The sequence below is a fragment of the Aquarana catesbeiana genome, linkage group LG03, assembly GCF_042186555.1.
Source record: "Aquarana catesbeiana isolate 2022-GZ linkage group LG03, ASM4218655v1, whole genome shotgun sequence".
In the NCBI taxonomy this organism is placed as follows: domain Eukaryota; kingdom Metazoa; phylum Chordata; class Amphibia; order Anura; family Ranidae; genus Aquarana; species Aquarana catesbeiana.
This window is the reverse complement of record NC_133326.1, coordinates 446,529,305-446,817,662: the sequence shown is the minus strand read 5'-3', so window position 1 is coordinate 446,817,662 and position 288,358 is coordinate 446,529,305. Positions and strand designations below refer to the sequence as shown.

Here is a 288,358-nt window from a genome sequence, read left to right as displayed (position 1 = left end):
CACAAGAAACCATCTCTTGCGTTCCTTTTTAAAAACTGGCTTGCTGGCATCCCTTCTGGCTCCTTATCCTGCTTGCTGTTCATCTACTTGGATCTCTGACTTCTGGCCTGGCTGATTACCCAATCTGGTTACTGAACTCTGGCTTGGCTGATTACCCGATCTGGTTACTGAACTCTGGCTTGGCTGATTACCCGATCCGGTTACTGAACTCTGGCTATGCTTTGACTACACTTACTCTATTTACCTTTTTATTTTTATTAATAAAAAAGTGTGATTTTACTGTACTTCTGTCTCGGTCTGGTTCATGGTTTCTGACAGTAGGCGAAGGCCATAAATTCAGAAGATAGTCAACCCACTTGTTGGCAATATTTTTTCCAGATTGGATGAGCAAGATCACCGCATGGATCAGTTTGCCTTGGCATTACAAACGCTCCTGAGTCGCACGGCTCACCTGGAATCCCCCACTGTAGCTGCTCCAGGACAACCTGAGTTGCAGGCCGTCCCTGCTGCTGCGCCAGTCTCTGTGCAGGCACCTGCTTATGTCTGGTTCCGCCCAGCTTCCCCAGCAATTTGGGGGTGATCCAGTTCAATGCAGAGGGTTTCTCAACTAAGTTGAGATATACCTTGAGATGCTGCCCAAGGGATTTCCCACAGACAGAAGCAAAGTAGGGTTCGTGATATCTTTGCTTTCTGAGAGAGCCTTGGCCTGGGCTAACCCTCTATGGGAGATGCAAAAACCTGTTGTCTTGAGTTACCCTGAGTTTGTGGCCTCCTTTGAAAGGGTATTTGACATTCCTGCACGCTCCACTTCTACTGCCAAGTGCCTCATGTCCATCAGAGTACAAGAACTGTTGCCGACTACGCCACTGAGTTCCGTACTCTGGCAGCTGATGTTGCTTGGAACAATGAGGCCCTCGTGGCTGATTTTTCTCATGGTCTCTCAAGGATGAGATAGCAGCCCGAGATATACCCACTGAGCTGGAGAGCTTGATCATGTTTGCCATCCTCATTAACTCCAGACTCAGAGAAAGACTTTCTTTTAAGGAGCGCTTGCAGAAGCCTCCTGTACATTTGCCTCCGAGCTTTGCAGTACCACCCATGTCTTCCTCACCTCCCATGCCTCCTGGTACCGAGTCGGTCAGTGAAGATGAACCCATGCACTTGGGCTTCACGCGTCTCTCTGCGGATGAGAGAGCCTTTAGGAAGAGGGAGAGATTGTGCCTTTATTGTGGCCAGGCAGCTCACTTTTTGAAGTCTTGTCCTACCCATCCTGGGAACACCGGAACCTTGAGGTCCTGTAATGGACAGACCTTAGGTGGTGTTGTGTCGTCCCCAGATATCCAGAAGGATAAGCCACTGGTTTTGGTCACCCTTTCTTGGGCTAAGTCGTCTATCGAGATACAGGCTCTAATCGACTCTGGGGCTGCAGGCCTGTTCATTGATGCTGCCTTTGTATCAAAGCACTCAATTCCACTGCAGCTGCGTGACACTCCACTTGCCATTGAGGCTCTTGACAGGAGACCTCTACAGCCTGCCCATGTGACTCATGAGACGGTTCCCTGTTGTCCATGGCTGTAGGGGCTCTTCACCATGAGATAATCCAATTCCAAGTGATTTCCTCTCCTAAGTTTCTGCTGGTTATTATTGATTATCCTTGGTTACAGAGGCACAACCCCTTTTTTGATTGGCTCCGTGTTGAGGTTCTCTCCTGGTCACCACAATGCACTGAGACATGGATCTGGAAGGAAGCCAAGGTCCTGTGTACCTCTTCACTCTCCTGCCTGCCAGAGGAGTACCATGATTTTTGCCTCCAGACCGGCCGTATGATTGCGCAATTGACCTTCAACCTGGTGCCACTCCCCCTCGTGGCCGGGTTTACCCGTTGTCGGTTTTGGAGAATAAAGCCATGGAGGAGTATGTTGCAGATGCACTTTCTTGGGGTTTCATCCGCAAACCCTCGTCTCCTGTTGGTGCTGGTTTCTTCTTTGTGAAGAAGAAGAGCGGTGAACTGAGACCTTATATTGATTATAGGGGTCTCAATCGTTTCACAATTAAGAATGTCTACCCGGTCCCGTTGATTACAGAATTATTTGACCGCCTCAAGGGAGCAACTAAGCTTGATCTGAGAGGGGCTTACAATCTCGTGAGGATTAAGGAGGGCGACGAGTGGAAAACTGCGTTTCATACCAGAACAGGCCATTATGAGTATCTCTTAACGCCTTTTGGCCTTTGTAACGCCCCGGCAGTTTTTCAGGAATTTATTAACAATGTCCTCCGAGATTTGCTGCATTATGTGTGGTGGTTTATCTCGATGATACCCTCATATTTTCCAAGTCTCTGGAGAGCCACCACACAGATGTCTGTCATGTGCTTCAGAAATTAAGAGAGAACAATCTCTATTGTAAACTGGAGAAGTTTGAGTTCCATCGGGAACAGGTTAAATTCCTGGGCTATGTCATTTCCACTGCTGGTTTTTCGATGGACCCAGAGAAACTTTTGGCAGTCCTACAGTGGCCTCGACCCGTGGGGTTACATCCTCTGCAGCATTTCCTGGGTTTTGCCAACTATTATCAGAAGTATGCATCCTTGTGGCTACTTTTCCAAGAAATTGTCACCTGCCGAGTGCAATTACGAGATTGGTGACAGAGAGCTGTTGGCAATCATTTTAGCCCAGAAAGAATGGAGACATCCTCAAAGGTACCACTGTGCCGGTTCTCATTCTTACTGACCATAAGAATCTCACACTCTTGTCTGAGGATAAACGCCTCTCTCCCAGAAGGGAGCGATGGGCTCTTTTCTTGTCAAGTTTCAATTACATTTTCTCATTCTTACCCGGTACTAAGAATGTATGGGCTGACACCTTGTCACGACAATTTTCCTCCACTTCCAAGTTGGAGTCCGTTCAGGTTCCTATGAATCCTCCTGATTGTATTCTGGCTACGGTTTGCACCAGCCTTACTTCTCCTTTGGGTGACAAAATTCTTGCTGCTCAAGTCGATGCTCCTCCTGAGAAACCTTGTGACCGCTGCTTTGTCCCAGAGTGTCTCCATACTGCCGTGCTCCAGACTTACCATTCTCTCAAGGCAGCTGGCCACCCTGGTAAGAATCAATTTGGGCTATTTCCCAACAATTCTGGTGGCCTGGTCTACGTGCTGATGTAACTGCCTTTGTAGCTGCCTGTTCTGTGTGTGCTCAAATTAAGACTCCAGGACACCTTCCAATGGGCCTCCTACAACCCATACCCAATGGAGAGAGGCCCTTGACCCACCTGTCTATGGGTTTCATTGTGGAGTTGCCCAACTCCCAAGGCAACACAGTTATCCTTATGGTGGTTTACCGGTTCTCAAAGATGTGTAATTGTATTCCACTTAAGAAGTTGCCCACTTCTAAGGAACTGGCTTCCATTTTTGCTCGGAAGATCTTTCGCTTACATGGGCTACCCAAGGTGATTGTCTCGGACAAAGGTTAGTCAAAGGTTCTGGCGAGCCTTTTGTGCACAGCTGGGAATTCAGCTTGCTTTCTCCTCTGCGTATCACCTGCAGTCTAATGGGGCCGTAGAACGAGCCAATCAGTTCTTGGAGCAATTCCTACATTGCTATATTTCTGACCATCACAACAACTGGTCAGACCTATTACCATGGGCAGAGTTTGCTCACAACAGTGCCTTGAATTCTGCTTTCCGATTGTCCCTGTTTATGGCGAATTATGGTTTCCAACCTTCCATGTTGCCTGACTCGTTTGTTCCGCAGAGTATTTCTGTGCTAGAGGAGCATCATCCGTGGTCTTTGTTCCACTTGGGCACAAGTCCAGGAGGCTTTGCGTCATGCTAATGATAGGTACAGACCCCATGCTGACCGCAGACACCTGCCTGCGCCTTCCTACCAGGCTGAGGACAGGGTCTGGCTGTCATCTCACAACCTCCGACTTCGAGTTCCCTCACTGAAGTTCACACCTTGGTTTATTGGGCCTTTCCGTATCCTTCGCAGGATTAACCCAGTGGCTTACGCGCTGGATCTTCCTCCAAGTATGCGCATCTCAAATGTTTCATGTCTCCTTATTGAAACCATTGGTCTGCAACCACTTTACCACCTCGGTGCCACGTCCTCACCCTATACAGGTTGAGAACCAAGAGGAGTATGAGGTACAATCCATTGTTGACTCCCGTAGGTTCCGTGGGCGCATACAGTACCTGGTGCATTGGAAGGGGTATGGTCCTGGGTCTCATCCTCGGACGTACATGCTCCTGCCCTCCTCCATGATTTCCATAGACATTTTTCCCTCAAGCCCGGTGGTCCTCTGAGGGGGAGGGGTCATTGAGGAGGGGGGTACTGTCAGGGCTGGCTCAGCCCTTCCTTCTCTGAGTTGGCCGCTCAGCTGTCGGCTAATTGCCAGCTCTCATCTCTCTCCACAGTTAACCAGCTGTTGTGGATCTGCTCATCAGTCCTGCCTACTTAAAGATCTCCAGCTCACTTCATTCCTGCCTTCGCCTTGGTCACATCACAAGAAACCATCTCCTGCGTTTCTGTTTCAAGACTGGCTTGCTGGCATCCCTTCTGGCTCCTTATCCTGCTTGCTGTTCCTCCACTTGGATCCCTGACTTCTGGCCTGGCTAATTACCTGATCTGGTTACTGAACTCTGGCTTGGCTGATTACCTGATCTGGTTACTGAACTCTGGCTTGGCTGACTACCCAATCTGGTTACTGAACTCTGGCTATGCTTTGACTACGCTTACTCTATTTACCTTTTTATTTTTATTAATAAACAAGTGTGATTTTACTGTACTTCTGTCTCGGTCTGGTTCATGGATTCTGACACATCCCTGAGGAAGAAGGTTCTGGAGAAGCCCCAATCCCCTGGTCCATGATGCAGTAGGAGACACTGCCCTCGAGTGCTCAGAAGAACCAGAGCCTGGCAGCAGTACATGGGGAATAATCTGCGATCTCAGATAGAATAAACCAAAGGCTTAGAGGGGATATCTGTCCACCCAAAAGACTGATCTACAACACTCTTGGAGAAAGCTCTGATGAGCTCATACATACTGCTCAATGCACCAGCCAAATGCCAGCTTCTTCTACCTAGCCTTTGGTAGAGGATGACCCTGAACCACCCTCTGACACTATGAAGTGGGCCACTAGCATTTTACTGGTCTATCATCAGAATAATCTAACTTTATCCGATGATTTGTATAGTTTGCTATTAGAGAATCCTTCAGTTAGTTGTTTGCTACTGTAGGTTTTGGTTGAAAAGTTTTATTGTGTGGGGGGGGTTTATTCTGTGTACTAATCAATAGACACTTGCAGGGACTATATTTTACCTTTGGGGACCAAAGACTTTCAGTAGGGGGAGAATGTAGCCGGGGCATGACTACTGTAATATGAAGTAGCAGACTTTATCTCTACCACTGCAGGCTATTCCTGTTTCCCTCTAGTGCTGGGCTCAGATCATCTGCATCACATTCCTGAGCCCTAAAGTAGAGCATTGTGGGATTTGTAGTCACCAGCCCAGCTATTACTGAATTGCTGAATCCTTTGCAAATGACATCTCTCAGCAAGCCACCCTCTCTATGGGTAAGGAGATAAAAGGAGTCTCCCAGCAGGCCCTCACTCTCTTCTTCCTGGGTTCTATTAAGTGAGCACCAGCCTCATCGCTCAGCTGTGGGAGTTGCGACCTACCGCGACGCTAGGAGACACCGATGTTCCTGCCCAAGAGGACCTGCCATGCAGCGATGCGCCGAAGACCCTCTGTGACCCTTGCTGATGAAAGGGATACAGCAAAGCAAGTGACAGTTCAGATTGCTGAATCCACATCTGACCAACCCATCGCACCCAGCTCCCTGCTGTGTGGTGTACAGACTCTGCATTGTTTCCTGTGTAAGTGCCAGCCGACTCCAGGATCTGGTGAGTGGGATTATGCCCAAACACTCCCCTGCCTGTCAGCAACATCCAACATATGAACACTGCATGCAGACAACATAACCTGGTTTGTCACAGGGTCTGCCACTTTGCCATACCTAGCATGCCCTTGGTGATTATTGAACCCTTATGCTATACATTGAGGATTCCCTGTTCACATCTTGAGCTCCAACACTGACGGTGAAGATAACCCTCAGGACTAACATATGCACTACTACTCTTCTTGCAACTATAGGGAAGTGTGACTGGTTCTTTTACAGCTCAATCTCTCATTAGGATTAGAGTCACATTAGGCCGGCCCTTTTCCCTCTTAGTAGTAGCATAATCAGTAAGTCCCTTGGATCGTTCCATTGCTAAGTGTCTGTTATTGCTTTATACATTTAAGTACTGCTATTATTCACTGTTTGATTGCTATTTGTACATACCAGTTTGCCGAGCGTCCATTTCAACCAATTTTGGGGTGTCTTCCCAGGATTGGCTGATTTGGTACCCTTATACACCTGTTTTTGCCCATTTGGTTAATACAAGAGGACTGTTGAACTCAGTTTGCATTGTGTCTGTGTTTCATTTAAAGGTCTCTACATACATTAACATAATTGCCAACTCTGCCAATTTAGCCAGGACAGTCATGGATTTTAATAAATTGTCCAGGCAGGACTTTGTCCTGGGCTGTGTCTCAGAAATCACCGCCATTCACGGACAGCAGCTGGGAGTACTATTCTGTCACAGAGTGGGGGGCCGGCGCTACAACAGTACTCCCGGCTGCTGTCTGTGAACAGCTGTTACTAGATGCATGTCGGAGCTTTGTCAGAGGCACGCATTGCTGTGCTGCCGTGTGGGCACATTGTGATCCTGTGGCTTCCAGCTCACTCAAGAATATCACAACCCCCCTCCTCTGTAGAACTTGATCTGATCCATACCATCCTCCCCCAGTCTTCACACATGGCCATATCATCCCAGCTTTAGGAGGGGGGTTTGTTTGCCAGTGCAGGCTCTGCCCCTTCTGTTTGGGCAGAGTCTTCGTAGGAGTGTACAGTCAGAGGAGGAACACATGACCAGTGCAGGGTGGCTCTCTGCTGAAATCTATGGGGGAGATCACAGCCCTCAGGATATGGGGGGTAAGAAATTGTAACAGCTGGCATGGAGTACTTAACTGGCCAGTGAGGAGTGGGGGGGGGGTGGAGGGGAGTGGGTGCCCTCTCCTTACTTTGTATTATGAGACCCAGAACTTATACCCCACTAATCTACAGTAAATGCTTGTCATAGACACCTGCAACACCCAAAAAGAGGACCAACTTTCCCTAAGGCTCTGTTCACATTTGGCGTTTTGGGATCTCGGGCAGAATTGGGGGAATCTAGGATGGAAAAGGACCTGGGGGTCCTAGTAGATGATAGGCTCAGCAATGGCATGCAATGCCAAGCTGCTGCTAACAAAGCAAACAGAATATTTAAAAAGGGGATCAACTCCAGAGATAAAACGATAATTCTCCCGCTCTACAAGACTCTGGTCCGGCCGCACCTAGAGTATGCTGTCCAGTTCTGAGCACCGGTCCTCAGGAAGGATGTACTGGAAATTGAGCGAGTACAAAGAAGGGCAACAAAGCTAATAAAGGGTCTGGAGGATATAAGTTATGAGGAAAGGTTGCAAGCACTGAACTTAATCTCTCTGGATAAGAGACGCTTGAGAGGGGATATGATTTCAATATACAAATACCATACTGGTGACCCCACAATAGCGATAAAACTTTTTCGCAGAAGGGAGTTTAACAAGACTCGTGGCCACTCATTAAAATTAGAAGAAAAGAGGTCTAACCCTAAACTACGTAGAGGGTTCTTTACTGTAAGAGCGGCAAGGATATGGAATTCCCTTCCACAGGCGGTGGTCTCGGCGGGGAGCATCAATAGTTTCAAGAAACTATTAGCTAAGCACCGAAACGACCACAACATACAGGGTTACACAATGTAATACTGACATATAATCACACACATGGGTTAGACTTGATGGACTTGTGTCTTTTTTCAACCTCACCTACTATGTTACTATGTAACTATGTAAATTGCAGCCTGTCTGTCCGCAATCTCAAATTGCACTGCAATTGCAAAATGCATGTACAAGTGCCAGTCATAAAGCACAGTGCAGTTTTGCCTTGATTATTGCACGGCAATCTGCAACGCGTAAAGGTTGTCACCCAAAAAGGAGCAGGAGCTTCTTCTGGGCAACAGGCTTTACACATTGTGGTTTGCCACGTGATTTCTCCGAGCAAAACTGCACCGTGTTTAGGTGCCATTGAAAAAAATTGGCACCAGTACATGCATTTTTCTATTATCGCAGTGCGATTTGAGATTGTGGGCAGAATCTCAGCGATTCTGCTCAAGATCCCAATTCACCAAATGTGAACGGAGCCTGACAGTGATCACAGGGATCTCTCCCCTTTCTCTTGCCCCCCCCCCCCACTCTCTCCATCCCCCTCTCCCCAGGAAAAGGAAACCACTTCTGTACCATGCCTACCAGACCCCCCTGTACTGTGCCTTGCTGACCCCACTGTACTTTGGCCTCCTGACCCTTGTACTATGCCCTCTGACCCTCATACATCACCCTTCTGACCCCCTGTCCTCTGCCCTGTCTGCTGATGCCTGCATACTACCGCCCTCTGGAAGCTGTCCTACATACTACAGACCTTTGGACACTGCCTTATATAATACAGACCTCTGGACAATACCCTACATACTACCGACCCCATGTACACTGCCCAACATACTACTGACCCCTGTACACTGCCATAGCTACTACTGACCTCTGTACACTGCCCTCTGCCCTATATACTACTAACCTCTGTATGCTGCTCTACATCCTACTGACCTCTGTACACTGCCCTATATACCACTGACCTCTGTACACTGCCCTACTTCCTACTGACCTCTGTACACTGTCCTACATACTACTGACCTGTGTACATTGCCCTACATACTACTGACCTCTGTACACTTTCATAGTTACATACCCTGTATCCCTGAAAATAAGACCTAGCGTGATTGTCAGTGATGGCTGCAATATAAGCCCTGTTCCTTTATCCAAATTGTGATTTCCTATCTATGTGCTATATACTTCATAAAATAAAACATAAAAAATATCAAATTCTATACATAGTGTTGCTGTACATATCATATATTTCAAATGGCACCTTGTGGACGTGCATATCAGTGTGGAAGAGGTGGTCGGAGGTAATTGAAGATAAAAATCATCAGACAACATAGTAGACATCATGACATCAATGCAGACCTGGCAAGGATTAACACGCTTCACGAATTGGAATTCGCTTAGTCATAGATTATGACTAAGATGTCTACTATGTTGTCTGATGATTTTTATCTTCAATAACGTCTTCACTTTTGCTTCAAACCTGTGAGTGTGGTCAAACCTTTTCCTGTTCCAGTGGCTCCTATCCATAGTTACAAAGACACACTGCGATCCTGAGTCTACCAGAGAGTGCCGCACAGTGGCTTAAACTGTAACTGCCTGATACCCCTGCGGGGGTGAAGTGAGCTGGACACACTGCGATCCTGAGTCTGCCAGAGAGTGCCGCACAGTGGCTTAAACTGTAACTGCCTGATACCCCTGCGGGGGTGAAGTGAGCTGGTGAGTGGCTGCACATTTAGAGTACGGATTCTTAACAGCAGAAGGATTACAAACACAAACATCACATGTGCCAAGTTATTGCACGAATAAGGACTTTTATATGAATTTGACAGCACGTTTGCACTTTATTAGATTGTTTTTTGGATACATAGTGGACTTTTCCATCACCTCAATTTGACAGCACGTTTGCACTTTATTAGATTGTGTTTTGGATACTTAGTGGATTTTTCCATTACCTTTTTGACCCCCCCCCTTCCCCCCCCCCCCTCTTTCCCCTTTCCCCACCTCCGACCACCTCTTCCACACTGATATGCACGTCCACAAGGTGCCATTTGAAATATATGATATGTACAGCAACACTATGTATAGAATTTGATATTTTTTATGTTTTATTTTATGAAGTATATAGCACATAGATAGGAAATCACAATTTGGATAAAGGAACAGCGCCATACCCTTCCACTTTACTAATCAATCCAGCTGTCCCCATTTAGGGTGACTGCATGTTGGGTGGCAGCAATTCCATAGTGTTTATAATCATATCTTTACCAACTCCACTGCGCGGGTCCACTATTCTTTGCAATATAAGCCCTACCCTGTTTCCCCGAAAATAAGCCCTACCCTGAAAATAAGACATACAAGGACTTTAACTAGGGCTTATTTGGGGGGTAGGGCTTATATTGCAGCTATCACCGACAATCACGCTAGATCTTATTTTTGGGGAAACAGGGTAGTAGGTGAGGTTGAAAAAAGACACAAGTCCATCAAGTCCAACCTATGTGTGTGTGATTATATGACAGTATTACATTGTATATCCCTGTATGTTGTGATCGTTTAGGTGCTTATTTAATAGTTTTTTGAAACTATTGATGCTCCCCGGTGATACCATCGCCTGTGGAAGGGAATTCCACATCCTTGCCACTCTTACAGTAAAGAACCCTCTACATAGTTTAAGGTTAAATTTCTTTTCTTTCAATTTTAATGAGTGGCCACGTGTCTTGTTAAACTCCCTTCCACAAAAAAGTTTTATTCCTATTGTGGGGTCACAGTACGGTATTTGTAAATTTAAATCATATCCCCTCTCAAGCGTCTCTTCTCCAGAGAGAATAAGTTCAGTGCTTGCAACCTTTCCTCATAACTAACATCCTCCAGACCCTTTATTAGCTTTGTTGCTCTTCTTTGTACTCTCTCCATTTCCAGTAATCCTTCCTGAGGAATGGTGCCCAGAACTGGACAGCATACTCTAGGTGCGGTCGGACCAGAGTCTTGTAGAGCGGGAGAATTATCGTTTTATTTCTGGAGTCGATCCCCTTTTTAATGCATGCCAATATTCTGTTTCCTTTGTTAGCAGCAGCTTGGCATTGCATGCCATTGCTAAGCCTATCATCTACTAGGACTCCCAGGTCCTTTTCCATACTAGATTCCCCCAAAGGTTCTACCCCCAGTTTATAGATTGCATTCATATTTTTGCCACCCAAATGCATTATTTTAGATTTTTCTACATTAAACCTAATTTGCCATGTAGTTGCCCACCCCATTAATTTGTTCAGATCTTTTTGCACGGTTTCCACATTATTGTCCTGCTTAGCTTAGTATTGTCCCCAAATACAGAGATTGAACTGTTTACCCCATCTTTATGAACAAATTAAATAGGATTGGTCCCAGCACAGAACCCTGGGGGATCCCACTACCCACCCCTGACCATTCCGAGCACTCCCCATTTATCACCACCCTTTGAACTCGCCCTTGTAGCCAGTTTTCAATCCATGTACTCATCCTATGGTCCATGCCAACGGACCTTACTTTGTGCAGTAAACGTTTATAAGGAACTGTGCCAAATGCTTTTGCAAAATCCAGATACACCAAGTCTATGGGCCCTCCTTTATCTATATGGCAACTCACCTTCTCATAGAAGGTTAATAGATTGGTTTGGCAAGAACAATTCTTCATGAATCCATGCTGATTACTGATGCTGTTCTCATTACTAAAATCATGTATACAGTCCCTTATCATCCCCTCCAAGAGCTTGCATAATATTGATATTAGGCTAACTGGTCTGTAATTCCCAGGGATGTATTTTGGGCCCTTTTTAAATATCGGTGCTACATTGGCTTTTCTCCAATCAGCTGGTACCATTCCAGTCAGTAAAAATGAGGAACAATGGTCTGGCAATTACTTGATTGAGTTCCCTAAGTACCTTCGGGTGCAAGCCATCTGGTCCCTGTGATTTATTAATGTTAATTTTCCCAAGTCTAATTTTAATTCTGTCCTCTGTTAACCATGGAGGTGTTTCCTGTGATGTGTCATGAGGATAAGCACTGCAGTTTTGGTTATTGAAGCCCCCTGATTCCCGCGTGAAGACTGAGGAGAAGAATGAATTCACTACCTTACATCCTTTGTAACCAGATGACCTTCCTCATTCTTTATGAGGCCAAAATAGTTTGTCCTCCCTTTTTTACTGTTTACATACTTAAAGAATTTCTTGGGAATTTTTTTGCTTTCCTCCGCTATGTGTCATTCCTGTTCTATCTTAGCCGGTCTATCTTAGCAAGTCAGCTTGATTGCGCAAACAGCCATACCCGTATGGCAGTCCTTGCATGTGACACTGTGAGCGCACATGCGGGCCTGCTGCACACCGTGGCCGCGGGTCCCGCAGACTCGATGTCCACCGGCGACCTGCGAACACAGTGAGTAGAGGCAGAATGGGTATCTGCCTATGTAAATAAGGCAGATCCCCGTTCTGACAGGAGACATGGAGATCTGCTGTTCCTAGTGATCGGGAACAGCGATCTCTGTGGTGTTCCAGAGAGCCCAGCTCCCACACAGCTAGAACACACCCAGGGAACACAGTTAACCCCTTGATCGCCCAATGTTAACCCCTTCCCTGCCAGTGTCATTTATACATTGATCAGTGCATTATATTAGCACTGATCAATGTAATATTGTCACTGGTCCCAAAAAAGTGTCGCTTAGGCTCAGATTTGTCCACCGCAAAGTCGCAGTCCCGCTAAAAATCACAGATTGCCGCCATTACCAGTAAAAACATTAAAAAAAAATAAAAGTCCATAAATCTTTCACATAGTTTGTAGACGTGATAACTTTTGCGCAAACCAATCAATATACACGTATTGCGATTTTTTAAAAGCAAAAATATGTAGTAGAATACATATTGGCCTAAACTGATGAATACATTTTTTTTTATATTTTTTTTTGGATAAGTATTAAAGCAGAAAGTAAATAATATATATGGGATAGAAGGCAGCAGGCATTTTACATTGCATATATAATAAATTCAAAACCAGACAAGAAATTCATTTGAAATAAAATATTTTATCGGATAAGGCTGTTTTTATTGATTTAATACATTTTCTAAAACATTTACAAATAATTTTATTATCACATCACTTTAAAGTATAGATAAATAAATAAAGAAACCCAGCCACTATGGCTAAGGCTTAATAATATTCTATCTTCTGAGTAATTAAAACAAACTTACCGCAACCGTCACAAAGTATGATAAGCATACTGCCTGTCACCTAACCCCAGCCCGCGGCTTTTTCTATGCAAGTCTGGAAATCATTGTTTAAAATATCAAGCCCAATATCTGATAAATGAAAACCGTCCTCACGGTATAAACCAGTATGACCACCCTCCAATTCTAAGTGCTGAAAACTAAACCCAAAAGGATGTTTTAATAACTTATTAACAGATCTATTTACCCACTTTTGCATTTTTTTGAAAGGACGTAGAAGTAGAAAGAATCAATTCATCGAGGAATGTGTTAGGAAAAAACAATTCTTAAATGAGGAAAAGCCAAGCTAATGAGATTAATTGTTTGTTGAATTTCAAAAACTAAATCTAAAGTCTTCATCTGACCTATGTCATTACCCTAATGAATAAGTAGAATATCAGGCTGTGGCCAACAGTCAAACAATCTATAAAACTCAGACTGTAAGTCATTCCATCGCATACCTCTCCAGCCACTCCAGTATACTTTAAAAGAAGAATCAAGATTCAAATTAGAAGAATAGGATCTTGCTGACGCTCTCTTCTGAGCTCAATACACAATGGAGTGGCAGAGAATCAAAACAACATTCAAGAGACCTATTAGAAAATTAAACCAAAGAGTTAGGACGGATATACAACTTGTAAGGATCAGATCTCCATCTACCCAATTTCTTAATAAAATTTGCATGAAAACCAAGTTTGGCAGCTTCAGTGGCTGCACCTATTCTAAAAGAATGAGAAGTTAAGCGAATATGATTCAAATGTAGATGATCCAAACAGCTGTGAAAAACACAGTTAACCACTTCAGCCCCGGAAGAATTTACCCCCTTCCTGACCAGAGCACTTTTTGCAATTTGGCACTGTGTCGCTTTAAATGCTAATTGCGCGGTCATGCAATGCTGTACCCAAACAAAATTTGCGTCCTCTTGTTCCCATAATTAGAGCTTTCTTTTGATGGTATTTGATCACCTCTGCAGTTTTTATTTTTTGCGCTATAAACGGAAAAAGACCGAAAATTTTGAAAAAAAATGATATTTTCTACTTTTTGTTATAAAAAAATCCAATAATCTCAATTTTAGTCATACATTTAGGCCAAAATGTATTCGGACACATGTCTTTGGTAAAAAAAATGTCAATAAGCGTATATTTATTGGTTTGTGCAAAAGTTATAGCGTCTACAAATTAGAGTACATTTTCTGGAATTTACACAGCTTTTAGTTTATGACTGCCTATGTCATTTCTTGAGGTGCTAAAATGGCAGGGCAACCCCCCCAAATGACCCCATTTTGGAAAGTAGACACCCCAAGGAAATTGCTGAAAGGCATGTTGAGCGCATTGAATATTCATTTTTTTTTGTCCCAAGTGACTGAATAATGACAAAAAAAAAAAAAACATTTACAAAAAGTTGTCACTAAATGATATATTGCTCACACAGGCCATGGGCATATGTGGAATTGCACCCCAAAATACATTTAGCTGCTTCTCCTGAGTATGGGGATACCACATGTGTGGGACTTTTTGGGAGCCTAGCCGCGTACGGGGCCCCGAAAACCAAGCACCGCCTTCAGGATTCCTAAGGGCATACATTTTCGATTTCACTCCTCACTACCTATCACAGTTTCGAAGGCCATAAAATGCCAAGATGGCACAAAACCCCCCCAAATGACCCCATTTTGGAAAGTAGACACCCCAAGCTATTTGCTGAGAGGCATGTTGAGTCCATGCAATATTTTATATTTTGACACAAGTTGCGGGAAAATTACAAACTTTTTTTCTTTTTTTTGCACAAAGTTGTCACTAAATGATATATTGCTCAAACATGCCATGGGCATATGTGGAATTACACCCCAAAATACATTCTGCTGCTTCTCCTGAGTATGGAGATACCACATGTGTGGGACTTTTTGGGAGCCTAGCCGCGTACGGGGCCCCGAAACCAAGCACCGCCTTCAGGATTTCTAAGGGCGTAAATTTTTGATTTCACTCTTCACTACCTATCACAGTTTTGAAGGCCATAAAATGCCAAGATGGCACAAAACCCCCCCAAATGACCCCATTTTGGAAAATATACGCCCCAAGCTATTTGCTGAGAGGCATGTTGAGTCCATGGAATATTTTATATTTTGCCACAAGTTGCAGGAAAATTACAAACTTTTTTTTTTTGCACAAAGTTGTCACTAAATGATATATTGCTCACACAGGCCATGGGCATATGTGGAATTGCACCCCAAAATACATTCTGCTGATTCGCCTGAGTACAGGGATACCACATGTGTGGGACTTTTTGGGAGCCTAGCCGCGTACGGGGCCCCGAAAACCAAGCACCACCTTCAGGATTTCTAAGGGCGTAAAGTTTTGATTTCACTCCTCAATACCTATCACAGTTTTGAAGGCCATAAAATGCCCAGATGGCACAAACCCCCCACAAATTACCCCATTTTGGAAAGTAGACACCCCAAGCTATTTGCTGAAAGGCATGTTGAGTCCATGGAATATTTTATATTTTGACACAAGTTGCGGGAAAGTGACCAATTTTTTTTTTGCACAAAGTTGTCACTAAAGGATATATTGCTCAAACATGCCATGGGCATATGTGGAATTAGACCCAAAATACATTCTGCTGCTTCTCCTGAGTACGGGGATACCACATGTGTGGGACTTTTTGGAGCCTAGCTTCATACAGGGCCCCGAAAACCAATCACCGCCAAAACCAATCAGGATTTCTAAGGGTATAAATTTTAGATTCACTCTTCACTACCTATCACAGTTTCGAAGGCCATAAAATGCCAAGATAGCACAAACCCCCCCAAATGACCCCATTTTGGAAAGTGGACACCCCAAGCTATTTGCTGAGAGGCATGGTGAGTATTATGCAGCTCTCATTTGTTTTTGAAAATGAAGAAAGACAAGAAAAACTTTTTTTTTTCTTTTTTCAATTTTCAAAACTTTGTGACAAAAAGTGAGGTCTGCAAAATACTCACTATACCTCTCAGCAAATAGCTTGGGGTGTCTACTTTCCAAAATAGGGTCATTTGGGGGGGGGGGGGTTGTGCCACCTAGGCATTCCATGGCCTCCGAAACTGTGATAGGCAGTGAAGAGTGAAATCAAAAATTTACGCCCTTAGAAAGCCTGAAGGCGGTGCTTGGTTTTCGGGGTCCCGTACGCGGCTAAGCTCCCAAAAAGTCTCACACATGTGGTATCCCCGTACTCAGGAGACGCAACAGAATGTATTTTGGGATGTCATTTTGCATATTCCCATGGCATGTTTGAGCAATATATCATTTAGTGACAACTTTGTGCAAAAAAAAAAATGTTTCTTTTTCTCGCAACTTGTGTCACAATATAAAATATTACATGGACTCGACATGCCTCTCAGAAAATAGCTTGGGGTGTCTACTTTCCAAAATGGGGTCATTTGGGGGGGCTTGAACTGTCCTGGCATTTTATGCACAACATTTAGAAGCTTATGTCACACATCACCCACTCTTCTAACCACTTGAAGACAAAGCCCTTTCTGACACTTTTTGTTTACATGAAAAAATTTTTTTTTTTTGCAAGAAAATCACTTTGAACTCCCAAACATTATATATTTTTTTAAAGCAAATGCCCTACAGATTAAAATGGTGGGTGTTTAATTTTTTTTTTTCACACAGTATTTGCGCAGCGATTTTTCAAACGCATTTTTTTGGGAAAAAACACACTTTTTTAAATTTGAATGCACTAAAACACACTATATTGCCCAACTGTTTGATGTAATAAAAAAGATGATCTTAGGCCGAGTACATGGATACCAAACATGACATGCTTTAAAATTGCGCACAAACGTGCAGTGGCGACAAACTAAATACATTTTTAAAAGCCTTTAAAAGCCTTTACAGGTTACCACTTTAGATTTACAGAGGAAGTCTACTGCTAAAATTACTGCCCTCGATCTGACCTTCGCGGTGATAGCTCACATGCATGGTGCAATTGCTGTTTACATTTGACGCCAGACCGACGCTTGCGTTCGCCTTTGCGTGAGAGCAGGGGGGGACAGGGGTGCTTTTTTTTTTTTTTTAATTATTTTTTTGCTTTTTTATCTTATTTTTAAACTGTTCCTTTCATTTTTTTAATCATTTTTATTGTTATCTCAGGGAATGTAAATATCCACTATGATAGCAATAGGTAGTGACAGGTACTCTTTTTTGAAAAAATTGGGGTCTATTAGAACCTAGATCTCTCCTCTGCCCTCAAAGCATATGACCACACCAAGATCGGTGTGATAAAATGCTTTCCCAATTTCCCAATGGCGCTGTTTACATCCGGCGAAATCTAAGTAATGAAATGCTCGAAGCTTCCGGTTTCTTAGGCCATAGAGATGATTGGAGCCATTCTGGTCTCTGATCAGCTGGCTGAATCACCGGCTGCATTCTCGGGTTCCCTGTTGGGACAGGACAGCCAGAGAAAACGGTGGGGGGGGGGGGCATTCCCTCCCACTGCTTGTAGAAGCAGTCTAGAGGCTAATTAGCCACTAGGATTGCTTTTACATGAAAGCCGACCACCGGCTGAAAAGAATGATACCAAGATGATACCTAAACCTGCAGGCATCATTCTGGTATAACCACTCAAAGTCCAGCAACATACCAGTACGTTGCTGGTCCTTGTTGGGCATATATTGTAAACTTTTTTTTTCATGCAGCCTGTGGGCTGAACGAAAAAAAGATATTGATCGGTGGGTATGCCCACCATTAGAATACCTCCCTTCATCCACCCACTTCTAATGATGGGCATACATGCACCGTTTATATATGCCGAAGCATGGGGGCATCCTCCCGCAAAAGTTAGGAGCAAATCGCTCCTCCGCCCACTGCTGCCCCCACGCTTCGGCATATATGCTGAAGTATGTAACTGTGGTGGTGAAATCACCTCCTACATCGCTGGAGTCACGGCTTTATGTATCGTGGGAGCAAACGCTGTTGCTGTCAAGATAAATAAATCCGCGCTGCAACTGAATGGCGTACCTGCTAAGCAAATGATGGGTAACAATAAAACAAAGTAACATTACAGTATAACAGTAATGCCCTGTACACACGGTCGGACTTTGTTCGGACATTCCAACAACAAAATCCTAGGATTTTTTCTGACGGATGTTGGCTCAAACTTGTTTTGCGTACACACGGTCGCACAAAGTTGTCGGAATTTCTGATTGCCAACAACGCGGTGACGTCAACCACTTACGACGAGACTAGAAAAGGCCAGTTCAGAACCAAGCGCGGCACCCTTTGGGCTCCTTTTGCTAATATCGTGTTAGTAAAAGTTTGGTGAGAGACGATTCACGCTTTTTCAGACTCGTGGCTTTCAGAACGTTTTCTGTGGTTCAGTTTGTGCTTGTGGGTTTGTATCCACTTTTCAGTGCGTGCAAACAAGTTCCGCGTGATATATAGTCATTGTGTTCTTGTTCATTCGTTACTGTTTTTCAGGTCGCTCTTCACAGGCCTTGCTGTTCTTGAGTGCGTTCTGTTACTTCGTTCTGAGCAGCCGACCGTTTTCTAGCCATGTTGCGTATACGTACTCCTCGTAGAGTTCGTGCTGTGCGGGGGCTTGGTGTTGGGGTCCTGACCTTGACACAAGTCCAGTCCATGAACAGGGTGGGGAGGAGTTCATGGACCAAAAATTGGTTGCTTCAGCGTGACCAGTTCTCTCATATGCCTTTGCTCCGTGAGATCCGTGAGAATAATCCTGATGATTTCAGGAACTTTCTCAGGATGACGGACCCTGTATTTCACCGTCTGCTGGCTTTGCTGACCCCCTATATCAGCAGGCAGGATACCTGCATGAGGCAAGCCATCACTCCGGAGCAGAGGCTCGTCACTACCCTGCGGTACTTGGCGACAGGGAGAAGCCTGCAGGACCTCAAGTTCTCAACAGGGATCTCCCCCCAGGCTCTGGGTATCATTATCCCAGAGACCTGTTCTGCCATCATCCAGGTCCTGCAGAAGGAGTATATTAAGGTAAGATTTTTATCCTTTAATATCACATTTTATTGTATTGAATGTTTGATAATGTATTGTATTTCTTTCCTCATTCTCTAATTACCATGATTGGAATATGCTGTGAATGTCCCCTTTGTCCTCATGCATGCTGGATTTGTCTGTAATTATTTTTTTTGACCTTCATACATATTTGCCTTCAATAACCTCCCCAGCATGCTCTCCTGCCCTATATTCACCTCATGTAGTCACTTAACAATGTATTTGATCAGCTCCATAGTAGTGCTTTACCCCAAACACCCCCTAAAATGTTTTTAAATGTGATTTGTGCTTTAAATTCAGGCAGAGTGCCAGAGGCATTTTTTTTGTGGTGTCCCCAAATCATTTTTAGTAACCCTCCCTCCCCCCAACTGCTAAGTCAGCTGATCCCAATTCTCTATCTATCCTCAATCATCTATCTGCTGACTTTGCCAAACCCATACACACTATACCCATCTCTTTAGTGGTCAGATTTATGGATGAATTCCCCAAAGCATGTAGTGCAAGGGCCTGCCTGTATACTTTTAAATGGTACTGTTTCAAGTTTTTGTATCCTATTATTATCTTGACAGGTAATAGCAGAATGTCCAAATGTCCTCAAATGTGTACAGTGTGTATTTATATCTTTGTATTATGATACTTCTTACCTGTCCAGTGGGCTGCCAATAGTGTAACTAAGGAGGGGCTGTTCCAAGTAATACCCTGTATTTAGGCATTCATCTCTCAATGAAGTGGAGAGGGTTACCTGTCCAAGATTCCCCCCCCCCCTATAATGTTAGAAATGGCCCATGAGGGGGGGGGGGGGATATGATAGGTGTACCTTATACTTTGGTGTTGTTAAATTCCCCTTAATAAATTCTATCTGGAGGTTGGCCAAGAATGTTTGTGTCCAATCTGCTTGCCATGTTTATGTGCAAAAATACTAATTTTTTTTGTTTTCCTCAACAGTTTCCTTCCACGCCACAGGAATGGCAGACTGTGGCCTCCCACTTTGCCCAGCGGTGGGACTTTCCTAACTGCCGAGGGGCAATTGATGGGAAACATGTCCACATCGTCCCACCACCCAACTGGGGGCCGTACTATTTCAACTATAAGGGGTTCAATAGTATTGTGATGTTGGCGGTGGTGTCGGCTAATTATGACTTCTTGTATGTGGACGTGGGGAAGAATGGCCGGATGTCCGATGGTGGAGTCATTGCCCAGACGGAGTTCTACAGGCGTCTCCAGAATGGCAGCTTGGACTTGCCACCTCCAGAGGACAATGTGGAAGGACTCCCATTCGTCTTCGTTGCGGATGAAGCATTTGCGCTGGGGGACCATCTTATGCGGCCATTCCCGATGAGGACCCTCACCCCAGAACAGAGGGTTTTTATTTACCGGCTGGCCAGAGCCAGAAGAGTGGTGGAGAACACATTTGGAATCATGGCCAGCCGGTTCCGCCTATTTCTGACAACCATCCATATGGCGGAGTATAAACGTAATCATCTAATCCTGGCGTGCTGTGTTCTCCATAACTTTTTACGCAAACATTCTGCCAACTATGCTGGCTCAGTTGGACCTGAGGCCGGAATGATCAATGAACCAACCCTGACGGCGCTTGAAAGTGGCCGTCCTGGCTTGCCCTCCCTGAGTGCCCTTGATGTCCGGTTAAGATACCTTGAGTTCTTTGCGGGTAGGGGGGCCATCAATATGCCAGACAATTTGTGAAGCCTTTATCAAATAAAAAAACAAAAAACAAATCTTTGGTGACATTTCCTGCTTGTGTTTGTTTTACCTGACCCTGACAGAAATGTGGGGAGTCCTGAAAATGGCGTTATTGTGTAACCTTATTAGACAAAGCACTGTTGGGTGTTATTTACTAAAGGCAAAGACACTTTGCACTACAAGTGCACTTGCAACTGCACTGAAACTGCACTTGTAGTGCAAAGAGGATTTTCCCTTAGGAAATAACCCCCATTTTCACAGAAAACACCAATTACATCACCACCAAAGTGTTGTAGCGTTGACACAATAATCCACACATTCTTCATTAACAATCATTTTAATACCTGCACAATCACAGGTGCATTTAGAAAAGGTTTTTAAAACAAACCAACCTGTTTGTTGTTTAACAATTTTTGGGGTGGCATTATCACAAATAGAAATGTCCATTTAAGATAAAACTGGCATGTGTAAAACCAACAAGAAAGACACAAATCTTTGAACTTACAAAGTTCACATTTGGTAGAACTTGAAGGCAATATCAGACATGAGTATTTAGGAACTGTGTTTGATATTGCGTTCAGATGGGGTGAAGTCACCCCAGGAAAAGCCACATTTGGAAGATGCACACAATTTTGCCAATGTCAACATGTTTTGGGGGAGAAACCCCTTCCTCTCAGCTACTTTATTATTGAGGAAGGGGTTGCACCCCCAAAACGCCTACATTGATCTCCTGTGATGGCAGATAGCACATGTTGGCACACTGTGTGCATCCTCCAAATTTAGCTTTTAGAAAAATCGCTCAAACATTGTAAAATTTGTCGAACACAAAAGAAGAAAGTGATTTTGAGGGGTTTTAAACTCGCCCCAAAACATCAATGATGTTCTTATTTTTTTGGATAACATCATTGATGTTTTTCTTGAGGTTTTCCAATTCTAAATTACACCCCATGATCTCCCCGATCAGGATCTGTGCACTTTCTGATGTGAAAAGATCAGGATCCACAACATCACGATCACCTAAAAAGAGAGCAAAACAAAACAGGTATGAAAAATATGCCGGCATCCATCTCTTACCTGAGCCTGTGGTTGCAGACACTCACCTGTTGTGGTGACAATTTCCACCACGTCTTCCTCCTCCTGCACTTCTTGGGTTGGGGGTATTTCCCCTTCTTCCAGAGGTGGGGGGTGTGTGGTCTCCTCGGATGAAGGGTTGTGCTACGAGTCTTTTCTCCCCTATGTAAAACAAAAATGGTATACAGATATTTGATGGCAGAACTATAAAGATGAAACATTGCTTGGAAGTGGGGTACAATTGTCAATTTTAGCAGAGTTCCAAGATGTAGCATTTTCAGTGTCCTTTGTCAAGCTGCAATACTTTACCTGTTTTGTACAAGATTCACAGATGGAGGCCCCCTATAGTATACACTGGAGCACCTGTGTGGGTCCCCTAAGAAAAATGGGGTTCTTGTGTCCCAGTCCTGCTGAGTGTCCTCTCCTTACACAGAATCTAGTTTGCATTTCATTCTAGTAACAAAGCCATCTACACCACCAAATTAGTTTCATACTACAAGTAGGGCGTAAAAAATGTGGCCAAATACATATGGTCCAAACAATGGTGTTTTATAGTCCGAAAGAAAAATGTTTGATACGAACGAATAATGTGCCCATGAACATGAAAGTTGCCATTTTAAAATGTACACTTTTAAGAAAAGCACATGGAGCAGCACGAACGTAATAAACATAAAGAATAGGAACACAGGACAACTACTTAATTTTTTGCAGCACTCTCCGGATCTTTCTGTAGTGCTTGTGTTCTAGTAATTTGAGGTCCGACCACCGCTTCCTGAGCTGAACTTTCGATCGTCGTACCCCGAAATTCCGGTGCAGACTCTTGACCACTTTCGCCATGATCTTGGCCTTTCTGACATTGGGGTTGGGGTAAGGTCCATACTTCCCATCATAGTCGGCCTTCTTCAGGATGTCGACCATCTCCAACATCTCCCCAAAGGACATATTTGAGGCCTTAAATCGTCTCCTTCTGGATCCAGACATTTCAGGCTCCGGCATTTTCTCCCCCTCCTCCTCATTGCTATAATTAGCAAGCACCTGCTGTGTATCCGCCATGTGCTCTCCCCCACAGCGCCAAACGAAAAGGGGCGGGGAATAGACTAGAAAGAACGTCAGGGGCGGGCGGAGTTAGACGCATGCGCAGTGTGTATAAAGCGTAACACGCGTGCGTATTACGTACGATCTGTGAGCGGAGGAAGGAGCATCGGAGGCGCCGATCGTGATAACGAAGGTAAGATCTAAACTTGGGCCTATACTGCTTCGAAATTGAAGCCTATATTGTAACAAGATTAGGAGAGTTTGCCCTGACCTTAGGGTTTGTCTCGTGTTGTGTCTTGCAGAGAAAATGGACGGCTTCAATGACCACAACTTCCTCCCCCTGTTCATAAACAAGTACAGGGAGCTGCCCTGTCTGTGGCAGGTAAGACATCCCCATTATAACAATAAACAAAAGAGGCAGGCAGCGCTGGAGAAACTGCTGGAGTTGGTGAAGCCGGTGGTCCCCACAGCAACCATCCCCTATTTAAAAACCAAAATTGGTGGCCTGAGGAGCACTTATCTTAGGGAGCGCAAGAAGGTCACGGATTCCCAGAGATCCGGAGCTGCAGCAGATGACATTTATGTCCCCAGGCTGTGGTACTATGAGAGACTGTGATTTCTGTCAGACCACACTGAAGTCAGGGAATCCCTCTCCACTCTTCCTTCCACTCTTCCTTCCACCCCAGCTGAGGCTTCCGATGTCCAACCTGGGCCTTCCAGCCAGGAAGAAATGGAGAAGCCCAGCTTGAGTCAGGTATAGCATTGTTCTAAAGATTTCTGGTCAATAAATGAATGTTTACTAGATGTTATTATTGATCACTAATTGATGATTGAAAAAAGTGTTTTACATATCAATAGACAGTAGCGGGCACCCAAAATTGGGACAAGAATGAAAAATGCTGGGCTCAGAAGGATAGTCTGTTATATTTGTTAACATTCAATTTGCAACAGTCAGTAGGTGAAAATTGTGTGTGATTGATGAAAAAAATACTAATACTATGTCCCTTTTTCATGCACAGGAAGACCTCAGCCAGGAGGAGGTTGTGGAATGTGGCAGCCAGGAGGAGGCGGGGATTAGTGGCAGCCAGGAGGAGGCGGGGCTAAGTGTCAGCCAAGAGAAGCCTGGGACAAGTCGCAGCCTGACTGAATCGCAGGTTCCTCCCCTCCGCCTTCCATACAAAAGGGCAAGGAAGGCGACTCACATGCAGGATTCTGCGCTCAGGCTAATTCAGGAGGCTTCTGCGTCCCTCCAAGCCTTACCCACTCCTGAAGGGGCCTTTGCCTGCATGGCTGCCACAAAACTGCAGGGCATGCAGGAGGGTCAACGCAAGCTATGTGAGGACCTGCTTTATAAAGTCCTAAGTAAGGGGGTGAGTGGGGAACTAACACCCAAGACCGACGTGATTGAGTTGGACCAGCCTCCTCCTCCTCCTGCTGTCACAACTCCACCACCAGAGCCACAGCGTGGAAGGAGGCGTGGAAAGAAAACCAGAGAGTGATGGCCCTGGGTTCAGTCTGGTCTGACAAAAGATGCAGTCTCTCGTATGACCACAGCTCGGGGACACAGATGTCATCTGCTGCTTTCCGGATCTCTGGGACTTCTGGACCAGACTGCACTCCCTTAGATAAGGACTCCTCAGGCCACCAATTTTGCTTGAAAATAGTTGATGTCTGCCCTGGGGGTCCAAGGCTTCACCCATTTCTGCTGTTTCTCCAGCATTGCCTCCCTCTTTGTTTAGTTGTGAGCCCTTAATAAATGATTTTTTAAGGAAAATTATACTCTCCTATGTGTGTTTTCATTCAAAAAGTACAGTTTGTTGGTGAGGATTCAGGTACATTTCTAAAGGACAATGTGAAATTAACAAGAGACGACAACACCAAACAATCTCCGACAGATTAAATAATATAAGATATCAATGGTGTTGTGGTAACTTGACACACAAAACACACACAAAAATATTCTGGAGTCAAAATAAAAATCCAATAAAACAAAGATCAGCCTTGAAAAAAATACAAACCAAAAATAACTAATCTGCCTTAAAACCAAAAAAACAAAAAAAAAACAAAACCAAAATAATGTTGTCAGATGTGACAAATCAAAATATATTAAGGGAATCCCGCTAAATAATAAAGAAATAAGTTTGTGAGAAGTGTGTGTGAATATGAGCAGCAAAACTACTTCATTCTTCTCACATTATAAAGAAGAAGAGAGTGCGCTGTATTAAACCATTTTTAACATTGCAACGTGACGAAAGTGCTGTATCCATTGCGAACGCTAAGTTTACCAGACCGAGCTGTTCCGCGTCGGAATTTCTTCTGAGCATGCGTGGCACTTTGTGCGTCGGAACAGGCCACACACGGTCGGAATTGACGCGATCGGATTTTGTTGTCGGAAAATTTTATAGCCTGCTCTCAAACTTTGTTTGTCGGAAAATCCGATGGAAAATGTCCGATGGAGCCCACACACGGTCGGAATTTCCGACAACACGCTCCGATCGGACATTTTCCATCAGAAAATCCGACCGTGTGTACGGGGCAGTAGACTTACCATACCTGCAAAGCAAATACAAAAAAACATAGTAAAAAATAAAACGTTTAAACGCAACCTGTGCCTAAAATATATATATGCCGAAGCATGGGGGCATCCTCCCGCAAAAGGCAGGAGCAAATCGCTCCTACACCCACTGCAGCCCCCACGCTTCGGCATATATGCTGAAGTATGTAACTGTGGTGGTGAAATCACCTCCAACAGCGCTGGAGTCACGGCTTTATGTATCGTGGGAGCAAACGTTGTTGCTGTCAAGATAAATAAATCCGCTCTGCAGCTGAATGGCGTACTTGAAAACAAAAAAATGGTTACCAAACATGATAAAAACATAACAACAATAAAACATTGCAGAATAGAATACAGTAAAAAAGAGCAGAACAATAGAGAGAGAATAGAGAGAGAGAACAATAAAACGACAACTATTTTTGTTTTTTTTTTATTTTATTTGTGTTTTTTTTTTTTACTTTTTTGTAACTTTAACTTTTGTAACTGGTACCAGGTTTGGGTCTCTCAAAATGCGATGGCATCTTGGGAGACACTGTGAAAGTGTGTCCTAGTCTGTGCAGTGCTGTACCCTACGCTAATACTCAACTAGTGTATGGTAGCGTTCAAAACATTCACCAATGCAAAGACCAGGATTGTCAGGACAGGAGGGACAATAATACCGGGTGTCACGCCTAAATCCGCGCTTGCTTCAGACACGACATCTTTTTTGGGGGGCTCGTTGGGTAGGGGTACTCAGCAGGACATAAAGAAAATGCCTCTCATGCAGCCGGCTTACTGCATTTGGTTGGGAAAGGTGAGGTGGAGCACCGCCTGGAAACAGAAGGGCTCTGACGATCTCTTCCTGGAATTTAAGGAAGGATCCAGTCCGTCCTGAAGCTCTGTATAGCACATAAGCGTTCAGCAAAGCCAATTGAAATAAACAGACACTTTTTTGTACCAGCGTCTGGCCTTATGGGCAACTAGGTACGGCGCCAACAACTGGTCGTTGAGGTCCACCCCTCCCATATTTTGGTTATATTCGTGGACACAGAGGGGTTTCTCCACAACACCAGTCACCGTAGTAATTTGGACCGTCGTGTCTGCATGAAGGGAGGTGACACCACTACACTGCCATATTTTACCTATTCTCAGCGCTGTATTTTATTTTCACAAATGTGAGTGTTTTATCTTTAATAAATACGCTTCATATCCTTTTTATACAGTATCACGCTATGTGCTCTCATATTTTCTCCTTATATGCTGTGGATACTTGATTGGATTTGTCCTCATCATACATACCCTCTACAAGTACCTTGGCTATCCTTATTACATCTCCAGAGATCTACAGCTATACAAGCTTAATTGGAACAGTGGGTGTACACCCATCTGTGTCCAATCGTTCTGGTAAGCCCCCCACTTTTATTTACAGTGGTGGATCTGCTATCAACACTTGACTATCATGTTGTCTACACTTCTGGGTGTTTAACACATATACTTTTCACCGGACAATTCATGGACTCACTTGTGTATAATTATTTGTGTTAAATGGTATTTTTTATATCCTTGGGTAATTAACATATATACACCTTTTTGGATATTGTATGGATTCACCTGTGTATATCAGTTTGTGCTAAAGGTATGCACATCCTAATGGAGGTTTTTGAGATTTAACTCTCAACTTTTATGTCACCTTTTTCAGATAATTATGTTTTTTACATATACCCATTTATCCAACCTATATACACTTTGAGATATATTTACATTGTATATCACATATCAATGTTTGTCATCATTTTTTTGCGCTGCACTTTCCTTTTTATAAAGAACAAAAACATTCTTATTATCCCTCCATTTCATAGCGAGCAAATTATTACACTGCAAGCAGGCTCTCTCCCCCAGCCTAAGACGGGAATCTACAAGCCACTGGGGAAAGCCCCGGCGATTAGGTCGCACGGTGCCACATGTTCCAACCTGATGATCAAAAAGGTGACTAAAAAGTGTCACGCTCGTGTAATAATTGTCCACGTACAAGTGGTACCCCTTTCCGAATAAGGGTGACACCAAGTCCCACACAATCTTGCCAGCGCTTCCTATGTAGTCAGGGCAGTTTGTCGGCTCTACTTGACTACCTTTGCCCTTGTAAACCATAAAACTACATGTATAGCCTGTGGCCCTGTCACAGAGCTTATACATCTTGACCCCGTATCTGGCACGCTTGCTGGGAAGGTACTGTTTGAATGACAAGCGGCCAGAAAACTTAATCAGGAACTCATCACCGCAGACAACTTGATGGGGAGAAAACAAGTCTGCAAAACATTGGTTGAAGTGGTTTACGACTGGCCGAATTTTGTAGAGCCGATCGTATTCAGGGTCTCCACGAGGACGACAGAGTTCATTGTTGTTGAAGTGCATGAACCGCAAAATCTGCTCGTATCGTGCACTGGCCATGGAGGCAAAGACCACGGGCATATGGTAAATTGGGTCAGTGGAGCAATATGACCGCAACTCACTCTTTTTATTTATGCCCATGTTGAGGGAAAGGCCCAGAAAGATCTTAAATTCAGAAACCGTAATTGGTTTCCAATCTCTGGCAAGGGAGGACTGGGGAATAGTGGCGATGTGGTAAATATTAGATTCCGCGCTTAGGATCGAAGGTGGCAGCCTCCCCTGTTAGGTTCCCATGGAAACTTACATGTATAGATAAGAAAAAAATGGGGTGATGGCGCTACCATACAAGCACTAAGTGGTTGTAGGGAAATAGTGTGTGATAAACCAAATTCTTTCACCATACCATAAAATTTATAAAGGTACTAATCGTGTTTCACAAATGTGTAATGAGAAAGTGGACGTGTAAAAGATTCCGAAACAAACGGAAAAAAATATTAAATTACCTATATCCCTAATTACTTGAAAAAAAGTGTATTAGATGTGTCTAAATAAGAGTGATAAGCAACCTAAATACGAGGTTAATGGGATGCATGTCCACCCTCATCCAACCTAAAAACCGTTGCAAACATAATCATTAAAATAAGAGTGATTGAATATACAAATATCCCCACATCTAATATATGCAGAAGCTGAATTATATAAGCGCACCCTAAAAAATGTGCAAAAGCAATCCCCAGTAAATACTTAGTATTAGTGAGTGTTCAGTAAATAGCCCAAAAAACTGACCATTAATGACCATAAAAATGTGCAAAAATGTCACTCAATCAGAAAATTAAAAATTAAAAAAGGGAAAAATATATATATATATGATCCCAGATGTCCAAAACCAGGTGACTTCGATGCAAGACAGATAAGGTGACTGTAGTGCTTCTCCTCCAGGAGAAAATCATCAGTATGCGAGGGAAGAAAGATTCCCGACCGAACATCAGGCTTATGGAGACAACATACACCCTGGAATCAGGAGAGATCATTACCAGGGAGGAAACATGGGACCCATACAGAGGAACCTAGAAAGAGAAAGCAGACAAGAGGAAGAAGAGGAGGCAAGAAGAAGAAAAAGGAGGCGGGAATATTAGGCCAAGGAATTTTTAATCTAAGTAATGTACAGTTTTCTAAAGAGGAGTTGAAAGTGCTTGAATTAGGGCTTAAGTATGCCCCTGACAAGCCCATGGATAAATTTGAGGTCTATATTGACCTCCAAAAGTTTTTGAGGAAACTCAATATAAGGAAACATTTTGCCATAAATACAGTGAACGGGAGAAGGGAAGACTCAGAGTATATACAGACAAACCTGAGAATCTTCAATCCAAAAACGCCTGGTAACCAATGCATAAATGCATTCAAGAAGATGGTAGAGGATGATATCAAAGCAATGGGGAAAGGCAATAAGAAAGCACATAATATTTGGAGAACTATCAAAGAAATAGGAAGCAAGCATGAGGTGATAATATGGCCTGCAGATAAAGGGGAGGATTAAACAAAAAAGACTACCAAGAAGCAGTGGCGTCTCCAGCTTTCAAATTTAGGGGGGGCACATGGGTGGACAGGGACAAAAGTAGGGGGGCAACTATAAAATGCATATATATATATATATATATATATATAATATATATATCCTGGGGCCCTTTACTACGACCCCACAACGGGCCCTTTCACATGTTCTGCAGTGAGCTCCCTTCCTACTGTATTGGGGTCCCCCAGGGTGACAGAAAACAAGAGATATATGTCACCAGCATATCAAGAAAATATAAGGATCCAAAGCAGTGGGAGAACTATCAGGGTTGCAAAGGTTGTCTTGCCTCCGGGCCCTGGTGTTCTGCCACTGTGGGGTTCCCCACCCTCCTCTTGCTGTCCTGCCCCTGCTATTGATAGCTCTGGTCTGGCATCTCTTGGAATTTACAGGCTGGTCCTCCTGTCCTAAAATCTGTTTTTTCAGTAACTGAAAGTCCTGGTGGAGTCCTTCCTGCAACTCGCTCTTCTCCCTGCCAATGAGGATGCAGGTGAAGGAGCAGATCAGGCGGCCGTGGTTGTGTGAACGCTCGCATTATGCAGTGTCAGCGAGCAGGGGAGGGGGGAGGAATCACCCGCAGGAGCTGACTGGGGACTCTCTCCCTCTTAGACATTGATTTTTTGTAAAAAAATGGGGGGCACATGGTGGGGCACAGCATAATGTTGGGGGGGTCAGGGCCCCCTCTGGCCCCCCCCTAGGGTCGCCATTGCCAAGAAGAGATGGACAACTTATTAAACACAGAATATACCTACATGAAACTGAAAGGAAATCCCAAGAAAAGATGTGAGAAGAAACTGAAGAGTTTTGTGGAAAAAGGGAAAAGTAAGGGTATCCTTAACCCCAAAGAAGCGGAATATCTGGTCTCAAATTCCACAAAAACACCAGTGATATATTATACACCTAAGATCCACAAAAGACTGGACAAACCCCCGGGGAGACCCATTATTAGTGGAATCAATTCGGTCTTCTCTAGACTTGGGGAGTACCTGGACAAATATCTTAAACCTTTGGTACAAGAAAGCAAATCTTATCTATGGGACAGCATGCAACTCATCCAAGAGCTCCAGAGTATACAAGGTGTGGAACACTGGTTGCTTGCTACAATAGATGTCAACTCATTATATACAAGTATCGAACAAAAAGATGGCCTCTTAGGAGTGGAGAAAGCATTACATGCCCACACAGGGATGAAGCAACAACAAATTAATTACATTCTAGAGGGCCTAAAAATCGCCATGGAGTGTAACTACTTTTGGTACAACAAGGAGTACTATGTACAAACAAAAGGTGTTGCAATGGGAGCTCGCTACGCTCCAAGCGTAGCGAACCTATTTATGAATATGTGGGAGGACAAGTATATTTACAGTAAGAATATCCCGCAAATCAAGATGTACAGAAGATACATTGATGATACATTTGATAATACTCTGGGATGGAACACCAGATAGCTTTAGCAAATTCCTTGAAGATCTGAACACAAACAGCTACGGAATTACGTTCACAGGAAAGTGGAGTGATCAGAAGATAGACTACTTGGATTTGGAGATTTTCAAAGTAGGGGACACTTTATCCACTCGTACATTTTTTAAGGCGACCGACCGGAACGGCAACGGGGGGTGATCAAGGGGTTCAAACTTTATTAGGGGGGGTTAGGGGAGTACCCTTGACCTAAAGGGGGGTACCCTAGACCTAAAGGGGGCTAACCCTAACTGCCCTACCACTTATAACTGTCACAAACTGACACCAATGCAAAAAAAAAACTGCTATTGGTGTCACTGTGACATGGGGTACATGGGGGTGATCGGGGGGTGATGGGGGTGAAAAGTGTGCCTAGTGTGTTGTACTGAAAGTGTAGTGTTGGTGCAACTCACATTGATGTCTTCTCTCCTCGGCGCTGGAACGAAAAGACCGGCTCGAGGAGAGATGACATCACTTCCTCTGCCGCTGTTTACATTACAGCAGCAGAGGAAGATTTTCATTCGTGGGGATCGATCGCAAGGGGGTGGCCACGAATGAGTGGCCTCCCCCTCAGCCTGTATTGCTTCCCCAACGAAGCCGACCGCCTCGGGTACCGGGGGGGGCACGATGCGCCCCCAGCCCGCGGGAGGCGGATCACGTACCAGGTACATGATTTTGCCTGCCTGTGCCATTCTGCCACAGTATATCTGTGTTAGGAGGTTGGCAACTGGTTAAACTGGTATCTAGTTAATGGGGAACCATCAACATGAACAAATTATCATTAAAATCAGGTCTTACTAGCAAATATTGTTTTAAAAGCCATATAGGACAAATGTCATGGAAAGGACATCAATTTAAATAAATCCAATGTCCCTTGCCATACCCATCAGTCTTATGCCGCGTACACACAGTTGGAATTTACGACAGCAAATGTTTGATGGGAGCTTGTTGTCTGAAATTCCGACCGTGTGTAGGCTTCATCAGACATTTTCCATCGGAATTTCTGACAAACGAAATTTGAGATCTGGATCTCAAATTTTAAGACAACAAAATCCGTTCTTGTAAATTCCGATCATGTGTACACAATTCTGACGCAAAAAGTTCCACGCATGCTCTGAATCAGTTACGACACGGAAGCGCTTGGTCTGGTAAAACTAGCGTTCGTAATGGAGATAGCACATTCATCATGCTGCAAATTTTGAAATCTTTTAATGCAGCGCATTCTCTTCTTCTTTATAATGCTAGAATAATGAAGTTGTTTTGCTGCTCATATTCACACATAGTTCTGAAAAAATGATTTCTTTGTTATTTCTTTTGATCTCCTGAATATATATATATTTTTTTTTCATTGGATCTCCATAATAATGTTTTTCATTTTTGTTTATGTTTTTTTTATCAAGAACTCTTGCTTTTTTTTCTAGTGCTCTCCATAATATTGTTTTTCATTTTGTGTGTCAAGTTACGACAACACCATTATTATCTTGTATTTTTTTAACCTCAAAGAGATTGGTTTGTGTTGGTGTCCCTTGTTAATTTGACATTGTATTTAGAAAATGTATCTGCCTCATCACAAACAAACTGTCCCATTTTTAAGTAAAACACATAGGCAAGTATTTGTGAATACAAAATAGCCATTTATTATGGTTCATAATAAAATAAAGAGGACGGCAACACTGGAGAAACTGCCCCCAGGGCACACATCAACTATTTTACAGCCAAAATTGGTAGCATGAGCAGGAACAGCAGCAGATGACATATATGTCCCCAGGCTGTGGTCATACAACAGCCTGCATCTTTTGTCAGACCAGACTGAAACCAGGACATCACACTCTTGTCTTCCTTCCACTCTTCCTTCCAGGTTTGCTTCCAGGCTGTGTTTTTGGAGTTGGGGCAGGAGGTTACATATAGTTACATAGTTACATAGTTACATAGTAGGTGAGGTTGAAAAAAGACACAAGCCCAACCTATGTGTGTGATTATGTGTCAGTATTACATTATATATCCCTGTATGTTGCGGTCATTCAGGTGCTTATCTAATAGTTTCTTGAAGCTATCATTGCTCCCCGCTGAGACCACCGCTTGTGGAAGGGAATTCCACATCCTTGACGCTCTTACAGTAAAGAACCCTCTACGTAGTTTAAGGTTAAACCTCTTTTCTTCTAATTTTAATGAGCGGCCATGAGTCTTGTTAAACTCTCTTCTGCGAAAAAGTTTTATCCCTATTGTGGGGTCACCAGTACGGTCTTTGTAAATTGAAATCATATCCCCTCTCAAGCGTCTCTTCTCCAGAGATAATAAGTTCAGTGCTCGCAACCTTTCCTCATAAATAAGATCCTCCAGACGCTTTATTAGCTTTGTTGCCCTTCTTTGTACTCGCTCCATTTCCAGTACATCCTTCCTGAGGACTGGTGCCCAGAACTGGACAGCATACTCCAGGTGCAGCCGGACCAGAGCCTTGTAGAGTTGATCCCCCTTTTAATGCATGCCAATATTCTGTTTGCTTTGTTAGCAGCAGCTTGGCATTGTATGCCATTGCTGAGCCTATCATCTACTAGGACCCCCAGGTCCTTTTCCATCCTAGATTCCCCCAGAGGTTCTCCCCCCAGTGTATAGATTCATATTTTTGCCACCCAAATGCATTATTTTACATTTTTCTACATTGAACCTCATTTGCCATGTAGTCGCCCACCCCATTAATTTGGTCAGGTCTTTTTGCAAGGTTTCCACATCCTGCGGAGAAGTTATTGCCCTGCTTAGCTTAGTATTGTCTGCAAATACAGAGATTGAACTATTTATCCCATCCTCCAGATTGTTTATGAACAAATTAAATAGGATTGGTCCCAGCACAGAACCCTGGGGAACCCCACTACCCACCCCTGACCATTCTGAGTACTCCCCATTTATCACCACCCTCTGAACTCGCCCTTGTAGCCAGTTTTCAATCCATGTACTCACCCTATGGTCCATGCCAACGGACCTTATTTTGTACAGTAAACGTTTATGGGGAACTGTGTCAAATGCTTTTGCAAAATCCAGATACATCACATCTATGGGCCTTTCTTTATCTAGATGGCAACTCACCTCCTCATAGAAGGTTAATAGATTGGTTTGGCAAGAACGATTCTTCATGGGCAAGAACGATTCTTCATGGGCAAGAACGATTCTTCATGGTGGTGGAGGAGGAGGATGGTCGAACTCACACGGGTGGGTTTTGGTTATGAGTTGGCCCCTCAACCCCTTATTTAGGGACAGATACATAATTTCCTCACAGATGAGGCGTTGGCCCTCCTCCATTTCCTGCATTTTGCATGCAGCTATGGAGGCAAAGGCCTCTTGAAGAGTGGGGGTGCTTCTGAGGGCAGCATTAGCCTCCCGAATCAGCCCAAGTGCTGCCTACTCCATGTTACTCCCCTTCCTGGGCCTTTTGGTTGGAAGACAGATGGGAGGGACCTGGGATTCGGTCAGGCTACTGGGCCGGACCACCTCCTGGCTGCCACATTCCACAGCCTCCTCCTGGCAGCCACATTCCAGGCCCTCCTCCTGGCTGAGGCTTTCCTGTGTATGAAAAAGGGACATAGTTTTAGTTTTTTATTCATCAATCACACACAGTTTTCAGCTCATGACTGTTGCAAATTGAATGTTAACAAATAGAAAAGACTAGCATTCTGACCCCAGCATTTTTCATTCTTGTCCCAAACATTTTTGGCTACTACTGTCTATTGATATGTAAAACACTTTATTAAATCAGCAATTAGTGATCAATAATAACATCTAGTTAACATCATTAATTTTACAACAAGAAATATGTAGAACATTGATAAACCTGGCTCAAGCTGGGCTCCTCCACTTCTTCCTGGCTCGAAGGCCCAGGTTGGATGTCAGAAGCCTCAGCTGGGGTGGAAGGAAGCGTGGAAGGAAGAGTGGAAGGAAGGGTTGAGAGTGATTGCCTGACTTCAGTCTGGTCTGACAGAAAATGCAGTCTGTCATAGTACCACAGCCTGGGGACATAAATGGCATCTGCTGCAGCTCCTGATCTCATGGAATCCTGGACCTTATTGCGCTCCCATTTATAAGTGCTCCTCAGCCCACCAATTTTGCTTTCAAATAGGGGATGTTTGCCGTGGGGATCTGCGGCTTCACCAACTCCAGCAGTTTCTCCAGCGCTGCCTGCCACTTTTGTTTATGATTATAATGCAGATGTTTGCAGCTGCCACAGACAGGGCAGCTCCCTGTACTTGTCTATGAATAGGGGGAGGAAGTTGTGATCATTGAAGCCATCCATTTTTTCTGCAAGACACAACACAAGACAAACCCTGATATCAGGCTAAACTCTCCTAATCTTGTCCAAATATAGGCCTCAATCTAGAAGCAGTATAGGCCACTGATGCACCAAGTTAAACTTGTACCTTTGTTAGAACAATCGGCGCTTCCACTACTCCTTCCTCCACTCACAGATCATACATATGACGCATGCGTGTTACGCTTTATATACACTGCGCATGCGTGAAACTCCGCCCACCCCTCACGTTCTTCCTAGTCTATTCCCTGCTCCTTTTCTTTCGGCGCAGTGGGAGAGCACATGGAGGAGAAAGAGCAAGTGCATGCAGACAGCAGCAGCAACGACGAAAGGCCGGAGCCACGAACATCCTGAACCCAGAGGAGATTTAAGGCCTCAAATATGTCCTTTATAGAGATGGTGGAGATAGTGGACATCTTGAAGAGGTCCGACTATGATGGGAAGCATGGACCTTACTCAAACCCAAATGTGAGAAAGGCCAAGATCATGACTAAAGTTGTGAAAAGTCTGCACAGGAATTTTGGGGTACGGCGATCCAAGGATCAATTGAGGAAACGCTGGTCAGACCTGAAATTGAGGGAGCACGATCAGTACAGAAAGATCAAGAGAGTTCTTCAAAAAAGGAAGTAGTTGTTGTGCGTTCCTATTATTATTGTTACTTTCATACTGCTCCATGTGCTTTTCTTTACTGTTGTATAGTTTAAAATGGCAAGTTTCAGGTTCGTGGGCACAGTAATCGTTCATAGTAAACATCGTTCGTTCACCCACTAATTTGTTCATGCCTATTTGTATTAAAAGAAGTTTGTTGTCTAGATCAGTGTTTCTCAACTCCAGTCCTCAAGGCGCACCAACAGGTCATGTTTTCAGGATTTCCACTATTTTGCACAGGTGATTTGATCAGTTTCATTGCCTTAGTAATTACCACAGCCGTTTCATCTGAGGGAAATCCTGAAAACATGACCTGTTGGTGCGCCTCGAGGACTGGAGTTGAGAAACACTGGTCTAGATGGACTTGTAACTATAATGAAATGCAAACTTGATTCAGTGTAAGGAGAGGACACTCAGCAGCTGTTTACACATCTGGATGCAGGAGCACTAGTGTGGGACACCAGAACACCCTTTTTAGGGTGTCCCACACAGGTGCTCCCGTGGATACTAGGGGTGTCTCCATGTGTGAAAATTGTACAAGAAAGGTAAGTATTCCAGCTTTATAAAGGGAAAAAAATAATGTCTTCAGCTTGTAACTCTGCCAAAAAAGACAATTGTACGACACTTCCAAGCAATGTTTCATATTACTATTTCTCGCATAAAATATCTGTGTGCTAAGTATACCTTTTTTTGATTCACAGAGAGGAGAAAAGACTTGGGACATCTGAGGACACCAGGGACCCCCCACCTCCTAAAGAAAAGGAAATGCCCACACCACAACCAGAAGATGTGGAGGAAGGAGAGGTTTATGAAGTGGGCAAAATAGTGACCACAACAGGTGAGTGTCTGAGACCACAGCTTCAGGTAATAGATGACTGACTGCATATTTATAATACATGGTGTTTTTTTATTTTAGGTGATGTGGATGTTGTGGAAGAAGAATCTAATTTCACAAGTGCAAGTGCACACGTCCTCATCGCGGGTGCAATCGTGATTTACAGAAGATCAAGGAAGACATCAATGATGTGGAAAAAAGACTCAAAAACATAATTGATGTTTTAGGCAGAATATACAACACCCCAAAATTCTTTTTCTATTTTCACACATTTTATATATTTTTTAGAAAGCCAAATTTTGAAGATGCACACAGTGTGTCAACATGTGCTATCTGCCATCATGGGATATTATCAAGGTACGCGTTTTGTGGGTGCAACCCCTTCCTCGCTACTAAAGTAGATGAAACACGTCCGTTGATCACCCATGATGGGAGCTAGCACATGTTGACATTAGGCATGGGATCAGGAGGGAAATCCCCATTTTGACTCTCAATTGGTGTGCATCTTCAAAATTTGGCTTTCACAGGGCTGACATCACCTCATCTGATGAAGGCAATATCAACACAGTTTTGACATACTAATGTCTGATATTGCCTTCACTTTGTCAAAGCTGAACTTTGTAAGTTCTTGAGTTGTGTATTGTTTTATGGTTTGAAACATGTCTGTTTTAACACAAAAAAGGCTATTTGTACTGTCAAAAACAAAAATGTTATTACTAAAATATGATGGTTTGTTCAAAAACCCTTTTCTAACACACATGTGAATGTGCACAGTTTTCTACACAACAATGTGTGGCTTCTACTTTCAATGCTCAAAATAATTTTTTGGACTAAGTTGGTGTTTACACTGAAATGGGGGTTATTTACTAAAGGCAAATCCACTGGACAAGAAGTGTCATAATACAAAAATATAAATACACATTGTAAAAATTGAAGCACTTTTTTACATTCTGCAATTACTTTACAAAGGGGACATTCACAGCATATTACAATCATGGTAATTAGGGAATGATGAAATAAATACAATACATTAGCAAACATTAAATACATAGAATGTGATGTTAAAGGAGAAAAATTACCCTAATATAGTTCTTCTGCAGGACCTGAATGATGACAGAACAGGTTTCTGGAATAATGATCTCCAGAGCCTGGGGGAGATGCCTGTTGAGAACTTGATGTCCTGCAGACTTCTCCCTGTCGCCAAGTACCACAACATGGCGACTAGCCTCTGCTCGGGAGTGATGGCTTGCCGCATGCAGGTGTCCTGCATAGTAATATAAGGGGACGGTCGGCTGGTCAGAATGAACTAACAGAACGCACTGATAATCAAAAAGGCCTGAGAAGAGCGAGCTGAAAATCAGAAACGAGCGAACAAGAATGCACTGAAAATCAAATACGTACTATAATAATACGCACTGGAAAACAAATGTGAACTGACTACACGCACTGAAAACAAGATATGATCCCACAAGCACAAAATGAAGAGCAGTAACGATCTGAAAAGCATGAGGCTGAAAAGTGCGAATCGTCTCTCACCAAACTTCTACTAACACAAGATTAGCAGAAGGAGCCCAAAGGGTGGCGCACTGGCTATTGAACTTCCCTTTTTGAGTGCCGTTGTACGTGTTGTACGTCACCGCGTTCTTGACTGATTTTCCGACAAGATTTGTGTGACTACAAGACAAGTTTGAGCCAACATCCGTCCGAAATAAAACATGGATTTTGCTGGCGGAATGTGCGATAGTGTGTACGCGGCATTACTGTAAGGAAGAAAAATCCTCAATTGGTTATCCTCAATAATTCTCAACATTCTCAATTTTCATCGGAGAGGGCTTACTTTTTGCAGCAGAGACAACCTCCGATATGCGAAAAGGTGCAAAGAAAAGGAAAAAAAAAATGATTTAAAAAGAAGATCTTCATAAACAGAAAAACAAACCTTTGCAGAAACAGAACACAAATCGCTCAATAGATCAATATCAATAGGAGAGCGTTCATCTCTGCAAAGCGTAGATTTCTTATACCCTTTTAATGCTTTCTTGACAGAAAAGAAACTCAAACAATGTGGCAATGAATTTAGCTTTAGATAAAATAAAACACCAGCTAACGTTTTATTCAGATGAGACCATGAATATTGTTTATCCATTAAAGAACTAAGAATTAATAGTATAACTTCTTCAAAAGAAAAATACAAAATTATTAGTTTGTAAAAAGGACATCCATAACTTTCAAGAAGAAAAATAACTCAACCAAGTAGATTTAGCCACCTAGTGTTGAATATGGTCGAAAATTATACCAGACGCCATAAATGACAGGGACATGGAACACCTTGAAGATCGCCTTCCGGCATCAGATGATAAAAACGATCCATTTGGAATCGAGTCTGCCAAACTGTTTTCTCTACCAGGAATAAATTTAGCTTCAATCCAAACATTTAATGACAGACATTTAAAAACCAAATACCTTATCAATTTATTAACCTGTGGCAATTTGGATGATGAATTAATAACATAAACCACACCTTTATTGTCAGTACTGACAAGTAATCTCCTGTTCTGAAAAGAATGTGCCCATAATTCTATCGCCACAATGATTGGGAATAATTCTAGCAATACTATGTTCTTGCAGTCCATTTTAAAGGCCAACGGGAAGCACACCAGTGCTTCATCCAAATAGCGGAAAAAAACACAGATCCTGCAGCATGAGTGAAAAGAGAAAAAGCCTCACTGGAAATAAAGTCAAATTGACAAATGGCTTTATCATTAAAATGTTGTAAAAATTGCAACCAGGTCAACAGATCAGCTTTAATTTCTCCAGACAAGAGCAGATGAAGGATTTTTTTAACCCCGAAATAACAGAATAAAGACGTCTAGAAAAAATTCTACCAATCGGAAGAATTCTAGTCGCAAAGGCTAACATCCCAAGCAGAGACTGCATTTCTTTTAAAGTCATTTTTGTACGTCTAATAAATGTAATCAATAACTGAGAAATGTTATCAAATTTATCGAAAGGAAGTCCAAATTCCATATTTAAAGAATCTATAGTCACACCTGTGACAGACCTAGCCGGGAAAGAGACTTTTGGAGGGGACTATATGCTAGCCTCTTGCCGATCGGTCAGGGGCCCTTGCATTTGGGGGAACGGTGCTCTTTGTGAGCTGTATGTCTGGGGACCCTGGATTTGCCGTATTGGAATAGTGGCTGATTCATAATGCTGGGACAGATACTGTTAGGAGATGCTGATGTAAATTCCAACACCTGTCTGTCTATTGTCTGCTAAAATGTGTATTGTAAATAAGTCTACTATGGGATCTAAGAGTCATTAGATCCCCATTGTTATTTGTGTTAATTAACTCTGCTATTGTGTGAAGAAGAGTCTATGTTGATTGTGATAATGTTGAGTGGATTTTCTGAACTACAAGACAGCCAGTCTGGCCCAACGGTCATGTCTGAGTCATCTAGGCTGTCTAAAGGGATTAGTTAATTAGCTCATGTTAATTAGGTTAATTAGGTTACAGCTGTATTGTTAGAGTAATATGAGCAGGAGGTCTGCACCTCCACTTTGAGTGTATAAAAGCCTGTATTTTGCAATAAAGTATATTCCTGTTTGAACTTACATACAGCCTGCCTGGTGTTTGTTCTGAGCTATCACAACTGGGTTAGAACGGCACATAGCTGTAGTTCTAATCCCGGAACATTGGATGACCGGACAATCAGATGTTGCAATCTGCAATCTGATTCTATAGCTGCAGAGGAGTGTCGGGAGAGTGGAACCGAGCGAGCAAGGGGCTCGTTACAACACCCAACAGGGCCAACAGTCTTTTCTTCAGCTAAAGGAATATTAAAATACCCACAAATACTAAAAAAGGAATCCAATAAATAATTGCATTCTTCCGAAACGTGTTTACCCAAATATAAAAAATCATCCAAATAATGCATTATTAAATACGAACCACATACAGTTTTAACTACCCATTCCAAAAAGGTTGAAAATTCCTCAAAATAATAACAAGCCAAAGAGCACCCCATGGGTAGGCATTTATCAACATAATATTCCCCTTGGAAATAAATACCCAATGAGCAAAAGGAATCAGGGTGTATCGGAAGAAGTATAAAAGCAGATTTAACATCCGCTTTAGCCAATAAAGCACTCTCACCTAACAAAGATGTGAAATTGCAGATTCAAAAGATACATAAGTAACGGAAGACAAAGACGGATCAATTTGATCATTTAAAGAATCACCGTATGGATATGACAAATGATGGATTAGCCGAAATGAATGGAGTTCTTTTTTAGGCCTAATCCCCAAAGGAGAAATTCTCAAATTAGCAAAATGAGGCTGCGAAAAAAGGGCCCGCAATTCTCCCCTCATTAACTTCTTTAAACAATTAATCTGTAACAACAGAAGTTAATGCGGAAACAGAAGGTAAATTACGCACCAACTCCATTAAATTTAAGCTGAAAACCATGCTAAAAACGCTCAATCAATAGCAATGCTTGCTGCCGATCAGGAGAAACTAGTAGCCAAGGCAACATGTTTTTCATGTTCACCAGCGATCTGGCTTTTACCCGTAAAGTCTCTCGGTAGTTGTTGAGAATGTGATAATAATTTATGAAAACATTTTGATACAGGGTGAGCACCAGAGCAAAATGCACATTTGTGCTTGTACCTACAGGAATGAAGCCATTTACAGTGGCTATCATTATACGTGAAACAAATCCCCTTTTTATAAGGCGGAGTAGAGTAAACACTAGAAGAAACATTGGTTGGACAAGGCGGAACAGGTCGAGGAGGGAGGAAAAAATTCAACCAAAGTCCCACATCCTTTACACCCCATTGTAAAGTAGGACGAATACTCAATTTATGTCCGAATGCTTCATCATACAAAAACCAGAAATATCCCCTGAAGTTACAATAAGCTTCCAGAACAATGTCCATATGTTGGAAAAGTCCTGGACTCTTATTTGGTAACTACTCGCATATAACGCTAGAAAAAATAGAAAAATCCTGAAGTCAATTAAAAATTGACTTGGCAATAGGCTTTTTACGATCATCCTCAAGCCTATTGTCCTTCCTATCCAGTTTAGGCAGGTAGTCTTTTGAAGACAGTAATAAATTTAACAATTCAATGTATTCACCACTCCAAATCTTTTCTTTGACACCCTTGGGCAAATGAAAACCCAACAGTGAAAGTATACAAGGCATCACTTCTTTACCATATAATTCAGACCCGTTGGAAGAAGCATTTGTAAATGAAACTAGAATTAGAACAATTAAGTAAACTGTGATCCACACCCTTATCAACAACCACATTAGCAGCATTGATTCGATGCAAAGGTTGTTGAGGATTATCAATAGCAAGCCATACAGATGCTGCAGGATCAGAAATATCATTACTATGAGAAGCAGTTGAATTGGTGGGCACAGTAATGCTAGCAATAATATTAGTTAAAGAAGAAGACAAATCATTCAATAAATGCAAAGTATGAGACCTACCTCTGTCAGAGGACTGGTAGGAACTTGACCTGTCAGCATCGGTGCCTTCCTGTGCGCCTGCGCAGAGGGGTTGCATTACAACACGCACGGGTGCGCGATCCGACGGGTTAGTACGTGACGGTGATGAGTGGAAGACAGCTTTTAGGTCTAGATTTGGGCATTTCGAGTATTTAGTGATGCTGTTCGGGCTTTGTAGTGCCCCAGCGACCTTTCAACATCTGGTCAATGACATTTTTCGTGAGTATCTAGATAATTTTGTGATCGTGTATCTTGATGACATCTTGATTTTTTCCACTACAGCAGAGCTACATCAAACTCATGTGAAGAAGGTGCTGTCGATCCTCAGAAAGCATGGTCTATATCTAAAAGGAGAAAAATGCGAATTTGAGAAGGATACTATCCAGTTCCTTGGGTTCATCACTTCGCAATGGACCCACAAAAAGTTAAAGCCATCCAAGAGTGGCCAGCCCCTTCTGACAAAAAGGGGGTTCAGCGATTCGTTGGCTTTGCCAATTTTTATCGCAGATTCATTAAAGGTTTCTCTTTGATCGTTTCTCCTATCACACAGCTTACCCGCCAGCAAGTAAAATTCCAATGGTCACCAGAAGGGTCACCAGAAGCCCAGAAGGCTTTTGATGAATTAAAGAGACTTTTTATATCAGCTCCTGTCCTCCAACATCCTAATCCAGTGTTACCCTATGTATTAGAAGTGGACGCCTCAGAGTCTGCGTTAGGAGCTATCCTCTCCAAGAGAAGTGGCCAAAAAGCACTGCTTCACCCAGTGGCTTTTTCCTTGTGTAAACTCAGCCCCCCGGAGAAGAATTACAACGTTGGGGACCGAGAACTACTAGCTATAAAATTTGCCCTAGAGGAATGGTGATACTTGCTGGAGGGGGCTTCCCAACCCATCATGATTTTCACGGATCATCGTAATTTGGAGTACCTCCGCACTGCCAAGCGACTTAGACCTCGACAAGCCCGTTGGGCCTTATTTTTCTCAAGGTTCAACTTTCATATTTCTTATCGGTCAGGCACCAAGAACGGAAAGGCGGATGCACTTTCCCGTATGTTCCCTGAAGCATGTGAACCAGCAGAACCTGGGACCATCCTGTCCCCGCACAACTTCCTCTGCCTCATTCAGCCCAATCTCAAGTCAACCATCAGAGAGGCTACCAGTCAATGCACCAGATCCGAAATATCCTCTTTAGAAAGGAGGGATGGATTGTTATGGGCCCAGGACAAGGTATTCGTTCCTCCCTCAGTGAGACTCCAAATTATGCAGACTTTTTATGATCACAAACTAGCAGAGCACTTTGGAATACAAAAGACCTCTGAACTCATTAATTGTTCCTTCTGGTGGCCGAATTGGAGGCAAGACCATAAGAGCTATGTACAATCATGTATCACTTGCCAGCGCAGTAAAGGATCAAACACCAAAGCCTGGGGACTTTTTAGATCTTTACCTGTCCCTGAACGCCCCTGGAAAGAAGTCTCCATGGACTTCATCGTGGACCTACCCCCCTCTGAGAAATTTAACACCATTCTAGTAGTGGTTGACCGCCTCTCAAAGATGGTTCACTTCTTGCCCATGATGGGCACCCCCTCAGCTTCAGCTACCGCAGATATCTTCACAAAAGAAATTGTGAGACTTCATGGTGTTCCTTTCAACATCGTTTCTGACAGGGGAGTCCAGTTCACGTCGAAGTTTTGGAGGGATCTGTGCAAGTCCCTGGAAATCAAGATCTCCCTCTCATCCGCATACCATCCACAGAGTAATGGTCAGACGGAAAGGACCAACCAATCTTTAGAACAATATCTTCTGTGTTTCTGTTCCTACTCCCAAGATGACTGGTCTACCCTTCTGCCCTATGCAGAATTTGCCTATAACAATTCCATACACTCTGCCATCAACCAAACACCGTTCTGGGCAAATTATGGATTCCACCCTTCTTTCCTACCAGATGCCATCCCTGAAGTCTAAACCCCTGCAGTACAGGATCGGATAGGCTCTATTCAAACAAACTTTTTACAGATTCAAGAAGCCATGAAAAGAGCTCAAGATAACTATGAGAAATGCTACAACAAGGGGAGAAGGAGTAACCCGAATTTCAAGGTCGGAGATAAAGTGTGGTTATCTGCTATTAATCTCAAAATTCCCTATTCTTCACGTAAACTAAGCCCAAAATGTATTGGCCCCTTTGAGATTAAGAGAGCAGTAAACCCCGTGGCTTTCGAACTAGCGCTACCCAGTTCTTATAGAATACATCCAGTGTTCCATGCCTCTTTGCTAAAACCAGTAACTCCTAATCCTTTTTCAGGAAGAGAAGAACTACCTCCTCCTCCAATTGAGATCAAAGGGGAAGAGGAATTTGAGGTAGAAACTATAGTAGACTGCAGAAAGGGGGGGGGCAGGTCCAATACCTAGTTAAGTGGAAGGGGTATCCTCCAGAAGACAATTACTGGGAACGTTCAAGAAACATTCATGCCCCTCGCTTAGTGCAAGACTTCCACAGAAGATACCTGGAAAGGCGAGTCCAGTTGGGCATCCAGAGGCTGCCCCTTGGGGGGGGGCACTGTCAGAGGACTGGTAGGATCTTGACCTGTCAGCATTGGCGCCTTCCTGTGCGCCTGCGCAGGGGGGTTGCGCTATGGCACGCACGTGTGCGTGATCCGACGGGTTCGCGCTTCCAAATACACAGCTCTGCGGGTCGGTGCATGCGGGTGCGAGATGTACCATAGTGCACGGGCATGCGCACATCGCCATGCGCACAGCGGAAGTCCCTTGGGCAGGCCTATAAAAGTCAGCCTTGTGCATGGTATCATTGCTGGTTTGTCTTTTCAGCTCCTGTAACCTGTTCCTGAACCTGTGTACCTGTGCCTGCCTGTTTGACCCGGATCGACCCTGACCTCGCTTGAACCTCTCCTGTGTGTGACCCATGGCTAATCCTCTGGACTTCTCTACCTGCTTGATTACCCGTGTTTGACCCCCGGCCTGCTCTTGGACTTGCCTCTGCCTTCTCCCAGTGTTTGATCTTCAGCCTGCTTGATTACCCGTGTTTGACCCCTGGCCTGCTCTTGGACTTTGCCTCTGCCTTATCCCAGTGTTTGATCTGCAGCCTGCTTGACTACCCGTGTTTGATCCCCGGCCTTGTCTTGGACTTTGCCTTGGTGTTTGACCCTCTGCATCCTCTAACCGGCTCCAGTCTTCATCTCCAGACTCCTGCCTAGCCAGTTCCAGTGAGGTGTCAGCCACTCAGCAGGGATCACTTCTCTACTTGAAGACCCTCCCAGCTGCTCTGCTACCTGCTGGTGACCCGTGCTTCTTTGTGCCCAATACCCGCTGTGCCACTTCCAGAGGGTATCGTGCGCCCAGCTGCAAGGGCAGCCTCTCTTAGCAACTCGGCCTTGGTGAGTACCTGACAACCTCGCAGAGGAGACTGAGGAGTCTCAGCCAGTGTAAACTGTTGTTGTGTTAGAACAGGAATACTCTGAAAAGACAATCCAGGTGCTGCATTTGATAGAACAGAGCCTTCAGGAACACTGCCGGCTGAAGCTGTATGTGAAAATCCGCAGTCAATATCCTTTCGAGGAGGCCAGCCCAGCTGATCGGTGTGACGTAGCTCTGTTAGGGGACGGACTGTAGTAGTCTCTGAAGGCGCCTCCTCTTACCGAGACTTCCGTTGTTAGCCCCGCCCTTAGAGACTGACGGCTCTTCATTCACAAATACAGGGTCAGCTGGTACGATGCTTTCGGCTGTCTCTGGTTTGTTCACTGACAGGATGAAGCTGCACAGGACTAGGAATTGAAGAGATGCCAGTCACGGAGCCGAAAACTTCCTGCACCATGATAGCAGAAGGTAAAGAAAGGCAATTCTTTAACCAATCCACATCTTTAGTACCAGACTTTTCAAGAAGTTGTAACATCAGAGAACATACAGAGCCAGATGAGCAATCAGAAGCCATGGGAACAGCAGGAGAGCTGTCCTCTTCACTTTCTTCTGGCAACTGTCAACATTCCATAACCAGTAGCCCCTATCTATAGGTGTATTTTGCAGTATACATGCATTCATTGGTGGGTTAACTGATTTTTATTTGACCTATCCTATATTAAATTTAAAATGTATATAATTTTATTGAATAACTCATGCTAGCCTATGAATTTAATCAATTTTCAAAACTATTGGGATATATTTAAGACAATTAACGCTGCCTCAGATCCCATGAGGAAAAGGGGGGGCCATAAATAGCCCCCCCCCCTTTTTCCTTTATATTTTTTTGAAAATTGTCGGTCTTTTTTTGTTTATAGCACAAAAAAAATAAAATAATGCAGAGGTGTTCAAATACCACCAAAAGAAAGCTCTATTTGTGGGGAAAAAAGTCATCAATTTTGTTTGGGTACAGCACCGCATGACCGTGCAATTGTCAGTTAGGCTCCATTCACACTAGCGCGTTTTTTGATGCATTTTGCATTTTGCAGAAATGCATGGGAATTTTCTAACATGGGTTCCTATGGAACATGTTCACATCAATGCCTTTTTGTTTCTCTGCATTTTTGGAAAGGGTCGGGGACTTTTTTTCATGCAAAAAGCAGCGTTTTGCATGTAATGGATTTCAATGGACAAGCATCAAAAACGCAAGTGCACCGTTTTTGCAGCGTTTTTGCAGCGTTTTTGATGCGTTTTTGCCGTTTTTTTTTTTTTTTTTTAATTTTTTTAAAATTTTTTTTTTAGACTGTAAAAAAAAACTGTAAAAAAAAAAAAAAAACGCAAAATGCAAATCGCGGCAAAAACGCCGCAAAAACGCCGCAAAAACGCTGCTCAAAAACGTGGCAAGCATGAAAAAAAAACCTCCAAAAAACGCCCAAAAGCAACATGCATAGGTGTGAATCGAGCCTTAAAGTGACGCAGTGCCATATTGCAAAAAATGGTCTGGTCTTTAAGGGGGTAAACCCTTCTGGCCCTTAGGTGGTTAAAATCACTGTTCCTGAAATAACGATTGTTTTTATTTTATTGATACATGTCCCCCAGGGCAGTACCAAGACCCCCATTGCCCCTTTAATGGCCAATTACATGCAAATAATGCCGTTTTTGTCTTTATTTTTTTTTTACAGCGGGAAAACCCATTGACAGCTGATGACTCACTGATTGTTAAGGACGCGGCGGCTGGCTTCCCGACCCCGTTCCTTAACAACCAGCTTACACTGTGCCCTGATTGGGCAAAACTTTGCCCAATCATGGCACACAATGCACTGTGTGGTGCTCAGTGCATTGCAGGGTGTTCGTTGGGGTGAACAACCGGTGAACACCCAACAAATTCGGGTGTTCGGCGATGGCCGAACAGGCAAATGTTCGGCCTAAACTCATGCTCAGGCCGAACCGTTCGCCGTCCCTAGCCAAGCGCACAGAAGAGGCACCTGAGAAGAGGAGGATTCAGGCTGCCCTGTGCAAAACCACTGCAATAGAGCAGGTAAGTATAACATGGTTATTATTTATATATTTTTAAACTAGACTTTACAATCACTTTAATATAAGAGGACAGTTGAACTTAGTTTGCATTGTATCTGTTTCATTTAAAGGGGTATACATTATATCTGAACCTAGAGTGCAGGGGCAGCCCTTTCATTAAGGCGCACCCCCCTGTCCATCGCCTCCTCCCCTATCCATGCGTCTGGCCCCTTTCAGGACACCAGCTCATTTATACCAATGCGGAGGGGCTGTTTTTTTGAAGCACTGATTAGAGCCAGAGGCTCTAATAGGCTTCAATATAGGGTGGGCTCGGGTCACAGAGAGTGCGCTCTGATCCCACCCAGGTGTGTTACAACAGCGAATCAATATTCACTGTTGTAACACTGATCCTCCTCCTGGCCAATCAGGAAGCGGGTTTTGATACCAGTCACCCGATTGGCTGAAAGGACAGGCAATCCTATTGGACGCCTAGGAGGAGCCACACGGGGGAAGCAGAGAGGACACAGGAGCCACTGCCTGCCTCGCCCATAGGAGCCTGCTGCCTGTAGGAGCCCACCCGCAACCGGTGGGTTAAGTGCCGGGGTAGAAGGGGGACCAACCGGGGAGTGGTTGTTTGCCCCCCCCCAAAAAAAGCCAGTCGCCACTGCTAGAGTGTAATATGTGCTGGGAAGTTCCCAGGGTCAGGACAGCGCAAGCAATACCTAGTGAACCCCATGGGGTGGCACTATATGGGTAAAGGTCCACTTTAAGAAAAAAAGTGTCTTTTCAGTCAGCACTTTGCTGGCACACATGTCCCTCCTGTCAGGCTCTGTTCCCAGCAGTCAGTGTACATTTCTCCATTTGCAGCTGTTTGATCCAAGCGATGTGCAAATAGGAGCAGTAGACAAGGTAAAGCCATATTGCTGACCAATGAGAGTCCGCTTTGTATTTTACCAATGAGGAAGACTATAGCCCGACCAATAGAGGAGTGCGTTACACCACCGGAGCACAGTTGTAGGGGAGAGCCGAATCCCCGCCTGGAAGGAGACATTTCTATTGCTCTGTCTTCTCTGACAGACCGTGTACAGTAGAAGATGGGGTGTGACGTTCCAGGCCGCGGTGGATTGTGGGATGTCACAGACACAGCCTAGTCTTGTCAGCTCATACAGGAATTGAGAACACACACAGTAGACATATTGCTGGGAGCTGGACTGTAAGTACATGACATGCACTGGAGGGGGCATTGCTAGAGCTGGGAGACCGCCTGTCACAAGTGTGCTGTGTAATGTGGGCTAAAGACGATGACATGACACGAGTGCAATGACACCTGCTTAGGGGAATCCAGGGGAAGCTTCCCGCACCTGTTTCCCTCCTCACTATGGCGCTGTCATAGGCGGATCGCACCCGGCACGACTTCTACTCACATCTCTATGTAGAGATGTCAGAGGACTTCCTCCTCTGGAACAAAAATCCATAGAAATACAAAATAAACACAACAAACAGCTGGGTGCTAATGTAATAATATTATAGAATGTAACACGACAGACAGCCTGGGAGTTTAATGTTTATGGAAGACTGTTTATGACAACTGGCAAGTTTCTAAAATCATGTCTTATTTATCCGTCTTATTCATAATATATATATATGTGTGTGTGTGTGTGTGTGTGTGTGTATATATATATATATATATATATATATATATATATATATATATATATATATATATATATATATAGATATACATAGCTCCCAACTGTCCCTGATTTGGAGCAATGTCCCTCTTTCCTCCTCATGTGTCCCTCATTTTGGTCTGATCTATATAGATGTATATAAAATGTACTTTTTATCTATCAAAAAGGGCTTTCCAGCGCTAAACCTTTCATCTGATTTCTAAATTGCTGCATCTGTAAATTCCAAAAGCCAATATAAAGGAATAGTAGTGGTAAAAAAAGAAAAAAGAAAAAAAAAGCACTTGAGTTTAACCAATCTTGTTTTTTTTTTTGTACAATTCCCCTTTAAGGGGGTGTGGCAAGGGGTGTGTCATATGTCTGCATACTTTTGCTGATAGGTGTCCCTCAAAAAGTTGGTGTGTGTGTGTAAATTATAATTTTGCCGACAAGTAGCTATATCACATTCCAAACATAATCAAGGGCAACATGGTTAGAAAGGTATGGGGGAAAAAAATACATTTAGCCCTCGTTTACCACTAGTCATGCGATTCGACAGTCACGATATGACAAGTCACCCCCCCCTCCCCCCCCCATTGCCGGCAATGGAACCGTTTAGTCTCAGTGACTTGAAAAAGGTTCCTACACAACTTTTTTTCTGATTAAGTTGCAACTTGCATAGACTTCTGTTAAACAAAGTCGCAAGCCACAATGAAATCTGGAGGTGCAAGTTACACTGATCTTTGGCTTTGATATCGCACTGAAGTAGCACGATTTTAGAGCCTTACTGGTGTGAACCAGATCTTAGACCCCTTTCACACTGGGGCGGTTTGCAGGCTTTATTGCGCTAAAAATACCGCCTGCAAACCGCCCCAAAACAGCCTCCGCTGCTTGTTCAGTGTGAAAGCCCGAGGGCTTTCACACTGAAGCGGTGCGCTGGCAGGAGAAGAAAAAATCTCCTGCAAGCCGCATCTTTGGAGCGGTGAAGGAGCGGTGTATTCACCGCTCCTGCCCATTGAAATCAATGGGACAGCGCGGCTATACCGTGGCAATAGCCGCGCTATACGAGTGGTTTTAACCCTTTTTCGGTCTCCATTAAAACCGCACCGCTAGCGGCCGAATACCGCGGTAAAACAGCGCTAAAAATAGCGCTGTTTTACCGCCGAAGCCCCCTACCGCCCCAGTGTGAAAGCAGCCTTAGGCTTTGTTCACACAACTGTAAAAATGTTACTGATTTTATTACATGTGTTTTCTAAGAAAAAAGTTCTTGCATAATGATCAGTAAAATACTTGTCCATAGATGTGTTTAAATTCGTAAAGACGTGTATGCGTACTTGATTTTATTTTTTCTTTGTTTCGACCTAATTTACACACATACAAATGTTTATACATGCATCTAGATGTGTAAAACGAATGTTCTAAGATAGATTTTTAGATTCTGTGTCGCGGATCTGAATGCAGTGCATGTTTACGCACCTGTGTGAATGGCTGCATTCAGATCCGTAAGGCTTCATTCACACGGGCATAAAAGTTCTACTGATGTTATGACACGTGTTTTCTAGGAGAAAAGTTCCTGCATAATAATCAGTAAAATACTTGCGTATGAATGTATAAAGATACGTATGCGTGCATAACTTGTTTTATGATAATGTATTTTTCCCCTTTATTTAGACTTACTTTACACACGTACACACACATGCGTTTGTATGCATAAACCACATGCTCTTAGATGCAGATTTTTGGATTCTGTGTTCTGAATAAGGATGAGCTCCGGCGTGTTCGCACAGCCCATGTGCAGAGCCCCCCAGGAAGTAGGCACTGCGGAGTGCTAATCACAGGCAGTGAGACATTGTCCCCTGGCGGGCTCTGCACGTGGGCTGTGCAAACACGCCGGAGCTCATCCTTAGTGCTGAAAGCAGCTAATGATTACGCACCTGTGTAAATGGCTCCATTGAAATCAATGCAGCTGTGTTCAGATCCGTAATTAAAAAACACTAAAGTCCCATACACACTAAGGCCTCTTTCACACGGATGATCCGTTCAGGTCCACCTGTCAGTTTTTTAGGCGGACCTGAACGGACGCTCCATAGACCTCTATGGAGCGTCGGATGTCAGCGGTGACATGTCCGCTGAAATCCGACCCGCTACGATTACGAAAAAGTGTGACGGAGGAAAAACCTACTTTTCCATCCATCTGCGGATCAGATCAGGTGACGACGGACTCTACGGTCCGTCATCGTCCGATCCCCCATAGGGGAGAGCCGCGCTCTGACAGGTCTGTCGCTGCACACTGTCATCTGCCTGCTCAGCGGGGATCGACAGAGCGATCCCCCGCTGAGCAGTGCAGGCTCCGTACACGGACACGTCCGTATGAAGGAGCCCTATTAGATTTTCTGGAGATTTTTGTCTTCAGATTTACCAAAACCATATAATTTGAGGTCAAACCTTTAAGCCTTGTACACACAGTCAGATTATTGGACAAATTTTCATCAGTTTTTTGTTTGATGCTAGTCTCAAATCGAAAGTGAAGAGGATACTCGCCATCAAAAAATTTTCTGACGACAGAATTCAACGTCATAAGTGTGTTGAATTGTTTTGTAAGTGTTCTTTCATTTCTGAGCATGTCTAGTCTTGCTCTTCAGGTATTTTTTTTTTTTTTTTGTCAGAAAACCTTGCTAATGAAAAGAAAATCAGACATGTATGCTCATCAGACAAAAATTTTCAAACCTGCACATCCAGTTTTTGTCTGCCGAAAATTCGTAATTGGCTGTTACAAGCAGCATACTAACAATCAGAAAATCTGCAGATTGTCCATCGGACGGAATTTATCTTCAGTTTTCCTGACTGTGTGTACGGGGCCTTAAGAGTTTCAATTTGTATGCAATCAGGCAGGCCCTTGTACTAAATGGTTTTGGTAAATCTGCAGAAAATCTAATAGTGTGTATGGGGCTTTAGGGTCCTTTCACACGGGCTTGTCCGCTCGGCGAACTCCGCTTGCTCAGTGGGGGATCAATCTGCTGATCCACGCTGAGCAGGTGGATGACAGGTCCATCTCCACTCACTGTGCAGAGACGGACCTGTCAGAGCCCCGCTCTACTTTATGGGCAAATCGGATGAAAATCGACCGCCTGTCCATTTTCATCCAAACCCATCCAATCCGCCAGACGGATGGAAAGTAGAGTCACCATTTGTCTGGATTTCATGGACGGAATTGGATCAGATAGCAGCAGAGGTCAGCGGACATGTCACCGCTGACATCTGCCGCTCCATAGGAGTGATTGGAGACTCGGATCAGGTCCACCTGAAAAACTGACAGGCGGACCTGATCATAAAGCCCGTGTGAAAGGGACCTTATATGCATTTTTTTTACAGTTGTGTGAATGAAGCCCAAGGCTTTATGTACACATGGCCTACTTTGACCGCTGGTCGTGGGAAAATGCAAAAAGCGTTTTACCACGGTCTGCATTTGCCAGCAGTCAAAACATTCCTATGCTGAATGCCATTCTTCTATATTCAGGAGAAGGAGGTTGAAGCTCCCCTAACTGCAGAAGCTCCTAAACTCTGGTAAAAGCCTATGTGTACATGGACACATAGAGGTTTATTTACTAAAGCTGGAGAGTGCAAAATCAGGCTCACTTCTGCATAGAAACCAATCAGCTTCTAACTTCAGCTTGTTCAATTAAGTTTTGCCAATGAAACCTGGAAGCTGATTGGTTTCTATGCATAAGTGAGTCTGATTTTGCACTTTCCAGCTTTAGTAAATTAACCCCATAGGCTTATATGAAGTTGAGTTTAGGAGCTTTGGCAAAAAATTCCACGGTGTGAACTGCCTGTGAGTCAGATGCGATGTGGGAACCTGCACAGGAATCGTGGTGGTTCCTGCATTGCACCAGTGTGACCAGTGTCCCATTGGAGAGATTTTTCTTCACTTCTTGTCCTGGAGACACACCAGGAAGGGAGAGGAAATGTCTACAATGTGAGAGGAGTTCCCCTTTAGGCAGTTGTCGCTACAATACCAGAAGATTACCCCTCAGCTCTTGTCACAACTGAAAACTTTTGATTTTTCACATCACTTTCTTTCTAACAATAGCCACCAGAATAAGTAGAAGAGTAAATCTATCTGTCAGGGCATAGCAATAAAACCCTAACAGAGGCGCTAAATGTTCTCTATACCAAAACTAAAGAAAATAAGTTTGGATATACATACATCCATTTACACTGTTGCATTTCAACACACAAATTGCAACACAGTAGGACACGTGTCTAACTTTTCAAAAATAAGAGGTCTTTTTTTTTTGGCATGCTGGTAGAACCATAGTAATCAAACACAACACAACAAAATACATGGTCTTTGCGTTTTAATGTGTTGGTAACAGGTAATTAACCAGTGGTTCTAAAGTCTAATCTTTTTTTTTTTACCTTAATTAATTCCCTGCGTTAAGATAAAAAGGTATCAAGTTAAATACACCACTCTGACAATTACCTGATTCCTGTCTGCAGCACCACTCTTCTCTCTTCCTGATCCCACAAGAGACACTGAGAGCAGTGGAAGCCATTGGCTCCTGCTGCTGTCAGTCAAACACTTTGAGGAGGAAGCAGGTGGCGTGGCCAAGCTGCACTGTATGTGTCTGTGAATGCACACAACCCAGCTCGAGAGCGAGCCTGCACAGGTGCCCTCTCAGAACACAGCTGGCTGAGGGGACACTCTGAGGAGAGGAGGAGTGGACAGTGCTGGTGAAGGACCACTAAAAGAATAGGTAAGTGGCCACTGTGTGCAATACAATCGTGTAGAGCAGGTACATATAACATCTTTTTTTATTTTTATGAAAAAAAAATTGCCTTAGAATTACGTTAAGAAACATTGCTCTATGGAGATCAACCCTATCCACTCCAATTTCTATAGCACATTAAAAAATGCATGTCAACACAAAACAATGTGGATGCATTAAAAAGCACTTGCCTAACACTACAAAAATGCACCTCTCTGCACATAGATCTAAATAGGCCCTAACAAAAATATATGTGTTTGTACATTCTTTATTTATTAAGGTAAGAATTAAAAAAAACTGCTTTTAAATATTCTTTCGTTATTGGGTAAATATGAAATATTGCATATGAATATTGTGCAGTTTTTATCCTTTACACCAGGTGAAGTGTTAAGGTCCTTTTCACTTGTTTATCCGCTTGTGTTATGAGTGTTGTTGTCCAGCATTGCCTTTTGTGTTTAAACGCAGCCCAGGTTAAACACATAAAAGCAAAAGGCTGCATTTGACCTGCTTCACCTTCATTGCAAAGACATCTTCATGGGAACTGCTGTGTCCAGAGAAGCATATTACAAAGCAGGTCTAGCTCAGTCTTAGAATTTTCATCCAAACTAAACTAAAAGTACATGGGACTCTGCTAATGTTATAAAAATGCATTTCAAACTATGTTAACTGCGGGAAAACAGAGCCTGTTTACATAAGCCCTATTATAGGTTGGACTTGATGGACTTGTGTCTTTTTTCAACCTCACCTACTATGTAACCGTGTAACTATCTCTATTAGCAGCCAGCTGAAAACAGGCTTTTGTTTACAGGCTCTGTAGCTCAAGCTGTAATTTACACACATAAGTGGATGACTCAGTTTCAGTCAAAGCACAAGGTAGGCTAGGCTTCTTTATTAGCCAAACCTTATCATTCTGGATACATTCTGCCCATGGGTGGCCAAGATTTCTCTTCTGAGAGCGTTCTCACTGTGTGCTCTCAGCACAGTGACAAAGCTGTCATGGACAGCTCCCTGGCTCTAGTAATGATCGGCAGCTGATTGCGACTCCTGACAGTGGTCATGCGATTGGGCAGTCTTTTTGACCCCCCCAAGCATAAAGACCCTGTTAAAAGGATGCCGGGGTTGGATAAAAAGGGGTTAAAAGAGATGTTTAGGAACATTTTTTTTAAGAACTATACTTACCTAGGTGGATGCAGCAAGTCTGAGAACCAAGCGATCAGTTCTCAGAACTGTCACTGGCTTTCTGCTCTAAGCCTCCCCCAACACCCCAACACATCTCCCCCCATACGCTCGCTGGAGCACTGGGCTGTGGAGCGTCTGGCTCAGGCTCTCAGCAGCTTGCTGAGAGGCTGAGCTGGATGTCGGTCCAGGCACCTGTGTGAATCTCAACCATATGGTTGCTATCTTTCTTGTGCCTGGACCGGCTCTGTGACTTCAGCCGGCAGCAGGCTTCTGCCTTTACAACCACTTTAACTTATGCAGTCGAGGAGGGGGGGGGGTCTCCACTACAAGGGTTTTTTTTTTAATCCCTCTACAGAGCTGCACTAAACTTATTTGTATACAGAACCATCAATCAAGAACAATACATCTCCTACAAGGGTATTTTGTACTTCTGCCCGCAGTTGGACTATAAATATTTATTAGTAATACAAAGATTGTACACATATAGTAAAAGCTAAGAAGCAACCATTTAAACACTTAATAAACATGAATGTTAGCACTCAAAACATCCATGTGGACAGTAGCAGAGTTGTGAATGATGGCAGGGAGATCTTGGTGTTCAGTGTAATTTGCTGTGCCTCATGTTTGCCACTCTGAACTGCATATCATTGTTTCTAAATGGAATGCATGAACTGTACACTCATTCAGTCTCAAGTAGTAATTGAGCAATGGACACGTCCAGACTTGTTTAATTGTGTTTGCAATTTAAGATCGCATGAGTGTGTACAGCTGTTTCAGGTTTACCTAGCATTTCCAAATGGCTTAAAGTATATACTGTATGAACTCTAACAATACAAATCTCTAAGACCCCTTTCACGTGGGGCGGATCTGCTCAGCGGACTCTGCCAGCTCAGCAGGAGATTGCTCCGTTGATCCCCCGCTGAGCTGGCAGATGACGGGTCTGTCTCTGCTCACTGTGCAGGGACGGACCTGTCTGAGCCCCGCTGTCCTCTATGGGAGTTCAGACGAAAACAAATCCATCTGTCTGTTTTCATCTGATCCTATCCGCTGGACGGATGGCGAACGTTTCGCCATATATCGGTTTTGAGCAGATCTTATTGGACACATCTCCGCTGACATCCGCTTGCCCATAGAAGTCAATGGGTGGCCCGCTCGGATCCACCTGAAAAAAGTACAGGTGGATCCGAGCAGGCCTATCGTCATTAAGGGGCATTATTTGCTCCCTTTTGGTCTGATATATATATATATATATATCTCACAAAAGTGAGTACACCCCTCACATTTTTGTAAATATTTTATTATATCTTTTCATGTGACAACACTGAAGAAATGATACTTTGCTACAATATAAAGTAATGAGTGTACAGCTAGTATAACAGTGGAAATTTGCTGTCCCATCAAAATAACTCAATACACAGCGATTAATGTCTAAACCGCTGGCAACAAAAGTGAGTACACCCCTAAGTGAAATTGTCCAAATTAGCCATTTCCTTCCCCGGTGTCATGTAACTCATTAGTGTTACAAGGTCTTAGGTAGAGGTCGACCGATATGGGTTTTTCTCTGGCCGATGCCGATGCCGATATTTATAAATCGCGGTGGCCGATGGCGGATATATGATGCCGATTTTTTTGGGCCGATATATTAGGCCGATTTTTTTTTTTTTTTTCCCTTCATCTCATAAAATCTAACAGTTAGACCCCTTTCACACTGGGGCGTTTTTCAGGCGCTTTTGGGCTAAAAATAGCGCCTGTAAAGTGCCTGTAAAACGGCTCCCCTGCAGTCTCAGTGTGAAAGCCCGAGTGCTTTCACACTGAGGCGATGCGCTGGCAGGATGTTAAAAAAAAGTCCTGCAAGCAGCATCTTTGGAGCGGTGTATACCGCTCCTCCACCACTCCTGCCCATTGAAATGAATGCGCACCGCTGCCGAAGCGCCTGCAAAGCGTTTCGACAGCAGCGCTTCATGGGCGCATTTAACCCCTTCCTCGGCCGCTAGCTGGGTTATAAGCGCCCCGCTAGCAGCCGAATAGCGCCGCTAAAATGACGGTAAAGCGCCGTTAAAACTAACAGCGTTTTACCGTCAACGCATGCCCGCTCCAGTGTGAAGCAACCTTAAGTAATAAGTGATACAGAAAATTTTTTACATTTAAACATTTATTAAACAAAACAAACCTCCAATCAGTTCACTTCTATGTATAATTTAGATTTAAAAAAAATAACTATCTTAAATATTAAATACACAAAAACAGGTAATCAAAACTTTTGGACGAAAAAAAATGGGCTAACTTTACTGCTTAGTTTTCTTTTTTTATTTCATAAATTTTTTTAAAAAAAATTGCGTTTGAAAGACCGCTGCGCAAATACCGTGTGACATAAAATATTGCAACAACCGCTTTTTTATTCCCTAGGGTCTCTGCTAAAAAAAATATATATAATGTTTGGGGGTTCTAAGTGAATTTCTAGCAGAAAATACAGTATTTTTACTTGTAAGCAACAAGTGTCAGAAAAGATTTAGTCTTTAAATGGTTAAACTGAGAGCTTCTACACACGGAGCTCAGTTCATTGATAAAAAGAACTTGAAAAGATACAATGTTTCTTCTTATCAGACTTGGCATGCTGCCCAGGGGGGAGAGAGAATCCTCTCCACAGATAACCTCGGGAAACTTGCATTGACTTCTATTACAGAAGTCATTTGCAAGTCCTGATGAAGTTATAATTGGCTTTTTTTATCAGCACAATCAGCCGATGCCGATTAAGTAAAAAAAGCCAAATATCGGCCGATATATCGGTCGACCTCTAGTCTTAGGTGTGAATGGGGAGCAGGTGTGTTAAATTTGGTGTTATTGTTCTCACTCTCCCATACTGGTGACTGGAAGTTCAACTTGGTACCTCATGGCAAAGAACTCTTTGAGGATCTGAAAAAAATAATTGTTGCTCTACATAAAGATGGCCTAGGCAATAAAAAGATTGTCAAGACCCTGAAACTGAGCTGCATCACAGTGGCCAAGACCATGCAGCGGTTTAACAGGACAGGTTCCACTCAGAGCAGGCCTTGCCATGGTCGACCAAAGAAGTTGATTGCACGTGCTCAGCGTCATATCCAGAACATATGTCAGAACTCAGACCATACGCCTCACACTACACACAATGTGTGCAGTGTCTGCATGGCTGTTGGCCCAGAAGGAGGCCTCTTCTAAAGATGATGCACAAGAAAGCCTTACACAGTTACATAGTAGGTGTGGTTGAAAAAAGACACAAGTCTATCAAGTCAGACCTATGTTGACCAAGGCGAAGGCAAAGATCATCTGGGCTGGACGGCTTAAGTAGGCAGGACTGACGAGCAGGATATCATCAACAGGTGAGTCACTGTGGAGAGATAGAAGCTGGCAATTAGCCAACAGCTGAGCGCCCAACTCAGAGGAAGAAAGGGCTGAGCCCAGCCCTGACAGGGGCATCCTCAAACGGCAGGTAGAGGAGATTTTCAAAACTATCTTATTATTTTTCTTAAAATTGTACATTTTTTAAACTGAGGAAATATTATCTTTTTTCTATTGTGAAAAAAAAATGGGTTCATGAGATTTGCAAGTCATTGCATTCTGTTTTTTGTAGATTGTATTACTGACAAGGAATAGGCTTTTTTTTTTTTAATACCAAAAGGATGTACAGTAACATACTTTTTAGGTACCCTAATGGTACATCTAATTATATATATATATATATATATATATATATATATATATATATATATACCGATCAGCCATAATGACCACTGACAGGTAAAGGGAATATCTTGTTACAATGGCATCTGAAAATTGGTGGGATATATTAGGCAGCAAGTGAACATGTTGTCCATGAAGTTGATGTGGTGAAAGCAGAAAAAAATGGGCATTGCAGTTTTTGTGTATGGAGCTGTGAAGCCCATGATGCCCCATGTCCACAGCCAAAAGCTTCCACAACGGTCACATGGACATCAGAACTGGGTTATGGAACAATGGAAGAAGGAGGTCTGGTCTGATGAATCACGTTTTCTTTTACATGATGTGAATGGCCAGGTGGGTGTGCGTCACTTACCTGGGGAAGAGATGGCACCAGGATGCAGTATAAGAAGGCAAGTTGGCAGAGGTAGTGTGATGCTTCGGGCAATGTTCTGGTGGGAAACTTTGGGTCTTGCCATTCATATGGATGTTACTTAGGTGTCCAGGGTGTTCAGTGGGTCAGGGGCTGTTTTAGAAAAAGGGGGCCATACTCAATATTAGGTGGGTGGTCATAATGTTATGGCTGATCAGTGTATATATTACAATCACATCAGCCCCTGCCCTCAAGGAGCTTACAATCGTCCCTAAGATCCCATGCACACTATACAACTTTGTTTGTCTGATTTCCCATAGATTTACCAAAACTATGTAGTGCAAGGGCCTGCCTGATTGCATACAAATTGAAACTCTTAAGGTTTGACCTGATATTATATGGTTTTGGTAAATCTGAAGGAAAAATATCTCCAGAAAATTGTATAGCGTGTATCCAGCTTAACTCACATTCATACACACACATACTAAGGCCAGAAATCTTGTGAGCTGATAACTTCCCATATTCTCGGGTTCTGGATTTTTATTAGCTACCATTGCTCCCTACTACCTCTCCCTGTTAGACCCCTTTCACACTGGGGCGGTTTGCAGGCGGTATTGCGCTAAAAATACCGCCTGCAAACCGTCCCTAAACAGCCTCCGCTGTTTGTTCAGTGTGAAAGCCCGAGGGCTTTCACACTGAAGCGGTGCGCAGGCAGGACGGTGAAAAAAGTCCTGCAAACCGCTTTTTTGGAGCGGTGAAGGAGCGGTGTATTCACCGCTCCTTCACCGCTCCTGCCCAATGAAATCAATGGGACAGCGCGGCTATACCGCGGCAATACTGCGGCTATAGCCGTGCTGTACGAGGGATTTTAACCCTTTTTCGGCCGCCAGCGGGGGTTAAAACCGCCCCGCTAGCGGCCGAATAACGCTGCAAGAACGACGGTACAGCAGCGCTAAAAATAGCGCTGTTGTACCGCAGACGCCCCCACCGCCCCAGTGTGAAAGGGGCCTTATGGAGGAAAGAGGAAGGTATTATGTACATAGTTACATAGTTAGTCTTGTTGAAAAAAAATACACAAGTCTATCTAGTTCAACCAATAAAAGGTAAACATTTTTTTTTACAATCATATATACACAATACCTACAGTTGATCCAGAGGAAGGCAAAAAAACCCCAGCAAAGCATGATCCAGTTTGCTCCAATGTAGCCCCAATACACTCCTTGTCCTAGGGTAACAATGCCGCTCATTACAGCTGTCATCCTTGGAGAGAAAATATGTTATTGCTAGGTTTACCAGGTTAAAATAAAGTGAAAAGAGTGTGAAAAAAGAAAACTAATGCAACCACTACATCTAAGACAATATTAGTATTTTTTTGTTGTTCTTGGGTACACTTTAATTTGTCATCAAAATGCATATGTTGCTCTATGATGGAATGGGAGATCTGGTTAATGGACTAGTTTACTTTCTTAAAGCTGTAGTATAATGAGAAAATGTGTGGGGGCATACAACACCAGTCACATAACTTATCAATAATGAAAAGCATCCTACTTCCTTCTGGTTACTGTATAAAAAAACAAAAAAAAACAAAAAAACAAATTTCAGTGAAACCGGATCTGCTCACAGGGGTGATCCATTGGCGCTGCAGGGGTTAAACAGCTGTGACAGTGAAGGGATTGTGCCATTCACCCTCCCTTTCCTTTCATCCATTCATAAAACTCCTTGTATTATTTGAACTGCATGTTGGATGTTCTGGGAATGGATAAGGGGAGAGGATGGATGAATGGATGAATGACAGTATCTATCCATCTTCTATCCTTTCACAGAACACCTTGCATTCTGTGAAAATAATAATATGGACTTTAGTGAACGGACAAAGGGGGAAGAAGGGGAGAGCGAACTGCGTTATTCTTTCACTGTTACAGCTGCTGCTTCTTACCCCCTCAGCTCAGGAAGATCACATCTATGAGCAGACCTGACTTCACTGAAAGAAGGTTTTTTTAGAATAACCAGCAGCAAGCAGAATGTAGGATATTCTTTATAAGGCGGCTTGCACACTGCAGCTTGAAAAAGCTCAGTACAGCGTTTTTTCACTAATCTAAAATGCAGCCCATATGTTTACAATGTGCTAGTACACATAGGTGCGTAAAAGATGCTGCGTATTCTTGAGTAAAGAAAAAAAGATAGAAAAATCTGTGTTCCCAGTCAGTATTTTGCACTGTTATGCCCCGTACACACGGTCGGATTTTCCGATGGAAAATGTCCGATCGGAGCGTGTTGTCGGAAATTCCGACCGTGTGTGGGCTCCATCGGACATTTTCCATCGGGTTTTCCGACACACAAAGTTGGGGAGCAGGAGATAAAATTTTCCGACAACAAAATCCGTTGTCGGAAATTCCGATTGTGTGTACACAAATCCGACGGACAAAGTGCCACGCATGCTCAGAATAAATAAAGAGATGAAAGCTATTGGCCACTGCCCCGTTTAAAGTCCCGACATACGTGTTTTACGTCACCGCGTTTAGAACGATCGGATTTTCCGACAACTTTGTGCGACCGCGTGTAGACAAAACAAGTTTGAGCCAACATCCGTCGGAAAAAATCCTAGGATTTTGCTGTCGGAATGTCCGAACAAAGTCCGACCGTGTGTACGCCCTAGTACATGCAAATGTGCACAAATACACGCATATGAGCATTTACAGAGCATTAATGAATCTTCCCTAGGAATTTTTGTAATACACACAAAACAAACGCCTGAAATCATGTCCAAAAAAGCAGATGCTCAAACATCAGTACCGTGTACAAGAGGCCTTTGGCAGGCCATACACCACGTGTTGTAGGAAAGAAATTCCCCCATCAACACAAACCGTGCTGACAGAGGAATCAGCAATTGTCTTCTCCGGTGGGAAAACGGTGATTATCACTAGTGCCTATAGTAACCCCTTGCAATAATCGCAGGCTAATCCGGCAGGCTCGTTGTACCCAAGTTGATCGATTTGTTCAATTTGGTACATTCAGCCTGCCCATTAACGGTTCGAATCTTGGCCAGTTCAGCAGAAGATTGGAACCCTGTATGGCCAGCCTTAGGCCCCTTTCACACTAGGGCGGTTTTCAGGCGTTTTAGCTCTAGTAATAGCCTCTGCACAGCGCCTAAAAACCGCCTACCAATCATTGCAATGTGTCTTTTCACGCTCGGGCGGTGCGCTTGTGGGACGTTACGAAAAGTCTTGTAAGCAGCATCTTTGGGGTGGTTTGGGAGCGCTGTATTTAGCGCTCCCAAAACACCCTGCCCATTGCAATGAATGGGCAGCGCTTCCAAAGTGCCTGAAAATCGCTTTGAAAGTGCTTTGAAATGGGAGTTTTTACTGGCGCTGCCGGTGTGAAAGTAGCCTTATGCCGCGTACACACGAGCGGACTTTCTATCCTACTTGGTCCGGCACACTTTCCGACGGACTTTGTCCGCCAGGTGCGCCGGACTTTAAAACGGACGGACTTGCCCACACACGCCGGGACTTTCCGGCGGGCTAAGTCCGCCCGTCTTTCCGACGGACTTTCGCCGGAGTTCCGGCGGACTTTCAGAATGAACGGACTTGCCCACACACGGACAAGTCCGTTCATTTTGAACGTGACTCAGGTGCGACGGGACTAGAAAAGGATGTCAATCTTGCCGCTTTTATTGGCGAGATTGACACCTTACTAGCCCCGTCGCGGGGCATACCAGGCCCTTAGGTCTGGTATGGATTATAAAGGGGAACCCCGCTACGCCGAAAAAACGGCGTGGGGTCCCCCTAAAATCCATACCAGACCCCGATCCGAGCACGCAGCCTGGCCGGTCAGGAAAGGGGGTGGGGACGAGCGAGCGCCCCCCCCCCCCTCCTGAACCGTACCAGGCCGCATGCCCTCAACATGGGGGTGGGTGCTTTGGGGGAGGGGGGCGCCCTGCGCCCCCCCCCCCAAAGCACCTTGTCCCCATGTTGATGAGGACAAGGGCCTCTTCCCGACAACCCTGGCCGTTGGTTGTCGGGGTCTGCGGGCGGGGGCTTATCGGAATCTGGGAGCCCCCTTTAATAAGGGGGCCCCCAGATCCCGGCCCCCCACCCTATGTAAATGAGTATGGGGTACATGGTACCCCTACCCATTTACCTAGGAAAAAAGTGTAAGTAATAAAACACACTACACAGGTTTTTAAAATATTTTATTAAACAGCTCCGGGGGGGGGGATCTTCCTCCGGCTTCGGGGGTCTTCTTCCGGCTTCGGGGGTCCCTCCGCTTCATCTTCTCCCGGCGTCCGGTTGGTTCTTCTCCCGGTGTTCCAGTTCTTCGGCCGGCTCCTCTGCTGTCTTCAGGTAGCTCTCTTGCCAGCAGAGGTCCGGACTTCTGGGCTTCTGGGCTTCTTCTCTTCTCTTCTCCAGATGTTGACACGACGCTCTCTCCTGCTGGACTGCTCACCGAGGGCTGCGTTGTGACTTATATAGGTGGAGACCCCGCCCCCTTTTGATGTCACAGTCCCTGGGCATGCTGGGACTGTGACGTTTTAGGGGGCGTGGTCACTGGGTGATGTTGACCACGCCCCCTAAAACGTCACAGTCCCAGCATGCCCAGGGACTGTGACATCAAAAGGGGGCGGGGTCTCCGCCTATATAAGTCACAACGCAGCCCTCGGAGAGCAGTCCAACCGGAGAGAGCGTCGTGTCAACATCTGGAGAAGAGAAGAGAAGAAGCCCAGAAGCCCAGAAGTCCGGACCTCTGCTGGCAAGAGAGCTACCTGAAGACAGCAGAGGAGCCGGCCGAAGAACTGGAACACCGGGAGAAGAACCAACCGGACGCCGGGAGAAGATGAAGCGGAGGGACCCCCGAAGCCGGAAGAAGACCCCCGAAGCCGGAGGAAGATCCCCCCCCCCCCGGAGCTGTTTAATAAAATATTTTAAAAACCTGTGTAGTGTGTTTTATTACTTACACTTTTTTCCTAGGTAAATGGGTAGGGGTACCATGTACCCCATACTCATTTACATAGGGTGGGGGGCCGGGATCTGGGGGCCCCCTTATTAAAGGGGGCTCCCAGATTCCGATAAGCCCCCGCCCGCAGACCCCGACAACCAACGGCCAGGGTTGTCGGGAAGAGGCCCTTGTCCTCATCAACATGGGGACAAGGTGCTTTGGGGGGGGGGGCGCAGGGCGCCCCCCTCCCCCAAAGCACCCACCCCCATGTTGAGGGCATGCGGCCTGGTACGGTTCAGGAGGGGGGGGGCGCTCGCTCGTCCCCACCCCCTTTCCTGACCGGCCAGGCTGCGTGCTCGGATCGGGGTCTGGTATGGATTTTAGGGGGGACCCCACGCCGTTTTTTTCGGCGTAGGGGCTTCCCTTTATAATCCATACCAGACCTAAGGGCCTGGTATGCCCCGCGCTCGCCGCAATAGGAAAATGTGTTTTTCCTATTGCAGCGAGCGTGAGATGCAATACCCTGCCCTCGTGTTGTATCTGGTCCGTCGGACCAGCCTACACACGAGCGGGCTTTCCGTCGGACCAGCACACACACGAGCGGACTTTCCGCCCGAAACTGAGTCCGGCGGAAAGATTTAGAACTTTCTTCAAATCTAGGTCCGGCGGGCTTTTGGGAAAAAGTCCGCCGGAAAAGTCCGCCGGTGCCTACACACGGGCGGATTGTCCGGCACACTCTGGTCCGCCGGACCAAGTATGCCGGAAAGTCCGACCGTGTGTACGCGGCATTAGTAGACTTCAGCTTTAGAGCACACTTGTCACATGTTACCAAGTAAGCAAGGTGGTGCAGAGGCTACCTGTAACTGGGGGAGTTACTTTGGTTCAGGTTACCATGTGGAATGTTTGAAACAGACACTCTACCTGTACATGCATTGTTTGCATCAAAATGCAAAGGTTTTTCAACACAGTTGAGAGTTCATTTAAGCCGGTTAGACAGTCTTGTTGGTGAGGTATACAACTGGTCAAATCCAGCAATGAATACTGGTGGGACAATATATTTCAATTTGAACACAACTGCCAAAACGTGTGCATTTTCCAATACTGGTATGCTTTTGACCAGACAACGCAAGGCATATGAACCCTCGTGCTAAACACGCACACATTCATTTTATGGACATGACAACCAACATCAACCATTTTTTACCCAGAGATGGAACTTCTTAGTGAAACCCACCACCATGAAACAAATGAGATAGGTCGCCTTCATCCATTTGATCATTCAATGAAAGACCGATTGAAAATGGTTGACATTTTCTGAGAATTGTTGTGTGAGGTTAAAACGAGTAAATTCCTGTGTGTGTGTGTGTGTGTGTGTGTGTGTGTAAACACTTGTAGTCAAATCTGTCACAGAATTGCAATGTTGTGACAAGGAAAATATTCATGTATATGTTTAAGGCTGTATCCTAGCAACAGGTATTCAAGGATTGGGATTTGTGTGCACATTCCCTCCCTCGTTATTACTGCTAAAGGAGAGACCAAGTAAACCATTCGTTATGCAGACTAGAATCTAGTGAATGCTAAGTACAACAGTAAGATGTAAAACCACATCCTTTTATTATTGGTAAGAACTTATTATAAACGCCTTATTAGTTAACTCAGTCAGAAGTCACCGATGAAGTAAGAAAAACTCTGCCTTCTGTCATAGAGTTCAGGTACCTAGAAACCTATTTATGAGTAACGAAAAGAAAGATTATGAGGATGAGACATGCGTTGAATCAGCAGCTGAAGTTCTGGTGGAGAAGCTATAGCAAGAGCTTTAAACAAGACTTGCTGCTCAATATACTTCCCAGTCCTTGTCTATGGTCTTAAGTTCCCAGGTAGTTGAGGTTTCTCTGCAGGCTTGCAGGGGTAACTATGGAAAAAAACGGAGAAGAGTTCTGTAGACCTTATTAATATTGGGGCTCCTTTGTTCAGGTTTCCCATCAGGAGGATAGAGGCCCTGGTATAGCGACTCTGTCACTTTCTAACAATTTTGGAGCAGGATAACCCTGAAAAACAAGAAGAGAAATGCTCATCTTTCCAGTGGGTGATGAGCGAAATCCTCAATCTCTTCACTGCTGAGATTTTTTATTAAAGTGGATGTAAAGCCGGTTCATGAAATTTTGACTTGGGCACATATATCTGTAGTGATTTTTTAATCTCTCTCCAGAGCCCTAAGTCCCGTGTCTTTATGCTGCTCCGTTCTTCTGTTATCAGCATGATAACTCCTGACAATTTCTCTTAGGAGATAAAAAGCAGCTGAAAATTTGTGTTGAGGGGAGTTGCTATAAATAGAATAGCAGAGAGCTTGTCTTGTCACAGCACAGCTCTGAAAGTATCTTTGTTCTACTGCCAATGTGGATGGGGGTGTGTGCCTTTCCTCCAATCAGCTGTCTCCCAGTGTAAGCCAAGACTACACTGCTATTGCTGAAAGAGGAAGTAAAAATTCCAACCCGATGTAAGAATTCTAAAGAATATAGCAAGCTGAAGACAGCTGATATACATGTAAAATTTATGTAGGGAGATTTGTTTCATCCCTGTGTATCATCTGAGGCTGTTTACATCCACGTTAAGCATGTCTCACACTGTGTATTGAAGTACTTCCAGCCAACCCCTACATAACTATTGTGCCCCATAGTGACATAGCAGCTGGTGGGAGGAACCACAGCATTGTAGCAGAGACATGCTATCCAACGCACCTAGAAGTGTCATATAGCAATAGCAGCAGTTTGCAGAGAAGGGCAACCAAACTGGAGGCATGGAGGAGCTCAGCTTTGAAGAAAGATTAGTTGAACTGAATTCAACCTCGCTTGAGAAGAGGCATTTAGGGGGGATATGATCACATATAGGTGGTCTATATTGTGATCTTGGCGTTGAGTTATTCACTTTCAGGTCAAGGGGACACTCTTTCCACATACGGAAAAGCTTCTTCACAGTAAGAGCTGTGAAAATGAAGAATCTAGTTCTGGCCTGGCCAGCTCAGTAGATTGTTTCAAAAAAGAGCTGGGTGCATTCCTAAATTCACAAAATATAACTGGAAACTAACATTGAGGCTGGCTTCACACTGTTGCAAATTGGATGTGAGTTTCCCCGCATCCATGTCGCATAGCAGGTGATTGTGACCAGCTCTCTATTGAGCCGGTTCACACATCTCCTCCGCAACGGCTCCGGTGCGAATTGCACAGGAGCCCTGTGGGTCTTTTGGTCCATTTCAGGTGCGAATTCAGCCAAAAATTCTGTCAGAAATTGGACCTGAAATGGTGAATAGGGACACACCCGACCCCTGCTGTGAGCCGCTGTGCGCTGTAGTTTGAACCCAGTCTTATGCCTCGTACACACGGTCGGATTTTCCGACGGAAAATGTGTGATAGGACCTTGTTGTCGGAAATTCCGACCGTGTGTGGGCTCCATCACACGTTTTCCATCGGATTTTCCGACACACAAAGTTTGAGAGCATGATATAAAATTTTCCGACAACAAAATCCGTTGTCGGAAATTCCGATCGTGTGTACACAAATCCGACGCACAAAGTGCCACGCATGCTCAGAATAAATAAAGAGATGAAAACTATTGGCCACTGCCCCGTTTATAGTCCCGACGTACGTGTTTTACGTCACCGCGTTCGGAACGATCGGATTTTCCGACAACTTTGTGTGACCGTGGGTATGCAAGACAAGTTTGAGCCAACATCCGTCGGAAAAAATCCTAGGATTTTGTTGTCGGAATGTCCAAACAAAGTCCGACCGTGTGTACGGGGCATTATAGTTAATAACACTAAGGGTAGTTAACCAGAGGAACATCCCATTGCCTCTTGGGGGATCGGGAAGGATTTTTTTGCTTTCCTTTGGATTAACTGTGCGTATAGAAATGTGTATATGGAGATTTTTTAATTTGTTAGTTTTTTTTCTATTGGTTGAACTAGATGGACTTGTCTTTTTGCAACCTGAATAAATATGTAACTACCTATTGAAGAAACCAAATATTTGACATAATACCTGCCGGAAAGGTATGTATTGATCTGCTTTTTTTACAGGTTGTTCAAATTTTGCTTTTATTTTTATTTTTTTTTACCAAGGCAACAGGGTCACTTTCAAATTCATCAAATTTTATATATAAAGATGGCATATAAAAATTTTTAAGAAATATATAGCTCAGTGGGGGAGATTTATTAATGCCGGCCATACACATGTCGAATTCTGAACGATTTTTCAGTTGAAAATCACCACAAATTTCCTTTTCCATAACATAAGGTGAAATTTAAGGCTAGGTTGGTCGAATTTAGATCTCATTGGTGGCACCATCAGATTACAAAATGCATGAATTTTCGATCAACAAATCGTTTGGATTTCGACTCTTGTATGGCCTGCATAAAACTGGTGCACACAGAATCTGGTGCAGCTGTGCATGATAACCAATCAGCTTCTAACTTCAGCTTGTTTAGTTAGGGTCGGTTCACACTGAGGCAGCACGACTTACAGCGCGACTGCCTCAGGCGACCCAGGACATGACTCATAGACGACTTGCAAGACGACTTCTGTATAGAAGTCAATGCAAGTCGCCCCGAAAGTCGTACAGGAACCTTTTTCTAAGTCGGAGCGACTTGCGTCGCTCCGATTAGAACGGTTCCATTGCACAGAACGGGACGCTACTTGTCAGGCGACTAGGTCGCCTGACAAGTCGTCCCAGTGTGAACCCGGGCTCAAGCTTTAATAAAACCTGGAAGATGATTGGTTTCTATGCACAGCTGCACCAGATTCTGTGTGAACCAGTTTTAGTAAATCTTCCCCTTTGTGTCAGGGCTTGTTCATTTGTTTGTACTGATTCAATTTCTGCAAACATGTTTCTGGTTGTGTCTGTTCAGTACTGAGTGTGCTAAGGTCTGTGAGTGTGAGATCCTCTGGTAGGTCCCAGTCTGCTGCGTCACTGAAAAAGCCAGGGTACTACTACTACTTTTTGTGACTGAAATTACTCCATAGGTGGATTGATCTGCACCTGACAGATCTGAAATAGTTATGGTGTTGCTACACCTGCTTACAGAGAGACATCATTGGGAAAGGCATTGGCAGGCAGCATGTGTGATCAACAGTTTTCATCTATAGGCGGCGCTGGCTCCTGTCCCAAAGTAAGTACCATCATTTACACAAATTGTTTGGAGGTCAATCTCTTCGGGGACCCACCCTTTTATGGACATCAGTGATTTAAGGGGTTATTCTTCCCTGGGGTCCACTATTCTTATGATACCAATGATTTGAAGTGTTATTATTTTTTTTTTTTTTACCTGGGGTTCACTACCCCACTGACACCAATAATTGGGTGGCTATTCTCTACCAAGGGCCACTTTCCCACTGACACCAATGAATTGTGAGTCTATTCTTTCCTGGGGTCGCAATCCCACTCATACCAATGAATAGAGACTCTGTTCTCCACCGAAGCCACGAATTTCAGTGACACTATTCTAACACTAGTGGCTACAGACCCACTGACATTAATAATTTGTAAGCTATTCTGCTACTGGTGGAGTAATTTGCTGGCTATTCTCCCACAGAGTCCCACTGACATCAATGATTTAGTAGGCTATTCTTCCACTGGGGACAACTATCCCACTGACACCAATGATTTGCAGGCTATTTTCCCACTACTAACAATGATTTAGAAGGCTATTCTTCCACAGGGGGCAACTAACTTACTGACACCAATGATTTAGGGGCTATTCTCCTATCAGATAGGGGCAGCTATCCGATTTTTATTTATTATTTTTTATTGTGTTCTCTTTTGTTTTTAAGGTGGTTGTAAGCGTAATTTTTTTTTTTTTTACCTTCGTGCATTAAGATAAAAAAAAAATTTCCATGTCAGCTCCCCCCAGCCCCCTAATTTCTTACCAGAGCCAGATCTTGATCCAGCTTTGTGCCCATCTGCAGCAGCGCTGCTCTTCTCTCTTCTCTTCTCACAGGAGGCTCGGCAGCAGCGGAAGCCATTGCCTTTTGCTGCTGTCAATCCAATCCTGTGAGCAGAGAGTGGGGGGCAGGGTTGAACTGCACTGTGTCAAGAGGCATCCTATGGGGGCACTCAGAGGAGCCAAGCATGCCAGCAGGAAACCCTAAAAGATGAGGATAAGGGCTGCTTTCTACAAAACTATTGCACAGAGCAGGTAAGTATGACATGTTTATTAAATATATGTATGACCCCTGCGCTACTCCAAAAAATACAGATTGCTCAAAAACACATTGATTGAGTGATTAATTTGAAGAAAAGAGTTGCTAAACACCACTATGTGTAATCACTTCACATAAAACTCTTTACCTATGGAATGGCCTGCTTTGGAGTCTTGTATAGAGAGAAGTGGGAGCCATTATAAACTCTTGTTTGATGGATCGCTGAAGAATCTGCAGACTCTCCAAAGGGTGAATCACCTACCGTATATCTAAATGTGTTGTTTGACCTCCTATTTATATGAGCAAAATGCCAGAGTACATCTGATGATGCAGGGTGGTGGTGTTTCACCAGCTTATAAAGAATATAGAAGGCACGGTGGATAACTCTTAGTCCTCATGCACACGGACGTTTTTACAGCTGCTTTTTTGAGCTTTTTTTGCAGCTTAAAAAGGCCTGTCTATGTTATTCTATGGCTTCATGCCCACCTAGGCGTTTTTGAGCTGCAAGTGGCATAGGCGTTTTTAAGCTGTAAAAAAAACCCAGGACCAGTGGGTTCTGAGAGACGTTTTTCAGCTGTAAAAACGCTCTAACGCTGAAAAACGCTCAAAAACGTCATTCACCAACGTTTTTTAGCGTTTTTGATCCATTAAAAAAAAAAAAAAAAAATTTGAAAAAGAAAAAACGCTCAAAAACGCTAACGTGGAAAAACGCTCAAAAATGCTCAAAAACGCTATTGCAAAAACGCTGAAAAAAGTGAAAAAAAATCACTGCAAAGATACTGGCGTTTTCATAATGTTATTTTAACAGCCTGTGTGCATGAGGGCTTAAAGACACAGTCACAGTGTTTTCATCGTTTACATAAAGAAAATAATAATTTGTGCCTCCTTTTTTGCTTTTAAGGACTGTTTTCTAGTGAATGGGACTTGCTTTGTTTACATATTGAAGGATTATACTGATTCACTTATAACATGCTCTATATAGTTTCAAATCGCATGACACAGTATTAGGGCTGCAACTAATGATTATTTTCATAATCGATTAGTTGGCCGATTTATTGTTTTGATTAATTGGATAATAACCTTAAAAGAAAGTGCGGTGTATAATTTAGTTAATATGTAAAGTTTTAAAAAAGGCAATTTATTCTTAAATATCTATATGCAGTGAGTGGTAAATATAAATAACCAACTATATGGTTAGGGAACAAAAACTCTAATCCACTCTGAGAATAACAGACAGAAGAGATATTCTGTATAAACTATTTAAGGTTGAATCTGGTAAATATCAGCAGACTCAGATCAAATTTTTTATTTAAAGGAAAAAAAATAATGACTGTTTTGCCGATTTTTCAGACTGAACTGTAATATATTATATGCTGGCCATACAAAAACAATGTCTTCCTTCAAAAAAATTTAATTTTAAGAGCGTTCATTCGATTTTCTAATTGTTAGTGGGGTCAAATCGACGTTCTTTTCGACAACAGTGATGGGAAAATTCGAAGGGGCAGAATAGAAAACTTCTTGGTCAGAGGAATTCTCAGACAGTGTAGTGGTTTTCCTTCAGAAATTACAATCATTTTAAAACTGAATGTTAAAAGCAAGTGAAATTTTCAAACGGCATTCTTTCATTCAGCAAATGTACGAAGATTTTTCTTATATATTCTCATCTGCAAATCGATACATGTATGGCCAGCATAAGGCTTGGTTCACGCCTATTTGTTGCAGTTTGCTTTTGATCCGTTTCTGTAGTGCTTTTTTGCTGTTCGTTTTGCATTTTTTGCACGTGATTTTGCTGCGATTTGCGTTTTGCATTTTTTTATGCTTTTTTTTGGCCAATTTGTTGGGCAGATTAAAAAACGCAAATCGCTGCAAAAACGCACTACAGGCTTTTCTACAGCTTCTCTATTGAAGTCTATTGAACCAAAAAATGTAATTGACCCTTTCCAAATACGCAGCGGCTGAAAAAAGCATAGATGTGAACGTGTCCCATAGGAAACCATGTTATATGAACTGTAGTACGTTTCTGCAAAAAAGCACCAAAAAACGCATAGGTGTGAACCAGGCCTAATGCCGCGTTCACACCGCGTACACATGACCGGACTTTCCGGCAGAAAAGGTCAGATGGAATCATTTTATCGGATATTCCGATCATGTGTGGGCTACATCAGACTTTTTCTTTCGAAAATTCTGACGGACCTAGAAATAGAACATGTTTTAAATCTTTCCGACGGAATCAATTCTTATCGGGAAAACTGTTAGTCTGTATGCTATTCTGACGAACCAAAACCGACGCAAGGGCAGCTATTGGCTGCTGGCTATTTACCTTCCTTTTTCTAGTCCCGTCGTATGTGTTGTATGTCACGAGTTCTAAACGATCGGACTTAGGTGTGATCGTGTGTACGCAAGTCCGTTTCAGCTGAACTCCGTTAGAAAAAACGTTTATTCTGACGGAAAAACCGGTTGTGTGTATGCGGCATAAGACATTTAGTAGCATCAGCATGCTTTTATTTGTATCACCTGTCATAATGGGGTTAAAAAACTAAAATTAGCCCCTTTATAGTACAAAAAGAGTAGATAATCGCTACTATAAGGGGTTCATTTATACTATATAAAATATTATTATATATATATTAATAATAATGAATACACCCAGAAGTAGGATATATGGGCATTCTAACTAGGAGTCAGACATGAAGCTATATGAAAGGTGGAAGGGAGATAGAAATCTTATTTCTATTAAAGTACCGTATATACTCGAGTATAAGCCGAGTTTTTCAGCACATTTTTTTGTGCTGAAAGTGCCCACCTCAGCTTATACTCGAGTCAAGCACTTTTCTGCAGCAAAAAAATGTCATTTTCCGAACCGACTTTGGGCCCCCGTATCTCAGGGCCACTTGGTGCTAGGAACCCCAAATAGGTGTGCACACCCATATCCAAAGCTGGGGTTCTTAGCACTAAGTGGCCCCGAGATACGGGGCCCCAAAGTCTGTTTTCTGCTGCAGAAAAGTGCTTGACATTTTCTGAACCGAATTTGGGGCCCTATATCTCGGGGCCACTTGGTGCTAGGAACCCCAGCTTTATATATTGTAATGCTAGTTCCACTGGCTTTGTACACCAAATTTGGGGTTCCTAGCACTAAGTGGCCCCAAGATACGGGGCCCCAAAGTCAGTCAACTGTGTCCATCTGCAGCAATGTCATTTCGGGACCCTTTGGCTCCAGAGACCCCAAATTTTGTCTGCAGCTAGGGGGCATCTAGGAACCCTTTAACTACCGAGTTTGAAGTTGGGGGACCTATGGCTGCAAATGGGCACAGTGAGGCTGCAAATGGGCATTGTTGACCCTCTTTTCCACTTACAGTAGCTGCACATTTCTCACTCTAGGCTTATACTCGAGTCAATATGTTTTCCCAGTTTTTTGTGGTAAAATTAGGTGCCTCGGCTTATATTCGGGTCGACTTATACTCAAGTATATACGGTAGTACTAAAAGCTGAGACTTTTTTTTTCATGGATATGATCATTTTATATATAATACACAATACTTGTAAAAGTTTACTTTAAATGTCATTGTAATGCCTCCAGTCTATCATCCTCCACCTTCTCTGGGTTCAGATGCTGATCTTCTCTGCACAGAGTCTTTAAAGTGATTTTTTTTTTTAAACAACAAACATGTTATACTTACCTGCTCCGTGTAATGGTTTTGCATAGAGCAGCCCTGATTCTCCTCTTCTGGGGTCCCCCACTGATGCTTTTGGCTCCTCCTGCCCTCAGAGTGCCCCAGTAGCAAGCTGCAAAGTATAGTATAGAGCGCCCCCGTACCAAGGTAAAAAAAAACTTCTGCCTTTAGAACCACTTACTTACTGCCAGGACTATATGTCCCATGAGGTACTGCTCCTCACACAATCACAAGTTCTCAGGCACTTACTGACATGTATGGATGATGTACTGAGCTGTATGCGTGCTGCACTGTATTTCCTGATATGTAAAACAAATAATGCATTCTGTATGCAGGCCAACTAATCGGTTGGCCGATTAATCCATTATGAAAATAGTTGACAACTTTTTTCATAATCGATTAGTTGTTTTGGCTCTACACAGTATTATTTATATAATGTTTTGCTTAGTCATAAGCTTGTCATATTGCTTAAGGCTGGGTTCACACATGTGCGGTGCGAATTCCAGCTCCATTTTCTCTGCAAAGAGAGAAAACAGCTGTTCAGCGGTTCCTCTCCATTTGTAGCTGCGGATCAGTGAGCGGGGAGAGGGGGGAGATGAAGTGAGGAGAAGGAGAGAATTTGTGTTCAGAACGGAATGCATCTGCGAATCAGATGCGTTCCCATAGAAGATAATGTGCTTGTAATTCGCACCGCAATGCCCATAAAACGCACGCATATATTGCATTCAGAAAGTATTCACAGCGCTTCACTTTTTCCACATTTTGTTATGTTACAGCCTTATTTCAAAATAGTTTAAATCCATTATTTTCCTAAATTGTACAAACAATACCCCATAATGACAATGTGAAAGAGGTTTGTTTGAAATCTTTTCAAATTTATTAAAAACAAAAAACATAAAAAATCACATGTACATAAGTATTCACAGCCTTTGCTCAATACTTTGTTGAAGCACCTTTGGCACTAATTACAGCCTCAAGTCTTCTTGATTATGATGCTACAAGCTTGGCACACCTATTTTTGGGCAGTTTCTCCCATTCTTTTTTGCAGGACCTCTCAAACTCCATCAGGTTGGAGGGGGGCTCTGGCTGGGCCACTCAAGGACATTTACAGAGTTGTCTCATAGCCACTCCTTTGTTATCTTGCCTCTGTGCTTAGGGTCGTTGTCCCTTTGGAAGATGAAACTTCACCCCAGTCTGAGGTCAAGAGCGCTCTAAAACCGGTTTTCATCAATGATGTTTCTGTTCATTGCTGCATTCATCTTTCCCTTGACCCTGACTAGTCTCCCAGTTCCTGCTGCTAAAAAACATCCTTACAGCATGATGCTGCCACCGCCATGGGTGGTATTGGCCAGGTGATGAGTGGTGCCTGGTTTTCTCCAGACATGATGCTTGGCATTCAGGCCAAATAGTTCAATCTTTGTTTCATCAGATCAGAGAATTCTGTTTCTTATGGTCCGAGAGTCCTTCAAATGCCTTTTGGCAAACTCCAGGCGGGCTGTCATGGGCCTTTTAATGAGGAGTCGCTTTGGCCTGGCCACTCTACCATACAGGCCTGATTAGTAGAGTGCTGCAGAGATGGTTGTTTTTTTGGAAGGTTTTTCTGTCACCACAGAGAAATGCTGGAGCTTTGTTAGAGTGACCATCAGGTTCTTGGTCACCTCCCTGACTAAGGCCCTTCTCCCCCCGATCGCTCAGTTTGGCCAAGCTGCCCACTCTAGGAAGAGTCCTGGTGGTTCCAAACTTCCTCCATTTACGGATGATGGAGGCCACTGTGCTCACTGGGACCTTCAATGCTGCAGAAAGTTTTCTGTACCCTTTCCCAGGTCTGTGCCTCAATACAATCCTGTCTCGGAGGTCTACAGACAATTCCTTGGTCTTCATGGCTTAGTTTGTGCTCTGACATGCACTGATAACTGTGCCCATCTAAAGCATGTCCTATTAAGTTGTAGAAACATCTAAAGGATTATCAGTAGAAACAGGATTCACCTGAGCTCAATTTTGAGTGTCGTAGCAAAGGCTGTGAATACTTATATACATGTGATTTTTTTGTTTTTTTAATACATTTGCAGAGATTTCAAACAAACTTCTTTCACGTTGTCATTATGGGGCATTGTTTGTATACTTTTGAGTGAAAAAATGATTTGATCCATCTTGGAATAAGGCTGTAACATAACAAAATGTGTAAAGTGAAGTGCTGTGAATGCTTTCTGGATGGTGTGTGTGTGTGTGTGTGTGTGTGTGTGTGTGTGTGTGTGTGTGTTTATATGTATAAATTATATACTTTTTTTTTTTTTTTTTCTTAGCAATTTTTACTGTTGGGATAGGGAAGGTTTTAAAATAATTTATGGGGCCCTGGTCTCATTAAGGTTGAGAACCACTGTTGTAGAGGACCTCGGAGTTGACCTGTGTCTTGCTGGGTCCAGTTACTGGTAGACAAATGCCCTTGTTGCATAAAAGTTTGCATACCCCCCGGCAGAAATTGTGAACATTTGTGCATTGATATGGAAAATATGACTGATCATGGCAAAAAACTGTGTTTTATTTAAGGATAGTGATCATAGGAAGACATTTATTACATAGTTGTTTAGCTTTTAAATCATAATGATAACAGAAATCACCCAAATGGCCCTGATCAAAAGTTTACATAACCTGGAAAGTTTGGCACTGCGTTACTTTAACTGACAATTGCGTGGTCATACAATGCTGTACCCAAACGAAATTTGCGTCCTTTTCCCCACAAATAGAGCCTTCTTTTGGTGGTATTTGATCACTTCTGCGGTTTTTATTTTTTGCGCTATAAACAAAAAAGAACGACAATTTTGTAAAAAAAACAATATTTTTAACTTTTTACTATAATATATATCCCCAAAAATGTTTTAAAAACAAATTTCTTCATCGGTTTGGGTAAAAAAAAAAGTTGCAATAAGCGTATATTGATTGGTTTGCGCAAAAGTCATAGCGTCTACAAACTTTTTACTAGTATTGGCGGTGATCTGCATTTTTTAGCGATACTGCGACATTGTGACAGACAGATCAGACCCTTTTGACACAATTTTGGGACCATTGACATTTTGAAAGCGATCAGTGCTATAAATATGCATTGATTACTTTGTAAATGTCACTGGTAGGGAAGGGGTTAACACTAGGGGGCAATCAAGGGGTTAAATGTGCGTTCCCTAGATGTGTTCTAACTGTATGGTGATAGGACTGCCTGGGGGAGGAGACATATCGTTTGTTCCTACTTAGGAACAAACAATATGTCTCCTCTCCCATTACAGAACAGGGATTTGTGTGTTTACACACACAAATCACTGTGCTGGTGCTCGTGCACGCGATCGCACTCCGGCAGCGTGCGCCCTCTGGTGGCTCTTAAAGGTGAAGCCGTATCTGTATGGGGTTTTGCCCCACCGTGGCATTCTGCCACAGTATATCTGCGTGAGCAGGTTGGCAAGCGGTTAAAATGGCAATTAAAGGTTAATTTCTCATTGTGGCTTTTTAAATTGCAATTAGCGTTTATGCATAAATAGTCAATTAAATTTGTTAGCTCTGACATGGATGCACTGAGCAGGCTTGATACTGAGCCATGGGGAGCAGAAAAGAACTGTCAAAAAACCTGCATAACAAGGTAATAACATTTTATAAAGATAGAAAAGGATATAAAAAAATCCAAAGCCTTGAATATGCCAGTCAGTTCTGTTCAATCACAAATTAAGTGGAAAATTCTGGGATCTCTTGATGCAAGCCAAGGTCAGGTGGACCAAGAAAGATTGCAGCCACAGCTGCCAGAAGAAGTGTTCAGGATACAAAGAAAAACCGACGGGTAACCTCGGGAAAAATACAGGCTGCTCTGGAAAAAAAAAGGCATAGTTATTTTTAAGGAGCACAGTACGACGATACTTAAACACCTTCCCCCTTGACCTATAGCAGAACATATGACGTCCCCTCTGAAGGCGGCGCAATCACTGGTTGTGTCCGGACACAGTTGAGGACTGATCAGTGTACCGGCTTGCTGCTGGTACCATGAGACCGCTGTGACCAATCACAGCAGGTCACATGACAGTTGTAAGCAATGGATGCTTCCTTTCATACCAAACGTACAAAAGCAGCCACAACTGAAAGCGCTGATCGAAACCACCTCATATGGAAAAATTCTTAGATGAAGTCCAGTATAATAAAATCATAAGTCAGTTTATATTGTTACCATGTTGTGAAGTTAAAATGAAATATGGGTTTGGTGTTTTTTTTTTTTTTTCCCCACTATACCTACCTAGGTGGATGAAGCATCGGTCTGATGCTGCATCTGTCCCCCAGTGTCTCTACACTGAGAACCAAGCCATCGAACACCCCCGATGGCTCTGTTCTCTCAGCCCCCTGAGCAGAGAGTTGCTGACTGTCAATCAGCAGCTCTCCTGCTCTGCTCCTCCATACTTACTGGAGCGCTGAGCTGTGGAGGGGCAGGAAACGGCCGTTTCAGTGGTTCGCTGAGTGGCTGAGACAGGCATCAGTCCAGGTACCTGGTAGATGCAGACTTCCAGAGTTGGGATAACGCAGTGCCTGGACTGATCTGTGTGACATTAAATGTATTTTCTTGGGATTTTATGTGATAGACCAACACAAAGTGGCACATAATTTTGAAGTGGAAGTAAAATGATAAATGGTTTTCAAATTTTTTTACAAATAAATACAGTATCTGAAAAGTTTAGCGTGCATTTGTATTCGGCCCCCTTTACACTGATACCTCTAGCTAAAATCTAGTGGAACCAATTGCCTTCAGAAGTCACCTAATTATTAAATGGAGTCCACCTGTGTGTAATGTAATCTCAGTACAAATACAGTTGTTCTGTGAAGCCCTTTGTTAGAGAACATTGGTGAACAAACCGCATCATGAAGGCCAAGGAACACACCAAACAGGTCAGGGATAAAGTTATGGAGAATTTTTAAAGCAGGGTTAGGTTATAAAAAAATATCCCAAGCTTTGAACATGTCACGAGCACTGTTCAATCCATAAGTAACAGAAAAAACAGATTACCGCGCTTCACAAAGAAGAAACACCAAAAAAGCTGCAGTTCCAATTTGTGAGGCATGCACAAATAAGCAAATAGTAAATAGGTAAACATGAACTGCGCTACTAGACAAGTGAAAATATTGTAAAAATATGAAAATAATACAAAAAATATCCCTGAGGGACAAACATTTAACAATACAGTAATCAAAAAAATAAAATCAAAAATAGAAATTAATCCCAGCTGTGAAATAAAAGTCCAAAGGAACCCAAATAATATCCAATAGTAGGTGCATTGGAGCTTAACAACTCATCAGATAACACCATGTGGTGAATCCACCACCAGAAGGATTGCACGCTTACCAGAGGCAACCTGTAAATCAGCTTGTAATGGAATCAGATGTCCGTTCGATAGAGGCGTCCTAATCCGACCTCACCGTGGGGGGGAGACAGGCAGGATGGCTCCATCCAGTGGGTAAATGGACAATATCATTTCGTTGTGAATTAATAAAAGGATTTGGAGCTGGTGGTCTGGTGTTGCCTTCAGGAGGTGGCTTGTAGGCTTTGTTTTCAGTCCAAACAAACAGGGCTCCTCTCTCTGATTCCCTTCTGAGTCTCAGGCCAGAGCCTCTGTGGCCTGAGACTCTGTGAGGAAGGGATATCGCTAACCCTATCCTGAGGAGTTAGAACCCTAGGGATAGACATGGGAGTATGGTCCGGCCTAGTCAGATATGCACGTAGGCGACCCGCCTTATTGCCACGTTCGAACGACTTCTGAGAGACTTGGAGCATACGTTTTTTAGTAAGGTCCAAGAGGCGGAGCTCATATTCTCTGCGACTATGTAGCCATGAGGTTTGGGTAGCCGGATCAGGATTCGCAGTATATGCTGCTTTTGCAGCTACCATTTTATTTTCTAGATCTGCAGTACACTGCTGGGGGTTCTTGCGCAGAATGCCAGTAATGGACATAAAGGTGCCTCTTAGCGTGGCCTTAGAAGCCTCCCAGGCAGTGGAGGATAATCCGCAGTGTTCTGCCTGCAGTCATTCTGTACTATCTCATCATCCAACCAATTGGAGTTCAGCCGCCAGACAAAAGTGCTCGAGTTTGGCAGGAGGAGGAGATCCACAGAAAGGGGGGCATGATCAGACACCCCTCGGGGAAGGTAGGAAGCTGCCTGCACAATTGGGAGTACTTCAACAGTAGAGAATGCCATATCTATACGTGACATAGTGTGGAAGGAGTCAAAGTGGCAAGAAAATGTCGTTCCTGTGGGTGCTTCCACCGCCACAGCTCAGTAAGACTATACACATTGGGTCCAGTCAATAAATGAGGTGTAGGGTCTACCCCTACCTCCCAAGCGGTCTATAGTAGGATCAAGAACAACAGTAAAGTCCCCTACATAGAGCAGGGGGGCAGGGATTCTAGACAGCAGGATCAGGGATAAATTGGAAAGTAGGTCTGAGGAAAATGGGGGAGGAACATATATGTTCAGTAATGTAAATACTACGGAGATAATTCGGATAGTAAGTAAAATTAATCTCCCCTCTGGATCTATCTTAATCCACAAGATTTCAGTCGGGAGGGATTTTGCTAGTAGGATAGAAACCCCACGGGAGTAGTTGGTACGTGTAGCGTGGTACTGTGTAGCCAGCCAAGGGCGTTTAAAGGACCGCAGTTTAGCACTGGTGAGGTGAGTCTCTTGAAGGGAGAAAATATGTGGCTTATATTTTTTTAAGGAAGGAGCATACCAAGCACCGCTTAACAGGTGAGTTCAAACCCCTGACATTTCAAGAGATTAGTTTTAGCACATTAGCCATATTCAGTCATATGCAGCATAACAACATAAAAAGGATCATGGAGAGATGCAATACAACATATAAAACATTGCACAAGGGAGACACCAGAATAAATCCACTGTAGCAACAGAAATGAATCTGCAATAGGAGCATAAAAACCAGCAGCAGAAAAAAAACCTAGAAGTCCAGCCAGTTTCAACAACTAAAATGCGAGAGGAGCCAAAAAAGAAAAAGGAAAAAAGCCAAAGTCCCTTTCCCCCCTACCCGTTCCAAAGGAACGCAATACAGATGGAGTCAATGCTTTTAATAATGGATTTGGAAATTTTGCAACCATCCCAAACATAGTGAACTTTGGTTCCCTAAACAAGAAAACAAAAACCTGTGGCCTCACCACCTACTGGAGTGGGGGAGGTAATGGGTCCAGAAAGGCTCTCTGTAAGGGTGAAGCTTCCATCCAGCAGGATATAACAGCAACCTGTAAAAGAAGGCACAAACAGTGGTAGTCATATAAGGCAAAACAGGTGTTATAGCCTACGATGGCATCTGACAGTTCCGTCGCACGGGTAACATATAGCAGCAAAAAATGAAAGAAGGGGTGGGCACATTCCTTAAGTCATCTGTAGCAATGGAATGTAGGAGGTAAAAAGGATAGGGTGATCCACAGATGTTCAAGCTTGCTTCAGGAGAGGAAGAAAATCTACTAAATACAGCATTAGTTGCGGCGTTGTCTAGGTTGTTTCCCAAAACAAGCATTTATCCAGGCCATAGCATCCTTTGGACAAGTGCAGAAGTGAGCTTTACCCTCATGGATGATCCACAGCTTAGCAGGGAAGAGCATCGCATATGACAGGCCCTCAGCCCGGAGGCGGTCTTTCACTGCAGCAAAGGATATGCGCTGGCGTTAAACTTCAGCCGAGAAATCCAGATATATGGAGATATTGTTACCATTAAACTTGAGTGGGCCCTTACCTCCAGCTAGTCGCAGGGTAGTGACTTTATCTTGAAAATTGAGGATTTTTGCAATCAGGGATCTTGGGGGGGCCGCCGAGGGAGGAGGATGTGGGGGGGTGCGATGTGCACGCTCAGTCACAAAGGCATGGGACAACACCTCCATCCCAAAAACATCTCGCAGACAGGAGTAGAAGTGAAGGAACCTTTCAGGACGTGCCCCCTCTGAAAGCTCAGGGAACCCCACAAAGTGGAGATTATTCCTGCGAGAACGGTTCTCTAAGTCCTCCATTTTGGCTCTGAGGGACACCAGCTCACCAGCAGCCGTGCGTACAGTGGCAGCTAAGGGATGTACTGTGTCCTCCCGGGAGCTGATACCTTGTTCCGCCGCCCCCCGCCCCCCCCCCCCGTTTGCTCCCTCAAGTTTTGCACATATTGCTTCAATAGGGAAAAATCAATATGGATGCTTTCCATCTGAACTGTAAGGGAGGCCTTGCAGTCTTTTATAGCTAGCATGATTTCAGCCAGAGAAGGCTCCCCTGAGGAGGGCCTGGAGAATTCATCTTCAGAGCATGCAGGGGAGGCTAATGAAGTTAGGAGGTCAGCCTGAGTGTGGAACACAGCAGGCAGAGAGTCACTCACCCCTGACGAGTAGAGCTGTGCTGAGATGGGAGAGGGCTGCAGCGTGGCTTCAGGCTTGGCTGAGGGATCCGCGCCATCTTGCCTGCGGTACTTTGCCAGTTGTTCCGGCGCTGACTGGGGCACGGGTGGCCCATATTTATTCACCAGCATGCCTGCCTTGGGATCCTGTCATCTTTAGGAAGGATTTGGTGCCTTTTGGGATTGGACACGGGATGCCTGCAGGATGTCTGTGTAGAGCGGAGCTACTGATCTAAGCAGACACACTCATGGACTCCAAGCCACGCCCCCATAGTTTGTGGACTTTATAACTTTACTATAGACTAAAAAAAATAAACTGATTTCACATAAGTATTGGCCTAAATTTATGAAGAACAATTCATTATTTGTAAGCATTTTATAACTGAAACAAAAAAAAAAATGTTTTTTCCAAAATGTTCAGTCTTTTTTTGTTTATTTAGCAAAAAAACCCAGTGGTGATTAAATACCACCAAAAGAAAGCTCTAGTTGTGTTAACAAAATGATAAAAATGTAGTTTGGGTACATTGTTGCATCGCTGTGCAATTGTCATCCAAAGTGCGACAGCGCCAAAAGCTGAGAATTGGCCTGGGCAGGAAGTGCCCGGTATTGAAGTGGTTAACCTCCCTAGCGGTAATCCCGAGTGTGGCCCGGGGTTAACTTTCAGTACCAAAAGTGGTAACCCCAAACCACACTCGGGATTACATTGCAGTATCCAGGTACAGATACTTATCTTGTCCCTAGCATCCTGCAATGTCCTCCCGCTGTATCCTCCTCCTGATGTATCACTGTTCCGGGCTCTGTTCCCTGCGAGCGTTGCGACGCATGGGGGCGGAGCCCGGCGGCAAATTAAAACACAGACACACACAATACATTGTAATCTGTAGATTACATTACTGTATCAAATCATTTCACCTCAGTTTTGTCCCTAGTGCTTTGTCTAGTGCCTTGCTTGTACTTTTACCATTCTTTCTGCCATGTTTTCTGCCTGCAAACTTGAGAATGTCCATGGATTCCAAAAAGTGTCCCTCTACATCAAAAGCGGTTTTAGACCAGCTAGAAAACATTTTAGCGATAGTGATTCGTGTGGAAACTCATCATCAGACACTGAAAGTGACGACAGCGATGATTCTGCGACTGAACTCAGTGATGTGCGAACTTTGTGCTCTCTTGATTATGGTACGGATCATGCAGCACTGAGCTCAGTCGTAGAATCGTCGATTACGTCAATTTCAGTGTCTGATGACGAATTTCCCCACGAATCACTATCGCTCAATTCTGCATGTGATTCTAATTCACTATCGCTGTTTTCTAGCTGGTCTAAAACTGCTTTTGACACAGAGGGATGCTTTCCATTGTCCTGATTGTGACGTCAGACTTTGTGCAGTCCTATGTTTAAAAAATGTTCATACCCGGGATGTTTACTAAACCAATATGTAGTGTCTAGAATTACAGTGACTAGTATTATTGCACCCTTGTTTGGACAAATTGCAGTGTTTTTGTTTTGATTACATTATTGAGTAAAAGTAATTGTTATTATTTTTATATTATTATTTTTTATAATTATTTATAGTTACTTATTATATTTTATGATTTTGTGTTTCAAACTCCACTTCATACCCAGGATGCCTACTAGACTCTTGGACAGATTTAAGTGAGTTGTTCCTAGGAATTCCGGACCTACAATATAAAACAACAAATTTCCATTCAAAAATGTGACATTCAAAAATTGGAGATAATCGTATCACCAGGGAGGTTAAACAAAAATGAGCTGCATGGTCGAGTTGCCATAAAGAAGCCTTTACTGTGCCAATGCCACAAAAAAGCATGGTTACAATATGCCTGACAATACCTTGACACGCCTCACCGGGACTTTTTGTAGCATTGGTGCAGGAAAGACTTCTTTCTGGCAACTCACCCATGCAGCTCATTTTTGTTCAAGTATCGTCGTATTGTGCTCCTTAAAAACGACCACACCATATTTTTCCAGAGCAGCCTGTATTTCTCTTGAGGTTACCTGTGGGTTTTTCTTTGTATCCTGAACAATTCTTCTGGCAGTTGTGGCGTCAATCTTTCTTGGTCTACCTGACCTTGGCTTGGTATGAAGAGATCCCCGAATTTTTCACTTTTTAATTTGTGATTTGAACATACTTCCATTTAGGAATGCACTAATTTTTTTTTGTCTTTGAAACAACTATAGTGTGATAACACCAGGATGTCGAGCAGAGGTGGGAAAAAGAAGACCACAAAGACCACAAGGTCTGCAAAGGCTGGGGTTATATTCCCTGTGGGAAGAATGCTGCGGTATATAAAGAAAGGTCATCCAAAATACAGGATTGGAGTTGGGGCTCCTGTGTATATGGCTGCTGTGTTGGAGTATTTGACCGGTAAGTTTTTGTAGGCAGTATCTTTAGGACAATATTTACTGTGGTCATATGTATTTGCCTTTATTAATTGTAAGGATTTAAAGACAAATTGACACTAAACGATATCCTTACTCTCTAAAAATAATCCACGCACACCCATTACTTAATGGCACTGTAATCTATTTCTTTATTTCTTTTTCTTTTTTTTTTTAATTGAAATAAACTTTTGACAGGCGCTTTATGTGCTTTTCCATATGCTTTTTCCACATTTTGATTATTATTTTGTACGTATAGGTTTTTAAATGCTACATGGAGTGTTCACCTGTGTGATAAATGTGAGTAGCGTATAAATCCCATCTACAGGGAAAGTAAAAATCCTTCTTTTGCAGTAGGACTGCCCCTGAACTGCTAGGATTAATTGTTTGTCTAGGAGGTCTGGGGGACTTGGAAAAGCAGTTTTACTACCAAATCCTCTGCATTTCTAGCAGCCAGCGCTATCCTCTACTCCCCTATGCTTTGGCTTGTGTGTCCTCATATCCAATACAGGGCAATGGGTCATGTAATGTACTCTGTGATGTCAGAGGGCATGCAACTGCTGGAGCGCAGGGGAGAAGAGGCTGCAGAAACTGTTGTAGCAGCACAGGGGGAGCCTGGGGGAGCAGAGGATTTAGTAAGTCAAATTGCTTTTTCTTAAACCCTAGACCTAAATGAGCATTTAACGTTTCAGCTTTAAAATATATCTAAAGACAAAACTTTCTTTCCTCATTTCATATAATGTAAGGAAAGTTTTTTTTTTTAAATGGCTGTCAGTTTAAAAAAAAAAAAAAAAAAAGTATGTTTTTTTTTTTTTTTTTTTCTGTGTCTGTCTCATTAAGGAAATTTCACTTTGTGTCCTGTAAAATTAGCAGGAAGTGAAAAGCTTTCTTTCCAGCACTAGGGAGGTCCAGTTTTAGGGCTCCTTCACATGAGGTTCTGGGGGCAGTAAAATCAGGAAATTGAACTGCAGTTTTATTGCCCCCCCAACTGCCCGTCTCAACTGTGACAAAATGAAATGGCATGTTGCTTTCGACCAGTGGTATCACTGCTGCACACAACCTTTTCAAGCAAATGGGGCTGCATCTTAACCACATGGCCGCTCACACCACCACTCTGCAACCACATGGAATGCACACCCTGGGGTAATACCTGCCAGTAACACTGCATCCATTTTAACTAAGGCATGCTGAGTCAGAGACTGCTATGGGACTAGACTGAATCAACCGCATCTGCCGCTGACACAGAGCTTGAACGGCAATACGATCTTATTCCTGATCTACTCCTTGCATAACTTTCGGATGAGCAAGTGGGGAAACTCCAGCCATCATGGACGCAAGTTCATACTGTCTAAAGTAGCCTTTCTCAACCCTTTCAACACAGAGGAACCCTTGAAATAGTTCTGTGGTCTCAGGGAACCCTTCTAAAAATTAGAAATCTACAACTCATAATACAATAGTGTGATGGTCAGTGGGAAGAATGGTCCTTACACTTGTCATTGGGAAGAATTACCTCCTTACAGATAGTAAAAAAGATCAATGGTGTCAGTGGGAACTTATCTGAGAGTCCGAAATTGCCCAATGCTGAAGGAACCCCTAGCAACCTCTGGAGGAACCCTGGTTGAGAATCACTGGTCTAAAGGCTGGGTGAGTAGACCTGCCGGTCCATGCATTACACATTAATGTTGTGTCTCCTTACATTCCAGTGAACACTGGTTACACTCAGCATGATATCCCATGGTATACGCTGGGCCAATATCTGTTATCGTTACTGTGTTAATTACACCTAATCACAGTGTACCTTAACTTTCCAGCTTCACCTCACAGTGGGAAACCCCGGACTGGACACTAACAACTATTTCACATGGCATGAAATCTTCATCTACGGTGACCATAGGATCTCCTTTTTTTGCTGTAACCGCAGAGCACCATTTTTAACTAACTGTCCCTATATTTGTGGGCAATATTTTCTATCTATGGTGTCTATTTAGTGACTTAATTTTGCCATAGTGTCAGTCTTTATATTACCACAGGGGTGTTCTGTAGATATGTGCATGTGTGTGGATATGAATAAGGCAGCTGCATCTTAAACCAGACAACGTTGTCTCTTTTTAATCTTGACTGAGGTGTTAGTGATGGGAATTTTTATCCAGTGATTTTTATATTACTATTTGGTATATTGTGTAATTAAAGCTCCCTTTTCTATAAACCGCATGGTCCTTAAGTAATTACTTTAGGTGAGCTCTCTTTTTTTCACTTTCTCTCTTCATATGCTTTATTTTTGATCACTCAGATCACACCTCACCGGTGAGTCAGCGGTCTAAGGGATGCTGTGTTTGCTCTTGCAGAGAGCTTTCCCAGCTTTTATATCCCAGTGAGCTTCTGGCTATCCTTCGGTTTTTTCACATGGAATGCACACAGTTGTGATGCAGTATTTTGAGGGTCAAAACAGATGGTGAAGAGGCAACATATTGCCTCCTTAACATATGTCAAATGCCCTCTGAAAAGGGATCAATTGAAATTGCTTTTCAGAGGACTGGCTACGCAAGCAGCACGTGTGATGGAGCGTTTAGACAGTAGTCACCTGAAAAAGTGTCCCCATTGTAAGATTTCCTCTCTGTTTCTGTTCGGGTGGCAACACAAAATTTTGCCTTTATCCTCACTTCTATTCTCAGTGACATTGGTGATCAGGACACTTAGAGAGTGAATCTCCCTAATGGGAGTGGTTCCAACCCCCCACCTCCTCTATTCAAATCTATCCACCACACCTCTCTATAATAATTTATTAATCAAAGTTAATATTTTCAATAAGGAGATATTGAAATTGCAGCCATTGTTACTCAGCATAGGTTTCTTTAGTATCTCAAAGACACTGTATAATGCAAGTTCACTAACCTTTTTTCTAAAACTTCATTCTCATGTTACTGTTACTTTACCTTTTGCTGGTTTTATATTTCTGTTAAAGAATTGGCTGCTGTGAAGCTGTCTGGGTAAAAAATGGTAATGCAGGTACCAGTCTGGAGATGGGTTTCAGGGAAACATACTCTTTCCGCTGTGTAACACCTATTGAATATTCTGCAATGGTAATGTTACTGTGAATGAGAGAGGAGGTGTGTCAGTGACCTTACTGTTCTAACTCGGGCTTCTGTGTACATAGTGGTCACGGACATTCATCTGCTTCCCTGCATGGATGTCAGTATGGGAAACTGCAAGTGATTTCCAAATAAATGCTGTGAAATTCAAAAGGTATTTAATACATTTTACAATATAGTTAGGCCTCAGAAATACAAAGTACAACTTTACTGGGGTAGTTACAGGTGAGCTTTTAGGTGTGTAGAGGTCAGGTATTGAGCTTCAGGTTCACTGCTGCTACCATGGATTCACTGTGAATTCTGCAAGTTCAAAATTTGTGGGACTGGGAAATGTTTGTTTTAAACATAATGCACTGCATGGCCTTTAAAAGAGAAGTAAAGGGTTTTTTTTTTTTTTTTTTTTTTTTTCTTTTCACTTTTTTTTTTTTTTTTTACTTTTCCCTCGGATGCAGCATCGTCCCCCGGTGCCTCTGCACTGAGAACTGAGTGAACGAACACCACCGATCTCTTGGTTTTCAGAGCTCCGTGAGCAGAGAGCTGGTGACTGTCAGTCACAGTTCTCTGCTCCCTCCTTGCTCATTGGAACGCTGGGCTGTGGAGGGGGCGATCAGGCCGGCTCAGCCTCTCAGCGGTTCGCTGAGAGGCTGAGCTGGGTGTCAGTCCAGGCACCAGGTGGATCTAGACTTTATTGTCGCAATAACGTGGTGCCTGGACTGACTTCTGTGACATCAGCAGAGAGCAGACTTCAGCCCGAACTGCACTCCTGTGATCCATTGGAGAAGTGGACTTCTCCTTTAAGTCATAGCCAATACGGTTAAAAAGGGACAAAAAGAGGACTTTTGGATAAGCCAGATCCTAAAAGAGGGTTTTCAGAGCAGCCATAGTATTGGAAGCTGCTGTAGGGAGAGGATAAGTTGGAAAGACAAACTGCATACGATGATATTAGGATCAGTTAGGAAACTGTACTTTCTTTGTAGAGCATTGAGGGACTAAGGATGTCATATATACTGTTGGGTTATACTGCTAGCTACAGGAGGATTGGACACTGGCAAACAGAAAATCTTTAGGCCAGCCCAGGATAACCCCTCCTCTTACCAGGGAGCCTCAGTTTTTTTTTTTATTAGTGTTCTACAAGGATTGACCTTTTCCTCTTACCTCTCTTCTAAAAAGACCAACATAAGTTTTTGCTACCATTAGTTTCTTAATTTTTTTTTCTTCAATCAAAATTATTCTATAACTGCTTGAGATGGTCCCTACATGGCAGTAGGGACCACACCCAGACCGCACTGGATTGGATGTTGTAACAGTAGCCTTAAAGCGACATTTTGGCACTGGGTTCTGCGAAAGGCAATTTCCAGACTTCGATGACAAGTTAGCCTCTGAGTGTCTTCCAGGTCGAAAGCTGCTGCCATTGCCACATTGCTTACCCTGTCTCCGAAGACTCTGTAATAGGCTGATTGGGCTGAGCATTGGGAAATACCTCATTGTTGGGACCACTCAGCACCTCCAAAATCCCTGCTTATCAATGTTTTACCATGGAATGGGGTATCACTGACAGATTGAGCACTGGCTTCATTTGCTGGGCAGATTGTCCCGTGCACTCCACCCAGTGTTGAGGAAACATATTTCCACTGCTGCTTCTGCATTTGAAGAGCCATAATGAACTCCAATCTCCACTCCATGCTTTCTGTCAAGTCTACAGGAACTTGGTCACCTCGGCCATCCGACCTTCACCAGTTATCCGCTGTCTGGGTTTTTATTATTACCTAAGGCCTTGTCCCATGCCCTGAGCTTAGTTGCAACATTTCTGTATCTAAACACAGAAAGAACAGTCCCACTGCAACTGGTGATCCCAGTTCACCCCCCCCTAATAATCCCAGGGACATTTGCCATCCAAATTCACTAAAATCTGCAATCTGAAATCCTATGACCATTTAGTTTTGGGGTTTACCTTGTCATTGAGTTCTTTTTAATTCCACTGGGTGAGGCCTGCCTTATTGACCTGGATCTCTATTGCAGTCGCTTACGACTTTGTGGCCAAATTAACTAAGTTCCTCTCTGGTGATGACTTGCAGAGGCTCCAGGTGCACTCTTGCACCTTCCACTGCAGAGTATATTGCTAATCTACCCTCAGCCTTAGAGGCAACTAGACCATTGGTTATACTGACCATTTCTGACAGAGTGTCTCTTTAGTCTCTCCCTGATCAAATTGTTTATGAGGGATTACAGTCTTCTGCCATTACATCAAATTTCCAACAGAATGTTATGGCTCTGATTAATGTGGTACCTGTATCTGGAAGATAAGCTCCTGTCTCGAGTCCTTCACAGTTCCTAGGTGGTTTATCAGGACTTGTTACAGACAGACAAGCTTTCACATGGTTGTGCTCCTGTGATCCATATGTAACAACTATGTACGCCTCTCCAATATATATTGGAGTCATTGGCTTCCTATGGGACTGAGCACTTGGAAGATGAAAAGATTTGTTTTTTTTTTTTTCTGCCTACGTACCACCGTGTGCCCTTTGGGGTCTATTGGTCTGGGGGGGGGGGGGGGCTCTCATCCCCATATGGGCTGCTCAGGGCCATTTAGGAGTAATTCTCCTTTTGGGTGGACTTATATGGATTAGCTGGCCATCTTCAAGAGTGAATCCCGGAGAAGCAAATGTTGTGAATTGCATTGATTTCAAACACCACCAATGCCTATTGAACCTGTTTTCAATCTGTTTGGGAAGGATTTAGTTAAACGATGGTCTATACCCCTGTGGTTCAAACAATGACCCCCCTTAACATGGAAAGCCCTAGACTAGTAGAGGGCATTCTCATAATTAAGGATTCTACTGCACAACAGCTAGAACACCTTTTTAATCCCAGTTCTCACTGGTAGGCCTTGCCCTTTGCCATATTCTGTCTAATCTGGCACACAATTGTCTAAATCCCTTAATAGATCCCTCTCCACTGCTGCTGTGGATCCTTTCCTGATAGTGTGTTGAACCTTATGCTTCAGCTGTGATGGTTGCCTGAAAACATTTCGACTTGTCTGTTGCATGAGTCTGTAGTCTGTAGAGTATAAGTATGTAGATGCGTAGAAACTAGGTTTAACAAAGAGACTACCTGCCTTCCTGTGGGCACCTCACTGGCCCTTTAGCTACACATCCTTCTTCCAGTCTCCCCTTCTAAATTGGTCTCTGACTTTGCTCTTGCAGCTGAAATGCTGCCTGGGGAAGGAGGAAGACGAAGAATATCCTCCCTCTTTTTCTGAGGAAATGAATCAGGAGGAGGTGCCTTTGGTGCAGATTTCATCCAAGTTTAAGGATACTATTTCTGCCTTTATTGAAATGGTGTGCTTATGTTTAACGTTGGCCTGAATCTGTGCACCCTAAGGTCTTCAGCATGGGTTTCCTAAAATTGCTCTAAGACTTTCCACTTCCACTCCCTCCTAGACCCTCTCTGGTACAGTGACTGGCTTCACACTGAAAAGCTCTGCGCTCCTTTAAATGTTTTTCTCAACAATAATTTATAAAGGAGGGTTTCCTTTAAAAATGGACAGTGCCTGTGGTGGACACAGCCATTTCTTGCTGTAACAAGACTTTATTGGTGATTATTGATTATCCTGTGTTCAAGGACAGTGTGGACAGAGTCTTGACTGGCCCCACCATGCAACCTGAGTTTTGCTTTCATGGCTGTCTGCCAGACCATGCTGCCTGGACTAAATGCATGGCCCGAGTCCATAGCTCCAACTTAATGGATCCCTCTATTCACATCCACCTGGAGATTTTACCTGTGTTCATACACTACTATGTGAACAGCTAGGCGGACACTCCTCGCTAGATTTACAGGATAAGCCTTCTCGATCCATTCAGTATGCAGAGGATCCTATTAATGAAATGCTAGTCAACGGAACTCCTCATGCAAGAAAAACCTCTAGCAGCTGCCCTCTGAGAGAGAACGCTTGTTTTGATCCCTCCTTGAACAAGTACATCAAGGAGATCTATATGGAGAGTGATGGATGAAGGGTGCGTGATCAGTTGCTCACATCAAAAAGTATAAAATTTATTCATATGAAAATAAAAGCCAATAAAGGCAAATAAAAGCAATTAAATAATGCCAATACTACATATCAATACAAACAGGTAACAAAATATAAAAAACATTGAAATTTAAAGATAAAAATGGGTTAAAAGTATCATGAGCCCATATTGAGGCGGGTGTTTAGAGTTGGCTGACGCATTTCGAGGGTAACCTCTTCATCAGAGCCTTTGAGAACCAGGGCGCAGTCTCTATGGGCCAGTAGGCCAAAATCTGTACATCAACATAATGGCTAGTTGGAAAAGATGGCCTGAAATGGGGAATATGGTTTTCTGTGTTCCATACCAGTCCACGTATAAGCGTTCTATGTGGTAGTAGATGGTGTGTGTGTTCTCCTTTAAATTTGTAGAGAAGGGATTGTAGGATGGTGTGGACCTGTCACGGGCTGGATGAAAGGGAGATTATTCAGCCTGTCTGCGTCCTCCTGGGAAAGTGCTGTCCTGTATTAGAGAGGGTGGAGGGGGGTGAAGATCTCTTGAGAGGTTACTGCAGCCAAGTGTGTCTGCAGTTGTCTCTCTGCCTCAGATAAAAGAGATAAAAGAGGCTATCACTCTTTTATCTGAGGCAGACATAGAACGCTTATACGTGGACTGGTATGGAACACAGAAAACCATATTCCCCATTTCAGGCCATCTTTTCCAACTAGCCATTATGTTGATGTACAGATTTTGGCCTACTGGCCCATAGAGACTGCACCCTGGTTCTCAAAGGCTCTGATGAAGAGGTTATCCTCGAAACGCGTCAGCCAACTCTAAACACCCACCTCAATATGGGCTCATGATACTTTTAACCCATTTTTATCTTTAAATTTCCATGTTTTTTATATTTTGTTACCTGTTTGTATTGATACGTAGTATTGGCATTATTTAATTGCTTTTATTTGCCTTTATTGGCTTTTATTTTCATATGAATAAATGTTATACTTTTTGATGTGAGCAACTGATCACGCACCCTTCATCCATCACTCTCCATATAGCCTTACCTGACCACCTCGGGGTCATTTTCTGGGCAGCGGGACATGCAACACCATCTCTTTCAGCTTTGCTATAATTTCACAATACTACTTTTCTCAAACCCAAACAGACCCTCACAAGCGCAGGAGTAATCTTTCCTTGTCCACAATTTACATCAAGGAGATCACAGGAGGAAGAATATTCTCCTCCCCCAGAAAAATAAGGCTCATGCTCTTGCAGGTAGACCTACTCCTGAGACTAGAAAAAGTTCCTTTCATCCCTCTCAGGCCTCCAGCTTCAAGTCTAAGTCTAGAACACGGTCTCTTTAGAAGACGTAAATCTCCAAGCTAGCCAAGACTGGCTCCATGCCCTCTTCTCAATGATGTGGCATCCCACTTGTTAGAGTGGAGGACTTCTGTCTGCCTTTTCAGCCGCCTGGTCCCAAGAACTCTCTGATGTTTAAGTCCAGAGTGACATTTTCAGGGGCTACAAACTAGAGTTTTGGATCTCCCCCCTTATTTATGTTTTCAAATTGCCTCCTTCCTTGCAAAGACCGCTATCCAATAGCTATGTATATAAATGGGGTGGTGGCGCTCCCTAAAAATTGGTTGAGCAGGTGAGTGATAGAGAATGACAGTAGAAATAGGGACCAATATACTGGCTCCACGGCGGGTGACCCCACTGGAGTAAGTTGTATAAATAGATACCGGACAACAGGGAGGTAACAACACTCCCTATAAGGGATATACAGCTAGCGTGAATGTGCAAAATAAATAAAGATATAGAATAATGAGAAATAATGAAAATTATTACAGCCTCCTCACCATAAGTGATAGTGTGATAGGGTAGGTACACCTACCAACACTATCACTTATGGTGAGGAGGCTGTGATAATTTTCATTATTATATTATTTCTCATTATTCTATATCTTTATTTATTTTGCACATTCACGCTAGCTGTATATCCCTTATAGGGAGTGTTGTTACCTTACTGTTGTCCGGTATCTATTTATACAACTTACTCCGGTGGGGTCATCCGCCGTGGAGCCAGTATATTGGTCCCTATTACTACTGTCATTCTCTATCACTCACCTGCCCAACCAAGTTTTAGGGAGCGCCACCACCCCATTTATATACATATTCATTTCTGAAGCACCTCTGGGGAGCTTCCTTAGGGGGGCTGCACACCTATACATTGTCCTAAGCGCAGTCATCTTACTTTATTCGCTGTCCAATAGCGCCTCACTCATGATGCCAGTCCCAAACGAGGAAAGCTTTCAAGGATTTTAGATTTTACTAGGATATATTCAGTTTCCAGGGCCAACTCCAACTCAAAATAGAGTTTCTGCTCATTCTAGATCTGACGGCTCTTAACTTGTTCCTGTGGGTTCAAAAGCTTCACATGAAATCAGTCAGGTTAGTCATTGCCTCCCTGCTTCTTGGGAATTTTCTAGTCTCAATAGACATGGGATGTCCTATCTGCACATTACATATTGCATATTTGCATATTTAACCATTGCAATTTAGCATTCTGGCAGCATGGGACAGACAAACTTTGTCTCTGGACCACCTCATGCACATGACCTACAAGGCCAGACTCTCTCTGGCACGGTGGATTTCAAACCAGAGTCAGGAAAACCCTTTCTGCCAAAGATTGGGAAGCTTCTTTACAATGGATGCCATTCTGTTGGGCTGGGGTGGAGTCTTGGAGGCCTTCACAGTGCAAAGGACAATGTCCTGGAACTCAGGGCAATTTTGGCAATTGAATACATATTTACATTGGTCCAACTCCAACTTTGACTAATGTAACTATGTACTGTATATACCATACCTGGCCGATGCCCCTGGAAGCAGGAAATCACTGAAGAAGCCACTGCTACTCCAGTGATCTCTACTTGCTTTTGGGCCCTGCTTTCTGAACACAGGAGGTCTGCTGCTTGGCATGGCCCAAAAAAAAGGGGAAAAAAAACATGCAAATAAAATGAAAACAGCCCCCCCCTGTGCTGATGCGCAAATACAAACGTGTATGTAGGTACCACATGCATATGTAAATGGCAATTGCACCACATGTGAAGAATCATCTTAAACGTCAGAGTGACAGCAGTTAGTCTAGCACCAGAGCTCGCATTTAATTCTATACTGGTAACGTAAAGGCTTTGAAAACTTCTCCTATGTAGATTTTTAGGTACCGTAGTTGTCTCCATTTCACGGGAGTGGAAATTATATAGCTTGATATGTTTGGTATCTATTTACTTGGCATGACATCATCTTTTATATTTAATATCTATTATTTTAATATTTTATGTTATAATAATAAACATGTTCAATTCACTTGCTGTATGCAGGGGTTTTGCACAGAGTGGCCCTAAACCTCCTCTTCTCAGGTCCCCCACAGGCGCTCTAGGCTCCTCCTCTTCTCGGTACGCCTTCATTGGAAGCCGCTTTCTGTGGGTGTGCACCTGCCTGCTCGCTCCCAATCTGGGCTGCCTGTGTCTATTAACATAGTGTTGCTTGACCAGACACCCTCCTCACTGAATTTTATTGACAGCAGAAGTAGCCAAAGGCTCACTGCAATAAGGTAAAACATGTCCTGCCTTTAGAACCATGTCGAGCCATTCTGCCTGTTTAGAAAAGTAGTCAGTGGAATTTCCTATTATGTGAATGGAATGTGTCACTGACAACCACATGAAATGAGCTCTCATAAGAGTAATATTGCCTTTTTACCCAATTTCTTCTTACCTATTGGCAACCTTAAAGCGATTTTATATTTAGTCACTACTTAGGAAACAAATGGCGTGATTTGGTAGAAACCACAATGAGTTGGCTTCAAATACCTTTCCAGCACTTCTCCACTAGTGGTCTGATCTGCTACTGTGGAAACATAAAATGTCTGTGCTAGCTTCAGCTTTCTGATAGTTGAAATGTTCTCAGGATAAGAAATCTCTGTGGCACACCTCAGGTTTGGTGATTGGTTACTAAGGCACTGAGTTGTGAATGTCATGTGCACCCCCATACTCAGGGGTTCCTTTTTTTTCTACCAGACTTCCATCAGGGGGTTCAAGTGGTGAGGAAATGCTGGAAAGGGAAGAGCAGGCAAATAGTGCCTGCTATTAATCTGTGAGATGTCACACTGTACAGATATCATTTTAAGACCACAAATGTGTATTAGTTTAGTGTTTGATCCTTTCTAGCTAGATATTTTTCGTTAAACTAATAAATACATAATTTTTACATTACAGCTGAGATTCTTGAGCTGGCTGGAAATGCAGCTAGAGATAACAAAAAAGGCAGAGTCACACCTAGACACATTCTGCTTGCCATAGCCAATGATGAAGAACTAAATCAGGTAAGTAAGCTTGTATGTTGACTCAACAGTTTGATTTGCAAGATGATATATACTGTATATCAGGGATCTCCAAACTATGGCCCTCCAGCTGTTGCAGAACTACACATCCCATGAGGCATTGTAAAACTGACATTCACAGACATGACTATGATGGGAATTGTAGTTCCTGAACAACTGAATAATCATAGTTTGAAGACCCCTGCTGTATATGCTCAATGTTTTATACCATACAAAGTATAAATAATTATGCTATGCAAATTTATGTAGCTGTTGGCATCATGTAAATAAAGCAGATTGTATGCAGAATGGGTAAAATAAAACAAAAATGATACATGCTGAAAATATACTAAACTAATTCAAAGCATAGGCGAACTTCACTGCCTACACCCTCCTTTCACCTGTACTTTTTTCAGTCCTTTACCTTACCTTTTAAGCTAGGTTTCCTTAAAAAAATTATACTCCAGACTGCCCAGAATATTGATTTGTTGGGTTGTGCTACTTACCAGGTCCAGCTCCATCATCTTTGCTTCTGACGTTATCAGGATCCGGCTGTCTCATCCTGGTTCAGGCAGTTGGCCCCCTGATGACACGACACAAGGTCCACCCTTCTTCAGCCTCTGTATTGAAGCTGATGGCTCCTGGTATTTGGTATGTGCATATTCCAGGAGGAAGTAGCAGAGGAGATGTCATTCTCTCCTAGCCAGGAGTAGAGGCTTGTTGGAGTTGAAAAAAAAAAGTAAATAAACAAAAACGAAAAAGAAAGTTACCATTCTAGATTTTGGTGGTGGTGGTGGTGGTGGGGGGGGATTGTAATAAATTACAACATATTTGCATGTTGTACACTTTATTGAGTCCATGCATTTTTTATGCAGATTAAAAACGCACTGGACAGCATCTGGTGTGAACCAGTCCTTACTGCATATTCACCAGTTTAACCAGTTGCCACCCGGCTACAGTTCTGGGAGGATGTCCATAGACATTGTCCCATGTGCGTACATCAGGCATGCCTTATGATAGCTGTGTCCTTTTGACACAGCTGATCACAGTTCGGGATAAAGGCCCTTTAATGGGATAAAGGACCAATAACTGTCAAGTTATTGTTACTGTTATCAGTGCAGCCCTGTCCATGCCAATCAGTGCCCATTAGTGCAGCCTAGTCAGTGCCTCCTCATCAGTGCAGCCTCATCAGCGCACATCAGTGAAGGAGAAAAATTACTTATTTGAACATTTTTATAACAAACTAGGAAATTTTTTTTTTCGTTTATTTAGCAAAGAATAAAAAAAAAAAAAACAAACAGCGGTGATTAAATACGACCAAAGAAAGCTTCATCTGTCTCAAAAAAAAAAAAAAAGTCATATGGATACAGTGTTGCATGACTGTGCAATTGTCATTCAAAGTGTGACTGCCCTGAAGGCTGAAAATTGGCCTAGGCATGAAAGGGATGAAAGTGCCCTGTGTTAAAGTGGTTAAACTTATGAAAAAGGTTGCCAATAAATGTGCAATGAATCCATGGCGATTGTCGGTTAGGCCAGGGAAATGTTTTACCAGGGGTTTTTTTTTTTATATATATTTCCACATGTTCCATTTGGTATGTATATAACCATGCATCATAGATCTTTGGTAATATTGAATTAGATTAACATTGCCACTCTTTATTGTAATTATACTTTGGATCTGTTATCCAGTGTTTGATTTCCAGTTGAACACTAGAGTGCGCTGTGGTAACACTTTTAACCTCACCCTTTGCCTTTTTGTTATTTAGCTAGCTGCTGTAGTTATTTATTTCTCCGTACATTGAAGTTTTCGATTAATGAAGTTGTAATGTTACTATATAGACTTTGGCCCCCATTGTAAAGAAACCATTGCTGACAGTCTTGATGCAGATTTTCTGCTGAGCAAATTACATTATGCTTATATATGTCCTTTCATACAATAAAGGTAACGCTGTCTTTTTTCTGTGCTGATGTCATGGCACTAAAGACATGTTAACAGTACAGTTATTTCTGTAAGCATTTCTGCTGACTAGCTTTTAAGTGGGTTGGCAAAATACATTTACACCAGAGACATAACGTAGATCTATCTGGTGAACATGGGTAAAATGTTTTCACAGGACACCGTGCAGGCAGGATAGGTTAAGAAATACTTTTGGATTATGAATCCTTTGAGAAAAATGGGTGTAAAAATAGAGACCCCCCCCAATTAGTGTACTGACCACAGAAGCAGTCAACTGAGATATTTTTCCAGAAAAATAAATATGGCAATAAATACAGAGGAAGAACTTGAGAATACAAAGCATAAAGAAGTAGTAAGATGATCCTAATTTTATAATTACCATTACAAATAACCATATGAAATGGCCTATATAGAGAAGTCATAGGTAAGCCCTTCATTTTAGGGGAACCACAGAAGAAACGGGGGATCTCTTGGATTAAGAGAGTTTTATTCTGTAGCTACAGAATAGGTTCTTTCCTTATGCCCTGTACACATTAAATGTGTGATAGGACCTTGTTGTCGGAAATTCCGACCGTGTGTAGGCTCCATCACACATTTTCCATCGGAATTTCCGACACACACAGTTTGAGAGCTTGCTATAAAATTTTCCGACGACAAAATCCGTTGTCGGAAATTCCGATCGTGTGTACACAAATCCGATGCACAAAGTGCCAGGCATGCTCAGAATAAATTAAGAGACGAAAGCTATTGGCAACTGCCCCGTTTATAGTCCCAATGTACGTGTTTTACGTCACCGCGTTTAGAATGATCGGATTTTCCAACAACTTTGTGTGACCGTGTCTATGCAAGACAAGTTTGAGCCAACATCTGTCGTAAAAAATCCATGGATTTTGTTGTCGGAATGTCCGATCAATGTCCGACCGTGTGTACGGAGCATAAAAGTATTACTTTTCTCAAAAGCATATTCCTGTTTTGATCCAGGAGGGACTTACCCCTGATAACAGAAAACTGAATTCAAAATGTATTATACTTGAGGTTATTGAAGCCGTATTGTGACAGAGAAAATTGAGTACTGTCCGTGATACTTTTCATTTTTAAGATTTATTATGTAATATTTAGAATGCATTCCATGTTTTTAGCACCCATAACCCTTTCCCTGCCAAAGAAGTTTTTGCGTTTTTTTGCACACATGTTTAAAAAATCATTTTTGGTCTGAAGAATACACTATACAAAACCCCCAAACATTATATATTTTCTGAAAGCAGACACCCTAGAGCATAAAATAGTGATAGTTCAATCTTTAATGTCACAGATTATTATAGCAAAGGTCTAGGGAATGCAAAATTTCAGTTAAAAACACAGCAAACAAACACAATAAACTACCCACATTTTTGGTAAAATATAAAAAAATGAGGTTGCACCGAGTAAATAGATACCCAACATGTCCAACTCTAAATTTGTGTGCGCTCATGAAATGGCGACACATTTCAGTACCCTATATTTTCTATAGGGAACGATTCAAAATTCCCCTTTATCAGTTTAGTTTTACAGAAGAGGTCTTGTGTTAGACTTATTGCTCTCCCTCTGGCGTGCACGACAATATGTACCATGTGTATTACAATCAACGTTTTTATTTGTAGGCACCCTCCACGCATGCGCTTACGTTCGTATGTGCATATATGTGTGGGTGTTTTTGGGGTAGGGGGGTTTACATGCTTGGGTATAACTTTATATTTTTACAATATTTTGCAACAAATGTTTTTTTACTTAACCTTTTTTTTATTACATAGGGGACAAAAAGTCCCCTATGTGATGTGTTTTTTTTAGGTGACAGGTTCTCTTTAATGAGACATGCAGGCTCTAAAAGACCCTGCATGTCTTCCCTATACTTCACTGAATGTTTTGCAATGCAGATCCCATTGCAAAACATCTTTTCCTGGCTAAGCTAGCCGGGGATACAGAAAGCTCGACCCGGAAGTGATGTCAGAGACGTTATTTTCCGGGTCACAACAAGAAGGGGAGGAGAGCGGACATGTGTCCGCTCTTCTCCTTCCACTCAAGCCGCCGGCAACCTGCAGATGGTCAAGCGGAGCCTCGATAGCATGGTAGGGGGGCGCCGGTACCAGGGGTGTGTGTGAGCAATCTGGCGTCACGCATGCTTTTACCTGACAGGCAGATTCTGCCTGTCAGTTTTTTCACACACAATCCTGGTGGCTGCAGCCACAGGATTGTGTGTGAAAAACCCCGCTGTCAGGTCCGTACGACGTACGGACCTGGTAGCGAAAGGGTTAAAACTCATTTGTCACATATTTGGGCAACTATGTAACAAATGAGGTTTAGGCTTCATTCACACCTCAGCGTTATATAGCTGGAAGCTCGAAGCTCCAAAACGCTGGAGGAGAAAAAAAAAACAATATATATATATATATATATATATATATATATATATATATATATATATATATATATATATATATATATTAATAACACCCAAACCAGAAATAGATACATTACTATTTTATTAATATTCATTTATTTTGTGTTAGGGTTAGCCTGTTTAGTTTTTTATTATTATTTTATTAAATTTTTTAAGGGTTAGGCATTAAGGTTAGAGGCTAATTATTTATGTATTATTACTTGGTATTCATTTATTAAATTTTTTAGTAGTAGTAGTAGTAGTCTAACAAAAATAAATAACTCTAACCCCCTAATCCTAACAGTGTTACTAAAATCTGTCTGTATATGCAGCATGGCATGCTTATTATACTCACTGTGGAACTTAAGGGGTTAATCCTCTGCATTGTGTAAAAAGTCTGTTTTATCCTGTATGCACAGATCCTTCCCTCCTGTACTGTCTATCTGGGGAAGGCCAGCTAACACAGGCGGACCTGCACATGCTTAGTTGTGTTTTTTTTTATGCTGGAGAGAACAGTTACTTGTTTTCAGAGATAGCCAGCTCACATGATATTGACATCACACATGTGGGCGGGTATGTAGGCGGGTATACAGGCTGCAATGGAAATCTCCTCCTTCCTGAACTCTCAGCACTGGAGAAACTGTGCAGTTTATCATGTAACGTGGTATACAGATCATCCAAAAAGGTATTTAGTGACAATATTTTAATGTAAAAAGATTTATAAGCTGTGGGCACTGTGGGGGAGCTGAACTATTTTCATATTACTGGGTTGAGTAACACTTTAACTCTAACCCATTAACCTAATGAAAAAAAAAAAAAACAAGATAAATGAATAATAAAAAAAAAGAAATAGAAGCTAATGGAAAAGCTAAAAAAAAGCTGAAACACTTAGCAACAAATGATGCAACAGATGATCTTTTTTCTCTATTGGCTATTAATATTAATATTAGATATTAATATTTACAAGTAATAACACCAGGTGTAGTTTATCCAGGGAATAGTCAGGGCTGGCTTCTTAACAACCAGCTATTAATTGGTTGTTAAGGACGCTGGCGGGTGGTTGTTAAGGAGCTAGAACCCGACGGTGTCCTTAACAACCAGTGATAATGCCTTTATGGTCAGCATGTTCCAGCTCAAGAGCGATGCTACCACCAGAGGGGGGAGGAGGCAGAGTAACAACGAGCGGAACAGCAGGGAGCATTGGGTCCCGGAATCTGAGAGGAGGAGGTGGAGGAAGGCCGGAATTGAGGGGAGGAAGGCCAGATCGAGCTGCTGAGCACCAAGGGAACAGGAGGCTGTTCGTGCGGGGGTGGGCACTATTTACATCCCCGCTGATTGTTAAGGAAGCCAGCATGTTATGAGGAAAGGTTGCAAGCACTGAACTTATTCTCTCTGGAGAAGAGACGCTTTGAGAGGGGATATGATTTCAATATACAAATACCATACTGCTGACCCTACAATAGGGATAAAACTTTTTTGCAGAAGGGAGTTTAACAACTTGTGCCACTCATTAAAATTAGAAGGAAAAGAGGTTTAACCTTAAACTACGTAGAGGGTTCTTTTCTGTAAGAGCGGCAAGGATGTGGAATTCCCTTCCACAGGCGATGGTCTCAGCATTTCAAGAAACGATTAGATAAGCACCTGAATGACTGCAACATACAGGGATATACAATGTAATACTGACATATAATCACACACATAGGTTGGACTTGATGGACTTGTGTCTCTTTTCAACCTCACCTACTATGTATCTATACGCCGGCTCCTTAACAATCAGCTATTCACTGGTTGTTAAGGATGCCACTCCTTAACCAGCAAAAACGCACCCAGCATTTTTGTTGCTGTTTTCAATGGAAGGTGCATCTTTGGTGCACTTTTTAAAATCGCACCAAAGATGTTGCATGCAGGAATTTTCAAGCTGCAGTACAGACGTAGTACAATGATGTGAAAAGTCTCATAAGCTTTAAAGGAAAATAATTTTTGATGCGTTTTTGTCCTGCTAGCTGGATTTGTGCGTTGCAGTGCGGCAAAAGCGGATCAGTGGGAAAGGGCCCTTTTTGTTTTTTTTTTTCCCTTCCTTTGGATCAACTGTGTGTATAGAATTGTGTATATGGAGGTTTTCTATTTGTGTGCGTTTGTTTTTGTTTTGTTTTTGTTTTTTTGTTTTTTTTTTAATGGGTTGAACTAGATTTGTATCTTGTATCTTCTCTCAACCTAACTAGCTTTATAACTATGATACATCTGTTGTGTTTTTTACATTTGTAAATAATAATATTAAATAGTAAAAAAAAGTTATTTTAAACCTTGAACTTGGTGGATGTGTTCTCTTTGTAATCTGTATCACAGTTTGCCTAATTTAGTAATGGAATAGATACTGTTCACCGTGCAAAGTGAATGTTCAATGTGGTAATGTGAAACTGCATTTACTTCAATCAGCCGGTCATGTGCTGGTAAAAATCAATTTTTAAATAATCAATTATGTGTGACAGATATGAAAAAAAAAAAGAACACAAGCTCACATTACTCATTCCCTTTGCAAAGTAAATATGCATTTTTTAAAATGACACTTGTTTTTTAAAGAAAACATACACTTTGTGAACAGTCTCCTTTATTAAATAAATCTACCCATACATATTTATAATAATCTTTGATCGCATCTTACCTAAATCTGAAAATTATAAATTATTATTTTTTTTATTATGCTGTGTTGTTAGCTATTAAAAGGTGTCACCATTGCCAGTGGTGGTGTGTTACCAAATATTCATCCTGAGCTGTTGGCAAAGAAGCGTGGAACCAAAGGAAAGTTGGAGGCTATTATTACACCCCCACCTGCAAAGAAAGCCAAAACTACATCACCAAAAAAATCAACTTCGAAAAAGCCAGGTGCCAAAAAAGGAGTCCGAAAATCCAAGGTATGCCCACCTACAACTGGTTCAACATAATATATTATGATAAATTATTGCCAAAATTAGTGCTAATCCTATATAAGTTGACACATGAATTCTGACTAGTGCCTCAACTGAGACTGTAGCAGTTCTGTTCTGCATAGCACACTGAACTTTATGAAAATGAATTTTTTACAAGTCCCTGAGTATTTGATCCATCTTTTTAAGTAAAAACTGACACAAATAGAATTGCATTGGAAATGATAGCCCTGAATATAATAGGGAAGGTTTTATGTAAAATAACTTTAAAGCGGAGTTCCACCCAAAAGTGGAAGTTAATTGTCTCCTCTCCCCCTCCGGTGCCACAATTTCGACAGGTATCCTGTTCCCACTTCCGGGAGTTTGTGCTGCGGCCCATGATGTCACAGCGCAGTGCTCCCTCCTTCTCCCCCTGTCGCCGAGGCAGTAGGAGAGAGGAGCGGGGCCTCGTGCATGCGCAGTAGGGTTCTCGGCATGAAGCCACAAGGCTACACTGCCGGGTTCACTTACCCGCAATGGCGGCAGCAGCACCCGACAGCTGATGGAAACATCAGCTGCGGTGCCGACATCGCTGGACTCCAGGACAGGTAAGTGTCCTATTATTAAAAGCCAGCAGCTGCAATATGTGTAGCTGCTGGCTTTTAATTTTTTTTTTTTTTTGGGCGGACCTCCACTTTAAGTGATAAGATATGTGTCTGTATGGTAATTTCATAATATTGTGTTTGTACTATGTAAATTGTATGTAAACCCAAATTAGTTTTTTTATGTGTTTGGTATTATGCTCCAGTGCACAACTGTTTTCCTAAACAAATCATTTTATTTAACTCTGTTGTAAACTTTCTAGTCTGGAGAGCCTACCAATAACAAGACTTCCTGTTGTAAAAAGTAAGGACTAAGGCGCTGCCTTGAAATTAGCTGCATTTGTTAGCCTGCCTTGTGTGCTTCTTTAGTTGAACATTGGACTGCCTATCAGGTCTACCCATTTCTCCTGCACATACCATCCATACAGAAAATTAGAGTTTGCGTTAAACCTCAACTCAAAGTGTATATATCAGAGACCTTTTTTATTTGCACAATATTGTGCCTACTTGAAAATGGTTGGAATAGATCAGCATAAATGTGATTTGTTATTCGGGGGTATTTATCATTGTGAAGTACAGTGGGGACGGAAAGTATTCAGACCCCCTTAAATTTTTCACTTTTTGTTATATTGCAGCCATTTGCTAAAATGAATTAAGTTCATTTTTTTTCCTCATTAATGTACACAGCACCCCATATTGACAGAAAAACACAGAATTGTTGACATTTTTGCAGATTTATTAAAAAAGAAAAACTGAAATATCACATGGTGAAATATCACATGGTCCTAAGTATTCAGACCCTTTGCTCAGTATTTAGTAGAAGCACCCTTTTGATCTAATATAGCCATGAGTCTTTTTGGGAAAGATGCAACAAGTTTTTCACACCTGGATTTGGGGATCCTCTGCCATTCCTTGCAGATCCTCTCCAGTTCTGTCAGGTTGGATGGTAAACGTTGGTGGACAGCCATTTTTAGGTCTCTCCAGAGATGCTCATTTGGGTTTAAGTCAGGGCTCTGGCTGGGCCATTCAAGAACAGTCACGGAGTTGTTGTGAAGCCACTCCTTAGTTATTTTAGCTGTATGCTTAGGGTCATTGTCTTGTTGGAAGGTAAACCTTCAGCCCAGTCTGAGGTCCTGAGCATTCTGGAGAAGGTTTTAGGCCAGGATATCCCTGGAGTTGGCCACATTCATCTTTTCCTCGATTGCAACCAGTCATCCTGTCCCTGCAGCTGAAAAACACCCCCACAGCATGATGCTGCCACCACCATGCTTCACTGTTGGGACTGTATTGGACAGGTGATGAGCAGTGCCTGGTTTTCTACACACATACTGCTTAAAATTAAGGCCAAAAAGTTCTATCTTGGTCTCATCAGACCAGAGAATCTTATTTCTCACCATCTTGGAGTCTTTCAGGTGTTAGCAAACGCCATGCGGGCTTTCATGTGTCTTGCACTGAGGGGAGGCTTCCGTTGGGCCACTCTGCCATAAAACTCCGACTGGTGAAGGGCTGCAGTGATGGTTGACTTTCTACAACTTTCTCCCATCTCCTGACTGCATCTCTGGAGCTCAGCCACAGTGATCTTTGGGTTCTTCTTTATCTCTCTCACCAAGGCTCTTCTCCCCTGATAGCTCAGTTTGGCCGGACGGCCAGCTCTAGGAAGGGTTCTGGTTGTCCCAAATGTCTTACATTTAAGGATTGTGGAGGCCACTGTGCTCTTAGGAACCTTAAGTGCAGCAGAAATTTTTTTGTAACCTTGGCCAGATCTGTGCCTTGCCACAATTCTGTCTCTGAGCTCTTCAGGCAGTTCCTTTGACCTCATGATTCTGATTTGCTCTGACATGCACTGTGAGCTGTAAGGTCTTATATAGACAGGTGTGTGGCTTTCCTAATCAAGTCCAATCCGTATAATCAAACACAGCTGGACTCAAATGAAGGTGTAGAACCATCTCAAGGGTGATCATAAGAAATGGACAGCACCTGAGTTAAATATATGAGTGTCACAGCAAAGGGTCTGAATACTTAGGACTATGTGATATTTCAGTTTTTCTTTTTTAATAAATCTGCAAAAATATCAACAATTCTGTGTTTTTCTGTCAATATGGGGTGCTGTGTGTACATTAATGAACTTAAATGATTTTAGCAAATGGCTGCAATATAGCAAAGAGTGAAAAATTTAAGGGGGTCTGAATACTTTCCATCCCCACTGTACATTTTTGAGTAAAGAATGTTGTTGAAATCTATTGAAGTCTGCATGACTCTATATTGTATTTCCCCCCTTAAAAAAAATCTGTGTGCAAAAATGACCACGCTATTTAAAATCATGCCCCATGCAAAATTTCCCCTCCAGTTAATTAAAATTAATTGGGAATAATATTATGCATGGTCATAATACTAAAGTTATATTAGGAGAAGAATACAGCATGTAAAATGGTGTTTTTTTCACTCTTAGTTTCAATTTAAAAATCATAATGCATGTTCACAATTAGCATATAGGATTATCCTTAGGTTAGATGGTAATAGATGTAAACTGTTTGTTTAGTTCAAATTAAAATTTGTACTTACAAAGGGCAATCCTAAAAGAGTAGGTTTCCCCCATGAACTTCAAGAAGATGCCACACTTGTTGTGCCTGTCAACATGGCAGCTTTGTCATATAAAATGTTTCCATTCCCAGTACACTTTGTCTGATGCATATGTGATGTCACCTATATGTGTCACATTTATAGCTCTTCTGCATTCTCATGCTTGCACAGGAGAATTCTGTATCTGACCACGCATGCACATTGAAAATTGGGAGTGCAAGATGAAGGACTCCCGTGCTCCCAGAAAACCACCAGCAATATGGTGATATCCCACATGTGCACACGTGCAGTAGAGGCCAGTCTGTACAGCCACACCATGCATGCACGAGGTCTCTCTGCCATAATGTGCTAGAAAAAGACATGGCAATAATATCTCACACATGCGTGGTAGTGGCTGGTCTCTGCTGCCATTACCCTACACAAGTAGGATATCCCCACCAATTTTTTTTTTTCAATCACAATACGGTGAGAAAGAGATCTCGCGCATGTGTGGTTGTGGCAGTTCAGACCAGCCACTACCATGTGTTCCCGATTTTTTTAATGTAAAAGCATGGGGATCTTTTCAGGGGAGTGGGGTTTAATACTCACTCCTGTGTGCTAAACAAATTATTGCGCACACCACTCTGCCCCCTCCCCCCTCCTCCCCAACACCACACTGCCAAATCACTCTGTTTCAAATCTCCACCATGCCCGCTTACCTACCCCTGATGTCACTATTCTTTCTGACACCCTCACTAATCTGTAGGCCCGCCTTACCCCACCCTTAACACACTGCCCCACTCTATCCACCACACCCATGCTGGGTTTCTTCCCTTACAACTCTGCCAGAAGCCCACTACTGCTTGCAGCAATTGACCCTGCACTCCTTGGTCACCACTCTGCTGCACATTTTCTCTGCTTTATACACCCCCCACTTCCTCACCACTCTGACAACACCCCCCCACCCAAACTCACCAAACTTCTGCTGCCCCCACCACTTTTCCTCTTACCCACCCCTGCGCTCACCAGTCTTCCCCCTGCCCACTCACATATCCCTGTCCCTAACACTCTTCCACTGCCCTCACCATTTCTTTCTTCTCCCCACCTACACACCCCTGCCCTCACCAATTTTTTCCTCCACCCCGTTTTCACCACTCTGCCCACCCAACACCGTCCTCACCACATTTTGCCCCTCCACACTATTTCAACACCCCAAAACACAACTCTAGACCACTTCCCCCTCAGACCTATTGTCACCACTGCACCATTGCTGTGTGTGGCTCCACCCACACAGCCGTGTCTTTAAGGTCTGTAATTTCTCATTGCTAATTAGTACACGTTTCATCAAGGGGGACTGTACAGAAGGCGATTGGGATCCATCCTTTCTCTACATGCTGTATTTCAGCCGCAGTCTCTATAGCACCATAACCGCAATCGGTACCTCATTAAGGACATGAGGGTGGGAGAATTCATTGCAAGAGACTGTGCATTATACCTGTGATGCACTGATCATGGTTGCAATGCTCTGCAGGCTTCATTGCAAAAAAATAATAAAATGCACATTGATCATGAGATCAATGTTGCTTCATTTACAATTTTCTTTTGCCAATGGTGACTGACTCTTTTTACATACATTTATTTATATATATATATATATATATATATATATATATATATATATATATATATATATATATACAGTATATATATATATATAATATATGGTACACACGTTTCCTCTTTCACAGAGAGAGGAGCTTCACTAAGGTACATAACTTGTTTTGAAAAAAGGAGGCTAGTAGCTGTTATTAAAAAGAAAAAAAAACTGCGCTAGAAGTCTAAAACGTGAAGCTGCAGCTAGCTATAAGTGAACTACACAAATAAAGCAAATATACAAAAAAAGCCGCACTTGAAAATTGATCAATCAAATAATTTGTGAAAATAGTCCTTGTGATAAAATGTCCGACACCAATACATTAATAAATTGAATGATGAAAAATTGTTGTTTTCAATAATCCATAGCTGATGTTAAAAGTTCAGGTATCACACTTTCTGTAAGATGAAATGCTTACCAGATAGCAAGCCAAATAAGACAGGTGGCTATAAACCCAGCCTGGGCCTTTGGGGAACCTTTCCGGATACGTCCTGGACAGAATTCACTCACAGATTGGATCAGATCCACGAAGGTTGTACCCAAAAAAATGTTTTAAATAACATAGCGTAATACTGACATGGATAGGTTTTAAAAAAAAAAAATAAAAATAAAAATGACACTCCACCAGTGATAAATCATAGAATTCATACAATATCTAGTGCCGTAGGCCCAAAAGGAACAATGAGGTGAGTGACATCAACCATACAAAATAGTGAAAAAATCTCGTGTATGAAGAGCTAGTGCAAAAACCATCCAAAAAAGCCGCTTACCAGAAATGAAACCAAAGAGGCATGTGATAAACCACCAGATGATAGATGGAAAAAAGGAAGGGATCTGAGGCCGCTTACCAGATTTAATTAAGATTGGAGCATACAACTAGTTAGCAGAAAAGGTGAAGGAATATCCAGGTGCAGATCTGAGGCCACTTACCAGATACAATATAAATTAGAGCATATGACTATTCAGCAAAAAAAGGATGAAAGGAATACCAAGGTGCTGCAAACCGCATAAAAAACCTGCTTACCAGACAGCAGGTTCTTTAGTGGCAGATTAATTTATTCACAGAACCGGCTTCCTGGCATGGGGCTACGAGGGTCCATTCAGCCATCCATAATTCGGGCTCCGCAATGCATATATATAAAAATGATGGCAATAGTGTAATATGTACAAACTATTTATTAAAATGAAGAAATGACACTTACAGTGTAGCAAGATAAAAAGATAAAAAATCACAACGCCGGCCAGCATACGAACAAACTGATGCCTTGTTGTTTCCATGGCGGGACTCTGAGTGGCGTTCCCCTATGGGAACATACATGAGTTATGCCCATATCCAAGATGGCGCTCTGTGTTTCCCGCAGCGGCACTCAGAGCGAGGCTTGGAGTTAGTATATTTAGTGGTGGTTTAGCACGCTGCCCGTTCCCCATTGAGAACGTCAGCCTATGACGAAACGCGTTTGGGAGGGACGTGCTGACGTCACCACGCTGCATCACAGAGGACGGGAGTTTGTTCGTATGCCGGCCGGCGTTGTGATTTTTTATCTTTTTATCTTGCTACACAGTAAGTGTCATTTCTTCATTTTAATAAATAGTTTGTACATATTACACTATTGCCATCATTTTTTATATATATGCATTGCGGAGCCCGAATTATGGATGGCTGAATGGATCCTCGTAGCCCCATGCCAGGAAGCCGGTTCTGTGAATAAATTAATCTGCCACTAAAGAGCCTGCTGTCTGGTAAGCAGGTTTTTTATGTGGTTTGCAGCACCTTGGTATTCCTTTAATCCTTTTTTTGGTGAATAGTCATATGCTCCAATTTATATTGTATCTGGTAAGCGGCCTCAGATCTGCACCTGGGTATTCCTTCACCTTTTCTGCTAACTAGTTGTATGCTCCAATCTTAATTAAATCTGGTAAGCGGCCTCAGATCCCTTCCTTTTTTCCATCTATCATCTGGTGGTTTATCACATGCCTCTTTGGTTTCATTTCTGGTAAGCGGCTTTTTTGGATGGTTTTTGCACTAGCTCTTCATACACAAGATTTTTTCACTATTTTGTATGGTTGATGTCACTCACCTCACTGTTCCTTTTGGGCCTACGGCACTAGATATTGTATGAATTCTATGATTTATCACTGGTGGAGTGTCATTTTTATTTTAATTTTTTTTAAAAAAACCTATCCATGTCAGTATTACATTATGTTATTTAAAACGTTTTTTTGGGTACAACCTTCGTGGGTCTGATCCAATCTGTGAGTGAATTCTGTCCAGGACGTATCCGGAAAGGTTCCCCAAAGGCCCGGGCTGGGTTTATAGCCACCTGTCTTATTTGGCTTGCTATCTGGTAAGCATTTCATCTTACAGGAAGTGTGATACCTGAACTTTTAACATCAGCTATGGTTTATTGAAAACAACAATTTTTCATCATTCAATTTATTAATGTATTGGTGTCGGACATTTTGTCACAAGGACTATTTTCACAAATTATTTGATCAATTTTCAAGCGCGGCTTTTTTGTATATTAACTAGTAGCTGTTATGCTCATTTTTCTTTTAAATACAGTACATAGTAGCCACTGACCTGATGGCATAGGTGTACCAGATGTCCAAAGACCCAATACACACATGCTTATTCTAAGTTTATAATAAGTCATCTAAATTACAAGTATGAGAATGGCAGCCCTGGAACTTGCTCATTTAAATCTAATTCAGCATCATCGTCTCCCATATTTTCATAACATGTTGTTTTTATGATGGGCCAGCAAATTGTATGATTTTAGCACCCTGATGTGGGCTAAATCTTAGTTTGCATGGATCATTTTATTCATCTCTAATTTTAATATATTACAACCAAACTTTAACTTCATAGACCTTATGGGCTACTGTACAGAAATATATTTATAAAGATGTCACAAATAACTGTTTTTACATACACGACACTAGTTAGCAATACGTTTCAAACTTTGATTCAAACTGTCATTTTTCTTTGTAAGTTGAGTATAAATGGTTACTGTAAGGCAACACATACAGTTCTTATTTTACGCACATTGATAGATGTGGACCTGTGTTATTTTATAAACCTATTTCTGTTAATGTGGAAATGTTCAAAGTTATTTAACTGCTAATAATCTGAAGGTAAGCATTTTACTTCCTTGCACTTATTTTAGGTATAATATCTCTTGTATTAAAAAATGTCTCATAAAGACAAAGCTTTCTGTGTCTAAGCTACCCCAACTGAGGTCACATTAAATAGCCACTTCCTGCATCCCGGACTTGGCTTATTATAAATGTCAGAAGGTTGCATGTCTCTCCATTAAAATAAATAGTGACATTGAAATGATACACTATTTAAAGGCAATTTAGCTAATATGTGTTTTGAGTATATGCGTGTAATAGGAAATACAATATTGCACAAGAACCTGGTGGGAAGATTATGTAAAAGGTCAAATCAAAAGAGCGAACTGTGACGAAACCAAGTGCTTAGTCAGGAGGAGGTTATATTTACTGACATTATTAGCTGTGAACATACAAGTAAAAAGAGGAAGCAAATCTAAAATCATAAGATCTTTGCATGGAGCTTTACTACTCAAACTGACCATTCAATGACAACACAAATGAACTGCACAATGAGACACAGGGGTTGATTTATTAAAGTCAAATAGGCTGTTCATTTCACTTTAGAAAGAATATCCAGTTACATGCAAAGAAAATAAAAAAGTTGCATTTTTACTTGTACATGATTGGATGGTGGAATTTAGCAGAGCTTAACCTCATTCACTAAACTCTGGGGAAAATTTCCTTGCAAAGTACAACCTCCCTTGCAAAGTGAACCCTCTATTTGCCTTTAGTAAATCAGCCCCACTGAGAACTGAACAGGGAATAAAGGATAATTTTGTTAGAGCTTATTATTTAAGGAGCTTTAAGGCTGGCCATACATTATACATTTTTATTGTACAATTTCCCATTATATTTACCAAAACCATATACAATGGGATCATACCTAAACACTTTCAAATTGTATGCAATCAGGCAGGCCCTTGCACTACATAGTTGAAGGTAAATCTAAAGGAAATTGAACAAGAAAATTGTATAATGTATGGCCAGCTTAAGACTGGCCATTGATGGATGTATACAGTATCTCTTCAATCAAGATGGGCAAGGATATATAGTATCTGCCAATACTTGATTTTATCACCTGAATGTCAGGATCTGCTATGATCTGATTGTGGTAGCAGTCCACTTTGATCCTTTATATAAAACGTGACAGTGCAGCACTTATAGCACAGTATATGTATAATAAGTGCATTAATAAAAGTAGTGCCAAAAAATATATAGAAGCAATTTAATAAAAATGATTCATATACAGTATTAACCGGTTCAATACCGGGCATTTTCACCCCCTTCCTTCCCAGACCAATTTTTAGTTTTCAGCACTGTCGCACTTTAAACGACAATTGCGCAGTCGTGCGACGTTGTACCCAAACAAAATTGACGTCCTTTTTTCTCCCACCAATAGAGCTTTCTTTTGGTGGTATTTGATCACCTCTGCTGTTTTTATTTTTTGCGCTATAAACAAAAGAAGAGCGACAATTTTGAAAAAAAGACAATATTTTTTACTTTTTGCTATAATAAATATCCCAATTTTTAAAAAAAAAAAAAAAATTTTTTCCTCAGTTTCGGCCGATACATATTCTTCTACATATTTTTGGTAAAAAAAATCGCAATAAGCGTATATTGATTGGTTTGCGCAAAAGTTATAGCGTCTATAAAATACGGGATAGATTTATGGCATTTTTTAAAAAAAATTTTTTTTTTTTTTTTTTACTAGTAATAGCGGCGATCGCAATTTTTTTTCCTGACTGCGACATTATGGCGGACACATCGGACACTTTTGACACATTTTTGGGACCATTTACATTTATACAGCGATCAATGCTATAAAATTGCATTGATTACTGTGTAAATGTGACAGGCAGTGAAGGGGTTAACCACTAGGGGGCGGGGAGGATTAAATGTGTTTCCTAGGGAATGCTTCTAACTGTAGGGGGAGGGGACGCACAAGGGGAGGAGACCAATCAGTGTCCCTCCGTTCTGGCAACACAGATCGCTCTCCTCTGAGCTGACAGGACGTGGATCTCTGTGTTTACACACAGAGATCCACGGTCCGGCCCGGTTAACGGGCAATCGCGGGTGCCCGGCGGACATCGCAGGGGCCGGGCACACGCACCGGGTCCCGAGCAACGCGGCGGGCGCCCCCTAGGTGGCCGGGAACCCGAGGCCGTCATATGACGTCCACCCAGGATGGGAGATCCCATCTGTGGACGTCATTTGACTATAGGCGGGTAGGGAATGGTTAAAGTGGATGTAAACCCCAATTTTTTTTTTTTTTTATATCATACTGTAGAGTATAAGATTTGCTATCATTTGAGCCCAGTCTTGCCACACAGAGTTAATCCATCTCTGAGCAATCCCCTTTTATTGTTCAGTGAGACAATTCTTGACAAACTGAGAAAAACTTTGTCAAATACTCCCCCTTGCTGTGAGTGACAGGTGATTTACATCTCGTGCACTAGCCTAAGAGACATGCAGTATTTTTTAATTCCATCCCACTCCTTTCTTCAGCAGCTCTGCAAGGATTGGCTGTAACACACCTTAGCATGATTTGGCATGCTGAAGTCATGTGGTTACTTTCCTGTGTTTTCACTGGATGTTAGAGATGATAGCAGAAGTTCAGCAGAAGTTCAGTGTTAGAAATACACAGAGAAAATGAATATTGACAAGGGGAGTGTAGAGGTGGGCGGGGAGTCTACTGACATCACAAATCCACCCACCGAGCTCCAGACAACAGACCCACCCACAGAATATGCAGTTTTGCGGGTCTAATAACATAGGGGAGACATTTGACAGGTAAAGATACATGCAGGAGGCATGTATATCCTTGTAGATAACCCCTATGGCAGTAGTTTAGAAAGGATGACATTGGGTTTACATCCACTTTAAGGGGCTTCCCCCAACAGAATATATGTAAACCTAAGTAGTCCTTATAAAAATTACTTTTAGGTCAAAATAAATAGTCCCAAAGTCAACATATATGAACTTCAGTCTTCTTCATCATATAGTGCATGCAAAGATTCCCATAGTGCAAAGGTACTCCACTCTGTCACCAGCAGTGTGCCCAGTCTACACCTCTTATATATCCTGGTGACACAGGATTAACCTGAGGGAGGAAGAATGGGGAGATGGACCTCCTATCACAATTTGGATTAGCAGCAAGGATGGGAAGTGTTATCATAATAGGGGATTTTATTTATCCAGACATAGACTGGGCGGAAGGAACCACACATGCGTCTAAGACTTTACAAAGAATGCAGCAGGATATGGAAGGGTGCAATTGGGGCATCTAAGATAGAACACGAAAGACACATAGCGGAGGAGAGCAAAAAAATAATTTGGGTATATAAACAGTAAAAAAGGGAGGACAGACCATATTGGCCCCATAAAGAATTAGGAAGGACATCTGGTTACAAAGGATGGGGAGATGGTGAAGGTATTGAATTTATTCTTCTCCTCAGTCTTCACGAGGGAATCGGGGGGCTTCAGTAACCAACACTGCAGTGTTTGTCCTCATGACACATCAAAGGAAGCACCATCATGGCTAATGCCCTGTACACACGATAGGATTTTCCGATGGAAAATGTGTGATAGGACCTTGTTGTCGGAAATTTCGACCGTGTGTAGGCTCCATCACACATTTTCCATAGGAATTTCAGACACACAAAGTTTGAGAGCTTGCTATAAAATTTTCCGACAACAAAATCCGCTGTCGGAAATTCCGATCGTGTGTACACAAATGCGACGCACAAAGTGCCACGCATGCTCAGAATAAATTAAGAGACGAAAGCTATTGGCTACTGCCCCATTTATAGTCCCGATGTACGTGTTTTACGTCACCGCATTCAGAACGATCGGATTTTCCGACAACTTTGTGTGACTGTGTGTATGCAAGACAAGTTTGAGCCAACATCCGTCGGAAAAAAATCCATGGATTTTGTTGTCGGAATATCCGATCAATGTCTGACCGTGTGTACAGGGCATAACAGAGGACAGAATTAGAAATAGACTTGGGAAACTTAAACATTAATAAATCATGGGGACCAGATGGCTTGCACCAGAGGGTATTTAGGGAACTCAGTCAAGTAATTGCCAGACCATTGTTCCTAATTTTTACTGACAGTCTACTGACTGGAATGGTACCAGCTGATTGTAGAAAAGCCAATATAGCACCAATATTTAAAAAAGGGCCAAAATACATCCCTGGGAATTACAGACCAGTTAGCCTAACATCAATAGTATGCAAGCTCTTGGAGGGGAAGATAAGGGACTATATACAAGATTTTAGTAATGAAAACGGTATCATTAGCAATAATCAGCATGGATTCATGAAGAATCGTTCTTGCCAAACCAATATATTAACCTTCTATGAGGAGGTGAGCTGCCATCTAGAGAAAGGAGGGGCCGGTGATGTGGTGTATCTGGATTTTGCAAAAGTATTTGACACAGTTCCGCATAAAAGTTCACTGCACAAAGTAAGTTCCGTTGGCATGGTCCATAGGGTGAGTACATGGATTGAAATCTGGCTACAAGGGCGAGTTCAGAGGGTGGTGATGAATGACCAAATACTCAGAATGGTCAGGGTTGGAAAGTGGGGTCCCCCAGGGTTCTGTGCTGGGACCAATCCTGTTTAATTTGTTAATAAATGACCTGGAGGATGGGGTAAACAGCTCATTCTCTGTATTTACAGACAACACTAAGCTAAGCAGGGCAATAACTTGTCCGCAGGATGTGGAAACCTTGCAAGAAGATCTGAACAAATTAATGGGGTGGGCAACTACATGACAAATGAGGTTTAATGTAGAAAATGTAAAATAATGCATTTGAGTGGCAAAAATATGAATGCAATCTATACACTAGGGGGTGAAACTCTGGGGGAATCTAGGATGGAAAAGGACCTGGGGGTCCTAGTAGATGATAGACTCAGCAATGGCATGCAAGGCCAAGCTGCTGCTAACAAGGCAAACAGAATATTGGCATGCATTAAAAAGGTGATTAACTCCAGGGATAAAGCGATAATTCTCCCACTCTACAAGACGTTGGTCCGGCCTCACCTGGAGTATGCTGTCCAGTTCTGAGCACCAGTCCTCAGGAAGGATGTACTGGAAATGGAGCGAGTACAAAGAAGGGCAACAAAGCTTATAAAGGGTCTGGAGGATTTTAGTTATGAAGAAAGGTTGCGAGCACTGAGCTTATTCTCTCTGGAGAAGAGACGCTTGAGAGGGGATATGATTTCAATTTACAAATGCCATACTGGTGACCCCACAATAGGGATAAAACTTTTTCGTGGAAGGGAGTTTAATAAGACATGTGGCCACTCACTAAAATTAAAAGAAAAGAGGTTTAACCTTAAACTGCGCAGATGGTTCTTTACTGTTATGCCGCGTACACATGATCGGACATTCTGACAAAATCCATGGATTTTTTCCGATGGATATTGGCTCAAACTTGTCTTGCATACACATGATCACACAAATCTTGTTGAAAATTCCTTTCACCAAGAACGCAGTGGTGTACAACACGTACGACGAGCCGAGAAAAATGACGTTCAATAGCTAGTGCGGCTCTTCTGCTTGATTCCGAGCATGCGTGGAACTTTGTGCATCGGACACGATCAGAATTTACGAGAACTGATTTTGTTGTCGGAAAATTTGAGATCCAGATCTTGTGTGTCGGAAATTCCGATGGAAAATGTCCGATGGAGCCTACACATGGTCGGAATTTCCGACAGCAAGCTCCCATCGAGCATTTTGCGTCGGAAAATCTGACTGTATGTACGGGGCATAAGAGTGGCAAGGATGTGGAATTCCCTTCCACAGGCGGTGGTTTCAGCAGGGGGGCATTGATAACTTCAAAAAACTATTAGATAATCACCTGAATGACCTCAACATACAGGGATATACAATGTAATACTGACATATAATCACACACATAGGTTGGACTTGATGGACGTGTGTCTTTTTTTCAACCTCACCTACTATGTAACTATGTACCATACATGCCTTAATATTTGATCTGTCTGATGAGTGCATATAGTTGGTGTAGGTTGGGCACACTGCTGGTGACAGAGTGGCGTACCTTTGCGCTTTAGGAATCTTTGCATGCACTATTTGATGAAGAAGACTGAAGTTCATATATGTTGACTTTGGGACTGATTATTTTGCACTAAAAGCACTTTTTATAAGGACTAACTTTGTTTACATATATTCTGTTGGACAAAGCCCCTTAGTACAGTAGTACCTTGGATTACAAGCGTAATACCTTCCAGAAGCATGCGTGTAATCCAAAGTACTCGTATATCAAAGCGAGTTTCCCCATAGGAATCAATGGAAACTCAGATAATTTGTTCCACGGTGACTGCTGGTCTATGCAGTACTGCATGTGGCCAGAGGTGCGGACTGCTGATGATGCCAAAAAATGCTTGTTAATGTGGAACTAAACCCTCCTATCGTGTTCAGCCAAGGAAGCTGCCCTCTTTGCCTCTGTTTGAACTTCAACTGCCATGATGCTGCACATGTGATCAGTTATAACACCAACCATTTGATGCTTTCACAGTTTGGTTTACAGCAAAAGCAAATGGGACAGTTACATTCCTTGCACGTGTCGGAATGTAACTGTTTTTTGAAACCTAAATTGATTGGTTTAGTTCCACTTCAAGGCTTTAGGAGTATAGTTTACAGAAAAATACCTGTTGAATGGTTGAACAGGATGGACTTGTGTCTCTTTTTAATCTGACTAACTATGCAACTACGATCTGCTAAACATACTTTACACTCAGCTCCTAATTTCCTCTTGCAAATTTATACAAAAATGCCTTTTAGTGGACTGAAATTGACTTGGTATCAGCCCAGTCTAGTTTTCTGTTGTTAAACTATTGAATCCCATCCAATAACTTAATTGCCACAATATAGGAACTAATGGTTCTGTAATTCAAGATAATAACTAAGTGTTAGGAATCCTTGAGATAACAGAAGAACTGTGGACAGAACAAAGAATGGCTCTGATTTCCTGACATGATCAATAACCGATATAATAAATGGTTTAAATGTTATATTAAGCAGGCCAAAAGGGAGCAAATATGATGTTTATTATTAGGGTTTACATACACTTTAAAAGTAGGTATCTTTTGGTTCCTGCTTTGTTGGGTTGTTCATTTAGTGGATTTAGAGATACTACAGGTTTGGTTTAATTCCTTTGACAAGTTCATACATCTGGTATGCTATAATATACTGTACATGTGATATTATATTATATAAATGCCTGTTCTGTATAACAAAATCTTATGTGTTTATTCAATTTATGCACTCAGAAGAAGCAAGGCGAAGTTAGCAAAGCTGCAAGTGCAGACAGTACAACAGAAGGGGCACCGGCCAATGGATTCACAATCCTTTCTACCAAAAGTCTTTTTCTGGGACAGAAGGTATTTCTCACTTTATTAAATGGTTACAGTAATGCAGTCTAGAAAATATACAGAAGCAGACAGAGTGTATTTAAACAGGTTACAAATACATCCCAGTTTTACTTTATACATAGTTACCAATTAATCATATTATGGTAACGAAGGTGCAGAAAATCAAAACTATATGTTCATGGTTTATGTACTTAATGTGGCCTGTTTTAAGGCACATGGCCACTTTCTACCTATAACATATTTGCTATGCATTTTAGATTTGTTTTAGTTATGTGAAATCGCTTTTAGTTCCCTCTTTAGAATTCTGTACTTTGTCCTTTTGATCCCACTTGATTTTTTTTAGATTTTTTTTTTGATTGCCATGTGTAATTTGTAAGCACGTGTAGGCCCTATGTGTATAGAACATATGGCTGTCTTAATCACTATAACTTCATTGTAGCTGCCACTCATACACAGTTAAACTTACAACATCCTCAGGAGAGGAGCAGTAAATGCAGGGAAGTTTCAGATAACCTAATTAAAAAACAGTTGTAAGCAAGCATGAAGGTAATTTGAAAACATAAAAAGAAACCATATATTTCTCTCTTTTATTTGAGGTAAAAAAGGTAACATAATTGGCAAGTTGCTTGCAAAAGATGGTTGATCATATTCGTGAACAAATATGTAAAAGTTTCAAGAGCCCATCAGAAAATAATTATTTTTTAAATTAAAGTTGATATTGTTAGGAAGATAATGTTTAAACACAGCTGACTTTCTTTCTAGTAATCTAGTATTAAGGCTACCAACTCATCATTTCAAATGGCAATTTAACTTTTATTTAAAAAGAATAAATGCTGCATAAGCCTTTTTTGTTATTTAGCCTTAAAAAATAACTTTATTTAATCTGCAGCCAGCACAGATTATCTAAATATTTATTGTATGGAAGAGTTCTGTACACTCTCTATAGGATTGGCTCACTGCTTTGCCCAATATTCCATCATGTCATACGGCATCATCATGTATAAGCTTATATACAAATACTGACAGGTAGGATCAAAAGAAAAAACAACTCTACAATTTTTTTTTCTACTAATTTTAGATGCAGATTTTAGAGCAGCAAAGGGTTAGAGTCTTTGTCAGGTTTACATTGTCATATCTTTGCTAGATATATATACATTGTCCTGGTGGCTATTGTCACGGAAACAGAAAGTGATGAAATTCAAAATGATACAGTTATGAGCAAAACAAGAGATGAGGGGGTCACCTTCAAATGGGAACACTTTTTCTGGTGACAACAGAGAGAAACTCCTCTCATGTTGTAAACATTTCCTCTCACTTGTTGCATCTACAGGACAAGAAGTGAAGGGAAATATCTCAAATGGGAGATCTGTGTTCCTCTTTGGGAGATTTCCTGTCACTTACTGTGAAGACAGGAAGTGATGGGATATCTCTCCAACTGCAAAACAGACACATACAGCTTTTTTGTTAAAGTGGGGAAGGCTTAGAACTTGGAATGTTTTCATTGCTGCCTGATTCTTCCTGCTCTGGCAATGGTTTGCATATCTCATAAACCCCTATTTTTTCACAATAGAATATAGGAAATGTATCAAATGTTGAACTGAGAAAATGTACCATTTAAGAAGAAAATAAGGTAATTTTAAAATTGATGGCAGTAATACGTCTCAGAAGAGTTGAGACAGGGAAACAAAAAGCTGGCAAAGTAAGTGGTACTTACAAGGAAGCAATGGAAGAACATTTTTCAACTAATTAGGTTAATTGGCAACAGGTCAGTAGTATGACTGGGTATAAAAACCATCTTAGAGATTCACAGTGTCTCAGAGGTAACGATGGGCAGAGGTTTACCAATCTGTGAAAAACTGCATCTAAAAACTGTCAAACAATTTCAGAATAATCTTTCTTAATGCAAAGTTGCGAAGACTTTAAATATATCATCCTCTTGGTCTTAGTGGGCACTCTGACACACCACACAGCAACCAAAACCCTTATAGGTTTGCTGCTACTTTATGCCTGGAAGGCAATATTAATAAAATAGAAGCAACTGGAGGTGCCCTCTTTTAACTTTTGGAAGGCCTTGGTTAACTCTGCAATTCCCCTTTATAAAGCCACATGCCACTCTTGTGGATGCCCAGTAAGTTCAACAGTATAGAAAATTTGGCTGGAGTCCCTTGTCACTAATCCCACTCAACCAATACATATACCCTTCTTAAGGGTATTTCATCATGTATAGATTATGTGTTGCTTATGAAGTTTCTTATGAATGTATTATTCTTCCTAAATGAATGAGCAGCCCATGTTTTGGGTTGGCACGTGATCTTGTTTTAGTTGCTAGCCCATATTTAAAAAAAAAAAAAACCTTAAGTTTTGTAAGCTTTGTACTTTTCTGAGCCGGGGAATGCCTAGAGGATCTGTATTGTAAACTGTTTTCTACTTTTGTTAAAACCAATAAACAGAATTTAAAAAAAAAGTTATATATCATCGTCTACAGTACATTATATCATCAAAAGATTCATAGAATTCAGAGAAATCTCTTTGCACAAGGGACAAGGTCGAACACAATATTAGATGCCCGTGTTATTTGGGCCTTTAGACAGCACTGTATTAAAAACAGGCATGATTCTGTGATGCTGCATGGGCTCAGGAATACTTCCATAAATCACTCTCTGTGAATACACTTTTCTGGGCCAATCAAAAATGTAAGGTAAAGCTCTAATTTAAAGAAGAAGCCATATATGAACATGATCCAGAAACTTCGCTTTCTTCTCTGGGCCAACGCTTAATTAAAATGGTCTGTTGGAAAGTTGAAAACTGTTCTGTGGTCAGATGAATCTAAATTTTGACATTTGTCCTTTTTGGCAACTATGGTTGCCGTTTCCTCTGGACTAAAGAGGAAAGAGACCTTCTGGCCTGTTATCAGCTCTCAGTTCAAAAGCCTGCATCTCTGATGGTGTGCAGTGCTTTAGTGCGTATGAAATGGGCAGCTTGCACCATCAATGCTGAAAAATATGTCCAGGCTTTAGGGAAGGCCTTGCATACTTCAGCGGGACAATGTTAAACTACATACTGCATCTATGACAACAGCATGGCTTTGTAATAGAAGAATCTAGGTGCTTGACTGGCCTGCCTGCAGTCTGGACCTTTAACCAATTAAAAATATTTGAAACAAAAAAATACAACAAAGATGACCCAGGACCATTGAGGAGTTAAAATCCTATATCAGGGAAGAAGAATCCTATATCAAGGAAGAACGGGACAACATTCCTCTCCCAAACCTCCAGCAAGTGGTCTCCTTAGTTCCAAAACATTTACAGAGTGTTAGAAGAGGGGATGCTACACTGTGGTAAACATGGCACTGTTGCAACTTTTTTGAGAGGAGTTGATGCTATGAATTTCAAAACTATCTTATTATTTTTCTTAAAATAGTACATTTTTTAAACTGTGGAAATATTATCTTTTTTCTGTTGTGAAAAAAAATGGGTTCATGAGATTTGCAAGTCATTGCGTTCTGTTTTTTTGTAGATTGTATTACTGACAAGGAATAGGCTTCTTTTTTTAATACCAAAAGGATGTACAGTAACATACTTTTTAGGTACCCTAATGGTACATCTATATATATATATATATATATATATATAATGTATGTATATACAGTATCTCCTAAAAGTGAGTACATCCCTCACATTTTTGTAAATATTTTATTCTATCTTTTCATGTGACAACACTGAAGAAATGACATTTTGCTACGATGTAAAGTAGTGAGTCAACAGATTGTATAACAGTATAAGTTTGCTGTCCCCTCAAAATAACTCAACACACAGCCATCAATGTCTAAACCGCTGGCAACAAAAGTGAGTACACCCCTAAGTGAACATGTCCAAATCGGGCCCAAAGTTTCAATATTTTGTGTGGCCACCATTATTTTCCAGCACTGCCTTAACCCTCTTGGACATGGAGTTCACCAGAGCTTCACAGGTTGCCACTGGAGTCCTTGTCCACTCCTCCATGACAACATCATTGATCTGGTGGATGTTAGAGATCTTGCGCTCCTCCACCTTGCATTTGAGGATGCCCCACAGATGCTCAATAGGGTTTAGGTCTGGAGACATGCTTGGCCAGTTCATCACCTTTACCCACAGCTTCTTTAGCAAGGCAGTGGTCATCTTGGAGGTGTGTTTGGGGTCCTTATCATGTTGGAATACTGCCCTGCGGCCCAGTCTCCGAAGGAAGGGGATCATGCTCTGCTTCAGTATGTCACAGTACATGTTGGCATTCATGGGTCCCTCAATGAACTGTAGCTCCCCAGTGCCGGCAGCACTCATGCAGCCCCAGACCATGACACTCCCACCACCAAGCTTGACAGTAGGCAAGACACACTTGTCTGTGTACTCCTCACCTGGTTTCCACCACAAACGCTTGACACCATCTGCACCAAATAAGTTTATCTTGGTCTCATCAGACCACAGGACATGGTTCCAGTAATCCATGTCCTTAGTCTGCTTGTCTTCAGCAAACTGTTTGCGGGCTTTCTTATGGATCATCTTTAGAAGACTTTTCCTTCTGGGACGAAATCCATGCAGACCAATTTGATGCAGCATGCGGCGTATGGTCTGAGCACTGACAGGCTGACCCCCCACCCCTTCAACCTCTGCAGCAATGCTGGTAGCACTCATACATCTATTTCCCAAGGACACCCTCTGGATATGAGGCTGAGCACGTGCACTCAACTTCTTTAGTTGACCATGGCGAGGCCTGTTCTGAGTTTCTGTTAAACCACTGTATGGTCTTGGCTGCCATGCTGCAGTTCAGTTTCAGGGTCTTGGCAATTTTCTTATAGCCTAGGCCATCTTTATGTAGAGCAACAATTCTTTTTTCAGATCCTCAGAGAGTTCTTTGCCATTAGGTGCCATGTTGAACTTCCAGTGACCAGTGTGAGAGCGATAACACCAAATTTACAACACCTGCTCCCCATTCACACCTGAGACCTTGTAACACTAACAAGTCACATGACACCCGGGAGGGAAAATGGCTAATTGGGCCCAATTTGGACATTTTCACTTAGGGGTGTACTCACTTTTGTTGCCAGCGGTTTAGACATTAATGGCTGTGTGTTGAGTTATTTTGAGGGGACAGCAAATTGACACTGTTATACAAGCTGTACACTCACTACTTTACATTGTAGCAAAGTGTCATTTCTGCAGTGTTGTCACATGAAAAGATTAAATTAAAAACTTTACAAAAATGTGAGGGGTGTACTCACTTTTGTGAGATACTATATATATATATATATATATATATATATATATATATATATATATATATATATATATATATATATATATATATATATATATATATATATATATATATATATATACACACAGTGGGGACGGAAAGTACGGAAAGTATTCAGACCCCCTTACATTTTTCACTCTTTGTTATATTGCAGCCATTTGCTAAAATCATTTAAGTTCATTTTTTTCCTCATTAATGTTCACACAGCACCCCATATTGACAGAAAAACATAGAATTGTTGACATTTTTGCAGATTTATTAACCTCCCTGGCGGTATGATTATTTCGGATTTTAGGTGCTGAAAGCAGTACAATTATTTTGCATGGAAATTTGGCGCTTTATATTGTAGGCCTGTAATTCTTAGCAATAACACACTTAGATCTGTCCACCAAGAGTCTAGTAGATATCCCAGGTATGATGAAGTTTGAAACACAAAATCATAAATTATAATATAATAAATATAAATAATTAAAAAAAATAATAATATAATAATAATAAAATTTCCCCATGATTTTTTCTAGCTGGTCTAAAGCCACTTTTGATGTAAAGGGACACTTTTTGGTTGCTATGGACAATCTCAAGTTTCCAGGCAGAAAGAACAGTATATATAATATAAAACTGCATGCAGGACTTTGGACAAAGCACTGGGGACAAAAGGGAAGTGAAATGATTTCATAAAGTACTGTAATCTGTAAGATTACAGTACTGTATGTGTTATGATTTTTACATCTTTTAAAATTTGCCGCCAGGCTTCACCCCTGTGCGTCGCGACGCTCGCAGGGAACGGAGCCTGGCACAGAGAGGCTTCGGAGGAGGACAGAGCCCGCAGACACCGCGGGGGGACATCGCAGGATCCTGGGGACAAGGTAAGTATACCGAACCAGGATCCTGCAATGCAATCCCGAGTGTGGTTCGGGGTTACTGCTAATGGTGCTGAAATTTAACCCCAAGCCACACTCGGGAATACCGCCAGGGAGGTTAAAAAAGAAAAACTGAAATATTGCATGGTCCTAAGTATTCAGACCCTTTGCTCAGTATTTAGTAGATGCACCCTTTTGATCTAATACAGCCATGAGTCTTTTTGGGAAAGATGCAAGTTTTTCACACCTGGATTTGGGGATCCTCTGCCATTCCTCCTTGCAGATCCTCTCCAGTTCTGTCAGGTTGGATGGTAAACGTTGGTGGACAGCCATTTTTGGGCCAAGAACAGTCACGGAGTTGTTGTGAAGCCACTCCTTTGTTATTTTAGCTGTGTGCTTAGGGTCATTGTCTTGTTGGAAGGTAAACCTTCGCCCCAGTCTGAGGTCCTGAGCACTCTGGAGAAGGTTTTCGTCCAGGATATCCCTGTACTTGGCCGCATTCATCTTTCCCTCGATTGCAACCAGTCGTCCTGTCCCTGTAGCTAAAAAACACCCCCACAGCATGATGCTGCCACCACCGTGCTTCACTGTTGGGACTGTATTGGACAGGTGATGATCAGTGCCTGGTTTTCTCCACACATACTGCTTAGAATTAAGGGCTGCAGTGATGGTTGACTTTCTTCAACTTTCTCCCATCTCCCGACTGCATCTCTGGAGCTCAGCCACAGTGATCTTTAGGTTCTTGTTTACCTCTCTCACCAAGGCTCTTCTCCCTCCATAGTTCAGTTTGGCCGGACGGCCAGCTCTAGGAAGGGTTCTGGCCATCCCAAACATCTTCCATTTAAGGATTATGGAGGCCACTGTGCTCTTAGGAACCTTAAGTGCAGCAGAAATTTTTTTGTAACCTTGGCCAGATCTGTGCCTTGCCACAATTCTGTCTCTGAGCTCTTCAGGCAGTTCCTTTGACCTCATGATTCTGATTTGCTCTGACATGCACTGTGAGCTGTAAGGTCTTATTTAGACAGGTGTGTGGCTTTCCTAATCAAGTCCAATCAGTATAATCAAACACAGCTGGACTCAAATGAAGGTGTAGAACCATCTCAAGGATGATCAGAAGAAATGGACAGCACCTGAGTTAAATATATGAGTGTCACAGCAAAGGGTCTGAATACTTAGGACCGTGTGATATTTCAGTTTTTCTCTTTTAACCACTTGCTTACTGGGCACTTAAACCCCCCTCCTAGCCAGACCAATTTTCAGCTTTCAGCGCTGACGCACTTTGAATGACAATTGCGCGGTCATACAACACTGTACCCAAATGAAATTTTTATCATTTTTTTCCCACAAATAGAGCTTTCTTTTAGTGGTATTTGATTACCTTTGCGGTTTTTATTTTTTGTTAAAAAAATGTAAAAAGACCGAATTAAAAAAAAAAAAAAAAAAAATATTTTTTTAATATTTTGTTATAAAATTTTAAAAAAGGTAATTTTTCGCCTTCATTGATGTACGCTGATAAGGCGGCAGTGATGGGCACTGATGGGTGGCGGTGATGGGCACTGATGGGTGGCAATAATGGGCACTGTTCGGTTACACTGATAGGCAGCACTGCTAGGTGGCACTGATTGCCACCACTGGTGGGCATTGATAGGTGGCACTTGTGGGCATTGATAGGTGGTACTCATGGGCATTGATAGGTGGCACTGTGGGCACTGTCAGGTGGCACTGGCAGGGGGTACTGGTAGCACAATTGAGGCAGAATTGCCTCTTCCTCTTCGGGACAGATGTCCCTTGCTGATAAGCCGTGATCAGCTTTTTTTTATCCTCGCGCTGTCAGCGTGAGGAGAACATAAAACCCGATCACAGAGCTTTTGTTTTGATCATGTGATCAGCTGTCATTGGCTGACAGCTGATCACATGGTAAGGGGCCAGGACCGGCCCCTTACTCGGATCGGTGATCACCCACATCTCAGTGACTCGATGATCACAGTGCGCTCCACGCGCGCCCTGTAGGGCGCGTGCAGGGCACGTGCACAGGGGAGGCAATCATATGAGGGCCTCCCGGGAATTCAGGTCCGCGCTGTAGCCGTCATTCGGCTATGACGCAGATGTCAAGTGGTTAATAAATGTGCAAAAATGTCAACAATTCTGTGTTTTTCTGTCAATATGGGGTGCTGTGTGTACATTTAATGAGGAAAAAAATGAACTTAAATGATTTTAGCAAATGACTGCAATATAACAAAGAGTGAAAAATTTAAAGGGGTCTGAATACTTTCCGTCCCCACTGTATATACACATACATACACACACATGCATCTCATAAAATTAGAATATCATCAAAAAGTTGATTTATTTCAGTAATTCAATTCAAAAAGTGAAACTCATATATTTTATATAGATGCGTTACACACAGAGTGATATATTTCAAGCATTTCTTTCTTTTAATTTTGATGATTATGGCTTACAGCTAGTGAAAACCCAAAATTCAGTATCTCAGAAAATTAGATTACATATGACCAATAAAAAAAATGTATCGCAATAAAGAAATGTTAGCTTACTGAAAAGTATCTCCATGTACAGTATTGGTGCTGATTTCATTTTCCAGTAGGACTTGGCACCTGCCCACACTGCCAAAAGTACCAATACCTGGTTTAATGATCATGGTATCACTGTGCTTGATTGGCCAGCAAACTCACCTGACCTACACCCCATAGGATATCAAAGCAGCCTGGGCTTCCATAACACCTCTGCAGTTCCACAGGCTGATTGCCTCCATGCATTGATTGAGTAATTCATGCAAAAGTTGCCCCGACCAAGTATTGAGTGCATACTATACTGTACATGGGCATACTTTTCAGTAAGCCAACATTTCTGTATTAAACATTTTTTTTTTTTTTTTAATTGATCTTATTTAATATTCTAATTTTCTGAGATACTGAATTTTGGGTTATCTAGCTCTTCCACTTCTCTCCCAATAGGACAGGAAAGTACTTACTCATTTTGGTACTGCAATGAACATAGAAAAGTTATCCATTTTGCTTCACTTCTCCACCATAACATGCGCATCAGGGCTTAGCGATTTGTATGTTTGGTTACTACCCTTTCTCAGCCTCAACAATGGCATGAAAGTTATCCCGCTGTCATCATATCTTATGCATAAAGACATTGAGATTGATTTACTAAAGGCAAATATATTGTGCACTTTAAGTGCATTTACTCTAGGTCTGAGGGGAAGCTCTGCTGGTTTCTATTATCCAATCATGTACAAGCAAAAATGCTGTTTTTTATTTTCCTTGCTTGTGATTGAGTATTCTTTGCAAAGTGAAGCTTTACCTCATTTGCTAAGCTCTGAAGCAAGGGCACTTGGAGTGCACAGTATATTTTCCTTTAGTAAATCAACCCCATTATCTGTAGCCAGGATGTCTTTTATCTATGCATGAAGAGTAGCTCTTTGCATGTGGTGCAGTGCTTTTTTTAGTCTCTTCTCTTGGGAATTAAGTACAATTTTATTTTTATTTTAAACTTTTCCCCCTATAGAGTAAGAGTGGCCATATTTTATATGCAGGAGAAACGTGTAGAAGTATTCTTTACCTCTTTACCTACCTCTATACAGTTTGTATATACTGTATGATGCTGTTACATCAACTATTCACTGCTCCCAGATGTATGGTACAATTTGTCGCTAACTTAATTTATACTACCCCCTTTTATAATGATATAGTCTGACATATTTAGGAAACCAAAATAGAGCACTTACTGTAGAAATATACAGTATTAGTATTAGGTACTGTATTAGTATTTAGGGTGAGGCCAGACAAGACATACTGAAAAGCGCTCAGGTATTTGTAAATCTTCAGAAATATCATCCAGTGATTTGCTGTTTAAAAGACTCATCTGACACAGGATACCTATAATTGTGTTGCTAGGGTATAGATGGGATTTGTGTACCATCCCACACACTCTTCATATACACAGAGGTTAATGATATGATCAACATAGCCCTGAACTTCATACCTTGTGATGTGAAAATTGACACTGAGATAAGGTACTTATTTTGCACTGTAAATTGTTCTAATGTGTGCTGGCAATGATATTTATTCCTCCTCCTTTCACTAGTGAGGTACTGCGTGCACTACTGCTTTACCTTCTGGGTCAGTCTGACTTGCCTCTACTTATCATTGGAGACTTCAGTCAATAACCAGCTAAATTTTGCCCTTTGTAATAAGTCAGATTCCTCTGCAAAGCCAAGTGAATACCCCTTTGAGTAGACTTCTCTTATGCCGTGTAAACACAACCTGACTTTCCAGAAGAAAAGGTCTGACGGAATAATTCCGTCGGAAATTCTGATCGTGTGTGGGCTTCATCAGACTTTTTCTTTCTAAAATTCTGATGGACCTAGAAATAGAACATGTTTCAAATCTTCCCGACGGACTCAATTCCTATCTGGAAAACCGTTCGTCTGTATGCTAGTCTGACGGACCAAAAACGACGCAAGGGCAGCTATTGGCTACTGGCTATTGAACTTCCTTTTTCTAGTCCCATCGTACGTCATCGCGTTCTAAACTAACGGACTTTGGTGTGATCGTGTGTAGGAAAGACTGTCAGAGTCTACTCTGAGTTAAAGTCCGGTTGTGTGTACGCAGCATTAGTATTTCCATCAAATCCTGGCTATCCCAAACCTGCCTGCTGCCATCTATGTAACAAATAGTTCATCAATGTTATGCATTTATTAAGTGTACAAAATAAGTTCATCTGCTCACCTACAAGTCCCAGCATCCCATCAAACGATATTAAAATAAGATGATTGAGAAGAGAGCGAGAGAGTAATCACATCCTTCTTTACAGTATATCCACAGTCTCGATTGAGTCCCTGGTTCCCCTCCCTAAATATCCCATCATGGCCTTATTTACGCCATGTGACATCTCAATGGCATGGACTCATGTGTCAATCATGCTCAGAATCCCCGAAGAGACAGCGCATGTCCCTCAAACCCAGAAGCACAGGGTGATGTACCATGACCCTCTTTCTCCCAGGAAACACCCACCACCACCACCTTCATTGGCTCACAACAGACATTGACCCATGTGAAGGAGGGAGAGCAAAAATCCAGAACCCCATGGGTGGGGGAGGCTGACATGAAAGGAGCTGCAGCTAAATAGTTACAGCCTTATATGCAGATGATGTAAACCCCTTTTGACATCCAGTATTCACTTTCGTAGGCAATTCCCCAGCAAGCATTCCCAAATCTGCTACCTGTATTTATACATTTTAAACATAAGATCAAATAGCGACATTAGAAAACAGTAAAGCAAGACAACTATAGCACCATGCAGTTATTGTATAAGCAACATATTGTTACAAATTACCACATAGGCTCCCTCAATAACAATAATTTAATGCAGTTCATTCTCTTTTTATTGTACATCTAAAGCCATGTACACATGTACCAAAAGTCGGCTGGTTGAGCAGGAACTGTCTGACTTTCAGTATGTGTGTACTCCTCTCTTACGACCAGCTTTCATGCACGAAAACTAGCATTTAATCGTTGCATGCAGCTAATGGCTGCAATGCTGATCGGTTTATTTTGACAGGTGGGGGAGTTCCCGCCGTCAGAATGCAATATACAATAGCGTGGCAGGGAATATCCCTGCATCCACGTCAATTATGTGGGTGCGGGGATCTGTAGTTTTTTTGATTTTTTTTTTTTTTTTCAATCCACTGGTCAAACGGAAAAAAAAAAAAACTTCATGTATACCCTGCTTAAGTGGACAAATTTATTTCAGAAATCCATCTACATGTATATTAACCGCTTGCCGACCAGCCGTTGCAGTTATACTGCGGCAGGTTGGCTCGGCTGCGCGAATCGCCGTAGCTTTATGTCCCTTTTATGTCCCTTGTAGCAGGTGCGTTGCCGGCGACCACGATGGCCACTTGCTCCACAGAGAGCCAGAACGGGGATCTGTCAATATAAACAAACAGATCCCAGTTCTGACAGGGGAGTAGAAAGAGATCGTCTGTTCCTAGTGATCAGGAACAGCAATCTCTCTGTACTCCCGGTCAGTACACTCCCCCCCACAGTTGTAAACACCTACCTAGTGAACACTTAACACCTTGATCGCCCCCTAGTGTTAACCCCTTCCCTGCCAGTGCCATTTATACGGCGATCAGTAGCTCTGATCACTAATAATGTCACTGGTCCCAAAAAAATGTCAAAAGGGTCCGATCTGTCCGCCGCACTATCGCAGTCCAGCTAAAAATAGCTGATCACCGCCATTACTAATAATAAAAAATAAAAATGCCATAAATATATCCCCTAGTTTGTAGACGCTAACATTTTTGCACAAACCAATCAATATACACTTATTGCGTTTTTTTTTTTTTTTGCTTTCTTTACCAAAAATATGTAGAATACATTTTGGCCTAAACTGTTGAAGAAATTAGTTTTTTTTTTAACTTTTTTTGGAGGGGGATATTTATTATAGCAAAAAGTCAAAAATATAGTGGGGTTTTTTTTCAAAATTGTCGGTCTTTTTTTGTTTATAGCGCAAAAAATTTAAACCGCAGAGGTGATCAAATACCACTAAAAGAAAGCTCTATTAGTGGGGAAAAAAAGGACATAAAATTTTGTTTGTTTACAGTGTCGCATGACCGCGCAATTGTCAGTCAAATCGACGTACTGCTCTATCGCAAAAAAATGCCCTGGTCGTTAACCACTTGCCGCCCGCCATATAGGAAAATGACGACGGCAAAGTGGTTTCGATATCCTGACCGGATGTCATATTATGTCGCACGGATGTCAAGACGCTGCATGCCCCCGAGGGCACGCATCGTGGCGATCGTTGTTGTGGTGTGTCAGTCTGACACACCGCAACATCGATCTAGGTAAAGAGTCTCTGTCCAATCACGGCTGATCACAGTGTAAACAGGAAGGGCCGTTGATCGGCTTTTCCTCACTCGCGTCTGTCAGACATGAGTAGAGGAGAGCCGATCGGCTGCTCCTCTGACAGGGGGGGGGGTCTGTGCTGATTGATTATCAGCGCAGCCCCCCCCACGGAAGCCCACACTGGACCACCAGGGACACCACAAGGACCACCAGGGATGCCGATTGATGCCCACAATGGATGTCAATCAGTGCCCACAATGGGCATCACTGATTGGCAGGCATTATTGTTTGGCACTGATTGGCATCCATCAGTACCATCTATTAGTTTACATCAGTGCCCATCCGTGCCACCTATTGGTGCCCATCCGTGCCACCCATCAGTGCCCATCCATGCCACCCATCAGTGCCCATCCGTGCCGCCTATCAGTGCCCATCCGTGCCGCCTATGTGTACCCATCAGTGCTGCATATCAGTGCCGCCTTATCAGTGTCCATCAGTGCAGCCCCATCAGTGCCCATCAGTGAAGGAGAAAACTTACTTATTTACAAAGTTTTGTAACAGAAACAAAAAAAAACATTTTTTTTTAAATTTTTCGGACTTTTTTTTATTTGTTTAGCAGAAAATAAAAATCACAGAGGTGATTAAATACCACCAAAAGAAAGCTCTATTTGTGGGAACAAAATTCTAAAAATTTAATTTAGGTACAGTGTAGCATGACCGCGCAATTGTTATTCAAAGTGCGACAGCGCTGAAAGCTGAAAATTGGGTAGGAAGGTGTATAAGTGCCCTGTATTGAAGTGGTTAAGGGGGTAAATCCTCCTGGGGCTGAAGTGTTTTAACTGGTACATACAATCATTTCACGCCAAACCAACAACCCTCACTGTGTCACAGTCCATATAATATTGAGGTCAAAATGTTACACTGTTAGGTAGCATTTATATACAATTTTCCTGTTAATAGTAGTCTCACTTTTCAGTAGATACTTATGTCTTTGGATCACACTAAGTTTCTGTGATGTTATATAAAAATATCGATATCTACTGAGCAGTTCGTGTCAGCCTCCCCTGTCCATCCCCCTGGATGTAAGTATTTGGCCTCTCTCCAGCATCAGCCATGATCTGGACCAGCTGTGCATGGCAACCATTCAGCGCCTGTCTATATTTTTCAATGCTCATATTAAGCTCACATCAATCATCTGTCATTAAGGGTATTGAATGTGTATTCTCTCTCTCTCTCTCTCTCTCTCTCTCTCTCTCTCTCTATTTACAAGTGCTCAGTGTAAATGAGTACACCCCTTTTGAAAAGTACCATTTTAATCAATATCTCAATGAACACCAGAACAATTTCCAATATTTTGACAAAACTGAGTTTTATAGGATATGTGTTTAGCTCATTACATGAAAGTAAGGTTAATAATATAACTTAGATTACAAAATCTTCAGTTTTACTTAAGTTAGTTGATGCAAAAATGAATACACCCCACAACAAAACTACTACATCTAGTATTTTGTATGACCTCCATGATTTTAAAAGGACAGCACTAAGTCTTCTAGGCATGGAATGAACAAGTTGGTGACATACAGTATCTCACAAAAGTGAGTACACCCCTCACATTTTTGTAAATATTTTATTCTATCTTTTCATGTGACAACACTGAAGAAATGATACTTTGCTACAATGTAAAGTAGTGAGTGTACAGCTTGTATAACAATGTAAATTTGCTGCCCCCTCAAAATAACTCAATACACAGCCATTAATGTCTAAACCGTTGGCAACAAAAGTGAGTACACCCTTAATTGGACCCAATTAGCTATTTTCCCTCCCCGGTGTCATGTGACTCATTAATGTAACAAGGTCTCCAAACAATGGTCGCAGCTCCCCAACTCAGACCAGATGAGGGGGAACATATAAAAACAATGGGTAAGCGCTGATCCAAAGGGTCAAAAATATGTATGTAGTCCCAAATTAATTGAAATTCTTTATTGGCAAGGTAACAAAAGATGATGAACTGCCAAAAAAAGGTACTAAATCCAGAGCAGTAATAAATATAGAGTTAAAAAAAAAATAAGTGTTGAAGAAAAGGGAACTTGCTGTGACATACACAACACTTAACTGTGCAGGTGTTTAGGGTCCAGGAGAGATGGAAGATGACTGTCCTGCCTCCAAGGATGAGAAGACACCGGAGGTGTAGTGGAGCCTGGGGATGCTTAGTGGAAAGACTGGAAAGGAGTGTCAGGGGCGAGGGGCTATCCACTAGCCTCAAGCCACACAGTGCAGAACCACCAAAGATGGGACGGGGGGCCAGCCAGCAGGACTCAGTGTCCACTGGGGGAGGGAGCTGCAGCACAGGCACAGCTATGGTGAGCCGTGGTCGGCGGGGATGCCCTCCGCGGCTCGACTTCCAGACGCTGTAGTCACCTGACCGGTCGCATCACACGCTGGCTAGTGTCGAGCTTCGGCAGATTCCAGCAGCGATCCCACGTTTAGAAGCCATTGTACGGAGGCTGAGATCATATGGTCTCAGCGTCATTACTGGACAGTGATAGGCTCCAGCGGACTCCAACAACGGACAGCACAGTCAGGAAGCCAGGGGGGAGGGAAATATCAAAGAAGAGATGCCAGGGTCTTGAACAGTGTAGAGACAACATTTCAGCAATTAACCCCTTCCGCAGGTCACGTGTCAATATTATAAAAGGTCTCAGGTGTGAATGGGCAGCAGGTGTGTTAAATTTGGTGTTATCGCTTTCACTCTCTCATACTGGTCACTGGAAGTTCAACATGGCACCTCATGGCAAAGAACTCTGAGGATCTAAAAAAAAAGGAATTATTGCTCTACATAAAGATGGCCTAGGCTATAAGAAGATTGCCAAGACCCTGAAACTGAGCTGCAGCATGGTGGCCAAGACCATACAGCGGTTTAACAGGAGAGGGTCCACTCAGAACAGTCCTCTCCATGGTCGACCAAAGAAGTTGGGTGCACGTGCTCAGCGTCATATCCAGAGGTTGTCTTTGGGAAATAGACGTATGAGTGCTGCCAGCATTGCTGCAGAGGTTGAAGGGGTGGGGGGTCAGCCTGTCAGTGCTCAGACCATACATCACACACTGCATCAAATTGCTCTGCATGACTGTCATCCCAGAAGGAAGCCTCTTCTAAAGATGATGTACAAGAAAGCCCCCAAACAGTTTGCTGAAGACAAGCAGACTTAGGACATGAATAACTGGAAACATGTCCTGTAGTCTGATGAGACCAAGATAAACTTTTTTTGGTTCAGATGGTGTCAAGCGTGTGTGTGGCGGCAACCAGGTGAGGAGTACAAAGACAAGTGTGTCTTGCCTACATCAAACATGGTGGTGGGAGTGTCATGGCCTGGGGCTGCATGAGTGCTGCCGGCACTGGGGACAGTTCATTGAGGGAACCATGAATGCCAACATGTGATGTGACATACGGAAGCAGAGCATGATCCCCCTCCCTTCGGAGACTGGTCTGCAGGATTGTAATCCAACATAACGACCCCAAACACACCTCTTAGACAACCACTGCCTTGCTAAAGAAGCTGAGGGTAAAGGTGATGGACTGGCTAAGCATGTCTCCAGACCTAAACCCTATTGAGCGTCTGTGGGGCATTCCCAAGCAGAAGGTGGAGGAGCGCAAGGTTTCTAACATCCACCAGCTCCATGATGTTGTCATGGAGGAGTGGAAGAGGACTCCATTGGCAACCTGTGAAGCTGTGGTGAACTCCATGCCCAAGAGGATTAAGGCAGTGCTGGAAAATAATGGTGGTCACACAAAATATTGAAACTTTGGGCCCAATTTGAACATTTTCACTTAGGGGTATACTCACTTTTGTTGCCAGCGGTTTAGACATTAATGGCTGTGTGTAGAGTTATTGAGGGGATGGCAAATTTACACTGTAATACAAGCTGTACACTCACTACTTTACATTGTAGAAAAGTGTCATTTCTTCAGTGTTGTCACTTGAAAAAATATAATAAAATATTTACACAGATGTGAGGAGTGTACTCACTTTTGTGAGACACTGTATTGCAACATCTATCTTTTTCCATTTTCAAGAATGACCTTTTTTAGAGTCTGGATACTGGATGGAGAGTGATGCTCAACTTGTCTCTTCAGAATTCCCCATAGGTGTTCGATTGAGTTCAGATCAGGAGACATACAGTACTTGGCAACTGAATCACTGTCACTCTGTTCTTCAGAAATGCAAGCGTGGCCTTAGATGTGTGTTTTAGATCATTGTCATGTTGGAAAAGTGCATGACGATCCAGGGCATGGAGTGATGGTAGCATCTTCTCTTTCAATATAGAGCAGTTACATCTGTGAATTCATGATACCATCAATGAAATGCAGCTCCCGGACACCAGCAGCACTCATGCAGTCCCACAGGACACTGCCACCACCATGTTTCACTGTAGGCACCATGCATTTTTCTTTGTACTCCTCACCTTTACAACGCCATATAGTTTTGAAGCCTTTAGTGTCAAAAACATTTATTTTGGTCTCTTCACTCTAGATTGCAAAGTCCCAGTAGTCTTTTTGTTCAGCATGGGCCCTGGCAAATTCTAGGTGGGTTTTTTTGTGCATGGGCTTTAGGAGAAGCTTCCTTTGTGAACAACACCCATGCAAGCCATTCCTTTGCTGTGTACGCCATGTTGTGTCACAGGAAGCTATCACCCTAGCTTGGCTTTCTGCTTTAGCTAACTGCAGTGAACTTGCATGGTGATTTTCTTTAACCCTTCTCATCAGAAGACTCTCCTGTCAAGGTGTTAACTTTCATGGATGACCTGGACATCTCTCTGAGAAGGTTAAAGTTCCATCTTTGTTTAATTCATCTTATGCTACAGTATTCTGACTGATAAGTAAAGCTTTTCTGATCTTCTTGTAGCCTTCACCTTAGTTGTGTAAAGAAATTATTTTCTTTCTCAGGCCTTGTGACGTTTCTCTACAATGTGGTGCCATTGCTGACAGCATGAAATGGGAAGGGGTTTTCTTTAACCATTTGCCGACCAGCCACTGCCATTATAGTGCGACAGGTTGGCACGATTCCGCAAACCGCCATAGCTGTACGTCGGCTCCATTAAGTGGGATAGCAGGCGAGCGCACGCCCGCTGCATTGCGAGGTTGCCGATGCTCGTGGCTGGCGGGCAGGCGTGGCAGAACAGGGACGTGTGTGTGTAAACACACAAATCCCTGTTCTGTGAGAAGAGAGGCAGATCGTGAGTTCCTAATAGCTAGGAACCACGATCTGTCATTCCCTATATTCAGTCCCCACTCCCCACAGTTAGAACACTTAGTCAACCCCTTGATCGCCCTCTAGTGTTAACCCTTTCCCTGCCAGTGACATTTACAAAGTAATCAGTGGATTTTTATAGCACTTATCGCTGTATAATTATCAGTGGTTTCAAAAATGTGTCAAAAGTGTCTGTGTCCGCCATAATGTTGCAGTCCCGATTAAAATTCGCAGATCGCCGCCATTACTAGTAAAAAAAATAATAATAATAAAAATGCCATAAATTCCCTATTTTGTAGACGCTATAACTTTTGCGCAAACCAATCAATATACAGTATCTCACAAAAGTGAGTATACCCCTTACATATTTGTAAATATTTTATTAAATCTTTTAATGTGACAACACTGAAGAAATGACACTTTGCTACAATGTAAAGTAGTGAGTGTACAGCTTGTATAAGAGTGTAAATTTGCTGTCCCCTCAAAATAACTCAACACACAGCCATTACCGTCTAAACCGCTGGCAACAAAAGTTAGTACGCCCCTAAGTGAAAATGTCCAAATTGGGCCCAATCAGCCATTTTCCCTCCCCGGTGTCATGTGACTCGTTAGTGTTACAAGGTCTCAGGTGTGAATGGGGAGCAGGTGTGTTAAATGTGGTGTTATTGCTCTCACTCTCTCATACTGGTCACTTGAAGTTCAACATGGCACCTCATGGCAAAGAACTCTCTGAGGATCTGAAAAAAGGAATTGTTGCTCTACATAAAGATGGCCTAGACTATAAGAAGATTGCCAAGACCCTGAAACTGAGCTGCAGCATGGCAGCCAAGACCATACAGCAGTTCAACAGGACAGGTTCCACTCAGAACAGGCCTTGCCATGGTCGACCAATGAAGTTGAGGGCAGGTGCTCAGCGTCATATCCAGAGGTTGTCTTTCGGAAATAGATGTATGAGTGCTACCAGCATTGCTGCAGAGGTTGAAGGGGTGTGGGGGGTCAACCTGTCAGTGCTCAGACCATATGCCACACACACTGCATCAAATTGATTTGCATGGATTTCATCCCAGAAGGAAGCCTTTTCTAAAGATGATGCACAAGAAAGCCCACAAACAGTTTGCTGAAGGCAAGCAGACTAATGGCATGGATTACTGGATTCATGTTCTGTGGTCTGATGAGACCAAGATAAACTTATTTGGTTCAGATGGTGTCAAGTGGAGTGTGGCAGCAACCAGGTGAGGAGTACAAAGACAAGTGTGTCTTGCATACAGTGAAGCATGGTGGTGGGAGTGTCATAGTCTGGGGCTGCATGAGTGCTGCCGGCACTGGGAAGCTACAGTCTATTGAGGGAACCATGAATGCCAACATGCAGTGACATACTGAAGAAGAGCATGATCCCCTCCCTTCGGAGACTGGGCCGCAGGGCAGTATTCCAACATAATGACCCCAAACACACCTCTAAGACGACCACTGCCTTGCTAAAGAAGCCGAGGGTAAAGGCGATTGCATGGCCAAGCATGTCTCCAGACCTAAACCTTATTGAGCATTTGTGGGGGATCCTCAAATGGAATGTGGAGGAGCGCAAGGTCCCTAACATCCACCAGCTCTGTGATGTCATCATGAACTTGTGAAACAGGACTCCAGTGGCAACCTGTGAAGCTCTGGTGAACTCCATGCCCAAGCGAGTTAAGGCAGTAATGAAAAATAATGGTGACCATGCCATAATATTGACACTTTGGGCCCAATTTGGACATTTTCACTTAGGGGTGTACTCACTTTTTTTTCCCAGCGGTTTAGACAATAATGGCTGTGTGTTGAGTTATTTTGAGGGGACAGCAAATTTACACTGTCATACAAGCTGTACACTCACTACTTTATATTGTAGCAAAGTGTCATTTCTTCCGTGTTGTCACATGAAAAGATAGAATAAAATATTTACAAAAATGCGAGGGGTGTACTCACTTTTGTGAGCTACTGTACACTTATTGCGATTTTTATTACCAAAAATCTGAAGAAGAATACATATCGACCCAAACTGAGGGAAAAAATTGATTTTTTTTTTTTTTTAAATTGGGGATATTATAGCAAAATGTACAAATTATTGTGTTTTTTTTTTTTTTTTTTCAAAATTGTTGCTCTTTGTTTATAGTGCAAAAAATCAAAAAATTAAAACTGCAGAGATGACCAAATACCACCAAAAGAAAGCTCTATTTGTGGGAAAAAAAAGGACGTCAATTTTGTTTGGGTACAGCATCGCACGACTGCGCAATTGTCAGTTAAAGTGACGCAGTGCCTAATCGCAAAAAATGGTCTTGTCATTGAGCAGCCAAATCTTCCGGGGCTGAAGTGGTTAAGTAACGCCCTTTTATAATCAACTGTCTGCTGGACACCTGTTTAATGAATAATTAGACTCACCTGTAGTTGAATTCTTGTTAAAGTGGAGGTCTGCCGAAAAAAAACATTAAAAGCCAGCAGCTACAAATATTGCAGCTGCCGACTTTTACTATATGGTCACTTACCTATCCAGGGAGCCCGCGATGTCGGCAGCCGAAGCCGATCTGTCATTCGGCTCTCGGCAGCTGCCACCGCCATCCTCGGTATGGGGATCAGGAAGTGAAGCCGTGCGGCTTCACTTCCTGGTTCCCTACTGCGCATGCGCGAGTCGCGCTGCACGTCCTCACTGGTCCCTGCTGTCTTCTGGGACCTGTGTGTCTCCCAGAAGACAGCAGGGGAGGACAGAGTAGGTGCTGGAAGTGGCGTAGGTCACCGCGGTGATCTATGCTAGGAAATGGGAGCAAATACCTGTATTAGACAGGTATCTGCTCCCTCCTCCCCCCTGAAAGGTATAACAAAAAGCACAGCGCTGGATATAAATGCAAAAATACAACAAAAATTGATATTACTATTAAAGCACCAACAACTTTCATATGTGATAAAAGAAAAAAATAGAAATGAACAATAACATGAATGCTTCACTATAGTGATATATATGCGTGAACAATAACATGAATGCTTCACTATAGTGATATATATGCGTGACTATTCCCAGTTTTTTATCCACACATTTAGAAAAAAGTCCAAAGATACAAAAATTATGTCAAAACAAATGTCCAAAAAAGCAATTAAATGTGACTTTGAATAATAAATCCGTGACTGTTACCGTGTTGAAATCCCGTCACCTGGTATAGATTGAAGGCTTACCAGATAGCCTCTGATCAGAGGCATAGAGCTAACAGCTTGGGGTTTGCCCTCCACAGCGGCTGGAACTTTAGCTGGGATGATGGATGTAGATCCACAAACGATCGCCACAGGCTTCCAGACAGCGGTACAATCAGGGAAGAGAGCTCTCACCGATATGGAAGTGTTTAAAAGAAAAGAGAAAACTCCAATGGTGTAGAACGTTTTATCTCTTGTTTATTAAAAGTCGCCTCACTGGCATCCATAAAAACACTTTTCCTTGCAAGGAACCAATACAGCTTTAAAACGAAACTCCGCGCATGCGCCGTCGGTACGAGCGTGTCTATCCTACGGCCGTTTAGTCAGAAATGACATCATCAGGGGCACGCCCGCACGTCTGCGCATGCGCCTTATATATCCGAGCGGCAAAACGAAAAAGTTCAGCCATTGGTAACACTAGGTAGGTGTTAAAGCTGCAAACAATTACCATTCCAGGGGGATGGCAATTACACACACACCTGCTTTTTAACCTTTACAATTAAAACTCCATAGAGTCATCATGGTGCCATCTTGTGGACAAACTTGATATTACTTCAGAGCAATGGATCCTGACCCTGAAAGGTGCCAAATGTGACACGAGCAATGGATCCTGACCCTGAAAGGTGCCAAATGTGACACTAGGGGGGGGGGGATTCCAAAAAGTGGAAGTTCCATTTTTGGGTGGAACTCCACTTTAATTAGGATTTTTTGACTAAAATGTATTTTTCATTGGGGTGTATTCATTTTTTGCATCGTGGTCTTGAATGAATTTGTTAGGAAAAATACTTGTGTGTGTGTGTGTGTGTGCAAATCTTGGTTGCAATCAATGGCCCATAGAAAATGTTGATTCCGAAAGGAAAGGAAAGTTTTTCTGATCTGTTGGGGGTGTACTCATTTATGCTGAGCTGTGTGTGTGTGTGTGTGTATATATATACAGTGGGGACGGAAAGTATTCAGACCCCCTTAAATATTTCACTCTTTGTTATATTGCAGCCATTTGCTAAAATCATTTAAGTTAATTTTTTTCCTCATTAATGTACACACAGCACCCCGTATTGACAGAAAAACACAGAATTGTTGACATTTTTGCAGATTTATTAAAAAAGAAAAACTGAAATATCACATGGTCCTAAGTATTCATACCCTTTGCTCAGTATTTAGTAGAAGCACCCTTTAGATCTAATACAGCCATGAGTCTTTTTATGAAAGATACAACAAGTTTTTCACACCTGGATTTGGGGATCCTCTGCCATTCTTCCTTGCAGATCCTCTCCAGTTCTGTCAGGTTGGATGGTAAATGTTGGTGGACAGCCATTTTTAGGTCTCTCCAGAGATGCTCAATTGGGTTTAAGTCAGGGCTCTGGCTGGGCCATTCAAGAACAGTCACAGAGTTGTGAAGCCACTCCTTCGTTATTTTAGCTGTGTGCTTAGGGTCATTGTCTTGTTGGAAGGTAAACCTTCGGCCCAGTCTGAGGTCCTGAGCACTCTGGAGAAGGTTTTCGTCCAGGAGATCCCTGTACTTGGCCGCATTCATATTTCCCTCGATTGCAACCAGTTGTCCTGTCCCTGCAGCTGAAAAACACCCCCACAGCATGATGCTGCCACCACCATGCTTCACTGTTGGGACTGTATTGGCCGGTTGATGAGCAGTGCCTGGTTTTCTCCACACATACCGCTTAGAATTAAGGCCAAAAAAGTTCTATCTTGGTCTCATCAGACCAGAGAATCTTATTTATCACCATCTTGGAATCCTTCAGATGTTTTTTTAACAAACTCCATGCGGGCCTTCATGTGTCTTGCACTGAGGAGAGGCTTCCGTCGGGCCACTCTGTCATAAAGCCCCGATCGGTGGAGGGCTGCAGTGATGGTTGACTTTCTACAACTTTCTCCCATCTCCCGACTGCATCTCTGGAGCTCAGCCACAGTGATCTTTGGGTTCTTCTTTACCTCTCTCACCAAGGCTCTTCTCCCCCGATAGCTCAGTTTGGCCTGACAGCCAGCTCTAGGAAGGGTTCTGGTCGTCCCAAACGTCTTCCATTTAAGGATTATGGAGGCCACTGTGCTCTTAGGAACCTTAAGTGCAGCAGAAATTTTTTTGTAACCTTGGCCAGATCTGTGCCTTGCCACAATTCTGTCTCTGGGCTCTTCAGGCAGTTCCTTTGTTCTCATGATTCTCATTTGCTCTGACATGCACTGTGAGCTGTAAGGTCTTATATAGACAGGTGTGTGGCTTTCCTAATCAAGTCCAATCAGTATAATCAAACACAGCTGGACTCAAATGAAGGTGTAGAACCATCTCAAGGATGATTAGAAGAAATGGACATCACCTGAGTTAAATATATGAGTGTCACAGCAAAGGGTCTGAATACTTAGGGCCATGTGATATTTCAGCTTTTCTTTTTTAATGAATCTGCAAAAATGTCAACAATTCTGTGTTTTTCTGTCAATATGGGGTGCTGTGTGTACATTAATGAGGAAAAAAAATGAACTTAAATGATTTTAGCAAATGGCTGCAATATAACAAAGAGTGAAATATATATAATAATCTATCTATATCTATATATTATGCTATGCATGTCGCAGGGGTGCGCAAAGACATGCAGTCTTAGCCTTTCTGAAGGGAAGAGTTTGGGGCATGTAATATAATTATTTGCATTTATAATAGAAGCAGTATACAGAGGAGAACTGCATGGTGAGTTCTAAAGCAGAGCTGAAGTTGCTGAGTGGCTGCACTAGGCTGGCTGGCCAATGGTTGCTGAGCAGAGCTGAAGGTGCTGAGTGTATGCACTGTTTGACAAATTACAGACACAGGACGGTCCTCTACTTTAACCGCTTCATATCCGCGCTATTGCCAAATGACGGCAACAGCGCGGATCTACAGTGCACGAGCGGCCTGCGCGCCCCCTGCATCAGCGCATATCAATGAAGGAGAAAAATTACCTGTTTGCAAAATTTTATAACAAACTATGAAACATGATTTTTTTTTTTTTTCAAAATTTTCCATCTTTTTTCATTTGTTTAGCAAAAAATAAAAATCCCAGCTGTGATCAAATACCACCAAAAGAAAGCTCTATTTGTGGGGAAAAAATGATAAAAATGTCATTTGGGTACAGTGTTGTATGACCGCGCAATTGTCATTCAAAGTGCGACATCGATGAAAGCTGAAAATTGGTCTGGCCAGGAGGGGGGTTTAAGTGCCCAGTAAGCAAGTGGTTAATTACTTTACTCCCTACAGCTGTTGAGCCAAGTGTGGGGCAAGATATATAGTGCTCTGAGTGGCTGTACTAGGCTGGCTGGCCTTGATTGCTGTCACAGGAGATGGAAAACAATAGTGCCGAGCTGTCATACTGGACTGTAATAGCTGACAAGCTGCTGAGTGCTGAACAAAGCAGGAGCAGCTGAGAAAGTGGAGCATGATATGAGTTGCAGGTCTAGCTGTTTTGCAACCGTAGTTCCTCCAGCCTGTGTATATTATGTGGGGGGATTGGCAGGGCGATGACTCCTCCATCGATCATCCCTGTTACATCCACCCCACTAGTAGCATAATGATTTTGCCATAGCGGAGGAGAAATGTTTTTCATTCATCGATCTGTGTCTGCCCAGAAAGAGGATTCATTAGTCAAATGGGGTGCTTAGACTTGGGCAAGGGAGGATGTATACAGCTTGCCCAGGCATGCCTAGTACTGGTAGCAATGGGCAATCCATAGGATCTGATGCTGCAACAGGGACTCAGACAGCAGGAAAGTGCAAGTGAGTGGCAGGAGCCTGTATGATGATATATATAGATATATATATATATCTATATATATCTATATATAGCATCAGAGGGGTGAACAGCCAGCTGGAAGACAGTTTAGTCAACTTAAATGGCCTTATTCTGCAAAAAAGCAGCAGAAAATTGACAGGCTTTGTCTTCATAGGCAGTTCAAACACAAAAACTCTTGTTAGCAGTATAAGACAGTCCTTTTAAAATATGCTCAGTGTCCCAGCCACAGCATATAACACAGTAAAGTCCCAATTCAGGCAAGCTCACCCAGCAGGATCAACTCAACTGATTGGTTGTCATGCACAGCTGCTCCAGATTCTGGTTGCTCTTGTTTTGGGAAATCCCCTTCAATGATTGTTGTGAGCCAAGGGAGGTGGTGCTGGGTGTGTCCTGGGAGAAATGGAGATGTGGTCTATCACTATGAAAATATTTCTAGGTTTGCGGGGGTTTCTCCTGTGTGGGCTCTTCAGGGATTTTGCACATGCTTGCCTCCACATTGCATAGTTGCCAACATTGTAAAAAAAATTTTAGGGACACTTTTTTTTGGCTGTAGGCGGAGTCTTGTTATGGGGGTGGGGCATGCATTTGTGGGCGTGGCACAGGGGAAAAGTAAAAATGTGGGGCGCTGCGGCAGATCCTACACAACAATGGAAATATGTGTATTCTAGAAAGTTTAACAATCAGCAGATAAAGATACTCCAAACACCTGGTGTTAGCACTTCAATCACCCCGGCACCATGGTTGTTTTGGTGTCAGGATGATTGAAGTGCATTATTTCTATTATTACATTGTAATATAAAATGAAATCATTCAACTCACCATAATGCTGAATCAGTGGGATCCCTGAGCGTGTCGCCTGCCACCAGCCGTCCGTCCTTGCATCAGGTGTCCCAGCAGAGTCCGTCCTTGCATCAGGTGCCCCCAGCGGAGCCCCCCTTACGTCAGATGTCCCCAGCGGAGCCCCCCCTTACTTCAGGTGTCCCCAGTGGAGCCCCTTCTTCAGGTGTCCCCAGCGTGGAGCCCCCCCTTACATCAGGTGTCCCCAGCGGAGCCTCCCTCACATCAAATATCCCCAGCGGAGCTCCTCCTCAGATCAGGAGTCCCCAGCGGAGCCCCCCTTTACATCAGGTGTCCCCAGCAGTGCCCCCCTTACATCAGATGTCCCCAGCGGAGCCCCCCCTTACATCAGATGTCCCCAGCGGAGCCTCCCTCACATCAGGAGTCCCCAACGGAGCCCCCTCACATCAGGAGTCCCCAGCAGAGCCCCCCTCACATCAGAAGTCCTCAGCGGAGCCCCCTCACATCAGAAGTCCCCAGCGGAGCCCCCCCTCACATCAGGAGTCCCCAGCGGAGCCCCCCCTCACATCAGGAGTCCCCAGCGGAGCCCCCCCTCACATCAGGAGTCCCCAGCGGAGCCCCCCCTCACATCAGGAGTCCCCAGCAGAGCCCCCCTCACATCAGGAGTCCCCAGCAGAGCCCCCCCTCACATCAGGAGTCCCCAGCGGAGCCCCCCCTCACATCAGGAGTCCCCAGCGGAGCCCCCCTTACATCAGGTTTCCGAGCGGAGCCCCCCTTACATCAGGTGTTCCCAACGGAGCCCCCCTTACATCAGATGTTCCCAACGGAGCCCCCCTTACATCAGATGTCCCCAGCGGAGCCCCCCCTAACATCAGGTGTCCCCAGCAGTGCCCCCCCTCACATCAGGTGTCCCGAGCGGAGCCCCCCTTACATCAGGTGTTCCGAGTGGAGCCCCCCTACATCAGGTGTCCCGAGCGGAGCCCCCCTTACATCAGGTGTTCCCAATGGAGCCCCCCTTACATCAGATGTCCCCAGCGGAGCCCCCCCTAACATCAGGTGTCCCCAGCAGTGCCCCCCCTAACAGGTGTCCACAGCAGAGCCCCCCCAACATCAGATGTCCCCAGCGGAGCCCCCCCAACATCAGATGTCCCCAGTGGTGCCCCCCCAACATCAGGTGTCCCCAGCGGTGCCCCCCCTAACATTAGGTGTCACCAGCGGTGCCCCCCTTACCTTTCCATAGCACACCGGCAGCGGGGCGGGTAGGCGAGGCGGTGCGGGGCGCAGGGTGGGCGGCGACGCAGGAGCTTCATCTACCCGCCCAGCCATTCCTGGTCTCCTTAAAAATGGCGGCCGGCGGAGACAATGTCTTCACCGGCCGCGGACCTCTAGCGGCGGCGGCGAAAATTCGTAAAAAACGGATTTCTCGGGACATTTCCCGGGAAACAATAAACTCGGGAAAAGAGTCCAAATCCCAGGAATGTCCCGGGAAATCCGGGACAGTTGGTAAGTATGACATTGTGGTAACATCACATACCAGAATTAAGGCATAAGGCTCACTTTTGGAGGTATATAGTAAGGGGAACTAGGAACTTGGCTCAGACTGTGGGCATATAGAAGAAGAATGTGATTACCCTCTCTCCTTCTTTCTCTCCCCAATCATCTTATTTTAATGCCTTTTGATGCAATGGTGGGACTTGTTAATAAGCAGATGAATTTTATATTTTGTACATCTAATGCATGACTAGCATTGATGATCTGGTAGCCAGGATGCCATGCAAATACCAATATAAATGCTCTCGTTTTGCTTGCAGTGAATAGTAGTTGTAATAGCACCATATGCATACAAGCAGTGTAGGTATAAAGATATAGAATACTAACACAAGTTTCTCCTGCATATTAAATATTCAAAATTTATATATATATATATATATATATATATATATATATATATATATATATATATATATATATATATATATAATATAATATAATATATATTTTTTTTTTATTCTATACTACTGTTGTAGAGAAGTATTAAAGCCTCCATGGGACTTCTCTTTTTCTTTATGCCCCTGCTTCCGTCCCTGAATATATATTTCAGTTCATCCATGAAATTCATTGAGAGTCAAATACCTCTGATCCACCACGTAATTATTAAATGCAATTGGCATTATAACCAAAATAAAATAGTTTTACGCAGCGCTTTACAATATAAAAGGGAGACAATACAGTTATAATACAATAAAATACAAGAGGATTAAGAGGGCCCTGCTCAGAATAGCTTACAATCTAATAGGGTGGGGCAGGTGGTACAAAAGGTTGTAACTGTGGGGAATGAGCTGGGGGAAGTGGTAGGAGATTAGTTGGAGACATGATAGGCTTTCCTGAAAAGATGAGTTTTCAGGGATCGCCTGAAGGTAGCAAGAGTAGGGGATAGCCGGATAGATGGAGGTAGCGAGTTCCAGAGGATGGGACAGGCTCTGGAGAAATCCTGGAGACGAGCATGGGAGGAGGAGATGAGAGAGCTTGAAAACAGGAGGTCTTGAGAAGAGCGGAGAGGACGATTTGGGTGATATTTAGAGACAAGATTGGTGATGTAGCTCGGGGCAGAGTTGTGAATGGCTTTGTATGTTGTGGTTAGTATTTTGAATTTAATTCGCTGGGTGATTGGGAGCCAGTGTAGGGATTGGAGTAGAGGGTTGGCAGACACTGAGCGGTTGGTAAGGTGGATAAGTCTGACAGCAGCATTCATGATAGACTGAAGAGGGGATAGCCTATGGAGAGGTAAACCAATGAGAAGGGAGTTGCAATAGTCAAGGCGAGAGATAGTGAGAGTGAATGAGGAGCTTGGTGGTTTCATTTGTTAAAAAGGGGCGAATTTTAGAGATGTTATGGAGGCGAATTCTACAAACTTTTGACAACGATTGGATTTGAGACTGAAATGACAAGTCAGAATCTAGGATTACACCTAGTACCCTGGCGTGAGGGGAGGGACTGATGGTTGCATTGTTGATTTTGATGGAAAAGTCATGGAGGGGGGCACAGGCAGGGGGGAATATTAATAGCTCAGTTTTAGAGAGATTTCGTTTAAGGAAGTGGTGCGACATCCATGCTGATATGTCAGTTAGTAAGTTAGTAATGCGAGAGGAGACTAAAGGAGTGAGGTGAGGAGTAGACAGATAGATTTGGGTGTCATCAGCGTATAAGTGGTATTGGAAGCCGTGGGCAGTTATTAAGTGACCAAGGGGCGAGCTGTAGATAGAGAAGAGAAGGGGTCCAAGAACCGAGCCTTGGGGGACCCCCACAGAAAGGGGCAATGGAGAGGAGGAGACAGAGTTGTAGGTGACACTGAAGGAGCGCTGTGATAAATAGGCAGAGAACCAGGATAGAGCGTAATCTCGGAGGCCAAGGGAATTTAGTTTATTGAGAAGGAGCGGGTGGTCAACAGTATCAAATGCTGCAGAGAGGTCAAGTAGTAGGAGTATGGAGTACAGGCTGTTGGCTGCTGGCATTAAGTGCTGGAGGGAGGGCTTTTCTGTGATTAAAGGTTTATAACAAGTGTGTATTGGAAGGTTTGTGTTTATATATTTTAAATGGCATTAGAAAAAAATGTATTGCTCTTCAATCTAAGCTCTATCTCTGAGGTCCATCAAAAGTTTGTTTTATCATTTGTGTATTACTTGGCAGTCTTTTTTTTTTTTTTTTTTTTGTAAAAGCAGAGTATTGCTTAGTCTAAAATTACTGCCGATGTAGAGTAATTAGACACACAGCAAGATTATATGAATATCAAATGTGTCCCTTTCTGTACAGATTGAGCTATTTTTCTTTGAATTAAAAGAAGTTGAAGTTATAAACCAGCTTATTCACATCCTGAACATTTTGTGTTAAAACTTTCTTCCTATCCCTAGTACATAAAGAAAAAACATTTTGCCGAACTCAGTATCTTTATAGATGGTGGGTTTGGTATAAAACAAACCCATCCAGGGTGTTATGATAATTGAATATTTACTTTAATAACGACACTGTTTCAAAACTAACTTATGTCACTTGTCTCAGTAATCTGCTGATATGCATTTTGTGTGTATCATTAGTGCAAATTAGTAATTTTTTTTCCTGACCATACTGTAATTTTATGTCCACTGACATAATGCACCTTAAGTTAGTTTAGCAGTAGAAATAATTTTGTAAGATCTCAAATGATTAGGATATGTCCGCCTTTGGTGGTAAAATTCGAACTCGAACTAAAAAACACACTTGATGTATTATACCAATAAATTAACTTTTACATATTTTTTGGTGAATTATATTAATAGATATTTTCCAAATAGGTCAATTGTATTATTGAATAAAATAAAAATAAAATAATATACAGTATATATATCTATACAACAGCCAACAGCCTCCCAAACCTTTATCTCTTGCTGAAAGCAAGGTCTGTGTAGCAGATAAAGATCTAACATATCCTGGTTCCAAAACGTTTCCTGTTAGAATGGGCCAGTCTTCAGTTATAGCTGGGAGGTTTGGGAGTCTGCTGGAGGTACAGAATGTACTCTAGAGGCCTACACATTATACCTGCAGCAGTTTGTCTCCTTTGAGCCCAATGGCAAGAACACTTAAAGCATAACTAAGGGGTTTGGAGTTAGTGAGCAGTTAGAACCTTTGTCAATTTTTTATTGCTGTGGTAAAAGCCACTCTCTCTAGCTATGCTTATCATCAATGTCATAGGGAATGAAAAAGAGGGTGTGATAGCCTCACCTGGGACAGAGGCTTTTGGAGGGGACTGAATGCTAGCCTCTTGCCTACTAATTGAGGGACCTGGCATTTGAGGGAGCTACAAGCATTTAGGAAGATATTCTGTTATGTAATGCAAAAGGACATTATTAAGGAGGCCATGATGGTCTCTGCTAGCTTGGGACTCAGTGGACAGATGTATGTGAAAGCAATGCTGATTAATGAGATCTGGAAAGCCTGGGTCTTTCTCCCAATAGTTTATTTAGTTTATTGTCTCATTTTGTTGTGTACTCTTTGCTGGGTCGTTTGGGGTGTTGCTGTATTCCAATGTTCTATTGTGTCTGTCTGCCTTGGATGTTATGGGATGTGTATGTAGATTAGCTGTGAGATTGGTGGGGGACGAATTCCTCCAACAACTCTCACTGCTGATTGGACAGTCTGCCCCGCCCAGAATGCAAAGGGGGAGATTGTCCAGAGTATTACCTGTGTACCTGTGATCTCAAATAAAACAGTCCATGTTCAGCAACCAAACGAGTGTTGTCCTGTTTTCTGGTTGTTGTAGTTGGAATATCTGATATCTATATTCAGACTGGGAGGAAGCGGTATTGTGACGAAAGCACTCAAGCGGAGTGTGTGACGTTTCATAACATTTTTGGCAAGTAGTGGGATGCTTCCTGCAGTTTGAGACATCCAAACCTCCACCTGGATCCAAGGTCCAGATAGCAGAAGAGGAGAGGTACAGATACCAGCCATCATGGAAGAGAAATTTGGAAGGAGGTTGCGAGATGCAATGCGATGCAGATACAGCACAGAGGACCAGTATCAGAGCAGGACCTGTTGGGATGGTATGATTCTATCCGCTGGGAACTCTGGAAGGAAGCGCTAGCCCATGAGCAATGACACCAGGGAACAGTTCTCTCCTCCTTCCAGGAAAAGTAGAAGAGAACAAGGAATGGATAAATCCGTCTTTTTATTCAAAATACAGGATCATGGGGTACACAAAACATGACTGTGGGGTGGTACAAGAATATCTGACACGTTTCGCACTTACATCAAGTGTTTACTCATAGCACTCATGTTTTGTGTACCCCATGATCCTGTATTTTGAATAAAAAGACGGATTTATCCATTCTGGTGTACGGCTGTCCAGGTCTTCTTGTTCTCTTCTACTTGCATCAGCATTTAGCCAGCACCTGGGACTCTTCTCTTCCTGGAGGTAATGAGACACAAGCACTCTGGTTTAAGCCCCTCTTTGAGCGGAGGATCCCACATCTTCCAGGAAAAGTACTGGTCGCAGTAAGAAGTGCGAATGGTGTTTTTGGGGGAACAACCGCATAAGGAATGGAAAGCTGAGTTAACCAGGCTGGTCCAGGTGGAGATGCGGTTGGATGAGAGCTACAGAGCCCTCCGCTGGTATGTTGCCCAAGTGTGCCCGTGGACAGTGGACGACACCCCAACAGAAGCCTTTGGATACGGCGGCAGCCTGGGACTGTTATTAGAGCGGCTGTCACAGGACCCTGACTTTGGGAGCGATTTTGAGTGGCATTTGGAAGAAATCTCGGAATGCAGAGAATAGATGCTGAATGTCTCTGAAGTTCCCAGGGCACTGGAAGATTTGGAGTTTCTAGCCAATCAGGAATGGGAGCTGGAGATTGCCTACAGACAGCTGCTAGATTCTGCTCAGCAACAAGTCTGGGCTCCCTTTGCCTGGGACTATCAGGAAATACCAGCTGACAACTCTGAAATCCTTGCTGAAGAGTCGGCAATGCGGCAGAGTAACAGTGTGCTTTGCCAACCTGCCCCCCCGCAGCTATGGACTCGGAGGTCTTATGGCGGATGCAGCAAATGCTGACTGACCTTGATGATCCTGTTTCTGCATGGGATGATCTTGGATGGAGGAATGCGTCTGTTCAGCAGCTGGATGAGGGTATGGGAGATGGAGCAGTCGGTTCATCTCTCCAGGCACAGACCACAGAATGTAGTGATTTGATTGACTTTTCTGCTGAGGAAGAACAACCAAGTGAGCCTCCAACAAAAGAGCTAGCATCAGGGCAGAACATCATGGAGCTCTGCCCAGCACCAACAGCAGCATCTGTGTAGTTGCAAGGAACTTCCACAGCTGAAGCACTGGCCACCAGACAGAGGGTCCAAGACCTCTGCCCCACATCTGTGGCAGTTCCGGAAGCTCAGGGTGAGAAGGTGATGGTCACTTCCCAGCAGCAGATCAGGATGCAGGGGGAGGAGGTAGAGGAGGTGTTCGTCGTCCCTCCCCAAAAGTTGGGCAGTTTGGAGAAAACAGTCTTTCCACCCCAGCAAAGATCCGTGCACCTGGGAGACAGTACCAGAGACGTGTCGTCCCAGCAGCCAGATGAGGGGATGGAAGAGGAAGCAGCCGGCTCACCTCCCCAATGGCAGCTACACAGTTTGGGAGTGCAGGAATCCAGCCTCCTGCCCCAACGGTTAACCAAAGCGGATGATGTGGAGTCCCCAGCAGAAGTACTGGCAACAGGGCAGAGTGCTACCAACCTCTGCCCAACACCGGCAACAACTAGGGAGTTCCAGGGAGCTGGGGCAGTCAGCCCCTCTCTTCAGCGACCAAGCTAATGTAGTAAAGCTTCTACTCCCAGCTGAATCACTGGCAACAGGGCAGAGCGTCGCTGACCTCTGCCTAGCACCTACAGTGTCTCTACAGCTTCAGGAAGCTGGGGTGATCGGCCCGTCTGCTCAGCAGCAGACCAAGCCCCAGAATGTTAAAAACCACCCAGCTGAAGATCTGGCAGCCAGACAGAGAGTCAGTGACCTCTGCCCCACACCAAATGATGACAATTATTCCTTGCAGCCAAGAATGGAGATCATGCAGACTGACTATGTGAGTTCACTCTGCCCGACTAACACATGTCCAGACCAGGTGGAGGTCGAATTTTGATGGGGGAGAAATGTGATAGACTCACCTGGGACAGAGGCTTTTGGAGGGGACTGAATGCTAATCTCTTGCCTACAGGCTATGGGCCCTGGCATTTGAGGGAGTTACAAGCATTTAGGAAGATATTCTGTTATGTAATGCAAAAGGACATTATTAAGGAGGCCATGATGGTCTCTGCCAGCTTGGGACTCAGTGGACAGATGTATGTGAAAGCAATGTTGATTAATGAGATCTGGAAAGCCTGGGTCTTTCTCCCAATAGTTTATTTAGTTTATTGTCTCATTTTGTTGTGTACTCTTTGCTGGGTCGTTTGGGGTGTTGCTGTATTCCAATGTTCTATTGTGTCTGTCTGCCTTGGATGTTCTGGGATGTGTATGTAGATTAGCTGTGAGATTGGTGGGGGCGAATTCCTCCAACAACTCTCACTGCTGATTGGACAGTCTACCCCGCCCCGAATGTAAAGAGGGGGGAATTGTCCAGAGTATTACCTGTGTACATGTGATCTCAAATAAAACAGTCCATGTTCAGCAACCAAATGAGTGTTGTCTTGTTTTCTGGTTGTTAGCAGTTGGAATATCTGATATCTATATTCAGACTGGGAGAAAACGGTATATGACGAAAGCACTCAAGCGGTGTGTGGGACGTTTTTTTACAGAGGGTAAATGTAAGGGGATTTCCCTCGTTTTCGAAATATATGCTCTAATTTCCTGTTGCGTTTACAGAACAGGAAGTGAATGGAAATATCCCAAATCAGACACAGATGGCAAAAAGGCATTGGTTTTAGCCTTCACCTACATTATTATTATTTTTTTTAATTATCTTTAGATATATTTTCGGGAAAATTGTTTCAGTTTAAAAGGTGTTATATATTATGTACAATATTGTGCAAAGATAAACCTTCAGTGATACAGAAAACCTCTTTAAGGTATGGCTTTCTGAAAATCGTATAAAAAGGGTACAATTTTGCCCCCTCATGTGACAACGCTCAGTCTTTGCTGTATAGATCACTAAGGCCCCAAGGATAATGAGGTGTGCGTACTTTACCCAGTCTCTGGAAGGTGTTTACAGGTGAGAGGGTGACAACTGTTCTTACAAAACCTTGAAGCAACTGACGGTATTCTCTTGCACCTTATGGTACATACTATACAGAATCGCTTTGTTTTCTCAAGTACAGTGGTGTAGCTTTCAGGAAGGTCACAAACTTGGATGTGCTGTTTAAAAGGGTGCATGGATCACAACATTGTGAGCAGAAGTATAAATCTATTGACAGGTAATATAATTTACATTCATTTGTTCAAACTTTAAGCAAAGATTAGCTTTAATCAAAATTTGGAAAGGAGGAAATGGAGATTTCATTTAGTTTCGTACAAATGTTATGTGGCCCTATCATAATTCATTTTAAAAAAGTGAAATTTTAGTATCGGGCAACAATTACTTGCTTCATATTTTATTAGCCATATGAATAATAGGGTGTTATGCATTTTTAGAAGTACAGGATTGTTGTGGGATACTGAAGGTGAAAGATGTGTGTTGCATTACTGGAAAATGTTACTGGTTAGCCATAGACATTACTCAGACTACTTACTAACTGCTACTGCTTTTATACTCCTTTGACATTTTATTTTTGACGATCCCGCATACAGCTCTATCGCTTATTCCTCTTTTGCTTCCTGACCTTTTCACACTGCACTACTATCTTCCCGCTCGTGCTTTTCTTTGCAGCTGAACCTCATTCACAGTGAGATCAGTAATTTAGCCGGATTTGAGGTGGAGGCTGTTATCAACCCTACCAATGCTGACATTGACCTTAAAGATGATATAGGTAAATGGGATGTGGTTTATATATCAGCCGACTGTTGAGTGATAATTATAAATTTTAAAAATGCAGAACAATAAATGCCTCAAATAAAAAAAAAAATTAAATAAAATAAGCAACTACATCCCCAGACTTTTGATGCCATTCGTTTATAATTATCTCTCACTGTTGGCTGCTTTTTACTTAGATTTTATTTTTACTTTTTCAGTATCTCTCAGAGGATAATCTCTCACTTTTGCACTTTTTGCATTGTTTAGATGCATGATCAAAAAAAAAAATGAGATTTCTAAATAATTCACACAACTAGTTGACTAATGTGATATCTGAAAAATAAAGATATTTAATAATAACCCTATTAGGGTTTTTAAAGCAAGCATTTACTAGCATTATCAAGGAAAGCAGATCATTTTAATTTAGTTTAATAGTGTATATTAAAATCATGTTTCGCACAGTACTTTTTACAGTTGAATTCTATATTACTTGGCTTGCATTCACATAAAATACTTTTGTTTTATTTACCTGTTTAATATTTTTTTTATACTGTTAATAGGTTTCCCACAGAATGTCAATCACTTTTGTTGATGTTTTGGAAGCTGTGGAAATGTTAGATCCCATTGGTCTCACTATTATCATTATGTTTGTTGCATGCCATGTAAATTTATATAAAGTACTCGTATAAACACCTAGAAATGTATTTTTTGTATAAGATCTATTTATTTCACACACAAACAGTTTTTACATGTAGCAAGCAAATTTAAGAAATTATCTTCTGATGAAACTGATAAATCATGTCTTAATATTTTCCTTTCCATTTCATTTGGCAAAGTTGGTTGTAGTTTGGAGAAAGTTTGACGGTCAGCGTCAACTTAAAGTTACGTAAACTCACACAACTGTCTTTACAAGGATATTATTAAAGAAACTAAAACTATCTTAATCAATAGTATGTAAAAACTATTGCTACTTTTTCCAGAAATGTATTTTTTAAGTCTTTCCTTGGCCTAGCAAGGTAAGGTGAGAGAATAATTTAAATTCAAAATTATTATTTTTTTTTTTTTTTTTTTTTTATAGTTAAAGTGGTTGTAAACCCTGACATATACCTAATGAAGTGATTGGCCTCAGGTGATACACAGAGATTAAACAAATCCTCCTACATAAGTTGTACCTTTCTATCTGCAGTCTTCTCTTCTTTACATCTGTTCAAAGTGCAGAATTTATCTGAGCTTTCATAAAGCAGGGGCTGGGAAGTTGAAATTACAATCTGCAAAGCTCAGTGAGGAGAACTCTGAGAGCTGATTGGAGGGAAGGGACACACCCCCTTCATGCAGGAACAGAGTTGAGGCTGTCAATCGCAGGCTGTGTGCTGGATATCCCTCCCCGTCACCTTTTTTCTCTTTTTGTCCGGAAAACTTGTCAGAAGTGACTCGTGCAGATAGCAGAGGAACGAGACAGCAGACAGAATTTACAATTTGTGCCCTGGATTGAGACAAGTACACATTATAGAGAGATATGCTTTGTACATATTTAATGTCTGAGGTGTACAACCATTTTAATGCATGAATTCAATTTTTCTAAAAAGTTTCTGCTTGTATAAAAAAGAAGATTATAAAAGTTACAACAATATGTATAAATTGTCAGGCTGGGTTATGTACAGTCCATCCTTAGGTTGAGATACTGGTGGGTACTGGTCCAACATCATGATCATGAATTTTATTTACCAAAAATTATACTTTTTATTTGTAAGTACTAAGGATTGTGTCTATCAGCGTTTCATCCAAGATTCATACAACTCTTACACAAGATTCACACATTTTCGCAAATGATTCCATGTAAAAGTGGATGACTCATGGTTGAAAGTTCTGTGAATCTTGGGTGAAATCCTTGATTAATTGATCCTTAAGTTATTCTACGTTATGAATCAGTCTCGGTATTTTAAAATATCAGAAGATGGCAAACTGAAATGATCTATTTTGTAAATATTTAAAATTTTTATGTAAAGAGTCCACATGAGGCCAGGGACCCTCCAGAGGGTTGTCTAGTCAGTTAACCTACCATCCTTGTCTCATGATCTCATTGAAGAAAACTGGAGACTGTAGTAGACCTCTTTTAGTATATAATGGCTGATAAATGTAAGCCAGAGATAGCTGCACATAAAAAGTGAATTAAAGACTCCGTATGCTAAAGTAAACCTGGTCTTTGCTCACTTAAGACAATGCAACAGGTTTGATTTAATGCCCTTCTCCCTATTAACAAATACTTACCTTTCCTTCTTTCCCCTGCAACTAGATTCAGCTCTTGGAGCTGAAAGAAATAACTGATAAAAAAGAGGTGCAAGTGACCGTTCTTCTTGTGATCACCAATCAATGCTGTTATATCAGAAGACCATAGCTAAGACTGTAAGCTAAAGTTGTTCATACACTGTTAGAATTTAAAAAAAAAAAGTTTTCAGAGCATTTGTTCAATTTACCCATAGTTAATAGGGTCAAATTAACATTCATTTTACACTGTAACGACTAGGAAAATCATAGGAGAAGGAAGATTTTTTCTTGAACTAAATTCAAAATGTGAATGTGGGTTTAGTTTTTCCTATTTATTTAAATTATTTGCATTGCAATGTACATGTACATACCAAAATTTAACATAGAATTCCATCCATTGGCATAGCAATCAAATTAAAATTGTGTTACGGAATTTGTTGATTCGATAACCGTATATAGCAGGGTTATGCAATTAGCGGACCTCCAGCTGTTGCAGAACTACAAGTCCCATGAGGCAAAGCACGACTCTGACAGCCACAAGCATGACATCAAGAGGCAGAGCATGGTGGGACTTGTAGTGTTGCAACAGCTGGAGGTCCGCTAATTGCATATCCCTGGTATATAGAATGCTCTAGCAAACAATTTTTCTAAATTTCCGTGAGAGCGTTCAAATGAAATTCTACCAGTGTATTGGTAGCTTTAGGATTCTAGCAATTTGTAGCTTACACAGGGTTTTCATTTCACCCCAGGCAGCTAAATGGAGCAGCAAGGGAGCAGAAGGAAGGTTAAGTATATGCGACTGCGGAAGTTTGCCCTAAAGTAAAGCTGTTGAACAGCTTTCTAGCACATATTTTCTTTGTTTTTAATAAGTACCCTGAAGAATGCATATTTGTGAAATGTTAGTTGTATTTTAAGTGTTCTACCCCTGTACAGCTATATACTGATTTACTAAAGTAGTAGACTGATCTTTTAGTATGAATGTGAATGTTCATTGAGCTTGGTTAATAAGGTAAAGCTGTGTTCATTTCAATAATTCAATGATATGCTTACAAATTCTTTTTATTTACTTCACACGATTTGGTATTCAAAGTGAACACTGGTTTACCTTATTTACTGTCAATCACTTTGAGGGAACAACTAGTCTTTTAGTAAATTTACCCCACTATGTAATGTTTTCTCACTTAGGGCTGCATGAGCACACCTCTGTATGCACAGTGGGAAAGGGGATGACAATTCATTTCTGTAGAAAGTAGCATTTTTTGAGCTGGATTTGGCATTTGAATGTGTATAGAATTTGTGACATACTATAAGGTAGGAAAAGATTTGTACCCCAAGACAGTGATTGTGCTTGAAGCTTTAAAGTTGGTTCACACCACAGCGTGCGTTTTTTTGCACATTACTGCTGCCAAATTCCCAGGACTAAGCAAAATGTTTTGGTGGCCGCAACACGTGTGCATTTCCTTAGTGTGTTTGGGGTGCCATTAACAATTAATAGCTCCCAAGCGCATCTGAGGGCAGCACGTTCCTGTGCGGTGCAGGAAACGCATTTTCCACACTGCAACTGGTGTGAATGGGCCCTTAAGGTTCCAGTACAATTGATATTGTGTGAGAGATGAAGAATAAGAAACTACAACCGACTTATTGTCCTGCAGGACCACTATGCAGTTAAATTCTTTATTTAATCATTTGTATGAACCGTGTTATCCACATTTTAAAATATTATTTAGTAAATATAATGTTGCCTTCATGAACACCTCCACTTCTGCTCCTTTCAGTATTTCATAATTCAGGTGGATTTCAGTATATACATGAGCTTTGAAGGTAGGAATACAAGGATCAAGGTAAACTAATGAATGCACCATATGTCCCTTATCCAACCTGGTTGACGTACATGTGTTTGCCTATTATAGTTGCAAGTTGTAAAGGCTGACATTGCCAACCTCGAAAGCGATGCTGTCGTTCATCCGACAGGCTCTGACCTCTACACCGGTGGTGAAGTAGGTAATGAAAAATTTAGTGATGCAGCATTTCATACCTGTATATGCATGGTTATTTAGGAGAATAATTTGCTGTATTCATGATTGAGTTAAGATGACCTAAGGGTAAGCATACTATACAAAACACTTGTTGCCTACAGGCAGAAGTAGCATGCAAAAATGTTAAACAAATAAACTGTTTCTGCTGGATGTTTCATATGTATAGTATACAGGTGCATCTCATAAAATTGGAATATCATCAAAAAGTTAATTTATTTCAGTAATTTAATTCAAAAAGTGAAACTCATAGTGCCACAGGCGATTAGCCTGTGGCACTGCTGAGGTGTTATGGAAGCCCAGGTTGCTTTGAAAGTGGCTTTCAGCTCATCTGCATTGTTGGGTCTGGTGTCTCTCATCTTCCTCTTGACAATACCCCACAGATTCTCTAAGGGGTTTAGGTCAGGTGAGTTTGCTGGCCAATCAAGCAGTGATACCATGATCATTAAACCAGGTATTGGTACTTTTGACAGTATGGGCAGGTGCCAAGTCTTGATGGAATATGAAATCAGCTTCTCCATTAAGGTGGTCAGCAGAGGAAAGCATGGAGTGCTCTAGAATTTAGAGCTCTAGAGGGCTGTGCTGACTGAACTTGATAAAACACAGTGGACCAACACCAGCAGATGACATGTCTCCCTAAATCATCACAGACTGTGTAAAATTTTGCATTTCATTTGGAAATCAAGGTCCCAGTATCTGGAGAAAGAGTAGGGAGGCACTGAATCCAAGTTGCATGAGGTCCAGTGTGAAGTTTCCACAGTCAGTGATGATTTGGGGAGCCATGTCATCTTCTGGTGTTGGTCCACTGTGTTTTATTAAGTCCAAAGTCAAAGCAGCCCTCTACCAGAAAATTCTAGAGCACTTCATGCTTCCCTCTGCTGACCAGCTTTATGGAGATGCTGAGTTTATATTCCAGCAGGACTTGGCACCTGCCCACACTGCCAAAAGTACCAATACCTGGTTTATTGATCATGGTATCACTGTGCTTGATTGGCCAGCTAACTCGCCTGACCTAAACCCCATAGAGAATCTGTGGGGTGTTGTCAAGAGGAAGATGAGAGACTCCAGACCCAACAATGAAGATGAGCTGAAGGCTGCTATCAAAGCAACCTGGACTTTCATAACACCTCAGCAATGCCCCTGGCTGCTCACAATCCATACCACACCACATTGATGCAGTAATTCATGCAAAAGAAGCTCCAACCAAATATTGAGTGCATACTACACTGTACCTGGGCATACTTTTCAGTAAGTAGACATTTATGTATTAAAAATCCTTTTTTTTAATGGTCTTATGTAATATTCTAATTTTCCGAGATACTGAATTTTGGGTTTTCACTAGCTGTAAGTCCATAATCATCAAAATTAAAAGAAAGAAATGCTTTAAATATGTCACTGTGTGTGTATCGCTTCTATATAAAATATATGAGTTTAACATTTTGTATTGAATTACTAAAATAAATTAACTTTATGATGATATTCTAATTTTGTGAGATGCTCCTGTATATAGGAAACACCCAGCATAAGTTCTTTTAAACATCTAATTCAGTCAGGAGATACAGGTGTTATAGGGGTTACTGACCCCTATAGTATCTGCCTCTGACTGCCCTGATACATACAGTATATTGAGTGACTTAGTGATAGCTGACAAATCAATCAATGTACCTAGAGGCAGTTAGATTTTTCTGGTGACTCAAAAGCTCCTGGCATTTTAAAAAGGAAAAAAAGGGGGGAAGAAACTGCGCTCTGGTGAAACAAACAACAAAATAACAAAACTAAATAGTTGTGCAAGCTGAAAAGCAGCAATTCCTCTGTGCAACACAAACACAGTAGATCAGGGATATGCAATTAGCGGACCTCCAGCTGTTGCAGAACTACAAGTCCCATGAGGCATAGCAAGACTCTGACAGCCATAAGCATGACACCCAGAGGCAGAGGCATGATGGGAGTTGTAGTTTTGCAACAGCTGGAGGTCCGCTAATTGCATATCCCTGCAGTAGATGATAAATTGGAAAAAATTGGAATCGCGCTGAAAACTGACATGCATGTAAATGATCACCAAACAGCAATAAATCCCTGAATGTATATCATGTGTCTAAAACGTGCCAGTTTGAGTATCTATGCCACGGTAGCTACGCCCTGGTTGTGCCATTATCCCAAGGCTTTTGGCTCATCGGTTGTGATCCGGAGGAATTATCCCTTTCAAGCTTTCTCTGATCCTCTGTAGTGGGGGATCATGAGTCTCTGGTAAGCAGCCATTGTTTACTTGTGGTGGTGGATCAAGCACTATCTCTACATACAGCAGAGATCATACAGCCCTTTATGGACTCTCTACTTACTTATCACATTGATGATTTAGTCATATATGTGTATGGACTCATGTGCCTTTACTTATTTATAATCTTTATTAATTCATTTTTGTATTCCCTTTGTACATTTTGTATGATATGCATTCAGGGATTTATTGCTGTTTGGTGATCATTTACATGCATGTCAGTTTTCAGCGCGATTCCAATTTTTTCCAATTTTCCATTTTAAAAATGAGTTACAAATTTACAGCTTACATACAGCCATTATAAACCTGTACTCCAGGAAAATAGTAAAAGATCACCATTTACCCAGTTTTGTACTTACTAGACATTAGTATACATATATTTTCAAAAGCTAGCATAAGTACCTGAATGTCTTTATAATAAGTTCTCATAGTTCCTTGAGGACTGGGACTAGGAAAGAGAGAAAGAGCTATTTCAGTCAGTCATGCTCTTCTGCATTACACAGTACTGTCAATCTAACACTGACGGTTTGCTGACAGAAGAAGAGATAGTCAGAAAAGAAGGGTCAGTGACCAAGCTGTAATGCTTAACTCCAGGGGAGAAAAGTAAGCTCAGTGACTTGGTTGTGCAATCAGGCAGGTGTGCCTGGATCACAATGCTGGATGAACAGTAAGTATATGTATTTCAACTATATATTAAACTGTTTTAAAATTTAAGGTTGTCTTTTTTTTTTTCTGACGGAATCAGTGTTTTCTAATTAATGTAGTGTAATCTCTAGCAATCAGTCCTTAGGTACTTCTAATAAAAATACACGTATACATAACAAATCATGTTGAGTAGGTACATAGCAGAAGTATTGCAGCTATCAATTTGTACATAACAGGTAGCTATAGCACAACAAGTGCTACAGCTACTACAGAAAGTCCAGGTTGCCCCAACAATTTTAGAAAGACAAGACATTTGTACCTATGTAGAACTGACAGTTCATTCACACCACAATGCCGTGCAGAAAACCCATGTTCCTTTGATGTTTCCTGCACCACATTCAAAACGTACTGGATGTGCGATCTGCTTCGGGTGTCCATGTATTCCTAATGATACCCCAAACGCAGATCACAAACACAGTGCATTTGCATGCACCGGATCGCATGGTAGTGCAGTACCATGCGATCCAGTTGCAATGCATTTTTAATAGTGCATGGACTACTTTTATTGCATTCTAATGTGATTTCAGTCCATTTACGTAAATGGGCTGAAAATCGCACCACCATGAATCGCCCAGGAACACAGAGCATGTTCCAGTGCAATTCACATGTGAACTCTGGCCCTTAAAAGAGAAGAATAAGTAAGAATGATAGGAGTAATAGCAGACAAGAGGGCAAAGCAGAAAGTGTAGGTGATAAGGGAAGGAAAATGTGGTGCCTGAGGTTACTCTTAACCACTTCAATACTGGGCACTTTTATCCTTTTCCTGCCCAGGCCAATTTTCAGCTTTCAGCGCTGTCACACTTTAAATGACACAAATAGAGCTTAATTTTGGTGGGATTTAATCACCACTGGGTTTTTTACTTAATTTTTGCTAAATAAACAAAAATAGGCTGAAGATTTTGGAAAAAAAAAACATGTTTTTCTTTGTTTCTGTTATAAAATTTCGCAAATAAATAATTGTTTTCCATAAATTTAGCCCAAAACGTATTCTGCTACATTTCCTTGGTGGAAATAACCCAAATCGGTGTATATTATTTAGTCTGTAGGAAAGTTATAGAGTCCACAAACTATGGCATATATCTGAAAATTGATTAATCCTGATGTACTGATGGCCTCATTTCAAATCCCATTTCTTGAGGCCCTAAAATGCCAGGACAGTAGATATACACCCCAAAAGACCCCTTTTTGGAAAGTAGATAGTCCAATGTATGTAGTAAGAGGCATGGCGGGTTTTTTGAAGTTATAATTTTTTTTACATAATATTTTGGAAAAATAAATTAAAAAAAAAAAAAAAAGTATTTTTTTTTTTACATACTGTCACCAGTGCAGTACAGGGTCATCATATAACTGGTGTAGCAGTGACCGGTGACAGTACAGTATGGACATTTTTTTTCTTTTATAATTCATAATTTTTTTATTTTTTTTTTACACACATTAGGATTGCTTATAGCAGTATATTACATTGCTATAAGCAAGCATTTTACTGAATTAAACTAAATCATTCAGTCTGTTTTGTTGTGATTGACTGTGATTGATCAAAGCTAATCACATGGTCGTTTGGCCTTGTCTGTACCATGTGATCAAATTGACCAATCACCGCTAGCAACACAATTGTACACAATGGATGGCATGAAAGGAAGCCATCAATTGTGCACAACTGTCATGTGACCTACTGTGATTCCTCACGGTGGTCACATGGTACTGGCAGCGAGCCAGTACTCTGATCAGTCATCGGCTGTGTTCTGTGGACACGGGCATTAAAAGATTACCGCCCCACGCCTGCGTGATCTCTGCTTTTTGAAAGGACGTCATATAACGTCCAGTCAGGGTAGGAAAGCCACGGCCCAGCCGTCATTTGTCTATAGGCTGAACAGAAAGTGTTTAAAAGAAGCATGCTATAAATAAATTGTAAGAAGTGTGTAATCAAAATCTACAGGCATATAATGTATTATCTAGGGCTTCCAAATGTTTGTGGAATGTATGGTTATAGTCATGTAACAATGTGAACTTTTCAGATACTGAGAAATGTTATACTTTACATGTGTCACAGAGGATATGGCAGATTTCCAGGCCTTTGGTAAGGTTTGTTTAGCAGCTGTTAGAATGAAGGTTATTAGTTTGAATTGAAAGCTATTACGGCCTTTCAGGTTCAGCTTCCCAAGGATTTTTCCGCATGCTTTTGCCCAGGACTGTAAATATAAATTGATAGACATTAGTCCAATTAGTGTTAAGGATTTTAAGTTTTAGTAAATAAGGAGTTGTCGTTCAGTGTACATTTTGTTAAATAGACCAGACTCTGTTGTGCTATAATAGGCAATTTAATTTTTTTCACAGCTTATACATGTATATTACTAAAGAGGTTGTGGTGAGAAAATTGATCCATGTCAAGCCTTAAAGTATAAGTCCAAACTAACTAACTCTAAACCTGCAACATGCTAAACCTAATCTAACCCTGTAAAGCAAAAATCACTGTACTTGCCTATTCTGCAGCCGATCCAGTCCGGTCTCCAGCAGTGGAAGCTGTGTGCAAGAGAGGACTGACAACAGCTGTGAAATGGCTAGGAAGTGATTTCACCCATTGACTTACTATGGGGCTTCCGTTGTCGTCTGCCTCTCCTGCACCAGATCGGCTGCAGAATCGTAAGTATAGCGATTTTTGCTTTACAGGGTTAGATAGATTAGGTTTAGAATGTGGCAGAGAGCAGGTTTAGCATTAGTTAGGTTTTGCCTGAACTTCCACTCTAAAGCCAGACCTAAAGGGATCAATACTCACTTTTCCCATCTGTCCCTCGTTGGCACCAGCATCTTCTCCTGTGTGCTGGTTTTCGGCCAGCTTCATTGCACATGCGCATAAGCTAGTCATTCCGACACACAGGGGTCAGGTAAGCTGAGCTGTGCATGCCCAAGCTTTGGCCATATCTCTGTTAATTTCACCTTCCCCAGTGACTCCAATATATTTCACCAATATTTTCGGGAAACTAAAATTCTCAATTTCCCTCATACCCCCTTCTTAGTCCATCTTTTTATAAGTTACTAGGTTGCACCTTATGGCAATCACTGTAAAGCCATTCAGACTTAGCCCTTTTCACCTTGCACATACTGGTGTGGCCTTGATAGTTTTGCAGTTGCACTAAATATTGCAAGTTGCACTAAGATGCATTCATTCTCTGCTGCATTCATTCTGCAACCCAGCACAGGGTATGCAATAAACATGGGATAAGCTGCCATCTATAGAAGTATTTGAGCAGTGTGAACACCTACATGTCGGCTTATAGCAATCCCCAGAATATAAACTGAGCTATGCATGTGTGCAGCTCAGCTTACAGCAGCTAGCCCGATTTCTGTGTGTTTTGAAATGACTGGTTCCTGCGCATGACATCATCCCATGCCAGCTAAAATAATAAATATAAAAGGCCCTAGCTAACTCTAATTCTTTTAGCATTCTAAGAAAGTTGGACATCTATTTGCAGCTTAGCTAGATCAAAAATTCTCAGGAGGATTTTTTAAATTCAGCATCCAAATTCCTGAAATCTCAGAGAACATTCAGCGCAGTTACATCACAAGTACACACCATCACCACAGTGAAACATGGTGGTGACAGCATCATGTTGTGGGGATGCTTTTCTTCAGCAGGGATAGGGAAGCTGGTCAGAGTTAATGGGAAGATGGATGGAGCAAAATACAGGGCAATCTTAGAAGAAAGCCTGTTAGATTTTGCAAAAGACTTGAGACTGGGGCGGAGGTTCACCTTCCAGCAGGACAATGACCCTATACATACAGCCAGAGCTACAATGGAATGATTTAGTTTAAAGCATAATCAAGTGTTAGAATGGCCCAGTCAAAGTCCAGACCTAAATCCAATTAAAAATCTGTGGCAAGACTTGAATATTGCTGTTCACAGACACTCTCCATCCAATCTGACAGAGCTTCATTTATTTTGCAAAGAAGGATGGGAAACATATCACTCTCTAGATGTGCAAAGCTGGTAGAGACATCCCCAAAACGACTTGCAGCTGTAATTGCAGCGAAAGGTGGTTCTACAAAGTATTGACTCAGGGGCTGAATACAAATGCATGCCACACTTTTCAGATATTTATTTGTAAAACATTTTGAAAACCATTTATCATTTTCCTTCCACTTCACAATTATGTGCCACTTTGTGTTGGTCTATCACATAAAATCCCAATAAAATACATTTACGGTTTTGGTTGTAACATGGCAAAATGTGGAAAATTTCAAGGAGTAGGTGCACTGTAGGGGCACTGTAGGTCCTAACTTCTTGGACGGACACAACAGTTTTAGATTAGCAGTTGACAGACAAACTTTGTCACCTAGTTTGAGATCCAAGTCTCCTCTCCTCTTTCTATCAAAGAATGTTTTATTTTCCTGCTGGGCCTTGGTAATGACTTCTTGCAACACCTTGTTATTTGTCTGCAAGAATTTCAGCTTTTCCTGGACTGCGGTAACAAAAGAATCAGGCGTGGTACCAGGTAACTATGGAAAACATCCATAGTTTGTAGAGAATGGGGCCTGCCCTGTCTCCGAGTGAACTGCATTATTGTAAGCAAATTCTGCCAGGGGAAGGAGTGATGCCTAATCATCTTGCGCAAAGGACAAAAAGCTCCAAAGGTACTGCTCCAATGTTTGATTTGTATGTTCAGTCTGGCCATTCATCTGCGGATGGTAAGCTGAAGAAAAACAAGTTTCAATCTTCAGTGTCCTGCAAAGATCCCTCAAAAACCTAGATGTAAATTGTACTCCTCGATCTGAAGTTATACTGCCAGGCACCCCATGAAGTCTGATCACTTCTTTGACAAAGATACGTGCAGTCTCTGTTGCTGAAGGAGTACCCAACATAGGTATGAAATTAGCCATCTTCGTTAATCTGTCAACTACCACGAAGATGGTAGTAAGTCTTTTGGATGGAGAGAGCTCAACAATAAAGTCCATACTGATCATTTTTCCCAAGGCCTTCTGGGAATAGGTAAAGACCTTAGCAAACCCCAGGATTTAGTTTTGTCATTCTTGCTTCGAATGCAAACTCCACAGGTCCTGACATAATTTTGGCAGTCTGACCTTAAACTAGGCCACCAAAGGAGCATTGTACATGTTTTGTTGTTTTAGATACCCAAATATGTCCCGCCAAAGGATGGTCATAACATAGACTTAGGATTCTAGAACGTAAATTTGGAGATACAAACCCCTTCTGGTTTATGCAGGAATAGTCCTCCTTGTTCCTGAAGACAGACATCTCATGGTAGGGCATTCTTTACAGATGCCTGCTTGAGCTGAGTAATCCGATATGATTGTAACAGCAAAATGCTTTAGGCTGGCAGAATTGTGCCCGATTAACAAAGATCTTGCTCTTCTGGATGCATGCGTGACAACGCATCTGGCTTGCCATTCTTGGAACCTGGCCTGTAAGTAATGTGGAACGTGAAGCGAGAGAAAAATAATGCCCACCTGGCTTGACGAGGTCTTAATCGCTTGGCCGTTCTGAGGTGCTCTAAATTTTTATGATCCCTGAAGATTAAAATAGGATGCGCTACCCATTCTAGCAAGTAGCGCCATTCTTCCAGGGCTGACTTAATTGCCAGAAGCTCACGATCCCCCCACATCATAATTCTTTTCCCCAGGGCTGAGTTTTCTAGAAAAGAAAGTGATGGGATGTAAGAGGGACTTCACACTCTGGCGCTGTGACTGGATGGCACCTACTGCATTTTCTAAGGCATATACCTTGAGGATGTAAAGTGATGCAGGGTCTGGATGTTGCAGAATTGGTGCTGTGGTGAATAAGGTCTTTAGCTGGTAAAATGCGGACTGTGCAGAGGATGTCTATTGAAAGCGAATATTTTGCTTTGTCAGCTGGGTAATGGGAGAAATGATGGCAGGGAAATTTGTAATAAACTTGCGATAGAAATTGGCCAATCCCACAAATCTCTGTGTCCTAATTCTGTCTGTTGGTACAGGCCATTCAAGGATAGAATTGGCTTTCTGGGGGTCTGTGGAACTGCCTTAGATAAAAACAATAAGTCCCAGAAAGTGGATTGTTACTTTTTCAAATTCCTTTTTTTCAGCTTTTGCATATAGTCCATGCTCCTATAGACGGTCAAGTACCTTTTTAACGTGCTCATGGTGTACCTCTATGGATATTGAGACGATGAGGATGTCATTGAGATATACAATCATGAAAAGATCAAGAAAGTCTCTGAAAATATTGTTTACGAAATGCTAAAAGGTTGCTGGTGCATTACACAACCCAAAAGGCATGACTAGGTACTCAAAGTGGCCGAATCTAGTGCGGAAGGTCTTCCATTCGTCTCCTTAATGAACCCCTACTAGATTGTATGCTGCTCGTAAGTCAAGTTTTTTGTGAATACTTTTGACCTAAAGCACTGAAAAAGTTCCAGAATTGGAGGCAATGGATATCTGTTTTTGACAGTTTATTTAACTCCCTGCAATCAACACAGGGATGAAGGGAATGATCCTTTTTTTTCTAAGAAAGAATATACCACCTCGTGCAGGGGATGTTAAAGGCTGAATGAAGCCTGTTTCCCAGCTCTTTTTAATGTATTGACGCTGAGTTTCAAGTTTTAGTTCAGAGAGGGGAAAGATGCGCCCAAAAGGTATTTCAGCCCCTGGCAGACGTTCAATTGGACAATCATATGGCTTATGGGGTGGCAAGATGTCAGTGTCCTTTTTATCAAAGACATCCAGAAAGTTGTGATATGCTGGAGGAACAAGCTGTGATACAGAAGGATCAGAGTGCAGGCCAAAAACAGGCAAAGGTTTAATCAGCATTGACTGGAAGCAATGCTGTTGACAGTAAGTAGAAGGAAATGTCACTTCCCCTGATCCCCAGTTTATCTGAGGGTTGTGTGCTTGTAACCACGGAATGCCCAGATTGACAGGGAACAGGGGGGATGGGATAATGTCCAAGTACAAATATTCTCGGTGACCAGTATCAGATGAAGTCATTAGCGGGCAAGTCTCTTGAGTTATCCAGTTATCCAGACTTAAGATGAGATCCGTCAGCCAGGTGGATGGACAATTGATGGATCTTAGGCTGCAGGGGAATCTGGTGCTGCTGAGCAAAGTTGGTATTCATAAAGCAGCTGCAGGCTCCGGAGTCAATAATAGCTGGAACCTGGAAGTTCTTTCTGGAAGTCTGTAGTGAAAGAGATAAGGTAATATAAGCAGACTTCTATCCCACAGAGCAGTTGGCAAAACAAGTAGGGGAAGCAAATTTATACTTACTAGGCCTCACAGGACTGTTTTGGAGGTAGTGGCCGGCTTCCCCACAGTAAAGGCACAGGTTATTCCGGCGTCTATGCAGTTTCTCCTCGCTAGTGAGTGGTGAACGTATGAGTCCCAGTTGCATTGGGTCTGCATCAGAAGGCCACTCCATCAGAGTACATTGGCAGGTGGAGGAGGTACAGGAGATGACAACACCCGTGGCAATGTCCAGGTAGGTTTGGTGTGGTACTGGATCTCTCTGCTCACCGTTCCCTGCGAGTCTGCGATAAAGCTGGATAGCGAGTCTAATGAGGTCATTGAGAGAACTGGGAACCCCCACTCTAGCAACTTTATCTTTAAGGCCTTCAGATAGACCCAAACGGGATTGATGCCATAGGGCTGCATCATTACTGTCAGTGTCGGAGCCCCACTTGCGGAATTCTGCGAAGGCGACTTTGCTGGGGAGCATGTAGGGTGGATTCAGCAGTAAAAGATCACTGAGGATCATCATACAGCTGAGCCATAGGAGGTTATTTACGAAAGTCAAATCCACTTTGCACTGCAAGTGCACTTGAAAGTGCAGTCGCTCTAAATCTAAGGGGTAGATCTGAAATGAGTGGAAGCTCTGCTGATTTTATCATCCAATTATGTGCAAGCTAAAATGCTGTTTTTTATTTTCCTTGCATGCCCCCCTCGGATCTACAGCGACTTTACTTCCAAGTGCACTTTCAATGCACTTGCAGTGCAGAGTGTATTTGCCTTTAGTAAATAACCCCTATAGCTTCAAAAAATGACTTGGTAGTGTTCAAGAGTGGACTGTTCTTTTCCAGAAGACGATTGGCCCAGGAATGTGGCTCTCTGAGAAGCAGTGAAATGACAAACCCCACTTTAGTGTAGTCAAGTGAGAAAGTCAGTGGTTGCAGGTCAAAGTATAACTTCCAAGCGTTCTTGAATGCCCGGAACTTGTGCCGCTCACCTGAGAACCGTTCTGAAGTTGGTACTCAGGATTCTGGTGGTGATACAATCACAGTAGGTGCAGATGTAGTTTGTTCAGATGTGGAGGGTGCAGGAGCTGCAGCAGGTGCAGAGGAGTTAGCCATGGACTGGATGCGGCCTTCCAGCTGAAAATAACCCTCCTGCAGGTTGTGGACTGCTTAAGGGAGGTAGGCAAGTTGCTGGCATAGTGCCTCCAGAGGCAAAACCCCCCTCTCGGTCTTCAACATTTGGCTGAGTGGTACTGTCACGTACCTGGTGGAGATCGAGCTGGAGAGGGGGCTTCTCTTCCACCTCTTGTCCAACACCCCTGGTAGTGATGACAGGAAGTTTGAGGGCACAGAGTGGCACGAGGGCCTGTGTAATAGGTAGCGCCAACTGGGGTTAGCAGGTAGCAGATGACCGTAGATCACCAGGCAGGAACCAGGAACTGGAACACGGTGACACTTGATTGGCAGAAAGGAGTGTAGCCAGAACACAAGCCAAGTGGTCATCAACAGCTGGGCAGCGAGGTACAGGAACATCAGGCAGAGACCAAATTGGGACACAAGCCTGGATCGGTTCACAGCCGGGTAGTGAGGTACAGGAACACAAGATAGAAGCACAGTCAGAATACAAGCCAAGGTCACAGCAGGCAGACAGAAATCCAAGGACAGGTCAGGGGCAAGCCAAGTCATACACAGGTAATCAGGTCAAGGCTCAGGTAAAGCAGGAACAAGCTGAAGACCACTCAGCAATCCATTCATGTCAGAGTCTAGCTTAAATGGGCCACTTGGCGCCAGTGCCCGAACATGTGCATCCACGCATATGTTTTCTCCGCACGCTAATACGTTTGCGCGAGTGTGACAATGCCTGTTTTGCATTGAGCTTTTGCTCAAACTTATGAGCATGCACTTGAGTATGAGCATGAGCCAGCCTTCTCATTCCAACATGTACTGAGCTTCTCTTGCATAAACATCAAAAGTGCTTTCACCTCACTCCACATCATAAATATAAACATATAAATGCAGCGCAAATGATATAATAAACAATCGGGAAAATAAAGTGTTGATGTAATTCCGTGAGGAAGCAGTCCACCACCAAAGTGTAATAAACACATTGTGCTTCCAGTATTGTCCCTGTTTTACATTCAGCCACCCAGTGCAGTTTAAAAATGCTCACCTCGTGGTGTTGACCCTAATATAATATCAAAGTTACAACAAGCATTTGCTATCCTTTCCCGGGCAGTATCTCCTCCGCTCCACCAAAGCACTCTCCTCTGGCAGCACTTCACTCTCAGGCAAAAGTTACATGTAAAACGGAATGGGACTAATAGTGTTCTCTGTATAAAACCTTCTTTATTAAAAACACCCAAATAAAACACTCACTTATTAAAAGCACTCTCTGTGATATGGTACTGTATACACATGTTGAGGTACATAGGAACATCAAACAGCGGTGTACATCATACCACAACGACCATCGCATTCTCCGTAGCGTGGCTCCAACCCTACAGTACTACTGGAAGCACAAAGTAGAAAGTGTTTATAACACGTTGGTGGTGGACTGTTTCCTCACGGAATTATATGAACTTTTTTTTTTTTCAATTGTATGATTTGCGTTATAGCTATATGGTGTGATCTTATGAAAGACGAGGTGATTGATGGCGTTATGTTTCACCTCGCATGCATTAATTTGCAGAAAACTAAGGTGGAATCTGGTCTGAGTTTTACCAGCCACCTTGGCAGGGTTGGTTCCGGACCAGATTTAGCGTTCCACTTGTGTCCACCAACAGGTGGTATAAATTAAGCAGGACAAAGGATTGCTCTTGGCCTGGGACTCAGAAAGCCAAAACCTTAGAGAGCTGCTTATGTGAAGTTTGCTTTGTAAGAGAAAAGGTTTGCATTATCTTTGTTTTGTCGGTGACTGAGAAGCCCTTCACCCATGAGTTAGGAACCTGCAATGTTCAGTTAGTGCCTGGATGGCAAGGATTTATTTTCAGTTTTTTTTTTTTTTTTTGTGTGTTATTTTAATGCAACTTTTTAAAATAAAACTGGCTACCAGTCAGACATTTAAGAAACCTGCCGTATGGACTACCTTTTTCCCAGGGAAGGTGATCCACTTTGAGCTAACACCTGACATATGGTGGAGGATGTGGGCAGACTGTTCCAGGGCTCGGGTGAAAAATTACAAGACCGTGGCTACAGATAATGAGACTATGGGCTCAGGACCTGGAGACTGGCCAAATAAGTCAGGAAGGTCTCTGAGGCCATTTAAAGGACTGGGTACAGAACACATAAAATGTTATCGCTGCCATGGTTTGGGTCATATTGCTGCTAACTGTTCCCTAAATGATGAACCAATGCAATGTGATAATGCTTATTTGAAAAAAATGCATATCTCTTTGCACAGGTGGCGAGTACTGCATCATGTCAGGGATGCATGGAAAAACAAATGTGTGTGATTTCAGTTGATGGAAAGCCAGTCACTGCTCTGCTAAATTCTGGTAGTTTTGTGACATTAGTTAAAGGTGATTGTGTAAATCCTGCAAAGTTACACCCTAGCACTGTTGGGGTTATTTGCATACATGGTGACACACGTGACTACCAGACTGCTGTCGTTGTGGTTGACAGCCTTTGGGGCACGGTGACACATTCAGTGGATGTGGTACCCTCACTGCTCATGAAGCCCTCACTGCTTCATGCAGCCCTAGAGGGGAAAGATTTTCCACACTTTTGGAGTTTGTGGGAAAACAAAAAGAGTCAGGAGAACAGAGCTCCCCCTGCTGAGGAAACGCCAGAACTTTTGATTGCAAAATGGAAACTGTTGGTGTGTCCAAGAAAGGAGTAGATCCTTTTTCTGGCTGGAATCCCGCTCCCAGCTTGAGGATAATGAACAAGAAATTATCTCTGACTCTAATTGTGAGAATGGTCAGAATGTGGTACCTGACTTAGAAGTTAGAAAAGATGATTTTTTTACGGAACAACTAAGAGACACCACACTCAATAGAGCCAGAGAAAACATTAAATGATGGATGGGGGGACCTGTTGAACCTAATGTAGGGGTGTCTTTTCCTTACATGGCTCGTAAAAATAACTTGCTGTATCAGGTGGTAAAGCAAAGGGATGACGAGGTAGAGCATCTAGTGGTTCCCAAACCCTATCGCCGGATGGTATTAGATTTAGCCCATGGTCATGAAATGGGTGGACATCTGGTTATAGAGAAAACCAAGGAGAGAATAACTCAGAGATTCTTTTGGCCTGGATTACATGCAGATGTCAAAAAATATTGAGTCATGGCCAGAGTGTCAGTATTCTGCGCCATCGCCCCATTTTTGCAGTCCGCTGGTAACGTTCCCAATAATTGAAGTGCCTTTTGAAAGAATTGGCATGGATCTGGTGGGACCAGTAGCAAAGTCTGCCTGGGGCCATCAGCACATACTGGTAATACTGGACTATGCCACACGGTATACTGAAGCCATTCCCTTGCGCAATACCTCAGCTAAGACTATTGCCAAAGAGCTTGTCCAGGTATTTAGTCATGTGGGTATTCCAAAAGATTTATTAACGGATCAAGACTCACCATTTATGTTAAGAGTTACTAAAGAATTGTGTAAGTTGTTCAAAATCTCCCATCTCCGTACCTCTGTCTACCACCCCCAAACTGATGGTCTTGTGGAGAGATTTAACAAAACGCTCAAAAACAAAAGAGGTGGTGGACAAAGATGGGAGAAATTGGGATTTTTTTCTGCGTATGTTTACTATACAAGAGCATCTCAGGCATCTACAGGGTATTCCACTTTTGAACTACTGTATGGTGGACATCCCAGGGGATTGCTAGATGTTGCAAAAGAAACATGGGAGGGAGAGACTACGCCTTATAGAAGCGGCATCGAGCATATCTCATACCATTTCTACGGGAACATATGGCGCAAGCCCAGGAGGCCCAGAGAAGGGTTTATAATCAGGGTGCCAAGACCGAACCTTCAACCCTGGTGATAGAGTGCTGGTACTAGTCCCCACAGTTGATAGTAGGTTCCTAGCAAAGTGGCAAGGTCCCTTTGAAATTATGGAAAGATTAGGGGAAGTAAACTACAAAGTTTACCAGCCAGGAAAAAGGAAACTAGAGAAAAAATATCACTTTAATCTCTTAAAACCTTGGAAGGACAGAGAGACTTTAGTGGTAGTCCCAACACCCCAAAAGGACATGTCCCCTGGGACACCTGAGGTACCCATAACTGAAACCTTGTCAGTGGCCAAAAGGAAGGTCGTTAAAGAGTTTGTGTGTAAAAATAGAGACTTTTTCCCTCGCCTGCCTGGACTGACCACAGTTATACAGCATGACATAACTACGGAACCAGGTGTCCGCAGAAATGTAAAGCCCTATAGAATACCCAAAGCTAGGCAAGAAGCAGTTGCAAATGAAGTAAAGAACATGTTAGTGTTGGACGTGATAGAGAAGTCCCACAGTGACTGGTCACGTCCCATAGTGTTGGTCCCAGAACCATATGGAACTATAAGGTTTTGTAATGATTTCAGGAAGTTGAACAGCGTTGGGAAATGCTTGTTGACAGATTGGGAAATGCCCGGTACATAACTACTTTAGATCTGACTAAAGGCTATTGGCAGATACCCATAACAGAATCTGCAAAAGAGAAAACAGCGTTTCCTACCCTTGATGGGTCTTTCCAGTATAAGCGGATGCCTTTTGGTTTGCATGGTGCTCCTACCTAATTTCAGAGAATGATAAGAATAAGATGTTAAGACCACATGGCCAATACGCAGCCGCCTATTTGGATGATGTAGTCATCCACAGCCCAGATTTGGAATCTCATTTGCCCCGGGTGCAAGCAGTAGTAGATTCCCTTAGGAAAGCAGGACTCAACTGCCAACCCCAGAAAGTGTGCCATTGGCTTGGAGGCCAAATACCTTGGCTACATTATTGGTCAAGGGCTGATCAAGCATCAGATCAATAAAATGAAGACTGTTCAAAGGTGGCCCCAACCTATAAATAAAAAGCAAGTTTGTGCATTTCTTGGGATCACAGTATACTACATGTGTTTTATACCCAATTTTGCCACCATTGCAGCCCCACTGACAGATCTGATGAAGGGTAATGGGTTGGTCATGAGTAAGTGTAATCCTGAGGCAGAGAAGGCATTTCATATGTTGAAGCAAGCTCTATGTGTACAGCCTGTGCTCGTGACCCCAGAGCTCACAAAGGAGTTTGTGGTACAGAAGCCTTTGATGTGGGACTGGGTGCGGTACTGTCCTAAATCAGAGACAGTGAGGAGCTTCCAGTGGTCTCCTGAGCAGAAGGAATGTTTAGCTATCAAATGGGCCTTAGATGCCCTGAAGTATTATTTGTTGGAGAGACCATTCAAACTAGTTACTGATCATGCCCCTCTCAAATGGATGTGTGATAACTACGAAGAAAACAGTCATGTGACAAGGTGGTTCCTTGCTCTTTAAGTATTTAAGTTTACAGTGGAACATAGAACTGGGAAACTTCAGAATAATGCAGATGCCCTTTCCTGTGTTCATTGTCTGGTTGGGACAGTTGCTCAGCCACAGGGGCTTGGGGGGGAATATGTGAAATTATGAAAGGCGAGTCGATTGATGGACGTTATGTTTCACCTCGCACCTCATTTGCAGAAAACTAAGGTGGAATCCGGTCCGGGATTTACCAGCCACCATGGCTGCTTATGTGAAGTTTGCTTTGTAAGAGAAAAGGTTTGCATTATCTTTGTTTTGTGGGTGACTGGGAGAAGCCCTTCACCCGTGAGTTAGGAACCTGCAATGTTAAGTTACTGCCTGGATGGCAAGGATTTTTTTCTGTTTTTGTTTTGTGTTATTTTCATGCAACCTTTTAAAATAAAACTGGCTACAAGTCAGATTTTAAGAAACCTGCAGTTTGGACTACCTTTTTCCCAGGGAAGGTGATCCCCTTTGAGCTAACCCCTGACAATGGTTATCTTTCTCTCAGAGCACAAGCTTGATATTTGAGATCAAGGAGACATCTCACAACGAGATTCTCCATGAGAGTTCATGGCCTCATAATAGTCTCCTTCTAGGCTGTAACATTCACCCAATTTCATTCAAGAACTCTCCCACACAACATCCTGTCAACTTGGAACAAACATTCTCCTTCTCTCGACCTACCCATGCTCCCATCCAGCTAAACATAGAATTCCCTAACTGGGTGAATCTTCAGCCCAGCCTTAAAGTGATTGTAAAGCTTTCATTTTTTATTAATAAAATAATAAACATGTTATAAGTGGCCCGGATCATCCTTTTCTCGGGTCCCACGCCAGTGCTCCTGGCTCCTCCCTCCTGTCGGGTGCCCCCACAGCAAGCAGCTTGCTATGGCAGCATCCAAGCCAAGCCGCTGCTCTGTGTGTCCATTCACACATGGAGCTGTGACTTGGTCCTGCCCCCTCCGTTTCCTGATTGGCTCACTGACAGTGGCTCCCACTGCTGCCAATAGCCAGTCGGGAGTGTGAGTCCCCGGAGAGGCACAGCTCTAGTGTACATCACTGGATCGAGATGGGGCTCAAATATTAGGGAGACGGGGGGGGTGCTGCTTCACACTGAAGGTTTATTACATAAATGAAGGTAAAAACCTTGTGCCTTTATAACCACTTTGATTGTAGGGAAGTCTTTCCATCCTTATCACTTGAAAGTGATAGACACAGATGCCAGTCTCTCAGGCTAAGGAGGAGTATTCCAGCCCCTCTCAAGACAGGGAACATGGTCCCTGTCAACATCCTGGAGCTCAGAGCCAATGGCTATGCAGTATTGGACTGCCCTTCTGTGAGGATACCTAATCAGAGTGAAGTCAGACAAGGACATGGCTGTAGCCTACATCAACCATCAAAGAGGAGGCTCCAGGAGTCATGCAGCCTTGAAGGAAGCCATCCAGATAATCTCCTGGATATAAACTCATTGTCCAGAACTCTCTACGGTCCACATCCCAGGAGTGAACAACTGGAAAGCGGACTACCTCAGATATACTCAGACTTTTAACAGACAACCCCTGGCCTCTCCCCAACAGGCCAGATTTACTGTCTCAAGGACCTCTTTTCAATTCTTCTTCTCAGTCTCTGGCTTTAATTACATGACTGCTGAAGCCAAGGTCTTAAGAGATAAAGGGGTCTCTGAGTATGTTTCCACCTTGCTGAAAGCAAGAAAAGCCACTTCCGCAAAGATCTACTACCATACCTGGAAATCTTTTTTTCTTGCTTGGCATGCACACAGGCAATTCAGTCCCAGAGATTACTTGGTGCCTCACATCCTAGCAATTGGGTTTTCATCAGAAATTGATCTTAAAGTAATTGTAAAGTTTTGTTTAAAAAAATAAACATGCTATACTTGCCTCCTCTGTGCAGTTGGTTTTGCACAGAGCAGCCCGGATCCCCCTCTTCTCGGGTCCCTCTTTGCTGCTCCTGGCCCCTCCCTCCTATCGAATGCCCCCACAGTCAGCAGCTTCCTATGGGGCACCCGAGCCAAGTCTCAGCTCCGTGTGTCTATTCAGACACAGCCCCGGCCCCGCCCCCTCTCTCCACTGACTGGTTGACTGACTTTGACAGCCACGGGAGCCAATGGCGCTGCTGCTGTGTCTCAGCCAATTGGGAGGAGTGTCCCGCACGGCTTAGACATTCGTGGACATCGCTGGACAGAGATGGGCCTCAGGTAAGTAATTAGGGGGTGCTGGGGAGGCTGCTACACACAAAAGGTTTTTTATCTCAATGCATAGAATGCATTAAGATAAAAAATTATGCCTTTACAACTCCTTTAAGCACTCTGAAGGGTCAGGTTTTGTCTTTGTTCACTTTTTTTTAAAGGTCTCTGGCTTCACACTCCCTTGTAAAAACATTTATTCAAGACATACCTTGCATCAACCCCCATACCAACCCCCACCCCTGAGACCTGTAACCTGTTCCAAAAGGTTGCAAGCAGGAAGGGGGGAGAACTTCCACTCTGTTCACCTAGCAGTTGGAGCAAAAATGGCGAGAAGATACCTGCTAAAGCGACATACTAGGTACCCACTCACCAAAAAAAAAAAAATCTCCAAAAGTGGGAGACGAGGGAGGGAGGTGTTAAAGCGGAACTTCCCTTTTAGGGTAATGTTCCACTTTAACTTGGCTCTCTCTGCACTGCAGAATCCATTCTTTGAACCAGTCAGGGATACTTCTTTAGATGATTTCTCCTGCAAAGGGCCCTTTATGGTTGCTATCACATCTGTCAGATGTGTCTCTGAGCTCTCTCTTGTAAGTCCACCTTTTGCTCTATGGATAAGAAATCTGATTGCTATAGCTTACACTCTCAAGGACAAATCTCCTCCTGAGCTTTTACTTGCCAATTCCACCAGATCAGCGGGAGGTTCCTGGGTTTTCCAGCACCGAACCTCTGTAGCCCAGCTTTGTAAGGTCTCCACCTCTGTTCATACAAGTTCTACCAGGCGGATGTGCAATTTTCTGTGGGTGCAACTTTAAGCTGCATTGTTATTGCAGCAGCACGCTGATGTTTGGTTTTTGACCCTTGTGGTTGTTGGGCCTGTTGGCATGGTTCTGTTTTCCTTGTTGTTGCCCACCCTTTTTATTCACTGCTTGTGGTCCCATAAATACTTTGCCTGTGTTCTTTACTGTGCAATTAACCAAATCAAGTCTGGACACTTTCACCCCTTCCAGTATAGGCCAATTTTCAAATTTCAGCACTGTCAAAATTTTAATGACAATGAAAAAGAAATTTAATGCAGCATTTTACCCAAAATAAATTTGTCTTATTTTTTGTGCAGATAAAGCTTTCCTTTGGTGGTATTTAATCTCCAGTTTTTTTTTATTATTTTTGTTTTTCTTAGATTTTTTTATTTGCAAAATTTTAAAACAGAAACTTTCATCATAAAGTTAGGCCTGTGTGTATTCTGCTACATTTCTTTGATTAAAAAAAAAAAAAACTAGATGTAAATGATTTAGTCTGAGTGACAGTTATAGTGTCTACAAACCATGGTATCTATATTTGAAAATTGATCAATCCTTATGTTCTGACTGCCTATCTCATTTCTTGAGGCCCTGAAATGTAAGGTCAGTACTAATACCCCCAAAATAACCCCTTTTTTAGAAAGTAGACCGGCTGAGGTATTTAGTAAGAGTCGTGGTGAGTTTTATGAAGCTGTAATTTTTTGGCAAAATTATTATTTGTTTTTTTTTTTCACAAAATTGTCATTTTAACCAGTTAAATCTGACACACAGCATAGTCACAATTATAATTATACCCCAAAACGCATTCTGCTACTCCTTCTGAGTATGTGGATACCACATGTGCGAGAGCCACAGCCACATAGGGAGGCCAAAATCCAAAGAGTAACTTAAAGCGGAGGTCCGCCCACCGCTGCAAAAATTAAAAGCCAAAATTAAAAGCCAGCAGCTGCACATACTGCAGCTGCTGACTTTTAATAATCGGACACTTGCCTGTCCTGGAGTCCAACGATGTCGGCACTGCAGCTGATGTTTCCATCAGCTGTCAGGTGACGTCAATACCCACGGCTGGGGCTGCCGAAAGTGGGAACAGGATATCTGTATTAGACAGGTATCCTGTCCCAACCCCCCCCCCCCCCCCCGAAAGTGCCAAATGTGGCACTGGAGGGGGAGTACAATGAGCGGAAGTTCCACTTTTGGATAGAACTCCGCTTTAAGGCTTTCTAGGGGCTTAAATTACACATCTAATTTTCTGACTACATATCACGATTTTTGAGGTCCTGGAGCACCAGGATAGAGGAAACACCCACAAAATGATCACATTTCAGAAAGCAAACACCCCAAGGTATTTTCTAGTCTTTGAGTCTTTTGGAAATGCAATTTTTTGCCATATGTTTATGGAAGTGTGAAAAGAAAATAAAGTTGAATTTGTTTCACCCAAACATGTCAATTCAAGCGGTAATAAACCGCTGGGTGACTTTTTTTTTTTGACCTGCAAGGTAAAGCCATAATGTGCTAGTATGCATCACATTATGTGAGACTTCCCTGAAAACAAAGCATTCCAAGGAGGTCGCTTCCATCTTCACCGGTCTTCCTTCCGGGTTCACAGACTCTGGCTGTGTGACTGGCCGGAGCCGCAATGACATCACGCCTGTGCATGCGTGGGGGAGCCGCCGTTTACGGCACAGGATTCTGAAGGAACGGCCCGAAGGAGACCAACAGGATCTGACAATACTATGTCTTCTTACATGTACTGTATACGCTATATGGGTCCTGCCCTCCTCTTGTTTCTCTAATTGAGTGCTGTAGATTTGCAGGAATTTTATGGGAATGAAACTTGTCATAAGCAGATAAGCTGTCGAGAAGGCAGACTTAAAGAGACACATTCATGAGAGGATTGGATTGCTGAATTTCCTTTTGGAAATGCTAACCTCATAGCTGTCATGTTGATGCTTTAGCTTCAGTGCTGTCTTGGTCACTGACTATGAACAAGTATAGAAATTAGGTCTGACACTTATTTTAACCATTTTTTTACTAATCTTTGATTTAAAAGTACCTAAATCAGACACAGCCAGGTAAAACACCATCAATGGCAATTAACTGAGAAGGGATAAATGCTTGGGGGAAAAAAAAAAAAAAAAAATATATATATATATATATATATATATATATATATATATATATATATATATATATATATATATATATATATATATATATATATATATATATATAGTGCCTTGAAAAAGTATTCATACCCTTTGAAATTTTCCACATTTTGTCACATTACAACCAAAAATGTAAATGTACTTTATTGGGATTTTATGTGATAGACCAACACAAAGCGGCACATGATTGTGAAGTAGAAGGAAAATGATAAATGGCTTTCAATTTTTTTTTATAAATAAGTATGTGAAAAGTGTGGCGTGCATTTGTATTTAGCCCCCTTTACTCTGATACCCCTAACTAAAATCTAGCGGAACCAATTGCCTTTAAATGTCACTGAATTAGTAAATAGAGTCCATCTGTGTGTGTAATTTAATCTCAGTATAAATACAGCTGTTCTGTGAAGCCCTCAGAGGTTTGTTAGAGAACATTAGTGAACACACAGCATCATGAAGGCCATGGAACACACCAGACATGTCATGGATAAAGTTGTGGAGAAGTTTGCAGGGTTAGACTATACAAAAAATATCCCTCATCTGAAAATGGAAAGAGTATGGCACAACTGCAAACCTACCAAGACATGGCCATCCACCTAAAATGACAGGACGGGCAAGGAGAGCATTAATCGGAGAAACAGCCTAGAGGCCCATGGTAACTCTGGAGCAGCTGCAGAGATCCACAGCTCAGGTGGGAGAATCTGTCCACAGGACAACTATTAGTTGTACATTCGCCAATCCTGGCCTTTATGGAAGAGTGCCAAGAAGAAAGCCATTGTTAAACAAGCCATAAGAAGTCCCATTTGCAGTTTGCGAAAACCCATCTGGGGGACACAGCAAACGTGGAAGAAAGTGCTCTGGTCAGATGAGACCAAAATTGAACTTTTTTGGCCTAAAAGCAAAACGCCATGTGTAGCAGAAAACTAACACTGCACATCACCCTGAACACACCATGATGGTGGCAGCATCATGTTGTGGGGATGCTTTTCTTCAGCAGGGACAGGGAAACTGGTCAGAGTTGGTGGGAAGATGGATGGAGCCAAATACAGGGCAATCTTAGAAGAAAACTGCGTACACACGAGCGGAATGTACGACAGAAAAAGTCAGACGGAAGCTTTTCATTCTCTATTCCAATCGTGTGTAGGCCTCATCTGATTTTTTTTTTTTTTGAAAATTCTGATGGACCTAGAAATGGAACATGTTCTAAATATTTCCGACGGAACCAATCCCTATCGGGAAAACCGATCGTCTGTATGCAGACCAAAAACGACGCATGCTCTGAAGCAAGTACGAGACGGAAGCTATTGGCTACTGGCTATTGAACTTCCTTTTTCTAGTCCCGTCGTAAGTGTTGTACGTCACCGCGTTCTTGACGGTCGGATTTTGGGTTGACCGTGTGTAGGCAAGACCGCTTGAATGGAATTCCGTCGGAGAAACCTTATGTACGCGGCATTAGAGTCTTCAAAAGACTTGAGACTGGGGCGGCGTTTCACCTTCCAACAGGACAACGGCCCTAAACATACAGCCAGAGCTACAGTAGAATAGTTTAGATCAATGGTCACCAAATTTCGACCCGGGGGCACATTTCCTCCTATGGATACAAAACACTATTCTTCCCACTGACACCAACAATAGGGCATAATTCCTGCTACTAACATCAGCAAAGGGGCACTATTTCTCCCACTGACACCAACAATGGGGCACTTTTCCTCCCCCTTGAATCAAACATGCGTTGTTTACTTCCACTAATGCCAGGACAACTCAGGGGGGCTGAATACAAATGCACACCACACTTTTCAGATATTTATTTGTAAAACATTTTGAAAACCATTTATAATTTTCCTTCCACTTCACAATTATGTGCCACTTTGTGTTGGTCTATCACATAAAGTCCAAATAAAATACATTTACTTTTTTGGTTGTACCATGACAAAATGTGGAAAATTTCAAGGGGTATGAATACTTTTTCAAGGCACTGTGTATATGCACACACACACACACTCCTCTCTTCTCCCTTCTATCCCACTAAAACCTGATACCCCGTAAGCCTATAAAATGTATGTTTTAGGGCTGTTTCACACTGCTACGGTTTGGCCACATCGCGGGTGTACCCATAGTTTTCGTGTGGGTTACTCGTGGTTTCCCATAGATTTTCTATTATATCACCCGTTTTGGCGCATTTGTTGAAAGTGCACCAAAAGTCCCACATGCTGCATCTTTGGTGCACTATTAGAAAATGCCCAAAAAATGCAAGACGTAAAAGAACGTCTACAGGAAACATACAGGTATACCAGCGCTGTGGCCAGGCCACAGCACAGAAGTGTGAAAGCAACCACAATAAATGATATTGAATATTTACCTGATTATTTATTTTGATTGGTTATTTGGTGTTGGTCTAGCTGATACAGTTTATATATATTTTGAATAATCAGTTACTTGGCAGCCTTTTTACTGGAGGTTTGGATTCAACTAAAAAAGTTAGAAAAATATATCACAAAGCTTTATTTAAATGTATTTTGAAGTTTCAAGTATGAATAAAGAAAGTTGACCAGAAGTGGATGTATAAATAAATTAATTAAATAACTGAAATAATAAATGGGACCTATCTGTTGTTTCTATATAGGTAGTGCCTTAGAGAAGAAAGGAGGCAAAGAGTTTTTGGAAGCAGTAATTGAACTGAAAAAAAAAAATGGACCCTTAGATGTTGCTGGTGGTAAGTATATATGTGTAAGTGTGTGTGTCTGTGTGTAAAGTGAGTCTACATTTGGGGAGTTGAGAATCATTAAAAATGAAATATTACTGTATAAAACCATGGGAAAAAGAAATGGGAAGGCTGCCATTGCTGACCACCGGAAAATAATAATTATCTGGTTGTTATGGTGACTGTGGTTGTGGTAGTTAAAACTTTGTGTCACTAGTCCAGAACAAATATGCGCATTAAAAAAAATTAAGTAAGGTTCTGATCCTTCCTCAAAAGGTTTTTTTTTTTTTTTTTAAATAGAGAGTAATTCTTTGGGGTGCATGTGAACTTTGTGGGTATAGGGATCCTGGACTAAATTGTATCAAAGGCCTGACCTTTTTTTTCTTTTTTTTTTGTGCCCCGTGGAGAAGATTTACGTCTACTTTCTGTCTTATAGGCACAACAGGAATTAAGAGGAGATCTCTCTAAAGTGGGGGAAATCCTTGTGACTAATGTCAATGAGACACTGCAAAATGTTGCATTTGTCACCAAAACAGGTTACCCTTTGAAAGATTTCCACTTTATTCCAGTTCTGGTGACAGCTGCACAATTTTGCAGCGTCTCATTGAGATTAGTCACAAGGACCAAAAAAAAAAGAGAATCTCTTCCACAAGGACACATATGTCAGCAGAGGCCTGTTGTCTGTTCTGATACTTCAAAACTTTAGTTTTGTTTTTAGATATACTTTAAATCTTTCATCTGAGCCTTGTAGGGGAAGGTGTAGAGTTAGAGCAGTTAAAATGCTCTGGGAATGCCAAATTTGAAAAGTACCTGTATTCAAAATATGTCTGGCTTTTTTGATAGAGTTGGACAGTGTTCAGTTTCCCCCAGCTGGTGTGTGGGACCCTGGTAGCAATATTTACCCACCTCATGGCTGTGACAGGAAATGTATGACATGAAAACTTTAACAAAGGTATCTTGTAATGGATTGTATAAATGAACAGGGGATAGCCTACCTAAAAGTAGATCGTAATGATTTAACTGAAAAGCCAGGATTTCCAGAGCCGTTGTAGGGTGGAGGAAGATTAATAAAATGCAATAAAGCCCCACCACCAGATCAAACCCTGTTCTACCCCATCCAAAATACATATTTTTGGGTGGAGTTTATCATTGGTTCTTTAGGACCAATTACTTTAATTGTATTAACTGCTTGCATTTTTGCACTTTATGTTTTATATAATTACAGTGAAATGCTTTCTCCAAGTACTAGTCATCAAAATATTTTCATGCTTCTACTGTATCATCTGTCAGGTGTTTCATAACATCAGCATTAAGCTGTGAACTGCTGTGCACTTTGAACTAGAATTCCTTTACCAACTGTGGTACTGGCTTATTTGTAAAATGCAGGACTCTTACCATTAACCTGAAAAGTTCACTAAACGTACACAGTTTCTAATTTTAAGAACGACAAAACTTAACAGACTCACATCATGGTTCGATTCTAAATCAAGAATAAAAGTCGTTGTGTGAAGGTGAAACATTTAAGCTGCCATATTGGCCACATTTTGCATATAATTCCCCATCTGATTACAGGAATGTCAGGTTGTTTTATTAGATTTCTCCTGAATTTATGATGCATTCTCCATATGCCAAATGAAACAGTGGAACATAAATTAGAACAAATTGGAAATGTCCAGAGCTCAACTTCTTCAATATGTTAGGGAACAACGCCCAACTGCACAATTGTTCTTGGTACTCCCCGTACTCCATGAAATTTATAGGTGACCCTAGTTTCTCCTGCAAACACTTCAGTTTTTGGTCCTTAATGATAGCTCTTTTATGTCTGTGCAAAAAAAGAAAAGCAATAACGGGCCAAGAAGGAGTGTGTTCATACCAAATAAAAGCAGGTTTTCGGTCACCTCTTGAAAAATGTTGATTTGAAGAACACTGGCTTTCAATTACTTGCACATATTGCGATATTAATGCACAGCAGTGTCTTGGACTGTTTAACTTTAAACTTGCAGATGAATCATGACACCAAACAGCAAACTTTGAATGTCAACACTTAGGTTACCTTTTATTGTCATGTTTTCTAAGAAATGTTAAACATTTAAATCTCAGCAAGCAACGTACTATTTAGGAGCTTTGAATGCAGAATAGATGTGTTATTTAAATAGAAATGTTGTAAAATATCATTAGGTCCCCATCCAGACCTGCGTGCTAAAAACCGTGATTCAGAAAGACCCAGAGTTTGTAAGAATGCAGATTTTGTGCAATAAGGGGTCTTTGGAGAATATCTATTGCTCCTTTCTATTGAATGCACTAAACTACTGTGTACAGGAGTTTGGAAGTTCACTTCTGAACACATATCAGATCCAGAGCCCAGTAAAAAAAAGAAAAAAAAAAACAGTTTTTTTCACAAATAGGCAACAATTGTAATACACTATTAAGCTACCAATTGTTACTGTATGGGGCAGCAAATGGGCAATCATTACACTACACAAGTTATGACAATAACAGAGAAAGTATGTTGTGCTCGGTCAGTAAAAACAAAGCCATTTTGGTTGGCATGTACTGTATAATGTTTCTTACATTAGGGGTCACTGGAAAAAAGAATCTCCCTTATAATACATTGGGGTCAATGAGAAGTTTCTTCCCACTGACCACCAACTTAAGGAGATTCTTCCTCAAATGGACCACCAATGTAAAGGGTATTATTTGCATTGATGGCAGTGGGAAAATTCAAAAGCACATAAAAATCATTGGTGTCATTTTCACTACTAATACATATACATACTTCTTTTTACCATGTTGCTTACAGATCTCTCCCATCCAGACTGGACCTGTAGATATCAGAGCAGCCTACACATTCATCATGTCCCTCACTCATTAGCATAAAGCTGGCAAAGAAATTCTCGCAACTCACTTTTTTACAGCTCTGACAGATCACATGATCCAATGCAGAGCACTTCAAAGGATGCCATTTGTGAAAGATTCCCTCTGCCAGTTCTCTGATAACACTGTCACCAGTGACTTGGAGAACAGGTGAGCTGTTCCTAGATCTGTGGGTCTGGTCTGAGAGAGGTCTGGAGAATACTTCCCAGGTGGTTGTTCCCACCCTAGGTAGGCCACTATTTCAAGCACTTAAAATACAGTGCCTACCTATATAATATTTTCTTTTTTTTCAGTAAAGCAGTCCTTATCTATATAACTGATTACATTTAATAATTTCATCCAACAGTTATATGTTTTTGAGTTTCAACTTGGGGGTGTCTAGTATGTCACAGACAAAATCACTACATGTATTATGATATTGTCAGATCTGCAGATAGGTTAGACTGCAAATTTCATGAGTCAATGTAAGCACTTTCTCTTATGATTTAAGTTGGTTTCCTGAGAATGATGATGATTTAATCTACTGAAGGATTTAAGCTAATAGCTTTCTAAAACAATTACATTTTTTTTTGTTTAAAAAGCTTCAGTAATGACATGCAAGTTGATGCATGAATCATTAATAAAAACAAGTGTTTTACATACCCAATTCTCCTATACATAGATCAGTACTTACTAGTGATATAAAGGATCAATGGTACTTAATAGGACTGTGCAGCACTTGGGAAAGTCTCTGTCTTATAGATAGGCTGTGGGGTAACATCTGCAGATCTGCAATTTTTTTTTTTTTTTAACTTTTACCACATTAGCCTGCCAACCAAATTAGGGAAAAAAGTCATAGGGGGTCCAAGTGATACAGTTGAAATGACAGGTCCTTCATTTTTTATGTGAGACTTGCCTGTGTATGGCAGCTTTTAGAATGATGTGGAACATACTCTTCATCTGTCTAAACAACTGTCTGAGATGAAATACTGTTGAACATTAAACAGATTTTATAAGGATGAAAAACTTATATGTGTGTGTTCTGTTTGTGATTAGCTGCTGTGAGTTCAGGCCATGGGCTGCCTGCAAAGTTTGTAATCCACTGCAACAGCCCAAGCTGGGGCTCTGACAAGTGTGAAGAACTGCTGGAAAAGACGGTGAAGAACTGCCTGGCTTTAGCAGATGAGAAGAAAATTAAGTCAATTGCTTTTCCCTCAATTGGCAGTGGAAGGTAAGTGATATTTCACTGCAACAGCCATTGCCATTGACTTTAAACAGAAACCTAACACTGATTATAAGTAGCATTGCTGTTTGATATACAATTGTATAAAATGTAGATCTGTATGCTATGCAGTTATAAAAGGTATAGGAAAAATCTGGCAATTTATTACTGTGTAAAGGCTAAAGCTGGCCATACACTAGTAGATTTTTGAAGGGGCGTATAATACGAGCGTTCACACAAAAGTTATCAGTACATTCAATGACATGACAAATGTGAATAGACTTTCCCGAACAAAAATCACATTCATTGTTAAAAATTTGTTTGAGAAAATTTTCCATCCTGCTCCTTTGATATTTCTCATCATTAAAAATGGGGACAATTGGCCAGTTTGGTCCCAATGATTAAAAAAATTAATTTTGAGAAATTCTACTAAATCTTGCCAGAACAGATTTTTGCTGTATTAGGCTAAATATTACACTAGCAGTGCCTACCTTATTTTTGTATCTTTATGAATCTACCTGCTAGAGTCCTCTGCATCTCTGCTCTATGCCTACTTTATGTCTCTATTGGCTTTAAAGGGAGCCTGTCATGACTGAAATATGGGAACTTCCTGACTTGTGTTTCGAGGGTGCAAGCTTTCAAACTAACATCCTTTTTTTGCTTTAATATTATGTCACTGACTCACACCGCACATGAAGCCGTTAAAGTAATTGCTTCTGATGTTAATGCTTGTAGTGCGTCAGTGATTTATTTAATATTAAAGCACTGATATATAGCTTAAGACATTTTTATTTTTTTCTAATTGTACACTAATTATACACCCCCACTGACCATTTAAAAAAATGTGATCATCCTCACTACTTACCTTCAGCGCTGTCCCCTGTTGACTACTTCATCTTGTACCATCTGTCCTTTCTGGGTTTAGTAAAGACCAGAATCGTTCAACCCACTTCCTGTGAGCCTGGACTGTCATGGATGCACTTCCTCAGGGTGTATGGTCTAACAGCCTGGGCTAACAGGACTAACAGTGCTCCTGGCCTTAATGGTACTTACACATCAGAGGAGGGGCCCTAGAAACCACTGGACCTGCCAGGTGACTACAAAAAAAATATATAATTTTAGGCGGTTTGAAGATGGACAAGCAAGCCAGAAGTTATGCTTTTTATAAATGATGCTTTGTTGTGTGGGACAAGAGAATCTACACCAACAACAATGCAGCATGTGTGAAAGTGTTTCCCACTGTTTTTCAGTCTGAGATAATGTGTCAGTCATCAACTCAATGATATGGATATGTACAAAGAGGGTGCTTCTTAATGTACATGTTTGCATAAATTTCACTGGGAATGCTTTTAAGCATGCTCACCTTGTGCTGAAAAATAACACTGTATAGTGCAATAACCTAAAACACACATGATCCCATGTAATGCGGGTGGTAAGGTAAGTAATCCTCCAATAAACACATTGCTCTGGATGACAGCTGAAATAGATGCTGGTGTGGGTGCAAGCTTTTCAAAATCCCTTCATCGAGTCTCTCTAGTAGCCACATAAGAGCACTATTGAAATGTATTTTTTATTGCATTAAACAAGCTGCAGTGCATTTCAAAGTGGTTTTGCTACTTTTTCATTAAGCCTATCACAATACAAAGGTCAGAGCCACTTAAAACCTGTTGAGGAAGTATTGCACTGCCAACAACAAGAAAAAGCAGTGGGCCTAATTTAAAATGGTATCCATTACATCCACTCAAAACATTGGATTGCAATTATTATATATTTTGGCAGTTTCTGTTATATAATCTTCAAAAATAGACACATAAACCTTAATTGTATACAAAATGATGTACAGTATATGAAATATATCTTATTCCTTACTACTTTTCATGGAATCAATCAGTGTCTTGGTTAATGGTCATCTGTGATAAAATATATCCTGTGATACTAGATATGTGGTCTATTTTCTAGAATGCCACAAACAATACGTAGGGAGGACAACTAGGAGACTTAGGGATCATCTTAGAGAACACGTTTATAACCTCAAAACAGGATTTAGGAAACGGCACACTTTTGTGAGTGTCACAATAGGGATCCCAGTGGCTAAACATTTGTAGCCATTGTAATTGTAACCACATTGGAGGGCATGTAACTATATGAGAGATATAAAAAATGGAGATGAGATGGCTGTACGAACTATGTACATATTTTTCTCAGGGTTTGAATGTTGACTATCAATTGTTTTATTGATACCAGTTAACATTTTAATTATCAACTATCAGGTATTTTTTCTTCTACTATATATTGAAGCAATATTTTTTAAACATTATTTATATATATATATATATGGCCCCAATCCCGGAAGTGATATAATCGTAAGTTCCAGTTTGTGGGCTGCATTAAAATGGCCGCAAAACACGGACGCTAGAGGCCCCTGAGGATGGGCATATCCTGAGGACTTATGCATTATATAAATTTATCAATGATATTTGGATATGTTAACACATATAAAGTCGTATGCAAAAGTTTAGGTACCCCTGACAATTTCCATGATTGTCATTTATAAATATTTGGGTGTTTAGATCAGCAATTTCATTTTGATCTATCAAATAACTGAAGGACACAGTAATATTTCAGTAGTGAAATGAGGTTTATTGGATTAACAAAAATGTGCAATATGCATCAAAGCGAAATTAGACAGGTGCATAAATTTGGGCACCCCAACAGAAAAATCACATCAGTATTTAGTAGAGCCTCCTTTAGCAGAAATAACAGCCTCTAGATGCTTCCTATAGCCTGTAATGAGTGTCTGGATTCTGGATGAATGAATTTTGGACCATTCCTCCTTACAAAACATCTCCAGTTCAGTTAGGTTTGATGGTTGCCAAGCATGGACAGCCCGCTTCAAATCACCCCGCAGATGTTCAGTGATATTCAGGTCTGGGGACTGGGATGGCCATTCCAGAACATTGTACTTGTTCCTCTGCATAAATACCCAAGTAGATTTTGAGCAGTGTTTTGGGTCGTTGTCTTGTTGAAATATCCAGCCCCGGCGTAACTTCAACTTTGTGACTGATTCCTCATCATTATTCTCAAGACTCTGCTGATATTGAGTGGAATCCATGCGACCCTCAACTTTAACCAGATTCCCAGTACCGGCACTGGCCACACAGCCCCACAGCATGATGGAACCTCCACCAAATTTTACTGTGGGTAGCAAGTGTTTTTCTTGGAACGCTGTGTTCTTTTGCCACCATGCATAACGCCCATTGTTATGACTAAATAACTCAATCTTTGTTTCATCAGTCCACAGCACTTTATTCCAAAACTAAGCTGGCTTGTTCAAATGTGCGTTTGCATACCTCAAGCAACTTAGTTTGTGGCGTGTGTGCAGAAAAGGCTTCTTTCGCATCACTCTCCCATACAGCTTCTCCCTGTGCAAAGTGCGCTGAATTGTTGAAGGATGCACAGTGACACCATCTGCAGCAAGTTGATGTTGTAGGTATTTGGAGGTGGTCCGTGGGCTGTTTTTGACCGTTCTCACCATCCTTCGCCTTTGCCTCCCCCATATTTTATGTGGCCTGCCACTTCTGGCCTTAACAAGAACTGTGCCTGTGGTCTTCCATTTCCTCAATATGTTCCTCACAGTGGCCACTGACAGCTTATATCTCTGCGATAACTTTTTGTAGCCTTCCCCTAAACCATACTGTAGAACAATCTTTGTTTTCAGGTCATTTGAGAATTGTTTTGAGGTCCCCATGTTGCCACTCTTCAGAGGAGAGTCAAAGAGAACAACAACTTGCAATTGGCCACCGTGAAAACCTTTTCTCATGATTGGATGCACCCGTCTATGAAGTTCAAGGGTTAATGAGCTCACCAAACCAATTGTGTGTTCCAATTAAACAGTGCTAAGTAGTTACACGTATTCAAATCAACAAAATGACAAGGGTGCCCAAATTTATGCACCTGTCTAATTTTGTTTTGATGCATATTGCGCATTTTCTGTTAATCCAATAAACCTAATTTCACTACTGAAATATTACTATGTCCTTCAGTTATTTGATAGATCAAAATGAAATTGCTGATCCAAACACCCAAATATTTATAAATGACAATCATGGAAATTGTCAGGGGTTCCTAAACTTTTGCATACGACTGTATTTTAAATACTGGATTATTTATTATAGTATATCACTATTGTTAGTCTTTATTCATATTCATATTGGTAGAGGTATTTTTGGTGTATCAACCTTTTATCGAACACAGCTTTTTAAGATCTTAAGCGCTGACTATATTTTTTATTCTTTATAGTGGAATTTTGTCCTTACAGGATGTCTCCACCCTACAAGCTGACCTCAATGCACTATTTAATTGGGCAATTATTTGGCAAATGAGGTTTAATGTTGATAAATGTAGTTATGCACTTCAGGGAAATGCATGCTTCATACACACTAGGAGAACAGCTGGGGAGAGTCAGTGGTGAAAAGGTGGTGTGGGTGTTCTGGTAGATTATAGCATGCAATGCCAAGCTGCAGTTTTGCAGGGTTGCAGAAATAGAATGCACAATATCTCCCAAATAGCTTTCAACATTGATGCCCATTAGTATGTATTTGGCTGTAATAATTTCTGCAGAAATATGCATACATAGGCCCTTTAACCACTTGATCTCCAGAAGGTTTTACCTCCTTCATGACCAGTGCATTTTTTGTTATTCAGCACTGCGCTCGCTACTTTAACTTGAAATGCATGGTCATGCAGCATTGTGCGCAAATGAAATTTTAGATAATTTTTATTTTCTTTTGGTGGTATTTGACCAGCACTGTTTTTAGTTTTTGCGATCTAAATGAAAAAATACCAAAAGTTTGGAAAAAAAAAACACGTTTTTCTTTTAGTTTCTGTTTGCAAACATTTTGCAAACAAATAAACTTTCTTCATAATTTTAGGTCAAAATGTAGTCTGCTACATTTCTTTGGTAAGAATAACCCACATCAGTGTATACAGTGCCTTGTATAAATGTATTCATACCCCTTGAAATTTTCCACATTTTGTCACATTACAACCAAAAACGTAAATGTATTTTATTGGGATTTTATGTGATAGACCAACACAAAGTGGCACATATTGTAATTGTGAAGTGGAAGGAAAATGATAAATGGTTTTCAAATTTTTTACAAATAAATATCTGAAAAGTGTGCATTTGTATTCAGCCCCCTTGAGTCAATACCTTTCACTGCAATTACAGCTGTAAGTCTTTTTGGGTATGTCTCCACCAGCTTTGCACATCTAGAGTGAATTTTTTGCCCATTCTTCTTTGCAAAATAGCTCAAGTTCTGTCAGATTGGATGGAGAGCGTCTGTGAACAGCAATTGTCAAGTCTTGCCACAGATTCTCAATTGTATTTAGGTCTGGACTTTGGGCCATTCTAACACATGAATATGCTTTGATCTAAACCATTCCGTTGTGATCTTGGATGTACTTTTAGTGTCATCGTCCTGCTGAAAGGTAAACTTCCCCCTCAGTCTCAAGTCTTTTGCAGACTCTAACAGGTTTTCTTCTAACATTGCCCTGTATTTGGCTCCATCCATCTTCCCGTCAACATGACAAAAATGTGGAAAATTTCAATGTGTATGAATACTTTTTCAAGGAAATGTATTATCTCGTCTGTGTGAAAGTCATAGCGTCGACTAACTATGATATATATATATATATTTGAAAATATAGGGCCTCATTTCTTGAGGCCCTAAAATGCCAAGGCAGTACAAATACCCACCAAATGACCCCTTTTTGGAAAGTAGACACTCTAAGGTATTTAGTGAGAGGTATGGTGAGTTTTTTGAAGTTGTCATTTTTTGTCACAATTTTTTGGGAAAATGAAGAAAGTAAATACATTTATTTCACATTTGTTTTTACATACTGTTACCAGTGCAGTACAGTGTCATCATATGACTGGTATGGCGGTGATCAGGGATACTGACTGGTGACAGAATAAAAAAAAAAAATAATAGTGACACTTTACTACTCTGAGGGGGTGATCAGGGATTTATTTTACCCTGTTATTGCTAATAACAGTGATTATATCTGTTATAAGCAATAGTTAAAGTGATTGTGAACAATCAGCTTGTAAAACAACCCATTCAGTTTAAAATAGAAGTGAAAGGCAAACATTTGTGTATGGATACAGTATAAAAAAAAAAAAATATATATATATATATATATATATATATATATATACATATATATATATATATATATATATATATATATATATATATATTATTACACACAGTGGGGCAAAAAACTATTTAGTCAGCCACCAATTGTGGAAGTTCTCCCACTTAAAAAGATGAGAGAGGCCTGTAATTGTAATCATAGGTATACCTCAACTATGAGAGACAAAATGTGGAAACAAATCCAGACAATCACATTGTCTGATTTTTGAAAGCGTTTGTTTGCAAATTATGGTGGAAAATAAGTATTTGGTCAATATCAAAAGTTCATCTCAATACTTTGTTATATATCCTTTGTTGGCAGTGACAGAGGTTAAACGTTTTCTGTAAGTCTTCACAAGGTTGTCACACACTGTTGCTGGTATGTTGGCCCATTCCTCCATGCAGATCTCAGTGATGTTTTGGGGCTGTCGCTGGGCAACACGGACTTTCAACTCCTTCCAAGGTTTTCTATGGGGTTCAGATCTGGAGACTGGCTAGGCCACTCCAGGACCTTGAAATGCTTCTTACGAAGCCACTCCTTCGTTGCCCGGGCGGTGTGTTTGGGATCATTGTCATGCTGAAAGACCCAGCCATGTTTCATCTTCAATGCCCTTGCTGATGGGAGGAGGTTTGCACTCAAAATCTCACGATACATGGCCCCATTCATTCTTTCATGTACATGGATCAGTCGTCCTGTTCCCTTTGCAGAGAAACAGCCCAAAGCATGATGTTGCCACCCCCATGCTTCACAGTAGGTATGGTGTTCTTTGATTGCAACTCAGCATTCTCTCTCCTCCAAACACAACGAGTTGTGTTTCTAACAAACAGTTCTACTTTGGTTTCATCTGACCATATGACATTCTCCCAATCCTCTTCTGGATCATCCAAATGCTCTCTAGCAAAGCTCAGACGGGCCTAGACATGTACTGGCTTAAGCAGGGGGACACGTCTGGCACTGCAGGATCTGAGTCCCTGGCGGCGTAGTGTGTTACTGATGGTAGCCTTTGTTACGTTGGTCCCAGCTCTCTGCAGGTCATTCACTAGGTCCCCCCATGTGGTTCTGGGATTTGTACTCACCGTTCTTGTGATCATTTTGACCCCACTGGGTGAGATCTTGTGTGGAGCCCCAGATCGAGGGAGATTATCAGTGGTCTTGTATGTCTTCCATTTGCTAATTATTGCTCCCACAGTTGATTTCTTCACACCAAGCTGCTTGCCTATTGCAGATTCATTCTTCCCAGCCTGGTGCAGGTCTACAATTTTGTTTCTGGTGTCCTTTGACAGCTCTTTGGTCTTCACCATAGTGGAGTTTGGAGTGTGACTGTTTGAGGTTGTGGACAGGTGTCTTTTATACTGATAACAAGTTCAAACAGGTGCCATTAATACAGGTAATGAGTGGAGGACAGAGGAGCCTCTTAACCACTTCAATACCGGGCCAATTCTGACACTTTGCTCCTACATGTAAAAATCATCATTTTTTTGCTAGAAAATTACATAGAACCCCCAAACATTATATATGTTTTTTTAGCAAAGACCCTAGAGAATACAATGGCGGTTGTTGCAACTTTTTATCTCACACAGTATTTGCGCAGGAATTTTTCGAACGCGTTTTTTTTGGGAAAAAAACTGTTTTGTGTTTAAAAAAAAAAACAAAACAGTAAAGTTAGCCCAATGTTTTTGCATGTCACGCTTCAAAATTGCACACGCTCGTGGAATGGCGCCAATGTTCGGTACTTAAAAATCCCCATAGGCAACGCTTGAAATTTTTTTACTGGTTACATGTTTTGAGTTACAGAGGAGGTCTAGGGCCAAAATTATTGCTCTCGCTCCAACGTTCGCGGCGATACCTCACATGTATGGTTTAAACACCGTTTTCATATGTGGGCGGGACTTACGTATGCGTTCGCTTCTGCGTGCGAGCACACGGGGACAGCGGAGCTTTAACATTTTTTTTTTTTTATTGTTAATTATATTTTATTTTTTTTATTTTGACACTTTTATGAAAAAAAAAAAATGATCACTTTTATTCCTATTACAAGGAATGTAAACATCCCTTGTAATAGCAATATGACATGTCAGGTGCTCTTAATAGTGAGATATGGGGTCAATAAGACCCCATATCTCACCACTAGGCTGGGAAGCCTGAAATAAAAAAAAAATAAAACGATCGCCGCTTCCCAGCCGAAGCGGCGCCGTTTTTTTGAATGGAGAGGCCGGGCGTGACGTCATAACATCGCGCCCGGCCTCTGACGATCATAGAGACTCCGAGGACCATCTGGTCTGCCGGAAATCTCTATGATCTACATCCGGCGCCGGCGGATCCACTCTCTGCCTCACCGATCGTAACGGTGAGTCGGAGCAAGCACCGGAGGGCGGCGGGAGGGGGGGACGTCCCCTCTCGCCTCCCATAGGAACGATCAAGCGGCGGAACGGCCGCTATGATCATTCCTATGGTGTAGAGATTCGCCGGCTGAAACCGGCAATATCTGAATGATGTCTGTAACTACAGGCATCATTCAGATATACCTGCTCAAAGCCCAGGACGTCATATGACGTCCGTGGGCTTGAAGTGGTTAAAGAAGAAGATACAGGTCTGTGAGAGCCAGAAATCTTGCTTGTAGGAGATCAAATACTTATTTTCCACCATAATTTGCAAATAAATTATTTAAAAAATCAGACAATGTGATTGGATTTGTTTCCACATCTTGTCTCTCATAGTTGAGGTATACCTATGATGACAATTACAGGCCTCTCATCTTTTTAAGTGGGAGAACTTGCACAATTGGTGGCTGACTAAATACTTTTTTGCCCCACTGTATGTGCGTGTGTATATATATACTTTTCCCTTTTCTATAAGTGATCACATGCCCTCTGTTCTCTCTTTTCTCAGCTGCATAAGAGCTGATGGGAGGACAATCAGCAGCACACTGAGCTTCCCTGGGAAAGGCTATGCAGGGAGGGTGTGTCAAGACAAGTCTGATCATTGGAGAAGAGCAGGCTGAGTCCCAGCACAGCTAGAGAACTGACCACGATGTGTTCTCCTGCTTAGTGTGGTCAGTTTTTCATAGGAAATCAGAGGGACTGGCAGGAACTTCAGGTATTTCACACGAAGGAAGCAATACAAAGAGAACAGGATACTTTTTCACAAAAGTACATGGTACAGCAGGCACATATCGGGAATAGGAAATGTTGGGCTAACAAACACTTTAACTGTCATGAATGGCTTTCCATTCATGACATGCTGCTTACAGTTGACATGCTTTGATTGACTACAGCTAATCACATGGTACAGGGTGCTGTGATTGGCCCAGGTACCATGTGGTAGCTGTGGGCCAATCACAGCATCACAATACAGTCATGAATGGAAGCCATTCATGACTGTTTTGTTGACATTTTAATCATGTGATAGCTATGACCAATCATAGCGATCACAATTCCCCAGCCACTCATAATGGCTGGGTACTGAGCCCCGTGATCTGCGTCCGCAGGACACAGCCATCGTGGCATCGTGCCACTGCACATCCCAGGGGGTGTGCTAGTGTGCATGTGTTAGGAGATGTACCAGTACGTTGCCTAGCCTGGCTGTTCTGCCCGTCCACAGTAAATGTACTGTGGTCGCGCTACAAGCAGTTAATTATGGGAGTTGCGGAGTTCTCACGCACAATGTTTACCTTGTACTTCCATGTAACTTTTGGCAACATTGCACATACTGTATATTTGGCTGTAAATATTCTCTGCCGGCAAATACATCAACAAACAAAAACACTTTTATTGTGAAAGCTGCAGAATTCCCATGCACATTATTTGCTTTTCAACAATACTGCACACCCTAGATTCTCAAAGTTTACAGGTAAAATGGCACAGATTGTATCTCAAGTGTGGTATTATCAGACAGAATACAAGTTGGGAAGAAAGAAAATACCCGGTGCTGCATATCACTTACAAAGGTAGATTTGACTTTATTGTTGAGCAGATACTCAAACACTCCCATGTAAAAAACATGTTGGTTTTTACCACTTGACCTCCGAAAGATTTACCCCCCTTCCATGACCAGGCAATTTTTTGCAATACGGCACTGCATTACTGTAACTGACAATTGCGCAGTCATGCGACGCTGTACCCAAGTAAAATTTATGTCTTTTTTTTCCCCCACAAATAGAGCTTTCTTTTGGTGGTAGTTGATCACTTCTGCGTTTTAGTATTTTTTGCACTATAAACAAAAAAAGGCTGACAATTTTGAAAAAAAAAAAAAAAAACAACATATTTTACTTTCTGGGACTGGGACTGCGATATTGCGGCAGACATTCGGGCATTAACTAACACTTTTGACACATTTTGGGGACAAGTGACACTAATAAAGTGATCAGTGCTAAAAAATGTTACTGTAATAATGACAATGGTTGGGAAGGGTTTAACATCAGGGGCGATCAAAGGGTTAACTGCCTAGCCTGTGTTTTTATACAGTGTTGGGAGGTGCTTTTACTAGGGGAAGAAATGGATCCTTGTCCCTGCTTTGCAGGAACACAGGATCCATGCCTTCCCTACTGACAGAACGGTGATCTGCCTTGTTTACATAGGCAGACCGCCGTTCTGCCTCTCTGCTAGATCATCGGCGGGTGCCGGCAGACATTGAGTCCGCCGTACCCGCTGATCGGCTCATGTTGTGTGTGATCAACTTGAGAAAGTCGCCTCCAGCGTGCATGCGAGCTCTCTACCCGAAAGAGCCAGATCACATGTATATATACGTGACCGCCGCAAAGGTGCCACCCTGTACCAATATCACTACTATAGGGCGGTCCTTAAGTGGTTTATGAGGGGGTAGGGGTTGGATGGGCATAATAAAATGTTTGGTAATGAGAAAGAATTTATTATACCTTTTAAAGGGTAACTCCACTTTCGTGATGGGAAAAAAATAGCAAATAAAGAAAAAATAATATAGCGTGTACAATTGCGATACATATCAAATTGTAATTGAATGTCATTAAAAATTACCTTTCCTTTTCAATCTGCAGCTGCTGTAATTTTCTATAAATGTAACGCAATATGGCCACGTGGAGTTGTTCTGTACACAGGATGTGTACTGACCACTCCCCAGAAACCTCTTTTTCTGCTTGTGTTTTCATTTTTGGCGAGATATATCTTGCATACACAGGGTCACACAAATGTTGGCCAACAATTACAAACGTGGGAACGTAGTGACGTACAAGACGTACGGCATGATATCTTCAGTACAAACGCTAGTTTTACAAGACTGAGCGCTTCCGGCTCCTACTTGATTCTGAGCATGCATGAACTTTTGTGCGATGGACTTGTGTACACACGATCGAAAAGTCCAACAACAAAGTATTGTTGGCGGAAAATTTGAGAACCTGCTAGCCAACATTTGTTGGCAGAAAGTCCGACAACAAATGTTCGATGGAGCATACACACGGTCGGACTTTCAGCCAAGCTCACATCCAACATTTCCCATTGGAAAGTCGGATCGTGTGTACGACGCATTAGTCTCAACTGCTTGAACTCCGTTTTTGTGCCAGTCCAAGTCAAAATCTGGAACCCAGTGCAATCATAAATTCTGGGCTCCCAAATCCTCTAAAACAACAGAGAAACCCTCCTGACAATGAGGATATGCCCCTACATTCCAAAATGAGGGGGGACATCTAATACCGTGTGGACACCTGGACCAATGGTCTCTCCAATGCAGGGGTAAAAGACGTGGTGACCAGAACTACAAGTTTGAGTTTCAGTCTCTGCCTCTGCCCTGCTTCATATTATGAAATCTTCCAACCTGTTTGCAAATGCTAACAGAGAGAAGTCATACATGAAGGAGGTATTATCGTTGCTCCTCAAGCAGGGATTCTACTCAAACCTATTCACTGTTTCCAAACCAAAAGAGGTATCTGACCCATACTGCATCCCAGGGCACTCAATATCTTCATTCGAATTTAAAAACTTTGCATGGAATCAAATAGGTCGGTCATAGCTTTCCATCAGGGAGAAAGACTTTTAAGCCTCTGGACACCATGTCTTACCAGTGCATCAGCACTACCTCCAATATCAAATGAGTTTGTCTCCTAGCTTTTTAAAGCTAGGTACTCCATGTGACTGCAAATGTTCAGTTGATCTTGAAACTTTAAAAATCTTAGCTGGAACCAGCTCATTGCTTGGAATGCCTAGGTCTGATCCTAACTACGGTGTCTTGCAAAAGTATTCACCCCCTTGGCATTTTTTGTGTTTTGTTGCCTCACAACCTGGAATTACTATGGATTGTTTGAGGATTTGTATCATTTAATTTACAGAATATGCCCACAACTTTGAAGATTTTTTTTTATTGTGAAGCAAACAACAAATAGGACAAAATAACAGAAAAAGCCAATGTGCATAACTATTCACCCCCCCTAAAGTCAATACTTTGTAGAGCCACCTTTTGCAGCCATCACAGCTCCATGTCGCTTTGGATAAGTCTCTATTAGCTTGCTACATCTTTCCACTGGGATCTTTGCCTATTCTTCCTTGCAAAACTGCTCCAGCTCCTTCAAGTTGGATGGTTTGTGCTTGTGAACAGCAATCTTTAAGTCTGACCACAGATTTTCTATTGGGTTTAGGTCTGGGCTTTGACTAGGCCATTCCAACACATTTACATGTTTCCCCTTAAACCACTCAAGTGTTGCTTTAGCAGTGTGTTTGGGGTCATTGTCCTGCTGGAAGGTGAACCTCCGTCCTAGCCTCAAATCACACACAGAGTGGTACAGGTTTTGCTCAAGAATATCCCTGTATTTAGCACCATCCATCTTTCCTTCAACTCTGTCCAGTTTCCCAGTCCCGACTGCGGAAAAACATCCCCACAGCATGATGTTGCCACCACCTTGTTTCACTGTGGGGATGGTGTTCTTTGGGTGATGTGGGGTTTGCGCCAGACATAGCGTTGTCTTTCATGGCCAAAAAGTTCAATTTTAGTCTCATCAGACCAGAGCACCTTCCTCCATACATTTTGGGAGTCTCCCACATGCCTTTTTGCAAACTCAAAACGTGCCATTTTGTTTTTTGTTGAAAGTAATGGCTTTCATCTGGCCACTCTGCCATAACGCCCAACTCTATGAAGCATACGGCTTATTGTCGTCCTATGTACAAATACTCCAGTCTCTGCTGTGGAACTCTGCAGCTCCTCCAGGGTTACCTTAGGTCTCTGTGCTGCCTCTCTGATTAATGCCCTCCTTGCCCGGTCCGTGAGTTTTGGTGTGCGGCCGTCTCTTGGCAGGTTTACTGTTGTGGCATTTGTAAGGTACCTGTGATATGTAGTGTCCGAAGTGGAACTTGTGTGCTGAGGATTCAGGTGAAAACTTAGGCAGATCAGGACGGCAACAGATCAGGCAAAGCGAGCTGGTGGTGAAGTACAAAATCAGCAGGCTAGAGAGTAGTCAGGAATTCAGGCAGAAGTTCAAATACGGTATTCAGAGTCACAAAGCGGTCAAAACACCCAGGAAGTTAGTCCAAACAAACGGGCACTGAGAGATAGGAAGTGCTGCTATTTTTGGACTGCTTTGATTGTAGATTGTCCACAGCTGGCAGCAGATGGGGCTAGTGAGTCCAAGGTAATGCATCAAACTAAGAGAACATAGCTATAATTCCAGAACTCCTCTGTGGCACAATAAGTAAGACTGCAGCTGTGGGACCAGGAACATCCCGGTTCAAATACACCCAGGTACATGACAATGCCCCCTCCCCAGTGGACCCCTCTGGGGGCCTAGCAGGGTTTAGTGGGAAAGGAGGCATGGAAGTCTTGAATAAGAGCAGGAGCATGCAAATCTTTGGCTGGGACCCAGGAAAGCTCTGTGACAGGATATCCCTTCCAATAAACCAGATACCGTAGGCCACGACCCTGTCTTCTAGAATCAAGAATCTTAGAGACTTCAAATTCATTTTGTCCATCAACAAGAACAGGAGGAGGTAGCTGTTGTGTTCTGGAGTAGCGATTAATAAATTGCCTTTTTGAGGAGGGAAACGTGGAATATGGGGTGAATCCGGAGAGAGGAAGGCAATTTCAACGGATAGGAGCCTGGCCCGACTCGAGCAATAATTCTGTAAGGACCGATGAATCGAGGGCCCAATTTGGTAGAAGGTTGATTCAGTCTCACATATTTGGTTGATAGCCAAACTCTGTCCCCTACCACATATGGAGATATATGGTGTCTTCCTTTGTTGGAGAAAAGCGCATACTTGCCTGCTGACTTCCGTAGTAATAAGCGAATCTTTTTCCAATGTAGCAGAATGTTTTTCAACCGCAGATCTGCTGGTACACCAGAAGAAGGCTGAAGTAGGGGAAAAGTCTGAGGGTGATAGCCTAGGGCTGCGTAGAGTGGTGTGGTATGAAGAGCACTGTGCCAATGGGAATTAATGGCGAACTCAGCCAAAGGCAAATACTCAGACCAGTTGGAGTGTAAGGCATTGACATAATGTCGAAGATAGGTTTCTAGGGTCTGGTTCATGCGTTCGGTTTGACCATCTGTTTGAGGGTGATGTGAGGTAGAGAGTGAGAGCGTTACTCCCAGTTTCTTGCAGAATGCTCTCCAGAGTCGGGAAACAAACTGGGATCCGCGGTCTGAGACGACATTGGTAGGTATGCCATGATATCTCACAATATGGGAAAGGAAGAGGGTAGACAGTGCTTCCGCTGTAGGTAATCCCGGGAGCGGCACAAAATGAGACATTTTGGAAAAGCGATCCACTATGATCCATATAGCAGTCATGCCCTCTGACTTGGGTAAGTCTGTAATGAAGTCCATAGTCAAATGGGTCCAAGGCTAGCGAGGTGCCGGAAGTGGTTGTAACAGTCCAGTAGGCAATGTGCGAGGTACTTTATTAGCAGCACAAGTTGGACAGACAGCCACATAGTAACATCCCTTTTCATATGAAGCCACCAGACATGACGTTGCAAGGTCTTAAGAGTGATTATGACACCAGGTTGACCGTATAACACACCATCATGAGCCAGAGGAGTACAGGTTTTCTGAGGCTAGGGGCTACGAACAGGCGACCTGGTGTTATCTTCAAGCCTTGGGGAACATGATTCTGGGTTTTTTGTAACTGTTGGGAAAGAGCTATAGAGATCTGTGCGAAAATTTTGTGAGGTGGGCTTATATACTGCTCAGTAGGTTGATCTTTTTCAGAGGTAGCAAACTGTCTGGAAAGAGCATCGGCTTTCTTGTTTTTATGCCCAGGAACATAAGAAAGAACAAAATTAAAACAGGAGAAAAACAGAGCCCATCGGGCCTGATGTGAGTTCAAACGTCTTGCAGTCTGAAGATACAGCAGGTTTTTATGGTCAGTGAGGATAGAAAAAGGCTTGGGAGCCCCTTCCAGAAGATGTCGCCATTCAGACAATGCCAATTTAATGGCCAGTAGTTCTCGATTCCCAATGTCGTAATTCATCTCCGCTGGAGAAAACTTTCTAGAAAAAAAATGCTACTGGATGGATTCTACCGGACTTAGGCTGTCTCTGGGACAGCATGTCACCAGCTCCTACTTCGGAGGCATCAACCTCAACTATGTACTGGAGATCGGGATGTTGAAGAATTGGAGCCTTGCTGAACTTGTCTTTTAATTGCTGGAAAGCCAATTCTGCTTCTGAGGACCACACCTTGCAATTTGTACCTTTCTTAGTCATAGCAGTAAGGGGAGCCATAATGGAGGCAAAACCTTTTATGAAGCGTCTGTAGTAATTTGCAAACCCTAGAAAGCTTTGGAGCCCTCTTAAAGTGAATGGTTGGGGCCATTGCAAGACAGCGGAAAGTTTTTGAGGGTCCATTTGGAAACCGACAGCACTTATAATGTATCCAAGGAAAGGAATACGGCTTTGATGATAACTGCATTTCATAATCTTCGCATAAAGATGGTTTTCTCTCAGTCGTTGTAATACCTGCTTTACATGTGAGATGTGCTCTAGATGAGTCTTGGAAAAGATTAAAATGTCGTCCAAGTATATGATCACAAAACTGTTGCTGAAATCGTGAAAAATGTCATTCATGAAACGTTGGAAGACAGCAGGGGCATTACACAACCCAAATGGCATAACCAGATATTCAAAATGTCCATTACGAGTGTTGAATGCTGTCTTCCACTCGTCCTCGTCTTTAATTCGAATCAGATTATAAGCCCCCCGTAGGTCCAGCTTAGAGAAGATAATGGCTCCCTTAAGAACATCAAACAGTTCAAGAATGAGAGGCAAAGGGTAGGAGTCTTTTACAGTGATTTGATTAAAGCCTCGATAATCTATGCATGGTCGAAGACCCCCATTTTTTTTTCAACAAACAAAAAAACCTGCCCCTACTGGAACAGAAGAGGGTGGGAGAAAACCTCTTTCCAAGTTGTCTTACACGTATTCCTCCATGGATTTTGGTTCAGGCAAAGACAGGGGATAGGTCCTTCCTTTGGGAAGAGGTGCTCCAGGAATCAAATTAATTGCGCAATCAAAAGAACGATGTAGAGGTAAAACCTCTGCCTTTTGCTTGCAAAATACATCTGCAAACTCATGGTATTCATGAGGCAAGGTAGGTGGGATGGCCACAGAAGCCAACATACAACCAGAAAGTCTTTTGGGTTGAGACAAACAGTTTAGATGACATAATGACCCCCAAGAGGTTAGTTCTCCATTTTCCTAATCAAAAGAAGGGTTATGTTGTTGTAACCATGGGCAACCAAGGATAACGGGCAGAAGTGGGGAATCAATAAGAGACAAGATAACTTCCTCTTTGTGGAGTACGCCTACCTGAAGGGTGATAGTCATAGTCTCAAATTTTACAATGCCATCACCCAAGGGTTGTCCATTCAGGGTGGTGATGTTCAGGGGTCTAGACTTTGGAACAAATGGGATTTTATTTTTTTTAGCAAAAGTGTAGTTCAAGAATATGCCAGCGGCTCCAGAATCCACAAAAGCCTTACAGGAGACAAGTTTAGAGGGTAAATGGATAATTGCGGGAACGGTAATCTTAGTCTTGGAGGATATACCTGTAAGGTATAACCCAGCTCCTCCAACACTGGTTAGACCCTTCCTTTTACTGGACGGGAAGGGCAGACAGATAACAAATGTCTTAAGTCCACAGTACAGGCATAAGCCCAATGCACGCCTTCTTTGTTTCTCCTACTCAGTTAGGTGGAGACGGCTTACTTCCATGGGTTCCACAGGTGCCTGGGGTTCAACTGAGATTTCAGGTTCTGGCTGAGGTGGTGCTTGGAAGTTAGGGGCCAATCGGTAAACTGGCCTAGGAAACTTGCGAGTTCTAAGTCTCTCTTGACACCTTTCATGATACCGGACATCCAGACGAACACACAGATCTATGAATTTCTCAGTCTTCTGGGGAATCCTTATAGACTAATTCTTCCTTGATGCGATCTGTAAGACCTTTTTGGAAGGCTGCACATAATGCCCTAGAGTCCCAATTAGTCTCAGCAGCCAGGGTACAGAACTCAATAGAATATTGTGCCACAGACCTGGTTCCTTGTTGTATGTCCAAAAGTGAGTACTCAGCTGCAGAAGCTCTATCTGGCTTGCCAAATACAGTCTGGAGAGAAGCCAGAAATCTGTCAGCGTCTAGCAGCACAGGATCATTGCGTTCCAGGTAAGGAGAGATCCAGGCCAGGGCTTTCCCCTTTAACAAGGAAATTACAAAAGTCACTTTGGCAGCCAAAGTGTTTAAAAGTCCCAGGGTTGTTGCGGAAATGCAAACGGCAAACATTTAAAAAGTCTCTGCAGTCCTCAGTATCACCACCAATTTTTTCAGGCAGGGGACGTTTGGGTGGTACAGAAGAGGTGGGTTGGAATTGGAGCAGGAGTCTAGACCGTTGCAGAAGGACCAGGCAAGCAAGATTAAAGCATAGTACAAAGTTCATCTAACTTGGCGTCCAGGGAAGAAAGATGCTGTTCATGAGCTCCAATCAGTTGTCCCTGACGTGAAATCACCTTAACAATCTCAGCAGGGTCCACTGCCATTGTGGCCCTTTTGTAATGTAAGGTACCTGTTATAGGTAGTGTCCGAAGTGGAGCTTGTGTACTGAGGATTCAGGCGAAAACTTAGGCAGATCAGGACAGACCAGGCAAAGTGGTACACGATCGAAATCCAGAGATTGGTCAGGCAGGCAAAGGTCATACATGAGCTGGCGGTGAAGTAGAAAATCAGCAGGCTAGAGAGAGTAGTCAGGAATTCAGGTAGAAGTTCAAATATGGTATTTACAAAGTCACAAAGCAGTCAAAACACCCAGGAAGCTAGTCCAAACAAACGGGTAATGAGAGATAAGAAGTACTGCTATTTATGGGCTGCTTTGATTGTAGATTGTCCACAGCTGGCAGCAGGTGGGGCTAGTGAGTCCAAGGTAATGCATCAAACTAAGAGAACATAGCTATAACTCCAGAGCTCCTCTGTGGCACAACAAGTAAGACTGCAGCTGTGGGACCAGTAACATCCCGGTTCAAATACACCCAGGTACATGAAACCATGTTCTTTCCATTTGGTTATGATAGATTTGTTGATGCTCCTAGGGATCATCAAAGATTTGGATTTTTTTTATAACCTAACCCTGACTTGTACTTCGCAACAACATTGTCCCTTACTTGTTTGGAGAATTCCTTGGTCTTCATGGCAGTGTTTGGTTAGTGGTGCCTGTTGCTTAGGTGTTGCAGCCTCTGGGGCTTTTCAAAAAGGTGTGTATGTGTAATGGTAGATCATGTGACACTTAGATTGTACACAGGTGGACATAATTTCACTAATTATGTGACTTCTGAAGGTAATTGGTTGCACCAGAGCTTTTTATGGGCTTCATAACAAAGGGGGTGAATACATACGCACATGCAAATTATCAGTTTTTTATTTCTGAAAAATAGTTTTATGTATATATTTTTCTAATTTTACTATACCAACTTAGACATATGTGATGGATCAAAACACAATAAATTCAGATTAAAAAACATTGAACTAAACTTTAGCTGTAATGTAACAAAATAGGTAAAAAGCCAAGGTGGGGGGACTACTTTTGCAAGGCACTGTATGTCTCAGTCCGAGGTTTTGCATCTGCAAGAGACAATTTTCACTCTTATGGGTCTAATGGTTACATCAATTGAGGCAGCCTATTTTCTAATTTCCACTCCAGACTGCTGCAACTCAGAATGCTGTCTGTGTGGGACAAGACATTACATTAAATGGACCTGCCTATATATTTGATACTGAAGACAAGGTTCTATCGGGCCTGGTGGCTCACCAGTTTGGCCATAGAGTTGGAAAGAAATGTTTCCTTCCACTATCCTGGAAGATTCTCATAATGATTGCCAGGTTTACGGTACTTTGTGGGTGGCATCCTGGACACCCTCAAATGGAACTTGATCATAAGTAAAAACTTATATACATGAGCAAAAAGGTGTAAAACAATGGTGCCAAATCTCTGATTCCTTATTTGCAGCAGCGCTGTGTGCCCGATGTCAAGACACATATGAATAAGACAAAAAATGATAAAGAAGATGTGTAGGACAGTTCAAAAGAATTCCAGTCTGTGCATATGAAGAGTTTTTTGTCACCAGGAAAACAACACCGCGTGAGGGGGTGTCCCCCAGTGAGATTGCACTCACCACAATTCCAGAAAAAACAGGCCTTTGTACTGTTGTTTTCTAGTAACCTTCCACCTTCATATTTTGCATAAGTAAAAACTTGTCTCCCTAACATAATGGATAATGTCTGGCCCTCCAACATTGAACTTTTTTGCTGCAGCTTATCTAAAACAGGATCCAGTCAGACAGCACCATGCAGTACCACCAGGGAAGAACTAAAAGTTGTGTTGAGGCAAGAGAGGGTAGAAAGTATCCTACCTTGGGTGAACTTCATGTTCCAGCCTTGTCCACTGTCCACATTCCACTCACAAGCAGATTACCAGATTATCACGATGTCTGGACTCGGGAGAAAGGTCTCTTCACCCAGAGGTGTTTAGGAACCTGTGTCTCAGGTGGGGGGTACCAGATGTGGACCTCCTAGCCTCCAGGTTCAACAACACATTGAACAGTATTATCTCTAAATGCAGGTATTCATGAGCGGAAGCAGTGGATGCCCTGGTGGCTCCTTCAGATCAGTACAACTTGATCTAAGTCCTTCCTCCTGCTCTGCAGAATCAAAATGGAAATCATTATGATTCCTATTGCAGTTTCCCAGGAGGTTATGGTACTTAGACCTCATCAGGCTACTGGAAGTTACCACATTCCCTCTTCAAGATCTGTGTGCAAGGATCACATAGTAGCACATGGTTATATAGGTACAGTGCATATAAAAAGTCTACACACCCCTGTTAAAATGTCAGGTTTCTGTGATGTAAAAAAAATGAGACAAAGATAAATCATTTGAGAACTTTTTCCACCTTTTAATGTGACCTAAACTGTAAAACTCAGTTGAACAACAAACTGAAATCTTTAAGGTAGAGGGAAGTAAAAATAAAATGGTTGCATAAGTGTGCACACCCTTAAACTAATACTTTGTGGAAGCACCTTTTGATTTTAGTACAGCACTCAGTCTTTTTGGGTATGAGCCTATCAGCACGGCACATCTTGACTTTGCAATATTTGCCCACTCTTCTTTGCAAAAACACTCACTTTAAGAATAAGTTTCCACCCTTCCCAGTCAAAGTGCACACTCTACAAGATCAGAGCGTGCTTCCTGGTTTTATAGACCTCAAAAATCTGTTTCCCAGATTTGCAAGGCCACCACCTGGTCTCCTGTTTACATGTTCTCTATATTTTACCAGGTGGTTATTCAAGCATCTTCAGGTGCAAGCTCCCAAGTGTGTTTTTGTTTCACTGTTTTATTTTCTTGGGTGGTGTGTTGATGTGTTCCCCTCTCCACAGCAGCACTGCTTTGGGACATCCCAGTGGTTATTGAATTATACTGACCCTATGTCCATTAACAGGCGTTTTTTTAAAAAAATTGATTTTTGTACTCACAAAAAGTATTTTCCTGGCGTTCATCAAGTGAATCCGGTCCCACCCCTTTTTGTTTATGATGTACCCCTAATAGTAAGAAAATATACATCATGGGAGTGTACTTGGCTGGCCAACAGCTTTTTTTGTTTGCCAGTGTCCCATTCCTCCTAAAGGCAGCAGTATAACCCAGTGTTCCTGAATTCTACTGATCATGTGTTCCTTAATAAACTCCCAAGAATTTTATGGTGAGAACAAAAAAAATCTGTTTTAATTTTTAGCCTAAAATATACCTCCTACTTTTGCTAAGAAAGAAAAAATCTTTTTATCATTTACATGCATTACAAAAATTGTATCACACTTCATTGCACTGTCCTTCCTGCTGCTGTTTTTAAGACCCCTTTCACAGTGAGGCACTCAAAAACTGGCTATAAAATGTTGGGAGTCTTTGCGGTGCTTTTGCAGCACTTTAGCGCCGTCTTTGCAGCACTTTTGCAGCATCAGCGGTGAGCTTTTTTTAAGGTCACGTAACAACCTGACAAAAAAGAAGAAAAGAGAGCAATTTTGCAGCGCTTTTGAAGCGCTTCCCATTTATTTCAATGGACAGGCATTTTAGAGGCACTTTTTTTATCTTTAAAATATTTTTATTTATTCAGAAATTTGAATACACAATTATGTATACAGAACAATAAACACTGGACTAATGTACTACCATTTGTTCTAAGTAATATATGGGTAAAATAGATAAGAGTGAAATAATAATGAACAAACAAAAATGGGAAAAGAAGAAATATAGTATACTTCCATCTATATAAACATGTCTAAAATATACAGGTAACAATTCAACTCCATAATATCATTCTCAAAATATAAATCTTTGTTTACCCCAAATGGGTTCAAGCTGTAAACGAAGGTTATTTATTAAGCTCTTGTAATGTATATGATAGAGGGTAAGTTATTTTTGATTTCCAAAAATTAAACAATTAAAGGTTACAGGTCTTTGAAATAATTGGAGGCTCTAGGGTGATCCATCCAAGCCTGACATTTTTTTTATAACTAGTCATATGAAAGTTTTTATAAGCTAATATTGTGCTTGTATATTCAGTCTGATAAATACATTAGATATGTTCGGAACATTAGGATATTTCCATAAATTAGATAAATACATCAGATATGTTCGGAACATTAGGAGATTTCCATAAATTAGATATTGATAGTCTAGCTGCTATAAGTATGTGGTCTACTATTGTTCTAAACATTTGTGGGTAACAATCTAAATTTAATCCTAGGAGGGCCATATCTGGAGAGAGATCAATTAATATTCCAGTGAAATTCACTAAGAATTTAGAAATAGTGTTCCAAAAACTTTGTTCATTTTACAGCTCCACAGGGTGTGGAGTAGATTCCCTATATGTTCATTACATCTCCAGCATAAAAGTGAAGAAGAGGAGTACATTTTTGATAATCTATACGGAGTCAAATACCATCTATTTAGTATTTTTTGGGAATTATCCCAATGTTCAATACAGGATGAAGCTTTTCTAGATGTTAGTTATGCCTTCTGCCATTGTTCTCCTGTAAAAACCTGTGATAAGTCATTTTCCCATTTAATCATATGAGGATTTTTGTACCCCGTAGGATAATCGGAGAGGATTTCATAAAATAGCGAAATTCCTCTTCTCTTCTGATCCTTATAGTTAGTTAAAAATTCCCATATAATTGTAGAAATCGCTATTTTATGATTTGGGTTGAAGTTATTTAATTGGGAACATCTCTCTATTTTACCTAGTGCCATTGCCAATAACCTTGAATATTCCATTCATGTGCGTACAATATTCCAATATTTTCACCGGTAAATGTAATGACGCTTGTTTTTCCTCACTTTTAGTTTTGGACAGGATATGTTTCCATGCCATCAAGGTGGCTTTAAAGGGGAGTAGGTTGGGAATAGTAATTTTCTTACATAAATGAAAAGCCATAGATAACGCGTACATATAGTGTCCTAAAGTAAATTCTTTTTCAACGTTTACACATAATTTATCCTCCAAAGAGGTTAACCAATATTTCATTTGGTCCATTAAGGCTGCATAGTTATAATTTCTTATATCTGATAGGCCCATTCCACCTACTACCTTGGTGGATGTTAGTATAGAAAAAGCCACTCTAGGTTTTTTCCCATTCCATATATATTTTTTTACTTTTGTGTTAATTTGCGTAAAAAATTAGGTAGGGATTAAAATAGGGATGTACGGAAATAATACAGAATTTTGGGTAGTGTTACCATTTTAAACGCTGGTATTTTTCCTACCCACGAGAGTTGTGTTTTTTGAAATTTTTGTAGATCTTTGTGTATTATATCCACTAGTGTGGGAAAATTGGCACCATAAATTTTGGAGGAGGGGTAGGCAAGTTTAATTCCTAAATAGGATAAAGAATTTTCCTCCCAATTAAAACTGTATTTCCTACGCAAATTATCGGTAATATCAGTATTAAGGTTCATTGGCAGTACATGACATTTGTTTCAGTTGATCTTGTAGTAGGACACATTTCCATACAATTCCAATACCTTCTGAACAGCGGGTAACAAAGCCTCAGGATTAGTTATTGATATTATAACATCATCCACAAATAATCCTATTTTGTGCTCGTATTTACCTATTTTGATTCCTGTTATGTTCGGGTTCGTTCGTATGGATTCTGCAAGAGGTTCAATGGCCAATGAAAAAATAAAGGGAGATAAGGAGCACCCTTGCCTAGTTCCGTTAGTCAAATTAAATCTTTTTGACATTATACTCAAGGTATAAACTGTTGCTGAGGGTTGTATATAGAAAGCCATTATGGCTGAATGTATAAATCCTTTAAATCCGAATTTCGTTAGTGATTTGGAGATAAAATCCCAATGCATCCTGTCGAATGCCTTTTGAGCATCAATAGTTAGAAAGAGAGAAGGTATTCGACTATTTTCTATTTGATTTATCAAGTTTAACATTCTTCTTGTACCATCTGGTGCCTGTCTTCCTTTTACAAAACCTATTTGGTCAGGGTTTATGAGATATGGAGTTATTTTTAATAATCTGTTGGCCAAAATTTTTGCATATATTTTTAGGTCTGTGTTTAATAGAGATATGGGTCTGTAATTTTGGGGATATGTGGGGTCTTTCTCCAGTTTTGGAGAAATAGTAATAATTACTGCTTCTAGCATTTCCTTGGGGAATTGTCTGGTGTTTGCAAGTTGATAAAACATTGTACTTAGATGTGGAACTAGGATATCTGCACAAGCGTTATAGTATTCTGCAGATAGACCATCATTTCTTGGAGCTTTGTTTTTGGGTAGGGATTTAATTACTGTAAGAATTTCATCTGGTGATATAGGTATATTGACTTGTTCAAGAGTAATGTTATCAATTTTAGGTAGATTTACTGACTTTAAAAAATCATTTATACTATCAGTTGTAGGTTGTAAGGTGTTTTTATCATCCTTAAGATTGTATAACGATTCATAATAATCAGAGAACGAGTCTGCGATTTCTTGGGGATTATAGTGAGTTTTGAGTTGCATGGTGAATTATTTTTTCGTTATTTTATTCTTGTTTTGTCGTTGGCGTAATTGATTTGCTAAAAATTTACTGGCCTTATTATTCTCAGAATAATAATGTAATTTCATTCTTTTAAGATATTTGTAGTGTTCTGTTATTAAAGCGCATCTTAGCTTCATTCTAAGGTTGATTAGTTATTGAGATAATTTGAAATCTTTGGGATTTTTTTGTGTACTTCTAGGTTAGAAATGTCCTGCAGTAGTTTATTTACCGTTATTTGAATCTACTTGAATCATTATTCCACTTATAAACGCTTTATGGCTACACCATACATTTGTATTGTTCAAGGAATCATCAGTATTAAATGCAAAAAATTCTGATAGATTTCTTTTTATCACAGATAGATTTTCTCTTTGAGATAGAATGTAGGTATTATTTCTCCAAAGAGTATTGGTGGTACAATTGGGTCCTGTTTGTATTTCTATCGTGATAGGAGCATGATCGGACCATGTTATATTATGTATTTTAGCATTCATTATCTTCTGTAGCAAGTATCTATCTGTGATAAAATAGTCTATTCTTGAATAGGATTTATGTATATTTGAGAAAAAAGTGTAATCTCGTCTGTGGAATGAAGACATCTCCATGGATCATATAAATCTTCATCATGGAACAATTTATTTAGTCCAGGTCTAGTAGATTTTTCCTTTTTAGAGGTGTCCATGAATGGGTCCATAGGAGCGTTGAAATCCCCACACAGAATAAATTGGCCTTTTTGTATTGATCTTGTTAATTAAATAGTCTTCTGTATAAACCTTTGTGGATGCTTATTAGGCGCATAGAGATTTATGATTGTATAGGTTGTATTATCAATATTCGCCACTACGATAATATATCTTCCCTGAGTATCTGTTTTAAGATCTAGTAGTTGAAAAGCGACAGTATCTTTTATTGCTATGACCAACTCCCTTTTTCTTTTTTTTTATTGTTAGAAAAAAAAATATGTGGAAATTTATGATGTGAAAAATTAGGTGCATTGTCCACTGAAAAATGTGATTCTTGTATGCACAATACATCACTTTTGTATTTTATTGCATCTTTCCATAGAGCTCTCCTTTTGTATGGGCTATTAAAGCCCTTGGTATTAAGTAACATAAGTTTAATACCCATAATGGAGGTGGCAATTGATGCTAGTTAAGGATAACTTATCATTATTTTTACAAAACATTACCTCATCAATGTTGTTGTTGTTATTACCATCTGTAAACAGTAGAATTTGATATTGAATAGGGGAGAAACAAAACTATCCTGACTTAGGCCTCCCTGTAATTAGAGTTCCTGGATTATAAGTGAGGATTCACTCTGATCCTTATCATAGTCCTTTCGGCTAAATAGTATTATAAGTCAGTTAAAGGGATCCTTGGAAATGGAGGATGATGGTCTTCCTTGTTTAGTTTGCCAATGTTAAGGTATTTTACCAGTTAGGGGTTTTTCTGACATATTATCTTCCCCATTTGGAAGCAGTCCCCATAGGCGTAGGGTCTTCAGACCTTCTTCCATAGTATGGATAGAGTGTGAGGTGCCATCGCATTCGATTAATATTTTTGTGGGGAATCCCACAAAAATATCTATACTGTATTTTGTGGTTCCGTACTTTAGTTTTTGAATTCAGATTCTTACGAGCTAAAATTGTTGCTTGGGACAGATCAGCGTATAAAACTATTCCTGCATAGGGATCGGGGAGAGGTGAGTTTTGCCGTGCATATCGCATTAACAGATCTTTCACTTGAAAGAAGTGTATTTTGGCAATTACATCTCTGGGTAATCTTTCTGGTAGAATTGAGGGTTAAGGCACTCTGTGTGCACGATTGATTGCTAGTTCCTGTTGTGGGACATCAGGTAAAAGCGCGGTTATCATTTCTTTAAAGAATTTCTTCAGATCTGGATTTTTCACATTTTCTGGAATGCCCCGGAATTTAATGTTGTTCCTTCTAGCCCGATCTTCCAGGTCTGTGACTTTCAATTTGAGATTTTTTTAATTCCTCTTCTACATCAAATTGAGCCTCAACCAGATCATTGTATGCGTCAGTGAATTCACACAATTTATTCTCCACATACGCCACTCTGTCACCAATTTCCACTATGTCTTTTTTAGACTGCTGCAGGAAGTTAAAGCAGGGTTCCGGCCGGGAAAAAACAATTAAAAGTCAGCAGCTACAAACACTGTAGCTGCTGACTTTAAATAAGCACACTTACCTGTCCTGGGTGCCCGCGATCTCGGCTGCCCGAGGCCGACCCGTCCCTCAGCTCTCGGGTCCTGGCACCACCATCCTAAGTAAGGGAAACAGGCAGTGGAACCTTACGGCTTCACTGCTCGTTTCCTACTGCGCATGCGCAAGTCGCGCAGCGCTTTGTGAATGAGACGCAATGTGTTGTGGGACACACACAGTTCCCATAACACACCGTGCCCCATTCCCCAGAAGACAACGCTGGGAGGCGAAGACTGAAGATCACCGCAGCGTAGGAAGAGGCAGATTAGGAAGACTGCCTAGCAACAGCCATTTCAGGTGAGTCAAAAAAAAAATTTTTTTTTTCCTCCATTTTTTTAGGAATTTTATTATGCAATTTTTTTTTTTAGGGTGGACCTCCACTTTAATCATGTCTTGCTGCTGAGCTCCCCTTAAAGACATTACAATTTCTTTAATGGTGGAGTCTGAAACAGGTTGCCCTGTGGTGGTGATAGCATTCAATTTTGCATCATAAGGATTTTCACATTGGGTAATGCCATAATCATGGGAAGTTTCACTCACATTTCCTTCAGAAGTATCAATTTTTCTTTTCTGTTTAGGAGGGCAGATAATATCGATGTGGGAATCTTCATTGTCACTGGGATGCAGCTCTGTTTGTTCAATCTCACTCTCCTCAGCTTGAACATCTGCCCTGTTAGCGCCGTGCTGTGAGGAGAATCCAGCACCATTCTTTTTCTCCTTATTCCCAGCCGAGTGCCTGTATGTTCAGTTTGCGGGGCGAATCCCTCTTTTTTTTTTTTCCCCCCCCATGTCGCCTGACGGGTCACCTCGGCTTCCAGGACTATCTTGTGTGTCCAGGGCTGCTTTAAATGGCTTCTAGCCGCTCAAGGGAGTACTGAAGTCACAGAGCTGGTTTACAATGCAGCCATCTTCCCTCAGAGCCAGGCCATACCCTCTTTTGAGGCGCTTTTTAAAGCTCTTCAAACATGCCCCAAAGATGCTGCTTGCAGGACTTTTTGCACCTACCCGCCAGCACATTGCCCCAGTGTGTCCATTGAAATAAATAGAAAGCAGTTTTCAGGCGCTTTTCAGGCACTATTTTTAGCGCAAAAGCGTCTGAAAAGCGCTTCAGTGTGAAGGGGGTCTAATGGAACTTCCACATGGGTTCTACTTGCTTTCTACTTCCTGCAGGCAGTTCTTGAATGCTTAGTCTATGGATGCAGCTGGTGTAGTCAAATGATTCCACCAGCCATGATGTCACTACTGTGTCTTGTAGTGATGCAGTTGCGGGGGCCCCAGTCTCCAATGGTGGACAAATAAACAACACACCTGGAAGTCTGGGTTAGCAGTGGTGCTCAAGTGTTTGCAAAACAATGAAGACTGGAATAACTGTCACTCGTTAAACTAAGTATATAACTTGTTTTTTTTTGCAGGGGGCTGTTGGCTGCATATTGTAATACTAGCAACAGGGTCACTTTAAAACCTCCTATAGATACTGGAAAATTAGTTAAAATTATTGTTGAGTTGATATTATTGTTGGCTGCTGGAGGGGGTATGTGATCCACTATATTATATAAAATCATAGTAAATTTGACTATACTGTACTACTGTGCAACACTGTACAGAATTAGGATAAGGCACATGAAAAGGTTGTTGTTGTAAATAGTGTATGCATTGCCATAAGTTTTCTGAAGATTTAAACAGTTTATAGTGAAAGCAAGGAAGTTTTAGGTTGTGTGTTAAGTTCACTGGAGTTATATTTATTACAAAGCTGTAGACAATATTGACAAACTTTTTATGTGTCAAGCAAGCACGGCCAACATTTTGTGTTTTTTCACTGAATTTATATAACTGTAAATGTGTTTAAAATATTGACAAAAAAATCATTGTAGAAATTAATTTTATATAAAGAAAAGCCTCTAAGTTAAATACATTGTGAAAACATCATACAGCCCTCTAGTTGGTCAGCAGTGGAACACGAAACATCTGGCAGACATGACTTCTGAAAGCAACAGAAACAGCTCAATTCCTCTTTATAAATGGAGAATAGGCTTATGCCTTGAGCATGAGGATAAAATAAATCACATTGTACTTCAAGGAGAGGAATAAGAATTATGTCCATACAGCTAAAATAAAACACAATTTTTACACAATATTTCTATCTGTATAGTAATGGTACAAATCCCACATTTGTAGGCTAAGAACTTTCTTTTTACATTTCATAAATAGTCCCGCTGCCACTATTCATTATTTCATTCACAGGAAGTTAAATGAAGTCAACTATTTCTATTCCAGAATGTAAAAAAAAATCTAATTTATTTTGTAGATGATAAAAAGCATATACTAAGTCAAAACCCATAATGACCATGATGTACAATAAGACAGGCCTGGATCTGTTTATAGGACACACATTTGGAAATTTTTGGAGACCAGCACACTTCTTTAATCTTCACATTTCTTTGGTCTTTTTTATGGTGTTTATACATAATGTACACCAATCGGCAGGCGCTTAATGACCCACTCCATAGAGTTGAAAATACTCAGCTTTGAATTTCTACCTTTCTGAAAAGATAACCTGACTTCACGGAAGCTTATTGACTAAATTTAGGTAATTTTTTATTTTATTTTTATCAAACAGGTAGTAGAGAGGTACAAGAACAAAGTATTTTGTTTATTATGAATTGGTTGAAAGATGTACAGTACAGTATATGTGGAGTTTTGGTATGGGTGTTGAAGGATCATTTTTATTATACAATTTCCTTCCAGGTCTTTAGATTAGTAGAATGTGTTAATGGCCAGCAAAGGTATATGTAAAGGGCTGGTAGAAAAAAAAAAAAAATACAATTAAATGTTAATGTTTCAAAGCCAGTACAGTGCATAACAAAATTTCCACAAATATCCCACTAAATAATTGGAGAAAACATTGTATTTTGGCGCAAGTGTTAATAAAGTGTGTATGTGTGTTAAATACTCCATCATTCACTTCTTATCGTAGAGATACAACAGGAAGTGAGTGGACATCTCTTCAGCATTACGGAGGAAATCTCACCTTTGACAGTTGTCACTGAAACAGGTCTCTACACTGGGAGAAATACCCTTCTCTCCTATTCCGATTACAAATGTAAAATTTCGCACTTTCATTTTTTACCACAGTTACCATTCCTAATGGACACAGAGACAGCAATAAAAAAAAACTGACATGTTCTAAACCTTCCTTGCTCTGTACAAGCTTAGAAAAAATATTTTGGCTGGTTGTAACTTATTGCCCCTGTGTGTATTGTTTGTTTGTTTGCACTACTGTTTTTGCTTAGAAACTCTGGCCATTCTTGGCAAAGTTGCCCACCTAGAGCATGGCTGGATTACTATGCTGCTCTTATTGTTAGGCCCCTTTCAGATGACTGGACTGATCTGGTCTGTCTGTCAATTTTTTAGATGGACCCAATTGGACACTCCATTGCCCTCTATGGAGTGGCGTTTGTAAACAGACGTGTGCATTTACACGCGCCGATATCCAATCCGATCCCCAAAAAACAGACAGATGGGGTATGCTCCCCATCCATCTAGCGAGTGGGATCGGATGGCAGTCGGGTGTAAACAGATAGGCAATTTGTTTACATCTGACTGCCCATAGAGGAGAGCAAGCTGCATCTGTTTCCGCTCTGCATCTGCCTGCTCAGCTGGGATTAGCGAACAAATTCCCTGCTGAGTGGGCGGACTCTCGGCAGTGTCCACCCCATATTGAGGGGGCTTTGTTGATGCAATGTTAGAAGCTATGATTCTTGTGCCTTATTTTTTTGTATCTTTTATAATAATATTTTTTCAAAATAAAAGATTTATGGTAAAAAATAAATAATAAAAATATACTGTGTGTGTATGTATGTGTGTATAATATATATATATATATATATATATATATATATATATATATATATATATACACACACACACACACACACGTGCATCTCATAAAATTAGAATATCATCAAAAAGTTCATTTATTTCAGTAATTCAATTCAAAAAGTGAAACTCATATTTTATATAGATGCATTACACACAGAGTGATACATTTCAAGCATTTCTTTCTTTTAATTTTGATGATTATGGCTAACAAAGCTAGTGAAAACTCAGAATTTAGTATTTCCGAAAACTAGAATATTACATAAGACCAATAGAAAAAAGAATTTTTAATACAGAAATATTGGCTTACTGACCACGTACAGTATAGTATGCACTAAATACTTGGTCGGGGATCCTTTTGCATGAGTTACTGCATCAATGCAGCGTGGCATGGATGCGATCAACCTTTGGCACTACTGAGGTGTTATGGAAGCCCACTTTGCTTTGATAGCAGCCTTCAGCTTGTCTGCATTGTTGGGTCTGGTGTCTCCCATCTTCCTCTTGACAATACCCCATAGATTCTCTATGGTGTTTAGGTCAGGCGAGTATACTGGCCAATCTAGCACAGTGATAACATGGTCAATAAATAAGTCCTGCTAGAAAATGAAAACAGCATCTCCATAAAGCTGGTCAGCAGAGGGAAGCGTGAAGTTTCCACAGTCAGTGATGATTTGGGGAGCCATGTCATCTGCTGGTGTTGGTCCACTGTGTTTTATCAAGTGCAAAGTCAGCACAGCTCTCTAACAGGAAATTCTGGAGCACTTCATGCTTCCCTTTGCTAACCAGCTTTATGGACACTTCTGCATTACATTCTTGACAGGGGGAACCAGAAGTGATATTTTACATGTCACTTCTAGGTCAACTCTACATGGGGACACCTGCTATGCCCGTCTGTAGCTGGGCAAGCAGAGTCTGGAATACATGACGGGGGGGGCATGGCCTTACCGGGGGGGTTCAAGTAATCTGGAGCCTGAAGATTTATGATGGTCTATCCATGGGATCAAAACGAGTGAAAAATAATATCTTAGTCATACAGTACAGGGTGCAGGCAAAGTATTAATAGACCGTGGGTTATAGGCTTGTACCTTCAGGTTGACTAAACACTGACAAAGCTATCGAGGACACACCCCTCGGCACCTCCACTTTAGGAGTCATCAGTTTTTTGGTTTTTTATGCTAGTGTCCTAACTTGATGGACCTCTTCTCCTTCATGCAGACATTACTCTTTACTTAACCGTATTTTTAAAAATGTTTCTTTATTTTATCTTTGAATACTTTAATCAACTCTATTGATACAAAAAGAAGCAGTGCATCTGGAACCTTGGAAGCCAGACCCCATGTAATGGTGACAGCCTGTAATGTTGCTTCAGGCACTGGATCCTGCATAGGCGCTTACCTTGGGACTTGCATTGCGTGTACACGTAGTCAGCAAGGGTGCTATACAGGTCCAGGGTTGTGGTCCATCCTTGTGGAACCCAGTTCTTGAAGATCTGCCACTACTGTGTAGAGCCCTTATATGTCACTTAGGAGTGGTCCAATGACAGTCCAGGTTCAGGGCAAGCAACGTTCAGAGCGTGGCCAGGATCAAATCCATGGTCAAAAGGCTGACTAAGTTCATAAAGTAGTCCAAAATCCAATCCGGTGGAATCCAAACTAGCTGGCAGGACAGGTATCAGGTGAAGGTAAAAGTCAAGGCACCGGAACAAAGCAGGCAAACAGGGAGCTTGAAGCACGTGTTACAAACACTATCACAAGCATGACAATAAGGGTTTTGTAGGTTTAAAACTGGTTTGGTTCCCACCCAAAGGCTGTGTCTACATTAATCACCCTGCAGGTGGACAGTCAGGCAGGGAGAGTGCAGCTCACCCCATGTGACACCGATTCCCCCTGCTGCCCGGGCTCTCTCCCATGTTGCGTCCCTCTCCTCCTCCCACACAGCACAGCAGGCCTCCCACCTTTCCTATCCCACTGCTGCAGGGGATATTTCAGGTTGGAGATTGGGGTAAGAGGCTGGTAAATAATTCATTTACTGGCCCTTTCCTTTTCTTAATGAACACAGTGAGTGATCAGTACCATCCAATGAGAAAAATTGTTTCACACTATGGTCAAATTAACTACTTCAGCCCTGGAAGATTTCACTCCCTTCCTGACCAGAGCACTTTTTACAATTTTGCGCTTTAACTGACAATTGCGCAGTCGTTAGACGCTATACCCAAGCAAAATTTGCGTCCTTTTTTTTTCCCCACAAATAGAGCTTTCTTTCTCCTTTCCTCCTGCAGTTTTTATTTTTTGCGCTGTTAACAAAAAAAGAGCGACAATTTAAAAAAAAAAAAAAACAGTACTTTTTACTTTTTGCTATAATAAATATCCCCCAAATTAAAAAAAAAAAATACATTTCTTCATCAGTTTAGGCCAATATATATTCTTCTACATGTTTTTGGTAAAAAAAAATCACAATAAACGTATATTGATTGGTTTATGCGAAAGTTATAACGTCTGCAAACTATGGGAAAGATTTATGGCATTTTTATTTATCTTTATTTTTTTACTAGTAATGGTGGTGATCTGCGATTTTTTTTTTCTTTTTTGCGGTACTGCGACGTTGTGACGGACAGATCGGAGACTTTTGACACTTTATTGGGACTATTGGCATTTATATAGCGATCAGTGCTATAAAAATGCACTGATTACTGTGTAAATGTCACTGACAGGGAAGGGGTTAACACTAGGGGGCGATCAAGGGGTTAATTGTGTGTTTCCTCACTGTGTTCTAATTGTATGGGGATAGTATTGACTAGGAGAGGAGGCATATCATTTTTCCTACTTAGGAACAAATGATATGGCTCCTCTCTTCTGACAGCACAGGGACAAATCCTTGTGCTGGCGCTCGTGCACATGGCCGATGGCGATTGTGCCTGCCGGTCACGTGCATTGGGCCCCCCACCGTGCAGCGGGCGCTCGCCCTCTGGTGGCAGATAAAGGGTAGGACATATCCATACGGGATTTCGCACAGGAGAGCCATTGTGCCACAGTATATCTGCGTGACATTGTCGGCAAGTGGTTAAGGAGTAAAATAGATACAAAATATATACAGTATGTACAGAAAGCTGCTGCCTCCACTTAACCAATTGCCGTAGTAGAGTCACAATTGTAGGGGAACACTACAATAAATGTACTAAAACATGGATAATGTCAGTAGGGCAGAGGTTGTTGTCAGTAGGACAGTAGAGCGTGTCTGTATTGCAGAGACTGATGTCAGTAGTTTTTTATTTTTATTTTTTTTATATTTTACTATATTTTTTTTAAATGATGTTTTATAATATTTCTTTACTATCTTTTCACAATATATAGGGCAGAGGACAGTGTCAGTAGAGCAGTGGCCGTGTCGGTAGAGTAAAGATTTTATTTTTATTAGTAGCATTAGAAGCAGTTTACTATGCTTCAGTTACCAATTACTACAGTGAGTGCTTAGTACTGATCGTATGGAAAATAGGAAGTGGATGTGGTGCTGCTTTAATAAAATACTATAGTACAAAGCAAGCTTCTCTTTACTGGTGTCAGGGTGGACCCAGTTAGCCCCCTCTTATATTTATCCATCAGGTAATATAGTACTGTGCGTGCGAATGTAAAGGTACTCCCTGGGTGTTTAGGTATAACATCATAAACACAATTTCACCCCTGTATTAAAGTTTTTAGAAAACAAGAAAGTGACGAGTGCTATATCTTTCACTTGATAACAGCAATGAATAAAATCCAATTCTATAATTCATATATATATTGTATGTGTGTGTATATGTATATGTTTATACAGTATCTTACAAAAGTGAGTACATTTCCCCTGGTGAAGCAAATCATGCTTTATTGTTTTTGTTTTTTCTTTTGCCTTCCTCTAGATCAACCAGGGTAAAGAATTGTGTACATGGAGGTTTTCTATGTGTTTTTGTTTTTTTTTTTAATTGGTTGAACTAGATGGATTTGTGTATTTTTTCAACATTACCAACTATAACTATGGGGGAGATTTACTAAAACTGGTGCACACAGAATCTGGTGCAGCCATGCATAGTAACCAATCTTGTAAGTTCAGCTTGTTTAATTAGGCTTTTTCAATAAAACCTGGAAGCTGATTGGTTACTATGCAAAGCTGCACAATTTTCTGTGTGCACCAGTTTTAGTAAATCTCCCTCTATGTGTTCGATTAGGGAGATTTCCCTTTACTACCTGCCCCATAGCCAAAACAGGAAGTGAGAGAAAATACATCCAAAGTGAAGAAATCCCTGGTTGTCACCAGGGTCACCAGAACTAATGTCCCCTTTAGGCCACTTGCAGCACTCTGTGCTTCCTACAGGCCTCAACGTGGTTCTCCCTGTCCTCCAAAAACCACTGTTTGAGCCCATCAGAGATATTGCCTTAGAAGATCTCTCCTGTCTTATGACCAGTTCTTTCTATGGCGGTTAGAGTCTTCAACTCCAATGTGGACATAGTCCTACCATCCTTATGCCTTACTTCAAAGCATCCTAAGGAAATCTCTCCTCATTGCCTAAACATAGTCAGAGCTAGTAGAGTCTACCTCAAAGTTAGAACTTTGATTCCTTATTTGTCATGTTCTCTGCACCTCGCAAGGGACACCTTGCTTCCAAGTCCACCATCATGAAATAGATTCGAAATCTGATCGCTGGAGCTTACACTTTTCAGGCAAATCTTCTGTGCTTTTATGCACTCATTACACCATATTGGTGGGAGTTTCCTGAGCATATTGGTGGGAGTTTCCTGAGCATTTCAGCACCAGGCCTCAATAGCCCAGCTATGTAAGATTGGCCACTTAGTCCTCTGTTCATACTTTGCCAAAGCTCTACCAGTTGGATGTCCAATCTTTTGCGGGTGCAATTTTCAGCCACAAGGTTCTTGTAGTGGAACTCTGACGTTAGGTCCTTTCTGATCCTTCTTGTTGGGCATTTTGCCTAGTTGTTGCCCACCCTCCTCATTCATTGCCTGGGGACATCCTAGGGTCTATGAATACTTTGCCTGTGTGTTGTGTTCTGAAAGATTAAGATGAGAGGAATTTCGACTTTCCTGTAAATCTTTTATCTTGGAGTTCAGGACACAGGCCACCCTCCCTTCCATTCCTTAGTTACTGGGGAAGCATCAATGTCTTTGGCAGTGTCCAATCACCTAAAAGTACAAGCCTATAACCCCAGGATCCATGAATAATTTGCCTATGTCCTGTACTGTACTCCTATGGAATTTGGAGGTATATCAAAGTTCCGTTTTTGTGCACATCACTATGCATTATTGCATGTTTTTTAGACATTAGACGATAACATGTAAATGTTCAATCACCCAAGTAAAAAGAAATCATCACTGTGAAAACCTTCTGCCACCAAATATATAGTGTTTACCGGAACAATGGGACCCTATTTAGCATATACCAAATGGGTCAAACGGGCTTTGGTGTCTCAACACCTGAATAGGGAATCTTCACTGGAATCATCGCCAAATGCCGACAACCACCGTAGCCAATGGAATAGTATATAAACTTATAGAACCTTTCAGAGTGTGGAATCCTCTCATCGATTCTTGAAGCAGCCCTTTAAATGTCTAAACCTTTTCTTTAGACCCCTTTCACACTGGGGCCGCCCGTGCGTTCACGGTAAAGCACCGTTTGTTCTACCGCATTTCGGCCGCTAGCAGGGCACCTTTAACCCCAAAAAAGGGGTTAAAAACTCCTGTGTTTCAGCGCTTCCGAAGCGATTTTCAGGTGCTTCTGAAGCACTGCCCATTTATTGCAATGGGCAGGGGCATTTTCGGAGCAAAGTATACAGCGCTTCTAAACCGCCCCAAAGATGCTGCTTGCAGAACTTTTTCGAACATCCCGCAAGCGCCCCACCCAGATGTGAAGGCATCCATTGCAATCAATGGGAGGTAGTTTTCAGGTGCTTTACAGCCGCTCTTTCTAGCACTAAAACACCTGAAAACTGCCTCAGTGTGAAAGGGGGTCTTGTATGTACTACTACATACAATTGGTAATAAGATACAGAAGGTTCATAAATACTCTTCTCATGGAATCATTTCAGTTCTTCTGAGGTTGCTCACCTAGCCTTTGCTGAATGGTCGCTAGAGAGTAACCAGCATAGGCACATTAAACTTTTCTAAAGGAAAAGATCAAGCATAGCTGAAAAGTCTCATAACGTACATGAACCGTCTAAGCTCTCTATATTTTACATTACTGTTACCAGGTCTAATCAAGATGTATATAAAGTTAGGAGCAGGTCCACCAAAAGATTCTCTGCTAGGGTCAAGAACAAGACCAATATAGATAAAAGCGACCCTGTCACTATGCAAAACATACCCATTAAAGCTTTCTCTGTAAAAGAAGAAAAACAATGACTTTCCTTTCCCACTGCCTGGGCCACGGACTCTGTTTCACTGATCTACTGTGTCCCTTGAAGCACTCACTGGTACCTTCTGCTAACCTTCACATCAATTCTGTATCGTATGCAGTGTGGAGGTCTCAGAGAGGAACCACTGATTGTTGAGGGAAACCCTGGGGATTAACACTTTCATAATGCCTGTTTCCTGTGGACTTCAGGGTAGCAATTCACAGCATCTGAGCAGAGTTTGGATGCAAGGACAGTGGAAAGGGTAGGTGTGTACTATCTTCATTTTTAGAAATAGCAGTTTTGTTTAGGGACAGGGATACTTTAAGGTGTCACAATAACATAGTGGGGGTCATTTACTATAGCGCCAAAAAATTCTCCTGTAGTACCAAAAAATAACTCTCAAAAAAGGCCAGAAAGACTTCAACTCTCAGAAAGTCAGCTCTAATGCAAATGGAAAGCAGCGCTATTGCGGCAATAATGCCTGTCAGATCACATATGCTGGAATAGTGGAAGTCAATGGGGCTCGAACCTTCAAAATCCAAAGTTCTCACTGAAGGCTTATATGCAAGTTCTTTGCCATAAAAAGTGTTTGGAGACCTGGGTCCTGCCCCAGGGGACAAGGATCAATGCAAATTTTTTTTTTTTAAACTGCTGTTTTTTCGGGAGCAGTGATTTTAATAATGCTTTGAGTGAAACAATAAAAGTGTAATATTCCTTTAAATTTAGTACCTGGGGGTGTCTATAGTATGCCTGTAAAGGGGCGCATGTTTCCCGTGTTTAGAACAGTCTGACAGCAAAATGACATTTCAAAGGAAAAAAAGTCATTTGAAACTACTCGCGGCTATTAATGAATTGCCGGTCCGACAATACACATAAAAGTTCATTGATAAAAACGGCATGGGAATTCCCCACAGGGGAACCCCGAACCAAAATTTTTTAAAAAGTGACGCGGGGGTCCCCCTAAATTCCATACCAGGCCCTTCAGGTCTGGTATGGATATTAAGGGGAACCCCGGCCAAGATTAAAAAAAAAAAAAATGGCGTGGGGTCACCCCAAAAATCCATACCAGACCCTTATCCGAGCACGCAACCTGGCAGGCCACAGGCAAAGAGGGGGGGACGAGAGAGCGCCAAGGGCCTCATCCCCACAACCCTTGCCCAGTGGTTGTGGGGGTCTGCGGGTGGGGGTTTATCGGAATCTGGAAGCCCCCTTTATTAAGCATTATTAAAATCACTGCTCCCGAAAAAACAGCCATTTTTAAAACTTTTTTCCATTGATACATGTCCCCTGGGGCAGGACCCAGGTCCCCAAACACTTTTTATGACAAAAACTTGCATATTAACCTTTTAAAATGAGCACTTTTGATTATTCATGTTCGTGTCCCATAGACTTTAACCACTTGCCTACCAGGCCAATTCTGACGTTTCTCTCCTACATGTAAAAATTACATAGAACCTCCAAACATTATATATGTTTTTTTTAGCAGAGACCCTAGAGAATACAATGGCGATCATTGCAAGTTTTTATCTAGCACGGTATTTGCGCAGCAATTTTTCGAATTTTTTTTAGGAAAAAAAACAGTTTTGGGCTTTAACCACTTAACAACCGGCCCATAGCCGAATGACGGCTGCAGGGCGGTTGCTTAACTCTGGGAGGACGTCATATGACGTCCTCCCGGAATTCCCCTCTCCAAGCACATCCGTGACCGCCGGGTCCAGAGGACCCGGCGCATCACGGATCCCGGTAAATGGCCGCTGATCGCGGCCGTTTACCATGTGATCGCGCCGTCAAATGACGGCGCGATCACATGTAAACAGACCGGCGTCATCTGATGACGCCGGTTCCTCTCCTCCCCTCCTGTGTACCGATCGGTACACTGTGGAGGAGAGGGGGATGGATGGATGGCTGCAGCGCTGTGGGCTGGATGTGTAGTGCCCACAGCGCTGCACAGAGACATCCATCCATCCATCCATCCATCCATCCATGCTCAGCCATCCCTTCTGCTGTGCAATACTCTGCAAAGCCCCTATAATACTCTGCAAAGCCCCACATTACTCTGCAATACCCCCATAATACTCTGCAAAGCCCCACATTACTCTGCAATACCCCCATAATACTCTGCAAAGCCCCACATTACTCTGCAATACCCCCATAATACTCTGCAAAGCCCCACATTACTCTGCAATACCCCCACAATACTCTGCAAAGCCCCACATTACTCTGCAATACCCCCACAATACTCTGCAAAGCCCCGCATTACCCTGCCATACCCCGCCATACCCCACCATACTCCGCCATACTCCGCCATACCCCGCCATACTCCGCCATACCCCGCCATACTCCGCCATACCCCGCCATACCCCGCCATACTCCGCCATACCCTGCCATGCTCGGCTGTACTCGGCCCCTGTATGTGGCCAAGCTGTGGAAGTCTCACACATGTGGTATCGCCGTACTCAGGAGGAGTAGGAGAATCTATTTCGGGGTGTCATTTTTGGTATGTACATGTAATGTGGTAGAAATATTGTATAAATGGACAACTTTGTGTTAAAAAAAAAAATGTGTTTTAACCACTTCCCGCCCGCCGGCCGTCATACAATGTCCTTGACTTTGTGCGGGGATATCTGAATGATGCCTGCAGCTACAGGCATCATTCAGATATCAGCTTTTTCAGCCGGCGATTCCCTACACCATAAGAATGATCATAGCGGCTGTTCCACTGCTTGATCCTTCTTACGGGAGGCGAGAAGGGATGTCCCCCCCTCCCGCGCTTCTACCGACTCACAGCTACGATCGAAGCCAGGATCGTTTTTTTTTTTTTTTTAATTTCAGGCTTCCCAGCCTAGAGGTGAGATGTGGGGTCTTATTGACCCCATATCTCACTGTAAAGAGGACCTGTCATGCCATATTCCTATTACAAGGATGTTTACATTCCTTGTAATAGGAATAAAAGTGGTCAAAAATTTTTTTTTTTGGAAAAAAGCATCAAACTAAAATAAATAAAGTAAAATGAACAATAAAAAAAAAAAAAAAAATTTTAAAGCGCCCCTGTCCCTGTGTGCTCGCATGCAGAAGCGAATGCATACGTAAGTCCCGCCCACATATGAAAACGGTGTTCAAACCACACATGTGAGGTATCGCCGCGATTGTCAGAGCGAGAGCAATAATTCTAGCCCTAGACCTCCTCTGTAGCTCAAACCTGGTAACCGTAAAAATTTTTTAAAGCGTCGCCTATGGAAATTCATAGGTACCGTAGTTCGTCGCCATTCCACGAGTGCGTGCAATTATAAAGGGTGACATGTTTGGTATCTATTTACTCGGCGTAACATCATCTTTCACATTATACAAAAAAAATTGAGGTAACTTTATTGTTTGGATTTTTTAAAATTCATGAAAGTGTCACTTTTCCAAAAATTTGCATTTAAAACACCGCTGCACAAATACCGTGTGATAAAAAATATTGCAACAATCGCCATTTTATTCTCTAGATTCTCTGCTAAAAAAATATATATAATGTTTGGGGGTTCTAAGTAATTTTCTAGCAAAAAAATACGGATTTTAACTTGTAAACACCAAATTTCAAAAATAGGCTTAGTCATGAAAGGGTTAAACATCCCTTGTAATAGGAATAAGCATGACAGGTGCTCTTTACAGTGAGATGTGGGGTCAATAAGACCCCACATCTCACCTCTAGGCTTAGAAGCCTGAAATAAAAAACAAAAAACGATCTCCGCTTCCCAGCCAAAGCGGTGCCGTTTTTTTAATACAGAGGCCGGTCGTGACGTCATAACATCACGCCTGGCCTCCGAACGATCATAGAGACTCCGGCGACCATCTGGTCTGCCGGAAATCTCTATGCCGAACATCCGAGGCTGGCGGATCCTGTGACCGACTCACTGATCGTAGCGGTGAGTCGGTACAAGCACCGGAGGGTGGCGGGAACGTCCCCTCTCGCCTCCCGTAAGAATGATCAAGCGGCGGAGCACTCTTTTGATCGCTGCTGCGAATATTTGATCGCAACCACTATTAGAATTTTATTTTTTTTGTTTATTTGCAGATATGCAAATTTGTATTTCTACTTATGATATTTAAAGGCGTTCAATAAGAAATAGTGTCCCTAGGTTAGCAGCGGGAGGAAATCGTTCAGCTGAAATCACACACTTTCATTCCCGCATGTCAGTCCCGACTGCAGAGGGAATTTCAGAGACATCTGTGCAGGTTTCTGCACTGATATCAATACAAATTGTTCCCCAAAGTCGCACCAATTGTCACCGCTTTGACATGTCAGATTGCACCAATGTGAACTAAAGCTGACACATACAACACCTCCTATCCACCAGCTGAATTCATTACCTGCAATTCTCCACAGCTGTTAATGATAAAGGTGGCATCTTTATATATAACTTACAGGTGTGCTGAAGCCTAGGTTTACATTGGAGCAATTTCTCATGCGATTTGAGAGATCAAATCGCATGACTATTGGCAGCAATGGCACTGTTCCGATCGATGCAACATTTTTGTGGCACCGCACCAATTTGCTAAAGTAGTTCCTGCACTACTTTTGCCGATTTCAGGTGCGACTTCAATAGACATTTGTGTATGAAGCCACACGGACGTCTATCAAGTAGCACCTGAAATCACGCTGACCTTGCTACTTTGAAATCGTGCTACTTCAAGTGAAGTAGCGAGATTTCAAAGTAGCATCAATGTGAACCAGGGCAAAGAGATTAGTTTTTTGGTGCACAAATACATATTGAAATAAAATATAAGAGATATTGCACTTTCCCAAAACCACTACCCACAAAAACTAAAGAGAAAAAAAGTAGAAGAAAAAAAAAAACACCACAACAAAGCTCAATAAAGTACTTTTATTTTACCAGCAGAAAAACAAAAAAATAAAAAAAAAATTACATTAATTTATTAGCTTCAAAAAAATTTGGACAGGATATATGGTGCTACATTTAGCAATGGGATTTTAAGGGCCCTGCTCATAGGAGCTTACAATCTAAAATTTGACAAAACCTTACAGCGGACACAGCTTTAATTTCAGTGTATAACGGGCAACACATCACATTTTTATCTGCAAGATTATAGAAACATACGTAACAGTCATTCTTACAAAGCATTCCAACATAATATTAAAAGACTTATTCAAAACAGCCACCACCAGCCCACAATCCACACATACATACATTGGTGACCATGTTCTGCTGGAAGCTGCATTTCGGTGTACACGATTAAACAAGATCAAAAAGAGTAGGTCAGCAGATGCTTCCAAACAATGTTTGCATGATCAGACAGGAACAATACACACACAACATTGACAGCATGGTCACATAAACCCACTTTTGATTGAAAAAAGGCACAAGAATTTCATCAAATTTCCCAATATCATTCCTTCTCCCCCACAAATCACAGCAAAAAACCTGACCACCTCAGGCCAAACGAACCCCCCTACTGCAGTCCTTTATATAAGAGAGGTTGTATTGTTAGCACACTGACACACCCAATAGAAGTACACGCCCACCAGTATCTTTCAATCTGTCTCTTCATATATGTCTAAAGTGATTGCACCTGATGAGCAGGAACACATAATAGTATTCGCAACTGTGTTAGCCCTTGGCTATGTGCATAAAATCTCCAACTACAGGACAAAGATCAAAGTCCATTTGCATCCACATAAACAAAGCAACAGTTTTCTAAATATATGTACCCGTGCAGTGTAAACCCTAAAATTTGAAATGTCCAAGTCCCTGGGCATGATTAGTGCTAATAAACATTTACATCAGTCCCTGGCTGCAATGAGCTTCCAATCTAAAGTCCAAAATTAACTTTCTTACATTAGAACCTATTTCGACAGGAGACAAATAGAATGCCAGCATGTCTTTGGATTGTGGTGAGAAACCCACACAGGGAGAACATACAACCCCTGGCAAAAATTATGGAATCACCAGTCCCTGAGGATGTTCCTTCAGTTGTTTATTGTTGTAGAAAAAAAGCAGATCACAGACATGGCCAAAAACTAAAGGCATTTCAAATGGCAACTTTCTGGCTTTAAGAAACACAACAAGAAATCAAGAAAAATAATTGTGGTGGCCAGTAACAGTTAGATTTATAGAACAAGCACAGGGAATAAATTATGGAATCACTCAATTCTGAGGAAAAAATTATGGAATCACCCTGTAAATTTTCATTACAAACACTAACACCTGCATCAGATTAAATCTGCTTGTTAGTATGTAGGTAAAGAGGGTAAATCATCACGCAGTGTTGCACAAGATGTTGGTTGTTCACAGTCGGTTGTGTCTAAAACATGGACCATATACAAACAACATGGGAAGGTGTTTAAAGGCAAGCATACTGGTAGACCAAGGAAGACATCAAAGCGTCAAGACAGAAAACTTAAAGCAATATGCCTTGAAAACAGAAAATGTACAACAAAACAAATGAGGAACAAATGGGAGGAAACTGGAGTCAACATCTGTGACCGAACTGTAAGAAACCGCCTAAAGGAAATGGGATTTACATACAGAACAGCTAAAAGAAAGCCGTCTCTAACACCTATACACAAAAAAACAAGATTACAATGGGCTAAGGAAAGGCAATCGTGGACTGTGGATGATTGGATGAAAGTCATATTCAGTGATGAATCTCGAATCTGCATTGGGCAAGATGATGATGCTGGAACTTTTGTTTGGTGCCGTTCCAATGAGATTTATGCCGACGACTGTCTGAAGAAAACATGCAAATTTCCACAGTCAATTATGATATGGGGCTGCATGTCAGGTAAAGGCACCGGGGAGATGGCTGTCATTAAATCTTCAACAAATGCACAGGTTTACATTGAAATTTTGGACATTTTTCTTATCCCATCTATTGAAAGGATGTTTGGGGATGATGAAATCATTTATCAAGATGATAATGCATCTTGCCATAGAGCAAAAACTGTGAAAATATTCCTTGAAGAAAGACACATAAGGTCAATGTCATGGCCTGCAAACAGTCCGGATCTCAATCCAATTGAAAATCTGTGGTGGAAGTTAAAGAAAATGGTCCATGACAAGGCTCCAACCTGCAAAGATGATTTGGCAACAGCAATCAGAGAAGGTTGGAGCCAGATTGATGAAGAGTACTGTTTATCACTCATTAAGTTAATGCCTCAGAGACTGCAAGCAGTTATAAAAGCCAGAGGTGGTGCAACAAAGTACTAGTGATGTGCTGGAGTGTTATTTTGTTTGTTTGTTTTTCATGATTCCATAATTTTTTCCTCAGAGTTGAGTGATTCCATAATGTATTCCCTGTGCTTGTTCTATAAATCTAACTGTTACTGGCCACCACAAATATTTTTCTTGATTTTCTTTTAGTGTTTCTTAAAGCCAGAAAGTTGCCATTTGAAAGGCCTTTAGTTTTTGGCCATGATCTGCTTTTTTTCTACAACAATAAACAACTGAAGGAACATCCTCAGGGACTGGTGAATCCATCATTTTTGCCAGGGATTGTATAAACTTCAACACAAGGATTAGCATGTTGGGGAATTGAACTAACATCCCAGGTGCTGCTAGACAGAACTGCTACCCACTTAGCCACCAGGCAGCCTCACACATGTTCTCTGCATCTCTGTGGTGTGAGCCAGCCCTAAGTCCATAGCCATGCTCAGTGTCACAAGCAATATACAGTATATTGGCCTAAGTATTGGGACGCCTGCCTTTAAACGCACATGAACTATAATGGCATCCCAGTATTAGTATTGGGTTCAAAACTCATTTGGCCCACCCTTTGCAGCTATAACTCTTCTTGTCCACAAGGTTTAGGAGTGTGTCTATGGGAATGTTTGACCATTCTTCCAAGTGCATTTGTGAGGTCAGGCACTGATGTTGGACAAGAAGGCCTTACCTACAGTCTCCTCTCTTAATTCATCCTCAAGGTGTTCTGTTGTGTTGAGGTCAGGACTCTGTCCAGGCCAGTCAAGTTCCTCCACCCCAAACTCCCTAATCCATGTCTTTATGGACCATGCTTTGTGCACTGGTCCAAATGATTTGGTGGAGGGGGGATTATGATGTGGGGTTGTTTTTCAGGGGTTGGGCTTGGCCTCTTAGTTCCAGTTAAGGGAACTCTTAAGGCGTCAGCATACCAAGACATTTTGGACAATTTCATGCTCCCAACTTTGTGGGAACAGTTTGGGGAAAGCCCCTTCCTGTTCCAACATGACTGCACACCAGTAAACAAAGCAAGGTCCATAAAGACATGGATGAGCAAGTTTGGGGTGGAGAAACTTGACTGGCCTGCACAGAGTCCTGGCCTCAACCTGATAGAACACCCTTTGGCTGAATTAAGAGTAGAGACTGCGAGCCAGGCCTTCTCATCCAACATCAGTGCCTGACCTCACAAATGCACTTCTGGAAGAATGATGAAACATTCCCATAGGCACACTAAACCTTGTGGACAGCCTTCCCAGAAGCTGTTCTAGCTGCAAAGGGTGGGCCAAATCAAATTTTAACCCTCAGACTAAGACTGGGCTGCCATTAAAGTTCATGTGTGTGTAAAGGCAGGTGTCCCAATACTTTTGGCTAAATAGTGTATCTGGAAAAGACTTATAATGGTGGTGGAACCCTCCTACACATAAATACTATATTTAGACATAGTTATAGGACCTGGGAGATGAGACAACCTCTCTTCTTTTTTTTTTATCTTAAATAATTTTTATTAACATTTCTTAGTTTACATACACCATTAAAAACATCCTCAACTTCATATAAACATACTCTACGGGGAAAGGGGCCTTGTATCCTTCAACCGGTCCCCCCTCACTCCCACTAGATCTACAAATTTTGTCCAGCAGATAATTTCATATGTCACAATAGGACGACAGGTATCTATTTACCCCCATACCCTCCCACCTTCCCCTTACTCTCATCCCACCCTAAGCCAGATCTTCCTTTTATTCCTGACACCCTACGCTTGCCAACCAGGGGTTCCACATCTTCTTAAATTTTTTAAGGTTCCCTCTTCTGATATATAGGGCTCTCTCTTTCCATATTATGTCATTTATTGTTTTAACCCACTCATCAACTGCCGGGGGGAGGACTGATTGCCATCTCTGCATAATAAGCTTCCGAGCCTGGTAAAGGCATCTCAGAACCACTATCTTAACTGCTGCCTCCTCCAGGCTCCATACCCTATATCCAAGTATGCAGAGTCTGACATCTGTCTCTAAAGGAATTCCCCACTTTTCTCCAATAGAGCCCACGACCCCCAGCCAGTACCGTACTAGTTTGGGGCACCTCCATACCATGTGTATCAGGTCACCCTCCTCCCCGCACCTGGGGCATTTGGCGTCAGGGCTTACACCAAAGCAGAATAGTTTCTTTGGGGTATATTATGCTCTATATAGCAGCATTAGGTGAGAGAGTCTCTGTGCAGGTGAAACTGAAACCTCCTGACCCACCTCCAAGATTTCCCTCCATTGTGCGTCAGTTAGCTTTCCCACATCCTTCTCCCACCCCTCCCTACAGCCAAGGTGCTCTGATCTAACGACAGCTTCCTTGCGTAGTTGCGTATATATTTCGGAAATAAAACCCTTCCTCTTCCCGGGTCTGACCACTCTCTGTAGTAATACAGCATCTATCCAAACAGGGGGACCTACCCTGAATTGCACCTCCAGAGCCGCTCTCATTTGCAGATACCTAAAAAATGTTTGCTTTGGCATACTATATTCTTTTTGAAGATCCTCAAAAGTTTTCAATACATTCCCTCTGTACAGTTGGGATAGACTATTTATACCCCACCTCGCCCATTCCTTAAATTCCCCCATAGCCACAATCTCCTGTAGGTTTCTGTTGTGCCAGAGGGGAGCAAATTCTGTAAAACCGGCATATCCCATTAAAGACTTTGTTGCTTTCCAAACTTTTGTTATTAATTTGGTTGTGGGACTACTACCAGGTAGTGAGTCTGCTTCCAGTGCCACCGCTACGATTTTGTGGGGTGCCTCCAGAGTTAGCAAGCCATTATCAGCACAACCGCCCCCTACATGCTGCAGCTGTGCCGCCAAAAAATAGCATCTCGGATGCGGGAGAGCCATTCCTCCTTCTTTAACTGGTAGCTGTAGGTTCTGGAGGCTAATCCTGGCCTTCCCTCTCCTCCATAACAAATCCCTAAAAAGTGAGTCTATCTTTTTGAACCACTTTTTATTCACCCACACCGGTGAGTTGTGTAGCAAATACAACAGTTGAGGCAACCAGACCATCTTAATTAGGTTGCCCCTGCCTGCTACAGAAAGGGGCAGCCAGTTCCAGATATCAATTTTACGCTCAAATTTATCCAGTAATGGAACTAGGTTATCTACGATGAACTGATTGGGATCTTTTGACATATTTATGCCCAGATAGCGAATCGTTGAAACTATTTTTAGGTGTGGAATTCCCGGAAGGTCCTGATCAATGGGTGTATCTAATGGCAAAAGTACAGACTTCCTCCAGTTCACCACCAGTCCCGATACATTGCCAAACTTCTCCATTATATCCATTACCTGCCTGAGCGAGCCTCCCGTATCTCCAAGAAACAGTAAGACGTCGTCGGCATACAGGGCAACCCTCTCCTCTCCTATTTTCCTTACAAACCCCTTGATCTTTAAGCTGGTCCTAATATGAATTGCTAATGGCTCCATGGCAAGGGCAAAAAGCAGGGGGGACAGAGGGCACCCCTGTCTTGTTCCCCTCTCTAAACATATTTTCCCTGAGAGGTCTTTATTAACCCTAACCCTTGCACTTGGGGTCTTGTACAGTATTTTTATCCACCTTCTGAAACCAGGGCCCAGGCCAAATTTCTCCAACACCCGCCAGAGATATGGCCACTCCAAGCTGTCGAAGGCCTTAGTTATGTCCAGTGACAATACTGCTCTTGCTCCCATATTCTCTGTCTGGGTCTGGAGGTTCATGTAGACCCTCCTGATGTTCATGCTCGTGGTTCTATGAGAAATAAATCCCGTTTGATCCCCATGGATAAGTTTATGCATAATTTTATTGAGCCTGGCAGCCAGCACCCTTGCCAGGATCTTGGCGTCTGTGCACAGCAGAGATATAGGTCTGTATGCCGACGGGTCCAGTGGGTCACCCCCCTCTTTATGAAGCAGAATAATATCTGTTTCGGTCATCGAAACAGGCAAACACCCTCCCCGAAGAGCCCAATTCAGTGTTTTCAGTAATTCTGGCAGAAGGATCTTCCCGTACTGCTTATAGGTCTCTACTGGAAGGCCATCCGGTCCTGGAGATTTTTGGTTTGCCATTCCATTTACCGCCTGTTGCACTTCAGCTAGTGTAATTGGCGCATCCATACCCTCTCTATCCTCTTCAGTAATCCTCGGGATCCTTATACCCCCAAAGAAGTTTTCCATGTCCTTCTCCTCGACAATCCCTTGCGACCTGTACAGATTTTTATAGTACTTCTCGAATATACCTGTAATTTCTAGTCTCTGAGAGGATATCTCGCCCTTTGGAGTCCTAATTGCCGGGATCATCGAGGAGGAGGAATTGGTTTTTACCAAATAGGCCAGCATACGTCCCACACTTTCACCTTCCCCAAATGTCCGTTGTTTCTGGAAAAGTTGCTTATTTTCACCCCTCTTCAGGACTGCTGTCCTATAGGCTTCCTGTTTTCCCTCCCACCGTTTCTGCTTCTCTGGACTAGGGTCTGCTATAAATTGCTCCTCTGCCAGCTCCAGTTCCCTCCTGATTCCCTCTTCCCACTCCCTTGCCCTTTTTTTTACACCTGCCACCCCCTGGATCAGAATACCCCTCAGGAATGCCTTCAACGTGTCCCATTGTACACCCACTGTAGTTGAACCTTCATTAGATTTTAAGAAGTCTTCTAGCTTCGTTGTTATCCTCTCTGGTTCCCCCATTAACTCCAACCAATATGGGCTTAGCTTCCAAAACCCCCTAGCCTCCCTGACCCCTATGTCCACTGAGGCTACCATCAGAGAGTGATCCGAGACCCCTCTCGGATAGTAAACTATATCCTTTATTAGTGGTATTGCCTCCACGTTCCCCAGGACCATATCAATCCTGGAAAAGGTAGAGTGGGAGGCAGAAAAGCAGGAGTACTGCCTTGTTCCGGGGTTCCGGGCCCTCCATATATCCACTAGGCCTGCTTCCTCTAGGAATTGACCCAACCGGCCCCCTGCTACACTATTTGCTTGGACTTTCGCTGGGTATCTGTCCAGCTCTCTATTCAGCACCTCATTAAAGTCCCCTAGTACTATCACCGGGGCGTCTGTCTTATCCAGCATAAACTCCATTAAGTTGTATAACACTTCCAATTTAAAAGGTGGGGGGATATAAATGTTGGCAATGACATACATTCTATTTTCAATAGAACAGTATAAAAAAACATAACGACCCAAATTATCTATCCTGGTCTGCCTACAAGAGAACATCACACTTCTTGTCACCAATATGCTCACTCCTCTAGAGTAAGAAGAGTAAACCGAGTGGTATTGGGCTTGGAACCTCCTGCTTGGGAGACATTTCATCGTATCCTTTGTCAGGTGTGTCTCTTGTAGGCAGACCAGGCCCACCCCCCTTAACTCCAGTAGCGAAAGAATAGCAGCCCTTTTGTTTGGGTTCCCCATCCCTCGTATGTTCCAAGAACCTATTTTGAGAACCTTAGACTGCATCAAACAAGCCACAGGTAAGAGCTGGCCTCTAAGAAGCCAAAAAAAGTGGGTGCCTTAAACTTAGTACCTTGTTTTATACCGGAGAATAACATCTTCTTGCCCACTATACCTCCCAAAGAACCCAAAAAAATAACTAAAGTGAAAATCCTCTGTTACTACCATATTATGCACTACGTGTAGAAATGGTAAGAAAAAGGGAAAGCAAACAAAAAGAAAGAAAAGGGATGTTCCCTTAATTACCCCCTGTACTTTGTGGCCCATAGGGCTTCTTTACTATTATATTCCATTCCAGTGATCATTCCAAGTATCTGCTTTTTCATAGTGTTTACAATTACCACACATGTGCTTAGTCCTACATCCCCCCTCCCCCCTTTCCCCTTATTTACCCCCCCAAGTGTTATATGCATATTAATTCCTAATTTAAGTTTACAACCCCTCCCCCCTCCATCACCCCCCCCCACCAATCCCCCCCCCATCCCCCCACCCCCCCACCTCTCCCCCCCCGATCCCTCCCACCCCCCCTCTCCCCCAACCCCTCCCCCCCTCCCCCACCTTACCAGGTTAGCCCCTGAGGCTCGATTCGTGACCGTCTCATATATTCCTACCAAAGTGCCCCTTCCTACCATTCCCCCCCCTCCCTGCACCATTAGTATCCACATGTGCAAAATTTTAAATATAATAACCTCCTCCTCCCCCATTCCTACTCTACCATACACCATCATTCTCCTCTCTATACCAAGTTCCTATTGCTTCCCACAGTCCAGATCTTCTTATCGAGCATCCTAACACTCTAGGCTCCTTTCTTTGGGTTTCAGTCTCTGTTTATTTTCTTCATACCAGCGGGTTACCCCCCCCCGGGGAATCAAAGAAGAGAACCTCCCCAATTGCCTCAACCCGTAGCCTAACTGGATACAGTAAGGCATACTTGACATCAAATTTTTGTAGGATGCGTTTGACCTCCATAAAACCTTCCCTGCGTCTCTGCAGCTCCGGTGAAAAGTCTGCAAAAAATGAAACCCTTGCACCGTTGTAAAAAATAAGCCCCTTCTCTCTGGCTTTACGCATTAAAATTATCTTGTCACAGTGATTCAAAAATTTCATCAATAAGGACCTGGGGCGCCCTCCAGGGGGCGGAGCCCTGAAGGGGACCCGATGGGCTCTCTCAATTGCAAACTGTGGGGAAAATGCATCTCTTCCAAATACTTCTGTGAGCCATCCTTCCAGAAAAGCAATGGAACTCTGCCCTTCACATCTCTCTGGGAGACCCAGTATTCTTATGTTGTCCCTTCTCAGGCGGTTTTCCATTTCATCCATTTTTTCATTAATTCTACCCAGTTGTTCCTTCATAGATTTAACATCTTGCTGTAGGGGAAAAACATCGTCCTCCACTTGGCTCAGTCTTCCCTCCAAGCCAGTTATTCTATCTACTGCCTTTTGCAATTCCTGCTTTATTAGTAATAGTTCATCCTTAATCTCTTTAATTTGGCAGCTTAGCCCCTCCACTGATGCTCTGCAAGAGTTAATCGCATGAAAAACTTCCCTCAGGGTTGGTTCTACCTCTGTAACAGAGGCCGTTGCTGGTGGTGGTAAATGAGCTTTTTCCCCTGCCCCTGAGCCTTTATTAACAATTGGATTTTTATGCCCTGCTCCAGCTGGGGTTGAAGATGCCTGTCCATGACTTTTCCTATCCCCGATGGTCTTGAGTTGCGGAGTTTGCCCGTTCTTAATGGGGGTCTGTTCAGGGGTGTGTGCAAACCTCTCCAATTTTGCTGCAGCTGCTGCCGCCTGGTTCCCCTTCTCCTTTGCAGATCGTAATGACTGGGGCCCTAAATTCTCCATATTGACTGGCTCCTCCCCTCTCCTCCTTGACATTGCCGTTGTTACCTTTATGTACCTGGGTACCCAACACCACCAGTGGGGAACAAGCAGGGCACGGGGGAAGCCAGGGAACAGCAGGAGAGGTTGGCCGGGATCACACAGGTAAATACTATCTCTTAAATGCAGGGCTCTATTTACACCCCTGCAGTCTCCACTCGACCAATATGCATGTTCAACAGTTCAGAGAAGATAACAAACTAATCAGATAGGTCACAACTGCACGATCACTTCTCCTTCCCCCTGTTGGACTATTGAACCACAGGGTAGCGGCTTTTGATTTTTAGCCAGACACAATGGGCTGTACTAAGTTGAGGGGTTACAACCCTCTTTCCAAGTCCCGCTCACCTGCTCTGATCCCCAAAGTCCCAGGACCCAGCATCCAGCTTCTTACCGGCCTCCTTGATGTAGCATGGGCAGTTTGATATAAGCATAGGCTCACCACCGGTCTCCAGGTCCGCCCGTTCCAGCCATCCACTTCTCCTCCTCGCTCACCACTCCGTGACGGAATGCTGAAGCCGCCCCACCGACTCCCAGGCGCGCAGGTGCAGTAGTTGCCGCGGCTTCAGTGGGAGCACTACAGTGCAGCTGGCTTGCTCCGGTGACCGACAACAGCTTCTCCGTCTTCCTCTCCTGCTGCAACGGCCGCACCGGGACCCAGGCCCAGACACCGGCTACCTAGTAGTGCAGCCAGCCGAGCATGCCAACACCGATAGAGGCAGATAGACAGTGGGATAGCGAGGCTCGCAGCAGGCTACTCGCTCCACTCCACACTCCTTCCACACCCACTTCCGGTCACGCCCCCATCACTATCCCCCTGGGAGGATCAAATGCTCAACTTTCTGAGTTGGCGAGGAGGGGAGAGACAACCTCTCTACATGAAGCAACATGGTTGGGATTTGAACCCATACACTCAGGGATGCTAAGCAGAAGTTCTAACCTCTAAGCCACGGAGCTGCCACGTGTGAGAACCTCCTACACGTAAATACACATAAAAACACATAAATACTGCATTTCTTTGGACATACAAGTGATGGAATTACATTACTCAAGAGTTATTCTTCTTGATTTATTCTGTGATATTTGGTGTTTTTTGTGGGTGAGAGTAGAATATTACCCTCAAATTTTTGGGAATTACATTTTGATTTCTGATGTTGGTACACATATCACATTTTTTTGGGCTCAAATTATGAATATTTGGAAATAGTAAAAAGCACAAAAAATTGTGATTCATTTTAAATTTGCATCAGCGATGGTATTGTTTGTGGATTATAAAGACACCTGTGTGAGTTTGGGTAAAGATTGTTGTGAGATGGAGAGTAACAAGTGGAAGTGACAGAGACAAATATATTTTACCAAAACATCAAAACATTCCACAATCTAGTATTCTTTAAATCAAAATATTTTAAGTAGAAGCAACAATGTTGCAAAGGAAAATTTATTTCACAGAAAGATACATTTCATCTCAACATTAAAAGGTTTTTTTTGTGAAAGTTAGAATTGTTCTATTAGAATCAATGGCTAATATTTCATTTGGACTAAAATAGAGCAGATTTTCATTTAAAAAAATGCTCTCTAATTAGCTCTCATTTTGGTATTTACTATAGCGCCGGTGTTCTGCCGAGAAAGTTCCGCTCGGCGGATTAGTTCCCCCCTCTACTGCGCATGCGCAGTAGAAGCCGGCGGAAATAGCCGAAGCGGAACAGCTGAAAATCAGCTGTACACGGCGCCTGTAAGAGGGCCCCTCGCGGGCTCGCTTCGCTCGCCACGCTTCGGGCACGACCTCGCTGCGCTCGGCACTTTTAGATTCCCCCTCTAGGTCCACTTGGATAGTGGGGAAGGAACCTGGACCCAGAGCGCAGGCGCCGTGTACAGCTGATTGAAGCATTTGAGCTTCGGCTATCTCCGGCGGCCGACAGTAGTATGTACTGCGCAGGCGCTGCGCCTGCGCAGTACAGGGGGGGAAACCTATCCGCCGAAGGAACTTATTCGGCAAGACACCGGCTAAAAAAGACACTTGAGTTGAAATGAGAGTTATTTTCAGGTCTGAGCATGCTCAGTTGTGTTGGCACCTAGTTGTCCAAAACGGGGAATTTTTCACTTCTCAGACTTTTAAAGATATTTCAGTGTAGAAATCACTTTTTCACACAGTTTAAAAGCAGTTTATCTTTAAAAAATATACTGCATATTTCAGTACCATTTAGGCAATTGTATAATGCTCTAAACATTATTTCCATGTGCAATTCTCCAGGTTTTAGCAGAGTAAGGGTTTGGACGCTATTTGGTTTCAGGGAACTATAGTAAGTTCGATTTTGGGAGTATTTTCTCACCAGCACTATAGTGAATACCGTATTAGCGCTAATAGCTGTGTTTTTGTTTGTGCCCAGAGGTATTCAACTCTCAACATTGATGACTCTAAATACATGATTTAACAATATTCACAGATCCATAACATCACTTTACAATGAAAGCATCATATTTAGTGGGCGCAGTGAGTAATTTGGTGACTTCCTAGGAAGGAAATGTTTTATTCAGCCGAAGAAGAGTTTAACAAGACACGTGGCCACTCATTAAAATTAGAAGAAAAGAGGTTTAACCTTAAACTACGTAGAGGTTTCTTTACTGTAAGAGTGGCAAAGATGTGGATTTCCCTTCCACAGGCGGTGGTCTCAGCGGGGGGCATTGATAGTTTCAAAAAACTATTAGATAAGCACCTAAACAACCGAAACATACAGGGACATACAATGTAATACTGACATGTAATCACACACATAGGTTGGACTTGATGGACTTGTGTCTTTTTTTCAACCTCACCTACTATGTAACTATAAAGGCGGTTTACATCTGAAACAACGGTGGTCCTGGGAAGATACTTATTTAGCTGACTAATAAGGGTTAAACTTAGATGTGGCCTGTATTATGAAAATATTGCAGGTTATCATGCTGATTATCATTATTGCTATCATTTTAACCCTCCCTTGTTTTTATTACCTGCAGAAACGGCTTTCCAAAGCAAACAGCTGCTCAACTCATCCTGAGAGGAATTTCCAACTATTTTGTGTCTACAATGTCCTCTTCAATCAAGACTGTGTATTTTGTGCTGTTTGACAGTGAAAGCATAGGCATATATGTGCAGGAGATGGCAAAGCTTGATGCCAACTAAGTCTTTCAGTCCAGCAATCCCCTCTCCCCCATTATTTCCCTTCACTAACAATATAACCTTCGGCTATTTTTTGCAAAACTGTACTGCATTTTGAGAAAATGTGCTCATTCAAGGAAAGCAAGGATTCCACTTGACCTTTCTAAGTTATTGTACATTGGCACTGATAGCTGCCATTACTTCTGTTGATGCACTATTATCTGAGGCATTGTCCTAACTTAGTTAATTTAGAAGATTTTTTTTATAATTTAATTTTAATGGGTTATGAAATTATATAGATTGTAGTCAGGAATGTATTGTCTTTTGTATGTGAATGACATAAAAGGAATATTTTGTAAATGTTGTGGTTCTTTGATTGTACATTATGTGGCTTTGTATATTTTCCTCTCAATATGAAACAATCCAATCTCATTGTCCTACAAGCCATGATTTACACAATACGTGAGTTTATTTATAAAATATACAGTATAAGGAAGGATAAGCAAGTATCATAGGAACCAGTCAGTTATTAGCCTTCATTCCTGAACCATTCAGAAGGCGTGATAGGTGGGATCTGACTAGTTTGCTCTGGGCAACACTGTCACTATTTATGCTCCATTTTTTATAATATAACCACGCTGACTTGAAATACTTTTAAACTGATATCTGAATTTGGCAGAGAGCTTAAAAGGGAAACTCCACTTTCATGGGGAAAAAATCAGCAAATAAAAAAATAATAGAGCCTATATAATTGTGTCACAAGTCATATTGTAATTGAATATTGTTAAAAATGACCTTTCCTTTTCAATCTGCAGTGCTGTAAATTTCTGTAAAATGCAATGCAATATCACAACCTGGAGGCTTTCTGTAAACAGATGGTGTACAGAACACCCCGCCAGAAATTTAATTTCCAGTCATTTCCAGTGTGATTGGCTTACTGATTTTCTCAGAAGTCTGCACTAAGATACACGTCAGATTTTTGCATCCCCTGCAACAAAAATTTCATTTGGTGAGATGCTCCCAAGGGGAAATCTCATTTAAAAGGATGAGGACCTTGCCAATTTCCTCATTAGAGCCCTGCAGTTGTAGCGGATTGATAATTTAACCCCTTCCCGCCGACCGAACGCACATATGCGTACTCGGCTTTCCGGGGTTATACCGGGATGATGCCCGCAGCTGCAGGCATCATCCCGGTACCATTGTTTTCAGCGGGCGATCGGCTACCCGCGTATAACAACCGATGCAGCTAAAAGCCGCTCGGCTGTTATACCGGAGGAGCGGGAGGGGACATCCCCCCCCCTCCCGCCACTGTTACCGGGCCTCCCGTGCGATCAGGAGGCCCGGTGTCCGTTCGGCTGCCTTCGGCGGCTGGGGGCGGGCTGGAACGAAGCTGCAAGCGGCTTTGTTCCAGCCTTCTTGTTGTAAATGCGGAAGCGACGTCATGACGTCACTTCCCGTTTACTCAGCTGCCAATGGCGCCGAATTTAAAAAAGTACACAGTATTCAGAATCGCCGTTTTCGGCGATCTGAATACTTTGAAGTGTAAAGGAGGGATGGGAGGTCTTTTAGACCCCCCATCCCTCCATAAAGAGTACCTGTCACCACATATTACTGTCACAAGGGATGTTTACATTGCTTGTGACAGCAATAAAAATAAAAAAAAAAAAAAAAAAAAAAAAATTTTAAACACAATTTATAAAGTACAAAAATAAATAAATTAAATAAAAAAAAAAAAAATTTTAAGTGCCCCTGTCCCCGCGAGCTCGCGCAGCGAAGAAAACGCATACGGAAGTCGCGCCCGCATATGTAAACGGTGTTCAAACCACACATGTGAGGTATCGCCGCGATCGTCAAAGTGAGAGCAATAATTCTAGCCCTAGACCTCCTCTGTAGCTCAAACCTGGTAACCGTAAAAAATTTTTAAATCGTCGCCTATGGAAATTCAAAGGTACCGTAGTTCGTCGCCATTCCACGAGTGCGTGCAATTATAAAGGGTGACATGTTTGGTATCTATTTACTCGGCGTAACATCATCTTTCACATTATACAAAAAAATTGGGGTAACTTTACTGTTTGGATTTTTTAAAATTCATGAAAGTGTCACTTTTCCAAAAATTTGCGTTTAAAACACCGCTGCACAAATACCGTGTGATAAAAAATATTGCAACAATCGCCATTTTATTCTCTAGATTCTCTGCTAAAAAATATATATATAATGTTTGGGGGTTCTAAGTCATTTTCTAGCAAAAAATACGGATTTTAACTTGTAAACACCAAATTTCAAAAATAGGCTTAGTCATGAAAGGGTTAAAAAACACTCCCATAGAGATTCACTCAGCACATGGACACAAGCAACTATATCTTCAGAATAACAAAAGGTAGGAATCTGTAACAAAGTTGGTAAAATCCTTGCAATGTACATAGATCACCCAGAGGGGAATGTTTTTTGTTTTTTTTTGTTTTTTTTTCGCAACAAAAGTGGAGTTACGCTTTTAAGTCAATTTTTGTAAATAGTCAATGACTGGATTGACTTTGAATTTTTTGAACCATTATGTCACTAGAGATCATTTACAAGCACAAGGTAGATTTGTGAAATAATGTTTATTTTAGTTCACATAAATAAAAAATGCAATGTATACCAATAAAATGTGTTAATATGAAGAAAGGGTAGCACTCATAAAATTTGATTTTGCTTTACAGAAACTAATATTGTTATATGTGTGTAAAGAATGGTAATTTGACAAAACTGGGCCTGACTAAAAATAGGTTTTAACGTATTATGCACATTAGCTTATTAGCACATTAGTTTAGGTGGTCAGAGCTGGCTATGCCAATAGAACTAATAGTATTTGCATGGTGGCAAGGAATGTTTTTTTTCTCACTTATTATGGGATGTCAAAATTTCTAGGTCTAACCTTGTCTCACCAAAGTATCACCTGTGAACTTGAAAGTGTCTGTAGAAGTTGGACATCCCCTGTGACTTTTTGAATTGATAGAAAACAAAAGAATATTGCTGGTCTACCACCATCTATTAGCTGGGTTAAAAATGTGGAGCACATAGCCTGCTGTTCCTCTTTGTACATGCATAAGAATCGATTTTTGATTTAAAAAAACAATTCAATATCTTTTTTAATGCAAACATCAAATTTGCAAGTTACAATTTGTGCTTGAATGCATACTTTTAAATCTCTGTTGCTCTCTTTTTTACCACATTTTATACAACCCTAATTCCCAAAAAGTTGGAACGTTGGGTAAAATCTACATAAAAACAGAATGCAATGATTTGCAAATCTCATAAACATATTTTATTCACAATAGAAAACGTATCAAATGTTTAAACTGAGAAACTATTTTAAGAAAAAAAGATCATTTTGAAATTGATGGCGGCAACACATCTCAAAAAGGTTGGGACAGGGTAACAAAAAATGAATGGCTGGAAGAACATTTTGCAACTAATTAGGTTAATTGGCAACAGGTTAGTAACATGATTTAGTATTAAAAGAGCATCTTAAAGAGTCAGGGTGTTTCAGAAGTAAAGATGTGCATATATAGAAGAAATCTTTCTTATTTTGACTGCTGATGCAGATACTGCTGGCCAGGAATCCTAATCCCAACTTTTTTGGAATTGGAGTTGTATTATCCCTATAACATTCTGCTTAGTTTGTTTTACCAGCATTAGTGGAAAATTATGAAAGGGTGCTGTCATCTGACGAAGTGATGTAATCATTCCCTCCATAGGAAGTTCTTTGTAGGAACTATTTTATATTTATTATTCTTTGCTAGTAACTGGGCTTTTTATCTCCAGTAACTGGGCATTCTATCTCCACCCTAATCCTCCCTATCTCTTTCTCTTTTACTTGTCTTTAAAATACAGCTGTCAACAAATGAGAAAGCTGAACACAGGACAGAACTGGAAGAAGTCACAGTGTAGCTGGCATACTAAGCAGGAGGTGTGGACAGTCTATGACCTCTGATCTACTTAGCCTGAAGAGCTGACTATGGTTCTAAAGCCTTGCTCTTTTTTCTACCTTAATGCATTCCCTGCATTAAAGGTAAAGAACACCCCACTATTTCTCTCCACTCTTCTCTAAACACTTACCTGAGCTTGTCAGCAATCCAACAATGTGCCTGGCTGCAGTCTTCTCCTTCCTCTCTTGCTCTTCTCATAGGGACTCTAGCAGCAGCAGGAGCTATTGGCTGTGGGCAGAGTGAGGGGGCGGGGCCGAGCCAGGGAGGAATCGAGTCTGCAGGTGTGCCACAATAGGAAACTGCTTCTTATGGTGGCACACCAAGAACAGAATGACCCAGGAGCACTTGCGGGGGACCCCACAAGAGGAGGATTGGGGCTGCTCAGTACAAAAACATTACACAGAGCAGGTAAGTAAAACATGTTTGTTATTTTAGGGGAAAAATTAAGCATTTATAATCACTTGAATCCAAAAAGTGATTATAAATGCTTTTTTCTTTGAATAGAATACTTTAAGATGTGTACATAGAGTTTTTTGATATTATGCAAATGTCATATATGAACACACTATGCCTGCACAATTGTTGGTCAATGCATGCACTGTTTCTAACTTTGTATTAAAAAGAAAAATCTTTAAACCCAGCTGCCATCTTGCAGCTATGGTAGGTTTGAGGTGTACACAGTTCTTTTAACTCTCTTGCTGCCCAAGCAAATTTTGTCTTATTTTCACACGTTTAAAAATCCATTTAAGACCTGAAGATTGCATAAACCCCCAAAACATATATTTTCTGAAAGCAGAGACCCTAGAGAATAAAATAGTGGAAGTTCAATTTTTTATGTCACACAATATTACTGCAAAGGTCTAGAAAGGTTTCAGTAAAAAAATACACCAAAGGTAGTTTTAGGGAATACAAAATCTAGAAATTACCCAATTTCTGGTAAATTATAAAAGATGAGGTTGCCTTGAGTAAATAGATACCCAACATGTCAAACCTTAAATGTAAACCCTCATATTTACACAGTGAAGTGAACAGCCTCAAAGGATACACAGAGATGAAACAAATCCTCCTACATAAGTTTTACCTGCATCTGCTGTCTTCAGCTTTATATACTGTTTAGAAAGTGTACATCGTGTTAGATTTTCTCTTCCTGATTCACCTGTGGGTATGGATTGTTGCCATACACTGGGAGATAGCTGATTGGAGGAAAGGCACACATGCCCCCCCAAATAGGCAGAGACTTGCAGAGCTGTGCTGTGAATAGACCAGCTCACTGTTAATCTATTTATAGCACCCGCCCTGACACAAAATTGAAGCAGGTTTTATCACAGTTGACTGAGAACTTGTCAGAAGTTATCATGCTGATAACAGAAGAACGGAACAGGAGAAAGCCATGGAACATAGGGCTTTGAAGAGTGAAAACACTGCAGATATATGCGCCCAGTTCAATTTTCATGAATTGGGTTTACATCCATTTTAAATTTTGTGTGTGCCTGTGAAATGGTGACAAACTTCAGTACCCTATATTTTCCATAGGCGACACTTTAAAAGCCCCCTACAGGTCATCAGTTTAGTGTTATGCAGGCGGTCTGGGGCTAGAAATATTGCTCTCACTCCGACATGCATGGCAATACGTAACATGTATTGCAATCAACGTTTTTGTGCACAGGTGCTCCTGGCACGTGCATTTACACTTGTGGTTGTGGGGGCCATACATTTTTTTGAGGGGGAGGGGGGATTTATGTGCTTGAGTATAACACATTTTTTATACAATTTAAAAAAAAATGTTTACTTTTTTATTTTTTCATCAAAGGGTCAAAAAGTCCTCTATGTTAGAAGAAGAAGAAAGGGAGAAGAGCGAATTCATGCCTGCTCAGCTCCCTCCCATCTTTTTGGTGGCATCTGCCATGCTGATGGGCAAATAAAGCCTGGGAACATAGCAGGGACGCACACTGCTACAGACTTGGCAGTGAAAGGGTTAATGGGTTATAGTGCATACCGCAACTTAGATATAAGAGTAAGGTCCCATCCACATCTAGTGATTTGAGATTGCGTGCAGAATTGCCGCAGTTCTGCCTGCGATTCCATATCACACAGCACTGTTGTCAAAATGCAACATGTGTGCCATTCATTTTTAAGAAGCTCCTGCTCTTTTGTGGGCGACAAGCTTTGCGCAATGCGGATGAGAAAACAAACCACATTTTAAACATGCATGCTGAGTTTTGCCAGCATTGCAGTGCCCTTTGGAATCGCAGGCAGAATCATGGCAATTTCACCTGGGATCCCAAATTGCTAGATGTGAACTGGGTCTAACACTTGGCAGTTTGTTTTACACACATGGATAAACGACTGTAAATACATTTTCTAAGGATGCATTACAGAAATGTCCTGTGCACAAAATGTAACTAGTTTAAAATATAATATACAAATAACAATATGCCTTTTTACATTTCCACATGCAAATTTTTGTCTTTTTGATTTCGTACTTAAAATTGCTACTTCTTAAAATGTATGTATAGCCTTTTTTTTGGCTTTGAACAGGTTAGGGAGGGGTTAAAAATCCTGCTAGGTTTTTTTGCTGACTTCCCTCACTTCCTGTCCGAGTGATGCAACAGGAGGATGGAGGAAAAACTCCAGAATTTTTTGCATTTCCCCTTTCTTTCTTAAAGAAAATGGTCATCATTGAGTGGTGAAAAGTTTAGTCTAAAGACCTAGAAGTGGTTGTAACCCTAAAAAAAAATAAAAAATACATTCTGTTGCCTTATAGCAAATTAAACAGCATGGTGCTTGTGCTGTCTAAACTGCCCCTTTTTAAGCTGTAAAAAAACCTGGCTGATCCTGCCTGTTCCTGTGTCCCCCTCTGTGTGCTGACCACGACAATCATGGCTGAGCCCTGATTACCATGGGCAGTTTACATGCCCTCGTCATTCGCAGCTCTCCTCCCTCACCGTCCCTCTCTGCCTGTCAGCTCCTGTGTCTGTGAGAGCCGTCTACGCCCCCCCAACCTGCCACTATTAGTAGCAAAGTAAACTGTAAAAATTTCACTGCCAGCCCCTCTCTTTTATGCAGCCATAACACACTGTGTAAGTGTTTGTTGAAAATGAAGCCTGTAAATGCCTTTTTTTTTTTTTAGATCTCTTCAGGCCGGTCACATGACATAATCACACATAGGTTGGACTTGATGGACTTGTGTCTATTTTCAACCTCACCTACTATGTAACTATGTGACTCCAGGCCGCTCTCCTCCCCCATCAAAGGGCTACAGCGGGAGTGGCTGTGCAGCCAGCACAGCGGTCTCGTGACCTCCCCAGCTGTTGTCAGAGGGAGATCTCGGTCCCTCCCACTGTAGCCCGTAAATGGAGTAGGTAAACGGCCGGGAGTCACGTGACCGGCCGGCAGAGATTTTTAAAAAAGGCATTTACAGGCTACGTTTTCAACAAACACTTACACAGTGTGTTATGGCTGCATACAAGAGAGGGTCTGGCAGTGAAATTTTTACAGTTTACTTTGCTACTAATAGCAGCGGGGGGGGGAGGGAGACTGCTCGCACAGGAACGGAAGCTGTCAAAGGGGGCTGGCAGTGACATTTTTTTAAAGGTTACAAACACTTTAAGTAAAACTGCATATAGTAGATATGGACATTAAAAAACCTTTATTAACCACTTCAATACAGGGCACTTATACACCTTCCTGCCCAGACCAATTTTCAGCTTTCAGCACTTTGAATGACAATTGCGCGGTCATGCTACACTGTACCCAAATTAAATTTTTATAATTTTGTTCCCACAAATAGAGCTTTCTTTTGGTGGTATTTGATCACCTCTGGGATTTTTATTTTCTGCTAAACAAGTAAAAGAAGACTGAAAATTTTGAAAAAAAAAAAATGTTTTTTTGTTTCGGTTACAAAACTTTGTAAATAAGTAAGTTCTCCTTCACTGATAAGGAGGCACTGATGGGCACCAATGAGGTGGCACTGATGAGGTGGCATTGATGGGCACTAATATGCGGCACTGATAGGCGGCACTAATGGGCACTGATAGGTGGCACTGATATGTAGCACTGATGGGTACACATAGGTGGCACTGATGGGCACTGATAGGCGGCACAGATGGGCACTGATAGGTGGCACTGATGTACTGTAATGTATGGTACTGATGGATGTCAATCAGTGCCAAACAATAATGCTTGCCAATCAGTGATGCCCATTGTGGGAACTGATTGGCATCCATTGTGGGCACTGATTTACATCCATGCTGGTCTAGGGTGGCATACCTGGTGGTGGGCATCCCTGGTGGTCCTAATGGCGTCCCTGGTGGTCCAGTGTGGGCATCCTCGGGGGGGCTGTGCTGATAATCAATCAGCACAGACCCCCCATCAGAGGAGCAGCCGATCAGCTCTCCTCTACTCACGTCTGACAGATGCGAGTGAGGAAAAGTCAATCAACGGCTCTTCCTGTTTACACTGTGATCAGTCGTGATTGGACACAGCTGATCACATGGTAAAGAGTCTCCGTCAGAGACTCTTTACCTAGATCGGTGTTGCGGTGTGTCAGACTGACACACTGCAACAGCAATTGCCGTGATGTGCGCCCCTGGGGGCGCGCAGCGGCTTAATATCCTGGCGATGTCATATGACGTCCGGTCAGGATATTGAAACCACTTTGCCGCCGTCATTTTGCTATATGGCGGGAAGCAAATGATTAACCATTGTGCCCAGAAAATATTTGCATGAATTCATGTATTAATAAGCACAAGTTGCACCAACTCTAATCTAAAGGCACTAAATTCAGCCTGTTCTGGATAACACATGAATGTATCCAAGACAGTTGAGTAAGGTGACAGTGGCATTCTGATCCTTAACATCTATTTGAAATTGATATGCAGTTTTACTACCCTTTAATGCAGTGCTGTCTGAGGGCCTGAAGATCATGTGCATCCAATGTTACATTTCGGCCGTGTCCCTTATGCACAAAGATTTCTCCATATTCTCAGAATATTTTTATGCTCAGGCAAACAAACAAATGGAGAGTCGGCCACTCTGGAATACCTTCTGAAGTTTATTGAAATACGGTTCAGTAAAAGCAAACGGCTAACATGTTTCAACAACTCTAGCCTTGATCACAGCAAAGTATTTGCAATTTTAGGTTGAGAAACATTATTCTGAAATTGTTTGACAATTTTTAGACATTGGTTTTACCAGGTTGGTGAACATATGCCCACCTTTACTTCCTGTTTACTTCCTCCCAGTCACGTTACTGCCTTGTTGCCAATTAATTATCTTAGTTGCAAAATGTTCTCCTGGCTATTCCTTGTTAGTACCACTTACTTTGCCAGCTTTTTGTTGCCCTGTCCCAATTTTTCTGAGCCGTGCTGCTGCCATCCAATTTCAAAATTACCTTATTTTTGTTTCTTAAAATGGTACATCTTCTCAGTTAAAACATTTGATATGTTTCTATTTTCTATTGTGAATAAAATATGGATTTATGAGATTTGCATTCTGTTTTTATGTAGATGTAACAATACCCCAACATTTGTAGAATTGGGGTTGTATATTTCAAACTTCAGATTACTCACGGTAACAATGCTTCAGTGCCTAAGCAGTTCTTTACCCCATGGCAGTAGTGCCACCATTGTTCTGTAAATGCACAAGAGGCATTTCTGTGGCGAGGTGCTAAGTAAATAACTAATTTCGGAGACAGATTTTATACATTGTGTGCAATTTTGTTTTAGTTTGTTTTGACAAAACTTGATTTTTGTCTGTTGAAATAATTGTTCCCCTATGTATCCAAAGATTTAACCTATAGCAATTTTCTTGGCAATCATAGATAATCATATTGTCATAGAATGAATACTTCACAATGTAAACCTAGAGGCACATGTAAAAAGGAAGCTTTGTTGCCAAAAATTACCATCAAAGTGCAGAATGTAAATACAGATCTTAGAAGTACAATAGCTTTGAATGATACAGTATATGTGATACAAAGCTTACAATACATTGTGCCAGATATTGTAATGTAGTGACAACTGTGATGTGGTAATGTCATTTTTAGAGTGGATTCAGATCTCCTGAAAGTAATTGTTATTTTGTTGCAAATAAATTGTTGCTAAATTCCACTTTAGAAGTCGTCTTATTTTGAATGGGCTGATACCAGGTCATATTTTCAGGATTGATGACGAGTCCACGATCTGGTGCTCCGTGTTTTGGACTGGTCTAAGACTACTAGCAAGATATAATCATGGAGTTTCCATACAAGTGGTTAATGCCTCATGCTTGTTCATATCTACATACATGTTACTTGTAAGCAAAAGGGTGTATGTGAACACCTATAACTTGTGCTCAAAAGTAACATGTACATAAGTTATGTTCATAACTACCATTTACATACATGTATTATAATCATATTTTTTACATTCCAAAGGTTACCCCCTGGAAAGGCACCTTTTTCCCTTGTTAGGGACAAGGGCCTCACCCAAATATCCATGTCCTAGTGAATTTGGGGGTCCGCAGGGGAGCCTATCGAAATCTGCAACCCCCTTTAAAATAAGAGGGTCCACAGATATCTGTGGTACATATAGTATCCCTTGTTAATCATTCAAATAAAAAAAGCAAAGAAAAGCAAAAGGTAAATAAATACAGCTACACCATGACAGAAAAAAAAAGTTTTATGGTGTAAATCCATGTCCAAACAATAACCATTCTCACCCCAAATTACAGCTCCCTGGCCGGCAGCTGAATGTCAACAAATTGGCCAGTGATGCTGGTTGATGTCACTGGCCACATATAGCCACAACCATATGTGGCGATAAGATTCCCTGGGACTCACCTGATTTGTTTTCAAGTATAAGCTGGCAGGGAAGAATCTGTAATTTGGCAGCAATATGTACAGGGGTTGAACAAAAATATGGAAACACTACATGATTTGTAGGTGTGAAAGTGATTACGTTTTGTGTTTAAAGCGAAAGTGATGTAACATTCTTTTGCTTCCGCTGTGTTATGATTCACCTAGCTAAAAGGTGGGAAGCCTCACTTTTGTCATTCACTGTGTGCGCTGCTAGTAATACCGAGTCATGTAAGAACTTGCTGAGATTCAAAGAGGGCAAGTTGTTGGTGCCCACTTCGCTGGTGCCTCTGTGACTGAAGTTGCCAATTTGCGAGGTACAGTATCAAAGGTTGTTATGGCATACAGTTTCCGGGAAAAGTCTTTTGATGAGCATAAGCGCAGTCGACATGGTCAACTGACCGAAAGAGACAAACAGACATGTGCAGGATTGTAACCCGGATTTTTGCATGAAGCGTGGTATCAGATTCCATTATCCACCATCCAAGAATTTGTCAATTCCCAGGAGAATCAAGGCCATGACAAAGATGGTCCAACATCATATTGGGTAACAATTTCGTTCTTTTACCATACTTCTTTCTCTCTCTCTATCTCTAGCTATCTATTTACTGTATGTATATATATATATATATATATATATATATATATATATATATATAAATATGTGCGACTTAAGTAGTTCATGCACTAATTTGGTCCGACTTTCTTGCAACTTGAGGGTCATAGACTTCAATGTTAACGCTCAAAAGTTGCATGAAAGTCGTACCTGAATATGATACAATTCAACAGTTGTTCATTATAACTGGTCAACGCTGTATCCAAGTTGCACCCTTTCAAAGTTGCACTCCAGTCGGTGCAACTTTGGAGTTCTACAAGTGTGATCATGGGGTTCTCACCAATTTTGATTTTAAGGGGGAACCCCACACAAAAATGAGCATGTACTCTCCCCCTCCTGAACCATACCAGTCCACATGCCCTCTACTTGGGCTGGACCCCCCTGGCAAAGCACCTTGTCCCTATGTTGATGAGGACAAGGGCCTATTCTCCAACCCTAGCTCGATGGTTGTGGGGATCTGTGGTTAGGGGTTTATCGGAATCTGGATGCCTTCTTTAACAATAAAGATGCCCCTACATATTGGCCTCCCAATGTGAAAGAGTAAGGGGTACACAGTATTCCTACACAGTCACACAAAAAAATTTAAGCAGTAAAACAAACACACACACGTTTGAAAAATCTTAATAGATAATATCTCATGGTGTACCTATACTATCACTCATGTTTTCCAGTTATGTAGATCCACATCAATCATGCTCACCAACCGAACAAAAGGAAAAAAAAACACCCAGCGATGCACCTCTAGTTGCTTCACTCCTGCCAAATGAAAAGTTTAAACAATGGCAGCTCATATATACAAAAGAGCAGGATCTCCCGAGTGACATTATTGAATAAATATGGAGATGCTCAAAATGATGTCAGGGGCATCCCTGCGCTGTTCACTGGGCTAGGGTTGTGGGGAAGAGGCCCTTGTTCTCATCATTACAGAGACAGGGTGATTTGCTAAGGGGGTCCCCTCCTAGCAAGGTACACCCCCATGTCGAAGGCATTTGGCATTCACTAGTGTACTTGGCAACAATTGAGAGTGGGAAACTGTCATGTGTTACAGTAGAGGTAACGACCACTATTATACATTATGTTCGACTCCTGACAAACAGGCAAATGTTCAGGCATTTGAATGCTCAAACAAAAAAGGCACAGTTTAAATTTGTCTTCAGGCTGAACCTTAAAGTAGTTGCAAACCTTGGAGATGAAAGCAAAGCAATTTCTTCTACAGTTGCAATAAAAATATGTGAACCCTTTTGGAATTATATGGATTTATGCACAAATTGGTCATAAAATGTGATCTAATCTTCATCTAAGTCACAACAATAGACAATCACAGTCTGCTTAAACTAATAACACACAAAGAATTAAATGTTACCATGTTTTTATTGAACACACCATGTAAACATTCACAGTGCAGGTGGAAAAAGTATGTGAACCCTTTGCTTTAATAACTGGTTGAACCTCCTTTGGCAGCAATAACTTCAACCAAACGTTTCCTGTAGTTGCAGATCAGACGTGCACAACGGTCAGGAGTAATTCTTGACCATTCCTCTTTACAGAACTGTTTCAGTTCAGCAATATTCTTGGGATGTCTCCTGTGAATTGCTTTCTTGAGGTCGTGCCACAGCATCTGAATCGGGTTGAGGTCAGGACTCTGACTGGGCCACTCCAGAAGGCGTAGTTTCTTCTGTTTTTGCCATTCTGTTGTTGATTTACTTCTATGCTTTGGGTCATTGTCCTGTTACAACACCCATCTTCTGTTGAGCTTCAGCTGGTGGATAGATGGCCTTAAGTTCTCCTGCAAAATGTCTTGATAAACTTGGGAATTCATTTTTCCTTCAATGATAGCAATCCGTCCAGGCCCTGACGCAGCAAAGCAGCCCCAAACCATGATGCCCCCATAACCATACTTCACAGTTGGGATGACATTTTGATGTTGGTGTACTGTGCCTCTTTTACTCCACACATAGTGTTGTGTGTTTCTTCCAAACAACTCAACTTTGGTTTCATCTGTCCACACAATATTTTGCCAGTACTGCTGTGGAACATCCAGGTGCTCTTGTGCAAACTGTAAACGTGCAGCAATTTTTTTTTGGACAGCAGTGGCTTCCTCTGTGGTATCCTCCCATGAAATCCATTCTTGTTTAGTGTTTTACGTATTGTAGATTCGTTAACAGGGATGTTAGCATATGCCAGAGACTTTTGTAAGTCTTTAGCTTACACTCTAGGATTCTTCTTCACCTCATTGAGCAGTCTGTGCTGTGCTCTTGCAGTCATCTTTACAGGACGTCCATTCCTAGGGAGAGTAGCAGCAGTGCTGAACTTTCTCCATTTATAGACAATTTGTCTTACCGTGGACTGATGAACAGCAAGGCTTTTGGAGATACTTTTATAACCCTTTCCAGCTTTATGCAAGTCAACAATTCTTCATCGTAGGTCTTCTGAGAGCTCTTTTGTGCGAGGCATCATTCACATCAGGCAGTGCTTCTTGTGAAAACAAACCCAGAACTGGTGTGTGTTTTTTATAGGGCAGGGCAACTGTAACCAACACCTCCAATCTCATCTCATTGATTGGACTCCAGTTGGCTGACACCTCACTCCAATTAGCTCTTGGAGATCTCATTAGTCTAGGGGTTCACATACTTTTTCAACCTGCACTGTGAATGTGTACATGGTGTGTTCAATAAAAACATGGTAACATTTAATTCTTTGTGTGTTATTAGTTAAGCAGACTGTGATTGTCTATTGTTGTGACTTAGATGAAGATCAGATCACATTTTATGACCAATTTGTGCAGAAATCCATATCATTCCAAAAGGGTTCACATACTTTTTATTGCAACTGTATATTATGTACTTCATTATATTCAAAGGGAAGGGTGTGATTTCTCTATGTTGCCTCATTCTTCTGTTATCGTCATGAGTCACTTCTGACAGCTTTTCCTGACTCCAAAAGATAATTGGTGATTGGGGAGGAGAGCTCCAGCAAAAAACCTGTGACTGACAGCCACAACTGTACATGATCCCCATTTACAAAGAGGCGGGGGTGTCTCTTTCCTCCAATCAGAGCCCTCCTCACTGAGCTCTGTAGTGAGACTTCAAATCCCTGGCCCCTGCATAGAGTTTCCCTCAAAATGCCTACCAGACCCTTTGAGTCTGGTATGGATTTTAATGGATACTTCACACAAAAAGAAATGTGGGAGATCCCCAATATCCATACCAATAAAAACCAAAAGGGGAGTTGGGACTTTAAATGAAGCAATTGGATAGTGGAGGTATATACACAATATAGAAATGTATTAAATAACATGTAAAACACATAGTTAATCTTATATATGTACATGGAGTGTGCACAAGGCCTGAACATGATGTATGAGAGAGTACATGCATAGCGACCTATGATCAAAGTAGTGGACATATAGATATCAATGGCAGTAAGCCCGATGCTGGCACATGCGTCCACATGGTATATATGCATTCATCAAAAAGTATATAAACAACATCAAAGAGTAGAATGATTGTAAATGAGTAAATATCAGTCCGTATAGGGTGTGTCTGTAGCATCAAGTATAGCTCGACGCATTTCATGGGTTATCCCACTCATCATGAGCGGATGCGATAGACATACCTATGGAGTATATATAAGGATATAGTAAACCGTACTCTAGAGAAAATGTATATTATATTTTTGATGTGTAAAGATGGTTGACCAACCGCACTCACCCACTCAGACAGTAAATGCAATGCGGGGCAGCCGGCACAGGGTTGGCCGAGGACATAACCCCACCACGGGAGCTGAGGCAGCATAATACAGGGATGCAACGTCAATATTCATACTCCAATTATGCAACCTGGCTGGCCAGGAAAAGTGGGGGGGGGGATGAGCATGGGTCCTGCTTCCTGACCCAAACCCGGCTACATGGCCTCAACATGGGGAGGGTGGCCTTTCCAAGAAGGATGAGATCCTATGGTATTAAGGACATGGGCCTTTTTCTTTGCCCTTGCCTGGAGGTTGTGGGGGTATCCCTATTCATTCAAAAAAGCATTGTATCTTAGAAATTGTAAAAAAACAATGATAAGTCTAGCGCCAAGGGGCTGGGACACAAATTTCCCTGGGATCAGTATGTGATGTCCTATGGGAAACCAGAAAGCAGCTGTGTGGATAGACCACACCAGGAGCGGTGTGGAAATAGACAATAACACTCAAAAAACAGCCACAACTGAAAGCGCTGAATGGCAACTCCTCATGTGGAATAAATCTCTGATGATGTCAATATGGTAAAAACATATGTCAGTTTATTAGAAACATGATATAAGGTGATGTAAACCAACAGATAAAATCTCCTTGCATGGATGGAAACATTATACAACATGTGAACCGCCGTGACAGTACCTTTTGGAGTGTTGAGATGTAAACAAGCTGTATGGAGCGGTGCTGCAACGGTATACTGGACTCCTCATGTGCCAACCATGCTCCGCTGTGAAGGGGGAGAGAGGATATGTGCAGGGACCAATCCATCAGCATGAAGCCCCAATGATGAATGGTGGGGTAGCCGTGGGAGGAAGAGGAGCAGTTCAACATCTGGGTAAACCGATAGCAAGGACCGGCAGGTAGAAATGCCCGAGCCTGACATCATACGCTTAGGGAGCACGGATCCAGAGCGAGACTTGGTGCACAGGGTTGTGGATGGAGCGCAAGCCGAGGAGGGGAGGGAACGGTGGAGGCTGTTGTCGTGACAACGCGTTTCAGGGCGTGGCTCCTCTTCAAATCATGTGACTGGAACAGCCAATGGGGTTTAAGTAGGAGCCAGCCGCGGGAGGAGTCGTATTTTTAAAGGAACCTTGGCATGTTTAACCACCGCAGCACAGCTTCCATTATTAAAGTTCAAACAACCTATATAAAGGTTACTCAATTAACATAAATTTAAAGAAATGTGAAGGGAAGAGGGGGAAGAAAAGAGGGAGCAAAGGTGAAGAAAAAAAAGAATACTAAAACAGAAAATACAAAAAATATGATGAAAAATTAAGTAAAAAATAATACAAATTAATGTTAATTAATCATCAAATAAACCAATGAAAATCTTAATAAAAGTGATGATATAAAAGTTTTTTTTTGTACTGCTATTTGAATATATGAAACTGTATATCTAGATCAAGATATGATTATTCTCTCAAAAATAAATGACAATGATAAAAAATACATTAATAAATAATTAATTAATAACTATTTTTGTGGGGTAAAACCGTGGCTGTAAAGAAAAACAAACACAATATATACGTTATGAGTTGCAGAGCCAAAAGAGGATCAGGGGACTGTATATCATCAGGTTAATGGACCACCAAATGGCGGCCTCAAGATATACAGTGCCTGAAGAAGTATTTTTTACTTGTACGTGAATACATCCATACATAGCTATATGAGTCCACACGGCCTCCTATGGGGGGGCCTGACCAAAACAAGGAAACACAAGAAAAATGAAAAACGAGGGGTTATGAGAACCATGGTGAGACCAGATCGCTGGCAAGGTGAATGGTTCATGAGCTGAGATTGCAGGAAAGGTGACAGCACAATAGGGCCGGAGAACGACAGCAACCCTAGATGATGCTATGCACCTCTCAACCCTCATTTGACCCATTGCCAATTTGTAAATCCAGAAGTATTCTCGTTTTCACATTAGAGAGAACCTCTCATTGTCAGTTAGCGATCCACCTGGAATTTACTCAATGGCTGCCACCTTTAGACGCCAGATGTTTTTGGCATGATGGACTTTGAAGTGACGGGGAACACTGTGTTCGTTAAAGCTCTTTTGTATAAACCATCAGTGTTCACCCATACGTTTCCATAGGGTTCGCATCATGCAGCCCACATACAAGAAGTTGCAAGGGAATTTCAATACATTAACATGCTCTTCTGAGTATTTTGTTTTAAATTGTTTGATGTCATACGTATTACCGACTCTATCGGAAAATGAGGATTGGCCATGTTGAATGAACTGACAGATCACACAACCTCTTTTCTTACACTGGAATATGCCAGTTCTATTATCAAAATATGAATGTATTCCCTTTGGGAATTTTTTAATCTACTAGGAGCAACAATGTTCTGGAGGGTGCGAGTTCTTTTAAACGTGACCTGTAGGGCTGGGGGTAGAATGTGTCCTAATTTCGGGTCCATATGTAGAATATGCCAATGTTTTTTGACAATATTCGTGATGGATCTGTGTTTGTTGTTATATTCCCTGACAAATCTGATGGTATTTGCGTCAGGGTTCTCACATATCTTAAGGGGTGGTAAGGCTTCTAGAAATTTTTCACAGGCTGTCTTAATTAATTCCACTGGATATCCCTTTTGCAAGAACTTGTTTCTCAGACCCAAGCTTTGTATTTCATACTCACCTCAGTAACCTTTGGAACTGTCCACTCGGGATGTTTTTTTATCCAGGAAGGGTGATGGTAACTAGTATAATGCAAGTATGTGTTGACACTCGTGGGCTTTCAATAGTTTTTGGTCCAAATAGACCCATCCCCATGGTATAGTTCTAGGTCCAAAAAAAAAACGTTTTGAAGGATCTATCACATGTGTGAAGCTCAGACCAAGAGTATCATCGATACAATGGGACACAAATGACTCAAACAACTCAAGGTTCACATTCCAGATGATCAGGATATCATCGATGCAACGCCCTACAAACACTATATATCTGGCATAGGGATTATGTGTCCAGATAAATCTCTCTTCCCAGTAACCTATCACAGTACTGGCATATGAAGGAGCAAAGTTTGCGCCCATGGCTGTCCCATGTTTCTGTATGTAAAATTTGTCTGGAACACAAAGTAATTGTGCTCCAGGCAAAACCCTGTGGCATCAACCAAGAATTGGGCCTGTCTGTAGTGTAGCGCTGGTAGATTTTTAATCTACCGCTTATATGTAAATTTAGTGGGTCATCTTTTCTGTACATGGTTCAGATTTAATCTATAGCTAAATTAGCTTCTGTTCCAACCTTGGTTGTGTTGCGTGCAGTTCCACTCCGTCGCCTGTAGATGTCGGTGTCACTACAGACCGGAGCTGGAAAGCAGCAAACTGAGGTGTATTGAGTGCTCTTCTTTCTCAGAAGTAACTCAGCAGAGGTTGTCCCCTGCGGTGCATTCTGGGAGGGGGTATTTAAGGGACAGATGCCATATTTCTGGGTCTCCACCTGCTGGCCCTCCTGGCCGACAGGTATGTGTTAGGAGTCCTACCTCGTGGTCCTCCGGCTCAGAGGACTGCGATGCTGCAAGGTGTGGGTGGGCCCAGAAGTCTGGGGCCTACTACAACTGCTGCGGAGATGGTCCTGTGCTATCTGTCTGCAACTCTTCTTCTACCTCTTTCCTGCTACTTCTTCCAGTTATCTCCCATTAAAGCATTGGAAAAGTACTAAAGTGACTGGTGCCTACATTGTTAGATGATAAGTTCAACGTGGACTCTAAATCTGGTATTGGTGAAAATACAGATAAAAAGGTGACGGAAACAGCCCTAAGCAGCCCTGAGAAGTATTTCACCGAGAGTCTATACTAAAAGAGGTTTCTGGACTTTGTCACTTTTTCCAGGAAAAGAAGGGGTTAAATTGCAGGACTACATTTCTGACTGCGTAGGCTGCAGGTAAGAAGTAAAAGTCCGGGAGCTACGTGATCAGAGAAACAAGTGGGAGGAGCCACATCTACTTGTTGCCGCGTGGGACGCGGGTATGTGTGTTTTGGCACCAAAGGAGAAGAGAGGCCTCGTGATCGCGTTGAGAGGATCAGAGTGCGGCCATGTCTTCTTTTCCGTTAATACAGTCAACTATGGGATCCAAGATGTTTCCTACAAGCACCGCTGCAGGTGCTATGCTAACCGCAACCCTGCTGACGGATACCGGCATTCGTTTGAAGCTGCAGGGGCGGTTCGTACTATACACTGTTGGAGATATCGAAGGGCTGGGCATGCTTTGCCACAAGTGTGAAGGACTAGCCATACATCTCTGTCCATTTGTTCGATGTTTGCAGTGCGGAGAATATTTGTTCACAGTGGAACAACCTACAATGTTGCCCCGTGCTTATCATGTGGACTGGGCTACAGGTACCGCTACAGTGGAAACTACTGCCATCACTACTGGAGAGGAGCAGGCCGTGGTCTCGTCTGCTACCGTGAGTGTTCCTGAGGGAGATGTCACTGTTACCACTTCATCAGCGGACATCGCTCTTATTTCTACTTCTACTACACCTATCCCCGCTGCACCTGTCCCAAGGAAGGTGGGATATGTGAAGGCTTCCCGCGGCCATGGTTGAGGCCTGCCCAGAAACTGCCCGAAGTGGAGCCGGAGAAATATATGGATCTGGAGAAGTCCACGTCAGGAACGGGTGAGAGATTAAAGGGGAACATATCTGTGACTCTGTAAATATTTGCCAGCGGAAGAGTTGAGAGACTCGGAGATAGATTCTATGTCAAATCTCTCCGGTGATAAAATTTGTTTGAGACAATGTCACAGGAACTATTGTGGGCCCAAGGTTGAAGATGTTGCTTCTGCCGTTACTTTCTCAGAGTGGATAGCCATGGATTCTGGGAAGACATCGCCTTGTGTGGAACCACACAGTACTACCAAAGAGACATTGTCTAAAGTTGCTAGTTTGCTTGAGTTTGAGCCGATGCCCTTTGGATCTATGGTACGTAAATCACAAAATTCTTGTGTGCCTCCTGGTTTGGGGAAAAATAGAGCTTTACCTAGACTTGCCCGTTTACAGAGGGTGCTCACCAAACGTGTTGCCACAGAATATGGTCTGGAATCTCCCTACGTTACTCAAGAAATTATGCAGGAAATTGAGGCCAACCGGGAACACTGGTACCGTGAAGCTGTATGGGACTATTTGTCTGTACCAAAACCTTTCCAGAGAGCTGGGTATTCTGATACTGTGGATGAACGTTTCAATGGATGTTTGCTGCATTGGAACTATGGTCGGCACATCTATGCTGACAAGGTGGTCATTTGCAGACCCGGAAAAGATGACATTGTCTATTTTATCACCACCGTGGATAAACAAGGGAAGAAACTGACATTACCAGATCCCCGGTTTTATTGGTGATTATGCAAAGAGACTGTTGTCTTCTGTTCTACTAAAAGAAAAGAGAACTTTGGGGTATATAGCCAGATAGTGTCAGGGTTTAGAGAACTCCATGGTCAAGAGACTTTATTCACCTCAGCGCTTCTATATCCAAAGACTTTTTCTTTGCTAGCTGGATTTTCTTTTACTGTAAGGATATAATACGCCCAGAGATAGGGATGGACTTTTTTCAAGTTACCTTAGTTCATTTTCTTTAGAAGGAAAATATGTGGGGAAGAAAGTGTCATTCTCCAGGGAATGAGGCTTTGCTCCTAAACTGTTTAGTGATGCTACTGTACATTTTTGTGTGTGTTTAACTTTGTTTTTTTTTTTTAGGAACAACTAGATCTCCTATCAAGCTGTTAGGCTTTTCAGCTAGGTAAATAGTGGGGTTTGTGACATGACTAATGTGACTTCTTTTTTTGCTGAAATTATGTGTCGTTGTATAAATGTTTGAAACTGTAACGTTTCTTACTGCCTTTCTTCTTTCTCATCCAAGTTCATTAAGTTCAAATACCTACTCTCAGGCTTGAGAGTCATATTTTGGCAGATGTTGAGTACAACGTCTATTGTAGTGGGGGGAGTATGTAGCGCTGGTAGATTTTTAATCTACCGCTTATATGTAAATTTAGTGGGTCATCTTTTCTGTACATGGTTCATATTTAATCTATAGCTAAATTAGCTTCTGGTCCAACCTTGGTTGTGTTGCGTCCAGTTCCACTCCGTCGCCTGTAGATGTCGGTGTCACTACAGACCGGAGCTGGAAGGTGTATTGAGTGCTCTTCTTTCTCAGAAGTAACCCGCAGAGGTTGTCCCCTGCGGTGCATTCTGGGAGGGGGTATTTAAGGGACAGATGCCATATTTCTGGGTCTTTTCGCTCCACCTGCTGGCCCTCCTGGCTGACAGGTATGTGTTAGGAGTCCTACCTTGCAGTCGTCCGGCTTGCGATGCTGCAGCATGTGGGTGGGCCCAGAAGTCTGTCTGGGGCCTACTACAACTGCTGCGGAGATGGTCCTGTGCTGTCTGTCCTGCGGGAAGAAGCTGGACAATTGAGAAGAATCCAGGGGAGGACCCATCTTGGAAGGATCATGTGGAGCGCTGGTCTGGAGAGGGGCCTAGTGACTAAATTGGAGGACGCATCTTAAGTTAACCTACCACATAGTACTGCCGGGTCGGCTCAAAGGTTCTGGTACTGTGTTGCTGTTCACTGAAAACTACTACATTCTGTGGCAGAGGATCGTACAGTTTTGTTTCACTCATGTCTGTGGCAGAGACTTTCTGTTCGTGCTGTGCACCGGCTGCTAGGTTAGTGAAGAGAGACCTATCCGGGCGAGCAAAGATTTAATCCTGAACCGAAGATACATTCATCCCTGAGATTTCAATTCCTTAGTGCTACACCAAGAAAAGGTATTTTAACTTCCCTGCAACTCTTCTTCTACCTCTTTCCTGCTACTTCTTCCAGTTATCTCCCATTAAAGCATTGGAAAAGTACTAAAGTGACTGGTGCCTACATTGTTAGATGATAAGTTCAACGTGGACTCTAAATCTGGTGTTGGTGAAACTACAGGTAAAAAGGTGAGGGAAACAGCCCGCTTTAAATCAGCAGCTCCACCGTGAGTTATTGCTGCAGTAGTATTGGCATATGAAGGAGCAAAGTTCATGCCCATGGCTGTTTCATGTTTCTGTATGTAAAATTTGTCTGGAACATAAAGTAATTGTGCTCCAGGCAAAACCCTGCGGCATCAACCAAGAATTGGGCCTGTCTGTAGTTCATATTGGGGCCTTTCGAGAGAAAATGTTGAAGTGCCTCTAGGCCCACTGGGTGTGGAATGGAGGTGTAAACATAAACCACATCCAGTGAGGCCCACATGTAGTCTGTCTCCCATCTATAATTCTGTAGTGTCTCAATGACATGACCTGAATCTTTGATAGATGACGGTAACATTGAGACTATGGGCTGTAGAAAAAATTGATATAATGGGATATAATGAACTGCTCCTCTTCCTCCTACAGCTGCCCCACTGTTCATCACTGGGGTTTCAGCCTGACAGATTGGTCCCTCCACCCAGCTCAGCACACATCCTCTCTCTCCCCCTTCACAGCAGAGCATGGTTGGCACATGAAGAGTCCAGTATACCACCGCAGCATATCGCTTCATACAGCTTATTTACATCTCATCGCTCCAAAAGGTATTGTCACAGCGGTTCACATGTTGTATAACATTTCCATCTACGCAGGGAGATTTTATCTGTTGGTTTTCATCACCTCATATCATGTTTCTAATAAACTGACAAATGTTTTTACCATATTGACATCATCAGAGATTCACTCCACATGAGGAGTTTCCATTTAGCGCTTTCAGTTGTGGCTATTTTCTGAGTGTTAATATCTTAGAAATAGAGACACCCAAATGATTGTAAATCTGCTTTCCGCCACCAACTTGCAGAACCCCCCCCCCCCCCCCCATGACCCATCAAACATGACTGATTCCTAGTGGTAACATTAGCCAAATGACAGCACTACTGTACATAAAGGGACAGGAATTGTGATGACATCATTACCCAAATATGGCCATGGCAAGCAGCCACTGTTTCCTTAGTAACCATTGACATCTGGAAATGATCATGTTTGTCCGCCCCAAACACTCTAAACCAGGGGTAGGCAACTTTCCGAGGTTGAGATCTACCTGGACAACCTGGAGGAAATCAAAGATAAGTAAATAACTGTAGATATTAGAGTAAACAACCTCATCTTACTCGAAATACCACCACTGCGCCACAAATAAGTGAACAATAAAGTGAAATAAAGTAAATATTCCTTCCAATATATCTAAACAACTACCCACTGTATATATAAGAATAAAATAGTGGCGCTCTATCAGACAACACTATCCAATTAAGACCGAGAAGGTGTCTGATAAAGTGATATGCAATAATCACCACAAGTGAAATCGTGATTAAACATAAGCAAAAATGTCCATATATATGAAAAAAGTGTATTTAAACAATCAAAACACCATGTGCTGAATGTAAGTGAATGAGTAAAAACAAAAAGTCCATATGTTGAACGATGATAAATGACAATAATAAAGGAATCTTGGTATTGAGTGTCTTCTTAGTATCTTCCACCACACCAGAGTGCTGAGTGGACCCACTCCCTTAAGAAACGCACTCACTGACTCCAATTGCCTACACTCTCATGCAAGGCAAATGCACTTTTATACCACACAAAAGGGTAATTAGAACAGCCCGATATCCAGCAGTGTGTATGAGGATCGCTCCACATGTAAAATAATAAAGTGCTCCAATAGTGTAAAACAGCAAAGCTAATTTATTAAAACACTAAAAATCTTCAAATGATCCACTCACATTTTACACAATCCAAACCAGCATAAACAAAGTGCAAATCACAGCAACTCCGCAAAATGGATAACACAGCGTAAGGTAAACGGTCACGGCGGACCTGAGGTGTACTGGTGCTAAATCCTCTGATCTCACCCCCTCCTCGGTAATCCTCCACTAGATCGAATCACCACTCGTTTGTGCGGCTTCCAGCGTCACACATCACGCATCACAGCCACGCCCCCGACATGTTTCGTCACAGAATGACTTATTCATGGGACTGCAGAGCAACCAATCACCTGCTGGTTAATGAAAAAAGTTAATTTCAGCAGCTCCTGCCCACGCTCTCTATCCAGCACTGTGACTTCTCCCTTTCTCCCTGTTGCAGTGAAGAGGAGAGCAGTGGCTGGGCGAAGGACTGTGTGTGGGGCTGTGTTCTCGATCAACCCGTCGGCTGCCTGCAATCGACGGCTTGCCGACCCCCACTCTAAACATTCAGTGTTTGGATAAATGTCCGATATAGCAACCGCAAGCAAGGTTCACAGACTAACAGCGGGTGACGTCTGTGAACCTTGCTTGCGGTTGCTATATCGCTGATTAATGCTATTTTTGGCCGCATGTTTCCCATGTACATGAATAGTGCATTGTGCTGGCTATCTTTTTTATCCAATAAATGATTATAAGTGTGCACTTAGATTGTGTCCACTCTTTCATTTTCATATACAACATTTATCCACCTTGGATGTATTCCGTTTATGCTGCTGGACTGATTCATTTTCCTTACCCCATATGTGGGAAACAAGTGTGTATGACCATTTGTTCACTCAAGTGGTCCATCTGATCCTGTAAGAGTGCATATTATTGACGGTGGAGGACTTGTCACTATGAACACTTTTTACATCAGTTGAAAACCCTCTTCTTTATCACATGGTGGATTCAACATTTTGTAGTGTTAAAGTGTATGGACTTATTTTATTGTGCTACACCGTTTTACATATTGTATGCAGCAGCCCCCCTAATAATTACCTGAGCCCCATCTCGATCCAGCGATGTTGCACGAGAGACTCGGCTGTCTGAGACTCTCACTCCTCGTTGGCTGAGACAGCAGTGAAGCGCCATTGGCTCCCGCCACTGTCAATCAAAGTCAGTGAGCCAATGAGGAGAGAGAGGGGGTGGGGCTGTGCCACGGCTCCATGTCTGAATGGACACACGGAGCTATGGCTTGGCTCAGGTGCCCCCATAGCAAACTGCTTGCTGTGGGGGCATTCAACAGGAAGAAGGGGCCAGAAGCGCCGAAGAGGGACCCAAGAAGAGGAGAATCTGGGCTGCTCTATGCAAATCCACTGCACAGAGCAGGTAAGTATAACATGTTTGTTATTTTTACAAAAAAAATTTAGACTTTAGTATCACTTTAAAGAAGAAGTAGCGGAGCTTCCACATGGAAGTAGCAGTTGCCAAGCTGAGTGTTGAGTTTTCTTATATATTTGATATGCAGCACTGTAATTTTTATTGTAGAGAGTAGGCTTGCCTTGTTTGTGTCTGCACCGTTTGTACTATTTTACCCACATACATTAAAAAATAAGCTTACCTTTTTTGGAAAAAATAATAAATGCACATATTTTTGCAGGAAACAAAAATGCATTTATTATTTTTTCCCTAAGGAGCCTGGGAAGCTTGCACTTATGATCAGTTAATTAGGGTGCAATGCCAGACTCCTACAAACAAGCCCTTGTGAATGAACTATGAGGCCACTCATCAGCGACCTCACAGTCCATTCGGAACAACAAGGTAATTTTAGTTTGTCATTCACAGGAAACTGTGAATGAATGACATGGCCGCATTATTTTCAAATAGTAACAGTGGACTCCGGGAGAATTTCTTTACACTATATTACCAAAAGTCTTTACATTCACATGAACTTTAACCACTTCAGCCCCGGAGGATTTGGCAGCTCAATGACCGGAGGACTTTTTAAAATTTGGCACTGCGCTGCTTTAACTGGTAATTTCACAGCCATTCAATGTTGTACCCAAACTAAATTTGCGTCCTTTTTTTCCCACAAATAGAGCTTTCTTCTGATGGTATTTGATTGCCTCTGCGATTTTTATTTTTTGCGATATAAACGGAAAAAGACTGAAAATTAAAAAAAAAAATTATATTTTCTACTTTTTTTCATAAAAAAAATAATAAGCTCAATTTTAGTCATACATTTAGGCCAAAATGTATTCGGCCACATGTCTTTGGTAAAAAAATGTCAATAAGCGTATATTTATTTGTTTGCGCAAAAGTTATAGCGTCTACAAGCTAGGGTACATTTTCTGGAATTTACACAGCTTTTAGTTTATGACTGCCTATGTCATTTCTTGAGGTGCTAAAATGGTAGGGCAATACAACCCCCCCCCCAAATGACCCCATTTTGGAAAGTAGACACCCCAAGGAAATTGCAGAGAGGCATGTTGAACCCATTGAATATTTTATTTTTTTGCCACAAGTGATTGAAAAATGACAAAAAAAAATTACACAAAGTTGTCACTAAATGATATATTGCTCACACATGCCATGGCTATTTGTGGAATTACATCCCAAAATGCATTCTGCTGCTTCTCCTGAGTATGGGGATACCTCATGTGTGAGACTTTTCGGGAGTCTTGCCGCGTACAGGACCCGAAAACTAAGCACCGCCTTCAGGCTTTCTAAGGGTGTAATTTTTTATTTCACTCCTCACTACCTATCACAGTTTTAAAGGCCATAAAATGCCAAGATAGCACAAAACCAACCCAAATAACCCAATTTTGGAAAGTAGACACCCCAAGCTATTTGCTGATAGGCATGTTGAGTCCATGGAATATTTTATATTTTACCACAAGTTGCGGGAAAATTAAACATTTTATTTTTTTTGCACAAAGTTGTCACTAAATGATATATTGCTCAAACATGCCATGGGCATATGTGGAATGACACCCCAAATACATTCTGCTGCTTCTCCTGAGTATGAGGATATCACATGTGTAAGACTTTTTGGGAGCCTAGCCTTGTACAGGACCCCGAAAACCAATCACTGCCTTCAGGCTTTCTAAGGGCGTACATTTTTTATTTCACTCCTCACTACCTATCACAGTTTTGGGGGCCATGAAATGCCCAGATAGCACAAAACCCGACCCCATTTTGGAAAGTAGACACCCAAGCTATCTGCTGAGAGGCATGTTGAGTATTTTTCAGATCTCGTTTTTTGTCACAAAGTTTTGAAAATTGAAAAAAGAAAAAAAAATACATTATTCACCATGCCTCTTAGGGGGGGGTGTGTGTGCTATCTTCTGGACATTTCAGGGCCTCCGTAACTGTGATAGGTATTCCACATATAACCATTCCATTCCACAATATATCATTTAGTGACAACTTTGTGTAAAAAAAAGAAAAAAAATGGCATTTTATGGCATTCAAAACTGTGATAGGTAGTGAGGAGTGAAATCAAAAATTTACACCCTTAGAAATCCTGAAGGTGGTGATTGGTTTTCGGGGTCCTGTATGCGGGTAGGCTCCTGAAAAGTCTCACACATGAGGTATCCCCGTACTCAGGAGAAGCAGCAGGATGCATTTTGGGGTGTAATTCCACATATAACCATGTCATGTTTGAACAATATATCATTTAGTGACAACTTTGTGCAAAAAGAAAAGTGTAATTTTCCTGAAACTTGTGACGAAATATAAAATATTTCATGGATTCAACATGCCTATCAGCAAATAGCTTGGGGTGTCTACTTTCCAAAAAGGGGTCATTTGGGGGGGCTTTGGAACTGTCCTGGCATTTTATGCACAACATTTAGAAGCTTATGTCACACATCACCTACTCTTCTAACCACTTGAAGACAAAGCCCTTTCTGACACTTTTTGTTTACATTAAAAAATATTTTTGCAAGAAAATTACTTTGAACCCCCAAACATTATATATTTTTTTAAAGCAAAGGCCATACAGATTAAAATGGTGGGTGTTGCAATTTTTTTTTCACACAGTATTTGCACAGCGATTTTTCAAACACAATTTTTTTGGAAAAAACACACTTTTTTCATTTTAATGCACTAAAACACACTATATTGCCCAAATGTTTGATGAAATAAAAAAGATGATCTTATGCCGAGTACATCGATACCAAACATGACATGCTTTAAAATTGCGCACAATTGTGCAGCTGCGACAAAATACACATATTTTTAAAAGCCTTTAAAAGCCTTTACAGGTTACCATTTTAGATTTACAGAGGAGGTCTACTGCTAAAATTACTGCCCTTGATCTGACCTTCGCGGTGATACCTCACATGCATGGTGCAATTGCTGTTTACATATGACACCAGACCGACGCTTGCCTTCGCCTTTGCGCATGAGCACGGGGGGACGGGGTACTTTTTTTTTATTATTTATTATGCTTTTTTATTATATTTTTAAATTGTTCCTTTCATTTTTTTATCATTTTTATTGTTATCTCAGGGAATGTAAATATCCCCTATGATAGCAATATGCAGTGACAGGTACTCTTTTTTGAATAAATTGGGGTCTAATAGACCATAGATCCCTCCTCTGCCCTCAAAGCATCTGACCACACCAAGATCGGTGTGATAAAATGCTTTGCCAATTTCCCAATGGCGCTGTTTATATCCGGCGAAACTGAAATCACAAAATGCTCGTAGCTTCCGGTTTCTTGGGCCATAGCGATGATTGGAGCTGTTCTTGTCTCTGATCAGCTCTATGATCAGCTGGCAGAACCACCACCTGCATTCTCGGGTTCCCTGTTGGGACAGGAGAGCCCGAGAAAACCATGGAAGACTGAGGGGGTAGACGTTCCCTCCCACTGCTTATAAAGCAGTCTAGAGGCTAATTAGCCGCTAGGATTGCTTTTACATGAAAGCTGACCGCTGGCTGAAAAGAATGATACCAAGATGATACCTTTTAAGGGACCAAAAGTAATGGGACAATTGGCTGCTCAGCTGTTCCATGGCCAGGTGTGTGTTATTCCCTCATTATCCCATTTACAAGGAGCAGAGAAAAGGTCCAGAGTTCATTTCAAGTGTGCTATTTGCATTTGGAATCTGTTGCTGTCAACTCTCAATATGAGATCCAAAGAGCTGTCACTATCAGTGAAGCAAGCCATCATTAGGCTGAAAAACCAAAACAAACCCATCAGAGAGATAGCAAAAACATTAAGTATGGCCAAATCAACTGTTTGGAACATCCTTAAAAAGAAAGAACGCACCGGTGAGCTCAGCAACACCAAAAGACCCGGAAGACCACGGAAAACAACTGTGGAGGATGACTGAAGAATTCTTTCCCTGGTGAAGAAAACACCCTTCACAACAGTTGCCCAGATCAAGAACACTCTCCAGGAGATAGGTGTATGTGTGTCAAAGTCAACAATCAAGAGAAGACTTCACCAGAGTGAATACAGAGGGTTCACGACAAGATGTAAACCATTGGTGAGCCTCAAAAACAGGAAGGCCAGATTAGAGTTTGCCAAACAACATCTAAAAAAGCCTTCACAGTTCTGGAACAACATCCTATGGACAGATGAGACCAAGATCAACTTGTACCAGAGTGATGGGAAGAGAAGAGTATGGAGAAGATAAGGAACTGCTCATGATCCAAAGCATACCACCTCATCAGTGAAGCATGGTGGTGGTAGTGTCATGGCGTGGGCACGTATGGCTGCCAATGGAACTGGTTCTCTTGTATTTATTGATGATGTGACTGCTGACAAAAGGATGAATTCTGAAGTGTTTCGGGCAATATTATCTGCTCATATTCAGCAAAATGCTTCAGAACTCATTGGACGGCGCATCACAGTGCAGATGGACAATGACCCGAAGCATACTGCGAAAGCAACCAAAGAGTTTTTTAAGGGAAAGAAGTGGAATGTTATGCAATGGCCAAGTCAATCACCTGACCTGAATCCGATTGAGCATGCATTTCACTTGCTGAAGACAAAACTGAAGGGAAAATGCCCCAAGAACAAGCAGGAACTGAAGACAGTTGCAGTAGAGGCCTGGCAGAGCATCACCAGGGATGAAACCTAGCGTCTGGTGATGTCTATGCCTTCCAGACTTCAGGCTGTAATTTACTGCAAAGGATTTGCAACCAAGTATTAAAAAGTGAAAGTTTGATGGATGATTGTTAATCTGTCCCATTACTTTTGGTCCCCTAAAAAGTGGGAGGCACGTATACAAACTGTTGTAATTCCTACACCGTTCACCTAATTTGGATGTAAATACCCTTAAATTAAAGTTGAAAGTCTGCAGTTAAAGCACATCTTGTTCGTTTCATTTCAAATCCATTGTGTTGGTGTATAGAGCCAAAAAGATTAGAATTGTGTCGATGTCCCAATATTTATGGACCTGACTGTATGCTCTTTTTTTTAACTGTGGTGGTGAAATCACCTCCGACAGCGCTGGAGTCACGGCTTTATGTATCGTGGAAGCAAACGCTGTTGCTGTCAAGATAGATAAACCCGTGCTGCAGCTGAATGGCGTACCTGCTAAGCAAATGATGGGTAACAATAAAACAAACATTACAGTATAACATACCATACCTGCAAATCAAATACAATAAAACATAGTAAAAATAAAACAGAGAGAACGATAGATATAGAACAATAGTGAGCGAACAGTAGAGAGGACAGTAGAGAGCGAACATAAGAGAGAGAACAATAGAGAGAGAGAGTTCTTGGGTAGGGGTACCAGAGAGGACATGCGGAAAATGCCTCTCATGCAGCCGGCTTACTGTATTTGCGTTGGGAAGTTGGGCCAGAGCACCATCTGGAAACAGAAGGGCTCTGATGATCTCTTCCTGGAATTTAAGGAAGGATCCAGTTCATCCTGAAGCTTTGTATAGCACAAAAGTATTCAGCAAAGCCAATTGAAATAAATAAACAGACACTTTTTTGTACCAGCGTTTGGCCTTATGGGCAATTAGGTACGGTGCCAACAACTGGTCGTTGAGGTCCACCCCTCCCATATTTTGGTTATATTTGTGGACACAGAGGGGTTTCTCCACAACATCAGTCTCCGTAGGAATTTGGACTGTCGTGTCTGCGTGAAGGGAGGAAAGAACGAAAACATTCTTATTATCCCTCCACTTCACAGCGACCAAGTTATTACACTTCAAGCAGGCTGTCTCCCCCAGCCTAAGGCAGGAATCTACAAGCTGCTGGGGAAAGCCCTGGTGACTAGATCGAACTGAGCAGTTCGGTGGCTCTACGTGACTATCTCTTCCCTCATAAACCATAAAACTATACAGTATGTATAGCCTGTGACCCTGTCACAGAGCTTATACATTTTGACCCCGTATCTGGTACGCTTGCTGGGAAGATTCTGTTTGAAAGACAAGCGGCCAGAAAACTTAATCAGGGACTCATCAATGCAGACAACTTGATGGGGAGTAAACAAGGCTGCAAAACGTTGGTTGAAGTGGTTTACGAGGGGCCGAATTTTGTAGAGCCGATCAAATATAGGGTCACCCCGAGGGCGACAGAGTTCATTATCGTTGAAATGCATGAACCGCAAGATCTGCTCGTAATTGTGTCCTGGTCATGGAGGCAGAGAACACGGGCGTATGTTGAATTGGGTCAGTGGACCAATATGACCGCAACTCACTCTTTTTAGTTACGCCCATGAGGAGGGATAGGCCCAGGAAGGTCTTAAATTCGGAGACTGTAATTGGTCTCCAATCTCTGGCAAGGGTCAGCTGGGGAATAGTGGTGATGAATTGACCAGCATATAAATTGCTTTGGTCCACAATAGATCTATAGAGATCTTCTGTGAAAAACAGCGAATAAAAATCAAGTGACGTAAAATCAACTGTTTCCACCTGAATTCCAGGTTGGCCAGTGAATGGGGGAAGTACGGGTGCTGCAGAAGTGGTGGGTTCCCAATTAGGTTTGGCGAATGCAGCAGGAAGGGCACTATGGGCTCGACGGGCCTGTATTTGTCTTCTTCTTGGTGGCAGCCGGACACTACTCGTGCTTGCCACCTCGCCAGCTTGAACTGCACTTATGGGACTCGCCACATCACCACGTGATACTACAGTGCTGGATGTACGACCAGCATGTACTAGGCCGCTGGTGCTTGCCAGTTCACCAGAAGGAATTGCGGCACTAGTACTGGCTCTCTGTTCCATACCAGGGACCTGCTGTTCTTGCACCTCAACGACAGCAGAGGAAGATCGGGGTCTGGTACACCTGACCTTGGCAGGGACCACAACTCCGTCGTCAGAGCTATCTGTCAGAGTGCCATTGCTGTCTACAGGTTCGTATTCTGAACCTGAATCTGACAGATGAGTAACTTTCTCTTCACTATCTGTCATGCTCAGAAACGTGTAGGCCTCCTAACTACTGTACCTTCGATTTGACATTTTGGTCTCTAAATTTACTGGTACAGTAGTGAGACTCACAGGTAAAAAAGCTCCTGACTGTTAGCGACTGATTCAAACGCTACCAAAAAAACTGTTAGCGATCGCAGGGATCAGGCCTGACTCTGCGAATGCTGCAGTTATGTGTGTTGTGTTTTGTAAGTGACAGTGATCAATTGATACTGCACTTGGGTGGGCTGGGCTGGGCGGAGGGGCTAAATGCAGGTCCTAGCAGGTATCTGGGCTGATCCCGCTAACACTGCATTTTTGGGAACCCTTAACTGCTGGGGACGCAAGTATAGATCAGATATTGATCCGTTCAGACACTATACTACTAAGGGAGGCGTATGGTGCGTGCATGGGTGTTAGCGGTACTGGCACTGATCTGACACTGCCTGGGGTGACGCAGACCTTATCTGACGCTAAAACCTAACTTTGATCACCCGCCGCATAATCAGGGGGTTAAACCTTTATTGGGTAAAAGACAGCGGGTGCCCTGACGCTATAAAAAATAAACTAGCTAAACTGCGTCACCCGTGACACTCATACTGTGATCACAGGTGACAGGGGGTAATCAAGGGGTTAAACCTTTATTGGGGGGGTTAGGGGGGGTCCCTAGACCTGTCTGGGCCTAAGACTAATTACCCTAACACTGATTAGTGTCACTAATGACACCAGTACAGCGATAAAAAAAAAATCTGAATGCTGCACTGGGTGACATAGTGTAGTGTACATATTTGGGGCCTCTATGCCTCAAACCAGCAATGACTGTAGATGTTAATGTAATCAGCTCAAACCACTGGGGTCACCTGCCCTAATGTGTTTATTATAAGTAGGTCCCATAGTGTGCCTGCTAAGTGTCTTCCTCCCATTGTTGATTGGATCACCTATTGTTTGTCTGTCTTCTCATGTATGTGTTTATACTTGTAATAATGTGTATTGTACAGTACTTTGTATTCAGGGTTGTAGATCCCGAATGGTTCAGTTACCTAGGCTGGTTTTTTAAAAAAGTCAGCAGCTACAAATACTGCAGCTGCTGACTTTTAAAATATGAACACTTACCTGTCCAGGGTGCCCGCGATGTCCTCACCCAAAGCCGATCTGTCCCTCAGCTCTCAGGTGGAGGCTCCGCCATCTTCGGTAAGGGAAACAGGAAATGAAGCCTTGCGGCTTCACAGCCTGGTTCCCTATTGCGCATGCACGAGTCGCGCTGCGCGTCCTCACTGGTCCCTGCTGTCTTCTGGGACCTGTCTGTCTCCCAGAAGACAGCGGGGGGTGGGACGGAGGAGGGGCTGGACATGGCGTAGATCACTGCAGGGCCTGCGGTGATCTATGCCCAGAAGTGGGAGCAAATACCTGTATTAGACAGGTATCTGCTCCCCCTTGAAAGGTGCCAAATGTGACACCGGATTGGGGGAGGAATCCGAAAAGCGGAAGTTCCATTTTTGGGTGAAACTCCGTTTTAAGGTCCTAGTTAATTAGGTCATGGTAATTATATCACAGTCAGCTATTAGTTGCTAGATGTGGATTAGCATAGCAGGGGTAGGCAACCTTTGAGAGGTGGAAATCTACCCAGACAACATGGAAGAGATCAAAGATCGTCGGGTGGCGGTGCACTTTTTTTTTTTTAAGAAATGAACTAGCAAGCCCCAATGAAAAGTAGAGATGGCATAAAGAAAACTTAGAAAAATCTTATATTACTAATGTCACTGTAGAAATAAAAAATTAGCCTACCTTAAAATTTAGCTTCGGTGAGAAACTTGGCATTCGCTTTTATTCACAACTTTTTTTTCATGTCTGGGGAGTAACTGGACACCCGCACAAGGCTGATGCTAGAGTTCATCATGAAAGTGTACAGAATCAGTAGGATGTAGGGCAGTGTATAGAGGTCAGTAGAATGCAGGGCAGTGTGCAGAGGTCAGTAGGATGTAGAGCAGCGTACACAGGTCAGTAGTATGTAGGGCAGGGTACAGAAATCAGTAGTAGGTAGGACAGTCTACAGAGGTCAATAGGATGAAGAGAAGTGTACAGAGGTCAGCAGTATGAAGAGCAGTGTATAGGGATCAGTAGGGCAGAGGACAGGGGGTCAGGAAGGTATGATAGTGGGGGGTCAGAAGGGTATGGTACTGGGGGGGTCAGGAGGGTATGGTACTGGGGGGGTCAGGGGGGCATGGTGCACGGGGGGTGTCAGAAGGCTACGGTATTGGGGAGTCAGGAGGGCACGGTATTGGGGGGTCAGCAGGACACAGTGCAGGGGGGTCAGGAGGGAAGGCATGGTGCAGAAAGGTCGGGAGGGTACAGTACTAAGGGGCCGGGAGAGCATGGTATTAGGTGTTTAGGAAGGCATGGTATTGGGGGGGTCAGGAGGACAGTACGGGGGGTTAGGAGGGCATGGTATTGGGGTGTTAGGAGGGAACAGTACTGGGGGCTCAGGAGGGTATGACGCAGAGAGGTCAGGAGTATAGTATTGGATGGTCAGGAAGGCACAAAAGTTCTTTATTTATTTGGAGTGGTGCAGGGAAGCCATCATGGTAGAGCTGAATGTTCTGTTCCCCACTGGCCCTCCTGTCATATAGTACATTCAAGTGCCTTGGATGGATCGGAGGGAGAGGGCCAGTGCACCTGTGGACTGTGATCGACAGGTTGCCGACCCCAGGCATATATAGTATGTTGGTTGTTCCTTAGTTATGTTAGTTATATTCCTGTATACAGTTCCTTTGCATATGATAATATAATCAAGCTGTTATCTGATTTTGTGTGGTATATAAATAATTTTTTTATGTTTTTCACCACCCTACACTGTGTCCTGACTAGTCACTGGGTGGGCTGCAGGTTCTGGTATCGTTCTGTTACCGGCCAAGGGAAGCTTATACAATGGACATACCGGGGTCAGTCACAGAAACCATATGGTTTTAAGTCACTGTCCTTTGAAATGACTCTGTATTAACAAGATCAACTTACCTGGTCAATATATTTTTCAACTTGGAGCTATGAGTAATAGCATTCCATTGTTTGTTATTATGTTAAAATGTTTTGGGTTCATCCAATCTAGCCATTGCAGATGATGACCAATAATAAAAGACTTACACTTAACTTCAGTGGGTAGTTTTTAAGAGCTAAGCGCACCTCAATTTATTTTTTATTTATCTTATCACAAGCATTCTTCTCCATTTCCACAACAAAAATGGGGAAAAAAATTAGATCATATTTGGGTGTCTGTTCCAAAAAAGATTAATTTGTTGAGTGTTTTACTGCCCTGGCATTTTATATTTTTTATACTAAAAAGTACGGTACAGTTTTTATTTTTACTTTATATAGTAAAAAATATAAAAAATAGTAATTACATACCAAAAAAAACAATTAGCTATATCTAGCTTAAGAAAAAAAAAAAAAGAAGATAAATATGTATTGGGGTAATGGTTTTCATATGTGAGTAATTGTCAGTCAAACTTGCACAGCACTGAAAAAAGCCTGGATGGGAAGGGAGTGTAACATGCTGGTCCTGAAGTAGTTAAAGAAACATTTTAAACATATAATATATAATTAGAAAATTTGTGTTTTGCAATGAATTTTAGTACCGCTGAGGTCAGATAGGACAAATCATTTTTAAGAAGGAATTTTAGGGAATTTGATCATTTATTCTAACAATTCTGCTTAACATTACTTTTGCCAAGACAATCTATGTTTTCTTCATTGTTAGCTGCTAAACGCCCTAATTGTTCTTTTATATGAGATACTGAAAAGAGAATCAGATCACAGAAAATATTGCTCAACTTAAAGCGACAGCTGGTGGTTATGTGTGCTACATTTTGTACATGGCTAGATAATGCCTAAATTGGTAGAACTGTGAGGCTAGAGAATAATTGATAGATCTCAATAGTTCAGGTAAGTAAAAGGATTGTTTTTATATCCCTAGTGTAAGACCTACTTGGGAACTGACATGTTTCGAAAGCTCAAAAAATTTAAATTTGTGACCGATTCCACTCCACGCTGTGTTGTTCAGAGATTTAGCTCATTCCTCTGTAGAATCCAACTTAATGCTTTTCCAACTCATGTTTAACCATTACAAACAGTTCCCAAGTCAAAATGCCACCATTACATCTGAAAATGGGAATCACCCACATATGACATTACTTTGGAGCATTGCATATCAAGTAGTGTCAATATTTCCCAGAGAATCATAAAAAAACTCTAAGTCTGACAGGTTCTTTTCACTTACTTGCTTAAAGTCAGAAAAATTGTATTTTTGAACCTTAAAATTACTAGACGCTTTTGGCTTAAGAGAATAAATTAAAGCTGAGCCAAAGTATACCTCAGCTGTGATGCAAGGACCAACTGATTTGCTTTCCGTCTGGGAGATTAAATCCCACTGACAAAAAAATGGCACCACAGTAATTAGCTGTCAATCAAACAGCAGAAAAAAAAGAGATTGCTTGGGATAATTAAATGCCCTGCAGCTTCTTATTAGATTTTGCAGTATTTACAGTTACATTTTTACTTCACTCCTATAGGGGAATCTGGAAGGTGCAAAAAAGTCTACCCAAGTCTGAAAGCAGTTTTTTAATTTTTATAGCAACTGTATTGTGTGAAGATAGAAAGAAAGAAAGAAAGAAAGAAAGAAAGAAAGAAAGAAAGAAAGAAAGAAAGAAAGAAAGAAAGAAAAAGAAATATAGCATCCATTTATACTTAATTCTTTACTTGTTTTTTTTCCTCACATTACAGATATCTTATAGCAATATGCGTTTATATACATTCTCTATTCTAAATAAAATTAGAATTCAGCTTCTAACCTTCCAGCTATAAACACAGAGGTGCATTTACCATTTAGGGAACCAATTAAAGTGTTACTAAACCCAGGACTCTGCATTCACTATATCTGGTCTCCCACAGTACACGGAACATGGAAATGCAAGCATTTTAGTAAATATAAACTGCTAAATACCTTTTCTCATCAGCAGTATATAGCAGTCTAGCAATACACACCAAACTGAGCATGTGCAGCCTGACTCCAGTAACTGTCTTATTCTGACCTGTTTTGGAGTAAGTGAAAGAGGAGGAACTGTACATACAGAATCAAACAGCCTTTATACAAAATGCAGAGGATTAACCCCTTAGGTTAGTGAGTATAACAAGCATGCTTTACTGCATATACAGACTGATTTTACTGTTGTGTGTTTAGTAACACTTTAATCAAAAATAGAACAGTACATTGAGAACTTCCAGATATAATTGTATTCATAGCGTACCATAAAGCTAAATGAGCCCTGCAATGATAGCAATTCTGACTTGCAGCAGTACCCCTAGGAAACAAGGTAGAGGTAGAGACTTGGGAGAGTGTTATGCAGTGGTTCAATTTAAAAAGTAAACTATTTTAAAGGATTACCATTGCAAAAAATGCATTACGATTAGTGATGAGCCGAGCTGCCCTGGTTTTGGCTCAAACTGGGTTTGGTGAACTTCTAAGAAGTTCATTGATTCTTCTTGAGAAGGGAGGATATCTGTGGGCATCCTTATTATAAAAGGGGGATTTCAGATTCCAATAAGCCCTTTCCACAAACCCCCTACAATCTTATGGGGCATTTGATGTGGGGAAGAGGCCCTTGTGTTTCAACATTGGGACACAGTGCCTTGTGGGGGCGGGGGCCTTTCCCAGTTTTTGTGTGTACTGTCCATTGAAAATAAATAGCTGAGGGTCTGTCATTTAGCAGTGGTATTGTGGCTGGGTATTATTTTTGGGCAGCAGGTTTTCCCATAGCTGGGAAAACAACATTGGGTAGTGGGTTGTCTTGATGATGAATCTACAATTTTGTACAATATAGTTGGGATGGGTTTGCACGATGGATATTGTTTAAAATGTTTTCAGTAATTTTATTAAATAACTTTTTCACAGTGTCAGTGTATGTATTTCCATTTGTTACTTTTTTGATAATCATTCATTGATTATCATTCATTGAATATTTGGAAGCTTGCTTTAAAATACAGAGACCCCAGATTCCTATATGTTCCCCACACAAAACCCCACATATTTTTTGTGCCTTACAAGGGGGAAGCTCTGCTGCCCCCTGAATATTATCCTCCCAATGTGTTTTATGTTGTTGTGTTGTATGTGTCTGCTATGGTACAAAAAGGGGGACCACATGCTTGCTTCCTTTTCTGGCCACCCAGGCTGCATGCCTGGATAAACATCTGGTATGAATTTTAAAGCTGAACTCCAGGAAGAAACTTTATTCTGTGTAATAAAGTTGTTCAATTGTTTCTACAGTCCATCTCCTCTGATAAAATACAGGTGCATTTTTTGAATCAATGGCTCCCTTTCTGTGATATCCATTTTGTAAGACTGGTGGCCTCTATGTAGTATATTCCCCCAGCCACTGGTCTTGTTTCTGCTCTGCTGTAGTTTCCTACAGTAAGCAAGGATGCAATTCCATTCCATGCTTGCTGTAGTGGGTGGGGCCAAGAGTCTGAGACTCCTGGTCTGAACTGCCCACTAATGCAGTGTCATTAGAATGACAGCCAAGAGACTCCTGGTCTGTCCTGCCTCCCATGACCTCATATATTGACTGACAGACCTGGAGTCCCTCTCTCAGCAACTCATGCCTGCGATGTGCAGCCTGTGTAGATGAACACTATGTTGATAGGCGCACAAGCTTATTTAGTGCAATAATAAAATGCTTAATGCACCTGCCAACATTCACGCCCATTCACTACAATTCCCTTCCTTCTCATACTACAAATATGCATGATGGGGACTAGTATCTTGTGGCTGTGGAGTGAGAAAGCAGAATGTGATGCATCCCTTGATTTACACCTCCTCCTTCTGCCAGCAGAGGCTGTCATCTTGTGATTTGGAGTAATGACATTACACATATTGCATTCAATTTTTCTTCTTAATGGTGAGGTTTATAAATAAACAACTAAAAGTTTATCGGTCTACACGGGTCACGCCCCCCCCCCCCCCCCCGAAAGCACCATGTCCCATTATTGGGGGTCAACGACTGCATCCGCTTCACATCCTAGGAGAAAAAGAAAAAAGAATAAAAAGGCCCCATGAAATCTTTATCTTCTCAGAAGAATAAGTACAGGGGTGCATTAGTAGCCCCTTACCCCCCAAAAATTTAAAATGCGAAATAAAACGCAGCAAGACCATGAACAAATGTAATATAAAACAACATTCAAAGAGGTAAACAATGTCCCCTTTTTAAATCCATCATTAATCACCTCATCCAATGAGGTAGAGCCATCATCATTAACTATGAGCGGCCACCCCATGATGTTTCCCTATCGATCGACTTCAGTACAACCAGTATGTCATGTTTTTTTGTATGATCACTGCTGCTGGCTATAGTATTCTGATGGCAGGGAAACTCCTGTTGTCAGAATACAATAGCACAACAGAAAGGATTCCCCCATCAACACTGACTGTGTTGATGGGGAAATTGAGCGATTTTCTTTTCTTCAACCTGTGGTTGAAATAAATAAATTTGTATAATGCATGGCCAACCAAATGCTGGGTCCCCACTTGAAATAAGTAGGGGGTGGTTTTGGATTTCCCCTATTTAAATTATAAATATGTATTATCTTGTCTATTCCTATAGTTAGCTAGTTTATCAAAGCTTTGATAATGTTAATGGTGATGATACAATACCAATATTAGCTGTAAAATAAACACAATGCTCAAAGAAGCAAAGGTCTTTTTTATTTACAGAGAAAGTAGGACACCAACATAGAAAACTAAAAATAATATTGAGCATATAAAATAAAATAGCATAAATGATAGGTTACGTTGAAAAGTTCATCCTCAGTGTACAGTGTCTCTTAGCTGGGCTCAATGAGAAAGAGACAGACCATCGCTGGCCATTGCCTTTTAAAGTACTCTCAGACACAATGCACTCAAACACCCTCTGCCCGTCGGTGTAGTCCTCTGTCCAATGAGAAGCTATAAGGGGCTGTTCTTCCTAACCACCAGGAATTATTACCCTGAACATCCTCCAGGAAGTCTGTTACTGTCTTCCACAAGGGGCCAGCATTACTTTAGGAACACCTGCCTTGACCCAGGTCAACATTCCAGCAACAGCTGGCCTTTTGATATCCTTGTTGCAGGCGAGGCAATTAGACACTTTAATCTTCCCATCACCAGGTGGACTAAAGCAAAGTTCTCCTGTTCCCATACCCCACCACCAAGAGGTATGCGTGAATCCTTTTTCCAGATAAAGATTTTGATATGCACTCTTGATTATACACGCCCTGTTTTACTGACATTCCATTACAAGTTCCAACAGGTCAAATGGCTTTAATAACCTGGCAGTAAAAATCCATAAATGTCTGATATAAAAAAAAAAATGTTGAGCCTTCCAACAACACATGGGGTTGAACAAAAGAAAAAAACGTACATACCGCTGTACTAACACATCTGATGTTAGTGTGGCAATCTCCCCACTGAGCTATTGTGTTCTGACAGGGGGACTGCCGCCCCCCGCCAGAACACAGTGGTCAGCTCTCACAGACATTGGCTGCCAGGGCTGATCAGCTGCTGGTGAGACTGGCTTCTGTCAGACAAGGAGCTGTACACATGGGTCAAAAGTTATCTGAAGCAACCATTTTCGGCCCATGTGTACCCTGCTTAAGAAACAGAGTGAGCTCCCTACAATTAACATACAATGGGACAGACAGTGTTCAAATCTAGTTTACCAATGAAGGGATAAGATCTTCTAGCACACTAAAGAAACAGCTCCCCAGGTCCCTCAAACATATAGTTAACTAGTGGCAGTGTTAGAAAAGAGCATCTAAAAAAAGGTAAGCTGCAATTTTAACATTATGCTATGTGAATGGGCACATATAACAAATATAATGTAGGTGTTATCCCAATTTGGCTGGGAAAATGGAAATACATTTAACTCTTTTGTTGCCGTCAATGTAATCAAAAACATACAGCGGGGGGGGGGGGGGGGGGGGATGATTGTAAATCTGACAAGCTGACTGTCAACTGTACAGCCACCAAATCGCTTCCACGGACCCCCCTGTGTGGAACCCCCCTGCTATGTTTCCTGGGCCCCACTATCAAACCTGGGGGCCCAGGACTCGCATGGCAGATGTCACTAGGTAGAGGAGATGTTAACATCCGTTTGCTGATCTCCCTGATGCTTCACTTCCAGTTTCTGCCGTCACTTTCCCCAGCTGCTATGGCTGAGGAAGAAGCTAATGGAGCATTATCTGCACTCTATTAGCTTTAGTTGAGTGCAGAGGCGACATCAGGGGTCCAATAGACCCCTAATATCTCATTTAAGAGAACTTGCCACAATATACGTGTATGCTATCTCATAGGAAGCTATTGGCCCCCTATGTGATGGCAATGAAGTTAAGGAAACAAACAGGTACACTCAAGCACTTAAACCCCTGCAAAATAATTCAGAGTCCCCTCTTTGATTGGGCTACACAATTATGCTGTACACACTGGAGTGACAGCAATAATTCTGGGTCTATTATTCATGGTTTACTCAAGTCCCAAAACCTTTAGAAACTTTTAAAGTTTTACATTTTGGGCCCCGAAGTTTGCCGCTGTTTCACAAGCAAATGCAATTGTAAGGCTTGACATGTTTGGTATATACAGTGTGTAGTCAGCATAATCTCATCTTATATTAAAAAAAAAATAGGCAATACCTATATTGTATGCACTAAAATTAACCTAATGAATATTTTCCTGAAAATATGGCTTTATAAACTTGTGCTGATATGTGACAAAAAAAAGTATTCTACCACTTTTTTATTCTCCGGGGTCTCTGCTTTCAGAAAATATACACTGTTTGGGGGTTTTAACTAATGTTCATGTCTAAAATTAATATTTTAACATTTGTGCAAAAAATGAAAAAAATACTCTGGCAGCAACAGGTTAAAGGACTACATCTGTAACTTCACATACAGCTTGAATGAATCCCACAATATGTTATTTAAAAGGGTTTGTGTATTTTGAATATTGCCCGTTAAGCTGCATGAAAAGATCTTCTCCCTACTAAATGGTGTTTCATTTTTTTGCATTTGTACATGTTCCCTATGAGAGTGTCCAGGTCCCTATGTCCTTTTTAACAATAGACTGCTTATTAGCTGTGTAAAAGGACCAGAAACAGTAGCTACTTTTGTTTTTTATTGATTTCAATGGGTTTACAGCTGGGTTTGATGAACATCCCATGAACCAAACCATGCCTGGTTTGCTCGTCTCTAATGTGGACACCTGTTCCAGGGACAACTGTCTAAGTTGGGATTTTTTTCTAGCTTTCTGTTGTAAAAATTTCCCCAATGATATACAGCAAAAAAACAAAACCAAAACTGGCAGGTGTTTTAATCTCCTTTTCTACAAATAATTTATGGTTACGGATACACTAAATAAGATCATCAAAGTGTATTTTACTTTATTTACTGGAGTGCCCCCCCCCACGAGGCTTCCCCACCTGCCTAAGATTGTGTTTAAGAGGGAAATTCTTTACAAGATGCAGTGCGAAAACAATCCCATGCTGGAATCCATTACCTTCTCAGGCTCAAATGCTTTCCAATCAACAAGGTATTGGAGTATTCCTCTAAAAGACAGAGGTTATAATATTTGGTTTAGTTAATTTTCCTGATTGTTTTCAGAAACAGGAGCAGTGGTAGGAATAGTCTGAGAAAACGTATTAAGGAGTAATGGAAAAAATAGGGAAAGAATTTGAAATCTTGAGGTTCTAAGGCAGGGGTGTCAAACCCAATTTAATGGCGGGCCGCATCAGCATTGTGGTTGCCCTCAAAGGGCCGGCTGTATCTGTAAGACTGGATGTCTAGAGCATCCCACTCCCCTTACATCAGATGTCATGACTCAACCCACCCCCCTTACTGGGAAGAGCTGGGGGTGCACCTTGCAGAAATGCAGGGTCTGGAGGAGGACCAGAGGTGGGCTGGAATCAGCTGAATGCTGAGCCCAGGGGAAGCGGAGAGGAGCGGGTGCTGCGGTTGCACAGAGAGATGTAGGATCTGTAGGAGGAGTTCTGTCCTCTCTGCAGCCGACTGCTGAGATGGGGAATGTTGGGGAAACAGACGAGCCTCTGCATAGAAAAGCACAAGATCTGGTGGACAAGTTCTGTCCTCCTCTCTGTTGATGACTGCTGAGACAAGGTGGGAGAAGAAATGATGGGGGTGCTGCAGCTGCAGGAGAGGTGTGAGGGCCACATGAAAAGAGTTGTGTTTGACACATGTGTTCTAAGGGATTTACAGTCTGAAGTAGTCTGGGTTTAAGGATGTGGAACTCTCTTCCACAATTGGTGGTGGCTGTGGAGAGTATGAATATTTTTAGGAGACTCTTGGATGTGCATCTTAAAGAACACAACATACAGGGATATGGGAAATAATTATAAACACTGACACATGTGCACCTACACAGGTTGAACTGGATGGACTATTGTCTTTATTCAACCTTACCTACTATGTAATTATGTATCTTAGAGATAATTGTAAGGACCACTATACCTAGGAGAAAACATCAGAGAAGGCACCTTGAGTCTAATGTTTTTAGTGGAGAGCCAAACTCGAGGTTAGAGTGGTGGTGGTTTTTATTTGCCACAATCTGCAATCACAAGACCATAATTTTTTTAAAGACTGCTAGAAGCAAGCTTTTGATTTCAGACCAGATTAAATTAAAATACTTTTGAAAAGCAGGAATGTACAGAGAGCAAGGAATGTGAAGAGGAATTTGTGGATGTCTGCCATAGACTGTAAAGAAGGGGGTTTTCTGAGAAGTGGGAGTTAACATGGTTATTGTAGGAAAATCCAACCTACAGAATGGGAGAAGTTCAATTGTTATGATGAGCAGAAACCAAAGTGCAAAGGTATACTTCCAACTCATGATTGACCCTCTCAGTTTGCCCATTGGATTGAGGATGGATCGTTGAAGAAAAGTTCAGGGAGATATTATGTAAATTGTGTGCCCCGTTTGGAGACAAAGCAGAGTTGAACCCCGTGGAGATGGAAGATTTCTTGGACTGGGGGGCGGGTGGGCTGGTAACCAATGCAGGAGCACAAGGAAGGCCAGAAAGTGGAATGAAGTATGCCATCTTAGAAAATAGGTCAATGATGACCCAAAGTACAACATTATTTATCCCAGGCAGATAATCAGCGATAGTACATAGCGATGTGGAACCAGGCTTCTTTAGGAACAGGCTTCTTTAGGGACAGGCAAGGGCACAAGAAGACTGATGGGGGCTTGAGTGGTAGATTTGGATTGAGCACAAACGTGACAGGCGTTTACATTTTCCTAAACAGAATAAAAAGTAAGCCACTAAAAAAGTGTTGATTGATAAGCAGGAGAGAGTGATGGAATCCTGAATGGCTGGCCACTTTGGAATCATTTCCCCAATGTAGAATTTAGTGCCTCAGTTCAACTGGAACAAATGTGTAAATCAGGGGAACTTATAACTACTGAGAAGCCAAGAGAGCAAAAATGCATCAGGTAGGAATAATCATTTCAGGTTTAGAGGTGAACTCTGAGACATAGAAGAATATGAACATGGGTTCTGTGGGCGGAGTTTCAGAGAAGATATGGACATAATCAAGATAAACCCCAGCAAGCTTGCACAACAGGTTCCTGCAGAATTTGTTGATGAAACTTTGCAATGCTGCAGTGGAATTACACTACTCAAAAGGACATAAGCAAGTATTCATAATGCCCATTACCGGTGTTAAAGGCAGTCTTTCATTCATTGCTGTGGCAAAGCTATATGCACCCAGAAGTCAAATTTAGTGACAATAACCATCCCTTTTAGCCTACTGAAGAGCTCAGATAAGCATAATGGCTATCAATTTTTAATGGTAATGATATTTAACCCTTTAAAGACCATACTGTTACACCCCCTTCCAGTCCAGGTCATTTTTTCATTTTCAGCACTGTCACACTTTGAATGACTATTACTCAGTCATCCAAATGAATTTTATATAATTTATTTTAGACAGATAGAGCTTTCTTTTGGTGGTTTTTAATCACCACTGTTTTTTTTTTTAGTTTTGCTATATAAAGGAAAAAAGACAGAAATTAGGAGAATATTTTTTCATTTTTTTTTTTTGTTATAAAACATTGCAAACAAATAACATTTCCTCGTACATTTAAAAAAATGTTTTCTATGGTGAAAAAAATCAGTGTATATTGGTTAGTCTGTTTGAAAGTTATACACAGTCTACAAACTATGGTACATCTATTTGAAAATTGATATATCTGGATATATTGACTGTCTATCTAATTTATTGAGGACCTGAAATTCCTGGACAGTACAAATACCCCCAAAATGACCCCTTTTTAGAACTTCCAAGGCATTTAGTAAGAGGCATGGTGAGTTTGGTGAAGCTGTAATTTTTTTTTGTTACAATTGTTTGGAAAATGAAGAAATTAAAGTGGATGTAAACCCAATGTCATCCTTTCTAAACTACTGCCATATTAGTTATCTATAAGTATATATATGCCTCCTGCATGTATCGTTACCTGTCAAATGTCTCCCCTCTGTCTGTTATGAGACGCGAAAAACTGCAGATTCTGTCGGTCTGTCTGTTGTCCTGAGCTCGGTGGGTGGAGTTGTGATTTCAGTAGACTCCCCGCCCACCTCTACACTCCCCTTGTCAACATGCATTTTCTCCTGTATATTTCTTACACCGAACTACTGCTATGGTATGATCACTAACTTCCAGTCAAAACCCAGAAAAGTCACCACATGACTTCAGCATGCCGAATCATGCTGAGGTGTGGAGCAGCCAATCCTGGGAGAGCTGGAGAAGAAAGATGGAGGGGATCTGATGTACACAGAATGTCTCTCTCAGGCTTGTGCATGAGATATGTAAATCACCTGTCACTCACAGCAAGGGGGAATATCTGACTATTAAAAAAAAATAAAAAATAAAAA

The 288,358-nt window shown here is 42.1% G+C and overlaps 1 protein-coding gene across 2 annotated transcripts; it reads left to right on the top strand.

Moving 5' to 3' along the window:
* The first annotated feature begins 48,525 nt into the window (after window positions 1-48,525).
* Window positions 48,526-252,280, top strand: MACROH2A1 (macroH2A.1 histone). 2 transcript variants are annotated; one of them, XM_073620820.1, is made up of 9 exons: window positions 48,526-48,755; window positions 84,625-84,811; window positions 96,193-96,299; window positions 103,384-103,581; window positions 118,808-118,918; window positions 154,339-154,438; window positions 183,170-183,259; window positions 187,157-187,331; window positions 242,061-252,280. In XM_073620820.1, the coding sequence occupies exons 2-9, from the start codon at window positions 84,640-84,642 to the stop codon at window positions 242,224-242,226; spliced, it is 1,119 nt and encodes a 372-aa protein (XP_073476921.1). In that variant the 5' UTR covers window positions 48,526-48,755; window positions 84,625-84,639; the 3' UTR covers window positions 242,227-252,280. The 2 variants fall into 2 exon arrangements, with proteins under 2 accessions (XP_073476921.1, XP_073476922.1); XM_073620821.1 differs by lacking the exon at window positions 154,339-154,438 and adding an exon at window positions 158,598-158,688 and having other exon boundaries at window positions 48,529-48,755.
* Window positions 252,281-288,358: the final 36,078 nt, after the last annotated feature.

Bases quoted from the DNA above. Each gene is read 5' to 3' on its own strand.
- MACROH2A1 (XM_073620820.1), top strand. From the start codon at position 84,640: ATGTCGAGCAGAGGTGGGAAAAAGAAGACCACAAAGACCACAAGGTCT. The intron at 84,812-96,192 runs GTAAGTTTTTGT...TTTACATTACAG, and splicing joins TGTGTTGGAGTATTTGACCG to CTGAGATTCTTGAGCTGGCT. The intron at 187,332-242,060 runs GTAAGTGATATT...TATTACCTGCAG, and splicing joins CCCTCAATTGGCAGTGGAAG to AAACGGCTTTCCAAAGCAAA.